The 288,358-nt window shown below is 48.5% G+C and overlaps 3 protein-coding genes and 1 long non-coding RNA gene across 10 annotated transcripts in view; 2 read left to right on the top strand and 2 right to left on the bottom strand.

The window, feature by feature from the left end:
* Positions 1–5,902: 5,902 nt before the first annotated feature.
* On the bottom strand, positions 5,903–8,174 carry LOC111861050 (uncharacterized). Its single transcript, XR_011983290.1, has 3 exons — positions 7,877–8,174; positions 6,403–6,476; positions 5,903–6,126 (listed from the first exon to the last, which is right to left on the bottom strand). It is a non-coding gene; the product is annotated as an uncharacterized lncRNA (long non-coding RNA).
* Positions 8,175–52,382: 44,208 nt separating this feature from the next.
* Positions 52,383–182,955, top strand: fat3a (FAT atypical cadherin 3a). Of its 7 annotated transcripts, none has more exons than XM_072701575.1 (30): positions 52,383–52,510; positions 73,187–73,312; positions 79,692–83,000; positions 106,625–106,942; positions 128,917–128,978; positions 134,498–134,812; positions 135,351–135,561; positions 136,474–136,542; positions 140,641–140,780; positions 144,792–145,067; positions 146,094–146,304; positions 146,475–150,548; positions 155,866–156,062; positions 156,173–156,326; positions 157,163–157,396; positions 158,138–158,527; positions 158,957–159,171; positions 159,482–159,619; positions 160,635–160,778; positions 161,722–161,913; positions 163,016–163,814; positions 167,250–167,384; positions 167,962–168,119; positions 169,685–170,153; positions 173,640–173,793; positions 174,242–174,870; positions 175,796–175,909; positions 178,221–178,280; positions 179,482–179,517; positions 180,298–182,955. In XM_072701575.1, exons 3-30 carry the CDS (start codon positions 79,709–79,711, stop codon positions 180,885–180,887), a joined length of 13,776 nt encoding a protein of 4,591 aa, XP_072557676.1. In that variant the 5' UTR covers positions 52,383–52,510; positions 73,187–73,312; positions 79,692–79,708; the 3' UTR covers positions 180,888–182,955. The 7 variants fall into 7 exon arrangements, with proteins under 7 accessions (XP_072557676.1, XP_072557675.1, XP_072557679.1 ...); XM_072701574.1 differs by having other exon boundaries at positions 174,242–174,897; XM_072701578.1 differs by lacking the exon at positions 136,474–136,542 and having other exon boundaries at positions 174,242–174,897.
* Positions 182,956–199,863: 16,908 nt separating this feature from the next.
* Positions 199,864–216,961, top strand: mtnr1ba (melatonin receptor type 1Ba). The gene is made up of 2 exons (XM_023844311.2): positions 199,864–200,378; positions 214,227–216,961. Exons 1-2 carry the CDS (start codon positions 200,180–200,182, stop codon positions 215,093–215,095), a joined length of 1,068 nt encoding a protein of 355 aa, XP_023700079.1. The 5' UTR covers positions 199,864–200,179; the 3' UTR covers positions 215,096–216,961.
* Positions 216,962–241,248: 24,287 nt separating this feature from the next.
* slc36a4 (solute carrier family 36 member 4) overlaps positions 241,249–288,358 on the bottom strand; it is an 81,207-nt gene continuing 34,097 nt past the window's right edge. Inside the window, exon 12 of the mRNA XM_023843831.2 lies at positions 241,249–243,167. Within this exon, the coding sequence (XP_023699599.1) occupies positions 242,851–243,167 (317 nt within the window). The 3' untranslated portion in view covers positions 241,249–242,850. The remainder of the gene's footprint in view (positions 243,168–288,358) is intronic.

Below are 288,358 nucleotides of genomic sequence, written 5' to 3'. Positions count from 1 at the left end.
TCACCTTGACATCAGCATGCCGTCATCATAATGCAGCCACTGGGGGGTGGGGGTGAATGCAGATTGCACTAATATTCTGCTACAGCACCCCCCCTAACCCACCACCTGCCAGCCCTATAGGACGGAGGAGGTGGGATTCTCTGGTGTTACACATGACTGCATTTCCCATCATGCTGTGAAGCAAGACCTGGGTGTGCCTTGGCCAGGTTGGCGGGGGAGTGGGTGCAGTACGTTTAGGGTTAGGAAATGTGCAGTGGGTTGGGTGTTAAAGCATGTGCAGTAGGGTTAGGGGATGTGCAGTATGGTTATGGTCAGGGTACGTATAGTGTGGTTAGGGATGTGCAGTAGGGTTAGGGGATGTGCAGTGTGATTAGGCACGTGCAGTAGGGTTAGGGGATCAGCAGTGTGGTTATGGTCAGGGTACGTATAGTGTGGTTAGGGATGTGCAGTAGGGTTAGGGGATGTGCAGTGTGGCTAGGGATGTGCAGTAGGGTTAGGGGATATGTAGTGTGATTAGGCACGTGCAGTAGGGTTAGGGGATCTGCAGTGTCGTTATGGTCAGAGAATGTATAGTGTGGTTAGGGATATGCAGTAGGGTTAGGGGATATGCAGTATGGTTAGCGATGTGCAGTGGGGTTAGGGGATGTGCAGTGTGGCTAGGGATGTGCAGTAGGGTTAGGGGATTTTGTAACAGTAGCAAAGCTCCAGCATGGAGCCACTATGAGTATAAGAATTACACCTACACTATTTTTCAATATGTACATGAGCTGGGAACATTATTAAAGGCAACATTCATTATGTAGAGCAGACAAGAGTGTTCTTCTTAAAGACATTTTATACTTCCATCCTAAACGTCCAGAGAAAGAATTCTGCTTCCAGTGAGCTTCATCCCACTTAGCGCCTTCCAAGTTAGCTTCACTCCTGTTAGCTTTATTCTGATGGACTTCGATTCAGTCCACGCAAACCCTGCCGACACGTGCAGGTGCTGGGGAAATTGGCCGGAGAGTTTAGCACCACGGCATGTCGTCAATAGCATGCAACTCCAGGGAGACAAGGAGGGAGTGAAACAGGGAGACAGATGCAAATGACTGGCAGAGCAGTGTCCGTGTTTGTCAGACCCGATTAAACGATATCGATCATGCAGGATAAGGAGGTGCTGACTAACTGCAGTGGAGGTGTCTCCCAGGAAAACGATGCACAGACAAAGATGGAGGGAATGTCGTCAGAAATGACCAGGAATGACAGCACGGTGAAGGTCGCACGGACCAGCAGTGAATTTGGAATGAGGATTGCTATATCTGTCACAGATACCAAGTGGAGTCTCATGGTGGGAGATGTTGGTGTATAGGGGAGGCTGATGGTTTACAGAAAGCCACATAATGGAAAAACACAGCAGGCTGATCAATAGGATCGACTGGGAGCATCTCAGAGATTCCCACTTTATCTGTGTACCTATTTATTTTTAATACACCACAGTATACTTTTAACTCCTGCTTAACACTTTTTTCCCCACTATTGTGGCAAATCTTGAGTATAAGCATCAGTAAAGAGCAGGATGTACATCTTCCACCAATGTCTGTCACGATTAACTTTAGCGGCAACTATGGAAATATTCCATATGTCTTTTGAGAGGGAAAGGATAATTTTTTGAGGATGACGTGACAAAAGGCTTTTGCAGGCACAGTTCTGGATGACCCTATGGAGAAGCAGAAAAATGACAAGCAGAGGAAGGATTCAACTACTCGGGGAAAAAAATGATCTGGAGACGCTGGAAGGTCTGTATTTAATCCCAGAAGTATCTTACCTCAAGGAACTTGAAAACATTGACCCACTTAAAGGCCTTTTTTTATTTGTTGAGCTACTTTAAGGTGGGGTTTTATGGTTTATAAAGTGAAAGATTCACACAGATACAGTTGGTTGTAGACATTCTTCAGCACAATATTTTGAAGTGACAGTGAGATATGCTAAACACTGAGTGAAAATTATACATCAATTTGGATCTAAAAGCAAATACAGTGGTACCTCAGTTCTCAAACTCATTAGAACTCGAATTTCTTTTAAGTCGAACCAACCAGTTCGAAAAAAAATTACCTAGAACTCGATCTGAATCTCAGAAGCGGGGATGGAACGGAGGCAAAGACGCAGATGTCAGGGTATCGGGGAATAGGGGGTTTAATTACAGGTAAGGCAGGCAAAACGCAGACGGACAATACAATGACCGGACTGGGGAAACAAACTGAAATACGGACTAAATACAGAGGACTAATGACAACAACCAGAAACAGCTGATCACATGGGGATTCCACACGGGGTTAACTAGGGGGCGTGGCACACGTAAGGAGCGAACGATCAGGGCAGGACACATTGTTTTTTTATTAACTTTACAAATTGTTTGGATACATTTATTTTCTTACTTTAAAAATTACTGTTTTGATAAATGTGCTTAGATGTGTTTAGTACAGTATATGCTCTTCTTGTTTTGTCCGGTTCATTTTGTGTTTAAATGCTAAAAAAAAATACATATTTCGGTGTAATATTTTGTGGCCAGGAACCAATTAATTGGTTTTCCATTATTTCTTATGGGGAAAATTCGATCAGAACTTGAACTTTTTAGGATTCGGTCTGGAGTTCTGAACGGATTAATTTTGAGTTTCGAGTTCTGAGGTACCACTGTACTGGCTTTCCTTGTCACATATGAGCACCCCAAATTGGAATGCAAAGTGTGGTGCTTTATTAAACATTGTTCTCGTTACATTTTAGGGAGGTGGACAAAGGTGACCCTGTCTCTGAGGGCAACCACCTCCTGCCCAGTGCCTTAATTGTTTCCTCGCCTGTTGTGCCAGATGCAAGGGGCCAGAGAAACAAGGGCAGGGAAAACCAGGGTTACAGCAGGGAACGCCGGGGTTATGGCAGAGAATGCTGGGATTTTGGAAGGAATCTCTGGGATTTCAGTAGGGAACTCTGGGATTACGGCAGGGAACGCTGGGATTATGGCAGAGATTGCTGGGATTATGGCAGGAATCTCTGGGATTTCAGTAGGGAACTCTGAGATTACGGCAGGGAACGCCGGGGTTATGGTAGAGAATGCTGGGATTATGGCAGGAATCTCTGGGATTTCAGCAGGGAACTCTGGGATTACGGCAGGGAACGCTGGGATTATGGCAGAGATTGCTGGGATTATGGCAGGAATCTCTGGGATTTCAGTAGGGAACTCTGAGATTACGGCAGGGAACGCCGGGGTTATGGTAGAGAATGCTGGGATTATGGCAGGGATCACCAGGATTACGGTAGGGAACACCGGCATTATGGTAGGGAACTCTGAGGTGACGTACAGGATACGACAGCACCCAAATGAGCAGAGGTAAGAGCACCGTGGCATGAATAATTCATCTGCACTCTCTCCGAAGGTCTTACTCTCAAAACAAAAGACAGTACGCTGCTCCCTATTTAAATATCACCTCACTAAAGGATGTCACGTGGCCCATATGATTCTAAGGTCCTCATGTTTCATTCATTAGATTTTTTTGCCTATATATTTCCATATAGAGGCAGAGTTCAGGCGAATTTCTGGAGCTGGGACAATGCTCTGCACGGGTGTGGGTCATGCAAACTCTTCAAATTTAGTCATAATCAAAGTAATAATGAATTATGATGAGCTGAGTTGTTTGCCATGAACTCGGTTGGGCGGCGAAATAAAACAAGAGAAGATGAGGCCATTTAATAAAGCAAGAAATTCAGGAGACTCGGAGGTCAGGCCTGACATTGAAGGGAGCAGGTACGTGGTGACTTTACCGAGACGATATGGGTCATGGCGTTGTGACCCTGGGGTGGGGCAGAGCTGGACAGGTGCGGGTCGGACAGTAACGGGAAGTCAAGGTCATGGATGTCTCAGAGAACTCAGGCAGGGTGGATGCTGGGGGAGGTGTTCCTGGACGGCTTCTCGGGGTAACGGCTTCCCAGCCAAGGGCCCGCTCAGACACTGGGGGCCCAGTGAGGGCCACGTCACCCACAGCGATGCCTGTCTGCTCTCCCCTCAGACTGAATGCAAGGACAGCGACTGGCTTGCATTATTCCAAGCACCCTCTGCCCTCACCGGACTCTGCTAGGAATCCCAAATCCCCGTAACAAAAACTTCGCTGGGTTCACCTACGGAACGTGACAGACTGATAATGATACCTTATGTATTTTTAACGCTGAGAGTGGAATTAAAAAAAAAAGGCTGTTCAATTCATTAAAAAAATCACTGAAAACACATCATAAGTAATAAAATCCATTATCCATCTTTTGATCCATATATCCAGATGAGGGTCACTGCGAATACCACGCTATTATAAATCCTAAAATGAGTCATTTAAATTTTGCAAAGTAATTACCTAGAAAGCTGCTTTTTTCCACCACAAGCAGAGTAACAGTGGGTGGGGTTTAAGGTTTAAAGTCATGTGACTGAATGGACCGCATGCCCCCATCTCAAAGGAGCCACTGCCTTCGCTATCTCGAAAGGAGCTTCTAATCCGGCATTAAACATCCATCTGTGTAAGGTTATGTTGCCATAAACGTCACGCACGACTGCAGCTTGGCAAATCCGACACGCTGTTTTTTTTCTTTTTTCCATGAGCAGAAGTTTGTGCATTTTGTTGTGCACAAAGGGGAGTTTGGGAGGGTGAAGTCGATGGTCACGTGTCTGCTCTCCCGCGTAGCAGATCACAAGAGAGGTGGATTAGAATGGATGAGCAGCACCAGTGGAGGTTCTAGACCATTTCAACTTGGGGGGGGGACTGGGGCCAGTTGTTCTGATAAGGGGGCAAGATGCATTTGACCCTAATGTCCTCCATGTATTACTTACACTAAATTGGCAGCATTAAGAAGCAAAAGACAATTCTGAAAACCGATAAGTTATTTATGCAAAGCTATACAGCTACATTTACAGTTTTCGCAAATATGTAACTCAATCTGGTTTCTTGTTTCGACTGTCTTGCTTCCACAAGCCTGATTATTTTTTTCTCTGGTTAACTTTGCTTTTCACCAACTGCAGCGACTTGAGCACCCGTTTTAAGTGTCTGTCAAGATAATGTGCTTACGTTTGAGTTTCACCTGTTTAGAGCGCACAAAAATTTACCCCACATATATAAATGTAAATAATAACAATAGTAATAATATTAATACATATATTTTAGACCCAAGTAGCATACACATTGGGAGAGCCATGCATGTTGTCATGGGGGCACTCCCTCCCCCCCGGCCCCCTCCAGAACCACCCCTGACCAGTGCGAATGAGAGGGCGTGCTGTTTACAGCCGTCAATCAAGAGACCTTACACGAAGATCTGCATCTTGGTAATCGTGATCAGGGCGGCCTCACATGTCAGTGAACAAACAGGAAGTGCACTCAGGTGAGACGTGACCTCAGATAGCGTCATATGTGCGAAGACTGTACAGGCAGTTCTTGACCGACGTAACACAAACCATTATGTCAAATGTACCTTCCCATGTCATTCTAGACACTTTGTAGGAAAAAAAGCGCACAATCCAAAAATATACTAGCAATACGCACTAAAGGACATGAAATAATTATAAAATCATAAGGTATAAATTTAAAAAAATTGCACTAGGGCTTCTGTAAACTCCGATACCGCAGATATTTTTTTGCCTTTGATTTGCTTAAGGATTTACGTGTCAAGAGCTGCCTGTATATGGATATGCGTGCAGTCACATTTATATACTGTAGCACGTCATCCACACGAGTCCTGCACACAAGATCAAATAAGACCCATTCATTATTCAACAAATGAGACATTATGTGTGATTTGCACAGATTTTTACCTCTCAGTCTTGCTTATGAACATGAATCAGCATGCAGGGGCTTGAATAATTTCCTTTTTATGCAAAATTCCAGGTGCTCATCTATGGGAGTCGCAGATTGAACATGATTTAATTAGCATATCCCTTAATTATTTGAAAGACAACATAAAATAATACACTTTCTAAAATTAGCTTCTTATGGTGCACGACTGCATCGTTCATCAGCCAGGTTCTGGAGTGGAGCGGGGTCCGTTTTCACGCGAGCGTTCCTGCTACAAGTGCGATAATTACTCTGAGGGGCCAGATCCCGGTGGAATGGCACAGAGCTCCTGGAGGGAACAGAAAAAGGAGAGAACGATGTCTGGAGAATGATTATTCGGTATTAATGACCATAAAGCTGGGAGTCTCGTTTCACGACCTTTAGCAGACACGCCGTCCGTGCAGAGATATCGGGTAACACGAGAGCAGGGACTGCCGCGGACGCTGATTACTCGCCCTGCTCCATCCCATTAGCTGGCTCCTTATGCCATTACCTGTTTAACTGCACAAAACATCCCATGATGTCACCTCCCTACCTTCCTCACGGAGGGCCGGAGATCGCTTACATGCAATGTTTCTCTAAGAGGAGGCCGCTTCCTGACCCGCGTTCGAGGATTCCAGGAGCCGGGTTCGGGCCGGGCTGAAAGGGAAATGTAGCGGCTCGTTTAACCCCTGATGCCCCGCTAGCTGGCGCTCGTTTGGAGCTGCCGACCGCCATTTACTAGAGCTCTGAGAAACTTCCGGAACTGGTTGAAGTTTTTATTTTACGCCGCATGCATCCTGAGTCTGACAGTAGGGCTCAGGGCAGACTTCAGATTATAGAAGTTTACTTAGAAGAACAAAATATCTAGTCTTTGGTCAGCTTCTCTCACTCTCTCTCTCTCTCTGTCTCTCTCTCTGTCTCTCTCTCTGCCTCTCTGTCTATCTCTATGTCTCTTTCTCTCTCTCTCTCTGTCTCTCTCTCTGCCTCTCTGTCTATCTCTCTGTCTATCTCTCTGTCTCTCTCACTCTCTCTCTCTGTCTCTTTCTCTGTCTCTCTGTCTATCTCTCTGTCTCTCTCTCTGCCTCTCTCACTCTCTCTCTCTGTCTCTCTCTCTGCCTCTCTGTCTATCTCTCTGTCTCTCTCTGACTCTCTCTGCCTCTGACTCTCTCTGTCTGAAAGAGAGAGCTCTTTCTTTCACTAATGCTATAAACAAAGGTTGTCCATGTCTGTTTGTATCTGTCCATCAGCTCTTCTCACTCCTGCCTATTGTCCTCTCATCTTTTTCCATTTCAAGACATAATGGCATCCCCAATAGGACACCCCCCCCTGGCCCCCCACCGAAGCGAATTCCATTCATAGTTTACAAGTAGAACATCACCGAGGGTGAACAGATGCCCCAAATTTTTGGCCCTGAGTGAAGAAACATGCATGTTTAATTTTTTATTTTATAGTAATATTAATGCATGTTAAGGGATCTGACACAGTTAACTCAAACACAAGCGGCAGACAGAGTCGATTCTGAAAATAGTACCGTGTTTTTATTTAATATAAGTCAAATTTTAACAAGGAGAGAGTGAGTCATCCTGCTGCATCATGAATCCATCAGCAGGTGACTCATTCTGGTGGTCTGGGTATCACATATCGGAGGGGATGTTGGTGTAAATCACTTCTGACATCATCACAGTATATATTATATATCAGGACCTTCAGCAGATTCTGCCTTTTTGATGTTTTTTTTTTTCACTTTCCAAACTTTTCCGACCTGTGTGCTTTTAATCTTTCTTTTGTTCAGGTTATCCCCGCTCTCGCGCCGTGATTGATGTGTCTGAAGTGCATAGTGCAAAAGAAGGGGGGAATCGATAAATAAGTGGCTATCAAAAAAACAAAGAGAGACAGCTTCACGCCCCCATTGACAGAGCACATATTGGCACCCCCTTTCTGCGCTGCTCAGTATAATAGAGTGACGACCCGCGCACACACATCCAGGGTGTTTTGCCCCTGCTATGCATAGAGAGAATGTAAAAAGCAGGCTGCGTGACGCGGCCCAGACGGCTCACCGAGTGGCTCATATCCTTCATCCCTCACTGCTTTGGTTCTGTCTGGCAGCCGTGTGGCCCGATGACAGATAGAACCGGGGAGCTCTGGGGCAGGGACTGCGGCTGCTGGGCCGATCCGCTTTGTTTCTCTGGGTCGCTCTCATTCAGCGGAGTTTTTGTAGGCCACCCCCTGCTAATTGCTCACACAGATGTGAAAAGTGACAGCAAGCTTGCGTTTGAGGTACTGCGCCTGTCGGGGGGCAGGGTCACGCAGTGAAGTCGTCTTCCTCCATCCTGCTGTCTGACCCTTCCAGCCAGTAGTCAGGGAGCCCCTCCCCCCCCCCACACATACTTTGGTCTGACAACATTATGAGGGAACGATGTCATCACACTGAGAATAGACCTTATATTGCGCTCCAGCTGCTCCTGCTTATCACGGTGTGGTGAGGGAGCAGGAACACAGACCCGTCTGCCTCCCCTGGGAGCCGCAGCCGAGGGGTCTGATTGGACTCTCAGAGACCTAGAGCAAAGTTCTGATAAAAGACACCCATGTCATGGTTAGTCTGCCGGACAAACTGACCGTCAGGCACATTATTCTGGCCTCTTACAGGCTGGCAGTCAGTCAGTGCCTCCCAAAATGCCCCTCTTTCATATGCCCACCACTCCTTTACTCACATCGGTGGGGGGCTTCAATTCTGAAGTGCTGAATATTGTATTGGGCCGCTGGGGTTCCTGAGCTAAGGTCCCGCCGGTCCACTCAGAGGTCGGGGGGTCGGATGGGAGAGAAGGGGCAAATCCAAAGGTGCAAAGTAGAGGTGTACAGCGACATCATTATCCGTATCTGTATCAGTATCTGTATCTGTATCTGTATCAGTATCTGTATCTGTATCAGTATCTGTATCTGTATCTGTATCAGTATCTGTATCAGTATCTGTATCTGTATCTGTATCTGTATCTGTATCTGTATCAGTATCTGTATCGGTATCGGTATCTGTATCTGTATCGGTATCTGTATCTGTATCTGTATCTGTATCGGTATCGGTATCAGTATCTGTATCTGTATCTGTATCAGTATCTGTATCTGTATCAGTATCTGTATCAGTATCTGTATCTGTATCTGTATCTGTATCAGTATCTGTATCGGTATCGGTATCGGTATCTGTATCTGTATCTGTATCTGTATCGGTATCGGTATCGGTATCTGTATCTGTATCTGTATCAGTATCTGTATCTGTATCTGTATCAGTATCTGTATCTGTATCTGTATCAGTATCAGTATCTGTATCAGTATCTGTATCTGTATCTGTATCTGTATCAGTATCTTTATCGGTATCTGTATCGGTATCGGTATCAGTATCTGTATCAGTATCGGTATCGGTATCGGTATCAGTATCAGTATCGGTATCGGTATTGTTATCATTATCCGTATCTTTTATAGGTCAAAATATTTGTCTTGCATTGGAATTAGAAATGATTGACAAAAATATACATAGAAAAATGTGCTTCAGTTGAAGGGAATAATCTTAAATTCCAATGATGCAGCATTCATGTTTGTTGATGTTAACTTTACTTCAGTTCGCTGGGGAAACATGAATCACTGCTGTAAGACAGTAATTTCATAACAGCAATACAAGGTAAAATGTCGTTTTTTTCTGTATTTCAAATGTTTTTTTATGGGAAGGAGTTAACACATACAGCTAAAAAATGACATGAGTGATGAGTAGGTTAAGGTGTTTGAAAGAAATCTGTGCATTACCCTGACACCTCCCTCCCCCCATGGGAGTTTCCCAGAGTGACAGCTGGGAAAGGTCAGCTCTCAGCCCGCTGCCTGTTGTGTGCCAGTTTGGTGGGATGATTACAGAGTATAGCGACCCCCTTTAAATAATATGTAGTAAATGAAATGACTAGTTAATGAAATCAAAGTCCTGAGTCTCAAACAGAATAGGCATTTATATCAAGGTTTCCAGCTCAAACGCTCACGTAAAATATTACGGCAAATCTATACTCAGAGGTGGGGATTTCAGGTCCAGAGAGTACAAATCCAGACCAAGATTTTGTTTCAACCAGCCAGTTGACTATAAAGAGTCACAGGCACAGAGTACCCAACTGGTTGGTTAAAACAAAATCTTTGTCTGGATTAGTACTTTCTGGACCTGAAATCTCCACCTCAGTCTATACTATTCTATTATAAACCTAAAAATCACTACATCAAATGTGTTGGGGTAGTTTGCAAACCCTACAGCCTATTTACAAGGTAATATAACTCTTACATACATGTAAATGCATGTGCAGACTGAACTGGAATTTAAATCTCTTGTCAGCCAGCTGACCAAAGTCTACTCTGTATATCTTGTGGCCATCTATAACGATATGAAAAAAATGGAAGGAACGAAAACACACCAGTCAGGGCACTGACTTGACTCTGACTTTTTTTAAATAATAATGCAAAACTTCAGGTAGAAAAAACATCTTTTTAGAGCACATTATCCGTGAATAATGTATTCATATTCGGGTCGGTTACATCCCTAGTGAACAGCACAAGAAGCCCCTCCCCCCCAGCACAAAGCTGACCATTAGATTGAAAAATAGTTGTGTGGGTTTGTCTTCCTTGGGTGCCTTCATTATATAACGGAAATTGGGGGGGGGGGAGTCATGAGCACTGGGCCTATAGTAACGCATTTACCAATGACTGCTGTGACTGCGTTACTCTGCTGACTATATATATGCACTGTCCCAATACATTGTCATTCTGTGTCAGCACAAGGGGAGGGGACCATCGGGGACATTTGTTGAATATTTGGCAGGGTGGCGGGGGGGGGGGGGGGTTGCCTCAGACTGTAATCTCTCCTCCTTTTTCATTCTGTGTCTGTCTCTCTCTGTTTTTATCTCTCTCACTCTCATCCAGTCAAAGACGGCCAGCCGGAATGACTGATGTGTCACAGGCCGGGATAATCAGTCATTTATAATCAGTCACACAGATGGCAAAATGCACGACCGCAGTCACATGGGGAGGTTTGTGGTTCTCGGGGTGGGAGGGGGGTTCTCGGGGGGGGGGGGGCAGGTTAATTTGAGCAACGCGGATATGTCTGTGGAACATGTGGACACTTCGACGAATAATTTGGACATGATGTTTACGCTCGTCTCTAAGGCCGGGAAGCTGAGGAGCTGGGGGGGGGTGTGGAGGGGTGGAATGCAAGGCCCAGAATCTTAAGGTGGGATTGGGGTTTTAGGGTTTTAGGTCAAGGGGTGGGGCTCTCCACGCCATCTTAGGAGGGTTTTATTGGCACGCCCAGGTTGGCAAGACAGACACGTGTGTCCAGCACCGGGAGGGCATTCTTTGCGAAGTTTGATCTTCTCCACATTCATGATTCTCCTTGCTTGAAGGAGAGCTTCTCTTATCAGAGGGACAGTAATGGTTTTTACCTTTCTTTTGTGGCTGTTTCGTGGAAGTTACGACAGCTCTCAGGGATGAGTTTGGCCTTCACACTGTGATCTCCAAAGAAGGCATTATTCCATAGATTTTTATTTTTTACCTTCTTGTATATGTGTGACTTTGGTGATTGGCAGCATTTTCAAAAATTTCCTGTGTCACCTGGGAGAGACAGGAAACACTCACCACTGTGGCACGTTGCCTGTTTTATATTTGGTTTCTTTTTTCCACGCATGAACTTCATTTGCTGTGATTTCCCGCGGTTATTGAAGCTGGCCGGCTCCCGCTAACATCCCGTAACCGCTCTCCGTGGGTTTCCGCGGTCTGCATGCGGATGGAACTCAACACTGACGGCAATAAAGTCGTTTATATCACCCTCGTCTCAAAGCTGTGAATAAAAAACGAACGCAATATATGCTGATGCGCAGTGGAGGGCCGCTGTGTGCCCGCCCTGGCCTCAACTTCATTACTTACATCCTTGACTTTGAAAAAAAAGCCTGTTCTTGGGAACAAATTGCTTTGTTTCTTTGATTTTATTAACATGATCGGCCGGAGTGAATGGCGCGGCATGTCTGCGGTTGGTCGACACATACGAGTCCGTCGGGGATTAAATGCAGTGGAATTGGGACGTTTCTGAAGAACGAGAGCCTGAAAGGCACAGGCTTGCTTTTTTCGCCATTAGCAGAGCATTTCTGGCAGGAGATGAGATTAAGCCTCGTCCAGGAGTGTTTGTAATAATTACTGAGCCATTCCTTCTGTCTGGAGCGGTCCCGGCACTGCCGGATCGGCGTGTTCTGCACGACAACGCCGTGTTCCCGGGAACGTGCGCCGCTTTCCATCTGGCCGCCGCATTCACCTCCTCCGCGGAATGCTAAAGAAGCCGGCGGCTCGCCGCGCTGACATTGAGGCGGGGCTTATGCAGCGCCCCCCCAGGGGGGCTCCGACGTGCCCAAGAGCCACGAGGCAAAAATGTGAGCGTGCAGCAGGCCCCCCGGCCCCCCCAGGCTCTCACCGTACAGAGGACCTCATACTCAAGGTTGAACCGAACTGATGAGAACTGGACCAAAGTCTAACTCAGCGCGGGGGGGTGGACCTTTTCATTCCAAACCCCAGAGCTTCACATAATTAGCTAGATAATAATTGCTAGAAAACAGCATAAAGCCATGGGGGAGAACATTGGCCCCCTAGATATCCTTAGCTCTGGTTGCTAATTAGCTAATGTCTCTTTTTGGGGAGATCAGAACATAATTTTTGCTAAAGCACCTATTTTTTTGTACCAGAGACTGCGCGTTATGCAGGCATGAATAACACCCCTTTGTCAGGGTGTTGGAAGTAGCTCTGTCATCACACGACATCACCTGGGACATGAATGGCACTGCGATACCACACTAGACTGTGATTGGCTGACGTCAGAGGGGATGCTGTAGAGTCAGAATGAAGGCCAGTCACGTTACAGCACTCTCGCTCTGTCAGACCTCTCCCGTTAATTCACATCTCCTGTCCGTCTTCCTGTCTCCACTGACTGACTCGCACGGCTGGTCTTCAAACCCTGGGCCACCATAATTACTGCCCTGTCCGATCGCTTTGCTCCCCGGTCCAAAATGTAATGATATAATATTTGCCTGATATATTGTCTTCTCATCCTGACGTTTGGATGGAAAGTATGTCAGAAAGGAGTTTACGCAGGATTTTCAATCTGTATGCAGAGTCCGGCTGGCAGCCGTGCAGACACGGTGGAGACTGTCCGCTCTGTCCTGCGATGCGGGAGCGACCACGGCTATTTGGCCCGACACGGTGGTGTTTGTGGGCTGCTAACTGGCCTACAGCATCCATCAAACTAAGTCAGATGTTGTCATAGCAACTGACAGCGTAAAGCACAGAATAATAACTGCAGAAAGGGGACATGTAAGAGATCCCCAATGGCCCCCGGGGGGAGGAGGGGGGCAGTATAGCCTGGTGCTCACCGGTTTTAGGTAAATACTCTTTAGTTGACAAAGTGTTTATTTAACTGAAGAAGATGTAATTACAAGATGTCCTGTAATTTTAAACTTCTTAGATGTATTTTTTCCAGTTTCTGATAATAACCCTAATTTCCTTCTGGACCGTAAAACTGTTTTGAACAGTTTAGGTTGGCGGCACATTTTCCTGTAGCTGCCTGTAAAATAATAATTATTGTTTTTCTGACCTCTGGTTTTCATCTGGTATTTATTTTCCATTATATTTTTTTTTGGAAGAAACCTGAACCATTTCCTCTTCTGTTCAATCATAGTTGGATGTTTTATGAATGATGCTTTTTTGAGTTTTCCTGATTGGGTCCGTCCACATTTAAATCGATCGAACCTTTTTGAAAAACATCACAAAATGTCACCTTCCTAAAATTTTATTATATGTCCTAATAGTGCTGCAGTTTTATTGGACTGAAATGCCATCTTTGACGAGATGTTTTATCATATAATATCTGGGTGCACGGAAGGCAGCTGTGGTGTTTCTGTGAGCGTGATTCTGTGAGCGTGATTCTGTGAGCATGATTCTGTGAGCGTGATTCTGTGAGCAGGTCGGCTGCTCTCGCTCCCTATTCCTCTGTTCAGCTGACTCACCTTCAAGTGGGACCACATTCAGCTCTGGTGAACCTCTGTCCAGATCTGCTTGGGATACCAGATATGACTGTGACCGCCACACAAACCAGAACCACAACGTAGAATTGTCACTATTTATATACAGAATTCACCAATGATCTACATTCCCTCCATTTTGTGTTAAACTTGAATATTCCCATTCATTTTATTCTGACCATGAACAGCTGAACGCTTGAGAGTGTGGTGTTACGTGTCTATGAGCCTGAAGGCCAATTTCCTGTATGAAAGATAAATGATGCTTATTTAGAACGAAAACAGTTCAAAGCTTCAACACGCTATAAACAAGGAATTCATCAAACATCATTACGCCATGAGCGAGTATAACTGGACCGGTATCGCTGCCCATTCTCTCTCTGGACACAAATCATGTTTCCTCCCTGTACGGCATATTGGAGATCCGACATGCAGCCTTATGGTGATCGATAAAGAAAAATAAAAATCTAATGAGATACTTCCTCTTGCCATAGACATATTTCCAGAGATCTGAGCCTGGAAGTGTGAGTTCACTTTGGAGTAGAAAAAGCAAGTTAATTTTAGGAACGGATTTCATGTTTTTGGGGCCCACTCAGAAAGTCAATTCAGGGCCCCACCCCTGTGTAGTGACTGCTTGTGGCCAGTAGAGGGCTTAAACCTCAAAGGCCCCACACTGCTGCTCTTTAATCAGAGAATTCATTTATCAGCTCTGTCTTTATGACACGCCTGAAAATAGCCAGACTTAAAAGCAAAGATTTTTCCCTCTTCTTCCTCCCATTCCCATCCTTGTTTATCCCACTACCCATCCAGACACTCTCTTTCAGTTCAAGGCCACGTTAACGACGCAAGAAGGTGACCATGTCACGTGTGAGCTGGGGGGTCAGATGGGGGGCATTAGGAGAGGATTTCCCACCCTTTTACGGTGCATTGAGTGCTCACCCACGCGTGAAATTACCAGAAAGGCAAGCTTCAAAATATAACACAAAAGCGTATCCCCCCCCCACCCCACCAAAGGAATGAGGCTGTGTGTAAGTAGCGGTGCATCATCATAATGTCTGACCTCACATAGGTCATCTGTATTCTCCCAAACGCACAATAACCCCTGTCTCTCAATCTGATGGTTCCAATATAAAGAAGGGCTGCCTTGATCCAATAACTGCTCCACTCTCCCTGACTGTGAATTGCATTTCTTCCAAGGGTGAAGAATAAGCCTCTATTAAATATTAATTGTTTCTTCGCCACACTTTCATAATCTTTCAAGTCCCAGTACTTTCCAGGATGCCATGTGAACTTTGATTGCCTTTTGTACGTCAGGGGTAGTCTATCAGTCACCAGGGCGTCTTGCCATGCTGCAGCACATATGATCTCGATGACTCTGTGAGTGACTGGGCCTGCCCCCCATTGCCTGGAGTTAGACTCCACTCTGTCACTGTGGACGTACGAGCTGCCCCCTGTCGCCCGCCGATAGACTCCACTCTGTCACTGTGGACGTACGAGCTGCCCCCTGTCGCCTGCTGATATACTCCACTCTGTCACTGTAGATGTACGAGCTGCCCCCTGTCGCCTGCTGATAGACTCCGCTCTGTCACTGTGGACGTACGAGCTGCCCCCTGTCGCCTGCTGATATACTCCACTCTGTCACTGTAGATGTACGAGCTGCCCCCTGTCGCCCGCCGATAGACTCTACTCTGTCACTCTAGATGTACGAGCTGCCCCCTGTCGCCCACCGATAGACTCCGCTCTGTCACTCTAGATGTACGAGCTGCCCCCTGTCGCCTGCTGATATACTCCACTCTGTCACTGTAGATGTATGAGCTGCCCCCTGTCGCCTGCTGATGTACTCCACTCTGTCACTGTAGATGTACGAGCTGCCCCCTGTCGCCCGCCGATAGACTCTGCTCTGTCACTGTAGATGTATGTGCAGCCCCCTGTTGCCCGCTGATACACTCCGCTCTGTCACTGTAGATGTACGAGCTGCCCCCTGTCGCCCGCCGATAGACTCCGCTCTGTCACTCTATATGTACGAGCTGCCCCCTGTCGCCTGCTGATATACTCCACTCTGTCACTGTAGATGTACGAGCTGCCCCCTGTCGCCCGCCGATAGACTCTGCTCTGTCACTGTAGATGTATGAGCAGCCCCCTGTTGCCCGCTGATACACTCCGCTCTGTCACTGTAGATGTACGAGCTGCCCCCTGTCGCCTGCTGATATACTCCACTCTGTCACTGTAGATGGACAAACTGCCCCTTGTGTGAAACCTCGTTTTGTCATCGCAGACATATAAGCACTTGTTTCCCCCTCGATCGCTCACGCCTCCCACGCCTGTCAGCCTGCAGACGCTCCACTCCGTCCCCAGGGGCTTCCTGTCGCTCGCAAAGGTCCCACAGAAGTGCAACTGCTGGAGAAAAGAACTTACTGGTGAAACCCACAGGACTTATTGTCAGTGGGTATAAAACCTAGTGCAGTTTTTCCATACAGAATCATAATCCTTTTATTCGCCCAGAGCAAGAAGCATAAGGAATGTGTTTTGGTATCATTGGAGGCATAAAGTATACAATTATACAATATAATGTACGATTCAGACATGTATCCCAACATGCATACAGACTGTAAGAACTTTTAGACGTAACCATGGAAACCGAGCAATCACCACAAACATCCATTAAGAAACTGATTTATAGTAAGTGCACTGTTAGTCAGGGGTCCACCTTTCTGGAGGATTGGGCTGGAGGTGAGGTAGGCGATGAAAGAAGCCTCCTGCAGAGCACTTAGAAGACAATAGACATGGCGAGACACAAACAGGTACATTCATGGAGATTTTATTGGAGCAGCAGAAAGAATCAGCTCATGCCGGTGGGATTTCAACACAAACGTCCTGATGTTACTCCACTGCCAAATGATTTATCGAAAGCCTATAAATGCTCCAGGGAGCACGGACCTCATGCCTGTCCCAGATGTGTCTTTGTACAGTTAAAGTGCAGGGATGGACAGCAGAGTCATTGTGCTTGGAGGATCTCGCCGTCCTGTAGAAGCTATCAAGACCGGGCCGCACGCGCCTGCAAAAGTCATCTGATTTTAAACAGCTCAGCATGAGCCATGAAGCACGCTCCTGTCCAGCCGACAGACCACCGTGACGCCGACAGGAAACAGTCCAGTCGGCCAGGATGGTAACCTGGGGGCAGGGCGCTGCTCTTAATTAGTGACAGGTGGAGCTGAGGGAGGAAGGAGGGGCCTCAACAGACCCACAAGACGCTTTCCGACCAAGCCGGCGTGGTCACACGCAGACGCTCGACACCTCAGACTGACTGCAGGTTGTCGACTTTCATCCCCGACTTTCCACCACCTCGATTCCCAGTTCCACCAGCGTCCCTGTTTCCTCATGCTTGAAATTAGCAGAAGAAGAAAGTAACCTGAGATGCAGCTGTTTTTGTACAATCTACCCCGTTTAGGTTCAGGTGAATTGACGCCCTCCAGAGGTTTCTAGGCATATAGCAACTGTCTCCATAATCAAGCTGGAATTCCTGAAGTGAGCCCCCCCCCCCCCCCCCGCCAAACACAACATGACATCCTGACGATTGAAATAGGACATTCTGGGGGAGGTGAGGGGGTGTCGTGTAACGATGACCAGCTCAGCCACAAACAAACACCATCAAAACGGATCACAGCTGCCCTGGTTTGGATTTATGGACTTTAGCACACAAGTATAATATCATGCCCTCAATGAAATCAATGTGCAAACAAACGGATGGCAAAGCCGCTACTGTCTAATCTGCGGAAAAGGCCGGAAGAGAGCAGTGGAGGAACCCCAATGGCGGCGCCATCCTGGGGACACAGCGTTTCATTACATCCCCCAATCGCTGCGATATACCGAAGAACACTGGAGAACCGGCCCGCAGAGTCGCCAAGCCGTCTATCCGGGTCGCGTTCCTCCTGAAAGACGGAAATGAGATCAGCGGCTCCGGCTGAGATGCGGAGGTCAGCAGATCGATCGCTGGCTGAAACGCAGCCTGACTAACACAACCCGCAGTTGCTATTTGTCACTCATAATAGCAGGAAATCAACTATAAATTAACCTGATAATAAGCTCTACTTCTACAATTTATAATTTCCCAAGGAATTAATAAATTCCCACTCTCCCCATCCTCCGGTTTCAGTGTCTAATGTTTTGCTGCCCGCAAAAATCCTTTCCCTCTCCCCGGAGGCAAGACTTCTCTGTGTCATGCCCTCCTCTCTCTCTCCACACCATCCAAACGGCCTGGAGGCTCTCAAGCTCATGGCAGGGAGCGTGGGCTGGACCGGCAGGTGAATCTGTGAGCGGCAACATGGCGTGACCGTCACCTGGCTGATTAATGGAGACAGAGATGGCTAATGACACTAAGGGCGGGATCTCAATCAGCACTTTATTGATTTAAAAAAACGGCAGAGAGAAAAAGACACACATAACTGTCACCGTGCGACTCCTAGGAAGCACCTCTCTATTAAGCCCTTGATGGACGGGTGAGCCCACCACTGTGCCTTGAGCCGGGGGGGGGCACTGCCTGAAACGGGAACACAGACACGAGCAATGGGGTGTGGCACAACACCGACGTCTCAGCTCTACCTGGGACCAGACACAAGTCTGGAGTCCGGATCCTCGTCCACCACGCCGGATGTGAAATGAAAACGGCATGTTACCTAACTGGAGTGCCCTTCACATTATGACCACTGGAGGCACCATGAAGATAGGGTGCGTTTTCAAGGCCACCTTGACCTTCACCTTCACATCGGGGGGGGGGTTGAGGGGGATGATACATCATCGCCATGGCAACGAGACCCCCCTGGCACTGGGGAGGTCAGGTTGTGACCACTCTACAGGATATGGCTGCTCGCTCGGTCTGTTTCAGGGGAACACAAACGCGGTCGTGGTCAGGATGACTGATCCGTGTCTGTCAGGCGTTACGACGGGCTGGGTGCGCTACTGCATCATTCAGTAGACGCCAGCAGCTCATATCGGAAAAGCTAGTTATATTGCGATGATGGAAACGTGTTCAGCAGCCGGATATGAATCCATCTCCACGGCAAACAGGGCAAGAGCACAGCATTAACTCATAAAGAAAAAATGTCAAAAACATATAAATAAAACAGATCTTCCTAACTTCTCTATTAGAAAATAATGAGAACACGATATCTGCAGCAACAAAAAAACACTACAAAGGCATGATTTTTGGAAGTCACAGCTTTCTTTAGTGTTCAGGATCCAGGTGCTGTGTTCAGGCTGAGAGAGAGTGTGTCTGAAGAACAAATAATGTAATCATGCGTTTCTCTCTGTGATAAATGAGCAAAGTACGACCCGAGTCCTTTATTTAAAATCCTGGTGATGCTGGAGTTTTCCTGCCGCTGCGATGTGGGGCTTATCGCCATGCTGTCGCTGGGGTGAGATACGGCCAGCACTCCTGTGGTCAGGCGCTAAATCTGGAGAAAGGCAAAGCGAAAATAGCACACATAGATCGGAAAAAGAGACGTTTCCGGTATCCTACGTGGATGAAAGTTTAAGGAGATATGTGATATCTCAAAGTTTGTGTTTTTGTTGTTGCTATGGTAACACCCCATACTATAGATCAACATTTTTACATTATTGAATTCTATGTCCATTTCCTATTTATTTGTGGCATGTTGTGATGCCTCGCCAGCGCCACCACCCTGCAGACCCTGTTACTGCGTTGCTTGCCGCCACCTCTTGCTGTCAGGATTAGAGAGCATGGCTATGCCTTCTGACAGGCCGAGACCGTCTGAACCAGGCCGTTAGCTAAAAATTAGCACTTGGAAAATTGGTTTCCGCGCAATAAACACAGTATCAGTGCACAAAATAAATTAAACAATCAAACTTTATTATACAGCGATAATATGTTTTGCAAGTGAGGGCTCATTACGGTATCTGCTTTTAATTAATTTTTGATGCTTGCTCATTAAGGCAGAGTTGTATCCTCATTACACAATGGCGGTCAAATTGAAAGGTGCTCTTTTCTGCTTTTCTGATTGCTTGTATTTGCTGTTCCAGGCCTACTGGAGGTGCCCCTCTGGATAACAGCACAAGGATGTTATGAAGGTCCTCCACTAAATGGCGCAATAATCCAACCAGAACGCGAGCACTTGTCCTCAGACACATGGCTGAGGAGTTTGTTTGGAGCTGGTCACTCTGTTTACCTATTTACACAGCCAGCCATCTCATTGGACCCACAGCCAGCCAATCCCGGGGCCAGAACTGGCCGCCAGGGTCTCGCCTGCTGTCCGCTATGGTGATGGAGCCACTTTCCGGCTTAGTTGTGATCCAACATCCTGGGCTCCCAGCCTTCCAAACGTTCCCATAAATGCATCACACAAGGTTTAAAGGTTTTTATTAATTGGCATCCTGTGTATCTCTATCTGTGAATGTGTGTGTGTGTGTGTGTTATGGCTGTGTTACAATGTCCCCTGCAATGTAATTAAAATCTGTTATTCTGATGTTGTGGGGACCATTTTTCAGGTCCCCACAAAGATCTGTGAATGCAATCAAAAAACCAAAAATGTCTCGTATTTTGTTTGGTTACTTATGGTTAGGGTTAGGGCTGGGTAGGGGTTAAGGTTGTCATGTTGGGATTACAGATGTTGGGGTGGGGGGGGCATTACATAGCACACTCCCCCTAAGGTGACATAACAGGACCAATAGGGTGTAATGGGCGTGTTTGTAATTCAGACAGAAGAAGAAGGCCCCCATCTCCCTGAGCGCCGCCGACGTCGCGGGTATTTTTGGAGCAAATAGAGAAGCTGACAGCTCCACATGTTCCCCGTGTTCCGCGCCCCCGATCAGCACCGCGCCCGTCTCATGTTGCCCCCACCACCCCGTCTTCCCTGCCAGCGAGTCGCGTTCCTCCAAGATCTGGGCCTTCCGGTGAAATTTACATTCTTCAGCTGCTGCAGCTGACGCCTCCCCCCACAACCCCGGTTTTTTTGTTTTAAATGACACCTCTCGAAGTACGTTCGCCGTGGGGGCTCACCGCTGCCCCCTGGAGGACGTCGTGTTCCTGCTGGCGCCCACTGCTCCGCTACGCTGTCGGTTGTGGTAGTTTCACCCTTTCGTGACCGGATTTGTTATACCCGATGGAGGTATTCATCCGCCGCGGTGAGACCGCTTTGATAATCACACGTCCCCCCCCCTCCGCTCATGCAATGAATCAGAGTTAGCCTTGCCAGCCGCGGTTTTCACCGCGACGCTGTCTCCATGACAAGCAGTGCCAGCTAAAGTAATAAGTACACACTACCACAGAATTGGCATCGCTGCGGGAGGCAGTGGAGGGGCCCGGATCGGGCTCCTCTTTGCTTAATCTCTGTGTGTTTACCCTGAGCAGCGAGGCCGGAGTCGCCAGAGTGAGAGTGCGGAGTGTGAGTGATCCTGACAGCTTTATATCCCTCGCTTTACCTTCCCGTCTGAAGAAGATTGAATCAGCACCACAGACGCTGCATCGTGGCGTGTTATGCTGTGGCTTAGTACAAACCCATTTGACGCGTTATACCAATAACATGTTCAATAGCTGCCATTGTCTATACCCAGTAAATGTTTGTTCTGGAAGTGATAGGTAAGGTGACTACAAGGCAGGATCTGTTCAGAAAGATGCTGTTTCCCTGTCTGCCATCTCTGCCTGAGTGGATTTTGCGTTCACATATCCGGTGTCCTAAAAGGGGTTTGTGTGATGCATAAGACAGTACAGAGATGGTGGGACACTGCAGTGAGCCGTGAAGTTTGTTCCGGAGCAGGGAAGTCGGAGGTCCTGTACTGTTATGATGGCACAGTGGAGTAAAATTGGTTTGCGTTACGACGGGAAGCATGTTTCGATAGAAATTGACAAAAAGAAAGAGGTGATTGGAGGCTGGCAGGAAGGGACGGGGGCTTTATTTGGGATGGCAGTCAAAAAAAAGTGGAGAGGTAAACAAAAGACAGATGTGTGGGTATCAGCATGTTAGAATTTAAGGTCTTCGGTAGGGTGTGGGGTCGGGCATCAGGGTCTGGGTGTGTTTCCTGGGTCTGATGCCAGGTTGTCATGGCAGCCGGTCAGATGGTGCTCGTCACCTGATATTACCCTGCCCCCACGTGCCCGCTCCCCACCCCCTCTTACGATAATGTACTCAGAAAAAGGCTCATTGACTCTTTGAGTGCTAATTGGTGTATGCGTCAGACCTGGGGCTCATCTGTGATGCAAGCTGGCACCAGCCCCCCCCCGGCCACGGCCCGCTCCATGGCACGGCTCTAATGGACCAGCATTTCCCTGGCAGTTTGTCCGTTTTGCTCCCTCTCCCTCCACTCTCCCCGTCGGTCTCGTCTCCGAGTCCCCGACGGAAATTCTTCCAGAGCCCCCTGACCATCTGCTGCCTATTCCCTGAACCAGATGCTCATCCCAAAATCAACAGTTTCCCTTTTCTGATTTTTGGCGCCGGGTGGTCGTCTGGCGTGGGGAGCTGGGTGGCACACTCGCCCGCTTTCAGACCGCCAGCCAGCCCCCGTCGGGTTGCCAGACATCGTGCCGTGTGTGTGGTTTGAAGTAGATGAGGGTGGATCTGCTTTTTTGACTCCTCCCCCAAACACGCCTGTCATCTATCATCCTATCGGCACTGAGGGCCCCATGTTGTCCCACCTACACTGTCTGCCAACATTGTTTCAATCGCTAGATATCCACACAAAAACATATCCTTGTTTTTAATCCTTGCTACCATTTAAATTAAATCTGAACAAATTTTTCCAAATATAACCCCCCCCCCCCCAACCCAAAAAATGGACACAGATTAAAATCAGTCACACAGGTAAATTGGCGATTTGTAATCTGTGCTAATGTTTGTTCATGGGCTTGACTCTTTATCACTTTGACTCACAATTATATTGTGTCCGCTTGTGCGCTCAGCAGATTAAACTGGATTAATTTCTCCATTACTGACAGATGTAATTTCGCTCTGGAAACTCCAGAATGCGTGAATTCCCGCCATATGCAGTAATTACAGCGATAAGTTACACTTTGGAGGGTGGTCTGTACAAACTAAAATTAAGAGTCGACCTGAATTGTTTGTCTTCCTTTTTGTGCCACAAGCTCTGCCCTTGAGTGCCGACTATGTTCAGGCAATGCTGACTTAGCTACCTCATGCTATAACATGTCTGGGGAAGATTTTATAATCATCCCTTCGTTAGATTCTCTCTCCACCTTCAAGAATCACCTCTAGCAGGGCCGGAAACATGGGCGTAAATCCCGGGGGGACGGAGGGGACATGTCCCCCCCTATCCGAGGGTTGTCCCCCCCAAAAAAATTATAAGAAAAAAAAAATCGCACTATCTATTGTGAAAAATATATGTATGTATACCTAAAATAATTCTGTAAGTAGAAAAAAGAACAAACGCAAAAAAATGCATTTAGAAACAGTTGAGTTCCCCCTCCCCTTCCTCACAGTGGTTTGGCCAACTGCCTGCTTTCCCAGTTCATGTCAACTACTCTACACACACGAATCAGGTGTGTGGCTGCGGCTCTATTAATGTTGAACTGCAGTAAGTAGGGTATTTTACTCACTTTAAATAAAGCGATTCTCTTTAATGTAGTTGATGCAGACTCATTCATAAATTAGTTGTGGGAAGAATGCTTATTACCGATGTAATTTTCCATTAATCTGCTATATTAGCGATTAAAATATTACTTATCTAGTTAACGTTAGCTTGTTTACAATAGCACTGCAACTAACACGCCAAAGCCGTTTGTTTTATTTGTGACGACTTGGCATAATGTTAACTTAACATTAACTGCCACAATTAGCATATTGTTTAGCTGTGCATTTACTAAATGAGCACTGCTACATCCGAACTGACCCCACTGTATTTTTTTGTATAATCAATTTCTATTATGCATTTAAACAGTCGTTTAAATTTTACTGTATGTTGATGGCTTGACTGTAAACATAACAAACAATGCAATAAATAGTTTTGAAGAAAAATCTGCTTTGTCATTGAACCTGAGAAAAACTTTGAAAATAACCATAATGACGCAGTCTCCATGCTACAGTAATAATGATAGAAGCAAAATTTGACTGTATTATTTGTGTCCCCTTCAAAAATTGCTCGAGAAGTTTTATATTTATTGTCCCCCCCCCCTACTGTTAAATGAAATTTATGCCCATGGCCAGAAATAAAGCTCATCCACTTGCCTGAGGCAACTACAAAAAGTGAACACTAGTGAGTCACCCTTGACTGGTCTGACCCAGGAACACCTCTACTAGCCTGATACCCTGAATAGGTGATGTTCCCTGAATAGCTGTCTTATAAGGTTCTTGCTTTGTTGGAAGGTGCTGTGTAATTACTCCTCCTATACTAAGACTTGTAACTGGGCATTCATTGGAAGCTTAGCCCAGTCGACTCCTTGACAGTCGTATGTTTGTAATGTGCTACCTGTCTCACTTCGATGGCGCTTTGGACAAAAGAATCCGCTGAAGTAAATTTAATGTAAATTTTGCCATACAAGGGAAACAGTGAAGAACAGCAGGCTTCAAATGACAGGAAAGCATTATGGAGGAGAGAAGCGGACGTATGATTGGTCTGCTTGAAAGAATGAATCAGAAATGATGCCAGATAGACCAAAGTAAAATTACAGCCCCAGGCAGAGCAGGAGGTACCCCTGCGATCTCACACCTCCCTCCCAAAGGCCTGCGGGTCTGCATCTACCCAGCCGGCCCTGGGTCTTTTAGCAGAGCAATCAGTCCAACTAGGACCAGCTGGGCATCATTAACTGAGGCTCCGGCTGGAGTGAACCTAGTGATCCATCACCATGGAAATGTGACATCACCAAAACAGAGCCTGATGCCATTCTTGCACCCACCTTGAGCCACCCCCCCCCCCCCCCATTCAGATTACATGCTTTATCTACACTGCAAAACAATGTATTTTGTACCCTCCCGACAAGTGCTTTAGAGTAAGACCGTCTGCCAGAAAAACAAATACAAATACAATACATGTGTATATTCACAATAGCCATTGGCCTTAGTTCATCTCCAGTCTCCATCCAGAATCCCCCATCGAGAAAAACCCTATTTTCACCATCAGGTCATTCCGTGTGATATGTCACCACTAACAATGTTCAGTTTCCTTTCTTTAATTTGCACTTAATTTCTGGAGACATGCTGCGCGCCGCATAAAATGGCTTAATTAAAGAGCCGCAAAGGATTAACCAGTGAATTTGGTCCTGGAGCTACTGTTTCAGGTGAGTTTAAAGAGGAACCCTGGAGATGATGTTCCTGCCGATACCTTTCTAAATGAGCTCCAATGAGATGCGTGCTTAGCAAATCGCTAATGTTAGGGATCATCTCCAGTGTGTCATTTTTAATTTCTTTGTGCACAGATGGAGTGGTAACTGTATAATCTGATTTTCAGCCTCATTTTCCTTCTGTGATACTCTAAATGATTGCGGGGAACGGGCTTCCGAATTAATGTGACGAGTGGGGTGCGGCTTTCCGTGATAATCAGCCGTGTCTGGAATCCACGCCGAGGCTCCTTTGAAACCCCCGTCTGCACAAACGCACAGACCCGCATCATCCATGTCAGATTTTCCCTGTAGGCAGAGTTGCCAGAAAATTCCGCAGTTTAATCAAAATGCAGCAAACATTCCCGGAGCGCAGAAAGTTAAATATCAGGCCCTGTGCCGACTCCATGGCCATAAGCAGAGGCCAGAGTACCCCCCCCCCCAGACCCCCCTGCATTCACATGCACGCTCTCTGCTATGAAAAGTGTAGCCCACTAGTAGCTGCGCCGTCAGAAGCTGTGTGTGTGAGAGTGTGTGTGGGGGGGGGGGGGTTCCTTCCCATCAGGCCATCTTCTGGTGGGTGTGGCTTTACGGGCTCGATGGATTTGGTGGGGAGGGAGTACCAGCCAGCTCTACCCAGGCACCCCCCCCATCAGGTAGATGGATCATCACACCATATGCTGGGAAGACCCACCCCCCACCCCCCCAAATATATGGGTGGATGGACAGGGGGATTGGTGTTGGAAGCAGGACGCAGTGCATCTCATTGACAAAGTGCTCATGAAATTTCATTTCCTGGGGCTGACAGAGGAAGACCCACACCTCTCTCTCATTCTCCTACTCTCTCTCTCTTTCTCTCTCCCTCCAATAGTAAATTACCAGAATTACCTCTCCTTCTCTTCCTTTCCTTCAAAGACATGAATGTGTTTTTGCGCCGCGCGAGGTAATGACTCGTCTTTTTATCCGGACTCGGAAGCGTTCCTGCCGTGGCTGCAGTGGCCCCAGCTTGCCACACGGGGGTGGGGGGACTCTGGCTCCTCCCTGCGACTCAGCACCTTTCTCATCTTCAGTCAAACGCGATGCTGGTGACTGTAAGGGGTGTGAGTGCTCTGTCTCTGATCCCGCTCCGAAATAAAGTCGCCTCCTTTCCACCCATCCCTGTGTCACATGGTTATGTGCCCTGATGTCAGAACAGTGAAGAAATGTGTGAAGGGAACTTATCACTCTTGGATGCAAAAATGATGCTGAAGTGGCACTAGAACTGTAACTCCGAGGTCCTGAGACTTGAGTCCTGAGGTCCGGGGACTCCGCCTATACAGCCGCCTACACACCCGCCTATACACCCACCAATACACCCACCTACACACCCGCCTAAACACCCGACTATACAGCCGCCTACACACCCGCCTATACACCCGACTATACAGCCGCCTACACACCCGCCTATACACCCGACTATACAGCCGCCTACACACCCACCTACACACCCGCCTACACTCCCGCCTACACACCCGACTATACAGCCGCCTACACACCAGCCTATACACCCACCAATACACCCACCTACACACCCGCCTATACACCCGACTATACAGCCGCCTACACACCCGCCTATACACCCGCCTAAACATCCACCTACACTCCCACCTAAACACCCGACTATACAGCCGCCTACACACCCGCCTACACTCCCACCTAAACGCCCTCCTTATACACCCACCTACACACCCGCCTACACTCCCGCCTACACACCCGACTATACAGCCGCCTACACACCAGCCTATACACCCACCAATACACCCACCTACACACCCGCCTATACACCCGACTATACAGCCGCCTACACACCCGCCTATACACCCGCCTAAACATCCACCTACATTCCCACCTAAACACCCGACTATACAGCCGCCTACACACCCGCCTACACTCCCACCTAAACGCCCTCCTTACACACCCGCCTACACACCCGCCTATATACTCACCTACACACCCGCCTACACTCCCACCTAAACGCCCTCCTTACACACCCGCCTATATACTCACCTACACACCCGCCTACACTCCCGCCTTTTTTCCCAAGAAACCAGTTGTAAATAAGGAGGTAATTGTTGTATCTCTTTATATAAAACTTCAGTCACTGTGGAATAAGCAACATTTTCCTTCCCCTTATAGGTGAGAAAAGGTGATTATTCTTGCAACATCTTGGGACAAAAGCTAGAATATAAATGAGATCCAACTAGTGATTAGAGAATTCAGGGTTTGAATGTCAATGTGTGTGGTAATCCATGCTTTACCAATCGCAGCCAGACTTAAGCTAACGGCAACTAATGAAGGAACCAGCAGGATGTAGGTTAAACCCCACCCGTGACTGACAGTAGGCCCTAATCCCTGGCATGGCAGGATTCAAACCCGGGTCTCTCCCGTGACGTCTCTCGACACCTGATTCAGACGCAGCTGAGACACGTCAGCAGCATATGTGGGCAAGACACCAGCAGGAAAATCGATATCAAAGCAAATCAATAGAAATCATGCAGTTCCATCTCACCCCGGACCACAAACACGGCTTTCTGGAAAAGACATTGTTCCGATGACCTCATAATTCCATTTCTTTGCCAGAATCACTCCCTAGAGTGGCTTGTTTTCAGTTACCAGCCCCTCATCTTCAGCCCTAAGTTGGTGCCTCTGCCATGACCAACTTGATTTGAAACTCAGCTACTGCGAGGAATCCGTTCTAATCGAATCCTCCTCTGCGTTTGTTCTAAATATTCAGTGTCACGTTTAAGCAGGCGGCAGAACGCTGTCACTCCCTAAACGGAGAGCGCAGGGTGAATAGATTTCACAGTGCTGCCGTTTTTATATATCACAGCTATGGAGCGCTCCAGGGAGGAGATGGCCTGTGTGGTTTGGAGGTGGAAGCTTAAAGCGCATTTACATAAGCGGACCCTTCAGCCGGAGAAAGTGCCACGTTCAGGCGGCGATAACAGACGACAGTCTGGAGAAACAAACAGCGCTCAGCTGAAGCGAACATGAAAAAAGCGACGTCGTTAGCATCAGTGCCGGTTGAGGCCAATGTGGAGCTTTAGGCAAACTTTACATTCTCTGCGAGCTCCTCTCGCTCTGGAGGACTTCACTGTTAGTAAAGTAAGATCTCTGCTAAACCTCATAAATGCTGCCTATGTCACCAAATGGGCCCTAGTTAGCCTAAGGATGTATGAGCTGATGATCACACTGACGTGTAAGAGGTGGCCAGCAGGTAAAAACATGGCTCACTGGGCCAGGGGGGGGTCAGTGACTTCACCTGCAAGTGATGCAGTTTTTTCAAGCTTTAGATATAGATATTTTCAGTGATTCTTTTTCACTGTTTGATTCACCGAAGCATCAGGCCTTTAGTGAAATGCCGATCAATTAGCACATGCATGAGAACACTGATCTGTGTGGCGCTGCATGTTTGACCGCTGGCTATACATAGTAGCTTTGATTCACCGTGGCAAAAAGCATCCGTGATCACAAGGATCACACCGACACTCACACCGAAGTGCCGGCCGCAGCTTTCAAAGACACTGTATCCCCCCAAAAAGCCTTTCCCTGGATGAGGTCACATCTTTTCATAATCCTGCTCACCTGCCCAAAAGCGAATGATCCCATGATATACAGTAATTCCTCACCTCATTGCACAGTTATGAAAGAAAACTCCCTGCTACTGCATGAAGGGTCCGAGAGATGGTCCATATTGGGTTTTTTTTTGAGAAACCAGAGTCAAACTGCCCCTGGAGTGATTGGGTGTTAAGGGCCTTGCGTAGGGGCCCAACAATGACATCATACTGTTGACCCTGAGATTTGAACTGATGACCATCCGATCAGAGGCCCTGATGTCAGAACAGTGAAGAAATGTGTGAAGGGAACTTATCACTCTTGGATGCAAAAATGATGCAGAAGTGGCACTAGAACTGTAACCCCGAGGTCCTGAGACTTGAGTCCTGAGGTCCGGGGACTCCGCCTATACAGCCGCCTACACACCCGCCTATACACCCGCCTAAACACCCGACTATACAGCCGCCTACACACCCGCCTAAACACCCGACTATACAGCCGCCTACACACCCGCCTAAACACCCGACTATACAGCCGCCTACAGAGTCAGACTATCAAGAGTCAAACTGCCCCTGGAGTGATTGGGTGTTAAGGGCCTTGCGTAGGGGCCCAACAATGACATCATACTGTTGACCCTGAGATTTGAACCGATGACCATCCGATCAGAGGCTCGGTGTCCTGAAGTGTGCCATATCAGCACATTATCTGGCATCACCGTTCTTGTGATACCCACCCTTCCCTGAAATAGCCGTCATATTTAGGATCGCCGTTTCATGGCCTCAGCACGGTGCAGACATCACACGTTCCTTCCCCTGCTCCCGGTTCTGCATCAAAGGCTGCACGGCTCATGCTCTGGCATTAATTAATTCCTTCCCCCTTCCGCTCTTGCCACTCACAGATTTATCATCCCTTTGGCTGGGCTGATGTTCCCTCCGCGTATATTTCTCGAGGAGCATTGATCTCTGCCTTGCACTTTACCTCAACTGACACATCTGTCTAACCTCATCGCTGTTCAGTGCTTTAATGAGGATACGGTGATTACATTCGATTTTTTTTTCCCACATGGATTAAAAAAAAACACACACACACACACAGTCCTGCCCTTAACACTTTCCATTTTCCACAAGGATAAAAATCCCTTTTACTCCTTGGCTGGCTTGAGTTGGTATTACGAGGGAATTTCAAGTGTGTCCGATGCCTGGAGACCTGAAGCGGAGGGTGGCGAGAGGCCAGGTGGCTCTGCTGCTGATACTATCCCCACACCTCCTTTCATGACTCTCACCAATCGTGGGGAATTATGCAGGCAGCGATGTGCAAAAGCCCTACAAGAGGACCCTGGGAGCTAACAGGAGCTGGGGCCTCCTCTGAGGAGGCCCGATAACCGCTCGCGCACTTTAGCGTGACGTCCAGCACTCGTGCGCGTGGTGTTGCATATGTTCGGGGGCCGACAGTTTGCTCTGCACTGAAAATCAGGGGGTGTGTCGTGTTCTCCTGCTGGATCCCGGAACCGAGCAGGCCCTCTGACCCAGGGATAATCAGCATGAACCCCCTGGACCAACATGCAGGTACTTCGGGCCAGATTCCTGAGCGCCAGCCCACACCTGTTTCGGGGCACCTCAGGGAGGGTCTGCATGAGCAGATGACCTTCAGTGAGGCCTCGGCCACTCTCTCTCTCTCTCTCACCCTCTCTGATTCTCATTCTCTCTGTTTCTCTCTCTCTCTCGTCCCATTTGCATAATGATCAGGTGACTTACAGAGTCGTATGTACAAAGCGGCTTTTGGGTTCACGCAGACCGAAAACTGCATGGCTACATCAGTTCCGAGTCTTTGTGAAGCTTGTCCAGGTGTAGCACAGGACTGAATGGGATATCTCCCTGCATTAGTACAACATTCAAAATAAAACAGACTTCTATAGATAAACGTGACACTACCGTGTTAGTATCGTCTGCTTGGTATTGGGCCAGCAATCTTCTCCTATATTATGATGTTCTTAGTTGTGTGTGTATCAGTATATACAGTAGGCTGGCTATACAAGGTCAAGGGTTTAATACATTTTGGCGTTTAGGGTACAGACAATCTCCAGGTTAAGAACATCTGACTTACGGACAACTCGTACTTATGAACAGACTGCCATAAAGCCTAAAGCCTAATATATAAAAAATTCAGGTTAAACACAATGGTTCATAATAATGGATGCATGTACCACTGTGTTACTTTTAAAGACCCTGCATGGCTTCAGCAGTTCCTCAGGTCCAGGTACAGTATAGTCCCATGTCTAGGTACTTTTATGATTAATGTTTAATAATAATTAATATTATCTATTCTATTTTTAATCTATTATTTTTTTCTGACTTGCCTACAAATTCGACTTAAAGACAGACTTATGGAATTGATCTGATTCGTAACTCGCTGCTGCCTGTATTTTTTTTGGCCTGCGTAGGTCTTACAGTGACGGGGTGACAGACCAATGCGGGAATATTACCCCAGCAGCCAGTAGTTAATAACAATTGATAAAAAGCACAAAATGATACCACTACAGTCAAGCAAACGGTGTACACATGTACCGACATGTACCGACATGTACCGACATCTTCTTGCCCCAATATTGCTTACACTTGTACCTGGGTGTTCACTGGAAGCTCAGCCTAGCTCTGCTTACTCCTAGCTCAGTCCCTGACAGCCGTATGTTTGTGATGTGCTGTCTGCCTCATCGCTTTGGCAAAAGCATCTGTTAAATAAAATAAATGTAAAATGTAAATTTACAGGAGACGCGCGCCGAGCGCCTTTGTAACGTACGTGTATAGGAACTTATATTTGCAATGTCAGTACACTGGGGGGTGTTTATAAGCTTAATATAATTATCTAGCCCACTCACAGAGCCTTTCCTTTCATGGCTGTACACCCGTAACTGGATTCGCGGGGAGGGCCATCGAGATCCTTCAATCTAACCACCCCCCACCCCAGCATTTCCTCTCTCAGGTACCATGATCTTTACGCTGCTAATGGCCATCACCCACCTTGCCCTTCATTTGACCATCATTTTCGGCCTGTAATTTACAATCGCAGGCTCGTTTACCGCTAATCGTATGCTAAATGGGAGAAAGAACAGCCCACATGTAGCTGTGCCGATGGGTCACAATCCAGGCCCTGGTTTATGTTCTAGAATGAACCACCTACAGAAACCAACTTTTCATTCCGGCACACAGTCCGCCCCAAGAATTTGCGTGATATTAACTGTCTAGTGAACGTTGCCTCCATGCGAACGCCATCCATCGTGAGAAGCTGTCAGCGTGTGGAGTGATGGCCAGGAGGAAGCCCACGTGGACCTCAAATCAGCACATAATGGATCTCTCCGTGTGACGAGTCCCCTGTCCATTCATCACTCTTACCATCCATGTTGCATCACTCCACTGTATCTGGTGGTCATTCTTCCTTTTAATGTACAGGAACCACCTGGCCTGTGGGTGGGATTTTGCTTGTGGGAGGATGATTGGTGGAGGATGAGCCGTGACAGATCACCAGCACCTGCGTGTTCGAACACCATGTGGCACCTTAGGTAATCTATACTGCTAGCGCCCCCTGTCTGAGACAAAGTGAAATTGGTTTGCTAGGAAAGTGCCCTCATTAGCTGCCTATGTTGCCCAGTGGGTTGACAGATACTGTGATCGAGACAAGGATTTGGTTCTAATCGCCTCCAAAATACCACAGTCCTGCTCAGTGGTTTTTCAGTGTCAGTGAACAGCACTGAGCATGTGGGATTTAAACCACGTTCAGGTCCCTCTGCCAAGCACCATTATGCTGTTTTTAAAAGTGAAAACTGGTGACCAACGGGCTCCAGTGTCAAGAGACACGGCACCGCGAGTGAGCCAGAGGCCGACCGCAATCTCCGCATGCGTGCTTCCCGTGCAAATTAATCTCCGAGGCGTGCTTTTGTTGTTGCAAATGAGGAGGCAGTTTGCCAGGTTGCACTTATGGTCCTTTCGGAAGGGGAAGATAAAACATCCGAGGGCCAGGAAAATAAGCTCCAGAAACCGCCACCACGTTGCGCGAGATCAAAATCAAGCCTCTCAAGTGAGATACGGTGTTTTAAGCGGCGAAGTGGAAGCGCGCTGTTAGTGAGACGCCGTGTTTTGGGTTCGGATGCAGTTTGCAGTGGGGCCACAGCTTCAGGTTGGCAACTTTGAAAATGTTAGATAAAAGCCTGAGAAAGAAAATAATCAGCGTGGAGAGAACCGTGGGAATCTAAATGAATTCATCAGAAGGAATAAATCGAAGTGGATCTGTAGGTAGGTGTGCATCCAGTGAGGTCAGTTCCTCGTCACCCCTGAGCGGACCGATGCCAAGTCCATTTGTTAAAAGACCAACTAAATTTGAGGCTCATTCTGATATGGTCCGCCTCCACTGCTTACCCCCATCTCCTGGTTGTGTACCCTCGTCGAACGGTATCTCTGCTAAGGCAAGCGGCAATGTTAGGAAAATACGCATTTCAGGCTAGGCCTTCAATTGCTTTTCCTCGTCCATGACCGGCTCCACGATCAGGCAGGCCGTCTTCAGCAAATCACCCCCCAAAATTCAAAATATCCCCAGCCTCATTAAGTGGCTCGCTCTGGCCTCGAACTAGCGGCAGTGGAACCGGGGGGGGAGAATTAATGATCAGTGCCGAGGGGGTACCCGCTGACAGACGGGGGAGAGGATGGGAACGGACTGGTCGTTTTCTGTTTACGGGCCTGACCTGAGAGCAGATGAAAAGCCTGGAGGTGCTGACTGCTCCTCAGAGACCGGGGGCGTTGGGGGGGGGGGCAGCTAGAGAAGGAACAGCCTGACGGGATCGCCACGGAGACGCCACGGAGACGCAGCGGAACTCGCTATCTGACAGCATGAAGACGCTGACAGTTATAGACCCTCTGAGGCTTATAAATGGCTCCTTTTCCGGCCGTCCTTTTTAATTTCTCATTTGCTACCTTGTTTGTGTAAATAAATGCTCTGAACAGACAGCACGTCGCCTGGAATAAAGCTGCCATTCCATTTGCTTCTCTTCCTGTCTGTCAGACTTATCGCTCTAACAGCGCCCGTCCCGGACACTGATGTTACCACCGGGTTTATATTAGCCATAGCAGACAGCAAAAATCCACACAGTCACTTCGCATTGCTGACATCTCGGGAAGAGGGAGAGAGTGAGCAAGTGTGTCTGTCTGTGTGTGATTGTCATTATTACTTTGTGGGGACAACATTTCCTTACAATGTAATAAAAACCTGTAACTTGTTACCTTGTGAGGATTTCCTCAATTTTAATTAAAAAAAAAATGTCAAAAGTCATTTTGTTTGGTTAAGGTTAGGGCTGGGTTACGGTTGTCATAGTTAGGATTAGGGTCATGCCTGTAGAAATGAATGGAGAGTCCCCACAATGATAGGAATATAGGATCTGTTTGTGCATGTGTGTGTGTGTGTGTGGTGTTACATGTGTGTGGCATGTCGGTGTATGTGTGTGTGTGTGTGTGTGTGCGTGTGTCTCTGTGTGTGTATGTGTGTGTGTGTGGTGTTACATGTGTGTGGCATTTCGGTGTATGTGTGTGTGTGTGCGTGTGTGTGTGTGTGTGTGTGTGTGTGTGTGTGCGTGTGTGTGGAGATGCTGGAGGAGGCTTTCACTGAGTAAATGGACCCAGCTTACAGGCAGATGGACCTCTTCACAATAGAACAGGCTGTTACATTGTGAGGATGAAGCATTATTCTGTCAAACATACAAACACCCCCCTACCATCCACCCGACGGCATTGTGCGGGGGGGTGTGGGGGGGGGCAGTGTGTTCAGTGAGAGTGTAGGCCAGGGAGTAGATGATTGGTATGCTCATCGGTGGAAGCCATCAGAGATGCCGGTCGTTAATCCCACGATTGCCCTTGAGAAGGTGAACCAGCGAGGCCGTCTGGTGTCCGTTACCCCTGCCAGGAGCCGCAGCCTCATCTGCCCCTGCCGGCCAGCTCACGGGGCTCACGCATCACTTCCTGCTCCTCAGCCAGCCCTCATTTCTCAGCCGCTCGGACAGGGAGGAGGTGGATGGACGAAAAAAGCAGATCTCATCCTCGCTCTGGCAGCGAAACGGATCCGCATCCGCGTACATCTCAAAAGTTACAAGAATGTTCCGGAATTTTCTAACAAAACAAAAATAGGCAGAGGGATGTGGCCTTAATCTGAGTGTTTTTGGATGATGTGAAGCTGATGGGATTTGGGACAGAGCAGAACGCGGCTGGGCTCTTAAACAGGGCAGCCCAAGAGGAAGCGCATGGCACAATGAGAGGGGAATGACCTGCTTCAGTGTCCGCAGCGGGTTTGCAGAAAAATAAAGCTGCCTGTCATTTAGACAAGAAGAGTTTTATTAAGTGTGACAGGTTATCGCTTTGTTAGCCTTGATTATAAATCACATTAGCTTAATACATGCTACGCTTTGGCATCAGTTTAATTAATATTTTAATAGAGTTCATTTGTTTTGTGTTCAGAAGGGAGCATTTAACTTCATCCTGTCGTGGAGTTTTAATGAACACTGAGAGAATACATTTCTTAAACATGGTGCCTTAATTTGCCACTATTCACTCTTCAGTATCAAAGAAATGGACATGAAAGCCATAAAATATCCAAAGCACGCCCATCCAAACAGGCCCCGACATAGTGCACTAGTCACCCCTCATGTTCTTAGCGTGTTTCCAAGCAGGAAACACCAATAAACATGTGCACCACGTGTGCCCTGCCTCTGCGAGCTTGTAACTGACAGTCTGCCGCACAAGGTGAGTGGCTGATAATCACAGCACCCGTTGACGACGATCGGCCCTGACTCCGCGCGACGACTCGAGCGTTTCACAGCTGTCTCCTGCCATTTACTAGGCGTCGGGAGCAGGCAGATTGCCCCCACCTACCCCCATGCTGTTTCACATCTGTTTGCAGGGGGCTCATTTAAAACCTGCCCTGTTAGCGGCTCTCTGTGGGGACCAGTGTGGGATCCGCACACGTAATACCAGGGGGTACGTGTGAAACCGAGAATTAAAATGGCCGTTTGATATCACTGTATAAAGTGACCTTCACTCATTACTATGGAATGAATTAGCTTACAGACACGTTGCTATCGGAAACACCCGCTACATATTTCCGCTGTATTGATGCACTGGAAGCTGTAAGTTACTGATCTTTAAAGATCTTTAAAGCTCCTGCGTTGAGCTATTTCTTACAAAGAGACTAGATTTTTATTGACAGCCTAGATTGTTGCTGGAACCGTCATCGTAAAGGATAAGATCTAAGTTTTGATTCACATCCTCAAAATGCCCACCCACCTGTTAGGCCACTTAGGTGGTAGGATAAGCCATTTATGGGGAGCATTACATGCTTATGAGGCCAATCAGCAGGTCAGAGAATAAAAAACAGAAAAAAACTGAAACAGAAAAACACAGAAGGCTGCCCCGACCGCACAAGCCCCTGGTAAACAGCAAAGCCATATTAAAACACTTTATTAAAACACCATAGTATAATGGCATGAATCACACTTTAATATCACTAACACTAACAGCATTAACACCGCTAACATGGCAAGCAGCGCTAACAGCGCTAACATCACTAACAGCATTAACACCGCTAACATGGCAAGCAGCGCTACCACCACTAACAGCGCTAACATCACTAACAGCATTAACACCGCTAACATGGCAAGCAGCGCTACCACCACTAACAACGCTAACATCACTAACAGCATTAACACCACTAACACGGCTAACAGCGCTAACACCACTAACACGGCTAACAGCGCTAACATTGCTAACACAGCTAGCAGCGCTACCACCACTAACAGCGCTCACATCGTTAACATCGCTAACACCAATCATTACGTAACTGCAATATGGGAACGCAACAACTCTTATCAACCCCACTTTGCATATCCACAAACAGTGGCTGCGAGGACATTAACGTCACAGGAATGCATGCAGCTGTCACCAAATGTCACCAAACCAAGCACATAACAAAAATCCCCCACAGGCTTGAAGAAGAATCTTCAAATAATCATCATCGATGAGATAGAGAAAAAATCTGAGGCGTTACAATTCTCCTTCATACTGCAGTGGATCCAGAGATCCATCACCTACCACTGTTAAATGCAAGTCTCCAGTCCTGCACCATGAAATATTAAGCACTGAAATTAAGCAAAATGTGCCCGCTAATTTCACAGTATTACATCTTTCTGCTTCAGTCGCATGAACAACTTGGTGTTTCAACAGGCTTAATCGATTATTTCTTATTACATTTTTTTAGTGTTTCATGAGATACAAGAAATTACATCTTGTGGTCCAGAAATTGCCATAACTGCAGTATCAGTCTAGAAAAAGCAGTAGGCTAGAAAATGTGCTGACGTAGAAAATGTACTCAAGGGAGTCTAGAGTGTGAAACCACCTGCACACTGAACAGCTCTTAATGCCTATGTTTGTTTATTCTTAAATGAAAAATGACATTCTCCATACTGAGTATTTCCTTGAAAGTGTATAAGCTGACATGTCACCTGAAAAATATTATGCTCTGTGTTTGTGTCACTGTTGTGTCACAGCCAGTGATTGAAAGCGGGAGAGTTTTACCAAGCTGCCCGTGCTTCTCTGCCACCCCTGATCCTTAAGATGTTGGACACAGAGTCAGCTGGTGGAGCCCCGAATGGGGACAAGGAACCGATGCAGGTCATTATGGGCAAAATTACGAGCCTCTTAGCCTTGCACAAACAGGAGAATGATGTCAGCACACCATGAAGGGGTTGTCATGGAAATTTCATCACAGCGTTAGGGCACCGACAACGGCCCTGACCCACGCTGACAGTAACTTTGTCGGAGCCCAGAGAAAAGTATCTAGAAGATTGTTTCAATATTTAGGCTGGACGTGTGATTTGGGGGGGGGGGACGGCATACAGATCTATCTGCCAGAACTCAAACTCCCATTTCCAGAGTCAGAATTAATTTACAGAGCCTTCAGTTATTTTTTATGAGGAGGGAAGGCGTGAAAAGAAAGAGGTTTTCATCCAGCTCTTAAAAGGGACTTCCCAGATGTTACTGTGGGGGGTTGGAGGTCAGGGGGGAGGTATATCAGGGGGAGCCCTCAGCCAATCAGCTACCTCCTCTCTCTCAGGCTGATGAGGTGAGCACATCGGTCTTTCCGGAGCTGGTTTTTCACCTTTTACTGATAATGTTTTTCTGTGGAAGCCTCGCTCCAGGCACTTAATCCCACCCCACCAATGGCACCTGGCCTGGAGTGGCACGGGATTTGAGGTGCTGCGATTGGCAGGGCGTCCTTGAGAGAGCGGCGGTGGGACGCTGGCATGGCGCTGACATTACAGTTACTACGGATTCGGCTGGCGTCCTTCCACATCGCACAGTGCGTCCCGTAGCACGACATCCATCAGCATCCCCCATATCAGCGTCATGAAACTTTAATTGCTGATAACAAATCTGGGCTAGAAAATTGTATTGCAGGTTTTTATTTCCTTAACTGAGACTCTCCTCACTTGCTCTCCTCACGTTCCGTGGTTCGTCGGGGGAAAGTGGACATTTTGGCTCAGATACGTTTAACCTACGTGGCGCCATGTGGCTCGGGTGGAGCGGGGGGTGGGGGGCTGAGGGAGCGGGCCAGTTATCGCCACCGCAGCTGTGCGCGCAGCAAATGCATTATCTGGCCTGAGAGCCGGGGGGGTTTCGGCGATCAGCGCAGCTTCCCGCCTGGGGCTGGCTGCTCATTATCCCCCCCCAGCCCCCCCGGTCACCTCTGGCTGCATCGATGACATGGTCGCCCCAGAAAAAATGCATGGTGTTCCCTCGTGGGGGGACGTGCCGGCAAAGAGACGGCGGGCCGTGACGACCGGGGCTTTTAAGGAGCACCGGGAAACACTATCAGCCAGATAAGATGGACGCCCTCCCCCACCCCAGTGCTACCACCCCAGCCCCCCCCCCCAAAAGAAGCCTGCGAGCACTCGGGTATTTTAATGAAAGCTGAGTGGAACTGGAGCACCACGTAAATGCGGGGCAGCAAGCTACAGACAGATCTGTGAGCCACGGGAGCCGCTGTGTGCTTTACGCCGGATGGCCGTCAGCATGGAGCGGCTCCGGGCCTCCTGTCTCCCCCCCAAAGCCTTTCTGTGCCCTCTGTGTCAGCCACAGCGGTGCGGAGCCCACAGGGGTGCAGAGCCCACAGGGGTACTTACCTTCCCTGTGATTAAATAATGCGCGAAAAGGCCGCCCAGCAATGGACCATGATCTGCCTGCACTTCCCCATGCTGAAGCCAGGAGGCGATGGATTTCACAACAGAAACAAGAAACTTTACGTTACTTTACTGTTTACTTTAATTCAGACCCACATACCTGGTACTAGATTGAATAAAACATTATTATTATTATTATAATTATTATTATTATTATTATTATTATTGACCATTTCTTGAAAAATCAGCCTTGTCCGGAACTTGGTCTCCCATGCAGCACCAAAAGGGTATGGACAATGTGGTTACTATGGTAACAGAACTTCAAAGCCCAGGCCTGTGATCTCAGAGGGCTTAGCGAAACCACGCACTAATGGCGTCTTCCCCCAGCCCTGGCAAAGCGATATCCCGCCAGAAGCGAGTGCAAATCCACGGAAAACCGAACGAGAAAGTCAGAGGGAGGCTATAGGGAGGAGAAGGAAGGCCAGTGAGGGAGAGCTGCCATTAAAACATTTCCCACAATGCCCCTGGAAGCAGGGCACAGAGGCACGAAACACGGGCTGGTGATCCTGTCCTCTTTTTGCTGGAGGAAAATAAAGAAATGCAGTGAGAAAGAGGATGGGGAGAGAGGAACAGCGAGCAAGTGGGAGAGAGAGGGAGAGAGAGCAAGTGGGAGAGAGAGGGAGAGATCGATTGCCTAGCAAACCGCATCAGCCGCCATTTGCTGCACTTTTTCACAGCTGGGTTTGCGGGGGCCCATCCTGCCTGCCGGAATGCTACAGCCAGCTGGACGCGGGTCATGCTGGCCCCGACGTTGGCTAGAGGGGGCCCCTCCACACTGGTAATGGGCCGGCAGCTGGATCACGCACTGGGAGGCAGGCACTTTTCCTCACACTGTTAGTTACACAGAGCGACGCTGCGCCCCCCGCAGGCTCAGGAATACAATTTCACTTGCATCACCGAGGCTCAGCTGGGATTCCGCATTTGATAACGGCCTGAGCCCTTGGATGGCGAGCAGTGGATATAACACATATGCGCGTGTGCTTAATGCACCGGGGAAAAACGATGCTGACTGTCATTTACTGTCACTTAGACAGGGCTCGGGTAGGACACCTGGATCACAGGCCGGCTCCCTGCAGAAGCCAACAGTCACCCACCGTGCCTTGAATTTCCAGGTTATTCTGAAGCTATTCTCCCAGTGACGGCCCCTCCCTAACAGGCCCTGGGGGTGGGGGGGAGTATATGAGTATTTGTCAGAGTAATCCAGGCTTCTTCAACTAGCATTTTTATTCACCATATTCAGGGTAAAATTTTCACGTGCGGCCAACTGCTGTCGACATCTGACATGTGAGTCCGCCTCTGAATTTCTTCTCACTGTCTCTGTCAAAAACATCTCCTGACGAAAGTACCAGAAACAATCCCTGGGTTCGATCGTCAGGCCCTTAATATAATAACATCCTGCCAGCCCCCGCTCCCCACGCCGGAGCCTGCGGGACAGGCCGGATGACTCGGCGCTCACTTGACGACGACGTTGCGGGAAATTAAATCAATTAAAGCGCATGGAAATCCAAAAGCAGGAATAAATGAGTAACAACTTTACGGAGGCATTGAACTGCCTTGACAGCACTATTTACGAAGAGAGAACCGATAAGGGAAGGCAGCGGAGGGCAGAGGCTTCCGGAAAGAGCCGACGGGTATCTGTTTATCGACGCCCGTACAATCTGCCGATTATTTCTGCTGATTCGCTGAGATCTGACTTTCATTTGAAGCTTCTTACGCTTGTAACTGTCCTGCAGTCACTTGAATTTATCATTCATCTGGGAGCGGGAAGGGTGGGGGGAGGAAACACCCGGAATGTGATAGTTGGAGTGGGGGGGGGGGGGTTGTAATGATCAGTGTTTGTAGTAGGCCTCCTGGAGGAAGGGGGGTTGTAATGATCAGTGTTTATAGTAGGCCTCATGGAGGAAGGGGGGGGGGGGGGGTGTAATGATCAGTGTTTATAGTAGGCCTCATGGAGGAAGGGGGGGGGGTGTAATGATCAGTGTTTGTAGTAGGCCTCCTGGAGGAAGGGCGGGGTGTAATGATCAGTGTTTGTAGTAGGCCTCCTGGAGGAAGGGGGGGTTGTAATGATCAGTGTTTGTAGTAGGCCTCCTGGAGGAAGGGGGGGGGGGGTGTAATGATCAGTGTTTGTAGTAGGCCTCCAGGAGGAAGGGGGGGTGTAATGATCAGTGTTTGTAGTAGGCCTCCTGGAGGAAAGGGGGTGTAATGATCAGTGTTTGTAGTAGGCCTCCTGGAGGAAGGGGGGTGTAATGATCAGTGTTTGTAGTATGCCTCCTGGAGGAAGGGGGGTGTAATGATCAGTGTTTGTAGTAGGACTCCTGGGGGATGCGGGAAGGACACCACTTCACTGTGACAGAGGAGTTTGCTGAGGACTTTGGGGGATGGGCGTCAAACAGCGTGGATGGTTGAGCGTGGAGCGGAGCCAGATCCACCGGCATGGAGATACCCTATGTTCTGGGGGGTTATATGACAGGCCTGCCAGATGGGGAGATAATCCAGAGGACACAGTTTGACCCCATTGCATGGACAGGGTCCCCCTAGGTGTGTATCTGGGCCCACTGTACCACACATGTGTAACAAGAGACTTGGCGTGGGGGGTGCTGGGCCAAGCCTTTGTTTAGAAGGCATATCCAACAGGAAATAAATGGAGCTGGTGTTCCATTCTCTCCGGGCGGGGCCCTGCAGGGGGGTCTTTCATACATGAGGACCCTGTGATGACCTGAGCTTCCTTGTCCATTGCATCGTATAAAAGTGTCTTTGTCGCTTGGGATCGAACTGCTTCAGGAACAAAGGAGATGATTCGTGTTTGCACACCTTTTGTGCGGACGGACCCTGGTTCCGGTCTCGGGTTTCGGGTTTCTGCGTTGGTGGTCTGCTGTTTGGGCTCGGCCTCTCCTGTCAGTGTCTGGGGCTCAGGTTGCTTCAGCTTCCTAATCTAATTAGCAAATGTGTAAAATAACATCGTAACAATTCCCTTCGCAAACAGCCGCTGCTTTCTTGTAAGTAGCTCGGAAAAACAAGGACGGCAAGGGTGAGGAAGGAGGCTGAAGGCTTCAGACGCGCATCGACACACGCCTGAAGCTGCCTTCCCATCCGTCGCCTTGGCAGCGCATTCCAGAACACGTGTTCCTGCGACGCGACGGTAATGTCACCTCTAACAGGGAGGCGAGCCGTCCCGGCGAGACACGGGCGGGAGACACATCACACCCACACACACATTTTAATGAGGCTGGAGTAGAGCACGGCGTCCCCACGGAAACACCCGTGCAAGGACCCGCCAAAGTAACCCCTCCCCCTTGCTGCGGAGAGCCCTGGTGAATACAGTGGTCTTCTCCGGGTTTGATAACATGCTCTGTGAGTGCAATAATTGCCATAACCACTGGGGGCAGAAGAGACTCATGTCACCTATTTACCCCAAACAAGTCTTCATTTTCCTCCTTCATTTCTGGCTTGCCCCTAAACACCTCCCTTACCTAGACGCTTGGGAGCAGGTTGGCTGTCAGCAATTGCTGTGGAAGACACCGGAACACACGTCTCTCTGGCAAGGGAGCGCATGGGGCTGTATGCAGGGGCGCGTTAGCCAGGGTGTGGCGCTGCTGAGGGCTTACTGCTGGGACGGCATCCGCCAGCGGCTGCCATGGGGCACGGCAACAGTGTCGTAATGCCAGGGGAGAGGCAGCTAGGGCAGACGCAGACTGAGAGAGTGGGGGACAAGGAAAGAGAGATATAAATAGAGAGAGAGCCAGACAGAGAACAGAGCGACACTGAGAAAGAAAGTGTGAAAGAGAGAGAGAGAGATCTAGGGAGGGAGAGAGAGAGACAGAGGGAGGGAGAGAAAGAGAGAGAAAGAGAAAGATGGTTTGGGGCCCCTGTTTACTAAAGCAAAAAAGGATAATTAGCTAAGAATATGAGCTCGACCAGTGAGGGGATGGCAGATGGACTGGGGGGCAGAAATGGGGCTGGAAGGGGATGGAGGCAGGAAGGGGTGTGGGCAGAAAGAGAATAGGGGCAGCAGCAGGGTGGGGGCTGGAAGGGGATTTAGAAGGAAGGGGATGGGGTATGAGCAGGGGGAAGGAGGAACTGGGTATGAGCAGGTAGAGGTGGAGGCAGGAATGAGGGGAGGACAGACTGAGATGGGGGTAGGAACTGCGTGGGGTTGGAAGGCAATGGGGCAGGAAGGGGATGGGGTAGGAACAGGGTGGGGATACCATAATGCTACATATTTTCCTGGCATTTTAAATGCCTTTCTCTGACCCCCACCCCACCCCAACCCCAATCCCAATTGCTAATTTAGGATTTGAACATCAATGTTTTGTTCTGACATTCAGGACCATTTGGATGTGTGCTTCAAAAAATAGGGCCATTAGAGTAAAATGAACAAATTAGCCATGTAGCATTTGCTACCGAGATGTGAGGCATCGAGCAAAGGACTACCGCTACATCGTCATTTTACGTAGGACCTGCCGTCTGTCCCAACACTTGGTTCCCTGTGAGATGTTACATCCTTGCTCTCTGGCTGACATCCCGGGCGAGGACAGTGATCTCTGCAGTTCCGGATTTAAGGCAGTTACCCTTGGGAGAGTTTTCACTAGCTTTTCCTGGCTTCCTTCTGTGAGACACTGTCACCCCTGGGGAGAAGATCACCGCCCCACCTCCGTACCGGTGCACCGGTCAGTTCTATTGCCATCTGAGTTGCCACATCTTCCAGCCTGTCATGCCCAGCGTCCCCTGGCAGTGATGAACTGTGCACTGCGGTGTCAGATGTTTCCTCTCAGCAGCCGCTCTGGGCAGCGCCTGGGCCACGGATCTGATAGGCTGCTCATGTCTGAGCAGCGAGATCCCTGTCGGACCAGGTGGAGCGCTGTCTTTTGTTTGCGTTTTCGTTTTGCTTGCTTCGCCTGGTATGGGGCAGACAAACCCCATGTGCTCTACGTGCAGAATGCCGCCCAGGTATGGAGCAGATGGGACATCTGTGAGGTCTAATGACCAGCAGTCTAACAAGGCCCGACGAAGCCCAGCTAAGCCCAAGGAGGGCCGGTGTGGGTCCAGGAAATGAGAGCCAAGCGAGGATGCAGATGGTTACTGCACAATATTCAATTAAGCCGCCCCGCAGCTGCAACCACGTGAAAGCGCAGCGCAGCGAGCCGGCCGCGTTCACGCATTATCTGTTTGCGGTTTTCTTGACCAGACAGTTGAAATGTTTGCTGCCCTCCGGAATGAAATCCAGAATCTTTTTCAGCCAATATATATATAACAACAGTGGCACATGTCTAATCTACAGGAAAGAATCTGCTTATTAAACTTTAATAAAAAAAAAATCAAGCCTTACTGAACCCATCAGTCCGTCAGTGGCGTTTCCCAGCTGTTAGTGTCCTTGCTGGTTTACCGTTAGGATTTGCATCGCGGTGTTTCGTAATGGCCTCAATCTACTCCATCGCTCTCGCTAATCAGACCATAAAGTAAATTGTTTAAATCCAGCTGAATTGTTTAATTTAGCTGAAGAAATACTACTTCACGTCGAAAAACGGTTGTTTTTGTTCACACTCCCGAGGGCTGCGGTGACCTGCCTCTAATGGGAGTTCAAATGAGTGACTCCGTTCCCGGTAAATAAAGGCTTCTGACGTATGTATATATATTTACGACATGTATATGTATAGGACAGCTGGGAGGAGTGTTCACTAGTAGCCGATTTGTTAGGCCGAGTGTTTCGAGTGTGAGCTCTGCTTTGCACATTGGCGCCGAGGTTGCAATCACCTCACGATCTCATGGTGAGGGACGTGTTTCGCATGGCTGTCGTGCTGCAGTTTCGCTTTACATATCTGCCGGGAGCAGAAGCGACCGGCTTCGCCATGAGCATGGGACCCGTTTGAAGGCAGGTATTAAAAGCGGCGGAAAATGTCTTTATCAGCTCAGGCGGCTGACAAAGGCGGCCCGGAATGTCCCTAAATTAACTCATTTTGGATGGGAAGGGGGGGAGGGCGATTTCTGTGTCTCTGGATAAAAAGGGTGTTTTAATTAAGTGACAGCGCTGTAAATGGAGCCTCATGCTCGTGACAGGAAATGAAAGCAGGAGACGCGTTGGTAAATAAAACCCCGACAGACACAGAGCGCGGAAGTAGGTCACTCCCTGTTCCTTTAGTGAGGACGCCACCAGCCTTCCCGGGCACGCACAGTCAAAATCCCCCTGGCAGGGGTCTGAGCCTCATCTCTGAGACGGTTCGTGGATACGAAGTGAGAGGCGGGCCCTAGGAGTGATTGGTGGTTTGATAGGCCAATGAGAAAACAAGGGTTGGCGTGAGGGAAGTTGGCAGGAACTTCAATCAAGGGAGAGCTGAAGAGGTCGGCATTCATCGCGGGATGTGGCATGTTCTTCTAAATCCAGAGGGAGGGTCCTCCTCCCTCTGTCCGGCTGCGTGACCAATAGCTGAGCGTGTTAAAGGTAAAGCCAGGCCTTAGCGCTCCATCCAGGGGTCCGGAAGCTTGTCTAGCCAGAGCTGCCGCACGTCTCTCACCACATCATTTCAGGAAGCAGTGTGAGATGCTGCTGGCCGGTGCAGATTTTTCAGGGGGTGTCTATTTATTTTCATTTCACCTCCCGCTGCGGGGCGCCCCGGCTGGATCCACGGCAGATATGAAGGATATATCTCAGGCAAATAGAGGACGTGTGACCTCGCCTTGCGATCCCATCCCAAATCCCGGGGGTGTCGGACCGCACTGGTGAGCTGAGAGGATATGGAGGGGGCCACAAACTCTGGATGCCTCTGAAGTGGTCGTTTACTTTACGGGCCGCTGGTCGTTTATCTCACTCGTGCTCTCTCTTGGCGTCGGTCTCTCTCAGTGCTGCTTCGTCTTGCCCCGCCTCCCCGCCTCCCCGTCTCCCAGCATCTCTGTTTATTTGCCTCTGATTGACACCGTCTTTGTCTTCCTCCAACACACTCTCTCCCGGAGCAAAAACAGACGTTCTTTTGCGGCAGGAGGTGGGGGGGGATTACATGGGGTGAGTAAATGAAATGGCAGATCTGCGCAGACCGCCACTGGCGTCGCCGTCCACAGCCGGGGGTTGGGTGCGGATGCTCGCTCTCGCGGGGGGCAAAGGTGTGGGTGTTTATTCAGGCGATTTTAATGGGCCTCCCTGGAGTCTGATGTAATCTGGCCTTGAGCTAAGGGTGTCCAGCATAGAGGCGGGGGGGCAGGGGGTGGTGGGAGGTAAGGTACCACTCTCTCACTCTCTCTTCCCAAAGAAGCTGCAAAAAGGTTGTCCCAGCCAAAGTCCTCGCTATGGCAACAGGGAAGCAAGAGGCAGGTCTGGGAACACTTTATGGGGGGGGGGGAATGCACAAAAGAGGCCAAAGATAGATATGGGCAAGGGGGGCAGACAACTGAGAAAGGCAACAACACAGCAGCCTTTATTGTGAAACCTGGGGGGCCGTGTGGGCAGGGATGTTCTGCCCCCCCCCCCCCCCCCCTGCCGGTACCTGGCTGCTGGCGCTTCTCATGTGCTCTGCCCTGGTCCTGAGAGTAATCTCTCCAGCAGGGGGGGCCCTGAAACCTTGGGGAGAATTCCCCACTCCCCCTTCGGCCGCTTAGTGTCCTGAGGTCATGGTTGCGAGGAGACCCTGAGACGGTGCCGCCCGCTGGCTTTATGTAGATTTCTCATGTCAGGCCTAAACAGGAACCCCCCCCCCCCCTCCGGATATTCCCCAGTAAACCCCATATGCTCCTCCTTCCACTCGCCACCATGGCATGGAGATGGCGGGTGTGGATTCCAGAAAGTTCCGCCAGCATGTGATGCACCTGAGAACAGCGCCAGCTAGAGATAAAAATCACGCTTGTGAAACTGCTCTAACACCTTCGGTGATTAAGGTCACGCCGATTCTGACGGAGGACAAGCCACAGCCCCCACGCCTCCTCTCTTCCCCCCGTCCCACAAGGTTTGGTGTATCCTTGACATGAGGCACATCTACCTGCCCCCCCCCGCACACACACATCCCTGGTCTCTCCCTCTCTCTCCTCATGCAGGGACATCTATCTGCATGCAGGACAGCTTCTCACTGAATCCCAGGAAGGTCCAGAAATAGGAGCAGCACTGTATGTTTAGGGTAGATGGTTGAGAGCCAGTAAATACGAGGACTATCAGCTAAGCACAGCCATCGTGCTACATATAGTTAAATATAATATATATACATAATCCCCATATAGCCTTATGCACAACAAGCCCCCTGTGCTATTTACCATCTTCACTAAAATAGATCATTTTTGGATGAGTGGGCAATGTTTTCATTATTTTCGGTTGTTTTTCAGAAAAGGTCTCATTCTCGCTTTGAAGACAAGTGGTAATGAAGATAAACCGTGCACCCCCGCTGGACAATGAGGAGCCAGCATTCTGCGTCGGGGGGGGGGGAGGGGAGCTGACCCACCAGCCCTCTGAAAATGCCAATCCAAAAGTGCGACGCCGAGGAAAACGATGAAGAATATGAGGCAATTTAGCAAATTGGCCATTTTGCGATTGGTGGAGGGCGCAGGGGCCGGGGTGGGGGGGGGGCCTTTGCGGGGAGCACTGGAGTGGACATTACCGGCCGTCTGAGGCATCCCGGGTCCTTTGTGCGGCTATGGCGCGACCCGCGGTACGCGAGAGAGAGCGGAGCGGCGCCGAGGAGACCCAGCAGCAGTTTTGTGTTTTGGCACAAAGAGAACGAGGCGAACAAAAGGTCAGAGACAGCGGCGTGTCGGAGAGAGCAGGAGCGACACAAGCCCCCCCCCCCCCCCCCGGCTTACGGGGGAACACGGGCTGCTGAGATTAACAAGGCGGCTCCTTAATGACGAGGCGGCGACAGCAGCCCAGTGATTAATGACAAATTAATCACTTTGGAGGAATTCCACGTTACCCTGGCTCTGTGCGGGATGAGGATGTCCACACGTTACCACCGCGCCCCTTGTCCTCGGTGGGACACTGACACCATTTACAGATGGACGGATGTCTGTCATTTGCAGAGTAATAATCCGGCATCATGTTTTGCATACTCGAAACATCAGCTGAAGGCAGGCGAGCTCACAGATTTTTGGGGTGCCAGTTGAGTCTGTGATGGAATACCGTGATTGCACTTGTGAGCAAAGATCGTTGCAGGAATCTCAGTAGGTAATCAAGAAGCGGAGCAAAGAGAGACACATAATATGAACAATTCATCACTTTCATGGCCCGTGGCTCTTCGTAGGTGTGCAGCACTTTTCCATGAAAAATTTAACAAGCTCACGGTTTTCTGAAGCTGAATGCGACAAGTAAGTCTGACCATGCAGAAGCCTGCATGAACATCAGCTCAGAGCTGACGATCAAGTAGGTCATGTAGTCACACTGGGCCGCAGTGTTGGTGATGATGCAGCACCCCGCCTTTTTGGGGATGGGGGGGGGGGGGCGTTATGGCAAAGTGAGCGAATGTCCACAACGCAACATGATTAGAAGAGAAAACTAAAGATGGTGTCATCCACACGAGCCGCTGCAGTCGGGAATGGACTCTCATCTACAATGTTCCTTTATAAACAGCAGATGAGCATCTCGAGTTATTGAGATGCTGATTGAGCCCAGTGAGCTGGGGACTGTAGCAATAACCTGCCGGCACATCGGTAGCTGCCTCTCCCCACACCAGCACATCACAGCCATGTCGTGCTCAAAAACTCAAGGGCAAATGTGGTCAGCTCATTTCCGTACCCCAAATATCATTAATTTGTAATCAAATTCACCCACAACCTGCAGGGGAAAATCACGCTGATTTGCTGATGTGTTTGTTATGGAGGTGCATTACGCTTTTCAAGCGACATTGCGTACATGCTTGTGTGGGCTGTGCCTGTGCAGTCGCACATAACTATAAAATAAACAGAGATGAAAAGTCCAATTAAGGGAAACTGTAGATTACCACGTTCTGGGCCATACAGGAAATAAACTTGAAATATTCATCAAAATTCACGTAAATATTGGATCCCACTGGGTGACAAGGTGTGTCTAACTGGATGAGGAATTATTGAAAATAGACATTGTGGAATCCATTATCATAATCATTTAGCCTGAGAATTCACCACTTTATTATAAATTTGATATCACACTTTTGCTGTGATTTAATTGGGGTGCAAGTTTAACTGACTTATTATCCATTGTGCTGGAAATTGAGATCTGTTTCCTCTCACTCATGATAACACCCCCGGCTGCCTCCCCCATGACACCCCTGGATCTTGACACCCAGCCCCCCATATCCCAACAGCCCAGCCCCCCCCCCCCCACCCCACCCCCACACACCGCATTGTCCCTGGATCCCAATACCTTGCCCTTCCACAACACCGCCCCACCCCTGGATCCAGATGCCTCGCCCCCCCCCCCCCCCCCAGCCATAAAGTAGTTCTGGTTCTGTATGTGTCGGCCCTTATGCTAATAGGATAGAACAGTACTGCTTTATTAATTAAATTCTCTCTTCACCTCCCCCATCTTACTCTCAAGACACAAACACACACACAGGTGCACAGAAAGCTTGGGGGTGACACCCGGCGTGCAGCGGCCCTGGGGGTGGGGTGGGGGGGGGTCACGCATCCCTTTTTTTGAGCGACCACACACTATATCCTGGCCTCAATGAAAAACAACGCATAAGTAATTTAAAAATCCAATGCTTTACTAAATTATTAAGAACATGCAGTATATTCAGTTGTCTGTCATCAACAACGCAAAATTGCCATCAGAGTGAACACAATTTTGCACTCTCAGAAAAGAGGGCACAGCCTTGGTACAATTTTGTTCCCCAAAGTAAAAACAACATTGATGTACCCCCCAACGGTACAAAAATGTCCCTCAGAGTCCATTTCTGTACCTTAAATGGTACATTTACCTACAGCCAGGGTACAATTGGCGGACCTTTGAGGGTACCGTAATTGTACCCTCAAAAGTACAAATTGGTCATTTTTTGTGCATTTGAAAAAAAGTGTTTAAAATGCTTTTAGTGTGTTTAGCCTCCACTATATGTCATACTTAAAATAACATCTATTCCTCATTATATTAAATGCTTCCAAACTACAGATAATTCAGAATATTTTGTTTCAGTAGCTTGACAGTTTATGAACTCACAAAGCAGTATAACCTTCATACAAAGCTGACAACCTGTATTTAAATCACGTCAGCATTATTAGGCTTAGCTATAGGTTACACATCGACATGCATTTCGAGGGGGCAGCCTAATTGTCCAACTTTTAGAAATTGATTGACTTTATTTGAATGTTTAGCTCCGACAGCGCCTAGTAACAGCGCGTGATCTGTTTCAAAGGGGATGCAACTCAAATTAAATCAGTCAATGCTTGCAGTGCATAGGCTAGCAGTAGTGGATAGGGAGAGAGACGTGAGACATTTAATCGAGGCACATAGTCAAGTGATACAGATTAATTATCAATACAATAATAATAATAATAATAATAATACTAAAACTTCCAAAAATAATTGAGAGAACATATGGCTCCTCAGTCTCCATGGTAATAATGCCTCTATTTAAGAGACCATACTCAGGGACCCAAAAGCCACATCACTCTTTCAGCACTCGACCCAACAACCTTCTGATTATAGGCACAAGGACCTAACCCATAGAACCACACACCACCCTAGTACTATAATCAGACTCATTCCTGACTCCTTCCTGGGGTCATGTGCTTCACTTTCCTATCCCACCTGCAGCAAATCTCCCATTAATACCAAATGTGATTTCTGTGTTAAGGCTACCTGTGGACAGCCAATCAAAGCTCTTTCCCCTGCTGGAGTCCATTGCCAGCTGAATTTCAATGCAAAGGACCTCTTAATATAGCTTCAATCCACACCTCATAAAGCAGGTGATCTTAGAAATGTGTTTGGCTTTTAACCAACCTACATTCAGAAGAATAATTTTACATACATTATAAGTAATAGTTCAGAAGTTTGTAGTCTAGGTGGGGAGGTTAAAAGCTCATCAGTGTGACAGCATAATTTGAGTATCTAATAAGTTATATATATATATATATATATATATATATATATATATATATATATATATATATATATATGGCTATAAGTATCCAAACTAGTTACACCTGAACAGATTATTGTGGTTATGCTGTCCGTCGTCAGAGGCGTAACAGGACAGGAAATTCCGTGTCGCAGTCAGCATAAGATTTTCCTTTGAAGACATTTACCCATTTCTCTACGATCTGCTTTCCACGAAATATAACCAGAAATCTGAAATCCGACAAAAGCAATCGTCAATGCTGCATTTATAACAACAGCATTATTCTAATAACGTTTAACAGGAGCCATAAAGCAGAATAAGGTATAAGGCAGTAAACAGGCGAACGCTAAGTACGGAAAGATATCAGTGAAGGTTTGTCAGAAATATGCTCACAGTAAGATTATGAAAAAGGCGAATTTCTTCATTTTCGATATTTATGAAAACGTCGTTTGGTGTTAATGTACTAACAAGACTTTCTTTGTGCTTTTAATTTTTTTAATTTCCTAAAATCATAGTAGACAGTATAGCAGTATAATAGCCTTTGAAATTTACAACGACCATTCGCTGATGGCTATTTAAACAGCGGCAACATGGAAAGGGCACAATACGTAACAATTTACATATTCATATTTTACTGCATGCTGAATATATTCATAACTTGCAAATTTCTCAGCATGGCAAACTCAGCAATTCCTTTAAACCCATAAATTCCCCAAAATTTGGGCTCGCCACCTCACACATATGCAGATCCATGCGCCGCAAATACATATTTTTATTTAGTGCAATTGTGCAAATGTAGATGTGATCAAATGTGTAAATATATATCTCGACATTTAAGGAATGTTGAGAATTGTTGCCACGATGTAATACACTTTGCCACGAACTAATAAATTGCAATACACTTAATCAATTCGTTACTGTTGATGAAGGTGATTAACTGTTGCCGATGGTTTTTAGTTTTTCAGTCAATTCTGACATTTTTAAGGCTGTTAATCAACCGCATTCAATAATGCATTTGCATTCATTATGAACTTTAATTAGAAACTCTTCGCAGAGGTTGTTCAAAACGTTTTACTTTGAAATGCTATACTCAATGTACTCCGTTCTGCAACCACATGAGCTCTGCATCGCTTTATTTAAACATGCTTGCGTTTAACTTCCCACGGCGTGCATATTTAACGCAGCACGCTTTTTTGTGGATGGGGGCGAAACAGACATGGTTTGCATGCGTACAGAGAGCCCCCGCAGCCCGGAGCGCGCTTTGCCGTGCGTCTGCGCTCCGCTAGGCTGCGCTGTGCGCGTCCCCGCCACCGCGCCACCGGCTAGCATTTTCAGCGGCGAATCGCGCAACGTAAGCGACGCTGCTGAGCCGAGCGGACGTGTGAGCCCAGCTAGCTGGCGCTGGACGCATCCTCGCTCAGAAGCGAACCGAGCCCGCAATCTAGGAGCTTTTCACCGGACCTGTGAGACTGCGGACGGTAGGATCCTCTGTGTACATACACACACACACTGGGGGAAACGCACGCATCCCTCCGGGGGTCCGCCGCTAGCGGGACATGCGGAGTACCTGAAAAACTGCTTTAAAATCACGGCGCTGCGTGCAGAGAGGTCTGCACGCTGGCGCCTCTTATTTGAATTTAGTTTTAATGCTGTATAGGGGTCTCTCCCGGCTGTGTGCAGCGTCGGGGACCTGCTGATTAACTATTCCGCCGTTGCTCTGCGGAACTCCGGCACCGTTTATAACGATTTAACTCAGCAGATAGAGAAGGTTACCAGTGACCAGTCCAGTTTCTGTGCATTATAGTTTTGGGGAAATAATACAGTGTATTTTCTCAGCCTTTTCCCCTTTGAATGGAGGTGTCGGTATAGTTTGCGCAGGGCATTCATTGCGATCATGGGTATCCCATGCAAGCGGGCTGTGCATCTCCTCTCCCGAGTGTTGCGGAATCACCGGATCATTAAAGGGTTTAACTTTGCATTACGGGGGAATCTGGAAGCTCCGGGTCGCCGACTCGAATTCCTGCGGTGGTCTCACCGCAACTTCGCCACGGACACTAATTCGCCTAGCCGAGGCGCCGGATGGAAGACGCAGAAATGCGGCGGACTGTCAACTTTATCTCATGCCCATATACTGATATTTTCTGTTAGGAAGTTAATTATTCAACAGTTTTAAGGATTCAGAACATTGTCAAATACTTTCCAGGTACGCCTAATATTTCGAGATTGACGCCTATTAATTATTATTATTATTATTATTATTATTATTATTATTATTATTATTATTATGTCATTATGGTTCCCGGTCCTGAAAGCAGCGCTGGGTACGGAATGGCGCTCGGACTGCTTGCCGGCTCTCGTGTCTGAGACCGGCGCTCCTGCCCCGCACCGGGGCACCTCGGCTGGCCCCCGGATTTGGTGCCTATCTGCAGCACATTGTAAATGCATTTATTTCGCGAGGGGGAAAAAAAAGGGTTTTCCATATGACATAAAACGCAATTCTGCGCGCAACATCTATAAACTCCAAAAGCACGAAGCAAACCGGATTACCTGAAACTTGCAGGAAATAATGAAATGCGCCAGTTATGTGTAAGGTTTTTGTTACGGGCTTGTTCAAACGATCCGCTTTTCAAATGGTTTTAGCATTTTCTATGGCTCCAGGAATGAATAGGCGACCTAATGCCAGGCGTTTATTGTGAGCGTTTCATTACTTTAGCATATTGTTATATTAATACTGTGTTATATAATATGCACATTCAGATATATAAATATAAATATAGAGTTATAAATGCAGACATTGTTTGCGGTCGTCGCGGTATTAATGACTTTTATCCCCACTCGATCCCTTCGTAAAGTCCGCTTGCCAAACAGCTCCGCTGAGCATCGTTATGTCGCTGATATTTGAGTAAACCCGCACCCCCTCCACCTGTTTCCTGTGTATCGCTCTATTCACACGCTGTGTCCCCCTGCCCCCCCGCTGCTGTTGCGGACCCTCCTATTGATTACCAGACACGGGTTCCCAGACCCCCCCTCGCTGACAGATTGCCCACCTCTCCCCGGTCACCCGTACGCTGTCAGGCCGCCTGTGCCAGATGTCATCGCATTATCTGTTTGGCATGCTCTCCTTGCCTGCCTGCCTGTGTGTGTGTGTGTGTGTGTGTGTGTGTGTATGTGTGTGTGTGTCCAGCAGCCTCACACATTGCCGGAATGTGGCCCGATGCCATCACTGTGTAACAGCGCGTCTCTGTCTCTAGGGGGCCAGGGGGAGGGCGTCCGTGATGCAGCTCAGACAGGGGGCCCTTCCAGAGGGCCTGGGGGAGTGTAGGCGGGTTGGGGGTGGGGGTGGTGGAGTGGTACTGGCAGGGAACCAGCCTGCTGCGTATTGATGTGTGTGTGTGTGCGCGCGTCCGTGTGTCCGTCTGAGACTCCACGGGGTTGTACAAAACTAATCACAGTCCAGGCATGGCTGCTAAGGTGCGTTTTTATCACACTTAAGTTACCCCCCCCCCCCACACACACACACACACACACACACACCCTTGGAAAATATTCACCTGATCTCACAATGCATAAACGGAACGTGGTTCCGCAAAGCATCCCCGCTATCCTGCAGCGAGCGGCAGACTCGGGGGATATCGGCAAACCCGGACGGGGTGCATCTCCGAGAGATGCACCCCTGCACGTCCCACGGGACGCGCGGCTTCAGCTGAGGCTGCACGTTTGATTTTCTTATTAACAGGTTGTTAGGTTTATGGATTTGCAGAGCCACCCGATGCTCTGCTTGATGTCAGTGTGCGGCAGTATTGAGGTTGTATACGTTTTTTAGATTCAGCTATGTGCATTTGCATATGTGTATTGATCGGAAAGCTCGCGTGCGCCCAGATCCCTGTTAGTGGGATTTACAGCGACGGCGAGTTTTTTTCTCCGTCGAGCTAATTGACGATTAGACATAGAGGCACTGTACCTTAAAATCTCAGAGGACGGGTCCGCTTAAGTAATGACTCCTATCCTGTATTAATGGGGGCACAATTATTCCAGAGTAATGACTTTACGTCAGCAGATGTAATTAAATGGCACAGTTTTAAGTGATCTTTCTCGACGCTTATCCTCGTATTTGGTTTATTTATGAGGGAGGTGTCGCTAATTGTCTGTGCAGGTATGAGGCAGTTTAGTTAAAGTGGTTTAATTTGGTGACCTTCGTGAACAGCGTTGGATTCCCCAGGGCTGGTGTGGTGGGGCGTTGGGGTCAGATGCGGATTGTTTGCTGCTGGGGGGGTGGGCGGGTGCAGTATAGGACGCCATGTAGAGCATTAGCGGTGTCGTAAGTTGATATTGTAAAGGACATATGTCTGATTAGCTGTGACTTTGTAGCAGAAAGCCCTAGAATCGTTCCCACTTAGGCTAAGTGCCATACACACAACCTTGGCGCGGTGTGTGGCTCTTTGGATTAGGATTCTGTGCCAGTGATTGGAAGGTTGCTGGTTCACATCCCATGGTTGGCAGAGTAATCCTATCACTGCTGGGCTCTCGAGCAAGGCCTTTAATCCCAAGTGCTCCGGGTTTGACCCTGCCTCCTCAAATATATATCACTCTAGATAAAAATACCCGTCAAATAAATAAATATCTAAATTTTCAAAGATTTAGTTACTTGCAGGACATTTGGGTCGGAACTGATATTTACATAAAAGTGGATGGAACAGGCTGTGGATAAGGTTTCAGAAACAGAGCTGTCTGTGTGTGTGACCTCTGACAGCCTGTCCCAGCATGCTCCTCTTGTGTAACACGGAGGGTGAGAATCTCCTGAGCCAGCAGAAATGAGTTACCTTGGTAAGCACTTGTACCTCCGGGTCACAGGGTCACAGGGTCACAGGCTTCTCTGTTGCCTGATTGGTCCAGGTCCTTCTGTCCCCCCCTCACAATCTCGCCATGACGGCCATACATGGGCGGCCAGTAAGTTTGATAAGCTTCTGATTGGCTATTGGCTGGCTTCTCCCTCATTGTCTCTCGCTCTTTATCCTGCTCCACACTGATCTTTTATTTTTGCATTTGACAGAGCAACAATTTGTCATTGTCCTCCGCGTGCTGTGATAAGTTAAATACACCGTGCGTGTAAAAAGAGTACATTGTGCTTTCCTCTGGGTCTTTCAAATTGTCCCAGCTTCTACATACCTAATAATCAAAATTTGACGGTTTATGATTTTTCAGAGTGATTTTTCTGTTACAGATTGTGAGTCGTGATGTCCTCGTTGACTGGGAATTAAAACTCACCACACGTGAATGTACTGCTGTAACTGATTTCACGAGTTCCGATATGAAATCGGCCATTAGGTGGTACAGCAGGGAGCAGCCCATCTTTAAACGCACAGTGTCTTAGATTGTCCTGAGCCCATAGAGGTAACACCCCCCTACGCCAGCCCACCCCTCGCTTGGCAGTACGATGATGCACCGTTTTGTAAAGCTGGACTGACTCTTGCCCTCTCGCTTATCACTAAAGTGGACTGAATCTTTTCACAGCCAGTCGATGGCGGAGCTCCGGCCCTTGGCTGGAGAACCAGGGATTATTTTTTATTTTTTTTGTGGTGGGGGGGGAGGGAGAGATGTTGCTATTCAGCACTAAGGGACCTTGTGTCTGGGGGTCAGCAAAATAGTCTGTTTAAAATCTGACATTGAGTCAATAGCTCGTTAGCGCTGGATTTGAATAGGTTGCGAGCACGATGTGATTTGGCTATAAAGACCAGAAGGAGTGATCTGTTCCCCATCCAGCCTATTATCTCCAGGTAAGTAGTTAGTAATTAATGAAACAGGTGTGCTACTGGTGGATAAGAGTGTAGCTGGTGCAGCTTTGTGCAAACATTCCTGAAGGCATCTTTCGTGGTTCCTCAGTCAGTCCTGCTTTGCTCCCTAGTCCAGGCCCTAGGTCAGGGCTATTCAAACCACGGTCCTCGAGGTCCGAGCCCTGCTGATTTCCAGCCTTCCTTCACCTGTGAGCCAGGTGTGAAGCCTCTGGCCAATCAAAATCAGTAATAATTAAACTAACTACCTGGGAGAACTGAAAACAAGGCCTGGATTTGAAATCGAGGGCCAGATTTGAAGAGCCCTGCCCTAGGGCCACATTAGGGTTACATCTTATTCTAACCTGCAGGGGGCGCCCTGGTGGATCCTGTAGGTTCGGACAGCAGGCAGATCAGCCAATAGGAGCTGCTGAAGCTGAACAGACAGACTGTCTGGGGTGTTTCTGTGGCACCTGGGTTTCCTGTGTCTGTCTCAGCAGGAGCTGGTTCTGGTTTGGTGCTGGATCATGAGCAGGTCGGCTGCAAGTTCAATCAAGTCGTCTCCTCCCCAGAGGGCTATAATCTCACTGGCATGCAGAAGAAAAAGCTTTTGGAATAAAATAAAGCATTTTTCTTTCCTTTTTGAGATGTATGGCCTGCCAGCTTGCTTTTTAATGCTATACCTGCTAGTAACAGTCACGCAGAGCTCCGGCGACCCACTCAGAGCAGAGATGGACATAATGCTGTCCACTGGCCCCCGTCACATTGGGAATGTGAGGGGCCGCTCCCCCCACCTGCCGCACCCCGTTACTCACCCACACGTTACTCGTTTGTCCGAACCTGCGTGTAACGAGGACGTAAGCGGTTAAGGGTCCTTTGTTTTGCTTGGTAACGACGCGTGGAGACCGGACAGCTTTTGATAGATGAGACGGGAGGGGTTTCCACAATCGCATCCATTATGGCTGAGAATGAAAGTGGGGGGAGGGGGGGAGAGAAGAAAAAAGCCAACAATCGGCACCATGAATCAGGCCGGTGAGTGCGATGGGCCCCAGTGTCCTCTGGGTAGGTCGCACTCTGGGGACGGCCGTGCTCGTACATCATCCCGTTTATTAGCAGGAACAAATCAGAGGCCGATTTTCCTGACTGTGAGTCAGGTTACGCTCCCCCCCCCCCCACGGATCAGGACGCCCCCTCTCACCCCTGCCACCCCTCGTTCCAGCCCCATAGCCAGGGCAGAGATCGGTGATTGGGGTCCCGCTGTCATTGGAGGGGGGATGGGGAGGGGGTGTCACAGAGGGAATTTCTGAGCTTGGAGTGGGAGGGATGTTAACCTGCCCCCGCTGGCCTGAAGTGGGTGCTGAGGACTTGGGGGCGCACTGGACATGGGAAGGAGAGAGAGAGAGAAGGGGAGGGAGTGAGAGAGAGAAAGAGAGAGACCCTTTTGCCCGTGTCCAGCCTCCCCCTGCACCCCCCCACACGGGCACACTGACTGCAGTGTGTCTAAGCTCTGGTTGGCATAGCACTGCCTAAACATTCCTAGATGATAAGTACCAGGCTGAGTCAACATTTGCAGGCCACGCTGACCAAGGCAGCTCGGCGGGCCGGAGCCGAGGGGCTCGAGCAGCGGCCTGTTAGACTGAGCGGTTCAGGCGGATTTTAGTCTCACCGGAAACTGGCCACAGAACGTGAGGACGGGGGCCATAAACACAGAAGCTTGGAGAATCGTCCCTGTAACTCATTAACGGCTCTTTGCGTTCTCTTTATGTTCCTGCCAAAGCGCTCAGTAAACACTTGGAGAACATTTTGCCGTCTGCATGTAGCTTGGCCACGGGCAGACAGATGCAAAAGGAACGTAAATAGATATATGGGGGGGGGGGGGGGGAGGGGGAGAGGGTGGGTCAGATTGAGCGGGGGGGCGCTGGATCTACAGGCTCATCACTGCCTGTTAGGTGGTTAGTTACGTGAAGAGTGTCGAATAATGAAGTTTGGAGGCTGTGTGTTGATCAGAGATGAGCTGTTTGTCTGCCTGTCTGTCTGTCTGTCTCTCTGATTGCTTGTCTATCTATCTGTCTTCCTGTTTGTCTTCCTGTTTGTCTGACTGTTTGTCTGTCTGACTGTCTGTCTCTCTGATTGCTTGTCTTTCTGTCTGTCTGCCTCCAGTCACCTGTAACATGTGTCGTTGGTGCACTGGGGAGGAGGTGTGGGAGTGTGACAGAGATGCTCAGGGGATCACGGCGGAGTTCACGGCATCCTCTTTAGGGCTGGTGTTATTTTCCCAAGCAGGGTGTTAATGTGAGTAATTACCTCTCGTTTGAAACCCGATATCTCGTCGGCGGCGGCTCTGGCTCTCACTCTCTGTGTGAATATTAATGCTGTCCGCGGGTATTACGGTACTGTATTGACCGCCGCTGCGACACTCGGTTACGGTTGATCTGCACGGTTGCCATGACACCAGAGTGTGCAGGGTGGGGGTGGCACCACATAGTTGTGTACCAACCTGAATGAGTTGGGGGGGGGTCACACAGGTTTAATGACTCCCCAGCAGAGAGAGGTGAGTCTGAGCACAGGGCACTGTGTCACCCCCCACCGCCCCCCCATGCTCATTACCCTGCTCGACCCTGGACAGCCCCCCCCCCCAGTTATTCGATCTCTTTTGGCGTGTTTCTCAGGAAAGCGAGCATGTCGGGCCTTTGGATCCGCACTGGATGAAGCGGGACGGTCCAGCTGCCCCACCGGGCTCTGCATTAATCGGGCCTAGTGTTTAACCTAGGAGTCACAATCCCAGATGGAATCTGAGGTGGGGGCAATCGTACACCCCCCACAGAGAAACCATAAATCAAGCAACACGATTTTTCGCATTGATGTGTGCAGAGGCATGTCTGTTAAACATTACAGTTAGTTTCTGAACAGGCAGAACCTGGCTGAAGATGCTTCCGTGCCGGAGATGCTAACGGGGATTGGCGTTAGCGTGCTGAGGCCTCTACCAGATTCTGCCACCGGATTCCACCGTGGGATCGGGGGTGAAGGCGTCCCCTTGGACCGTCGTCCTGTCTGTCATTGAAAGAAATTACATTCTGCCCATCTTCCGTCAGATCATTGATAATGCTTGGGGGGGCAGGGGTGACCCCGCCTGATGGAGGACGGCACAGGCTTACTGGATCAGGTAGCATTATTCAGCTAGCACGCAAGTTAGCCCTGGGGAGTAGCCTGTGTGGTCCGGTTCTGCTGACCGGGACTCTGCCGGTCCGTGCTGCTTCCTTAGCTGCTTGAAGAGCTGCATTCCCAGATGGGGTGCAATGTGCAGCGTCTGCGTGGCGTCACAGGGAAGCAGAAACGCGGAGAGGAGAGAATGTGAGGAGGAGGAGAAGATGAGAAGATGTGAGGAGGAGAGAAGCAGGTGGCCACCGTGTATCTCTGGCCTTGTGATGGTTGAAAACTGTTAAAAAAAAACAAGAGGTCCGCTTGGTTGCCCATGGAAGAGGCACCGGCGCTCGGTCCTTAAAGGCGCTCTGTGTGAAATCTGCAGATCGTCGCAGTGCTTTCTGAGCTCGTTTACGCTGTTGCCAGGAAGAGCTGCAGGCTTCCATCTTTCTGTAAACCTTCATTAACATCCCCCCCCCCCCCCCCAACACACACACTGTTACCTGTGATGATGCATCCGCCTGGCATCCCACAAGTACATAACACCTCTCTCCCTCCCCTTGAAAAAAGAAGCGATAAGTTGTGGGAATGACAGGCTGCACTCTCCAGTGGAGCTGGGCTGTTTAGTTGGGTTCCCAGGTACTGGTATATGGGACGGCCCGACATCTCTGGGTCAGGGACTTTAGTGACGGTGCCTTAAATCTGCTCTGCCTTAAATCACCTGCATTTTAGTCCCCTTCCCCACTGGGTGACGTTTCGTCCGTCAGGGAGGCTTGGCGCGGAATGACCTCTGTATTTGTGTCACGTACGCCCAAGCTCCCATCCCCCGAGGTGTAGACCTGGTGCCGTGGCAACCAAACAACACTCCCAACAAAAAAAAAAAAACTGGCCCCCTGATTGGCTGGTTTTACAGCAGAGAGGCCAATTTGCCTTCTGCTTTAATGTTTTTTGTTTTTTTAAAGTGTCATAAGGTTGACAGACAGATATGATGCTGTATGGTTGTGTTCACAGTACGGCGAGCAGGGAGGACCCAGTTTGTTTCCAGTGTCTCCTTGAGATAGGGTGTGGGGGATTAAGTAGAGATCACCCCCTGGAGTAGGGGGGGTGGTACTGCGATCAAACTGCATCAGAGGTCTCGCTGCATCATCTCAGACATTTTCGGCACTTTTAGACCAGACACAGGGGGGAATCGAGTTTTAAAAGTTGAAAAACATTCCAGATGCTTATGTGGGGAATTCAGACAGACATCACTCCTAATGAGGTTTGCACTTTAGTCACTGGGGGGTACAGTGCACAGACGATCAGCATCCCGGCCAGTTAATGCATCAGGACATTATGTGACTGCTGTTTAGTGGGGGGGGGTTCGAAGGGCAGTGGAGCCCCCAAGGAGGCTGTATGGATGGAGCTTTGGGGATGCCGATTGCACGACCGGCTCCATGCTCGCTGGCCACTCCTGAACCCGCACACGTCCAGACCGGGTGCTTATAGAACTTGTGGTGTTGGGGTCCAGCCCTGCTGGTCGCTGTGGTCCAGATAGGCAGAGGGTTCATAATCTGAGACCAGTTCTCTGGCTGTTTAAAGGAAAGTAGAGTAAGAGATCACTGTGACACTGTGCAGACAGCGCTCACTGTGTGTGAGGAAAAGATGGGGTTAAGCTCTGTGTTTCATTTGTGACTAAAATGTCCAATAATGTTAATCTCAGTCACATCATCCTTAAAAGGGTGACCCCGGGATGAGGGTCGTGGGGCTGGATCTGCTCAGCCTTACATTAAGCTGGGTTCCGCTCCCACTGTTTGTCAGGATACTTATCCATTAGCTCCCCCCCCATAACCTCGGGGCTGCCCCAATACTCAGTTCCAGGTGGCATTTTTTTTTTAATTTTAGCTGATTTTTTTTTCCAATCCAAAGCGACTGGGTCAGTCAGTCCCTGGAACAATTGGGGGTTAAGGGCCTTTCTCAGCAGCTCAGTGATGAATCACTCCACCGACTCCGGGGTATGAACTGCCTACATTCTGACCATAGACATAGTGTTCCAACCCTCTAAACCCATATACATGTAATATACCAGCAATCTTCATCTTCACATGTGGCTCTGTCCATGCAGGAAGATTCGGGTTCTTGTTCGTCCCCCGTAGTGTGGAGGAGAGTGATGTTCACATCAGGCGTACATTAAATAAGATTCTTCTCAGTGTTGGAGGACAACTTAAAGAGCTATTACTCTCTGACTGAAAGTTTTGAGATGCGCTTAAATGTATTTGTGAACGGAGCCACGGAGCTGGGATACGTCAGTCAGAAGCCCGTCTATTATTCATAAAGGATTTGAGTTTGAGCCCATACGGTCGTGAGCTGTTCACTGTTGCAGTGTCACGGCAGTTTCTCGTTGATTGAATTGGAACGCAGCAGAGCCAATCAGCCGCATGCTCTCAGTGGCTTCTGATGTTCAGAATGGGCCGCTGAGCCAATGGGACAAGCCACTGCAAGTGTGGGCGGAGCTTCATCTAGATCAAAGCATCTGACTGTTACAAGTCCCACCATGCTGGAATGTGCTGTAACTCCTGAGCTTGATAAGAAATATCAATGCTCTGGTTTTTCATGCACTTTTATTTTTAATGCCAACCCTTTAAAGGAAGAAAAATCTATAAAATTGTTGCCAAAATTCCCTTTAACCTTTTGATTGGACGGCAGCTTTAGATCACTGCCGCGCCACGTTAAAGACGATCAGCCATGTGGGTCCACATTCTGAACTTTGATCTTCGCCAGCAGTATTATGGGGTGGGGGGTGGCCACACACAGATGGCCCCGCTTCTGCCCCTGGGACCAAAGGCAGCCCAGTTGTCCCTGGTACCAATCTTTGCATGAAATTACAGAACATGGTTCCGTTCGGACAGTCACCGGACAGCCACGGCCATTGGACAGCCAAGCCCTGCGGCCCTGACACGACAGGCAGCCATCATCATATTTCAGTTTCGATTTCATTGCCTCAAGTTCATCTGCCCTCATGCAGAGATCACCTGTCGGCAAAGACATGACTCTTTTTACATTTTTACTAAGCTCTCTCTCTCTCTCTCTCTCTCTCTCTCTCCCTGTTGTTTCCACACCCCTCTCCCCATTCTCCTCTGTCACACCTGGCCCCTGTCAGTCACCCCTGCCCCCCACCCCATTTCCGTCATTTGGGGTAACAGAGCTGGGATTATGTCAGTGCGGCTCTGGGGGTGTCATCTGTCGTTCCAAAATACAGCTGCTGAAGTCATCGTGCCCCTTTGTTTTTACTCGTGCAGAAGTATGAAGGACTTTATAGATTTATTTTCTTTTCCTGGAGCGTTAAATCTTGGGATCATTTTGTCCCGACTGTCTAATCCGGCTCTTGAGAAGTTTGAGCTCCTCATGCCCCCTCTCTGTTGACGCCGGCTCCATTCCGGCAGAGAGGTTGTTTGAATCCCCCTACCCCCACCCCTCCACCTCACTTCGGGATGTTGGGGCCGGCGGAGTCTTGGTATTGTTGTCGCAGTTGGTGCAGGCAGATGTGTGCCATCCAGGTCCCACTCCTGCCCCCATGGCAGACCAGCCCAGGAGACATGTTTGAAAGGGAGTCAAGGCTGGCCTCTTTATATGGAGAAAAAAGAACCACCGCCGAATTATTATTGGTTATTCTGTTGATTTAAAGTCGCTCCCACATAACTGTGGCCTGCCTCTGTGGTTAGCTGCCCTCCTCTCACGTGTACAGGACTTAATGCTAAAATGTGACCCATACGGGTTTGCCGGGGCCGGCGGTGACGAGCCGGGTATCGTCTGATCTTCCCTCCTGCATTTCAGAAACAGCACGGAAAGTCACTGCATATGGGATTATTAAGCAGCAATTACACGCTGTGACTGCCCAGGTTAACGGATGGGAACCTAAAGAGTAACCAATGGGAGAAGAGCGCCCCCAGCTGTGTTCTTGAAGCCTAGCTGGAAAGCGGCGGGTTCATGGTTCCAGGTTCCGCCGCAGACTCCTGTTTCCTCTGGAGGGTGCTGGAGCATCTCCATGGTGTGGTTTTGGGACACTTGGTGTGGGCGGTCTGCCTGATGATCTCATTTCCTGTTCCCGCAGAGCTGCCGTGTTACTCCGTGCCCAGGAGTGTTGTTTCTGCCAGTGTGAGCCTTACCTCCACCTGCCGATTATTAAACCCTCCATCGTTAGATCTGCACCTCTTTTTTACAGCCAAATTAGCCCTGGAACTTTTCACTCTAGATGTATTATATTAAATGTAATAATGAAGTTTGGGATTTGAACCAACAATGCGCTGGTCCAGACTCTTATGTTCCAGGCGTTGCTCATCCTCCACAAGATCCACTCCCGTCTCCTAAAGGTTTTCAGAATTGCTTCTCGGCGTCTTATGTGACCGGTGTGACATGGGCGCGGATATTGCTGCCCCCCCCCACCGCGTCTCCCATTCCATCCCTGCGGCTCCTTGCCTGCTCAAAGGCGCCATGCGAAAAGAGGCCGTGTGTCTGTGACGGAGGGAGGGGATGTGGAGGAGGGGATGTGGAGGAAGGGTGTAGGTCTGGGTGTGAGAATGGCTGTATTAATGGCCTGAAACGGGTTTGGTATTTAGAGAGCTCATTACTGAATGTCACCCGAAGGCAGTGTTGCCCTGCACCCTAGTGATGGCAATAGAAAGGGCATTTGGTGACACGGTTGTCATGCAGATCGGGGTGACAAATGGTATTGGGGGGGGGGGGGGGGGGGTACCATTGGTGAGCCTAGTATCTGTGTTTTCAAAACATGACCTTAAAGTCAATATGGGGGCAAGGTGGTGAACCGATGTGGAAATTTTGGCTGATACAAACAACCGATATATTTTTGTCTAATATTACCAATAACCGGCTAACCTCTGAGGTCAGGAAATCTGCAGTGAAGCTGCTGTCATTCATTCTTAATGCCCCATGAACGTGTGCAGCAGCCACGTCGTGTAAAGCAGGCATTGAGGCGTCAGCAGAGCCGCACTAACTTGGGAGACTGTAGCGAGGCTCTAAGTGGCCAATGAGCCGATGAAAATCCCTCATCCTCCACTACGGGAAATGACTGATTGTCCAATGAGATCGTCTCCATCATTTTTGTACGTATGTCTTTAACTCTGCTGCTGTTAACTTTGAATATTGACTAAGGTCTAAATATTGGCTTAGGCTGACACATAGGATGGGAGTGACACCTTGATTTTTAGCAGACATCAGCCTGTGCCGATGTGTTGACCCATGTTTCGGGCCTCTGGACAGTGTCCCCGCTGGTCGTATCTCTGCCCCTTTTTATCGGTTTTATCTCACCGTGCTTTTAAGAGCCATCTGCAAGATGAGGCCTTAGCCGTTCAGCTTCGTCACGCTTCAGGCTCTTGGATGGGAAGACGCTGTTTTATTGTGCAGTAAAATTTCCATCCAGGTGTGTCCTCGTAATTATCCGCCGATAAGCGGCGGGAACGCGCCAGGCGCACGTCTGGGAAGCCGACGCATTTGAATTCTTTAGCGTTACCTGTCAGAGCGCCTGACGCCGCTCCCGGCCGCCCGACGCCCACAGCGCTAAACGCTGGAGCTGTGCTCGTCTCGTTCGCTCACTCTTCTTTTTAAGTTTCCCAGCCTCTTAAATGCAAAGCAGTGCATTTTTTGCCAAACGATTGTCTAAAAAAAATGCCCTCAGAAGCCTTTTTCTTCTTGGTTGTGAAATAATCTGAGAGGAGTGTTGGGTGAACAATCCCGTATCGTATTTTATCTGGAATTAATGCTAACCTCAAACTGCGAGACCCCGGTTAATCGGCAGAGCCACGGGAACGGGTTCCTCTGCTTCTTACGGCAGATTTACTTAGGAAAACATTTTCTTTTCACGCAGAAAGGCCTCTGCGCGCAGTGGGGACGCTGCGTTTTATGAGTGTTTCTGAATGGGACTTCCAGAAGGTCCTCGTCTGAGCCTGGGGGCACCCCAGTGTGGACTAACTTCACAAACAGCTGTGGGGCCATGACTCCCCCCCCCCTCCCCCTTAACCCTTTAGGTTCTTCTATTTGCTCCAGTCTGTGGGTCATGTTCTTTTCGGAAGGAAGTGATGATGATAAAAGTGCCAGATGGATGTGTTCATTTTATTGCGTCGTGTTTATTCTGGCTCCATAAGAATAATAAGCAGAATGAGCAGGAAGTGAGTTTGTCACTAGCGTCTGTCGCTGTGTTTCAGCACGTGTGGCACTGAAAGACTGCGGGCCTCCTACTGATGACGGACAGCGGCTTCTGCTTTACCGAGTCCGCGGCCTGCTTTTCCGAGTCCGCGGCCTGCTTTTCCGAGTCCGCGGCCTGCTTTACCGAGTCCGCGGCCTGCTTTTCTGAGTCCGCGGCCTGCTTTACCGAGTCCGCGGCCTGCTTTTCCGAGTCCGCGGCCTGCTTTTCCGAGTCCGCGGCCTGCTTTTCCTAGTCCGCGGCCTGCTTTTCCGGTGTGGGTTGGCTGGGGGGGGAGGGGTGAAGTGACAGGAAGGTGATTTGATGAGGTCAGGTGTGTGCAGACAGCGGTTAGCCCCTCCCACTGTCTCGCTGTGTCTCTCTCCGCCCCCCATGCAGCTGACCCTCCCGGGTTAAAGGACACAGAGGCTGTTACTCTGGTATCTTGTTAGTGAGACGCCTGAACGTGGAGGAATCACTCACAGGCATCACCATGACGATCAGTCGTCCTCTTGTGGCACTTTGAGGGTGACCTGCAAAAAGAGGAAGAGGGAGGGGCTCCTCCGTGTGTACTGATCCACGTAAAACAGCCAGGCAGACGTGTGATTATATACAGGAGACTGCACATGCACATGTGTAGTGCCGCAGAAAAGAGCCAGTGAGACCCTATAATTAGAGATATGAGCTACAGCAAATTGGCTGAGATTATCTGATAAAGATAATGTACGTTTTACAGCCCTCAGCTAATTAAGCCTTCAGGAGCCCCACCCCCTCACCACCCCATTGGCTGAGAATAGTGGTATCCCAGGATGCCACAGATCTATTTTTAATGAGTGGTAATGAAAACTCTGGTGTGTCCTTGTCCTCGCCCTTGTCCTTTTGCCCGAGCGCCTCGGATTCGGGGTCTTGTCTTATCCCAGAGTGGGTGGGCGGGGCTCCCGTGGGGTGGTGTGTGTGTGTGTGTGGGGGTTATCTGGATATTTATTGATCAGCTGAAAAGACAGAGCCAGGCTCCTTTGCCTTTGGTCATAGGCTGATTGACTTCAGACTGAAATGCTTACAGTAAATGAGAAGCTCCATTTTACGGCCCCCATAAATGGCCATTTATATGGCTTATAGAGCCGGTTACCTCGCGCCAGTCACCACGGCGATGCTGCCCCCCCCCCTTTCCCAGCTTTCCTGTTTTTGTTTATAGACATTATATATAGGAGGAGTATTTCTGTGAAATTGTTTTTTTTTTAATTGCCTTAGAAATGTTTCTGCCCCGCTGGAAGTGCGGGGAATTGTTTGGAGGGAATATAGCTCAGTGGAAAAGCACAAGTCCATCCAAATAACCCAGTATGCTTCCTGGTTTTTAATACATCCCCTCCGTCTTTAAATGAAAAATAATAATAAAACCACCCCCGCTGTTAAATGAACATGCACGCGGCGGCAGCCCGGAGGGCGCAAAGGCCCGGCCAGCCGTGTTTGGCTCGCAGTTGTTACCGGCCGTTTTTATGGTGTGGTTTGGCCGCTGCTGCAAACGGCCATGCAGAGACGGCGCCATTCCAGGCTCGGCACGCTGCAGGCTCCGCTTTCATGCTTCATCTCTGCTGTGGCCCCTTTCATACTGGCCCTGTGGCCCCCAGGAATCCCGGTTCTCGGAAAGAGGTACGAGCTGGACTTAGGGGTCAGTTACCTGCAGGGTGCACAGTTTGGAGCACAGTGCTGGTTTTTATGACGCTTTGGAGCTCCTGGATAAACCCCCCCCCCCAACGCTGACCACCCTTCCTGGTCCGCGTGACTGCGAAGCTGCAGTGTCATTAGCATCTGAATCGGCCCAGCGACCGTTAAGATGCGGTTGCCATTGACAGCCAGCTGCCTCGCACTGCTGGTCATTACGGAACCTCGCGTTGTTACATCATTAACCCCCTGCACCCTCATGATGAAGTTCGTCACCCCCCCCCCCCCCCAACCGGAGTCTTGGTGACCTTTATGACCTTTCGTCACCACCCCCAGCCGTAACCAGGCAATCGCTCATGAAAACATGGTTGCTGCACGGTAAATACGTCTGAGTGTTTATGTGCATTACAGGCTGTGTTTGGGCTGCTTGGAGTGTAAAGCCCAGCTCAGCAGTGGCTCTGAGGGTACAGTCACATTCACACTCGGCTTTTTTCATTGTTTGAATGCCACGCCTCACTGCAACAATGTAATTGTTGAATGCATCGATAAACATCAGTTAAGTGTTAGACCATAATTTGGGAGCATAAAAATAGACACAAAAGTCGTTTTAGAAATGTCAGCCATGAAGATTTTCTGCCTAATTAAGCTAGTGTTCTACTTTCGACCTACTGGGCTGATTGCTGTAGATTGGATGGAAGGCGAGTTAGTTTCACTGGCTGGTTTATGTCATTATTGGTAGTTAAGCGATTGCAGTAGGACTCGGTTTGTATCAGCTGGTTTGATTTGTTCTGTCTCACTCACCAGTAGGTCATAGAGTCCAGCCCGTTAATACACAGCTGTAAACCAACATCTGGGAAAGAACCTGCAGCCAAAACAGTACAGCAGGGTACAAATTACACCATCAGAGGCGAGGGGGGGTGCTGGACTCCCCGAGAAAAAGCATATAACAGATGCATAATGAAGAAATTAACTCTTAAGAGACAGTTGGATAAATTGCATATTGTTTTAAATGCCTGTCTTTTCGGCTGCTGCACAGCTTGATTCATGGGCCTGTAATGTAATGGCTTCTGAGAGCTGCATTTAAACACTTTTTTAAACGCGGTGAAACCCCCCCCCTCCGACATGCCCCTCCTATTCCAAACTTCAGTCTATGTTTTGCTGCTTTTCTCCAGACGCCTCTCACCCAACGTGAACGTGCTTCGCTCAGCGAGCGTGTTGTGTTTACAGGCCAGCGGGTGGCATGGCTAAGGTCACCCCGGCGGGGGGGGGGGGGGGGGGGGAGGGGGGTTGGAGAGTCCTCTGTTCGACTGATTGAATGTGTTTTAGTCGCATTAGATGTCTTCCTATTGGTAAGTCTGTGTATCTTCGGTCAAGTTGAGGTTCTATCCCACAGATTTTTGGAAAGGTAACTTTGTAAAGTGGGAGTTTCCTCAGGGACTTTGCATGCGGCATTCAGCCAATGGGGAAGCATGCAGGTATGGAAGTAAAATCCCACAGTGAGACAGGCTGGCTGCTGAGGCTTGCTGGTGTGTTTTATTCCGTGGTAAGTTTCCCCGGTGTATTCCTCATCATTTGGGGGGGGGGGGCAGTAATGTGCTCTGTTATTCTCCCTAATTTAATGGCCCTAGCAGACGCACAATAAAAACACCTGTCTAACATCATCATGAGTGGAGAGAGAAAACCACCAAAAATAAGGCTTCCAAGCCAAGTAATGTTAAATGGCTGCATCGGTCGTGGAAGTAAATCAGCTGAAGTGCATCTGCGGGGCCCAGAGCGTTTTAAATAAGATACTTTCGTTAACTGTGGTGATGCTAGAGGGCGCTCTTTGTAACAGGTGGTGTGTGGCTTAGAGGGCTAAGTCTCTGTGCCTGTGATCAGAAGGTTGTTGGTTTGAGGCCTGGCTCTGCAGAATAGTTACATGTCCCTGGGCTGTTGAGCGAGACCCATAACCCCCAGTGCCATGGGCTCTGTGGCAGGTGGCTGCTCAGCTTGCTCTCACACATATATATATATATATATACACACACACACACACACACATACATATATATCTGTGTTACTGAGGGCAAGATGGGGTAACCCAAAAGAGAATCTCCCCACGGAGATCAATAAAATTGTCAGTATCATTATCATGTGACTCTTCCTCAAATGATGGATGACGTTGCCGGTGACCACGATGTCACTCAGAGGCGCCAGACACTAACGGCTGTCGAGCACATGTGTCTCTCACCGTTCTGATCGAACCCGGACATGTTGACGTGCTGTCAGGCGCCTGCTTCTGCTCACCATGACAGGGTTTGTCCTTGGGACTCGAGCATCACGTTTCCATCCCCAAAATAACCCTCAGAAAAATAATGTCAGAGAGACAGATTTCATTTTGAAGTCATGGCTTCTTCTGTTTTACTTATTTTATCCGTCCTTTCATCCTCTGCTGGTTGGAGTACAAACAGCCTACCCATAATCCTTTGCCCAGGCAGGTGTGAGGAACATATCTGTCTCCCTATGAACTTTGAAGGCTGTGCAAAATGAGGAGCCCGGTTTTATGCCTCCCCTCCATGAAACTCCCCACGCTTCATTGCGGTCCGGGCCCTGAGCTGTGGAACCATCCAGAACGGGCCAGAGAGTGTGTTACAAACCTCACACCATGCCCCCTCCAAAGTGTGATGTTTGCAGGCACTACAGATGGCTCTGCTAAACTGGTAGGTTGTTACCCCCCCAGGGAAATACCATTGTATAGGAGGGGTAAGCAAAATATGTTCATGTGTCATCACAGAGTGATTTTGTGACCCCCCCCCCAAGTTCTGGAGGCCTTAACAGAATTAAATTAAGGACTGCTAGTAAATCTATGGATCAGCACACCCCTGCAATGCTTTCTGGGTGGGGGGGGGGGGGGGGGGGGCTATGCAGCCTGTGATGTGGGTTAAGAGCAGTGGGGGCAAGGGGTGCCTAGCTGTACAGCCTCCCCCAACACACAGGGGTGAGAACATTGATGGGGCCTGACAGTGGGGGGGGAGGGGGGGTAAATCTCACAGTACAAAAAACAAAAAAAGTGTGTGGGGGGGGTGAGATTTGGCACTGAATGGCAAAATTAACCCCTTTGTCAGGGGTGAGGGCGTTCTGGTTCGTGGGGCTCCAGGAATGGGGTTATGGGTAGAGGGAGATGTGTTACAGCTACACGCTCAGGACCCCCCCCCCCCCGGCGAGAACATAGCCACAAACGACAAAACCAGTCCTGCACGAGACTCATGGTCTCACGGTGCTCTGAGTGGCCCCAGCGTCTGCCGTCGCCAACGGCAGCTAATACTTTATCCATCTGTTTTATTAGTGTTCCTGCTTGTTGACCCCCATCACCAGGGGTGCGTGGGTGGGGGGGGGGAGGGGGGGCTGTGTTTTCTTACGGTTTCGGAGGGAGATGCACACTTGTTCTGCTCCTTGCTGTTTCAGCCTTTTGGTTTCGTTTGAAGTTTCACATGAAAAGCACACGTGAGAAAATGCGCATTTTTGTGTAAAAAAAAATCCCCCCCCAAAGTCATAATGAGTCTCTCTGCTCTTGGTCCAACAGCAGTGCCCCGGGGGGGGGGGGCAAAACCATTGAGGAATGGTGTTTTTTATGAAAAACCAAGGTAACGTTAGACGCCCATCTGGATGAATCGGCAGGGCTGGAATTATTATTATCTGCCAGTTTACTGACAACACTAATAAAGAATGGATGGGGGGGGGCAGCCTGACCCACAGGCACAGGCAGCGAGGGGGGTTGGGGGGGGACTGCCCCTGCCCTGCATCACCTGAAGAATGAGGGGTATGAGGGGTTGTCCCAGTTGGGATTCTACAGCATTTTTTTCTAGCCTCTGTTCTCTCCATCAAAGACAGGGGGCGCCATCTCAGCTCTGTAACACCTTGACATAAGCTCCATTGACTACCATTCTTAGGTCTTGGAACGGTGGTTATCTCCATCACGCTCACATGCTCTCTCTCTCTCTCACACCCACACACACACACACACACACACACCCAGCAGCTTCTCTCTCCCTAACAAACCCCGATGGAGCCCCCAGTGGACGTTCACTCATTACCACTTTCTTTGGAGAGCTTCTAAAAGTCCTTGTTGGGGCAGATTGGGGGATGGGCACCTTGTTTCCACAAAAAAGGAAAGTCTGTGCCTTTTATTCCAAAGTCTACCCTCTGGGTGGAGGAGAGTGACGAGGGGGAGTGAGTAGTCACCCCCACTGCCTTCAGATTGTATCTCTAGCGCCCCCTGTGATACCCTAATTAGAGAGCCGCACTCTTAATAGGACAGTCCAGCAGCGGGAAGGTTAGTGATGCTGAAACACATGCAGGGCATTGTGGGTAAAAGGCGTGCGAGTGAAGGGGGCTGTAGACAGGGGTGTGATGGGTGCTTTTGGCCAGCAGGCCGCTTTTTGAAGTGAGGCTGCCTGTTATCCCGGGGGGCGGGGTTAGGCGGGGCGGGGGGGGGGGGGTCACTGTAGCCTGCCGTTGTCAGCACCTCCCTTTGTTTTCCTCAGTGTCTCTCTGCTTGTGTTTAAAGATAAAATGTTAGAATGTGGACAGGCCCCTGTGGCAGGGGTCCGTGGTCCTATGGCCAAACCCTGGGATGTGTGTCACTCCGTCAGCGCCGTGACAGAGGCGTTTTTCTGCTTTCCATGTCAGTATCGCTCCTCTTTCTGCTTTCCACATTGTGTGGTTTAGTGGATCACCGTCTGGTTAGTGTGTTTATTTTAAATGGATACAGAGGTGGGCGGGGCTCCCTTCTGGCCAATCAGCAGTGGGGAGATTCCCTGACAATTAAAAACAAACTGGAATTCCTTCACTGTGCCTGCTGCGTTTTTGCACTCATCCAGCCAAGCGCTGGAGGGCGGACCCCCGCTGTCCGTTGGGGTACGGCGCCCCCACCCCTGCCCAGGCCCCTCCTCGCCCCCCAACAAAGCCTCCCCTCCCTGCTTTCCTCCCCCCAAGAAAGCCATAGTTCGATCCGGCTGCTGGCTCGGGGGCTGTTGGTCAGCTTGTCCTGTCAGCATTGTTCCTGTGCTTGTTCCATATGTATGTTACCTCCCCCCGCACACCCCCCCCCCCTTTCTGAGAGGAGTTGCTGCTTTTCCCTCCCAGTCGGCCACCCCGCTTGCAGACTCCATGCATGGCTGCTGCTGCCACTTTGCACTGCGCTCTCCCTCCTCCCTCTGTGAAGTGGCTCCTTCTCCACGCCTCCCAACGGCTCCCGCTGCCTTTCAGGGGACTGCACTGGTGGGGGGGGGGGGGGGGGGGGAGCGTACGACAGGATTAATCTTGGCAGCTGCTCTGAATTCTCTCTCTCTCTCTCTCTCTCTCTCTCTCACACACTAACACTCTCTCTCTCTCTCCCCCCCCCCCCCCATCTCTCGTCTGGTCGGCAGCATCGCTGAAGGGGAGTGGTAATCATCGTGCTGCTGTTAGAGACGAGCCCCCGTGTGACCGACCCCTCCGAGCCGCATGGCGTTCTCTCGCACCTGGGACCCTGCACACCCAGCTCCCCTCCTCAGGTAAGGACTCCCGCCAGCTCCTCTTTTCTCTGCAGTCCTTCCGGGGGTTAGGGGGGCTTCCTTAATGCTTTTAATTGGCCCCACGCTGCGATCGCCCTGCCTGAGACTGACAGAACGGTTTCAGGGTGTTTAGGGGGGGCTGGGCTCTGGTACCGCGTGTGAGACTTTGCAGACATGAGGAAGAGCTGCATTTTCCACTCTTCGAGTGTCTATGTGACTGTTAGTCTGTCTTATTGTTCTTTTTTTTTAAGAAAACTTCCTAGCCACCCCCCTGCCACCCCCCTCAGCAATGTTTGCAGAGTGTGTGTGGGGGAGTTTGTGGTTCTGAATAGAGGGATAAGGGCAGGTCTGCCCCCCCTGCTTGCTGTGCTCTGTGCTCCTGGCCAAGTGTCCCCCCCCCCACCTTCAGCGTGGCGGAATAGTTGCTGCAGGCAGGTCTGCCTCCGACCGGGATGCAGGCCGAGATCCAGCAGTGGTCCCGCGTTCACCTCAGGCATGTTCTGCTTTTGTGTTTGGACCGGCCGTGTCCACGAGGAAGAACTCTCTTTTGCTGCATGTTTTCCAAGCAGTTTGCTTGGAGTAATTCCAGAGCTGCCTGAACCTCTGTGGGCAATGCTTATCTCTGCACATACGCCTTCATACAGTTTGCGGTTTGATAAGAGATGGAGAATGAGTAGTGTTTCTTTCACCTTTGTAGGTGGCCACTTTTAAGTTTCTGCTGAATGATTCATTTAGATATTAACACGTCCTCCCTGTCAGAATCTTAGTGCTGAATACAGTCTGACAGCCCAATCAGATCCCAGGAATGGAAGTCAGGTTTATATACCGAAAAGCGCCTCCTGTGAACTCCAGTGACCCGACTCCTGGCATGCTGCTCGGCATTATGGGAAGGTCGGGATTCGCACCAAACAGAAGTGCCTTCATAGCCGTGGGCTTCTGTGGGAGGGTCGCGGGGGTGGGGCCTCCGTCAGCCCCGGATGTGCAACCGACCGTCGCTTGTTAGCAGGTAGCTTTTTTAACGCTTTTCAAATAAAAACAGTCAGTGTTAATGAGCCGCAGCTTGTGGTGTCACATACCCAGGGATAACAGGCTTTTTTAAAATCACTGCCGGAATCTTCCATGTCGTGGAGGGTGGTGGGGTTGCAGAATGGCTCATTACATTATGGTCCGCCGGGCCAGGATGCAGGCTGAGGCTTTTGTTTGAAGTTCTCCACCACGTCGCCCTCGTCGCTGAGATCCGTGGGAAATTGAATCCGGGACGAGCTGGAGTTGATCCCGTTTGAGTCTGACCTGCTAGTCTGTTTGGCCCTTGCGGCCGCCTCTCGCCGCCAAAGAGGCCCGAGTTCACAGCCCCCCCCCCAAACGTGCTAAACACTTGCCAGCGAGGAGACACAGACGACCCTCCGGAGCCCCCGGGGTTGGGGATGGATGTGGCCGTCTCTGGCCCGAGGACCGCGGCCCGGGCAGTTAAAGGCGCCGGTGTCCAATGTGCAAAAAGGATTAATTACCTTTGATGGATTCAGCTTTTGAAAAGGCGTTCAGTGTCAACGCCGGGTCAAAAAAACGCTGCTTTTCTACCCTTTAGTATGGAATTCAGTAGCAGGGGCACTGAAGCCTCTGGCCGGCGTAGGTGGGCCTGGGGGGGGGGGGGGGGCGGGGCGGGGGGGCTTTGGTCAAAAACAACTGGCCCTTTCATCCACCGGAAAGTGAAGTCCCAGTGTTTACGCTGCCTGTAACGCATGTGTGTGACGCCCTGCACCGCCTCGTATATATTTGCATAATTTTCAACATGATTTGCTGGTCGGGGGATAGAAAACAAACGTGTCCTGTATGTTTGAAATCGTAGAAGAAGAGGGAGTCAGCATTGTGTAAACATGCCTTGCATGTGTAATGAAGCTAATGACCAAAAAAAGCTGGAGAAATGTGTGCTGATCTGAGGAAAGAAAAGACCTGCTAAATATTAAACGGGGTGGGGGGGGGGACTTCTTTGAACCAGCATTAGCATGACAATGAGCAGCGATTCACAGCGATGCCATGGGGGGGAGGGGGAGGCTTTGGGGTCCCAGGTCCTGAAGCGGCCTGCTGAAGGCCGTGATGAAGGACAGGTGTGGTTCCTCGCTGACACAAGGCGCTGTGTCTGAGGAGATTCGCACCGGGTGGCGGTGGGGTATCAGCTAACAGATTTATGGCTGTTTTGACAGGTTTCCGATTTGCCGTGTTCACCCCCCGAGCAGCTCTCTTACCACGTGCGATCCTGACCGCTGCTGCCCCCCCCCTTCCCAAACCGGCACGTGGTCGCTGATTCCCCCTGCAATGCGCTGCACTGTTTGCTATACAGATTAATATTTATGCCACCACTGTTTCCATCCTCTAATCTTTTTTTCCCAGTTATAAATTTCCCTTGTGTATGTTATCTGCTTTTCAGTTTTTTTCCGGTTTCTTGATTCTCGTTTTGATATTTTTGGCATGTTCGGCATTTAGCACGTATACTTTGTTCTGCATGCGGGTTGATATTCCTGAATGCCAAGAGCGAGCGTCGTGGCTGCTGTCTGTCTCACTTGAGTCGTCTTCAAACGGGAGCACAGAACGAACACAGAAACCCAAACATCTGAGTGGCAACTTGCGGGGGCAGCGGAACGATGGCATCTGAGATCCATAGATGTTTTGTGCGGGGGGGGGGGGGGGTGTCTGTTACCAGTTCCGCTAATTAAATAGTTTTCCACTATTGACCAGTCTGGCAGTTAGCGGTTTACACACACACACACACACACACACGTTTGTATTCATATCTTTGTGGGGATTCACTTCTATAGGCATAACCCTATTCCCAACACGACGACCTTAACCCCTACCCAGCCCTAACCTTTACTATAAGTAACCAAACGAAATACGAGACTTGTGGCATCTTTAGTTTTTTGATTGAAGTCGTAGATTTTTATAAAACTTGAGTTTCCACTTTCGGGGACCAAAAAAATGGTCCCACAACGTCAAAATACTAAAGTTTTTGTCACATCGAGGGGATATTTGGCACCCACACACACAGTAGCTGGAAAACCCTCGCACTCTTCTAAGTACAGAAGTACAAGAATTCATCACTGTTTTGAAATATCAGACAGATCACATTGTTTCCCTGTTCAAGGCTCCCCCCCGTCCACTGCAGCCCTCAGCGAAGCTGATACGATCAGAGGCGGGGGCCAGCGTGATACTTATTTCGGCCGAATGAATGTTATACAAAGCCGTCCTTCGCCGGTTCTTCCAAGGACTCGCCTGTCCGCCTGTGTGCCTCAGTCCGACGTTTGCTTGGTCAGCCTATCAGTCATAAACACTGCCTCATAAAAGTCCTGCTCTCGGCTTGATGTTCTGCCGGCGTGAGGGAGTGTGTTCACGCTTTGAAAGGCGCCGCGCTCAGCGCACTAATCAAAGCTGGGCTTCAGCAGCACAGCTCCTGTTTCATCTGGTCTTATTTCATGGTTTGCATGGAGAGCTTTATCCTTGGTGCTCTCTTCCAGCGTGAGTCACTTAATGTGTTCGGAAGTTTGTCGTTTATCTGGTTCATGTGCAGCAGAAAACTTTTCTGGTTTTCTGGGGACCTGCCAGGGAGTGTGGGGGGGGGGGCGGGGGAAATGCAGCGTAGCGTAAACTGCGCTCTTTATTGCGCCTTTGAGCCTTGCTCAGACTGGGTATAAGACGCATTTATTTCTTATTAGCGAGCGTCAGAAATCCCAGATGGAACCTGGTTTTAAATCCCTCCATGGTTCTCCTTCTCCGGGCTGGGGGGCTGGTGTCGGCTCCCGGATGTTAAAGCCGCCGTGAGCCACATTGGCACTTTAGGGGGAGCGGCTCAGCCCACACAGAGCGCCCACAGCGTGCGGGGAGGCAGCCCATCGCTGGGCCCGGACCGGCAGCTCTGAGGTGCTGCTCCACTTTCGGGATCTGAAATCCTTCCAGGACTCTTGTCCGACTTGCCCGATCCAGGTCAGGCAGGCCTGGCGGGGCGACAGCCGCGCGCCTCCATCGCTTGCCAACTTTAGCTTTTGACCGTAGCTAGCTTTTGACCAGCCCGCTCCTTTTTCGCCTTTTTCCCGGCGCTGCTCTTGTCGTTAGTGACTTCGCTCGACGTGTCTTTATCACAGGAAGCACCTTTTGTTACATTTCGGTCTTCGAAATCCCTGACGCTGAAACTTGACCTTCATTGACAGACAAAACAGCTTTTACTGTCTAACACCAATCACCAATGTTCCCATTCTCCAGAGCTGAACTCTGATTGATCTTCACTAAGGTCAGGACTGATGCAGCCTGGAGCCTTTGGCTGTGTTTATTAAATTATTATTATGAGTATTTTACTTTATCAAAAATAAGCTTCGACAGTAGTGTGGAACTTGGCACATCAGGCTTGTTTTGCCTGGGGGGGTCTGCAGAATCACAGGTGCTCACTTGGCTGGATCTGACCCACAAGCCACAGGAACGTAACTGTGCTCCCTCAGTGGCAACCAGGGTTCATCACGCAGGATTAGTCAAGGTTTCTCTACCAGTTGGATTTCTTTTGCCTACAGGAGTAACCTGGTCTTTTTGGGGGCTTGAGCGGTGCTTGGAGAAGGAAGAGGAGATTTAGGTGGCGGCCAGAGTGGTTAAAGACGGTTTGAACCGTTGTAGCATGTGTGAAGTGGTCAATGTCCTGCCGTAACTGGGAAAGACTTCTCCAGAAGACTTGCCCGGGCATCAGTGTCCACAGTCCAAAGTCTGCAGCTCATGTATTATAGAGAACAATTTTATTTAGCATACATTACTGTGAAGGATCTTTTGAACTTGCAGTTTGATTTAAGGCAGTTTTTCCCCTGCGGATGTTCACCAAGCTTTTGTGGCTGTGAGGGGCATGAAAACGAGACACTACGGGATAGCTGGTGATGAGCTTCGTTGGCGGCTGGCGTGGAGGCGTCGGACTCCACTGCTTGCTGAAGCCGTTCATTACTCCACTCGTGACTGCGCGGACAGATAGGAGGAACGCCGCTTACTGCATCGTGCTTTTGGATATTTTGATGTACCTTTTGTTAGATGTTGGCCAGACCAACACATTTCTCTCTGCTTTGTGGAGACAAGAAGTGACAGAGGACCAAAATCCAGGACTAACGTGGCCAGAGACACCACTTTGTGACTGGAGAGTGAATCTCAAATATGCCCAGTGCTCACCCGGATTCTCTTTCACCAGTACAGTGTAACTAAAAAAAAGGAGAACAGAAACAACTACAAATTTCTCATAAAAATTATCGGAATTCACAATTCAATGCTGAACAGTTATATATGTGTTTGGCTAAGAGAAGAAGGCTGATTGGCCTGTTTTGCACCCATGTGACTTTTGAACTAGTATTCAGCTGCTGTCTTTTGCAGACATCAGTATTGCATTAATTTCAATTTTGCTAAACCGATAAGAGGCTTTGGTGCAGTATGCTTATATGCAGAGTGAGAACTGTTTGAAAAACAGTTGACAGTGTTATATTGAGCACACTGCAATGTTTGTGGAAAGAGGAAACTTGTGACAAATTTATATTTGTTTTTAAGTACACTGCTTAAAGCATGATGAAGGACTCTCGGTGTTGTTTTATATGTGTAATTGAAATGAACTTTTAAAAAACTGGGAGGGTTTTATTGTAGGGTTTGGATGTAGCGCTGTGTCTGAAAGGACTGTTATATTTGGATGCATGAGGGCAGCCATTGAAGGGAGGGTGGAAAGTGCCCTTTGTCGAGGGTGTCATTAGAGGTGAGCTCAAACACGGCCGACTCTGCCAGCTCCTCCATAAATACCGCCAGTGGAAACGAGGAGTCATCATATTGTGAGCGCCGCGGCCTCGCGGTGTGTCCTCGACGCGCCATTTACCACATCTCAGGCTCTCTCCTCTCCCAGAAGTGTGCATAGTTGTGGCTATTTATTTTTGAGTTTGTTCCCGTCATTGTAGATAAAAAATCAAAATGTTAGAATTCCATCATTGAACATGACCGAGTTACATACTTCTTGCACGTAAATCAATCGCATGTCTTAGATCTGTCTTTGTGCCGCGGGCTGGCTTGACATTTCTGAAACTCGTCGTGTTTTATTTAGATGGGTGTCGTGACATTTTCGCCATTCATAACTGCTGCGATCCTTCATGATTCCCCCACCCCCCCACCACCGAGGGGTTGTAGCCATGTTTGCAAGGTGCCTGGTCCTGACAGACTCGGTTGCCTGGTTACTTGACAATTCCGCGTCGTGATCTGTCTTATTGATTGGATGAATAATTAGTGGCCTGTCGTTGCCAGAGCTGAAAGGCCGAGTTCTGGCCTGTGGTGCGTTCCTGCGGTGAGGAACCCCCCTAATGACACGTCGCTCTTGCTCTCTTTGTTTCAGGATGGAAGAATGATGGCATGGCTGTAAAGATGGGCCCGTGGGCAGGAATGCAGACCTTCCACCTTTGCCTGGCCCTCCTGCTCTCCCAGCTTCTCTCCTGCTGCAGCCAAGTGTTTCAGGAGCCAGGAGGCCTCCCCCGGTTCCTCTTCACACATTCCCTCTACAATGCCACTGTATACGAGAACTCTGCAGCACGGACTTATGCCAGCAGTAAAGTTAAAATGGGGATTATGCTCCTGCACCGCTCCTGGGATATTAAGTACAGGATTACCTCCGGGGATGAGGAGGGCTTCTTTAAGGCGGAGGAGTATGTTCTTGGAGATTTCTGCTTCTTGCGTATTAGGACTAAAGGCGGAAACTCCGCCATATTGAACCGGGAAATACAGGATAATTACTTGTTGACTGTGAAGGCGTCTGTGAAGGGGGACAGCTTAGAGACGTGGACCAAAGTGAACATACAGGTGCTGGACATGAACGACCTTCGGCCTCTGTTCTCTCCCACCACGTACTCTGTGACTATTCCTGAGAGTACACCACTGAGGACTAGCATTGCACAGGTCACGGCCACCGATGCGGACATTGGCTCCAATGGGGAATTTTATTACTTCTTCAAAGAGAAGGTGGAGCTCTTTGCCGTCCACCCCACAAGCGGCGTGATCTCACTCAGTGGGAAGCTGAACACCGATGAGCAGAGCAGGTATGACCTGGAGATCCTAGCTGTCGACCGGGGAATGAAGCTGTACGGCAACAACGGCGTGAGCAGCACCGCCAAGCTCTTCATTCACGTGGAGCGAATCAACGAGCATGCGCCCCTGTTGAGCGTGGCCACCCACGTCCCATCCTCTCTGGATAAAGACCCTGTCTACGCTGTGGTCACGGTCGAAGACCTGGATGAGGGAGAGAACGGAGAGATAGAATCGGTGTCTATTGTGGCTGGAGACCCTTTGGAGCAGTTTAGCCTGTATCGGTCGGCAGCAGGCAATGAGTATAAGATAAAAGCGACAGACCCCATAGACTGGGACAATTTCCCTTATGGCTGCAACTTGACTCTTCAGGCTAAAGACAGGGGTTCCCCTCAAAGGTTTTCAGCTGTTAAAATAGTACACTTGTCAGTGAAAAGACCACAACCTGTAGAGGTCACATTTGAAAAGGAAATGTATGAAGTCTTGCTTAGTGAGATTTCCCCTCCAGGTACCATTGTGGAGGCTGTGAAAATCTCCCCAGAACCTGATGATGCCGAGTACATCCTAAGTCCCACCCCTGACGCTGTGTATTTTAACATGAACACCCTGACTGGTGTAATCACTACAGCTCGTCAGTTTACCACGGTAGATCAGGAGGTGTTTGAGTTGGAAGTGATTGAGGTAGACAGTAAGCTCAAAGCAAATGTACGAGTCACAATTGAAGATGCAAATAACAATACCCCCATGTTTACTCAGCCGTCTTACGAGGTGTTTGTCAATGAGAGCATTCCGATCGGGACAAACATCTTGGTGGTATCTGCCATTGACGACGACAAAGGCGAGAACGGGTACATAACCTATAGCATAGCGAGCCTCCAGTCTCTCCCGTTTAAGATTAACCAGTTTTCTGGTGTCATCAGCACTACAGGAGAGCTTGATTTTGAGTCCACGCCAGAGAGCTACATGTTCATTGTCAGGGCCTCTGACTGGGGGTCTCCTTACAGGCGTGAGAATGAAGTCAATGTCACAGTTCACTTGGAGAATGTGAACGACAACCAACCCCTGTTCGAGAAAATTGCCTGTCAAGGAGTGATCTCCCGCGATTTCCCCATCGGAGAGGTGATCACCACCATGTCTGCCATCGACATAGATGAGCTTGAGCTGGTGAAATATAAGATTCTCTCCGGGAATGAACGGGGCTTCTTCGATCTGAACCCAGACTCTGGGGTTCTCACACTACGGAGGTCTCTCACCACTGCCAATCCCAAAAATGGGATCTTCAGCTTAAAGATAACTGCCACGGACGGAGAGAATTTCTCTGATGCCATGTTTGTAAATATCTCGGTGGTTCATGGAAAAATTCCCCCCAAGAGCTTCAACTGCAAAGAAACCAGGGTAGCGCAAAAATTAGCAGAGAAGCTGCTCAAAAAGGCGAAAGCGAACAGCAAACCCAAAATTGAGGAAGGCTTTATAGATCTCTATTCAGTTAACAGACAGACTCCCCAGTTTGATAAATCATTTCCCACCGACATATTGGTGCGTGAAGATCTTAAGGCCGGAGCAAGTGTTTTCAGGGTAAAAGCGGATGATGGTGACACTGGCTTCAATGGCCAGATTTTATATGCTATTTCTGACGGTAACAAAGACAGCTGTTTCAGAATAGACATGGAAAGTGGGCTGATAACAGTCTTCCTACCAATGGACCGTGAAAAGGCAGATAGGTATCTTCTCAACATTACCATTTATGACCTGGGCCTACCGCAGAAATCCAACTGGCGTCTGCTGACGGTGTTTGTGGAGGATGCAAACGATAACACTCCGCAGTTTATCCAGGACAGCTACCGAGCCGTTGTGCCCGAGAACACTGCTATTGGGACAGAAGTGATTCAAGTTGAAGCCACTGATAAGGATTTGGGCGTCAATGGGGAGATTTCTTACACTATGCTGACAAGCACAACCCAGTTTGGGATTAACAGCACAAATGGGATTGTTTATGTTGCTGGACAACTTGACAGGGAGTTTATATCGATGTTTAACCTTAAAGTCGAAGCTCGTGACAAGGCCGAGAAGGGAAGCCAGAGGTTCTCTGTGGCAACGTTGAGGATATCCTTGGAGGACGTCAATGATTGCCCTCCAGCATTTATCCCCAGTTATTACAATGCACGGGTCCTGGAAGATCTTCCCATGGGCACCATTGTGGCTTGGCTAGAGACTCAGGATCCAGATTTGGGGGTTGGTGGCCAGGTCCGGTACGCCCTTGCTAATGACTATAATGGAAAGTTCGAGGTTGACAAAACCAGCGGTGTGATCCGACTGAACAAAGAGCTAGATTATGAAACGCAGCAGTTCTACAACCTGACTGTGCGTGCTAAGGATAAGGGTCGGCCCGTCTCCCTTCTGTCTGTCTCCTTCGTTGAGGTGGAGGTGGTGGATGTCAATGAGAATTTGTACACCCCATACTTCTCCGATTTTGCCCTGACCGGCTCTGTAAAAGAGAACTCGCGGATAGGAACCAGCGTCCTCCAGGTCACAGCCAGAGACGATGACGCCGGACGAGATGGAGAGATCCAGTATTCCATTCGAGATGGGAGTGGCCTGGGAAGGTTCTCCATTGATGAAGAAACAGGTATGTTGTTTTTGGATAAAGCATATTATCATTTGCTTGCGCATTAAACCATCCAATCATAACTTTGGAATTAGCTATTGGTCATTTTTGTTGATTTTTTGCTGTTTATATTATATAGTACGAAAGAGACTCAGACACAAGCTGTCTGCCTACTAGATGCCAAATCTAGGGTTTGCTCCTCTGAAGATATAAGCTATGATTTACAATCATCAATTCTTTCTTGGGGGATTGAGTCTGGACTGAATTACCACGCGGGGTTTCTTTATTTGTTGTCATATCATTTTTTCTGTGACTCGGACTTCTGACTTTTGCTTCCTGCACTGACTGCTGGACCCCCAACCATTAGATTGCTGGGAGACTATTTGACAGGACCTTTTGTTGCGTTACATTCTGCTGTGAAATGTTGAATTATTTCTTGCATGATGTAAATTAAATGACAGTGCCCTGTCCGGGTAGCAGAGACAGGACAGCCATAGTGTTCATCTTCTGTGATCGATAGGAGCATGAACATTTTGGGATGTATGACAATTAGGAGCTGAATACAAAATGCTGAGAATCATTATGACAAAGGCAATCCTCATGTACCCTGTAAATTATGACTTTGAAGTAGTTTTCTGTTCAAATGGGAGAAAATTTAAAAGTAAACTGTTAGGGAAGAAAATTTAAGCAGATTTAAATAGCAGTATCATTAGGAAGAACAATGAATTGGTGCTAAATTATCTTTGAGTAAATTAGTAAATTATCTTGACGTTACCAAATTGCCCTCCAATAGACTAGGAGGTGCACTGTCTGCTGCAGTATTTCATCCTCCTGGCATTTACGAAACAAGTAAGCATGAGGGAACCGACCCTTCATGCTAACTACGCATCCAACAGAATGGCAAAATCTGAAGGCCAAGGTAGCCTGTGTTCTGCCAAATACCACAGAGTCACACCCCCACTTCCATTGTTGTCGTTCACCACCTGCGCTCAGCGAAGTGTAATTTGAGGTACTTGCACCACGAAGCAACAAATCATTATTGTACAGTGTGAGAATGCTCCTGACTATCACAGGAAGACATACTGCAGCTCTAAACAGCCCTAAAAGCTCACCATGGGATAAGCCTTAAACGTGATATGGCACGCTCGATTAACCATTAGCGGGTTTCTGGATTCCCATCGTTGACAGAGGAAACCAGATACTCCAAGGGCTGCTTTAGGAATAAGTTGAGTTTATGTTGTGAAAGTAATATCTGTGTTAAGAGTGAGACTTGAGTTTGCTTGGCGGCACTGTGCAGTAGGGGGAATTGTGGGTCTCTGGTGCTGGCTAATGTTCGGTGAGGCCACTGCCCTGAACAGTGTCTGAAAGTGAGCCATTCCTCTAATTTGGGTTGTTAATAAATGCCAGGTTTATTTATAAACCCGAGGTGACCGACATGGCCAGATGGATATCCATAACGACACGGGAGTTTGGTTGTCGACCAAAACAGATCTTGCTTGGGGACAGAAGGTGGTGTGATTGTTAAGAATATGGACTCGTAAACTGCATGTTGCTGGCTGAAGATTAGTGTGAATGTGCCTGTGCATCCTCGAGGGAGGGAGAACAGCTCTGGTACACTACATGACCGTGTCAGATCGGTGGTCAGTTTGGAACAAAGCATTTTCCTAGGAACACAGCCATAATGACAATTCTGTGTTGGCCTCACCCAGTTTCTGCTGCCAGACAATAGAAGCTGAGGATTTTTCAGCCACAGCACTGTCAACAGAGAGGAGGCTGATCGTGGTCTGTAGAACATAATGTGTCCGACATTGGGGTATGGTTATACAAGGAGAAAGAGCATTGCAGGCATCATAATAACGGCCCTACAGCATGATTCAGCATTGGCAGAGGCCCCTGTTGTCATCTTGACCAAAGACCTTCCCAGTGGTGCTTGGGTTAGCTACATGCTCTGGCTGTGTGCTGCTTCACTCTTCCCATCCTGTGCAGACAACGTGCCAAAAGGGGAGGGAGATAACCTTCAATAATCCACGCAACTCTTCAAAACTTATTGCACTTTTAAGAACCCGCTCCCTCCCACATCTCTCCTGCTGTGCCACCATCTCTGAATCGCCAACTGGCATGTGCTGTATAGCCATGGAAGGCCAGAAACCAGAGGATGTGTTAAATTTATGGCCCTTGTTAGCCCTGAACAGGTCATACCTATAAATCAAAGGGGGCCCCATAGTAAAAACAGCACAATTAGGGCCGGGAGCCGCTGGTGCTGCTGCGGCTGAGCCGGCTTTTGGGAACACGTGCCAGCGAGTTTCTCCTGACAGCCAAGCGTGCCCGGAGCTACGAGAATTAAATGGAAGTTGTACTTCAGCCCCGGTTGGCTGCTGTGGCATGGACGTGGCTGAGCAAGCGGCGGTCTGCACAGCTTGCAATGGCGTGCTCCATATGGGACCTTCCCAATGGTGTTTTGGAGTCCTCATTGTCAGCCTTGTAGCCTAAACAAGCCTTGCTGAGTTTAGACCTCCCAAATACTGCTAAACAAACGTACCCAGGGGCTGAGAAAATGCCCTTTAGGTTTTGGGATAGATATTCACATGAACTCTGCTGCCACCTGAATTTCTGTCCCAGATTATGACATTTTAGTAGGGGATGTGCACTCGTTCCCGAGGCCAGGGCCATTTCTGCCCAGGGTCCCCAAAGCCACGAGCAAAAAGCTCTCTGCTGTTCAGTGCTGCTGCAACCAAAACCACAGAGCCGGAGGCCACCGCTGCCCCTCCCCATTGCCCTTCTCTGGGTAGGTGTCTGCGGTTTCTGCTTATGAACCCACAGTGAGGAGGAGGGCGCTGGAGATGTTCTGGAATAAGGTTGATGTGGGAGACCTTATTTACGGGTGAGCAATGCAGCCCCCCCCCCCCCCGCCGCAGTGAAAGGCAAGAGCGCTTCTCAGAGAATGTTTGCTCTGTTTCACTGTCTTGTAACACAAAATCCCTGCTGTAGCTCTTTTGGCTGCTTCGCCGGTGCATAAAATGCACGTCTCGAAGCCAGCTTGGAGCACGCCGTGAGTCAGCGTGACTGGTAATGGGCCTCTTTGCTTCCCCCAGCTCCTTATTCACGAATAGTCAAGATGCATCTATCTCAGTTTCCTTGGGGAACATTATGTGTTCCAGTTTGCTTTTCGAGGCAAAAGCAAACTTGTGTGTGGCTCGGATTCGAGGCTCCGCTTACGTTATCTCCATTTTCAGCTGCCAAAACAAACCTTTGCTGAAGTCCGCCTGGCTGACGAGGAGCATCACCTCATTAAGCGTAACCGCACATGCCGCTGAACCCAGAGGGGGGACGAGCAACAATGAGGCGATGTTGTGCACGAGTGCCTGCTTTACACTGTGTTTTTAAGAGCCGTAAACCGTCCTTCTTTCTGAAGGTCGAGGTCTGAGCATTAATTAGTTGCTAGCAGCGATGGCCGAGCCTGCCTGCTATTAAGAACGTTACTGATCTAATGTCGGTTATGGGGAGTTTTCAAGGGGCTGTTTTTATGCTTAGCTTTTAATGAAGCATAACATCTCTGTTTAAGCTGGTTCTTTTCTGCTTTGCCCACCTCCCCCAGTGAATAGCATTGTCAGCTTGAGTAAGGAAAAGGCAGCCCATAGCCGGGTGTTTCAGAGCTGGGCGCGAGGAACTCCGGTGACTCAGCATCCTGTCGCCTTCTCCATGAGAGATATAGAAATGGAGCCATCCTCAGCCTTTTGGCTGCTGCAGAGAGCATAGCTCTAGCTTGGCTTAGTGGTCAAAGGACATTCCAATGTCCTATCTGAGTTATGTGGCACTAGGCTAAGCTGGGGTGGACGTTTGGTGTCAGAGGGAAATGATGAATTCCCAGAAGTCAGTGCAGCAGCAAACCGATCCCCTCCCACTGATATTGACTATTTGCTAGTGTGTCATTGATGTATTGAGTAAGACTTGGGTGCATGGAAGCATCACTGCACAACGACATGGGTCATTACTGCCCTCTTGGATCTGACATTCTGGTCTTTGTGTTGGTGGCTTTCTCACTAACTTGTAACAATAAAACCTACTCACTATTTTTTCCCTTTATACATACATGTGTGAACTTTTACAAGTGTCTGGTAGACGTCTGATAAATCCATGGCAGGCTCTGCTGTGAGGTCCAGGTGGAGAGCTGCGGTGTTTCCCAAATTCTTCCACAGCGAGGTGGCAGGAGTAGAAGGGGGTAGCAGATACCAGGATGTAAGGAACACCCTATTAGTGACCTGAAGGCCACCAGTCCTAGATGACAGAACTGGGCCCCTTACCACACACAAATGAGGTGGTTCCAGAACCATTTCTTATGGGTATTTAAGGTGAAAGTTAGAGGGACCTCCTTGTGTTTTAGATTATTTTTGGGATAGAAACTGGGTTTGGCTGCTGGATCCTGCGTTTCACGCTAAATCCGCAAATAACCCAGTGTGTACTTTATGCTAGCTTCCTGTGCTAAAGAAAATAGCTAAGGTAATGATAGCTTGTGGTTAGGCTTGTTCACTGGCGGTAGCTATTTTTTTTCACCCCATGTTCAGGGTTAGAACGCCGAAAGGAAGCGCAGCGTAATTCTTCAAGGGATTGTTACAATGCTGAAAGCAATTAGGATTAAACCAATCCGGTGTAAACGTACCCTTTTCTCGTCATGGAGGCAGATGGGTTTAATGGTGTGTAGCGTGGCCCAGCTGAACTCTGAAATGTAAACCGTTAAATGGCATGCAGAGTACGAGAGTAACAATGCCTTCCTAGCTGCAGGCTCCTCCGTCATTGGCTCTTCTGGGAGATTAACGTGGGGTTTTTCACGAACCATTCATGGACACACGACGGCTCGCGTCGGTTGCCTGTGTGATGATGAAGTTTTGTTTCTGGGCAGCGCAGTGGCTGAAAACGCTTTAAAAACGCAGGCGGCCAGGTGACGTTTTCAGTGCTTAACGCCAGGCTGCGTCTGCTGCTTCCTGAAGTATAAATGTCTGTTATGTAGATGCATTAATTTCTTAGCTCCTCCCAGAAGCCGCGTCATGGCAAACTGTGCAGAAAACTTTCAGCGTTTTGGTGTCCCTTTGCTCTGCTGTCATTTCTGACGAGCGACAGACATTGCTGCCCTTGGATGGAGGGGAGATGGAAGTCATCATGGAAGATCTTGTTGCGCAACACAGTTTTGTCTTATTTTACTGTTTATTTTTGGGGTGCCTCCGCTAAAAACCCGTGACCCCTTGTCTCACCGTGTGCCCAGCCCTCTGGTGCAGATTGCAGTCACCTCCTGATGGTAAATGGCAGATACTCTGTGACCTTTTCTCTGACCCCTCACACCACTTGCCTGAAATAGCACTAGTGGGCTTTAAGGTAAGTGTGTGGATTGATGGGATAAGGGTTCATAGGGCACAGACACTGACACCTTCCGGATGGATGCTGACAGATCCCAGTGTTTTCCTGTCAGCTGTCGACTGAAATAAATCGGACGTCTGGAATAAATTAAGGTAGCAATTAACTTTCCTGACATTCTTTAGCAATTTAGTTCGATCACTGCACAGTAAATGTATGTTTTTTAAAAGGAGTTGAAAAAAAATGAGACAGAAGTAGTACAATATTTAAAAAATATATAAAATGGGAATATAAGCACAAAAAACAGGAACAAGATGTGCTCTAAAGTGACAGTTAGGGTGGAGTTGAAGGGTGTTTGGATGTGTGTTATTTTAATAGGAATATGAGGCTGGGGATTTAAGAAAGAGAGTCTTTGTCTCTGGCATCCCTAACAAAGGCGAGACTGGCATATTCCTAAGGAGCCGTGCAATTAACCAACACACCCTTAAGCAGTTATTGATCTGAAAAGGAAAGTTGATTTTTCCAGATATTCTCTGAGCATTTTTTGATTTAGACCAGCCAGAGTGGAGATATTTTCAAGTCACCGTATCTCGACAGTGTATCTTATGAACATTTGAGTAATCGTTTTATCTAGAGTGCTTCAGATACATGGTCTTTGGTCAAGCTCAGCCCTCTCTTACATATATGATGGTTTGCCTGCTGTCCAAAATGCACAGTACAGAAAGGGGATGAGGTTTTACTGTGCGCTGTGAGTCACTGCCTGGTTTAACCAATGGAAATGGGGTTAAACCCACTGCTCATCCAATCAGCGGAATGCAGCGTACCATTTCTGCAGAGCTGAATTCAGGGGAGTGACCTCTGTTGTCCTGTGAATGGGATGTGTAAATTTCAGAACTGCCGCTATATAGACGTGATGATGAAAGAGACATGGAGACAAATATGAAAAAGCTCCAATTACATGGAGGCCTGAACTGCCATGAAAAATAAATGGCAGGCAAAGAATTACGGAAGAGCGTGTTCACAACGACAGCCGGAGATCCGGCTGCCAGCTCTGCACGTTTCCCAGACCCTATTAACCGAATAGAATGACACCTGCGTGAGTTAAAGCACGTCCCTCATTCAGATGTCGGTGTTGTTGCATGAATACACAGTAGGTAAACTTTCAATTAAGCACTTTGCTTTGAAAATTCGAAAATGTATATCTGCTGCTCTCATTAATGAACAATATTCCAGTTCATTAATTAGCAGAAGTCTGCAGAGTGGAATAATTAATTGGCATTTATGGAGATAGATAGAAAGGCAAGGGTTACCGCAGACGAGGCACTGGAGTTCAGAGCAGTCAGCCACTGGCATTTTGTTCAGCAGCTCGTTTGCATTGCAAACTGTGGACGATGGCAAATAAATCAATTAAGATGGAAGAAGAGGCTTTAATCAGAGACCAGGCCACTAAACACCCAGCCCAGTTTTCTTGATCATTTAAAAGCACTTTTTTCTCATAGTTTTTTTGGGCAGGAAGGTGTCAAAGCCGGTGTTTAGGGGGTTAGGGTTAGTCAAAAATCACCTGGATTCATTTTTGTTATAGCTACCTGTTGGAATTGCAAGACCGACATCGAAAATTCTCATCTGCCTAAAAGTGTGAAGATGCGGACGGAAGCCAGGCCAAAAACGCTGAATCAGCCTGAAGCAAATGTCATCTGCAATCTGCAGGGTGGAGGCTCAGAGCTGGACCAGTGGGAAAACACTTCTCTGTGTTCAGAAGCTATTCTCTGAAGCTCACAGGGACTTATAGACCTTTCTGGAAAGAATAAGCTGATCCTGACTTACGGACCCTTCCGGTTCGAATGGGGTGTTTCACTAAGACCCTCACAAATTTAGGACTGAAGTGAGGCATCTTCTAAAAGGCAAGGTGAAGGTGAAAGGCACAGTCTGTGCAAGCATCTGTCATGTGCTGCACATCACCTCCTGCTGGTGAGCGCTTGAAGCGTGAGCCGTTACCTAGAGCTGCCGTTGTCCTGTTGTTATTTTCTCCCCTTTCAAGGCATTTTTTGCCCTTGAATCCTCTGAAACTGTGACATTTCGCGTCTCAGAGCTTGTTTTTTTCTTGCTGATCACACGCACCCAAGACGGCTGCTGTGTTATCACAGCCTTAATTGGCGTTTTCGCATTAAATGCTGTTGTGTTATTTTCAGATTCTGTTTGTGTCCCTGTAAAGTGCAGGAAGGCACAGCAGACAGGAGATGCACATTTCATTAAGCAGCTAAAGTTGGATAAGTTAAAGGCAATTTATCCATCCATCCACCCATCCATCTTCCAACCGTTTATCCCACTCAGAGTCTCGGGGACCTGGAGTCCATCCCAGGCAGCTGGTAATTTATGGCCTTAGATTACTTGTATGCTGTTGGATTGGGTCTGATCCCAAGAGGGCCTCGTTTGTTATGTTTTGGAGCTGCCCCTGTGTCTGTCTCCCCCCCCCCCCCCGGGGGCCCTGGTCAGGGTCTGCCAGGCTCGTAGGCTCAGTTCAGGCGTGGGGGGGGGCTCCCACGGGCTGCTGACTCCCCCGTTTTCCCCGCCAAGCCGAGAACCCCCCTGGCCCAAAGCATCTGAGCCCCGTGTTGCTCTGCAGCCACGCCCCCCTGCTCCCCCCCATATTTGCTGTGGTTCCGGCCCGCGGTTCTGACCGACTCCTCATCTCTGTCAGCCTCAAACACCCCACTCCAGGATAAAGTGGTCATTAATATTCAAACGCAACCTTTTCAAAACCAGAACGGGTGACTGTTTGTGAGTCTTTCAGGGCAATAATGTGCATTTTATTTATTTCGTGTGAAAACGTCGGCTTCTTCACTCTCAGTCCTGCTCAGGACCCGCACATCATCCCCTGTTATCACACCATCCCCTTATCTCTCGCTCTCTCTCGCTCGCTGTCGCCCTCCTGCTTAATTGGTCCTCCTGGCGGATGTCACCTCTGTGCCTCCAGCAGTTTCTGCGGTGGTGGGAGGTCCAGGCTGGGGGGGCCTGGGGCACTGGGCCAGCCGGAATGTGGATGTGCCGTGAGCCCGCATCCACCCCCAACCTCCTACACCGCTCCCCTCCACTCCACTCCCTCACTGACTCCCATTCCTCTGCCTTATTCCCCTTATTTCTGCATGTGTGAGCTAATTAGGGTCTCCACACTGGACAGGACACAGAGTGGGTGTGGCTGATGGCTTAGTCCCGCCTCAGTCCCCTAATAAGCTGCTGGCTGCTTCAATCACTTCACCTCGGCCAATCGGATTTGATGTTTGTTTTAAATCGGTTGCTCCTCCTGTATCAGCATGGTTTGTAATAAAATGTTCTTTTGTGTGTCTGATATAATACTGAGAGCTCTTGAATTAACTATGCCGTTTGCATTTAGTGAGAGCGTTTAGATAGCGTAACAGTTACAGATAAGGGGTAGCTGTCTTCCAGTGAAACACAGTGTTGTCCCTCAGCACAGTGGGGGGAGCCAGATGAATAAGCCCCGGAGCACGATTTAGCCTCGGCCGCAATGTAAGTGGGCGATACGCGGGCAGGCAGTTTTGAATGTCATGCGGAGTAAGCACAGGTTTGCCCTCTCGCTGGCTTTCCTGTCGGCCCCTCGGACCATCGGAGCCCTTTGTTACCGCGTGTCCATTTGCGCGTATCTCCGCCTAATTAGAGAGCATCGATGGAAGGCTGAGGCGCTCTCCGCAGAGCAGCCCTGAAATAGCCTCTCCGAAAAGCAGCGCAGCCGCTAACTTCAGAGTGTTTACCCGCTTCCTGCAGAAGCCACGCGGATCAGTGCTGCCTCGTTCTGGCCCGGGGGCGAGCAGAGGTATGCCGTGTTTAGTTTGGGACGTTGTTTTGCCTCTGCTGACCGCCACCGAGGGCTAATGACAGCCTGCAATGTAAAGCTGTGATTTTCTCTCCCGGCCTGGGAATGATGTCAGCGAATTTGGGCTCTGCGGGTGCGTGCCCGCGTCCCTGAGAGCCTCTCTTCCCCCTCGAGTGCGGGTGTGGGGTGCGGAGGGGGGCCCACAAAGTCCGTTGGTCTACAATTTAAAAGTTACTGGAAATGATTACCCGCTGCCTTTGTTGAAGTTGCTAGGATACGTCCCGACGTGGAGGAATGCTCCCGCTGGAGAAATGTCTCCCGGCGGCGCTAAACAAACAGGCTCCGCCTCCTTTTTATCTCCTCTCTCACGTTCCTCAGCCACGGGTGCCAGAGAGCAGGGGGCCCGATGTCACTGTGTGGCGGGAACCCCCCCCCATGTGGCTCACTTAGTGAAGTTAGAAAATCCTTTCTTTCCTGTCTGTTGTTCATTTGGAAGGATCCATCGTCTTTCTATGGGGGGAGGTTGGTGGTTAGCGATAGCCACTGTGTATCATAAGTGCAGTGCATTATTTTGGTCTGGATTCTTGCGTGTTACCACTAACAGTAGGCTTGTCGTTGTTTTTCTTCATATTTTCCATATTCTGCGGTTTTACCAGTGGCATTTCGGTGTCATTACCATTTTTAAAAAAGAACAGGATGCGTTGGGGGTGGGGGGGGGGGCTTTTGCCAGCTCATTGGGTTTCCTGCTCCTCGTCTTGACCTCCTGTGATTTGACGGTTGCACCCAGCTCCTGTGACATTCAGCAGAGGAGGGGAGGGTGGATGGAAATGCCAATGATGTTCCGGTACGAGTGACGGCGGGGGGGGGGGTTGTCTGCCGGAACAGCCTGCTAGGATAACCAGATTGATGGGGTGAAGCGAATAAAGGAAAATCTCTCTGCGTCTCCCTGCGATCAGGGCCCGAGGGGTGTATTACCACCATGAATCATGGCTTCAATTGATTACCGTGTATGCGGGCCCCCACCAGCCTGTAATTATCAGGGGCCATAGACTGGGTGGGCTGACGCTGTCTTGTCCCTGGCTGCCGGGCTGGACCAGTCCGGAGGGCAGTGGGGCCCATGTTCTGCCTGCCGTGGTTCTGATTTATCCCCGACCACACGGGGTGCATGTGCAGCGGCCTGGGTCTTAAATCACAAAGACGGTGCCTCTCGCCAACGCCAGACCACGATATGGGCGCCAGCCGCTGTGGAAACGTCCGAAATGAGCTCGAATGTATGCAGACCCACCCAGTGTTTCCCGGACATGCAATTTCTCAGCGGAGCAGCCATGTTTAAGCGCTCAAAATGATAAAAGGTATGAAAAATGATCTGTCATCCACCACGGGACAGTGGGGGGCGCTTGTAGTAAGAGCGAGGGTGCATCACTGTCTGCACGGCATGTGTACAAGTGAAATGTGGCTGGACAAATATATAATACCCCCCCCAATGGGGGGCATCACAGAGGGCATAGGTTTCAGTGCTGTGTGAGCGGGGGGGGGGGCTTGGGCCGTGACAGTGCTCAGATGGGGGGCCAACAGCTGACAGCATACTAGTGTATACTGGTGTATCGGACAAAGATGGGGTGGGGCTGCTCATTCCATCAGGCCACGGTGCACCTTTTAGAGTCACGCTCCGGCTGGGGGTAGCAAATCGGTACAAACGGGGCTGCCAAGGATGGGGGGGTCTTAGTTAGTGAGCACTATGCCTTCACCCCTGGTCAGTGTTCGCGGCAACTGGCGTCTGGTGACAGGAAGAGGGGGTACCCCTCGGGGGGAGGATGGGGCGCAAGTCCAGAGCTCCAGAGAGCGGAGTCCGGAGCTCCAGAGATCTCCACGATCTGGCGGCTGTTTTTGTAATTGAAATTAAAACACCGAGCCCAGGATTGTGCTGTCCCCCCCGATTAACCGTTTGATGGCTGAAAGCACCCCACCCCTGAAAGCGGTGAATTAATTACGGGGTGCAGTGTTCTGCCTCGTCGTCACAGTTGTGAGAAAAGGATGTAGTTTTGCATGCCCCCCCCCTCCCCAGTGACTTGCCAAGACCGTTACAGCTCTTAAATATGGTTGCAAAAAGTAAACAGTGAGGCTTAAACTCCCCCCCCACCCCGTGTTTATGACAGTGTTCATGACTCCTCACTGGCCCGGCCTAAAATGGCCTCATGAAGAATCGTTGAGCACACAGAACCGTCTTTGTTTATGGGGGGGCGGGGGCGATAGGGGTGTCGCTTTTAGATTTGTACATTTTTTAAGCCGCGTTCGGCTTTATAAATCGATTCCGAGTGCCCTGAAGGGCAGTTTGCTCGTTTGCTTTTGGCGTTCGTTAAGGTCTTTGTCCTTCGTCAGGACTTTTGCCCGTTTTCCCGCCGTTAGCCATTACCGTGGTAACACCCATCACAGTTATCGGCTGCGCAGGTATGGATGTTAGACAGCCGGTCAGTGTCCCGGCAGGTCAGCTGTGTCCTTGGTGCTGGCGTCTCAGAGATCACATGAGGACCGTGAACGTCAGCGTGCTGGCCGGCCGTGTGAGGTGCGACCTTGCAGCTGAACCTGCAGCCCCTGCTCGCCAGGACAGGGCCGGTGATGCTGTCACCACGCGCCTCCACGTCCCTGCGGCGCTCTGAAGCTTCCGGGCCTATTCCAGCACCGGCGATGTACGGTACCTGGTTCTCCTGATGTAAAAATAGGCATCCCATGCCAGCCTGCCGGTCGTTGCCAGTGGAAACCGGAGGCAAGGATCGCTCATCGTCACGGAGCATGAAGTGCCGAACCCCGCCTTTTTCAGGGGCTGCCGGCACAGAATAAAAGCTTGCACCAGCCCCCCTGCCGCACGGCACTCGGCCCAATGCCCGCCTGTCAGGGAAGCAGCTCGGATGTGGCACCGCTGGGCGTTCTCTCGTTCTGAAGCTGGATTCTGAAGCCTTGTCTAGACGCCGAAAGTGCCTTTAAGCCGAGAGAATCGTGACCGGCTGATGTGACTAGTAATGATTCATACTTTAGCAAACTAAAATTAGTAAAATAAGGTTTAAACTTTAATACGGTGGGGCCTGGATTATCTCTGCTGCATTCATCCTCACTCCCTCTCTCTCTCTTTCTCTTTTTTTCATGGTCATATGGTTTCCTGTCAGAAAGCAGCCCTTACCACACCATCCGTTGATGTTTTGTCTTCAATGGCTGCTCCCAGAACCCCCCCCCCCCACACACACACACACACACACACACACACACACACACACACACACACACTCACAGACACACACAGCACCCCAGGGGTGTGGATTGTCACACACTGTTTGTGCTCATTTTTTTCTCTCGAATTGGGTGTCCCTAATTCTGGCAGGATGGAGTTTGTTGCCATGTTGAGTCTTATACCTGGCTAGAAGATCACCCCCCCCCCCCTTTGCCCAACTGTCTAAACATGTGTAGTCCTGTGCAGATTGTCTGGGGTGGGCCAGGAAGTGTCTGTGACATTAAAATGCCCTGATCATTTCTGTTCTGCCTGATCACATGTGGGGTCGATGTGTCTCAGTTCTGTCAGTGCTGCTGTCAATGCTCTATTAGTGCTGCTGTCAGTGCTGCTATTAGTGCTGCTGTCAGTGCTGCTATTAGTGCTGCTGTCAGTGCTGCTATTAGTGCTGTTGCCAGTGCTGCTATTAGTGCTGCTGTCAGTGCTGCTATTAGTGCTGCTGTCAGTGCTGCTATTAGTGCTGCTGTCAGTGCTGCTATTAGTGCTGCTGTCAGTGCTGCTATTAGTGCTGCTGTCAGTGCTGCTATTAGTGCTGCTGTCAGTGCTGCTATCAATGCTGCTGCCAGTACTGTTGCTGCTGTTGCCAGTGCTGCTATGAATGCTGTTGCCAGTGCTGCTGTCAGTGCTGCTGCCAGTACTGTTGCCAGTGCTGCTGTCAGTGCTGTTGCCAGTGCTGCTGTCAGTGCTGCTGCCAGTACTGTTGCCAGTGCTGCTGTCAGTGCTGCTATCAATGCTGTTGCCAGTGCTGCTGCCAGTACTGTTGCTGTTGTTGGCAATGCTGCTGTCAGTGCTGTTGCCAGTGCTGCTGTCAGTACTGCTGCCAGTGCTGTTGCCAGTGCTGCTGTCAGTGCTGCTGCCAGTGCTGTTGCCAGTGCTGCTATCAATACTGCTGCCAGTGCTGTTGCCAGTGCTGCTGCCAGTGCTGTTGCCAGTGCTGCTGTCAGTGCTGCTGTCAGTGCTGTTGCCAGTGCTGCTGTCAGTGCTGCTGTCAGTGCTGTTGCCAGTGCTGCTGTCAGTGCTGCTGCCAGTGCTGCTGCCAGTGCTGTTGCCAGTGCTGCTGTTAGTGCTGCTGTCAGTGTCTCAGACCCTCGGAAGCGTACAGTAATTAGAACTCATTTAATCAGTGATTTTGTTGAGTGTTAAAAGCAACACTGAACAGAATTGGGATGATATATGGAAGAGAAGCTCAACAGTCCAGTACTAACCCTAGAAATAGCTTGTTATCGTTCTAAGCCGGTAGATCTGCCCAGTCCTAATAAAAATACCCAGATTTCACCAAGTCTGGGGACCCATTTGTGAGGGCAGGGGAAGGAGGGTCAGGCGACTGGGCTTGTCTGAGCTAACTCACTTCATCCCTGTGTCCGTATTTTGCTTTTAGAGTCCAGTAATCTGGGTCAGGACTTTGACCCCCAGCCCCCCATTCCTGGTCCTGAGCTGTGTTATAGAAGACCCCCCCCCCACCCGCTGTAAAGCTTTCCATACCTGTGTTGCGTGGCTCTGCACACCATAGTGATCTGAGTACTTGATGTAAACAGCACCTCCCCCAGCGGCATCCAGACAATAAAATATAGTTCCACACACCACCTCCCCCCTCCAGCTCTGGTGACAGATTAGATTCTGGTGATAAAATGCTGATTCTGGCATGAGAAATGGTTTAATTTGTCACTCACCACCTGACAAGAGGGCAAGCTGGAGTGTCTTCTGCGAAGGCCCAGATACAGTAAATAAGCAGTCAGGCTCCCCTTCGTTGGACAGGCCCCAGCGGCTGTGTAACACCAACTAAACATCTCATTTCCCTTAGCCATGTGGGTATTTACGACTCGATTGTGTGTGTGTGCTTTTAGAAGCTGGTGATGACCTTGGGATGTCAGAGTGGGGCGGTTTCTGTGTCTGGGGAGTTGGGGGTATGGCGGGAGGTGGCCCAGTGCCGCGTGCCGCTACATTGCATTTTCCCATGTTGGAAGTTTGAATGTTACAGGTTGAGGAGACCTTTCTCAGTGACAACACGCATGGATGGGCGTGTTGTTTCTGGGGCCCCATTCAAAAAGTTACTTCGGGGCCCACCGCCCCAAGTGGCCCCTCCAAACCTCAGGCCCTCATGAAAATGCATGGTTTGAGTGCCGATAACCGCCATTGCTGATGACATTGCGACCCAGTGTCAACTTTTGATTCTTTCATCTTAAGAACCCTCCTGCTTCCCGAGATCTGGTGTCTTACACTGGACATTTTCTCTGCAGCTGCCCAACCGGAGGTCCTCTTCCCAGGAAAGCATGAGATCTTTGAGCTTGACGGTTCTGCAGCACTGTGTCAAGGCCTGCTTTGTGTGGGAATGCGCTGTCAGGAAGTCGTAATTGGGATAAACAGGGTCTCCCTTCCCACCGTCATGTTGGCCTGTGGACTTGCTGGGAAATTCTGGTTGTAAATTTGGATATTGGGTGGGGGGTGCCTCATAATGGATGCCAATTGGCTGATTATTAGGGCAGAACAAGTGGCAGTGACGACCGGGGCCTTCCGGAATGATCTAATGAGCTCTGCCAGGCCCAGTGTGCCTCCTGACGGCCCTCACTAGTCATCTCGCTGTCTGGCGGAAGTCTGGTGTGAAGGCAGAGGGATGGGATGTCCCAATTAGCCCTGCCCCCCCCCCCCCCCCCCTTGTCCATACCACAACAGAGCGTGCCCAGTTAACCAGGGCATGAAGCTAGTTTACTGGGCTGTTGTTCTGCTGGGGATGCCTTAGCGTTAAATATAATCTGGGAATAACGCAGCACCGTGACATTTACCCCCTCTTTGAATAGGTTTCTGTGACGCTGTCGATCCCCAGCTCTCTTGGGGTCTGGGGACGTGGGGTGGGTGAAGGGTCAGAGCCACAGGTAAAGCTTCAAGTAACCATGGTTTGCTTTTCATCCTTATGAGGTTTCACACAGGACATGCACTTTGTGTCCACACCCGCGGACCGGTACCAGAACGCAGACAGAGCGACGCCAGGGGGCAGATCCGGGCAGGTAGCCAATATATAGGGTTAGGACAGGCACCGTAATCGAACCCAGGGGCGGATTAACCGCCATTAAGCAGGAACGCAGGTGTGCACGGCTCCCGCCTCAAGCAGTAGGCGAGGAATGTAAAACTTTATAGCCTAGCAAGTTATTGTTGTGCTGCAGTATTTTCCAGAGAATCGCAGCACTGGAGAATTTCACACGTGCACGCTTTGATGTTTCACGATCATGTATATGTGCTTTGTTCTCTGACAGATAATGGCGACGAGCTGTTTTGATCCTTTTCTTCCCGCAGAAGCCTGTCGGTTCCCCTTGATTAAGTCATTCCTCCCACGTACCAGGTGCCGCATTAATACCTCCGCGCCTGCAGGGGTCACACTTTGAATCGAGTCTGCAATGCCGGCTGTTTTGGGGACCCCTGGAAGCCCATACACCTGTTAACACAGCGCTCTATTCTTGTCGTGTACCTGGGAGCGTGTAGGAGGCGGGCGGGGGGGGTCGGGGGGTAGGGTTGGGAGAGTGCGGCTCAGAGGAACCAGTGGTAGTACCTGCAAAACCCATACATGGGCCAGTCAGTAGGAACTGCCCACAGCTTCCCCAGAGCCTGGAGATAAGGGGGATTCACTCAGAGGAGTGTGAAGTGGTCCAGAGAAGGAAGGATTATGCTGGAGGAGTGTGGCCTGGCCGGGAGAAGCAGAGATTATGGTGGACGAGCCCAGAAGGGCCTCAGGTAGCTAGCAGGCTGGGGTCTGAAGTGGGAGAGTCCATCTTTGCCTGTCCGTCCCCCTCTCCTCATGGCTGCCTTGTCTGTTATCAGCAAACCCCCACGCTAACCTTTAATGAGGTGTATGCTGGGGTGGAGCCAATGGGTCACAGGGGCGGGGCCATTGGTTTGTCGGGGGACAGGATCTTGGAACACAATGTTCTACCAGACCCTCAATAAAACGTGTGATAGGCAAACCAGCTATGTAGGATCGTCTTACTGTGCAAATTTCTCAGGCTGCTTTTCCAGGCCATTTAACGATAATTTGATGATGGAAATGAAAAAGTAATGTGTAGAAACGAACTATTTTCCATTTTGTTTTAACTAGTAAAGGTCTTGTTTGTATCAGATACAAAAAAGCATAAACAGTGATAAGATGGTTATCCTTTATTGGGGGGGGGGGCTCAGTGTGGTGTTTTTTCAGGCTCTCACCGGGAGACGCCGGGTAGACATGGTGCCGTTTTATTTCCCAGGTGGTTCTCAGTCTTATTACATACAGACTGAATTTGTGTTACGCAGAACGGCGGCGCGGTCCTGACCGCTTCCAGCTGCCTTAGTTCCTCATAAACTCCACGGGCTGATTGGCTGTGAGCTGTACGGGCCCTGTCTCTGAAGACCCCGCGTACGTCTTTAATTTCCTTCAGGTGGCGAAGAAGCCGTCGGTTCCGGGGGGAAGGGGGGGGGGGGTGGATTTCTCTGCGATGTAATTATGCCCTTTGGATATTGCGGGATTCTCATCTCGCTTCCCCATAGCGAAGGGCGTGAGCCTCGTGCTCCCCCCAAGCCTCCCCCCCCCCAGTTTTCATACAAACACTGCTGTCATGTGGCCGCATCTGGAACGACGCGGAAGGTCGACCTTCTCTTGGCGAGGCCGACGGGTGCTGTTTGGGTTTCTAGCGAGGAGCATCTGTCGGCCGTTTATAAATAACCCAGAGTTGGAATGGCTGAGGGGAGAAACTGCCCGGGCTCCTGGTGTGGCACAGGGGGCCCTCCGCGCGCTGCCCAGCTGCCTGTATCATGTCATAAAAAATCCACACAAATTTGGAATTTCAGCACGAGGGTCCCTGAGGAATCCCTGGGTGTCACGGAGCTGAAGCTAACTCAGGTACCGCCAGCCAGCTGGACCGCACTGTCTACTGGCTACTCCCTAAGAAGCAACTGTCAGTTATCTTGGCTTGTCCTTGACTGAACACTGCAGAAGAATTAAAAACCTTCCATGGTGCCGAGAAATGGTGAAATGACTGTTTGCATGCGGTTCTTCTCCATCCCCCGCTAAGACGTGTGACAGCATGCTAACTTGTACTGGCATAGTGAGTTGCAGTGGCCATGTTGAACCTGAAAGGTTCTGGCTACTAAAGTTAGATAAAGTTGCTTGTGGGCGGGACAAGCTGAGGATGTTTGCTCTTAATGGCTCGTTGGAGTGTCAGTCTGTAAATTGACTGGTCCATTTGGCCATGGTCCCTGGCAGTAGACACGCCTCTATTGCCTTATGCCCAGTTAGTGAAGTCGTCAGGAAGAGCACAGGCGTCATGATGCATTGGGGCTAGATATTTGGGTCTCTGGGCCTTTCTGCCAACTTGAATTCTAATTGTAACCTGGTGCCGTGCAGTCAGAGGTGTCTGGAACTCAGGTTATAAGGTGCAGGTGGAGTCTACCATTTCCCAGGGTACTTTAAGTATGCTTACACAACAAATGTTAATATAAGTCACGTGACAGACACCATTGTGCGCTTTGTTCTCAGCTTTATGCCGCTTCATTTTATTTCCTGCACATTAAATTCCTTCATAACCGTGGCTGATATTGGTCTTGTGCATAGTGTAAAAGCGGGTGTCTGGGTTGAAGGGCCTGATAAAGACCAAGAATGGCGGCCATTTATTAGCTTTTGCCTGCTAGGTTGGTGACTAAAAGGGTGTGTTTGGCGATGTTATTTCAGAAAATATCAAAGAAGGTCATGTGGTACAGGGGGTAGCTTAAGGCTCTGGCACGTTCCGTACCCTCCACCATCCTCGTTGGCGAGCTCTGGGGTCCCACGTGCAGCGGCGACTGTTACCGATGTCAACAGCTGTTTTCCACGTATGACAATCAGCCTGCGTTTGGGTCCCCTTGTACTGCTACGTCATGGCACGAGGATGCCATTAAGGACGGGTCGTTAATTACACGCACAGGACACGGTGGATTCTGTGAGACCCACTCCGCATCGTCTTGGATGAGTCTCTGGAGTCAACGGGTAGGTGGGTCGGTTACAGACTGCTGTTGTACCCTTGAGTCTGAAATTTAACCTTAATTGCTGTGGTAAATTGCTTCTGAAAAATGGGTTAATTTATAAGTTCCATGTGCTACAAGTGCACCGTGTGCAGCTTAAGGCAAATGCGAAGACCCAGAAAGCCGGTATCTGTGTCATTGTGACGGGGGGGGGGGCATTAATGGGGGGAGACCCAGAGCATCTCAGCTGATAAATACCCCGGCTGTTTGTTTTCACATTACTGTCCCTGTATGCTAATGTAATGTGTGTATGTAGATCAGTCCTGTTCTAACTGCTCAGCATTTAGGGGTGGGGGAGTGCCCCATCATTACCTCCCCCCCACTTCTGGGCTCCTTCTGGTAATCTGTGTGTGAATGGCCAATGTGCTAGAATCCTCCTTTAATTCGTTTATCTTGTATTAATAGCTAGATTATCTTAAAGAGCGCCTTCCTGAGGCCAGAATTGTAATCTGCACATTAAACCACGACTCCTGACATTATTGGGCATGAAGCGATGGCTTTGCTGTTTACCTGCCTTTCAGCAATGTGGTTTCTGCCTGTAAAACGGTGGGATTGTGGGGAAGCACATCTGTCACCCTGAGCCTGGGCCGTTTCGCCTCTTCTCCTTGGGTTGTCTGGCACCCCCTGGAGCTGTTTTTGGGGTTATCGGGCCCACAGAGACTCGAATTGGGAGCTTTGTGGACATGGGGTGCTTAGTATAGCACACACACACACCCCTCCCCCCGCCCCCCCGCCTGGTTAAGGGGGCAGAGATTGTAGGGAACGTCAGCAGTTTTTTTGGCTTTGATGAACACAAAGTCTCAGCCTGGTGGAGATAAAGCTTCTAATCAAGCCATGTGCTGATAAGGTCAGCTGGGCTCTCAGCCTCTCAGCCCCCCCCTCCGCTCGCGACACCCGGCTCGGGGAAGATATTGGAACAATATTTGTTTCCAATTTTGCGGTCTCTCCTTGGCCTTAGAGTCAGTAATTCCTTGGAGTTTAGGCGGTGTGACGGAAAATCAGGCCCCTCTTCGGGAAACGGCGCGCGTGCAGGAGACGTGACATCCAAACCACTGATTTCCTCTGTTTTTAAAGCTTAATTTGAATTTAGACGAGTTACAGAAAAAGCTCTGAAATCAATTCGGCACATTTTAATCCGATTTGATGTTCGAGTTTGAGTCCTTTTGTGTGTTTCTGATTGCCGGCGTGGTCGTTCAGGGGTTTTAACTAGTTGACCAGTTAGAATCCATAACAGAATGACAGATATTAAAGTCCGTGTCTTTTTACTATATTATATGTTACACATTATTATGTCATATTACACTTAATGTGAAGACCTGCAGGGCTCGGTGCTGGCATGTAAGGTGACTTCCCCGGCGATTCTTGTGAAATCCTTCATGTGCGTTTTTCCAAATCTGAAAAATATTACATCTTACAGCCTGCATAGACCCCCCTCCCTCGGGCATTACCTGTTGATTTTGGATATTAGTGGTACGATCTCTGAATGGCGAGCGGTGTTTTTACAGGGGAGGGTTAGGGACCACAGAGGTCTTGGGGGAACCACTGAAACGAAGCTAATGCACTGGTGGATGGCGGCGGCAGTGGGGGGAGAGTCTGTTTAATCATGTGAGCGTGTGTTCTGCATGTGTCCCCGCAGACAGCCGGGAAATAAAACGGGCGGGTGTGAGCTACCCAGAGACCTTAATGGCTGTTCTGTTTGTGGATGGGAGGTAAATTTAGCTCCATTGAGAAACATGTTTTAAAGGCCATAGCCCTGGAGCTGATTGCTGAAGCCAGACTATGTTTGTTAAAGGACACCACTGCGCGATGACATGCATGCCGAGGGGCGGGGGGGCCGGACTCCCCTGCCAGCCAAGAGTCACTCACTGCGGCTGTTCGCTAAGGGCTCCGTTATTCTCGTATTTATCGGTCTGATTATGTGTGTGTGAGTCTCGCAGATGAGTGACAGACAGCTAACACTAACTTAACGAACGACGGGCGAATAATGGTAACTTAACGAGCGGCGGACGGCTAACGCTAACTTAACAAGTGACAGGTGGCTAGCGCTAACTTCATAAACAAAAGATGAGTAACGCTAACTTTTTGAGCGTGGGATGGCCAACGGACAGCTAATGCTAACTTAACGTACCCTGTGTGTTTGACTCTCGCAGTTAACAATACTGGTTTTTAGTTGGCTTTTACTTGCGTTCAGGCGGAAACCAGTCCCGCTGAACCCTGGTAAGCCTGGTCACCCAGGACGGGACCCCGGGGTGCCGGAACGTGGGTGGCATCTTTGCAGTGACACGGTGGGTGGGTGGGTGGCGCGCTGCCGTATCTAGGCCAGGCAGGCGTTGTTTTCTGAGGAAGCCCAGAAAAAGCAAGTTAGCCGCTTAAGGTCGCCTGACATCTTGCTTGAATTGCAGCGGAAGTTGGCAACGATGGTGCTTTTATTTCCTCGCGACGCCTTTTGGCAAATTGTTATTTCAAATGCTGACATATTTCCTGTTCGTGTCCCACGCATGGACACCTCACTGAATTTTAATTTGAGTCGGAAAATGACACCTTCCTCAGGTAAAGCCACAGCGGCTTTGGACTATCTGATTAATAATTCATACAGTCAGGCGCAGAGACTCTGCACTCCGGGGGGACCACTGCACCCCCCCCCCACACACACACACACACACACACACACACAGCCTGAGGGTGTTGTCCGGTTGCTTTGGGACCTTGTTGTCCGGCTGGTTTTCGCCTGAAGGCTTGAGGACAGTAACACCCCAGCATTCTACCATCGCTCTTTCTGCCTCTCGAAGTGGGTATTGATTACACCCAGTGGTGTGGGATTCTGCTCTGTGATTGGCAGGGTCTACTCCTCACACACGCATGTGATATACTCCCACCGCCCCCCCGCTGTGCCGAGAGATGGGGACCATGCTGGAAAAAAAATGATGAAACATCAAAGGAACACAGTGAAGTTTCTGACGGCCTTGGTGGGGGGGGGGGGGGGTGTTACAGGATAGAGGACCACTCACTCACTATACAGCTGGAATGGGGGTGTGCTACCCCTTTGCTTTTCTGTGAGCTTGCGGAGTGCTTGGGATTCTTCATCTTTTCTTTTTTTTTTTGGGGAGGGGGGGTTCCCGCTGTGCAGTACCAGCATGGGGGGTGGAGGACGGATTGCAAATCGGGAGGTACACACATCGCAGCGCCCCCTCCCTGCCAGAGGCGTACAGCAATAACCACAGGAGTTTTTGTTAGAAGCCCTGGGAGCAAACAAGAACCAGTGAGAACAGGGCAAGAATAATCAGAGGCAACCAGCTTGCGGGGGCATGGGGGGGCTGTACCTGTGCCATTAACCAGCTTAGCAGAATGTGTGATGAAATCTGCGGTTTGGCCTTGATGGTCTCAGCCGACAGAACCCTGAAGAAACCTCAAACACTTAAGAAATAAGCAGCGAAATATATATGACTGCAAACAGGTTAGGCCTGAAAGGTGGCTCTCATCCATCCTTTCATGTTTCCAGTCCAGTCAGGCTTTTGGGTTGGGATGGGGGCATGGGGTTTATCCTAGGCAGCATAGCGCCTAAAGCACACCCTCGATGGGATGCCACTCCATCCGTACACACGCACTTTCATAGGCCATTCAGAGATGCCGGTCAGCCCAACTGCATGTCCTCAGACTGTGGGAGAAATCCTGTGTACCGCAAGGCGGGAATCAAACTCCCAGCCTGGGCTGCATGAGTCAGTATCGCTGCCCACTGAGCCAGCATGCATCTCGTTGCCATTAGCGTTTGCGCTAATATGTGTTGTTTTAATTTTGAGCCGATTGTAGCGAGAGAATGGTGGAGAGCGCATCAGTACGCCGTCCCCCCCGGGGGCTGTGTGCAGCGCGGTTTGGCCCTCATTGCCCACGTTGCTCTCCCTGCTTCACGCTATGTTCATTACAGAGACACAAGTCTTTCTCGAGTAACGCCGAGTCTCGACATGCATGGTCTGACTCATTATTGCTGCCCCGATTATTAAGGAGGGCCATTTCTCCTCGCATGAGGAGTCACGTTAATCGTCTCCGTTTGGCACCGATCATATGGAAACCCGATCCCCTTGCCGTGCTCTTTGCGTTACCCCACGTAAACTCAAACCCTGGATGGCGTCTGGGCCAGTTTGGCCCACGGAGTTGCCATCCTGCTGCTCCTGTCGGTTCTGCTGCCGCAGGTTCAGATTCTGTTGGTTCCGCTCATGTTGGTTCCGCTGCCGCAAGTTCGGCTCTCTTCGGTTCCACTCCCTGCTGTCCAGAGGGTGATGTCTGTATTGTTGTGTCGCATGGCGGGATGAGGTGGAGCCGGCGAATCCGTGCCAAACGCGATTAGACGTGCGCTCGCGCTGGTGACCCGGAGCTGTTTAGCCCGCCTCGGATCCTGGCAGGACGGGCGCCATCCCTCGCTGAGGAGGCCACACCACTGCCGCCTAATCACCAGCCAGCCTGAGTTTTATCTGTAAGTGACTCATAACTGCAGAGGGGTCCCATCTCCTTCCAGTGTACTCAGAGCTCTGTCTGAAATAAATCCTGTGCCCAACAAAGAAGCCACATCTCCATTGGGTCCTTGAGTGAGGCCCTTAAAAATGCTGCCGGGGAGCTGGATAAATGGCTGACACTGGGCTCAGACTCCAAGCTGCATCCCCACCTCTCCTTGTATGTGTGGTGTGTCAAAGCAGAGCAGGGTGGGATGTGCACAGGATGTGCAAAAACACATTCCTATGCACCTATGTTTGTACTTGTACAAGTGGCACATGAAGCATCATTCCAAAAGAAAGCAAATCCTTGTGTGTAGATCAGCATGTTAGGGATCTGTGCCCATGGCTGGCGGAGCAGTCAAACCACCATTGGGGCCTTCAGCTAGGCCCTTAACTGTTAACATCTTCAGCTTCTGCACTCTGACCCCAAAAACTGTCTCTCCAGGTGGGGTGTGAGAACCAAGCTGTCCCTGCCTTTCTGATGGTATCTTCTGTCTTATCTAAGCAGCATGTCCTTGGCCTTGTCTGGCTCGATGAAGACTTAGCTGCCGTGATCACGTTGTAGTTTGGATTGCTTTCCCTCCCTCCTCTGCCGTTGACATTTCACGACGTTTCATCTGAGGGAGGCTCTGTGGTGTTGCCCGGATGTGTATGTGACGTGTTATCCCCTCCGCCCCCCCTCTAGGCATCATTTACACCACAGACATGCTGGACCGCGAGACCAAGGACTCGTACTGGCTGACAGTCTACGCCACCGACCGCGGCGTCGTGCCACTCTACGCCGCCATCGAGGTGTACGTGCAGGTGGAAGACGTCAATGACAACGCGCCCCTCACCTCCGAGCCCATCTACCACCCCTCCATCCCGGAGAACTCCCCCAAGGACGTGTCCGTCATCCAGATTCAGGCCCAGGACCCAGATGCCACTGGGGCGGGGGAACGCCTCACCTACAGGATATCCAGTGGAAACCCCCAAAACTTCTTTGCCATTAACTCCAAGACAGGTAAGAGTGCCCTCCCCTCACTCCCCCCACCCTGCCGTGTCAGTAGGAGGCCACATTTTTGCGTAACATTTGCTATCGGTACCTTGTGTAAGACGAACTGGGAGGCCTGTAAGCGCTCAACTCTGACTGTCTTGGCAATCACCTACGCGTCGTAATTCATTCCGGATAATTAAAACGACTTGCTTTCAGTAAGAAGCAGCAGCCATGAAAAGCACGAGCCCGGAGGGGGTGTGCAGATATGTTTGGTGAAAGGGATCCGTGTTTGGGGCGGCGTGCTGCGGCTTGACGGGAGATAACTGTTAATTTGGAATTATTTAAAACCCCAGGCTGCGCGAATCATCGGCCTTCCGCCTCATGGCAGGAATGATCCGGCGGCCTTCACCAGCACCTGTCAGCGTCCCCCTTAGCGCCTCCGCGGGCGGGCGGGCGCCCAACCCACCTCTCCGCGTTAGCTTAAATCCACACAGCCATGAGTTCAGACGCCGAGGCGTCCGGCGTTAGCAGGAGATGGAGCAGAACGTCGGAGGAGGCACGGGGAACGTTCCGGGAACATTCTCGCTGGTGGCGTGCACCCCCGGCCATCGGCCTGGAGATGCAAGGCCGGTCACGGCGGCGGCCATTATGGGTCTGAGGACAGAGCTAGAGCCAGAATGTCAGCGTATATCTACCGTGCCAGTACTGTGTACCTCATGTCACGGTCACATCAGCAAGCACGTGGTGGATGTGGGTGAGCGTCATGCACTTCCGTTCCTGCATCTCCGTCCCCTCCCCTGGTCAGAACTCTCATGAATAAGCAGGTGATTTCGATCTTCTTCTCTGCAGGGGTCGGGCTGTTGCAGCCGTGCTGTGGCTCCCGAATATCTCTCTCTCTCTCTCTCTCTCTCACTCTCACTCTCCCCCTCCCCAATCAGATTCCTCAGGCGATGCTCACTGAATATTTCATTCTCAGAGGCTCGTTCTGTTATGAAATTTTTATCAGTAACTCTTGAGTTCATCTGCCTCCTGCCAGAGTTTTCTGCGTTTGCTTTGGGACAAGAGGCACTGTTAGAAACCCCGCCCACCCCACCACGTGGCCCCGCCTACCATATCACATGACCTTGCCCACCTCAGTCTTACCAAACCTGAATTATTGTAAAGGCTTATTTTACAAGCTGCAATTATGAAAAATGTAGGAAGAGGCTTTGGTAAAATTGGCATGAAAACGCTTTACAAAATGACCTCATCCCGGTCGGAGAAGTAAAAGCCCATTTTAATTGAGCAAATCTCATCCTCTCAAACAGTTTTGAACGGTAAGAGTGTGAAATGAAGCCCTGTGTTCACGACGCATTCGCACGGCACATCTGTATGCAGCAGAGGAACGCCAGCAAACAATGGAGCGCGCCGGACCTCCTCTTCCAGTGGAGGATGCTTCTCTGCTCTCCGCCTGTGCTCCCGTTTTCCTCCTGAATTAGTATGGCCACCAGGACCTCGCCTCACGCTATCAGTAATCCTCTATTTCCCCCCAGCGCTGTGGAAATAGCTTTTTAACATGTAAGAAAAGGCAAAATGTCGGAATCTGAATTGCCGGGTAGCATTGTGACGGTCAGCACACGCATTCCATGATCCCCAAGCCCCATAATTAAGGGCTTAAGTAATTGCTTGTCCTCTGTGTTTGCGTAATAAGACTAATGAAAAGGTTAGACCCCTCCCTTTTAGTAGATGGGGGGGGGGGCTTAATTAGCATTCTCTTCATGTCTGTCCCAGGAGCTTGAATAAGGCTCAAAGCTGCCAGTGAAACGTGAGGCCCAGACTGAAGCAGACTGTGACGTTATTAATGACCTGACTGGGACCACTAGGGCTATGGGGGGGACCACCCCCTCCTCACTGCTGCATCTCACCTTACGTGTCCAATCTTGTAATCACACTTAAGCAGTACTGGCTTCCTGCCCCCCCCACCCCTGTCCTGAAGCAGGCCACCTTGGACCTCATTTACATTCACACTTCAGTTGTTTATCTGATAGTCTTCTGCAGAAATAGTTCAGCTTTTTATCCAGCATTTTACAGCTGGCTGTTTTAGTCAACCAATTCAGACTAAGCAGTAACCTTGAGTGCAGGCTGCCTCTTAACAGCACAGAGTCCACTGAACAGACGGGTCGCGGGATGTGGCAGTATAATTAGGTGTGTCTGATTTCTCCATATGCTTTCCAGATTAAAACAAAAAATGCTTAATGATGTAATGTAATGCAGATTAAATACTTACACCAGCTCCAGGTCTTCATGAAATATCCTTAGAAGGAGGTTACCTTTCCCACAATGCACCACTCCTTCCAGCCCAAGCCACAGCCTCAGTGCTCTTGTGGAAAACATAAACAGGATGCTGTTTGGAAACTCTTATTGTGTCCCCATTTAGATAAGCTAAGTCACGTGCGGCTTTCAATTAGCATGGGGAAAATTATATGGGGATTAAGTCTCACTCTTTCTTTTGTCTTGTGAATCTCATTTGAGGTCTGATTGCGTTCTGCCCCTGAGCCGCCGGGGGCCTCTGCAGGAAATCGAGTCCCTGTGTCTGCACGATGCGGCAGTGACCCGTCTGTGTGTCCCAGCCATTCCCAGAGACGGGTCTCCTTCCAATTATGGCCCAGTCGAGAATCAGACCCAAGGTCGCTCACGTGTCCGCTGTGCTGCATGTCGTAATTAGCGTTTTTATTGTAACGTAATAGCGTCTCAGAGAATTCCGGCAAACTGGGAGCTGTGGCTAGGGCGAGCCAGAAATGTGTTCGTTAAATGCGATTAAGGGGCTCCAGTTCTTTTCTAAAATTACAGCAGGAGTGTGTTCTGTTCTGCCGTGTTGGGGTACCGCCCCAGTTGAAATCACAGGGCCCCCGCCCTCGCAAAGGCCCACTGGGAACCCTTCATCTCGCCGCAGGGGGGGCGTGGTACCACGTGATGGTGGGAGTGTGGCTTTCATCCCACCGCCTTTCATCACTCTCTCACACACGCAGAACGCAGAGGAACTTCCGTAGTTCGGATATTTTTACCCTTGAGGCGGTGCCCCCACCCCCCCCCCCCCCCCCTGCGGAGTCCCGCTTTACTGCGTGGAGTGAATCCAGCCGTTAACAAACTCTGTAGCTTTCCTTGTGGGCTCTTCCCTCGTTTCAGGAACGCGTTTGTTAAAGCTGTTTGATTTCCGGGGCTGTCTTGAAGGCAGATGCTTTTGCTGTGGGGATTTTTCCAGAAGGAACGTGTGTGTAAACACGAGCGAGGACACACGCCCACACACTCACGCACAAGCGCGCACACACACATTCATGTGATGCCCCCTTTTGGCTTTGGAGCAGCATTCAGGCTCCTGTGACGCTGAGGTCGCCTAGTGAGTCAATTAGCCCCCCCCCCCCCCCAGCCTATCCGGTCTGTGAGCTCTAAGCCACATCATTGCCATTCTGTGATGCGTCCAGTTTTACGCCAGGCCCGGGCAGGCTTCTCGTTAAAGCCGCCCTCGTACCCTGGTTGTCAGATGATGTTGTGAGGGTTTACACATGCGGGACACATCTGGGGGGAGGGGAGCCTCCCCCAATTTAATCTTGCTTCATCTTTCCCCAGTTGTGCTTAGAACCCAGGTCCAGCACCGCTTTAACTTGTCTGAAGCTTCAGAAAGAGAAGCCTCACCGCCACGGTCCAACTACCCTGAAGCACGTAGGCTGCCGGGGGCGGAGGCGAAGGGACAGGACAGCAGTATAAACAGCAAATTAAGGCCTCACTCATGTCATGTGACCAGCAGAGAGGCTGGGTGAAGTGTCGGAGTTAACATTTACTTCCTGGGCTAATTCTGGTCAAATCCACCCCTCCCTCACATTCTCTCGCTCCCTATCTCTCTTATTACTGGAGGTGTACAGGGAGCATAAAAGAGCAAAATCTATCTCTGAAAGGATCCATCTCTGACTTAATTACGGGCCGAGATCAGGATTACGCCGTACGGCTTTTGACTGGTAGCGCATCTGTAATTGACTCGCTGTAAATGTGTTGACACCGCAGAGACTGCTGGGACACACATGTAGGCCGGACGACGCACCAGACGTCAGAGCACAAACACTCTGCAATGGCCCCTCGTCCCTGACACAGTTTCCTTTTTTCACAGAGATATTGCTCATTAACGGCTTATTTTCCCTTTCCGAAAAGAGCAAATATTAAAGCGCGTAGATTGAAGCACTGAGCGCGAGGGTGAGAGAGCGATTCTCTTGTGCGTCAGAGCCGACGCTGAGCCCGCAGTGGCACGCCTGCCCGCCGTGTCGGTACACGGTTCGCCCCGTTAGCGACGAGCCTGCTGCGTGACGAGGCCCCCGTGATCAGCGATCACCTGTCCCAGCATGCTGTGAGGGAGACTCGCCGTGCCTCACGTCGAGGATCACATGGGCACCGCGCTCATGAATATGTTATTCAGCAGGTTTGCGTGTCAGTGACAGCTTTAACAAAGCGAGTCAGTTTCCGAGGACCTGAACAAGGGCACGGGGGGGAGGGGTCAGGTAATCCCCCCCGAACACAAAATGGATCTTAGACACTAGGGTCCCAGTGTCACATGGTCCTGTCCCCTTGATGCTGTTTCCATGGATATAAGCCTGTTTGTGACCCCTGCTGACATCCACACAGCCATTGGTGTTGGGCTGATGGAGGCGGGGTTTGCTCCATCTGTCTGGGGAAAGGCGGAGGAGGGGAGGGGGGGGCGAATGGCCAACCTGACTAACCACTGCCGGCCGTCGGCCCTCCTGTGTGCGCCCCCCAGGAATCGCTGCCCGCCCCCCCGCCCGTCGGATATGATAGGATACAGTAGCGGCAGCACCGACCCTTCAATCTTGTTGTCTGTCTGCAGTGACACACTGTGGGGGGGGGGGGGGGGGAGAGCAGCATGACAGCCCATAATCAATCCGGCCCATCACCCCCTCTCCCTCCCCACACCCCCCGCCACGTGGGGCAGCGCAGACAGAGCTATTCACACATGCAGACGCAATATTCCATATTCATATTTATATATTTAACACACAAGCTCCTTATTCCATATTTATATGTATATAACCTCACAAACATGGCATGTGTTAGTCACCCCCCCCCCCCCCCCCCACCACCCGCCAGCTTCCTTGCTGTTCTCCACCTGATCTAAACATGACTTTAGCTTGACTCTCACCTCTCTGCTCCAGTAACACGGCACGGGGATCCCCACACGGCAACCCCCCCCCCCCCCCATGGCCGGCCTCTTTCTGCAGCAGAACTGGAACAAACCCCGCTCCCTCTCTCAGTCTCTCTCTCTCAAAACGCTTGTATCTGTGTGTGTGTATCTGCAGGTTTGTGTGGAATATGTTTATATTACATTGTGGGGATGAAATTTCCCCCACAATGTAATAAAATACTGTTATTTTGACGTTGTGGGGACCATTAGTGTTAGAGTGTGTGTGTGTTTATTGTCTGTTGTATGTGTGACTGTTTCTGGTTTCCTGTGTCTTTGAAATCACACACTCAGATTAATGCACGCTGGCCCTCTGCAGGAACAGCCTGAAATGTGGACCCCAACCCCCACAAACGCAGTGATGTTCCCACTGCCCCCCACAAACGCAGTGATGTTCCCACTGCCCCCCACAAACGCAGTGATGTTCCCACTGCCCCCCACAAACGCAGTGATGTTCCCATTGCCCCCCACCGCCCACCCCTGTCAGAGCACGGGTGCCTCTCTTTCAGAAAAGGAAAATGAGTGGTTATTGAGCGGCTCAGTCAGTGTGCCGAACTTCTCGTCGATGGTCGCTCTTCCGGCTTTCCTGTGAGCTGCGGGGCTCAATGATGAGTCAGTCCTGCCTCGCTGGGTTTGGACCCCTGCTTCAGTTCTGGTTCTGGCTCTCGACTTGGGTGACATTCAGTTTTTTATTCCCTCCTAGGCTGGGGAGGGATGGATAATGTGTGAATATTGGGCTGTTACCATGAGCTGGGGGGCTGATTAGGAGACTGACAGAGTGTCACTGCGTTCACCTCTGCATCCTCACATAACAGTTAGCTGTACAGTGAAATCTCTACCTGGGAGATTATCTGGAATGGATACTGGAGGGGGTGTTACTGGGAGGACTGGTGATAAACCCCCTGATGGATGCCTGTAAACCCCCCCCCCCCCCCCCCCACTCGCAGCCCAGTCAATCTCCCCACACCACTCTTAAATGAACAGGACAGACCAGTCTCGGTGGCACAAAGGCAATCGGACACACTGTACGTCCCAGACCCCCCGCCGGCTGCCCGCCCACCCCTGTGCCCCCCCCCCCCAGACGGTGTGGCCCCCCACCTTAATTCCCAGGTCGTCCTTTTGAGCTCACAAAGCTATCTATATGGTAATCAAGAGCTCTGTGTGCGCTCATGAGTAGCATCCGTCAGGCAGTCATTAAGAGGCACTCGCTGAATGCTATCGGATTAAAGTAAGAGACCCCACCCCCCCCCCCCCCACTGCCAATTACTCTGAAGACGCGTCACGTAAAGCAGAGCTGTGCTGGGGGGGGGGCAGTAATTAAATGTGCACTTCTGTACACATGCAGATATTGCAGAATTTCTGCAGCGTAGAAAAAGGTTTATTAAGTGCTAATTTTTCATGCCCTGAAGATGCCAGTACTTCATTCCGGTCAGATTTCCTTCTGTAAAAATGGCCTCTTGTTTTTTAACTGCATGTACCTTCGTGCCGGAGTCTTTGGGTTAACACATGCCCCCCCCTGCACGCTTCCCACTCTGGAAATGGCTGCATGGTGGAGATAAATCCTATCCTCCATGCCACCGCATGTGCAGGTGTCGCATGTGAAGGTGTCGCATGTGCAGGTGTCGCATGTGAAGGTGTCGCATGTGAAGGTGTCGCATGTGCAGGTGTCGCATGTGAAGGTGTCGGCGTGGAGGGAAATTCATTCCAGTATTTATTGCTTTACTGAATTTCTACTGATTATCATGGGGTGGGCCAGACCTCTCCTCTCATTCACTTCCCCGCCACGTTGCCTGTCTGTGAGGCTCAGAGGCTGCTCTCATCACCGTGGCTGATCTGGGTTCAGTGTGAAAGTCCTCGTGAGTCTCCCTGGGCCTGAGCTGAAGGAGGACTCTGGCGGATCTCAGCAGGTCCAAGGCTAATGTCTTCTCATGAATCTCACAGGGGATTTTCCTCTCTGTGGGCATCGGTCAGGTGACCAGACCCCTTGGCGGACCATGATGCCAGGTTGCCATGGCGCTTGGCTGCATCAATCAGGTGGGCTGGAGAATAGTCGCTTCCCAGGGCCGTCCGACCCGGCAAGTGCCGTCAATCCCACCGTACCTCCGTCTGCCGGGTCTCGTGGGAAAGCCCGCGGGAGCCCAGAGCCTTGGCTGCAATGTGGAGTCCGTCGGTGATCGGCACCGACAGGTCTGTGTCCTCCTGCCCGGCCGTGTGGATAACTCCCAGGCTGTAGCGCGAGGCCAGAGCATGTGTTTTCCACCCCAGCAGCATCAGCGGCAAACCGATGGAACCATCGATAACAGCCGCATCTCCTAGCAGCACCATGGAACCGATCGTATCCAAGCAATTAAACACCTTTCACCCCAGCAGATGGTCGGTCGAATTAATGAGCAGCTGGTTTGCCGAGTGCCCTGGATGGGGTGGAGAAAGGTGGGGAAAGGGGTCAGAGAAGACTAGAAGACCGAGGGTCTGGGAGACCGTGCCGGGGGTTTCCTGAGGAGCCCCGGGACACGCTTGGCCATGCGCCTCCTCGATCCCCCATCTGGGGGGGTCTCGGCCTGGCCTTCTCGGTCTGGCTGCGTTTCTGCATTTGTCTCCTGCTGATAATTTATACTCCACCGCAGGCCGTTTTTCATCCACTGCAGAGCATCCTTGGTGATGAGGGGACCGCTGCCCGAAACCGCCCGCCTACTCCCTCCACACATTAACGCCGTTTGTCATTCTCCTATTCAGATCCGATCCTTTGCTTCTGAGGACACTGCGAGGTGTCTCCACAGTGATTCTCGTAAGACAGGTCGCTTGTTATCGCGTTTTTGCTTTGGAAGGCAGGTCCCCCTCTGCACTCATGCTCTCCCCATTTTCAGCTGGATTTTCCTTTTCAAACATTGCTCAGGCCTCTTCCCTGATCTCTTGGGTCTCTTTGAAGTCGTCTCTCGCGGTGGCACCTAGGCCCCCCGTGGATCACTTCTGCTTCCCATTTGTGCGTGTGAGGGCTGGTGCTCGCTGACCGCTCGGCGCCCCCGCTCTGTCTCCCATCTTTTAATTGGCTGAGGCTCACCCTGGCAGTGCCGGAAGATGTTGGCAGACTCCAATGGCCGGCATGGCCTTGGCTGTTCGAGTGGGGGCCGCATGGCCTGTGCGGTGCTCCTGGCCTCTCTCGTTCTTTCTGCTCCGCCCGGGGGCGTAAACAGTCATCGAAAAGCGCAGCAGTTCACCCTGGCAGCCATTGCTCACAATCTGCCGTCTGAGTGCCGTGCATCTTTGCTCGAGGGCGAGGTGCCGGTGTCCTGCGTTTGGAGGCGTATCGCACAGATTTTAAGAAGGCATTTTCCGCTCGATAATCGGCAATAACAATTAGACGGCCGGGTCAGTCAGCTGGGTGGAGTAAGGAAGAGGGCCGTGAGAACGCGGAGGTGGGCCGCCGGGCCAGGCTGTGGGGTCAGGGAGCTCAGGATCAGCTCAGGATAAAGCTCCAGCAGACAGCCAGCTGCGATAATAAAAGGATCTGCCCTCCTGATACGGGATTATCCTTGGAATCGTGTCGCTTCCTGCTGGGCGGTGAAGGTGCTGGCATGTGAGGGCGTGTGAGTGAGATAGCGGCTTCAGCGCCCAGTGACACGCTTTTCCCTCATCGCCCCCCTAACGTATACTGCCCCGCGTGCTTATCTCTCAGTTTGGAGGGGCCTGTCTGTTTGATCTCCATAGGTGTGTTGTCTTTGGCTGGTCCTGGATTTAGAGCCACGCCCCTAGCATGTTCCTGGACTGGAGTGTCACCCTTCATGGGTCAGAGCTCCATCTCAGACATGTGAGTCCTTATGCCCGGGGGGGGGGGGGGGGGATGTTGCCATCTTGAAGCCATTTGAGTTTAGCAGCAAGAGCATCAGCTGGAACGTGCTTGTTCATCCTACCAAGGACAAATAAACTTTTTTTTAGGGGTCAAAAAAGATGAGATGGATGCAGTCTGCATACAGTACCTGCTCCTCCTGTCTTTTCTAAATAAGACCCCGTCCAAGCCAGTGTTTTAGTGTTTTAGACATAGCTGTCTGCTCCTTGATTTGCCTTGCTGTGAATTACGATCACTATTTTCTGTAACAATTTGTTTTTCTCAGACAACAAAACGTGATTGTGCCAAACATATGATTGATCCCAAGACCGCCATATCAACTTCTAACAACAGAAAGGAAATGCTCAATTGGCCATTCAATTGGGGTAACCAAACAGCCATACCAGTTCCAGTACCAAAAGTGCAAGTGGGGTATTTTTTTGGTACTTTGGGGTGGGACTTGAAATGCTGTCTTTGTTGATCGGTTATACAAATAGCCAGCCTCTGAAACACAATGCAACCGGCGTCTTGAAAACAGTTGTGAACTCAGAAAACTGATAAATGAGGTAAAAATAAATAAAAACAATAATAATGGATGCCTGTACAAATGAAGTGACACAGGCTTTAACTGCGATCTGGTCGGAAGAACCAGAGCTCAGGATAGCATAAAAACAAAAATGTTTGGCATAATACAGTAGGACAGCAGGGTATTGTGCAATCACAACGATTTTGCTGTAATAAATATTGGGGTATTCATAAAACAAAATTTAAACAGCAAGGATGAAAATTATTGTGATTGTTTCAGAGAACACATGCAGCGCTCATGCAAAAGCTTCGGAGGTAAACTCTAAACTGACCTTAAACATATACTACATAATCTTGAAAAGGAATAATCATTAACATCGCAAAGCTTGATTTTTTTTTTTCCTATGGCAAAAATGTTTTAGCAAGACTTAAACTCCCTGCGCTATAATATCCATACAGAACTGAAGGTGAGAAAAATCCTGATTTTAATCTAGCCATACAGCTGATGTAATACAATGCAGTTGTAATTAAGAAATGAGATCGCACGATTGTACGATTCATTGTGCAGCCTCAGCCAGCATCTCACTATCTCATCCTCTCTACAGTGACACCCCCCCCCCCCCCCACCTGAATATGAACGGGTTTGATGATTTAGCACGATGATGTAAGCTGCATCCTCCATTCACTGTACAGTTTAAGTGACATCCATTGAACCGCAGTGGACAGTGGTTATGGATTCAGGGTAGAAGCAAACAAAACGTGTAAATGTGCGAATGACAATAATAATGGACGGTCTGAGAGTGGGATGTCAGTGCTGTGGTCTGAACACTCAGTCTGCACGAGGCCAGAGAGGGAATAGTAGGAAATGGAATGGGCTTTGACATTTATTAACTTATTTTCTGGAATATTAACTTAACAGAAAAGGTCAGGATGAGCAGTTACAGTCTGATCTTCCGTGTCTTTTATTCCCCGCAGTGGATGAATCAGAGCCCATTTAAATTCCCGTAAAAATAAGGGCCGTTGGTCCCAGCAGAAGGATTTACAGGTTTGGCCGCTCCGCCCTTAAGCCGCGATGAGATTAACGGCGGGTAAAACGCCGCACTCCAGCAGGCCGTTATCTGTTTGAGTGTCGCTTTGTTGAAGGTGCACGGAGCGGTGGTGGCGGACACCCGCGTTCCGAGTGCCGACTCACGCAGGGGTCGATCTGGTTCACTCTCCAAGCACCCGAGAGTGGGATGGGGGCTGGCAGACCTCTAGGAGACCTCCAGAAGCTTATCAAGTGAGGAGGAGGAGGAGGAGGTCCGGCCATCCATCACCGAGGCTCTGGCGGCTTCTTGGCACAGCGCTTTCGGGAAGCGGGTCGTCACCAGGAGCAACGGAGGACGAGCTGTCCTCCAGGGACCTTTAATGGTGGGAATCGAGTTTGGGTCGGTGAGCTGAGGTGACGTGGCCCCAGGCCTTACAGGTGACAGCAAAGCTGCCCTTCTGACTCAGGCGGCTTTGGGTCGTCCATTAGAACCTCGCCTTTTTTGGGCAGTTCCTGGTTCCTTCCATTTGTTCATTAATACCCACCCAGCACCCAAAGCCACATTTAATTTCCCAAAATGCAGATATTTAACAGAGACTGAGCAAGTCTGCCCCACAGCGCCTCATTACGGAGGCCCTGCCTTCCTTCAGCGTCACCAGGGGGCACTGTGCGAAGCCTGTGCTGTGGCCGTAGGTGTCTGGAACGGCGTCGTGAGCCCCCCCCCTTAGCGGCTGATGGAGATCAGCCCTCGTTAAATGTGTTGAGAGGCAGCATGAGGGTGTTGCTGGGTAATTAATGACAGTGTGTGCCTACAGAGGCAGTTCCGGCCGGCCTTATTATTACTCCTAATTGCCTCTAATTGCTCATGCTGCAAAACAAAAATTTAACCAGAGCGAATAATCGCTTGACGCGTCTGACAAGTGGCCCGGCAGATGTGAGCGCCACCTGGGCGGGGCCTCGTCTTTCACCCAGTGTCACCTGATGCTAATGGCTCCGCCCCTGAGGAGCATTCAGAATGTAATGCGGAGTTATTACTTTTAAGTGGGTGGGATCGGCTGAGAGCCAGCTTTCAGTCTCGGCATGGGCCTGAGGCAGGTGGGCCTGTGCTCACGGGTCTGAATTTGACACCCCCTACAAAGTGAGCATGCCCCCCACAACTACACTCAGTCTGGGTACCTGTTTGGTTGTGGTATGTAATGGGAAAATGTATCTTGGAAGATTTCTTACTGGGAGTGTTGGTGACATGTCAAAAAGAGGCCTGGAAACTGGACCAGTGTTCTGAGGTGTCTGGCCATAGTGGTCTGCCCCCCATGCACGGTCTGGCGGCTTTGACTGACACCTTTTCACACGGGTAGTGCTGTTTTTCACGGCTGGCTTGGCGGGCTCACACCGCGATCTCGCTATTATTGGGGGGGGGGGGCAGCAATCATCTGAGCCCCATTAATGGCACCCCCGCACAGCAAATAAGCACGAGGGATTGACGTGAGGAGGGAGGTATGAGGCATAAATCTCACTTTCCTATGATCATTTTCACTTCGGTGCGTTTTTGAGTGTGAGGTGGGTAGAGAAAGCATCCAGAACAATGTTCAGAACCATGAGACAAGGGATGCCATGGAGATGTGATCCTTCACAGTGTCTGGAACCATGAGGGATCCCACACAGATCTGATCCTACACGGTGTCTGGAATCACGAGGGATCCCACACAGATCTGATCCTACACGGTGTCTGGAATCACGAGGGATCCCTCACAGATCTGATCATTTCCTGGGATCTAGGACAGGCCGCTCCGTTACCGCTTATTAAGCCACAGACAGGGTATATCTGCACACTTATGCACTCACACTTCAGCCTGGCTCAGACGACCACGAGCAGTGATCTTAATGGCATTAATACTGTATCCTCTCCAGTCAGATCCTTGTTCTGCTTGAAGGTCTGAGAAACTTGAGAAAAGGTCAGTGAATAATTACCACCTCATAAGTTCTCCCCAAGTTCTTCCCTCATATATCTTCTTTGAGCTGCTTAATCTTGTGTGATCTCACTCCTCCTGGAATGGCATTTTCCGAAAATAACTTTGATTTAAACATAGACAGATTATTGCCTGCCTTTACACAAACACCCAGCTACAAACAGTTTTTTTCTCTGCTTCCCGCTAAGCATCAGTATTTCTCCTGGCTAGAGGGGTCGCTGTTCAGCCTGTGCTGTTTGGTGTTTTCCTACGCTAACTGGGCATGCCTGAGTAAGCTGTTACCTTCCCTCCTGTAATGTCACACCAGATTCTGCTCTTGCTTGTTTCCCACAATGCCTTTCAGATGCATGAGCAGTCACGTGGTAGTCCAAGCGATTCCAGGCCAGCCACGTCTTGTTCTCGCCACCTTCCTGATCCCTTCAGGAGGGATGGTACTGTCCAACCACGTGATGACTATCATCCAATGCCATGACCCAGCCTGCTTGCCACAGCCTAGACCTGCAATACGGAGGACCGTCATCTTCTGCTTTGCGTTACTAAACAGGAGTTTGCCTGTCTTAGCGTGCTTAAATGGCCGCAGGCCGCCTTCAGGATCATGCGCCATGCCCTGTAGGGCACCAGTGTGGGCCAAGAGGTGGGAATTCTATGCCACGGCTTTTCCGGAAGGATCTAATGAAATCAAAGTGTTCACAGGGTTTGGGAGACTGTGCGTGGTGGTGTAGTTCTTAATAATTAAATATTAACCAAAATATAATCAAGCATCCTGATTCAGTGGAGGGTGAGCCATTAAATTGGTCTTAGTATATAGTGATTGGCTGAAACTCAGAGGATGAAAGTACATAATTGTAAACCTTTTTTTGCAGGTACACACTTGAGGCATACAGACAAACTTCTGAACCCCCCCCTCCCATTTCTTCATCTTTTTGTGGATTCTAAGACGTATTCATCTCAGAGCTTGTCCATGGGGTGGGGGGGGGGGGGGGGCTTCTGGTTCCAGCCCATCTCTGCTTAAGTGGCTCAATGACTTTCCACACTTAAATTCCTATGATGGCTTTTTATCCACTGTGCTTTTTGACTGTCGTTCCCTTCACTGCCCTCCAATGAGGCTTTTATCACCATTTAGTCCTTTTATTTAAAGAAGACCACAAGCAGGGGGACAGGTAAGGAGAGAATCTGGAAAGCCCAGTAGTTTATCGGGATGGGGAGATGTACATTTGTATTTAAATCGGGCGGGAGAGGACTAATCGTTTTAGATTACGCTCTTTGCTCGCGACGCCTTGTATCCCTGAAGATAACTCGCCGCAGGATCAGAGATGGGGAAGATCGGCAGAATCCGGTCTGTCTGTCCTTTTCAGTCCTAAGAGTTTCGGAAGAGACAGCTTAGATCAGGTCTGTATGGAAAAAGTCCTTTTCACTTTTAAAGGGGTTTTTTTCACAAGCAAGGTTTTGCAAGTGTGCCGCAGAGACCCAGTGATAGGCTGCCATGAAAATGGCTTCATTCTGTATAGCCAGCAGATGGCGTAGTGGCAAAGGACACAATAACTCGTGATGTGAAAACTGCCAATTCAGTCACAAAAGGGTCATTAGAGTGGGGGGGCCGGCATTTATATATATTACATTTTTACATTTTTCCCCTCGAGGGGAATTTTACAAAAGTCTGTGACTGCAGTTAAAAAACTAAAAAAGCCAACAGACTTCAGGTTACTTATGGTTAAGGTTGGGGCTGGGTAGGGTTAAGGTTATCACAGCTGGGATTGGGGTTATGCCCATAGAACTGTAGGGAGACTCCTCACTATGACAGGAATATATGTACTGTGTCTGTGTGTCTGTTTGTGCCCTCCACATGCCGCCATGCACTCATCCTTCCGTGCCCAGCACCCTCAAGGTCTACTCTCCGCCACAGATTCTGTTCAGGTTCCCTGCAGCGTTCATTTCCTTACCCGCTGAGCCGCTGTATAGTTGCCGCCTCCCGGGGTGCTGCATGCCGTGTTCTCTCTGCAGGAACCGGAGGAACCGAGGCGCCCATATCCCGGCAGGGCCCATAGCCATGTCAGAACCTACCGGGAACTAGAATCTGTGGTGTAATTAATATACGCACAAACACAGGGCAGCCCTAACGACCATGTGTGTGTCCAGTGCGTAGGTGGCGTTGGGGGGGCACCCCCCCCTCTCCCATCAGCACACAGCAGCTGGCTCGGTCGCCCTGCGAAGGTGCCTGGGAGCCACCCTGCTATCCTGGGCACCAGCCCTGGCGCCCTGCCCTGCCCTGTTGGCCAGCCATGTGCCAGCAATGACATTATTGTTGTCACCTGTCATCGCCTCCCTGTCGGCGTGTCCCCTACCTGCCATCCTGACGTGTCATTTTGGGCCAGAAACGCTGGCACGCTTAACAAAAACGCCTCTGTTTGTTTGGGTTCCGGTGATTTTCAAGCCAAGGGTGTCCGGCCGCTTTCGCTGGATAGCTTCAGGCCGGATCCCTACAGCCGTGCTCTGTGTCCCTGGAAGCACAGAGGCGGGGAAGGCAGTTTATAGGCACACAGCAGTGCTGGGTTGCTGACCAGCGGGAACTAAAAAGCTTAATCAGTAGAGACTACCGAAGCCAACCATCCGTGTAAGTGAAGAGCAGCAACTCCAGGCTGGATCAAGGGAGACTGAACCAGGAAAATCTTAGTCATCATCCTGGAGCAGTCAGTGGTGACCACAAGCCCTCACTAAACCCATCTGAGCACTAACCCAAACACCACTAAAAGCGGCCCTCTCTCTCTAGAATAGTGATGTGATTAAATCCCATGGGGAAATTTTGTTTTTGTCTGCCCCATCTTGCTCTCTATGAGACACATAGACATAGTATGAGTGAGAGAAAGCTTAAGGGGGGGGGGGGGTCACAGTGCAGGGTCAGGCAGTGGGCAACACCCCTGAAGCTAGGGGGGTAAGGGCCTAACTCAAGGATATATGACTATTCTCCTAAAGCTGAGCTTGAACTGGTGACCTTTCAATCACGAGTACAGAGGGTTATTCCACTGAGCCATACGACCCCCCCCCCCCAAGAAAAGGTAATTCATCACGGTGAAGCCATCTGACCTGAAGGTTCAAGGTTCAAGTCCCGGCTGAATGGTCCTTGGGAAAGTAGGCAAGGAGTTCTTAAAATAAGGTCACGGAAACGAGCGACGTGTGAGATGGATGCAGTGGTCGTCCAGTTTCGATTTCTTACATCACTTTTTGAATCTTTCAACTCAACGGTTAAGTAGGAACTTTCTGGAAGCTCTGATGGCAGAGCAGAACAATGACCTCAACGCATGACCAGACTGGCTCACGGGGGGGTTTGGAGCTCGTTAGAGAGCCACAGGCCCCTGGAGGATGTCCGTCTGTCCCCGGGGCACCTCTGTCTTTTTCATGGGGCGGGTCTGCATTCTCTCACTCTTTATACGATTCCTCAATTCCTCAGATTTGAGGTTGGAATATTGAGGAGATCGGGAAGCCAAGGGACAGTGGGGGGGGGCTTAATGAAGAAGTTTCCTTGTTTGCTTGCAGGCCTCTTTTAACGGAAATTGTCTCTTTTCCCTCCCTTTTTGTGATCTCTTGAGATCTTGACACTGCAGCATGGAGCCCCAGTGGGTGATGGTGTGGCTGCTCCAAGGGCCATTGATGGAGGGCCGGGGTGTTCTGGGGGTGGGGGAGGGTGTCTGACAGGGTCCTGCTGAATAGAGGGGCTGGCTGCTGAAAGGGGGGGAGGGTGGTGATTGATGTCCACCACGAGGCCCCCTTTCTGAAACAGCCAGGGAAGAAGCATGATGTCATCCCAGGCAGAGCGGATTGGCCCTTTTGAGGCCCCATTGCTCCCAGCTTGGGGCCATTATCCCTCTGCCCCATCCTTTTACCCGGGGGGTTTGTAAATAAACAAATAAATATGTGAGGGGGCTCGGGGCGGGGAGACTGGCCACCCCAAGGGTAATCTATTAAGCGTGTTGGACAAAGTCCTGTGCGGGAGGACTTTTAGAAAACAAGCCGTGAGAGAGAGAAGGGACTGGTGATAAAATGACTTGCTGTCTCGTTGTGAATGGGGGACCCTTTCCTGCTCGCGTTCTGGGTCAGCACGTCTCTGAGGGTCCATGTGACCTGGTGGGGGGGCGGGGAGCTCTGTCCCGCATACAGTACTCATTCAGAGATAGTAACATTTAAATGATCTTCATGTTGGTATGTTTTACACTATGACATTATGCCCGTCAGAGTGTGTCAACTTTGCCATTTCAAAACCTCTCCTAAAATTACCCCAGTATTTGTAGCAACCGTCCAATACAATACAACCGTCCAATGTATTTTTTGACTCGACCGCTACTCCACCTTGTCTGGCTAATCAATACCCCATCGAGTTATTTAATAAATCAAGTTAATTAATAAATTGAGCTGGTGGAGAAATTTAACAAACACATTGAATGGCTGAGGTGTCCCTGAGGAGAGGTGTGGGAACTAAAGCAGTGTTTATCTAGCCATTCAACTAGATATTGGTAACTTCTTGGAGAACAGATGAAATTCTTTGAGTTCATTTTTATTGTGTTACCATTAGTTGGCATATGTTCTTTGACTGCCTAAGACTTTTGCACAGTTTGAAAATCTTGGTCAGCAGAGTGATGTCATCACGGTGTTCCTCAGCTAGGCTCTTAACCCCAATTGCTCCAGGGACTGTATGACCCTGTTTTCGCAACAAAAATGTTTGGCACTTTGGATAAAAGCGTCGGCTACATATGTATGTTGCGAGTCACATGGCCCTGACCGGGATGGATGAGGATGGAGGATGGATTTTTGAAAAAGTCTGTTAGAGAAAAGTGAAAGCTCTTGTTGATTGTTATGGTGTTCTGGGATTTGGGGGTCAAGGGTTCCAGCAGAAAGAGAGAACGTGTGACCAAGTGCTGCCATCCTGTTTGAAATGTGCGTTCTGAGGGCGTACATTTAGCGTCCGCCGGTGTCGTTCACGCACTTTGAGCGAGACGAAAGCAGCGCTCATGCCCAAGGAAAGATGGATGGATTTCTCGCTCAAAATCGTGTTTGTGTGAGATCAGAGGGTGGCGAATGGAGACGACCGCTGCCGCTTCGCAGATTTAATTTGTTTGATTCATGCCCGTTGGAGATAAATTAATTTTATACAATTTAGCAGAATAATCCTGATTGCCGTACTTATGCTGTGCCTATAGTCAGATTTTCAAATAGGCCTGTTTGAGATCTGAAGATTAAAATCCGTCATGTTCCTGCCATGATGAGCCATATATTCCTCTCATTTAACTCCTGACACGTGCAGTGAGTAAGTGCTTCAGAATCTCTCAGATGTGAATTCCCTGAAGTACTACCCTTCCATTCAGATACACTTCCTGTCAGTCAGTCAGTTGACTGGCAGCCTCAGTCAGTGTGAGGAGTGGTCTGGATTGTCCAGCGCCCCCAGGTGCCTGACTGCTGGAGTGACAACAGAGTCTATGATTTTTCTGCAAGGCTCAGAATGAGAAGCTTCTGGAGAATGGGCCAGGAACTGCTATAGACTGTCCAGACATATTGGTATCAGCCAGTGTTTGTTCAAAATCAATTTAAAAACTGATCTGATGTGTCAGTCTTCATACATATTGCCGGCCGATATTTAGACTTTAGTAAATATTCAAAGTTAACAGCAGCAGAGTTAAAGACATACGTACAAAAATGATGGAGACGATCTCATTGGACAATCAGTCATTTCCCGTAGTGGAGGATGAGGGATTTTCATCGGCTCATTCGCCACTTAGAGCCTCGCTACAGTCTCCCAAGTTAGTGCCGCTCTGCTGACGTCTCACTGCTTGCTTTACACGACGTGGCTGCTGCACACGTTCATGGGGCATTAAGAATGAATGACAGCAGCTTCACTGCAGATTTCCTGACCTCAGAGGTTAGCCGGTTATTGGTAATATTAGACAAAAATATATCGGTTGTTCGTATCTGCCATTTCCACTTTGGTTCACCACTAACTGGTGTCTTGTGATCCTTTCGCTACGATTTTTGCAAAATGTCAGGGAAGGTTCCGGGCATGGCCGTGACGCGTCATGGTGGTGGGACCAGGCTGGGAGTGTTTGGCGTGCGGGGTTACAGCCAGAGGGATCTGCTCCTCGTGTGGAGCCCTGTGGGTGATTCAGTATCATTGAACCACCATTGTGTCAGGGATGGGGGATTTGATGGGTGGTGGAGAGGATTTGAGGGGAGGGGAGGTAGTGTGAGAAAGCTTAGTGGCGCGTCCTGGAGGAGGGGTGTCCAGAGTGATCATCGATTCTTCTTGTCTGTTGCTGGTGTGCTATTAGCCCTGTGTGTTTAGAGGAGGTTTTCCCCCCTTGCCCCCCACCCCCACTTTCTTATTTTCTCTCCCTTTTTTCTGTGGGAAAGAGGTCAAAATAAATGCCGTATGCATCCCAGGGCTGATCGGTTCCGGAAAATGTCATGGCTTGTTAACTATCTGTGACTCGCAGCATCTCGCTGCGAATGTAGGTCAGGAAGGAGCTCTCTCCCTGTCACTGCCTCTCTCTCCCTTTCTCCTTCTCTCTCTCCCTCCCTCTCTCTCTCTCTTGCCCTCTGTCTTTTCTTGTGCTCTCTGTCTCGCTCCAACTCCATAATCTGGATGACCGATCCAACGGACTTGAACCGTGATGCCATGTCAGGGGCTTCCCGTTGTCCTGAAACTCTTCCTTCTGGAACATTCCGCCCCCCTGTCTTTAATGGGTATCCAGAATGAATGGAGTTCTCCGGTTAGCCTCCTCGTTAACCGCGGCATGGAGGCCAGAAAGAAGGCTCCGGGCTCCCTCTCCCAGCACCATCCATGTCGGTCAGGAGCCGCCAATCACAGCCTCCCTCGGAATCGCCTGCCAGTGGGCCCAGCCCCCCCACTTCTAATTTAATTACCCTGCCGACACTGTTTCCTTCACGTCTCGGTGCCCCAGTAGCACGGGAATGGCCCATATCCCACAATCCCGCTGTCGTTTTCCCGCCGGGCCTGGTGTGGGATGAACGTGACGGACCCGCAGTCTTACACCGAATTCTGAGCGGGAGGGGCCAGTAAACAGACCGGCGGGGGTGACTTTGAAGGACGAGGACGCCGCACTCGTGGGAACCATCACATTTGCTGGCTTTCCTCCTTGCTGGCACGCAGAAGGGGAGAGAGCGCGGGGGAGTCTCCGGGGAGGTGGGCACGCCAGGAGGAAGTGTGTGCGTGGGGGTGTGGCTGTATGCACGTCCATTAAAGTGTGAGCGTGGGGGTGGGGTCTAATTAGGCTGCTCTGTGGAGACACCGAGCTCGGAATTGGCTGAGCCCACCTCAGCCAAATAGTAATGTGGTCCAGACCCACATCACTCCTGTTATTATTTGTGACATTCAAAGGGGGGGGGGGGGTTCGAGGCTCATGGCTGTGGGACAGAGTCCCTTGGGGGTGAACTTTGCATCATGCTTATTGCTCCCAAGCTGTGGTGGTGTCACCAGGTGCCTGGGATGGACCCCATCTGTACCAGAGTATGGTACGGAGCTTCACTCCCTCCTGGTAGTAACCTGAGGGCGCCCCCTCCTGGTACTGTACAGGGAGGCTGCGTCCGAGTTTCTCCAAGTCCTTTTTTTAAAAGCTGGCAGCTGTTGAGTGGAGGAGACTAAATTAGTTCAGTTCGGTATATAATCACAGGGTTAGGAAAGTGGTTACTCGCTGAGAAAGTAATTATGAGGCCAGATCACTGAGCTGGAACTAAACCTGCACATATCCGCACCCATCTGAGCCATCGGCACAATGACTTAACACTTGTTTCATACAGTTGGACCTTTGAGCCATATGATTACCCAAAAGGAAGAGCCAGGTTGCATTAAATAATTTTAATGGTATGAATATGTGCAGCGCGTTTAGCGATACTGTAGCTATCTTAGCCGGCGTTGGGGTTCTCATGATCGTGCTGTGTTCCCAGCATTCATGGCTGCATCCCAATGCCAATTTAATGAGGGGATCAATCAGAGCCCCCCTCCTCTCCCCTGCGCGGGAGCGTATCGATCAACGAGCGGGCGAACGTTTCCAGCGGGCATCGTCGGTCAAAGTCTAACGCACCGCTCCCGGCTCTCGTTAATAACACAGTTACGGTAAAAGCCTGGCAGCGGTACTTTCATAAGTGATCTTATGATGTGTGAAGTTTCTGTGGCGTGGCGGGATCACGTGTTGACAGCAGGGGGCAGAGTTTTACAGCGGTGTGTAAAGGGGGGGGGGAGGGCGGGTATGGTGAGGTGAGCATCTCTCCCATGCCCCCTCTTCTCAGATAGTGGGAGCCGCTGTCTTTAAAGCCCTCGATGGATTTGTCAGTAATCTATGTGAGTTTTCAGAGATACTGCATCAATCTGGGAGTGTCAGGTAGCCGAGTGAAACGGGGAGGTGGTGGTGGTGGGGGGGGGGTGGTTTGGGCCGTGGTCTTATTCCAAACATTTCTGTGGACACCGGGATGAGACACTGGGAACATGAATTATTTCTCTTCCGGAACAGTTTTTGTTTTTTGTCAAACTTGCTATGATTCACCCGTGACATATGTTTGTTACAGCGGGGGTTACTGCACTGCCCCGCATCCTCGCCCCCCCCCTCCCCACCGTCCCGATTGGGCATCTGCAATTTACCCTCTCTCTGTCCAAGTGTGGATCTATCAGATATATCCCTGATGTGTGAGTCGAGCGAGCGGTCGCCACGGCAGCAGTGAGCTGAGGGGGTGTCACTGCGGGGGAGGACACTGCATGTTGGCCTGAGTGAAGTGGAGAGCCTCACGGCATAATTGGTTTCTCTGTCTCTCTCGTGGCCATCCGTGCGCTGCCTGAATATTTATGTCCCCCCCCCCACTGAAAGGAAACGTATTTTACAATAGTAATTGTATTCAGCTCCCTTGTGAAAACATTTTGGCATAATTAAAACTCTCTATTGTCTGTTGTACGTTTGCCAGCAGTAACAATAAACCATGTACTCGTTATCCCCAGTTTTAATTAAGCCGTCCCCTTGGCCGGACCGTACTCGCCTGTCCCGCGCTGCCACGGTAACGCTAGTACCGCATCTGGAAGCGCAGATCTCCGTCGGAGGAGGACGGGCACTTCAGGTCGCCTGGCGTCCTCCGTCTCCTCTCTTGGCTTCTTGTGAACGCAATAAACAATGAAAGACCAATGAAGTTGTCGAGTCGGAGCAGTTAGGTAGAAAATATTTTCATGCTTGCCTCAGACACGCCGATAATGACCTATTTCCGCTCACCTCTTAAGCCTCCCTGTTTGGATTGTTTTCTGCGCCTGTCACGTGACTCAAGTTGCACAGACTTCCACAGTAAGAGTCTGGTTATGCGCAGATACAAGTTTGTGCCATTTCACGGAGAGCTGATAATAAGAATCCGCCCGACCATCTGCTGAGTCCTGATTTGTTCCTAATTCCTCTTTTTCAGGCCTGATAACCACAACGTCCCGGAAGCTGGACCGGGAGCAGCAGACGGAGCACGTTTTGGAGGTGAGGAGCTGTCTCCGAGGGTCCTCCATGGGCCAGAGTGCCACACTGACTTCATAAGTTCCCCCTGGGGCAGGAGCGTGGGGGCTTTCTGAGGTGCCGGCTGTGATTGGTGCATTTCCGGGGCCCTTGAGAGTGAAGTGCCATGTTAAGCAGAAATGATCGGTTGCCACCCGCTTTATCTGGGTCTTCCTCATCCCACATGCTGGTGATGGCGTGGGGCGGGGGGGTGGCGGGAGCGTACTGACCTGTCACACTCTGTAATGGGGATGGATGGTAATGTGATCCAGACCCACATCACAGGCCCTCATTCCTCTGCCTCAAACACCAATCCCCCCCCCCCCCCCCCACATCCGTGCTCGACCACTGGCATCGGAGGATCTAGGCGAGATTGTCCTGAAACAGGTTGGCATTACAGCAAGGCTTCATCGTAATGGACTCAATCAGACAAACGCAAGTGGAGAATTGAGTGGTACGCCTGCTCCATTATCAGCGTGTCGGATTTGGGCTTCCGATCGTGCTGGGGGAGACCTCTGCTACAGTGCTGCCATAAACACCTTGTCCTATATTCTCAGGTTGAGTGGGGCTTTCGAGGGGGGGGGGGGGGGGGATGCTGCTGGTGTGCGTTGACATTAACACGCATGTTTGGCAGAGACAATAGAACTGCTTCTGTGTCTGTCTTGTTTTGGGGATGGAGAGCTTTTATGACATGGAATCCGTATGGAAATTGCCCCCCCCCCCCCCAATCAATCTTCACTTACCCGTCTGCCTGAGTGGGAGGAATCATCGTTCCTGTCTGCTCCTCGTCATTTCTGCCAGCATGTGTCGCTGGTGATGAAGGCGGGTGGTCTGTTGTCATGGTCATCCTCATCCCATGGCGGGGGGGGGGGGGTGCCAGGAGGAACCACAAGTCAGTTTGACTTTACCACCAACCCCCCCTGACCCACCCCAATCCCTGTAACCAGACCAAGTATTGCATGTGATCATAAAGACCAGCTGATTACGCACATGGCTGATATGTGGCTTAAAGTAATAGCAGGAGAACAGCGTCACTTTTGTTGCCTCGTGCAGTAAAACACACCAATTTCTCTAAATCCCTCCCTTCATGAACCAGTTTAATAAGTGCTTGGATTTTTATCTTGGGTGGTTTCCTCTTCATTTTCTCCATCTGCACAGACCTGTACGTTACCTAATATGGAGAATAACACAGCCCCCTCCCCCCCCCAGTTGGATTGATCTCCCAACACCTTGGAGCTGGAAGTGAGTGCTGTCCTGATGTCCAGCTGGATGGACGGCTGGTTTTGCTGGTGGGGTCCGTAAGACCCCGGAACGCACCGTCTCTGTAGCTGTCCTGTGGTCAGATCAGCTGTCCCGCTTTGCTCGGGGGGGGGGGGGGGTTGCGGGCGCAGGTTACAGGAAGCATTTAAAGGCAAGGCCAGATAAGATCTGCCGCAGTTGACGCGTGTTGCGCCGAAGCGAGTAATTACCCCCGGGGTTACGCAGGGCTCGCCTCCCGCATGTCATGCGGCTTTTGTGGCGGAACAATGCGACGCCGGATTTGAGCCCAGCTGAACCCAGATATCCCGAGCCCAGCTGGAGCAGGTGGGGGATTAGAAGGCGGGTCAGGGCCTTCCTGTGGAACACAAAACCTGCCAGCACCCGGGGGAGGTGAGACGGGTCGACTTTCCACACGTTCAGCTCAGGCGGTGCGGGCTTTGTTTAGCTATCCGTGAGAGACAGGCCCCCTTCCGCTAGAGAGATGGGGGTATGAATCAAACATTCCCACCACTTAACGGTGACACAGCCTCCCTGTCAGAGCTCACCGGAGGGCGCCGTTTAGGTCATGAGACAAGCTGCAACCCGCCGGGCAGCCACTGCCGGACCCGCTGTCTCTCCATCGGGTTTTCCTCTTCCTCACACGCTGCCGATGTGTGGGCCCTGGGGGGGCTAGAGTGGAGGCCCCCGCTCCAGACACGCTATTTCCTGTCCCCATTCACTCTGAGGCCATTTCCCCTCTTCCGTGGGGGGGCGCCGTGTATGTTTAGGTCCTTGGTGTCCAGCTGTCACATCACATGCCTGTGAAAAGCTAGTTCACCAGCCCCGGGATTTGAACCAATGACCTTCTGATCAAAAAAAAAATCCCTGAGTTCATTTTTAAGAGCTGGGGGGTATGGTTCAGTTGGTTCAGTTGAATGATTTCTGAGAGTTACTTCTTCACCCCCAGGGCGCCCTTTGTAAAGTTTATGTCAGTGTAAAGGAACCAGAGAAGGCTACGCAGCGAGTGATTGCGTTCCATTCTGCGGGAGTGTGAGTGCCTCCTCTCTACCAGCACTTTGTCCAGTGCACTGTTTTTCCTTAACTCCCGCAGGCCACATTTTGTGTGAGGATGACCGTGGCCGGTGAGTCACTTCTGTGCTGTGTTGCTGCTCCGCTTGACAGCCTCTTCTCCTCAGCGCTCTGGGGAACGCGATGAACGTGGCCAGGATGACGTTAGGTCCGTTTGGCGGAGGTTGCCGATCTGGTGCTCCGCTGCGGAAATCCAAACAGCAGCCGGGCAGCCATTTCAGAATGTGGGGGGGGGATTTGTGAGCCTATTGGCGCTCGTTGTCAGGAATAACCCCCACCTCTGTGTGCCAGTTATAGTCCCAGGAAAGATCATCAGATCTTATTTTTGGCTGGATCGCCTGGTCATCAGAGCGGATGATTTAGCGAGTGAGTGGGAATTGTATTCGAGAAGCATCTGTATTAAATCAGTAAGTAAACTGCACATCTACTGTCAGATGCTAAATGCAAATGTCAGGCTGTTTGGACCTCTGGTAATTATTGAAAGCTGCAATCTGTGTTCAGTCAGCCCTGAACACAGTGAAGGTACCGTGAGCACAGCTGCTGGACAAATCGAACCTATGGTTTAAAAGTAGAAAGGTGTTTATTCTACAGTACCGACCGCCATGTCGGAAGAGGAATTAATGGTGTGTTTTGGTCCCAGAAATGTGCCCCCTACTGGTTACCAGGAGTGTCTGCGGGCTTCTCTCTCTATAATGAAAAGGATTCGTTTGGTAGGTTGCGATCGTCAGAGGAACAGGCCGCCTAAACTAATGAGGCAGATTGAGCTTCGATCAGCAGGGAGATGGCAATAATTAGATTCGTCTCTCGTCATCTTTGCCGTGATCCGTTCTGCCTTTTGTCGCTTCGCTTTGGATTGGGGTCTGTTCTCCCGGCTCCTCTGGAAAGCCGTCTCAGTAATGCTCTCTCAGCATGACCATCAGGCTGAATCACGTCTCGCAGCCACAGCCCTGTGAAGAGGAACACAATCTTCACCCACCTCCCACAATGCACTCTCATTTTCATCCATCGCTTCTCATTGATACAAATTCTGTCCATTTTCACCTGCCGTATAAGGCAATTCTTTCATTAGTGTCAACCAGTCTTCCTCTTTTTCATTTTAAACTTTTATTTTCTTTCTATACCTCTATCTCTATTTAATCTTTTCTACTTGATCTTCATTTATTCTCCATTGTTCTGTGTATTCCTTTATTCTATTCTGTTGTCTGTCAAGCTCACTCTCACTTTCTCGCTCTCTTGTTCCTCTGACTGAGATGTTCTGTTTCTAAATGTATTTAAGGTGAAATATGAGCTTGCTGTCACCTCTCATTGAACTGTGTGAAATTTCGATGAACATCCTCGGTTTAAAAGGAGGAGTCAACTGAATCCTATAATACAGCACGGCAGCGCCCCCTATCCGTATCATATCCAGAGACTGCCAAATGACTTCCTGGTGTGTCTGAAAGATGGCAGCTCCCGTGGTGGAGGACAAATCTTGCAGCCAGAATGTTCCTGTCCCAGAAGTAAGGCCTGCTCGTATGCCCTTGATGTGAGTCACTCAGCTATATGGGCAAAGCTTAAGGCTGATAACCTACCTTAGTAACAGTGATAATGTAATTTCCCACAATGCACTGGTGGCACACATCTCCCCATAGTCCTCTTATGGGCACTGATGAGTCAGGGCTGATCCCTTGCCCCAGGGGGATTGACCCAGCTGGTGTTGACATCACCCAGCTGTGGGGAGACCGGGAAATGCCCCCACCCCACTTGCCCTTCTATTATCCTCTCCTACTCCTCCCTATGTTTTTATATTTGCTCACCCCATACTCTCTACCTTTAACTACCTTCTCCATCCGTCCACCCCTTGTTTTTTTTTTTTTTTTTTTACCTTTTCTCACATCTGACTTCCTCCTAACCATGGAGGTTGAAATGAGCAGACGGGCATCTTCACAGCCACCTATTCTGCAGCCTTGCTGATAAACAATTAGGCCCCCTTCCCCATATCATTACCATCTCCACCTCGTCTCCTAATTTCATATGCGTGTCTAATCATGATTAACCAGCATGCCTCTAGGCTTCTTGGACGGGGGAAAAAAACAGCGTGTATAAGTGCTGAGTGAAAATAATCGTGTTCCTCTGCTTTTCACTTTAGGGTTAGTTAGATTTTTGTTTACATTTATGTGTCTATCAGGCAGGCTTAATTTGGATGAATGGCACAGGGGTGCAAGATAATTTACTCCAATCTGGGTGCCCCGTCTGGTCTGTGTGGGGAGATGGGGCGGCGCAGCGCCAAGCCGGCTGTGACGCGGAGGCGACAGCAGCTCGGGTAAAACTTGGCATTAAGGGAAGTGTCTCCAGGAGAAAGTTGGGAAAATAGCACGTGGTTAGGAAACATTTGGCAGCAAATGCCTGTGGATGGGTGAGAGCGGGTTAGCGCATAAAGCAAGGTTTATCTTTATGTAAATGACCTCGAAAGAAGTGCTTGGGGTGAATATTTTAATGGGACTGTCCTAATCGCACTCCCGCTCCATATGCGGTGTGTGTATGGGGTGAGTTTTAGGGCCCTGGGATTTGATAATTGGGTCTCTTTAGGCCTCATTGCGTATGGGGTGGAGGCAGGGGGTGGGGCGGATTTGTTGCAAGCATGTTCTGCAGGTGTCGCATTATGTGGGCTTGCAGGCATGCCTGGGGGTGGGGGGTGTATTCAGCTTGTGTGAGGCATCGGTGGGAATCGTGTTTGTATTTCTACTTTGCAGTTTGTCTCATCTTCTCTGAATGGTCTAAGAAAGTTAGGCACGGATTCATCACCATTTTCATAGACAGTTGCACCTTTATCTTAACTGAGGTGGTTCTCCGGGCGTGAAATGAATATCGATGTATTTTTGAAAGTGTGTGTGAAATTCTGTAAAGCCGTGGTGTTTGTCGGTGCTGTTTATCACCATCGCCGTAATTAAAATGTCCACGCGTCACTACTGCGTGTCTAAATTAATTAGCCGCCGAAATACAGGAAATGACATCAAAGGAAACTGAAGAAATATGCGTTGCAAATATGACAAGATGTTCCAGCTGTCAGGGAGACACATGGGGGGTAGGGGGTGTTGTTTCTGTAATTAGCTGCGATGGGAGAAAGTGCAGCGAATGCTTAGGATGCTGTCATTGTCCCATTGGGATGAACGTGGGCGTGGTCTCATCCCAAACAGGTGACGGTGATGGATGGCGGTCCAAGCCCGCGGCACTCCACCGTCTGGGTCGTCGTCCATGTGCTGGACGAGAACGACAACAAGCCGCAGTTTCCCGAGAAGGTTTACCAGATCAAGCTGCCCGAGCGTGAACGCAAGAAGAAGGCGGAGCCCATCTACCGCGTCTTCGCCTACGACAGGGATGAGGGGCCCAACGCCGACCTGTCCTACAGCATCGTGGACGGCAACGAGGATGGCAAGTTCTTCATCGACCCCAAGACGGCCATGGTGTTGTCCCGGAAGCAGTTCACCGCCGGCAGTTACGATATCCTTACCGTACGTACTGGCCTTTGGACCATGGCGTAGCACCAAGGTGTAGTGTGAGGAGTGCCCCCTAGAGGTGGGGGGTGTCTGTAACAAGTTAAATCAGATGTGAGTTTCCATGAACAGAAATCTAGCATTAACTGGATCTGTTCGCACAGAGTGAGGGTCCCTCCAAGGTGATGTTATCGTAATATTCACAATGTACTCAGGGCGCGATTTTGGGCTCCATGAAAATGTATCATATCGGGCTCCCAACTAAAACCAATCCAATGATATTTCATATATTTTAGGGCTCCTGTCACTCAGGGGCTCTTAAAATCATCCGAACTCCCCCCGTTCCCAACGCCCCTAGATGAACTCCTGTTAAATGCTTCTCCCACCCAGTCAGCATCCCGGGTGCGACAGTCCAAGCCGATTAATGTCACCCTGAAGGAACCTCACAATGACCTTGCAAAACCGCTCTCTGATAGAGATCCTCTGCTTGTACCGTGTTTTTTTTTTTTTTTGGGAACTGGGCACCCAAAGCTCTCCACACCCATCTTTCCACCAGGTAAAAGCCACCGACAACGGCCGTCCCCAGAAGTCTGCCATCGCCCGGCTACACATCGAGTGGGTCCGCAAGCCGCCCGCCTCGCCAGTGCCCCTGCTGTTCGACGAGCCCTACTACAACTTCACCATCATGGAGCATGATAAGGTGGCGGAGATTGTGGGCGTGGTGTCCATGCAGCAGAGCACCACGCCCCTATGGTTCGACATCACTGGTAAGTGTGCGGTTACATGCCCCGCCCCCTCCACACGCCCCAGAGGCACCATGGGCCCCCATGCTGTCTCCAACTCCGAGTGCACCAACACCCCATAATATGCCCATGCCAGCATGGTAGACAACTGTCCCTTAGTCAGCATGGCCCAATGCTGCTCCCAGGCTTCAAAGTGACAAAGTCCTTGGGAATATCCATTAGGCGGTGCTCCTATCTGAGCTACGCCTGGGTTCGAATCTGCAATATTCACATCACATTCTCTATAGGACACTGCAGCCCACTGCATACAACCCCAGAGATCAAGTCAAAAATCAGGGATCCTGTCAGATCCCTTAAATCCTGAGGAATTACAAACCCTACCAGATTACAAATCATCCAGAACAAAGACCCTGAAGTTTCAGGTTCCCGGGTCAGTGTTGTGTCCTGTCCTTGGCCTGAGCTCACCACACACCATTGTCGTGTTGCCGCTGTGATCTCCAAAAGGCATCTCACTGACGCTGACTTGGTGTGCCCGCACCCTCCCGCCGCATGTCCGCGATCCGCTACACGCGCCGCAGAACGTGTGGACACAGCGTCCGCTCTGTCTGCCTGCTTAATTTCGTTTGACTTTTTTTCGTCAGAGTGGCGGTGGTGAGTCGTCTCGTGAGAAACGCAGCGCTGGCTGTTTCATGCTTTGCGTCTGTACACGTTCCTCCTCTTTTGTTGTGGTAAAGTGCTATCAGTGAGAAGATACCTTCTGTCTTTGCCCTGCTCCTCATGCTTTGTTCAACCGCCGTCTGCCTATTCGTTCCTTTTGCTCAGACTTCACCTTTTTCTTTTTCTGGAATCACATCTTTCTCTCTCTTCTCTTTTCCCCCTCTCTTCCTCTTCTTTCTCCTCCCCCTCTCTTTCCTGTCAATGCTTCACACCTTGAAGGTGGCAAATTTTCCCGGGAGATGTTCTATATTCTACAGACAGCTTGTGGCAGGAATTGTTCCACAGAAGGTATCTCAGTTCGATCTGAACTGCGCCCGTCTCCCTGTCCCATCGCTCGTCGGCTCTATCCCATCCATTTCCACATTCCCCGCCGCTCGCCCCTCCCCTCTTCACAGGGGAGGCCAGGCCGGTGACACATGATTGGCTGTTGGTTACATCGTCTGTCAGCGGGCATGCGAATGGCTGTCTCAGAAATCGGCTTTTGTGTTTTTCTTTCTCTTCACCTTGCAGTTCATTCGTTTGAGGCACTGTCAGCATGTGTGAGTGTTTGTGTGTGTGTTCCCGTTTTTTTTTCCCAGGGCGGGGGGTTTGAGGTTGGCAGGGTCGAGCTGATCTGATAAAAAATAACTTGACTGCCATACAGAGTGTTTTTTCACGACCCTCGCACACCGCGTGAGTTTAACAGGCACCAAGGCGGTTGCTACGGGAGATGATGAGGTACAAGCATATAAGCATTGCTTGGGTGTCCTCTTCCGGGGGGGCTTACAGCTTCTCCGGTGTGGGGGTGCGGAGGATTCGGCCACAACACCAAATGAACTGCATCAGTGGAGTGGGCAGAACACAGTTGACACCACGGGGGTCCAATATGGGAGGGGGGGTGAGAGCATGGGGGGGGGGTATAGCAGGCAGCCAGGTGCTCCTGGGTAAACGCTGGCAGGTGTGAGCATAACGCTGAAAGCTGTGATTAATTCCCAGCTCCTGGACTTGCCTGTGGACACCATTATTCTCCATCAGAGGACCATTAACACCCACCTTTTCCTCTGGGGAGCACAGGAGGCATGTTTGAGTCTCTGACGCCAGCCAGGATAATTGCCGCTTTCTTAATAAAAAATGAAATCATATGCTTATGCTGTAAATGTACAAAACCTTTGGACATTTGCAGTAAGTTTTTCTTCTTCTGATCCTGATTGTGCTCTGGTAGGGGGCGCCATAGTTCCCAAACGCCAGGTACGTATTTCAGAGATCGCCCTAGGCTGGAGACAGCGAATGTGGGCCATGCAGGGCTTCTTCTGGAACCACGTCCTGCATGAAACCCAGCATAGCCCAACGCAGGTCTGGTGGGGTTAAGTAATGTAATATAAACACTCCTTGATTTAGAAGTAGCTAAAGCTATAACCTATGTGAGCCTCGTAAGCCCCCCTCCCCCCCCCCTCAGTTACATGACGGATGGATGGTTACAGTCTGCCTCACTATTTAAAAACCAAGGGTTTGTGTCGTGTGAGTTCAGGTCCCACAGCCTATGAAGGTCTGCAGAGGTGAATCTTTCAGATTTATCACCTTTTATTCTATTCTGGAAATGTCTGGCTACTGGGAGGTGGCAGAGCAGACCAGTGCAGTCCGTTAAGCAGAGCCAAGCCTGAATACCAGCTAGTGGTGTTGGGGGGAGGGGGGGATCTGCCGGTTGGGGGGGCGAGAGCTCTGTTCTCTCCGGAACAGGCTCCTGGGAAAGGGCTGCGATCTACCCGTTTGTCTGTGCCTGTTTGTCTGTGCCTGTTTGTCTGCGCCCGTTCGTCTGTGCGCCCGTTCGTCTGTGCCCATTCGTCTGTGCGCCCGTTTGTCTGCGCCCGTTTGTCTGTGCCCGTTTGTCTGCTGCGCGTTTGTCTGCGCCCGTTTGTCTGTGCCCGTTTTCCCTTAAAAGCTACAGCAGCGCTTTTCTCTTCCTCTCCGTAATCTGCTTCTAGGGTAAGGGTGTAATTTCCACGTTCAGCAGAGGGTTTAATAACAGCCCGGCATCGAGTTTTGTTTCCCCTGTAATTTAGCAGAGGAGAATATTCTTTTTCAGTCTTGGATAGGAAGTGAGCCGGTCCCATCAGAACGGAGCAGTCTGTGCCGTCCTCTGGATGGGCTGTGGGTGCAGCTCCAGGTCTCTGCCGCTCCAGGTCTCTGCCGCTCCAGCGTTCCACAAACAGCCCACCAGCCTCTTCCTATGTTCTCCATTTATTGGAACTGAATCTGAGTGATTTTTCTTTCTACCTTTTCTCCCCTTTAATCATAATTTATTTAGAGATGAACAGAACTAGTTTTGCTTTGATAATAAGCTTTTTCTTACACAAGTGTTCTCAGTTTCCCAGCTAATGCCAGAAGAGTCTTATTTATTTTCTCCATTTTATTTATTTTTTTTACAAAACTCCGACACAGCTCATTGTGTGAAGTTAACCCGGGGTTCTGAGAGGAGTCGCCCTCACTGCCTTAATTCCATTCACCGCTGCACCCTCTGAATCTGAGTAATTTGCTTATTTAAATCAATTTATGTTGTTGAAAGCGGCAGCGGCGTTTAATTAAGTTCGGTCTTGGCGGTTTAATTTCTGAGACAAGCACATCGTCAGCGAGGACCAAATTGACGCGGTGGCCACTTAATTGTTTTCTGGAAGGTTCCTTCACGGGTTCCCCGCGAGTTAATTGCCACTGCGGATGGGAAATTAAGAGCGACACTTCGTGCCTCTCAGGTGCAGAGGAAACGTGAAACGTCTTGATCGTCGGCAGGAACCCGAGTCACTCCGACCTCATGGTTGGAGACCTGGAGGTCCGCATGCACACTCACATACTTCCCTCAGACCTGGAGGCCCGCCTACACGCTCACGCGCTCCCCTCAGACATGGCGGTCCGCCTACACGCTCACGCGCTTCCCTCAGACCTGGAGGTCCGCCTGCACGCTCACACGCTCCCCTCAGACGTGGAGGCCCGCCTACACGCTCACGCGCTTCCCTCAGACCTGGAGGCCCGCCTGCACGCTCACACGCTCCCCTCAGACGTGGAGGCCCGCCTACACGCTCACGCGCTTCCCTCAGACCTGGAGGCCCGCCTGCACGCTCACACGCTCCCCTCAGACGTGGAGGCCCGCCTACACACTCACGCGCTTCCCTCAGACCTGGAGGCCCGCCTGCACGCTCACACGCTCCCCTCAGACGTGGAGGCCCGCCTACACGCTCACGCGCTTCCCTCAGACCTGGAGGCCCGCCTGCACGCTCACACGCTCCCCTCAGACGTGGAGGCCCGCCTACACGCTCACGCGCTTCCCTCAGACATGGAGGCCCACGTACACGCTCACGCGCTTCCCTCAGACATGGAGGCCTGCCTGCACGCTCACACGATTCCATCAGAACCTGGAGGCCAGCCTGCATGCTCACACGCTTATTTCAGACCCAGAGGCCCACGTGCACCTTAACTCCCACCCAACCCTAACCTTAACCACAAGCAACCAAACGGAAAAACAAGGTTTCTGGCATTTTTTGATTGCAGTCACAGATTTTTATAACACTGAGTTTCCCCTGCTTACCCCCTGTGATTCCCTTATGGGTTGGATTTGGAAACATAAGCACTGCTTCTGTTTTGCTGGTACATCGAGAAGGTGCAGGGTACAGAGCATGTTTATGTGTGTGTGTGTGTGTGTGTGTGTGTTTGTTTTTGCATGGATGGGGGCTTGTGTGTTCCTGCCCTACCTTTTAACACTGCAATTAACACTTGTCCATAGAGCTGTTGGTGGTATTCAGCCCCGGAAGCCCTCGTGCATTATGGGTAGTGGTAATGGATAGCGGTATGCCACAGAGAGAGCCGGCAGGGTTCCGCGTGGCAGGATGGGCGCTAAGCACCTGCCCACGGCGTCGGAGGGCTCCTTGCTGTTACGTGCTATAGGTTGAGGGGGTGCTGTATCGCATGAAGGAACGCTGTAGCAGCTCTGCTAAATGGATAAATCAGATGTCTGTTTAATTCACACTCCTTTGTTTATTTTCCGTTTCTGAGTGTTCCTGTCTCCTCCCAAATAAACAGTTTCTATTTATTTGTTTCTCTAACTTTATTTATTTACTTGCATCACTCTGTTTCTGTAGGCCTAGGGCCCCCTCCCACTGATCCCAGTGCATGTACACCCCCACCCGAACACCATCCTGGGCCACACCTTCCCAGCTCTCTCCATAAATTCACAAGCAGTTTGTTTTTGGTCTTGTTCTGGTCCGTCCAGTAAAAGGCCCTCACTCCCCAATCCCTTTCCACCCAGCCACCACCGCCCCCCCGGGGCCTCCATAAATGTGCATGTGCCCAGCAGCTTCCTGGGGGACCTTTTCCCCTCCCCCTCTCCCGCTGATGTCTCCACCCTAACTACACCCACAGGAGGGAACTACGACAGCCTGTTCGACATCAAGAAGGGGGTGGGCACCATCGTCATCGCCAAGCCACTGGATGCCGAGCAAAGGTGCTTCTACAACATGACCGTCGAGGTGACCGATGGCACCAACACCGCGTCCACACAGGTACCCAGCCACACCCTCACGGTCACCTCAGTGCTGCACACTCACCCTTTCTCCCCGTCTCACCTAAACACTGCGGTCAGACCGTAACTGCCCGTCTCTCTTGAACACTGTGGTCTGATGGTCTGATCTTAACTCACTGTCTTGCCTGAACACTGCAGTCTGAATATAACTCCCTGTCTTACTTGAACACTGCAGTCTTACCGCAATTCTCCGTCTTGCCTGAACGCTATGGTCTGACTGTAACTCCCCGTCTCGCCTGAACGCTGTTTTCTAACTGTAACTCCCCGTCTCTCCTGAACGCTGTGGTCTGACTGTAACTCCCCATCTTGCCTGAACGCTGTTTTGTAACTGTAACTCCCCGTCTCTCCTGAACGCTATGGTCTGACTAACTCCCCGTCTCTCCTGAACGCTGTGGTCTGACTGTAACTCCCCGTCTCTCCTGAACGCTGTGGTCTGACTGTAACTCCCTGTCTCTCCTGAACGCTGAGGTCTGACTGTAACTCCCCGTCTCTCCTGAACGCTGTGGTCTGACTGTAACTCCCCGTCTCTCCTGAACGCTGTGGTCTGACTGTAACTCCCCGTCTTTCCTGAACGCTGTGGTCTGACTGTAACTCCCCGTCTCTCCTGAACGCTGTGGTCTGACTGTAACTCCCCATCTCTCCTGAATGCTGTGGTCTGACTGTAACTCCCCATCTTGCCTGAACGCTGTGGTCTGACTGTAACTCCCCGTCTCTCCTGAACGCTGTGGTCTGACTGTAACTCCCCGTCTCTCCTGAACGCTGAGGTCTGACTGTACCTCCCCGTCTCGCCACACAGTCACCTGCTCACCCACCGTCGTTGTGCCATTACTTACATTCCATCCCATGGCGTATCTGTGTCCCGTCAGTATGGCCGTTCTCTGCGCGGCCTGGCTCTGCTCCACTTCTCTCACCTGTAGCTCATCCCTCTTGCAACCCAGCATGACACCAAGTCCCCCCCCTTCATCTTCCCGCCAATAAACTGCCCGTCCTGGAGTCCATGTTCCTCATCATCTGTCATCCACTCCTTTGGAGGCACAGGGGAGCAATGGTCCGTTTCTGCAATAAAGGGCGCAGAAACTCATTCCAGAAAGCTTTAACGAGCCGCCCTTCAGAGGGGCAGAGGTGTGACGTGTGCAGGCGTCTGTCAAGAACACATCACAGAGTCAGTCACCTGGCAGGATCAATCACGGCGTCAAGGTGACGACGTCCTTTTTTACATCATACGTCTGTAAAATTCATGGCCGGTCAAGGTCGACGTTTCGGGCAGTTACGGCCCCAAGCCCCTGCTGCTCATTTTTCCTCCTTTCATGAGCTTTATACTCAGAGGAAACAAAATCGAAATCTTCTCTTGGCTCTTTGTCAAAGTGTCGCCGTGGGATTTTACACAATGTGTAAAAAGGGAAAAAGGACCGCCTGCTTGAAAAAAGCAAATTAATAACACCTTTTCCCCAAGATTCATAACCTGAATTAATGAAACAGTTAATTAATTGTAGTAATGATTAACATTATTAACTTAGGTACTGGTCCATTTGATCGGTCGTTCAGCCCGTCTGTCTGTCCAGCATCTACAGTTACCTTCGCCTGCCATTTTTCTTCTGAGCCGTGAGAATATCTCGTCACGCTGCAGGGGCCAGGAGGACAGGAGACGCCCCAGAATCAGCAGCTGTGGCAGCGTCTCCAGCTGCTCGGACAGATAACGCGGCGTGTAACGCACCGAGTGGCCAGTTAACGCGGCCGGCATCCTAAAGAGCGCCGTGAGAGATAAGCGTCTGCCCGGGACCACAAAGGCATCTGTACCTCAAAAGAAAGCCAGCGTCTTTTCTGGCCCGTGCATTAGTCTGGAGGGCGGGCCACTGCTGTAATTCACACAAAAAACGATTCTGAATTTTCAGCTTGTGAGAAACCCACTAAACAGTAAAGACTTATATTAAAGACTTACTTATTAAAGACTTTATAGCCGTTTCCATCACCGTTTTTACTGTTAACTTTTGTATATTTGTCCTGTGTGCAAGTTAGTTTAAGTGCAAAGTCCATTAGGGTTAATTTAAAAATTCCGAAACAAAATCCCAGTCGCTGATAGAGCTGATCTGATCCTCACCCCAGCCCTGTCGCTGACAGCTAAGTGAGTCTCTGCTTTGCCATCAATTCAGTATTCAGAGCTGTTTACAGGGGCCTGAGCAATTACTCCGTATATTCTGCTTGTTTAGCTTGGTTTTTTGGCATGGGGGGGGGCACTTTCCCTCAGGGACTTGTCCAACACTGAGCTACTTTCTCAAACCAGAGTGGTTTCTTTGTTGTCTTGTCTTCCAAACCAGAGGGTTTATGAAAGACCTTCCCTAACAGACAGCTTGGAGTTTGCTGGTTGGCCGATGCACTCCACCTTCCGGAGTTTTCAGTGATTTATCTAACTTCCCTCTCTGGCCTGAGGTGGGCGTAAATATTTCAGCAACGTTTCGCATGCAGCCTCGGCCATCGCCAGCGTGTGCTCCAGTAGCGCTGGAGAGGAGCCCAGCAGTCAACCGGACTGGCTGAAGAATTCCTTCCTCTTCTCCGCCATTTCTACTCCTTTTTTCCACCTTTCCTGGGCATCAGATCCTTCTGCTTCTCCCTCTTTTCAACTACCCTATTTTCCATTATGGAAGCCTGGCCAGACATCGGTAACAAATCCGAAAAATGATGAACGGCAATTGAAGCCAAGATCTTCTGTTCGCCATCACTGAGACGGCACTCCACGACACCGGACTAATTACCGCTCCCGCTGTCTAGTGGGGGGGGGGGGGGGGGTTACCCGTACAAGCGAGGGAGTGTGCCATAATTAACTCAGCCCGTTGGTCTGCCATTGCAGGGACTGTTACTAATAAAGCCATGTTAATTGCACTGCATGGCTGTTTTCCTTTATTCTTAAAGATACACGCTTATCGGTTAAATTAAGGCTTCTATTTTAAGTGAATATCACCGATGGGAACTGCACCAGTTTGCGGCAGTGTGAGCCCTTACCAAGGAGTGTTTTGACAGGAATGATTTGTGATGTATATCCTGACATTTTCCAGTGACTGAGTGTCCATCACCTTTGATTAGGGGGGAATGTCAAACTTGCCCTTCCTGACATCGTGTCCCCAGTCGGCTGTCACCGGCGGACTGGTGGGGGCTTTTGTATTCTGTCCTTTCGAAGTGTACTGTCTCTTTAAAGCCTCTGGCACCGCGTTTACCCAGAAACACCCACGGCTGCTCTGGTGGACACGACTGTCACACGCGTGTTCACGCTAAGGAACGTGGCCCCCGTTTGCGGACCTTAACGACGCCCGAGCTGGTTCCGAGCAGAGCCGTGTGGTTTATTTTGGGTGTGAGATGGGAAATCTTGATTAATTATCTCACCACGTTTGGCCCAAAACAACGGCTCTGCCCCTCTATTGTCCGCGGACACAAGTGGCTCGGTGGGAGAGCGGTGGGAGAGCAGTGGAGACCTCCGTTTAACCGTGGCCCGTGTGCAGCCAGCGGGCGGCGTGCCAGCACACCGAGGCTCGCGCGGCCCCCAGGTCAGCGTCGGAGTGCCTGCAGATGGCGGCGCCGCGTGTCGCTATTGTTGGAAATTGGAAGTTTTTAAAAGCGGAAGGCGACCGCTGTTAGTGTCCTTAAATTTAGATTTAGGCCCAGCGTGTGCCGTTCGTTATGTAACGGGTCCTTGTGATGAAGAAGCCGCTTAATTTCTGTCCATATTCTGGGTTTATTTGCGTGTGTATTCATGTACGGAAAGGAACCATTTCCAGAAAAGTAGCTCACTTACAAGAAAAGCCCGTCAGCGATATGCTTGCTGTGGAAATGACTCCGAACCATCCGCCCACACAGTCATTTGCCGGCACATTCTGCGGAACATGTGAATGGCAGCAGACCAGCAGATGCCTCCACAAAGCACCTTCTTTCCTGTCTTTGGAAAGACATTTTTCCCCCAGACAGGTATTTACTTCCTGGTTGTCCCCCCCCCCCCCCCAAGGTATACATCACAGTGATGGACAACAACGACAATGGGCCCCTGTTCTCCCAGCCCACCTACGACGTGTCCATCTCGGAAGACACCCCAGCTGACACAGAGGTGGTCCAGGTTCTGGCCACGGACCGAGACGAGAAACACAGGCTGACCTACTCCATCCACAGCACCATCGACCCCACAAGCATGCGCAAGTTTAGGATGGATCCATCCTCCGGAACCATCTACACTGCCGAGAGACTGGACCACGAGGCTCGGTCTCAGCACGTCCTCACTGTCATGGTCAGTGGTGGGGGTGTGGCCACATCCCTGGCGGTCACAATATCCCCCTTTTTCATTTTATTGATCAATCATATGCCATGAATTTGGCCTTGTATTTTCAGGTACACTTCAGTGGTAACTTTTGTTCATTGGATAAGTGGCGTTCCCATATAGCATCTTGCTCATTTTGATATCCGTCTGTTTGTTTAGACATCATTGAAATGTCATTACACGCATGATTTGAAATTTTTGTCGTTTAAGAAGCGTTTTGACTTCAAGGCCGTATTATGGCTGAAGAGTTTAAACAAACTGCTTAAATTTACCTTTGATTTTCATCTCATTTTTAGAAGAAGTCGAATTTGGTCATTCTCTTTGAGCCTTTGGCCGTTACAAGCTTTACAAAGGACGTGAAAACAATTACCCATAAACGGTAGCTGTGCAAATAGGTTTGACTCGCCCCCTCCTGTAATTGGGTTTGTAACAGTTAAGCACTGGCTGCTTTGTCTGCAAATAACTGAATGTGCAGTTTTTGTTCAAATATGCTTTGGAAACTCTTTGGGTTTGTATAGGGGATGGTGTATTATGAAGTTATGAAATTACTTGGCCCAGTCATTGTTTGTCCCATGATATTTTATATGCTGTGCCACGGTTAGGGATAATATATTGGAAGTGTTTAAAAACACAGATGTTTATGACAGTATTATGAAACATCTCCCATTGGAACGTGTCTCAGATACCAATAGCTTTCCTCACATACTCATATATTAAGTAAGCATCTAGCCCTCTGCCCCAGTCATTATGCTAATGTGCTACTGTTGTGCAAGCTTCTCACATTATGCTGCAATAATTTCATTTTTTTCATTATACCTCCTTTTGGAAAAGCATTTCATAAAACAATTATTAGAGATGTCATATGGGATATAAATATCAGTCTTTTTAGGCTCCAAGCCTACTAGACTACTAACAGTGTAGTTTGTATTTTCTTCCCTATGTATAACCTTATTTTTTTTCTCCCGCACCCCCCCCCCCTCCCATTCCCTTGCTCAGGTAAAAGACCAGGAGTTCCCCTATCGTAGGAACCTAGCACGGGTCCTGGTCGATGTTGAGGACGCTAACGACCATGTCCCGTACTTCACCAGCGCCCTGTATGAGGGGTCCGTGTACGAATCTGCGGCAGTGGGTTCTGCCGTCCTTCAGGTGACCGCATTAGATAAGGACAAGGGGGACAACGCAGAGCTCCACTACGCCATCGAGGCAGGTGAGTACAGGGTACCGGTCCTAAGACTTCCTTATTCTCCTTAATACCCTCCTCATAAAACAGTCAGAGTGTTTTTAGATTCTTTGCTAGATTTGAGCAAGATATGTTTTGGGAGAAAAGATTTTTTGCTTTCTCTTCTTTTAAAATGGCTATATTTTTGTCCTCTACAGGAAATACCGCCAACACCTTTCAGATTGAGCCAGTCTTGGGAATCATTTCCATCGCCCGAGAGTTGGACATCACAGCCATCGGCCACTATGTCATCACAGTCCGAGTGACGGACAACGGCTTGCCACCCTTAAGTACGACTACCATGGTGCGCATTACCGTTACCCTGTCCAACAATGCAGGCCCCAAGTTCCTGCAGAAGGAGTACCAGGCAGAGGTCAACGAGAATACACCCATCGGCACATCTATCATCACAGTCAGTGCCATGAGTCAGTCCACCCTGATTTATGACATTAAGCTTGGTAACACAGAGAGGAGGTTCAGGATCAATCAGTATACTGGAGTCATAACCACCCAGAAGCCGCTTGACTATGAAAACACTGCGTCATATGCCTTAATCCTACAAGCCTCCAACATGGCAGGGATGGCCTCGAACGTCACCATCAACATTCAGGTGGTCGATGAGAACGACAACCCCCCGATCTTTCAGCAGCTGCAGTACGCGGGCAGCATCAGCGAGGAGGCACCCATAAACAGTGTGGTCCTGAGCACTGACAACAGCCCATTAGTCATAAAAGCCACAGATGCTGACAGAAATCAGAATGCTCTCTTGGTCTACCAGATTGTGGAGGACACAGCAAAGAAATATTTCACTGTAGACTCAAGCACAGGATCTATAAGAACCATTGCCAACTTGGATCATGAAACGATTGCTCATTTCAGATTCCACGTGCATGTGAGAGACAGTGGAAAGCCCCAGCTAACTGCTGAAAGCCCCACAGAGGTCACCATCCAGGTGATTGACACTAATGATTCCCCTCCTCGATTTTCCCAGGATTCATATGAAACTGTCTTGCTGCTTCCCACATATGTTGGTGTGGAGGTATTAAAGGTTAAAGCCACAGATCCTGACCTTAACGTTCCTGCGGAATTGACCTACACACTTGCAGATGGAAACTTGGAGCATTTTTCCATTGAACCTGCTAGTGGTATTCTGACTGTGAAGAACAACAATTTCTCCAAAGACCGCTTCAGATTCAACGTTAAGGTCTCTGATGGTAAATTCTCCAGCACGGCACTGGTCACTGTGCTAGTCAAAGAGGCCATGGACAGTGGTCTGTTTTTTACACACAGTCTGTACTCCACTTCCATCCAGGAGAATATCACTAACATCACTACAGTGGCTGTGGTCAATGCAGTGGGACACCGCCTCAACGAGCCCCTGCAATACAGTCTCCTGAATGCTGGGACTAAGTTCAAAATTAAATCCACCTCTGGTGTCATAGAGACAACTGGAGTTCCATTTGACCGGGAAGAACAAGAGTTCTATGAGTTGGTCGTTGAGGCGAGCCGAGAGCACGACCACCTGAGGGTGGCGAGGGTAGTGGTGAAGGTACAAGTGGAGGACATCAACGACAACGCCCCAGTGTTCGTCAGTCTTCCATACTATGCAGCCGTACAGGTAGAGGCTGAACCTGGGTCCCCGATATTTCGAGTCACAGCTGTGGATCAGGACAAAGGAATCAATGGTGAAGTGTCCTACTTTTTAAAGGATGATTATGGGCACTTTGAGATTAACAGACTCAATGGTGACCTCCGCCTGAAAAAAGCCTTTGAATCAGATTTGTCAAATGTAGAGTATAAAGTACTTGTGTATGCCAGAGATGGTGGCCATCCTCCTCTGTCTACCATGGTGGAATTTCCGATCACCGTAGTAAACAAAGCCATGCCCGTCTTTGACAAGTCATTCTATGCAATTTCGGTCAATGAAGATGTTGCAGTGCACACTCCAGTTCTCGGTATAAATGCCACCAGCCCTGAAGGTCAAGCTATTATATACACCATTGTGGATGGGGATCCCAGCTCTCAGTTTAGCATTGGGTTTGACACTGGCATTATCAGTGTTATTAACTCACTAGACTATGAAATTAGTCCCATGTTTAGATTGATTGTGAGAGCAACAGACTATCTAACAGGAGCCAGAGCAGAGGTTGACGTCGATATAACTATCGTAGATGTGAATGATAACCCTCCCATGTTTGAAAAGATGTTCTACAAAGCAACTCTGTCTGAAACATCCATGATCGGGACTCCAGTTCTTCAGGTCGTGGCAAAAGACAAGGATTCAGATAAGAACAATATTGTGCGATATCAGATTTTCTCCAATATGTACAACAGCACAGACCATTTCCACATTGACAGTAGCAGTGGACTCATTTTGACAGCCCGTCTACTTGACCATGAACTGATCCAAGAGTACAACTTTGTTGTTAGAGCAACAGATAATGGTTTCCCAGCTTTAAGTAGTGAGGTGGCTGTTACTGTTGTCGTGAATGATATGAATGACAACCCTCCTGCATTTAACCAGCTGCTCTATGAGTCGTATATGAGTGAACTTGCACCAAAAGGGCACTTTGTAACCTGTGTACAGGCATCTGATGCAGACAGCTCTGATCTGGATAAACTGGAGTACAGTATCCTGTCTGGCAATGAGAGGATGAGCTTTGCCATGGATAGCAGAACAGGAATCATTACTCTGTCCAACCACCGCAAGCCGAGGATGGATCCTGTTTACAGTCTGAACGTTTCTGTTTCAGACGGCGTGTTCACCAGTACTGCTCAGGTCCACATCAGAGTTCTGGGCGCCAATCTCTATAGCCCAGTCTTTAGCCAAAATGTATATGTTGCAGAAGTCCGAGAAAATGCTGCCGTTGGCTCCAGAGTTACTCAGGTGAAAGCTACAGATATGGACTCAGGACCATTTGGTCAAGTGACATACTCCTTTATAAATGACCTGGCTAAGGACCAGTTCAGCATTGACAACAATGGTCAGATAACAACTTTAGAGAAGCTGGATCGCGAGAACCCTGCAAATAAGGACATTGTCCTGACTGTTATGGCCCTCGATGGTGGTGGACGGGCCTCCTATTGCGCCATTAGGGTGATTCTGGTGGATGAGAATGACAATGCTCCCAAATTCCGTGCTGTCGAGTATCGGGCCAGTGTAAAATCAGATGTAGGTGAGGGTTTCTTAGTAACCCAGATCCAGGCCTATGACTCAGATGACGGAGCCAATGCCAAGATTACCTACTCCCTTTATAGTGAGGCCCATGTCCCTGTGGTGGACATCCTAGAGATCGATCCGGACAATGGCTGGATGGTTACAAAGGGCAGCTTCAACCACCTGAAAAACTCCATCCTGTCCTTTTTTGTGAAGGCTGTTGATGGCGGTATCCCTATTAAGCATTCCTTGGTGTCAGTGTACATCCATGTGTTGTCCCCAGAGAACCCAATCCCAGCTTTCACCCAACCTCAGTACTCTTTCACTATCCCTGAGGATACTCCCATTGGGGCAGCACTAGGCTCGGTCCACCTTACTCCGGGCCACGGTGCCATCTTTAGTATCGTGAGCGGTGAGATGAGAGAAAACAACCTGGATGGCATCTTTGTGGTGGAAAAGGAGACAGGGCTCATCAAACTGGACAAGCCCCTGGATCATGAGGTCCTGGACGCCTTTCACTTTAAGGTCTCGGCTACTATGAAGCAAGCTAGGATGGACTCTGTCTCCACAGTAGATGTTGAGGTGAAAGTCCTAGACCTCAATGATAACAAACCTTCTTTTGAATCAAATTCCTACGAGGCAACAGTCATGGAAGGGATACCTATTGGTACAAGAGTAATACAAGTCCGTGCCTTGGACCCCGATTGGGGTGCTAATGGACAGGTTACGTACAGTTTGGCACCCACACCAAATGTGGAATCACAACACAATACTTTTAGCATCGACAGCAACACGGGCTGGATCTCCACCCTCAAGGAACTGGACCACGAGATGCACCCGTTGTACAGCTTTGCTGTGGTCGCTTCAGATCTCGGTGAGACGATCTCCCTATCCTCCACTACCACGGTGTCCGTGGTCATCACAGATGTCAATGACAATCCACCCAGTTTTGTGGAGGACTACTACAGAGGAGCGGTGAGGGAGAGCGACCCCCCGGGCGAGGTGGTGGCCGTGTTGCACACACGAGACAATGACAGCTCTGACATCAACCGCCAAGTCAGCTATCACATCACAGGTAGGAGCTGATTGGGTCCATTTTCTTCATAGCAAAGATAATGAAAAAATTCTGCCATGCTTTGGCCCAGAGGTAGAAGAAGTAGAAATAAATGTTTTTAAAGCTTCAATAACACATTATTGATTTATCCATCAGAAACCCTTCAGTGGAGATAAGTATTTAAAAAAATCCAATACAGATCTTTTTGAGTGACCAGCTACAATGTTGATTTTGATCGTTTGAGTTTTTTTCTTTATGTGAATTGACACTTGATAGATTATACCCCTGTTCTCTTAGCCATGTATTTTAAGTATCAGGTTGGAGGTTTGGGGTCAAATTGACCCATATAACTGGTCCAACTCAAGTTCACTGGTCTCAAACTTCCACATTGTCTTGGTTTTTGCACCAGGGTCAGATTACGGGGTTCTTACAAATTTTTATCATGGCAGATGTACTTTTCACTTGGACCAGTGGGTTGGTCCTTTGATCTTGTGTCATGACCTAACCATTGTCTCTCCTCAGCCAGCATGTGCTGTTGGGTGCATGTTGCATGTGCACATCCTTAGCGAGATGTCAAGGGGTCCCTTAGGACCCGGGTGGTAGCAGATCAATGAATAAACAACACGCTAATGGAATGAAAGCTTTTACTAACAGTGAAATTAAGGACAAGGACTGATTAATAATTAATGGCTGCATGTAAAGTAATGTGGTCATAAAGTTTTGCTGACATTTCTTATCATGCAACATAAGCACTTTTTAAAAATTTAACAACTTTGGCATTTAATAAAACCACAGAGTGTGAGCTTTGGCAGTGTAGACAGTGAATATTTTCAGAAACTGTCTAAAACACTAACTGATACTCTGAATTTCATGAAATCTGTCAGGAGAGATGTGTGTTTTTCCCCTGCAGCTTTTTATAAATAATCTTCATGAAGTTATACCATTTGTTTGCCACATAAATCACATAGCAGGCAAGGTGGATCCTGACTCAGCCAAATATTGGACACACAACCAATGAGCCGGGGGTCATAAATTCTCCAGCCACCCGAACGGAAAAAGCTGAGAATTACGGATTTGATGAATGCATAGAAAATTAAGGCTGTCGGTCATTGCAGGGAAAATGAAAGTGTGTCCTGCACAACATCAGTTTTTTTGATCCATTAGCCATAGAAAACAACATTACTTCTAGTCAATGGAATGCGCCGGAACTGTTCACATAATGAAAACTTGGCTATCAAAAGAGGGGTGTTCTGATGGGCAACTTCCTTGATCTCCTTTAAGAAGGACTCCCTTCAGTACAGGCCGGGTAACCCCCCATTGTCACTGTTCGGCTAGTCTGCGGCATACTGTCACTATCGCCTGTTCGTCAGTCTGTTGATTAGCGCTGCCTTAAGCGGGCAGAGATTTATGGCTCATCTAAGTCTGTATTATTTAGAGCCCGGCGGCCGTGTGTTTTGACAGCGAGTTTGCGGAGAGAGATACTAGCTGGCTTGCTGCCAAAACGTGTCATAAACATCTGAATATGCTAATGGCCTGTTTGGGGAGGCTTTTGTTTATGCGATTCTTGATTGAAATACAGGGAAATTATCAAATGAGCACAAGCTGGAAATCTTCAAGAAATCTACAGAACTCATGAAGTGACTGAACAGATTTTTGACGGTAACGCACTCTGATAAGGGCCTGTTTGATGGAAGGCCAATGGGCTATTTGTAAACTAGCTGTGTCTGCAGAACTGGGAGATATGGGACAGGAGGAGGAGATGGTGGCCCCAAAAGGGGTAACAGAACAGGGGGAAAGCCCCAAATAAGACACACCCATCGCATGTTGATGAATGTCTGATTAATTCTTGTTTCGCTGTTGAAAATGGCCAGTTATATTCTGTTGATATACAATATCATTATTATACTCATTTATGGCCACAAACCATGCCACTCTGAGCTTCTTCAGCACGACTCTCACTGGAAGAACAAATTTGTCACCTGATGCTCAATGACCTGAAATCTCTTCCCTCCTGACCTCCTAGGTGAAGCTGAATGTGGCTAACAGTCAGCAGCTCTGATTTATCCACCGCTGGTGTTCATAGCATCTCTATACAAAAACAAAATCAGACAAGTATTAATCGCCAGGTAACAAATGAAAAGGATTCAGACCCTTTGTTTGAGGCGGCTGTGGTTTTCTGTGCTCAAGGTGACATAAAATATTGATAAACAGTGAAAACAAGCACAGTGAAGCGCCCATTAATTATTCAGGGCCTGTGGATGTAGTGCAGCCCAAGACGAGAGGCCCAGGATCTTCCTGCTGCCATCGGAATCTTTTTAGATCCGCTCTGTTTGTTTGCAGGCACATAAATAGATGCATATTAAGCGCCGGCTGATTTGCGTTGCAAAAAATGAAGCCGGGCTGAAGAACCTAAGCTGTAAGGAGCTGTGCATGGGGGGGGCGGACGAATCGTCGTGGTGCGTGGCGGTTTATAAGCCGCCGCTGATTTCCCTCGGTGACGATACCATCACCAGCGAGTCTCTGTTTCCTCTGCCAAGAGAAGATGATGTTAAAGTAGAAATGTTTAGAAATGCGAGGCTGTTCCCCCGCAGCTGCGTGACAGTGACACGTGGGATGCGTACCCCCCCCCCCCCCCCCCGCCTAATCCATCTTGTGCCAGCAGCAGCACCTGGGTGTTATTTAGCGTTAAACGAAAGCTGACACCATAAGGAGTTTAATGCCATGACGGGCTGGCCCACCTGTGAGAGGTTTGCGGATCACTGCCAGGCTGCCCCGCTGGTGTGATATGGGGGGTGTTGGGGCAGAGGGGGGCACTGGTGTAATCCGAGCAACTGAAAGGAAGGCTGGCATTTTCCTAACTGATTCGCCGCTAAGCCCCCTTTCCTAAAGCAGACCCCTGACTCTTCTGAGGCCTGTAGCCCGACCGTCTGATGGCTTCTCTGCATCATTGCCTCCCCCCCCCCACCCCCGTCTCCATTAAGCCCCGCATCTCAGAGCCACCACCACACAGCAACTTTTCCCATCTGCTTAGCCCCCTCTGAGGTCTAACACCCGTGCCACCGTCGGCACGGAACCTGATACCATGTTCTCTGACACTCTGTGGGGAAATGCGACAGGCGAGCGACAATTTCCGAAGCTGAGTTTGCCTCCGTGAGTCACATGGTGATCTGTACCCCCCACCCCCACACCCATCACTGGCAGACAGAACCCTGAGGCTCTGACCTCAGAGAAATGAGAGAACGACCCGCAGGTGTCAGCCTCCTCTGAATCAGAGGACAGGGACCGGCTTAAATGTCACCCAGTAAAGCTGCATGTTTGTAATGTTTGTCTGCCATTTGCCGCCTTCAGCCTCTGTGTCCCTGATTGCTGGGCTGACAGCCCCTGTGTCCATTGGATGCCTGAGGCAAGACTGTCCCCTCAGTGTCCCTAGCCCTGCCTGACTCTTTGCCACCTGTCGTCTAGCCCAGGGGACACAGTATGGTGGAGGCATTAAGTGTCACTGGTGGCCCGCCCCCCTCCCATGTTTCCTTCACGCTTAATTGCGGGTGCTTATCTCTGTGGCGACCCATCCTTTACTGGAACGAGATCCCGGTGTCTGCGTCTGACATGTTGGATCCCCGCTCCGAGTCCCTGGCGGTTTCCCCGGGGACACGCGCAGGTGCTTGTCAAGTCTGCACTGCTCGTAATCTCTCGCCAGGGCAGTCTGCGGGTAATGAAATTGTCCCGGTGAATCGGCCCATGGCGAATCGCGGCCCAGTGGGACGACGCCGTGTCTGCCCCGCTTCGACAACCTGCTCAATTACGTGCAATCGCTTCAGCATGTGGAGGGTGTCGGGGCTCTTTAAACGCACTTAAATTACAGCGCTCCGCAAGCCATCTCCACGAAGCTGTCCTACAGAATGGGGCCCGTTTGCAGCTGTAATCGCTCGGATGGAAGTCAACAATTTCAGCTTCTTTTCTGGTGTCCCCCTAACAGTAGGGACCCTAAAATAGTTACAAGACTAAATTTCCCAGCCCTATGCTGGAGGCAGACTGGAAGACAGTAACAGCGGTGACTTCTCACGTTTACTGATTTTTTTAATTAACTCTGCTCCAGAGGCATCGTCTGCGGAGGCTCCTTTCATAAGCTTTATCATCTGGCAGGAAAGCTGGTAAAATAAGGCAGAGTCTGCAAGGGGGTGATTGCAGGTGTCCCAAGTTGGGGGGTCTTGAGGATGACAGGTACACGAAAATGGAAACAGCTGGGGGCCGCAGTAATTACTGTGCAGCCCAGGCCAGGGCAAAAGAAGAGGAAAAAGTCTGGAAGGAATTGCCCGTTCCTGGCTTGAGCACCTTCTCATGAAAAAACAAAAGAGAGAGAGAGAGAGGCATCCCCTGCGAACCCGAGTTCTGCTGTTAGCTTTGGGGTTTACATCACACGGCAGCTGTTGTGTTCCTGAGCTCGTCTGACTGCGCTGAAGTAACCAGCAGAGCCTGTTACCCTGCAGCGATTTTCTCCCAGGTGTAACCTGAACCTTTGTTTCTTTTTTTTTGTCTTAAATAGCTCAGGGGTTTATCTAACCATCCCTCCCGGGAAAAAGCCAGTGTTCAGACACGGTTGGCTCATATATGTGGCAGGACACGCTTCAGCCATTACCCAGCATGCCATTCTGCTGAGCCATGCTATGAGCGGACCCAAGCATACCTGCCTCCTTCGCTCGCTCGCTCGTGTGGGCCGAGCCAGGTGTTGACAGCGTTGTTATTATGGGAAGGAGAGAGGATAAGCGGTAGTGGCTAATTGCCGAGGAACACCGCGGAGTTGAGCGATTTTATCGCAGGTGGTAAATCACTGGGTTCATTATGTGAATGACCGTAATTGATGGCTTGGCTTTTAATTTAAATGTGACGTCCAAATAAAACCGGGATTATAATATTTCACTGTGCGGAGGCACTGTGAGATCAAATGGAAGGTCATGAAGTTGCTGTCAGATCTCGAATGTTCTTTATCACCATGGTGCTGGATCACCAGGCAGGGGGCGCTGTGAGATTTCTGTTTCCTGAGGTCCATGTTTATGAAGAAGAGTAGAGCGTTTAACATCATCAAAATGAGTGTCTCATATCTGGATATATGTATAGAGTTAGCTGCTCCCCTGTGTACAGGTTTTTAAAGTGACCTCCAGCACAAACTGAGTAACATTTTGGGGATGTTTTTAAGCATTTGCTTTGAAAAAAAGGTGATAAACTGAGTTTTTGGAATAAGGTTAGGAATCCTGGTGTCAAGGTGAGTCATGAATGCTGATAGGAGGAAATGTGTGTGTAGACCTCTCTGCCAACTGTGTCTCGGCTGTCCTTCACACAGGGGGAAACCCGAAAGGGGAGTTTGCACTGGGGCTGGTACAGGGCGAGTGGAAGATGTATGTGAAGAGGCCCCTGGACAGGGAAGCACAGGACCTGTACTTGTTGAATGTCACCGCCAGTGACGGGCTTTTTGTCACCATGGCGGTCGTCGAGGTCACCGTGACGGACACCAACGACAACACCCCTGTTTGCAACCAGGTCAGCAGGGGACATTTACACCCTACAAGCCTATTACGTAATCCTGATTCACTCCCAATTCACTCTGAACACACCCACAAGTTTTTATTTTGTTGATGTTTTCTTGCCAGGCTCTATATACTGCCTCATTCCCTGAAGATGTTCCCAACAACAAAGTTATTTTGACAGTAGGAGCGACAGATGCAGATATAGGGTCCAATGCAGAGATTCAGTACTCGCTTTCTGGCTTTGGTGTTGAAGACTTCTACATGGATGAAGACACTGGTATGTGTGAATATATTACTAATCTAGATGGCCCAAGGACAGTACCCTGTGGAATCCCATAATTCACAAAAAAAACTGCACATTTTAGGGGGCCTTTAGTGCCAATCTGCGGTATGTTTTATGAGTGTGCCTTGCTCATTATACAAACTAAAATCCTCACTGCAGATATAACTACATTACAAAGTGAGCCATTTCACTGCTTTATCATTAGTACTGGATCTGATTCTTTAATGCAGACTGCATCCTAATGGCCATGTTTACACAGATATGAGAACTACTGTAGTGAGGCTGCTCCCTATAAAATATAAAAGAAATATTAGTGGTGGGAATAGCATTTTCACAGCATGTTTTTTAAGCAAAGCTCTTGGTTACAGCTGTTTTCTGTTTGACATGCCCTACACTGAAGAAAGACCTTCTTAATTGGGTTCTGAAGGGCAGGTCCGCCCGCCTCGTTTACAAGTTCGGCGGGAATTAGACTCAGCGAGCATTCGCTGGAGGTCTTATTTATCACTGTAGTAATAGAGCTGTATATGGGTAATACCATAGTTATAAATATGATGTGAAATGGTCTGTGTACAGTTTGCATAATGACGGAAGCTGTTCTCCCAGCACAGAGCTGGATCGGGTTGCGCACCCTGACCATCAGTGGCCATTGGTGCCATGTGTAAACTAAAAATGCCTCTGTGGACTTGGGATGCCAGCAGTAGAGGACCAATTTGTTTGTTTGTGTGTGTGTGTGTGTGCGTATGTCAGTCTGTCTGTCTGAGACAGCATGTACAGAGAGCATGTACAGCTTGTAACTGTCCTGGGCTTTGACTTATCTTGCAACCTGCTAGGTGAACTCAAGACGGCCTCCACCTTGGACCGGGAGCAGACCCCCAGGTATAAGCTTATAGCCCGGGCAACTGACAGGGGCGGGCTCTTCTGCCAGATGGAGATTGCCCTAGAGCTCCTGGATGTGAACGACAATCCGCCAGCATTCTCCTCCCAGTGGTACACGGCCAGCATCTATGAGGACACAGCCACCAAAGCCCTCCTCACACGGCTGCAGGCCATCGACCCGGACGAAGGTGTGTAACGGAGAGCTCAAATTTAGCCGCCGTCTCTGATTGGCTGTGTCCATATTCAGATATTGCAGGTTTACCAGCAACTGACATGTTGGTTAATAAAGCACCCTTTGGTGGATACGAAGCTAGAAAGCCACCACTTAGAGGAGAGCCAAGGTCTCAAGACAGAACGGGGGAAGCGTCAATCTGGCTGTGATGGCCTGGGATTGCTGCCAAATGGCATGAAGTTCCATTGTCCCATTAGCATCTGTAGCCTGCTGAGATATTTCAGCTGCATGGCACTGCGCCGCTTTCTGGTTCCTGTCCTTTTAACGGGGGTGGGGATCCTTCAAGCATTCAAGATCAGAGTGCAGTTTTAAAAGTGCAGTGACATGCACAGCCCAACTTGACGGCTTGCAAAGTCCAGGAGATGAAAGGAATAATGTAAAAAACATACTGAATCTCCATTTTAAAAGCCTAATTTGGCACAAAAGCTGTGACAGCAATCTGAATGGCTAAAGAAGACCCATCATTTGTTTCACTTTGAATAAAAATCCATTTGCAGATTCTGTTTAATCTGCTCTTAACTGTACTGAATTTACATGTGTATAGGGAGTAAACAGTTGTTTGTACATGTGTGCTGTACATGTGAGCAGATAAATTTGAAAGAATTGAATATGAATGGTAAATTGTATGGATCTTTCAATGGGGAAACAGCTGTGATTACTTAGCACTTAATTGTGTATGGTAACATCTATCTTCCAGGTGTCAACCGCAAGGTCGTGTATTCCCTGGTGGACTCTGCAAACGGGTTCTTCTCCATCGACAAGACCTCAGGGATCGTGGTCCTGGAGAAGCCCTTAGACCGAGAGCTACAGTCGTCGCACAACATCACTGTACGCGCCTCAGACCAGGGCGAGGGGGTCCGGCTATCCTCGCTGACCAACGTCACCGTCATCGTGCTGGATGTCAACGACAACCCGCCTGTGTTTGAGCGCCGTGACTATCTGGCCACCATCCCCGAGGATGTGCTCCTGGGGACAGAGGTGCTACGCATCTACGCCGCCAGCATGGACATCGGCACCAACGCCGAGATACACTACAGCATCCGCTCAGGAAATGAGCATGGGAAGTTTCACATCGACCTGGTGACGGGTGAGTGTGGGAGGCACCCACTTCCACTCCGGTTTCTGCACATTTTTAACGAGTGTTTGGCCATTGTGGTCTGCCACTTGGCTCAGCGGAGTATAGAGTATAGGAGGGTATAGAATGGGTACATTCTGAATGGAAGGCCAGTCCTTCAGGGATCATTCCCACAACAATATTCACAAATGAAGATTCATTAACAAAGGGCAATTTAGCATTTTGAATGATTAAAAAGTCTTTAAGAAGAAAACCCTCATAATCACAAGGAGAACATGCATAGCTGGGGCAGATTACAACTTTCTGCTCTGTCAGGTGACTATTTATCCAAAACTCCTTGCTGTCCCTTTTGAACTTTGGCAAAATTCTTCATTACAAAACTGAAAGTTTAATGAATGAATGTTCTGAATGTGGAATCTCTGATGTCTTCTTGCCACCCAGGAGTCATTATGGTCTCCAAGGCACTGGACTTTGAGACGTGTAAGGACTACTTCCTCACAGTAGAGGCCCGAGACGGGGGGACTCCACCCCTCAGTGCAATCACCACGGTGAACATCAACCTGACAGACGTGAACGACAACGCACCGATTTTCAGTCGTGATGTCTACACTGCCATCATCAGTGAGGATGCCACCATTGGAGAGTCTGTTGTCAAGGTATTGCTGTAGCATGTGGTGTAGCAGTTAAGGATCTGGAATTTTAACCTGAAGCTTGTTGGTTCAAGTACCAGGGGGCATGTTGTAGAACCTAAACTGAAGTGCTCCAGTAAAATGGTTCAGCCATACAAAGAGGTATATTAGCAGCATCCGCTAACTGGTTATTTATTGTGTTTGATAATTTATGGATAAATATAAACAGTAATTTAGTGTTCATGTTACTGCTTAATTTTGATTAAAAATGACCAGAACTGGGCTTTCCACTAATAAAATCCCTGTCCGCTTTTGCTGCTTGTCACTGGTATCGTAGGTGATGGCAGAAGATTTGGACAGTCAGGTGAATGGACAGATTCTTTTCTCCATCATAAGTGGGGACAGGGAAAACCAATTCTTCATTGATCCAATCACGGGCCTGATGAAAGTCAACAAGGAGCTGGACAGGGAGATGGTAAGAGTGCCGACACTTCCCACTGCCACACTGCATGATTTTTGCGGAATAGACTCAGAGTCTGAATGAGGAGCAGTATCTGGGGGATAGACTCCGAGTCTGAGTGAGAAGCGGCACCAGCATAATGCCGAATTCATGTCGAGGGCACGTCTTAAAAAAATGCTGCACTGCTTCAGACTTGGCAAAGACGACGCGCTGACAACTGAGCAGAAGAGGGGAGATAATATTGAGCTGTTAAGCTCAGTCTGGTGGAGTGCACCTGGTACTTGGGTCGGATTCAGGTCAAATCACGTTCCCAGCACAAACAAACCACCCCAGAGTTTGTTTGGGACTAGACTGAGACCATATCCTCTAAAGGGTCTTGGTGTGGTTGTTTAGGTCTGCACCCAATCACAATTACTGTTCACACCTGCCCAGACAAATCTCGCCCAGGGGGAAAACAGGCCAAGCAGTGCAGGTGTGAAAAACCCTTAGTCATCTTATGTAGGATTTCTGTGAAACCTGTGTCTGTATTTTTACATTTTATGGAAGTCTGTCATTCACAGATTTATATGTAATTCCTTTTAATCTCAAAGAAAAGCAAGCAACCTGCAGCACATTGTGTCTGTGTTGCCGACAGCAGCAGTGTAAATTTGCTCATGTGAACAAACACTAATTTCTGTCATGATGCACGTGGCTAATTATATGTGTCTCGTGTGGCTAATTTGGATCATTCGCCTTGAACCAACGCATGGTGCTTTGCTTGCCGTGTTTTTTGTTTGGCCAGCCACTGCAATTAAAAGTGAAAGACTGATGTTCCTTAATTCCCTTGTAAGTGCATGACATCAGCAAGCGGGACAAAACATCCCCGGAGGCCACTGCACTGGCCTGATATTAGTCAGCAGTGCTGGAATCCATGCTAATTGATTCACAGGAGTTCTGTGCCTCTTCAGGGGATTACAAGACTCTTACCGCCTGTCAGATCATTGTACTTTCGGCCTCTGGTTTAGATGTGTCTTGCTGTTCTTTCTCAAAGGTGTCTGGCTACTCCCTCACCGTCAGAGCACTGGACAGTGGGTCGCCGGCTATGTCCTCCACAGTGATGGTCAACATCGACATTTCCGACATCAACGACAACCCTCCGACCTTCTCCTTGGCGAACCACACCGCTGTCATTCAGGTCGGTGCCGCCGTTCAACGGCAGACAATCCCCACACCCCCATCCTACCCTGTACTCCATGACATCATGTGCATGTTTACATTTTTAGAAGCAGAGAGAGAGAGAGAGAGAGAGCTCGGCCAGTTTGGTGTGTTTCTTGGCTGAACCCTGCCGGCCTCGCAGTCGCACCGTAAACACCGTCCGCTGTCACCTTGTGTGACGCAGATGCTGAATTAACACGCGGTGCCGGCCCCAAACAGATTTATTCGATAAGCCAAAGCCTTCGCTCTTCATTTAACTTGACACACCTACAAAATCTGCAGCAATTATCGAGCCTGCTGTGGATTTACATTTGCTTTTGTACAAGGTGTCCATAATCAAAAAGGTGCTTGTAGGCTAGACGGCGTCCATTTTGAAACCTGTGTGAAGCAGCCATGGTTTTTCAGTTTGCTTACATAAGCTTCATTCCTCCTTCCTGTTTGATTGATTATTTACATGATGTGCGGTCGCGTAAAGCTTCCCTTCGTTTTATTTTTCCTTCTCTTAAGTGTGCCACTCCAGCATGCAGGCAATTGTTTGGGGGGGGGGGACTTAGGTCCTCCCAACTCAGAAATTTAATTTTATGTTTATGAGCCACGATGACTTAATGAGTGGGGAGGTATTTTTACAGCGCAGGCCGCGGGCTAAGGTCGCTCCACATTCCAGAAAAACAAAACTGAAATATTGCAGCTTATAACCTCAAATAAATTTTAAAAAGGCGCATTTGGCTTTGACCTCATCCGCTGAACCGAGCCAGACTTTAAATGGGTCTGTGTGTGTGGTACAGAACCAGATGCCCCCAGGTCAGTGCAAAGTTATTTTATAGGGGTATGTAAAAGGCCTGTTTGCACCCACATGGTCAAGCAGGCGCCGCTCTGTTCTCAAATTCGGGTTTGTTTTTGATATGAGCAACCGTCCGTCATAGGAGAACAAACCCGTTGGCACCAGCGTCCTGCAGCTGTCCGTCATGGATAAAGACGCCTCCCACAATGGACCCCCCTTTGAGTTCAGCATCGTGTCCGGGAATGAGGGCGGCGAATTTGTGCTGGACCACACGGGGCAGCTCACGTCCAACCAGGTGTTCCAGAAGAACACCGAGTATATCGTGCAGGTGCAGGTAAGGCCACCATAACGACCCCCCTGCCCCACCATCCGGTATCCGTCAAAACACCGTTCTGTCAGAAGCTGAGCCCAGGCTTACTTAGTACTAAAACAGTGTTTCCTTCCTGCGCAAAATGCCAAGGCCAGTAAAATGACAGTTACTGAGGCCAGGAGAAAGTGCAGTGACAGCCAAATCTGCTGTGTCCCTGTGGTCAAAAACAATCCGGGATAAACGTTAAGTATCTGCAACAGAATTATGTTGTTTTTAAGCAAAATGGTTTGCAGCTGGTTTTGTGTGCTTCTGTCTTCACAAATATATGATTTTCTTTTGATCGGGACGTGATGGGGGTGCGAAATTTTATGCGGTGGAAAAACTGAACATCTGAACACTGTAAATTGGGGCAGGATCCCCATGGAGAGTCATCAGTTACAGAAGCAGGCGTTTGCAGACGCGGCAGGATAGAGGCCGAGTCGAGCAGAGCGGTTCATCTAAGTTTTCTCAGCTGCTGTTCGACAGCGTGCAGGACTGGGTTAGGGCTTGGATCAGAGATACTGGTTCCCCTGAGGATGGACACAGCTGTTCCTAACCGCTTAGCGGAGCCTGTTTCTGCAGCCCCGAGTGTTGTGTGGTGGCCCTGGTGCGTCCGTCAGCTCTCCGGCCAGCGGCGCAAACGTACAGCTGTGTCCGGGGAGCTTGTTCATGTCTTCTGGCTGATGGTGGCTGGTGCCCACATCCCAGATGTTGCTGGACACAGGTTTGCTGGTAGCAGAAGTCCAGCTTTTGCAGCTGATGCCCAAAATGTATTTATCTTCCGTTAAAGGACACAACAGTTAGGCGAATACAGACAAATTTCCATAGCAAAGTCAAATGTGTGAAGCAGCGGTAGCCCAGTATGTGGCGTCTGGGCAGCTCTGGCCTGATCTTACATCAGTTTGAGGATGACCTGCTTACCCCTTTTATTTTGCCGATCCTGTGTACCTGTAACAACATTAGCCTCTCAACTCTTCCTAGTTTGGTGTGTTTTGACATTGAGAGAAGTTTGAACGAGACCCAGTTTGTGGAAGAATTTTAATCCAGTTTTCTTCTTTTCATCTGTCACTTTCCCCTGTGTTTGAAGGCAAAGGATTCTGGGAAGCCACCTCTTTCATGCACCTCCTTTGTCTTTATCCGTGTGATCGAGGAGAGTCTGCACAAGCCAGTGGCCTTCCCACTGGAGGTATACATTGTCACAATGGAGGACGAGTTTCCAGGCGGTGTCATTGGCAAGATCCATGCCACTGACCAGGACCTGTACGACGTGCTGTCCTTCAGCCACAAGTACCAGCAGAAGAGCATGTTCAAGATCAGCCGGCAGGACGGCAAGATCATCGCTCTGAGTGGCCTGGACGCTGGCAAGTATCTACTGAACGTGACAGTGAGCGACGGACGCTTCTCCGTGCCGGTGGACGTGGTGGTGCACGTGGAGCAGGCCACGGTGGAGATGCTGAGGAACGCCGTGACCGTTCGCTTCGAGAGCGTCACGCCCGAGGACTTCGTGGGCCTGCACCTGCGCAGCTTCCGACGGGCGCTGCGCAGCGTGGTGGCACCACAGGAGCACGACCTCCTGCACGTGCTGAGTGTGCAGCCTGTGCCGGGGACGCCGCAGCTCGACGTGCTCTTCGCCGTGCAGACCCCAGGCGGTGGCTTCTACAAGGCTGCCTACCTGACGCAGAAGCTGAGCGCCTCCCGCAGGGCACTGGAGAGCGTGTTGCGCGTCTCCGCCGTCCTGGACAAGAACTGCTCGGGCCTGGAGTGCCAGGAGAGGCTGTGTGAGCAGACCATCGTGCTGGACTCCCACGCCCTGGTCACCTACAGCACGGCCAAAGTCAGCTTTGTGTCACCGCGTTTCCATAGGAACACGCGGTGCACCTGCAGTGGTGAGTGGCCGACGGGGGTGTGACACACCCAGACACCTGCAGGGCACATTTAATCAAGTCCCACCACACCCGACACGCGCCTAGCCTAGCCACTCTATCTCACCCGTGATATTCACCCGGTCAGTCATTTGCTTATTGTTTCAGCAGCGCTTAATCCACCGGGCCGTGCTGGCCAGTCCAGTAGAAGCACCACGCTGTCCAAGGGCCAGGCAGAAATGGGGCTCTTCTTCTGTTCCCAGTGCTCGAAGCCTCGCTCTGCTCTTCTCGGCGGTTAATTATCTGGCCCTAATCGATTGGCGCGTTTTTTATGGGATTAGACACACTTCGGGAGCGGTTAGCCTCCACGCTCAACCTCTCCGCTGCTCCCTCCCCTCCGTTTTTTTCTCTTGCAAGCTGTCACACCCACAATGGATCGATAGACAGTCAGACGAGATTGACTTCATCGATCCCAAGGGGAGTTTGCTGTGGAGCGGGGCGGGGCTCCGGATTAGAGATGAAATCATTTTCTTCCAGATTACCTGTTTAAATGTGCTCTTGCTTAGGCTCTGCTAATCATGGCTAATGCGGAGGCACACAGCCGCACCACAAACCGCTGGTCAAACAGGAAAGAGGCCGATCTCTGTTTCATTTGACAGGCCAGCGCAATGCCCTCTAAGAAATCTGCGATTAGTGTATAATGTGTGAGTAAGGGAGGTGTATCTGAATGTGTATATTACTAACATAACATATGGAGAGTACAGGTAAGGGTCTGTGTTACACGACATATTTACTAGTCTTATATATTTGTATTTTTAGTTTTATATTCCTTAATGTTGGTCCTTCAAACAAACAGGACTCACATTTTTCTGTGATCACACAGCGTGCAGTTTGGTCCGCGATTAATTGGAGGCAAGATTTTACTTCCCAGATCAGCTGTTAATTGACAGGGCCTGATCTCAGACATAGATTGATTCACTGCGGCGGGAGGGCGTGGAGATTGGAGCCTCCAGAACGTGTGAAGCATGGTAGTTCTGTGATCAAAGGTGCCTTCTCCATATTAAAAAGTAAGGGGATGGGGGTAGGGAGGGCAGCCTTCAGTGGAGAGGGGCTAGATCTTCGCTGCCCCCTTAAGGTCAGCCTGGGGCGCTGCCGTCTCTGTGCCCGTTTGCCGAATTGATTGCAAATCAAGAACCCTCCCAGGGTTCTTTTCATCACATGAATAAACTCATGATTCTGCTGAAACTCCGAGGCTGCTCTGGCTGTATGTTGCACGTTAGCACCTTGTAATTTTATTGGCAGAGCACAGTTTTCCGCATTGGCCTCAAGCCGGTGGAGTGACGGCCAGATCGGAGTTGATTACAGACCTGTTTTTAATGAGATCATTCCGTCGTACAGATTCATTTTCCTTCAGTGACCTTGTGAAGCGATTGCTTTTTTGCCCTCTCAATTCTTAATTAGTCACTCATTAATCACTGCGGATCATCACTCCAAGTGCTTCACATTTACTTGGGTTGGACCTCACCCCGGGCTTCTGGAAGGACATGTCAGGGAGCTGGTCATTTTCTGCAGCGCTGCCGCTGGTGATGAACATCGCCCCACCTGGCGCATGGTGAAATAGACCTCTGAGACTCCACCATCTTTTAGCGTAGCCTCCAGTCGCACTCCTCCAGGCCACACAGCTTGAGGGAGATGCTTAGATAAAGATGATGCATGTGCACTGACCCATGTAAGCTAGCACTGATGCTAACATTTAGCCTTGATGCTAGCACTGGTTTTATCACAGTTGCTAGTGGTGTTCTTAGCATTGTTGCTAGCAGTGTTTCTAGCATGATTCCAGCGCTGATGCTAACACTGGCTAGCAGAAACCGCAATCTACTACTTTAGCCTATGATGTTATCGTACATAGTATGCAGCCAGCTGGCTGTTAATGTCATAATGTGGAAATTTCCCCCAGTACACTTGTAAAAGGCAAATAGAAGGTTGCAGACCAGCTTAGGGTGGATTTGTAAGACCAAATAAAAGAGCAGCTGAAGCAAATACTGCCTTTGTTTTACAGACAATGTATATACCGTCCAACCTCAAATGTCAGGCTTTGTTGTCCGGGATGAGGTCGGCTTATCTCGCTCCTCTACAGGCCGCTTGTTCTGGTAGCTGGATCTCAGTCCTTCCGAGCAGATAAAACTACTTCGTTAACAGCAGACTTCTTACAAGTCGTGAGTAAATCGGTGCAAAATGACCTTTGGGGAAAACATTTGGGAATTCGGTGGTTTAGTATGTGATAGGGATCGATGCAGGGCTTCGTTCTGTAAAGGCCAGGTCAGGATAGATTTCGGCACAAATGGGTAGTGATCATGCCGTTCAGCAAAGTCCTCAGATCAGTTCAGGCTTTGGTGACCACACACTCATTTAACATGAGTCAGTCCAGCACCCAGACCCTGCTACGAGCTGCCACCACTGAAGGGGGGGACTTTGCTGCAAGGCCCCCAGTGTTGACATAAATCCCCTTGCTCAGCTAGGGGTGGGGGGCAGCGACCAGCCAGTTTAACCTCCATTACAGAGACAAACCCCACAAAACACTGGCAGCTTAACGGCCACCCGCCGATGGCGTGGGACACAGACGCTGCCAGTGACGCAAAGCTTTCGGGAAAGAGGGAACCAGGTCCCATGTCACCCCTGCGGCTCCATGTGTCAAGCAGTCCTCAGGGGACCGGAGGGTCGCTCCTCAGCCCCGTAGGTGGGCTCCTGCCGTTTCAATTAGCGGGTCCGGGAAACATAATTAGCACCTCCGCTGGCTCTAGAGCCGGTAGAGACAAAGGTCCCAGCGGGTCAGAAGCTCAGCTTCAGTCTTCATTAGCTTGCATCACCACCAGGCCCAGACGCAGACTCTGCCCGGGTTGTTGGCACCGTCTGCCTGCTGCTCTGCGGTCTCACACAGCGCCGGGGGATGCTGCCCGTTTAGCTAACACGGCTGCTAGTCTCTGGGCGCAGTGACACACGCAAAGTCCGCCCCCGTTCTGCATGGACTGACTGTGATCCACTCGCTCTGTCAGCTCCAATAGCGTCCTCTGCTCTTCATCGACCACGGGGATGGAACCCGGAACAGCGGTGCACCATTTCGTGCGATAAGAACTTCAAAACAAAGTTCTGCTCCATCTTCTAAGGGGGGAGGGGGGGGGGTTGCCATGGCAACCAGGAACCTCTCGGAGAAGACGGGAGGACCGACGGCTCCTCTGGGAATACATCGCCTACATTTCCTCCTCTCATTGTTCTTTATTTTACGTTGACGGAGAACCGGAGCGCAAGTGCTCAGATCCGCACGGAGAACCCAGTGGAGGTCACTGCGGGTAACGTCATGACAAAATTGAAAGAAATGGAAAACCTTACAGGCAAAAGGGCCCTAAGAGGCATTAACATCTTGCACCTTATCCACCCCCCACCCCCTTCACTCATCATCAGGTGGCAAGTGCTCCGCTTCTTCAGAGCTGTGTGAGGACCATCCGTGCCCAGGAGACATGCAGTGTGTCGGCACAGGGGGAGCCCAGGGGCCCTATTTGTGCCAGTGCCCCCCAGGAAAGCTAGGCGAGTGTGCAGGTGAGTAGCCCAGCTTGAGTTATTAATTAAGGTGGCATTATCGGGTAGCCGTGACAACGGCTGTGACAGCAGCCGATAGGACCGCTCCTGGTAAAGCACGTTCATTTAGCGGTCCAGCATCAAGATAACGGCCCATCTGAGCTCCCCGGGTGAAGATCACACCGCCAGCCATTAATCCTTTTAAGCGATACCACCATCCTTACAGTTCAGAGCGAGTCATGTGATTAAAAAAAATACACTTAGATGTGAAGTTAGTGGCATAAGATGAGGCCTCTCAATGGTCGTTTTGTTTTCCTGTATCTGCCTGTTTGTCTGTCTGTATGTCCATCTATATGTCCGTCTGTCTCTCTGTCTGTCTTTCTGCCTGTCTCTCTATCTCTACCCCCCTCATGAGACCTGTATGCGTGTCTTGCTGGTTGTCAGTGAGCCTGTCTTTCTGTCTGTTTCCCTATCTCTTCCCCCCTTCTGTGCCTGTCTGTCTAGCTGGTTGTCAGTTAGTTTGTCTGTATCTGTCTGTCTCTGAATTCCTTCTCCCCTCCTGTGCCTGTCTGACTGCCTCCATATCTGCCCGCTCCAGGTCACACCTCCCTCAGCTTCTCAGGGAACAGCTACATAAAGTACCGTGTGACAGACAGCAGCAGCGGTGGGGAGCTGAAGCTGGGCCTGCGCATCCGCACACTCCAGAGCCGGGGCATCATCATGTACACGCGTGCCGAGCCATGTACCATTCTGAAGGTAGCTTGCGGTAATGTTCTGCATGACACTGCACACGCACACGTATGCTACTATATTCCTGCTTTATTTCACACTATATATCACCGTGTATATCAGTAGAGACCATCGCTCCTCGTGCTTTCCAGAGTGGGTAAAAACACCAGTGCTGTTAGTTACCTTGGCACGTGTTCACTCTCTGACAGTGAATAATTTTTGGCGTCACATGACCGGCAGTCCTTCCCCTGTCATGAAGGAGGAGCTCGCGGTGTTTCAGCACCTTGGCTATTTTTAGAGTGTGGCTTGTCAGCCCCATCACACCCCGGGCGTATCTGCTGCGAAACCCTTCCGTGAAGAAGCCGGCCCTCCTTCTAGAAGAATCTAGCCCACCTGACTGGCGCTGCCGGAGGCCATCTGTTGCGTGGGTCTGGTGGACGGAGTTGGGCTCGTTCCTCCTCGACATGCCGCTTGTCCTCACAGGCGGCAGGCGTGACAGGCCGGGGGGGGTGTGTATTTGTGTAGGGGGGGGTGGCAGCTGAGATGGCTGTTCTGGAGGATGGGGTTACTGCCGATGTGGCCCAGCTGTCGCCTCTGTGCTGGATTGAAATGGGCCGCTCCACACCAACGACCCCACCCTGCAGCCAGTATAGGGGGGACCGGAACGGCAGCTCCGAGCTCGGCGGCAGGAGGTGGGGGTGTGAAATGTTAGCTCTCCTCTCCGAGGCCTCCCATCTCTCGGTGAGCTGGTAGGCAGCCAAGCCAGGTCAGCTCATCAGCCAGAGTGTTTCCGGGGTCTAAGTGTCCGCAGGGGTGTGTACCCAGGTCCGGATCCGGGGGTGTACCGGCAGCAGGCGTGTTCCGGGCACCCGGTACCTTGGGCAGGTGTTAGCTGGCAGGGCCCTCCGGGGGTAGCATGTGTGAACGACGCACGTTATGAGGAAGCAAACGTGTGAAGCATCCGCACCTCTTCAGCGCATTAATTGGATTCATCTGGCCATTCGCCCATGCCAGACAGGGGGGGGGGGGGGCGGCTCCGGCACGGCCGAGGTGATCGCGGTTAATATCAGAGCGACTGCGCACCTTCGCCGTGTCGTCGCATCAGGGCCGCACCCGCGATACAGGCCCAATTAACATACCTCGAAATAAACACTCACTATGAAAGGATCTCATTTATTTGCCTTCATTTGAAATCCTTTTAAAATGGGTCATCGGAGCCCTGACTCCTGTGATGTTTGACACTGGGCTCCGCCGTGAATGCCGAAAGAGGGCTTGATGCTCATAATTTAATTAATTAATCGAAATTCCCTCTCCGGCAAAGCCATTAACGGCGGCGCTTTAATCCCTTTAAGTGGGGTAGCAAGCCACTTGGTTGGGGGGGGGGGGGGGAGGGTGTTTGATGTCTTAGCCTCGAGCGGAATCTTCAGTTTGCCGACAACATGGCCTGCACCGCTCACCCACGCCCTCCCCCCTCTCAATAAAAACACCGATTTTCTTTTTTGTTTAAGTAGTACCCAATCAGAGCGCCCCTCGACGCCTCACCCACCAGCACCTCGTCTCTCTGTCCCCCCACCCTCCCCCCCATCTTGCAGATTGACGAGGGCAGGCTCTGGTTCCAGTTGGACTGCAGCAAAAGTGCGGGAATCCTCGGCATCTCCGGCCGGCCCGTTAACGATGGCAACTGGCATTCCGTGTCCCTGGAGCTGAACCGGAACTTCACAAGCCTGTCGCTGGATGACAGCTACGTGGAGCGGCGCCGGGCCCCGGTGCACTTCCAGCCACTGGGGGCCGACGGCTCCATCTACTTTGGCGCCCAGGTGCAGCCGCCCAACTCACGCAGCCTGACGGAGAAAAAGGGTCCCAGGGTCCTTGGCGGCTTTCAGGGCTGCCTGGACTCACTGGTGCTGAACAACAACGAGCTGCCCCTGCAGAACAAGCGGAGCCGCTACGCCGAGGTGGTGGGCCTCACAGAGCTCAAGCTGGGCTGCGTGCTCTACCCGGACGCCTGCGAGAGAGCACCCTGCCTCAACGGCGGCAGCTGCACGAGCCTGCCATCCGGTGGTGAGTTGGCGGAACTGCACGTGCATCCGGGTCATCTTGATGCAGTCGCAGCCCTGTTTTGCGTTCGTTAAAGTGTGTGTTTGTGCCCGCTCTTCTGCGAGCAGCCCTCAATTGAGAGGAGTGCCCCCAGGTGTCACGTGATGGCAGTGCATTAGTTAGGGAATTTAGTTGTCTTTGGGGTCAGTTTACAGTTTTAAAGTGATCAAAAAGGTGTCAGGGATTTTGGAAAGGATAATGAGGTTAAATCAGCAGGTGTCTCCCTTTATATTTCACTCCCGCTAAATTATTCATGGGTCACTCCGGGACCGGCCACAGTGTGTGTGTGTTGGGGGGGGGCTGCAGGTAAGTGGTGGCCTCATTTTATTGAAAACGGAAAACACATCGCTCTCCACGCCCGTCTAAAGCTTCATGAATAATTATGCCACTTTGCCGAGAGCAGAAAGCAATCACAGCTCACTTTGCCATTCCAGCCAGATGGTAAAGTTGTGGCTTCCATCCATTATTAATCCGGACTGGGCTCCTGCGTGTTTTCCTGCCGGTACAGCCTGCGTTCCCGACCCAGGTGCATCCGCCTTGTAGTCATGACGACGGAGACCCCCGCTGTCCATATCCCCCGGGCCAGTCAGGCTCCCTGAACCTCCGGACGCAGCGGCGTCCTGTGTTTGCTCCCGCCGCGTCTCTGGGACGCGTATCAAACCCCACAAAGGGAGCGAGAGTAAAGCTCACCCCCCCCCCCCGTCGTTTTCCAAGGAGGTAAGCGATGGAGAAATTATTATTGATGGCCAAAAACCAGGCGAGAAACAGTTTTTTTTTTACGGAAATGAAAACTAAAAGCTTGTATGCGAAATGAAAACTGTACTTATAAAATATTCAAATATTGCAGTTGAATTAAGAATATTAAAACCAAAAATCAAAGGAAATTAAATGTAAGCCCTCTGGTATTCCTTTGGGGGTGGCAGGGTGTTGCTGTTGCCTTGCACCTTCAGAGCTGGGGGTTCGAATCCTGCCTCCTCTTGGTTTATGTGGAGCTGGATGCTCCGCCATTATGTGGGCTTCCCCATGGCCACTGTGGATGGAGGAGATGAATATTCATTCTTGTCTTTTTATGGAATAGTAGCCATAGATGTAGAAAATTTAGAGTAACCTGAAACTCGAGACGCTGCTAAACAGTTATTAGTGTCACCCCCTTGCTGTCCACGGAAGGAGGTCTGTCCTCTGGTCGCTCTGCGGAGGTCACTTCCCGGTGTGTGTGTGTGGCCCGCTTTGCCCAACATCAGCCCGGCCTCGCCGGTCCACTCGCTCGGTTCTGCTTTCATTCCCCGCCCTCCATCTTGGGGCTTTTAATCGCCCTATGAAAGTGCGGCTGCGCTGTCACATTTCAGGCAGGGGGATCTGCTCTCCGTGATAATTTCAAAGCGAGGGCTCATGGCTTGCGGGCGGATTGGGCCTCTCGGGATGGTAACCAAGAGGCAGATGAGAAGGAGAGTTAATATTCATAGGAACCATAAGCGTATCTCTCCCTGCCGCTCGCACTCCTGCACGCCTTTGTCCCTCTGAGTATTCGGTCACATTCCTGCCTGTGCAGCACTGATACTGGCGTATCAGACGGCTCATTAATATTGATTGACACTCTGCAGGTTTCCAAGGGGGAATTTTTAGGCAATGCAGGGGGTTTTCGCCATACTGTCCCGCTCGATTAGGGACGAGATTCCTCTGGTTTGAGGAGTGCCTCACGGTGCTTTGGTGAGGGTCCTGGGGGGGGGAGGGACATGGACCGGTTCTTAATGCACTCCTAAGAAAATGAACAAAGCTGTTTTATATAATATATTTTATAACTGTGAGACATTTTGGTGTGAAATTCGCCCGGTGAATTTTGACATTACAGTCACACAGCCCTGTCCCTGCGTTGCCCCATCTCCGGGAAAATACCCATGAAAGCTGGATTCGGATGGCCTTTTCCACGGTTCCTTAATCTTCTCCAGATTTCTGGCATTCCCAGTCCAGCACTGCAGCAGCCTCGGCACATTATTATGGGCTTGGGGGGGTTCACATGCATATATCATGGGCAGCACTGGGCAAACAGGCCACAGTGGCAGGCAGCCGCACACGGAGGCAGATGCTGATCTCTTTGTCTGCTGTGTTTATCAGGGGTTTTCTCCTGATTTCCCCCCCCCCCCCTGCCCATCTGTAGTACTGACGAAAGCCCCCACACCCCATCTCTCTGTGTGAATCCTGTTGGCAGCCCTCCCCACCATTGCTAGCCGGTTCACGCTGACATCGGCGAGAGTTTTGACATGTGACAGGCAGGCCAACACGCTGCTCTCTCCCGCCGCCTCAGTCCACCTCAGTTGTTCCTGGTTGCTGAGGAAACTCATTTATTTGGGGGCTAAGTGTTTATTAGCCGTCCAGTGGTTTGGCGTCCTTACATTCCTGGATGGTTGGGTCCCCTGGCCAGTCTGCAGCGCGGTGTTCCTCCCAGCATTGATATACGCCCCCATCCCCGCAGAGATTAGCGTGGCCGGGGACGTTTCCGTGTCCGTGCCCATCCGTGTGTGAGCCCGATAAACGGCTTGTCGGTGACCTCCCGTTCTCACGCTTGCTGGCATTTCGTTCGCTGTTTCCCAGAGCCTCAGCTTTGTTGTTGTTGTTGGCACCGCCCCGGTCCAACCCTGCCAACGCCATTTGGCACCCACTCCCACGACTCTGAATAGCACTAATCCGTGGGCAAATACTAACCGGAATTTGCTGAAAGGTTGAAAACAATGCCACAGCATTTTGTGTTTGTGTGTGTGTGTGTGTGTGGGGGGGGGGTGCTTCACCCACTTTGTCCCCCCCAAACACGGCGATCGGCCGGACCTCGCTCATCTGGGCGGAGGGAGCTCAGCTGTCACGGCTGTATACCGGATCGCTTCGGCGCTGTGGAAATCTCCCATTGTCACGGTGTCCTTTGCCGGTTCGGGTTTGAGTTTTTTCTCCCGATAAATGAAATGGGACGCGCCTGGGAGTCTGCAAGAATGTCCCAGCGGCAGCGATGACATTTACCCCGGGGAGCACTGCACATTTCACCAGGCCCCAGCCGGTGACCCCGCGCCAGCTGTATCCAGGCTCCCTTTCAGTCCCACAAAGGTACCTTTGTACTTCACCCACAAAAGAGCCCTGGGTACTGGGGGGTGGGGACAAATATACCCACCTGACTCAGGGATCGGTCCATAAAGAATAGGATCGGCGTGGTACTTAGCCGGTCTCAGGACTGGCATCAGGACTTGGGTCTGGTTACTCAGCGCAACACAAAGCATCACCCACAGAAGGAGGGCAGGTGCAGTGAGCTCATTACCTGACTCCCAGTCCAAGTAGGGCCAGCTCAGACACATTCCCCACAATGATAAACACTGCCTGAGTAAAGTGTCAGCATGCTTACGTGAATCACTGAGTCATATGACGTGTAACACCGCCCGCTATTCTCCTGTGTCAATCCTACTGTCCCAGGTTTTGAGTGCAGTTGCAGTCCCCAGTTCACCGGGGGGCGCTGTGAGACCGAAATTACAGCCTGCATCCCCAATCCCTGTCAAAATGGAGGGATATGCAAGTCGATCGGCAACGCCTTCCTGTGCAGCTGCAGACGGGGATTCACCGGGCTCACGTAAGTGTGCAAGCAAATGTGTATGCACCAATACACACACAAATGCCCTGGTGAGGACCTTTCACCAGCAGAGGGTCATTTTGCTTCCCTGGCAGTAGAGATTTGGATGAGTGCAGTTTACTTTGCTACCACAAGATGGCAGCACACATACACTTCTCAGACTAGTCTGCAAGCCCTTGTGTCCGCGCAGTAAAATGAGCCGGTGCATGTACCAAAAGTTTCCAAATATGATTCCCCCCAAGCACATGTGCTCTCGACTGGAGGCCAAATGAAACCAGTGCAAAAGACCCAACAAAGCATTGAGGATGTTCTGCCTCGTGGTATAACTGGGTTGCTCAATTAAGCGCTGTAGAAGAAACACACATATATACACACGCAGAAATGGCAGGTGGCATCGCGAGTGGTGGGATCAATGACTGTATATCACATGCACACCCCCTTCCCACAGGTGCGAGCAGGACGTGAACGAGTGCGAGCGGGAGGAGTGTGAAAACGGCGGCTCCTGCGTCAATACCTTCGGCGCCTTCTACTGCAACTGCACTGCGGGCTTCGCGGGCCAGTCGTGCAGCCTGCGGCCCGTGGTGGTGCCCAACATGCAGGCGGGCCACTCCTACGTGGGCAAGGAAGAGCTGATCGGCATCGCCGCCGTGCTGCTTGTCATCTTCGTCCTCGTCGTCCTCTTCGTCGCCTTCCGCAAGCGAGTCTTTCAGAAAAGCTACTCGCGCAACAACATGGCGCTGGTGCAGGACCCGGCCACGGCGGCCCTGCTGAACAAGGCCAACGGCATCCAGTTCAAGGCGCTACGCGGGGCCGGGGGCGAGCCCTGTGGCCTGTACGCCGAGCCTGGGGCTGGGCCGCCGCAGGTGCCCGTGCGGCCCATGGCCTACACACCCTGCTTCCAGGGCGGTGGCAGTCTGGACAAGATGGCCGACGGCCTGGGTGGCGAGCACACGGAGATGACCACCTTCCACCCGGAGTCCCCGCGCATCCTGACCGCCCGCCGCGGCGTGGTGGTCTGCAGCGTCGCACCCAACCTGCCCCCGGTCTCACCCTGCCGCTCCGACTGCGACTCTATCCGTAAGAACCCCTGGGAGAGCGACGAGGGTGAGCTCGGCAATCGTATAAGTCTCCCTAAATCTGCTGCTGCATCTTCACGGCCGACTACTAAACTTTTTCATAAACATGTTGTACCACAGCAGAGTTTTAAATGAGCTTTCCGTATCATTTTAACCTCTAGAACGTAACGTTGACAGGATGTGGGTTGCTGGCAGCAGACATGGCTTCTCCCGGATGGTTAAGCTGTGCGTGGTGTCACGCTCCCCAGCCTTCACCAAGCGCCCCCCCACCTGAGCTGTTAATGTGCTTCAGATCTCCGCGGCATTCTTACCGTCTGCCAGTAATTATGTTGCACCACTTTGAATGGTCGTATGATCAGCGTAGCTGCTGCCTGCTAAGTCGTCTGAATGTATTGGTGCGGAACGACCACTAGAGGGAGCGAGACAGGCAGGAGCGAAAGGCTGAATACCAAATCCAGAGCTCGCCACTTAATATTCAGCGGTTTCTCCATCACGAAGGACCTGCTGGCTACAGCCTGTCAGCAGACCACCTGTGGGTTTCCTGTGGGTTACAGAGTGCAGGAACAAGGCTCACCTACAAACCGACACGTTCAGCAAGCTCCAGCTGATCCAGCCTGTGTCACTCATGTCCTGTCTCTCCCCTCCCCTCTCTGTCATCCTCTGTCTGTCCTCCTCTCCCTCTCTGTCCTCCACCCACTGTCTCTCTCCTTCCCTCTGTCCTTCTCCCTCTGCCTCCCACCTACCCTCCCTCTGCCTCCCACCTACCCTCCCTCTGCCTCCCACCTACCCTCCCTCTGCCTCTCTCCCCTCTCTGTCCTCTTCTATTGCTTCTATTGCTGTCATCATCCCTCTCTCTCACCTCCCCTCTCCATCCTCCTCTCCCTGTCTCTCACCTCCCCTTTTTGTCCTCCTCTCTCTTTCTCCAGGTAAAGTGGTGGATATGGCTGAAGAAGTCACCTGCTTTTCAGGCAGCAACAAGGGCAGTAATTCCGAGGTCCAGTCCCTCAGCTCCTTCCAGTCTGACTCATGCGATGACAACGGTAAAGCCACCTGAGCTCGAACCCACCCACATGCCCTGTGCCCGCATGCCAGTCTCGCCCTCCTAAATCTCCTCCCTCGTCTCGCTGCTCAGAGCATCAGGCGGGGCGGTCATGTGACCTAAATGCCACGGTAGCATGTGTGTGAACGGGAAGGGATCCAAGTCCGGTGCTAGCGTGTGGTGCGTGTGCATGGCGTCACTGTCTGCAGATGCGCCAAGACTGTTCGGCAAGCCTGGCTTCTGTAGAAGGTTTGTTTACATGCTACCAGGCATGTAAGGTAACGAGGTCACGCGACTCCAGTTGTTTGGCATCGTTCAGCGGTGTCTCTGACTGAAGGCAGAACAAAGCAGCCCTCCAGCCACAGCCTTCAGAGCAGGATTACTTGAACCGTCTAAGAAATATGTTGTTGCAGTTTATTTATTCTTTATTACACTTTCTACACAAGACATCTCTGCTGGCATGCACGATCGGGGCGAGCTTTGAACACCTTGGTGGGCAGGATTACCGGGCCACTCTGCTTTTATCCATTGGGAATCCACAAAGTAACCAATAAGACTTTCATTAAAGGTCTCACTGATTGATGTGTGGGCCAATCCTGGGCCAGCCCCGCCCACTGTGGCTTTTCACTCATATCACTAATCGGCACCATAAAACAGCAGCATGTCACATTTCCCAGCCCGTGATGTACGTTTTGCCAAACAGCAAGATTAGCGATCCTGTCTTTATGGCCCATGGCATTCGGTGGCACTCTCTCCCTCAGCAGGTATAGCTGATTAAATCCAATCTGTCGTCATTTGAGCCCCTTTACCCCAAACGGTTTATTTACTGCCCCGTCTTCTGCTTCTCAGGCCAATCATAGCGCTAATCACCTGAAAAATGGTGAGGGCTTTTTTTTCACTGCCGTAATTATTTTCCCGGTGAAGTCGTCAGATGGCTCGCTCTGTTGTTACTGAGGTCTCATGCGATGTCACGCTCCGCTAAGTCGCTCCCCGGGAGCTGAGGAAATTGGCCACGGAGGTGAGTCTCTCTCCGCCGTGCTCAAACTGAAGTTCTTTCAGCGGCAAGCTGACTTTGATTGGCCTGTATCCCCGTCACACACCTCAAGGGCGGCGCTGTTTACTGCTACGTTCAGGTGTAAACAAATGGCTTCTGTCTGTGGAGGGCCTGGTTGCTTTGGAAGAATCAGGTTGGAGTTCCTGTAAGTGGTTTTGGGGTCAAATTATATGTTCTTTAGAACGTCATCTCAGCTTGTGGGATAGAGCCCTTAGTATTGCCATCATTGGGTTTGTGCTGTAGATCGTCACTGGCAGAGTTTCACGTCACACTGGGATTTGTGAATGAAAGGGTTTGGACGTGTTGGGCATGTGTGCCTGACCGTCTCAATTTGGACACTTTATTTTCCAGTTTTTGCTTCTCCTTTTTTCATCTACAGTTTTATTTTTGTAAATTAATTTTTCATTCCTGCATTTGCCGGCCCCTCCTCCCCCAAGCCCAGTCCATACGCTCAAGCCAATGTGCCTAGTCACACACTGCAGCCTTTTTCAGCACTTGAGATTCAGAGATTGCGTGACCCACCCACCCTGCTGGTCAACTCCATACAGCCATCACTGTGAGAGGCAGTGTGTGTGCGTGTGTGTGCGTGCAGCAGTGGGTTGGATGTTTCTGGAGCTGCATTCATATGGTGACTCAACGACAAATGCGTTGAGCCGTGGTAAACACTGCCACTGTGACTGTTTTGTTTTGTTGCCAGTCCGGTGTGTATTACGTTCTCCGCTGGAGAAGCTGGGATTGATTTCAGGGTAATGAATGTGCTTTATTGGAGCAAAGGGTTCATGTCCGTTTTCTGTACGAACCTCTAAGGCTCTGAATAAAAGCCAGCAGTTTTAAGCAGCCATACGCAGAGCAGCTGTTGTAAATGCAGCCTACATGGTGGTGAAAACATGGTTCTGGAATCGATGAGGGCTGCTTTAAGAACTGCTTTTCAGCAAAGGTCATTTCTGCGAAGTCCCTAAGCTCGTGTGACTGAGGTGTGGTGTAGGTGGACAGCAAGGAGACCCCCCAGGTAAGAGGAGACAGAGCTGAAGGTGTTGTCAGTTCTCCCCCACCTGCTACTGATGGACAGATGGAGAAGGGGCCGCTTCCTCTCCGGATCTTTCCATTCGAGCAAAAAAAAAACCCTTGGGTGTCGTGCTCCAGGTTTCAGGGCCAGATCTTGCGGGCCGGACACAGTCCCCGTCCTGATGAATGTGTCTGAATCCATGTCTCCACCTCTATCTCACTCCTCCCTCTCCCACTTTTTCCCCTCCACAAGCTTCCATAGTGACCGTCATTCGACTGGTCAATGATGCGGTCGACACAATCGAAAACGAAGGTACCCGAGTCTCTTCTTCGACTCAGTTTTGAATCGTCCTTCTTCTGTTTCATTTCCTCTGTCTGAGAAACCCGAGAGGGGTGGGAGGTCTTGCCCGTAGTGTTTCTGCGGCGTAGTGCGTAGGTCACTGCACACTGGTATGCCTCTGACTTCAGCCTGCCTGCACGCACCGCTTCAACCTGAGCACCCCAGCTGGTGTAACAGCCTGCCTCGAACCCGTACCAAACATGCACCTCAGCGGAACGCAGTAACCTCTCACACTGCATGTGCCCAGAGAACTGAAACGCTCCGGCACCCTATCAGCCAATCGCCTTCTTCCTCCACCATAATGGATCTTGTCATGTGATAGAGCATGTTTCAGCCGTGTAACGTAAGGAATGCTGGCCGTGTGACTGCCGCAGTCTTCTTCTCGTGTTGTTGTTGCTGTGCTGTTGGTTGTGCTGTGTGGCAGGAGGCACAGGGTAATTGGCCGAGGGCCGCTCGTCACCAACGGTTTGACAGTGAAGATGGACAGAGAGACCGCACTGAATTATGGCCTGACGCTCCCTCCATATTGTCAGGATGAGGATCCAGCACATCTGCCGGTCTGGAAGCGCTGGGGAAGCTGATTTCCCCCCAGATTAGATGTAGCACATGTATCAGGCATCAAGAGAGGGTGACTGCTTGCAGTGACACCTCCCACCCAAAAACACTGCTTAGATCGGCGGTGACAACTGGCAGTGAAGCCAAAAACAGCATGGAGACTGGAGGTGTCTGCTGAAAGTGACGTCCCCACCCAAAAACACTGTGTAGATTGGGGGTGATGGCTAGCGATGATTCCCCAACCTAAAAATACCATCTAGATCAGGTGGGGGGGCAGTTTCCTGTCTGATAAGAGCTGCCTCTCTTCATACAGGGAGTCCCCCTCCTGTCCCAAAATCTGCAAATTAGCCCCCCACCATGGCACGTCCCCCAGGGAACCTTCCTTGGCCACCACAATAATCCTGCCCTCCGAGGCTGTGCTTAAGGCAGCGGCTGTACCTGTCAGCACAGGTCTGTTCAGCCCCCGACCCCCCCCACTCCAGTGTGGTTCCTTCTCTGTCCTGCCTTCCTGTACCTGGAGAGCGGCCAAGGTCTGACCCATGTGCCCCCCCGCCAAGCCCCCACGTCCCTCAAACCAGCCCCAGTGCTAAACTGTTGTATCTGATTCTCCACCTGCCAGTGTCGGTCATGGACCAAGGGCAGAGCTACAACAGAGGTGACCCGTCCTGTCCGTGCCCTCGCTGCTTGTGGCCCCCCCTCGCGCCGTCTAACCCCACCCACTTCCCTCTACGCGTGTTGACAGTGCGCAGTGGCGCGTTCTGGCGCTTTCCACTGCCACGGCAACACACTGGTCCATTCACTGCGCTCCATCGGCTGTTTTTGCTGTCCTCCACGTCCACTCGCTGCTTGCGTCATGTTTTCCTTTCTTGTCTGTCTGTTTCTTCCTTTCTGCTGTGGTAGTCTGTTTGTCATGTCCGGTCTCAAAGACTTCTTGAACTATTATCGATTTGCAGTCGAGTGGTTTTGAGAGACGCCGATTCTATGGCGAAGAAGTCTTGCTGGCTCTCGATGTTTCTGTGGTGCTCGTCTCATGACCGGCGCCCCCCCCCCCCCCCCCCATGGTCCTCCTGCGTCTGCATGCGACCTGTCCTCACGTTTCCCATGATGCCCATGACGTCCACATTTCACATTGTGATGATGTGTACCCTTACTCTGTTGCTGTCATGACTCCCCCCCCCTCCCAGGTCACTAATTTGTCCTGTGCTGAACTATGCTGAACAGCAGCACGTTGTGTGAACCCCTCCCCCGAAGCTCCCGCATGAAAATTGTGGCACAATGCTGTGGGCTTTTCATAGACCTGGCGAGAAACATCTGTGGGACCTGCCTGATTTGGCCCAAGTGCCGGTCTGTGAAAACCCATGTGCACATTGATAGTGACCTAATTAGCCTGGTCATGTGACCCTTTCCTGATGCACTGTCTGCCCCCTCCCCACAGCGTATCACTGGGACACATCTGACTGGATGCCAAACTCCCGCCTCCCCGACATCGAGGAGGTGCCCAACCACGAGGGAGGGGACACCACATCCGCGCGCCTGGGGGGCTCTGCACGGGAGCTGGAGACAGACTACTACTTAGGCGGCTACGACATCGACAGTGATTTCCCGCCCCCGCAGGATGAGGAGTTCCTGAGCCAGGAGCAGCTGCCGCTGCCACTGCCGGGGGACTTTGCGGAGCAGTACGGCACGCTGCCGGCGCCACAGCCCGTCTCCATGGAGAGCACCCTCAGCAGCAGCAGCGGCAGCCATGCCCGCCCCCACTTCCACCCCAGCCAGTATCTGCCCCCGCACTCGTTCCCAGGGGAGGGCCAGGGCGCGGAGCTGAGCACATTCGGGCCAGGCTCGGGTCCGGACAGCGCCTCGCTGAGCGCCCGCCTCTCCGCCAACGCCTCCTCCTCGGACGTTTCTGCCGCGTGCGGCTTCGACGACTCCGAGGCAGGCGTCAGCGACCTGGAGAGTGCCGACGAGCTGCAGTTCGATGGGGAACATCCCCAGTTCACAGAGACCCATCAGCAGACCGAAGTTTGAGCCCCCGTGCTGGGCGGGGTCACCAGAAGGCACAAAGTCAAAACATGCTTTTTTGGACTTCCCAGGCCACTGTAGGAGCCCTTTTCAGGACTTTGTGCTCCTCTCAGACACTGTACCACTGCCCAGTGCGAGCAAGGCCAGTATGGGGAGCAGATTTTTATTCTTACTTGCTGATGAGGCTGTTTTGCTTTCTCTAGATGGTCAGCACCCCCACTAACCAGTGCATAGCTGAGGCAAGCGGGTCCCACAGCATTCAGCCATGGGGGTAGACAGATGCCTGTAATTACAGTCAGTATCACCCGTACTTTTTATTTGTACATTTTTATGGGACTGGATGTTGATGGGCTGACCATAGTTCTTTTCTCTATGGCTTTTTTTTTCCATGAAAAATTTTTGTTGAATGATAAATCTTGGGCTTTTTAACCCTGGACTGAAGGGGTTACTGTAAGTGAGAACACATTTGGCTTTATGATTATGTCCTATTTTGTTTAGGATTTTTTTCCAGGGGCATCAGCAGTTCTCTCTCTCTCTCACTCACTCTCTCTCTCTATCTGTCTGTTTCTTTGTCTCTCACATCTCCCGCCCACTGCTTCTGCCCCAGACACTGCCCCTGGTATCCATGGGGACAGTGTAGTCCTGGAGACGGGGCCTGTAGTACAGCATCTCCTTCCAGTTTTGCTGAGGTACCACAAGAGCCCGTCGGGGCCCCCGGCTGCGTGTCAGGGCCTCGGTGTGCCTGAGAGGATTAGCCACCCCCCTCCTGCTAGAACACGGTGCCAGCGTTTTCCCCATTTGCCTGAAACCCGAAGACTTTCTAAACTAATTACACACCTGTAATCCTCTACCGCTGAGGGGGCAGGATGGAATTTAAACCTGGGAAGGTGAGGCCAGTAGCTGTGAGAGCCTCTCAGGGAGTCTCTCTATTCCGGAAGGTTCTAACTAGGGAAGCGCCCCTAAGCCACAGGACTGTCAGGAATTAGCAGCAATAGGTTTGTAAGGCCATTAATCCCCCCCCCCCCCCATTGTGTCTCTTAGCTTATATCTGTTTTTAATTTCTACTCATCGATGAGGCAGAACGGGTCTCCATGGGCTATTGGGGACCTCTGGGGACAGCACTGTCACACCTGAGAGGAGTCCGACCACAAGTCCGCATGGAAGCACCCTTGCAATGCCACCAGCACTCTTTTTCACCACATCAGTCCAATCCTGTCAGAGTCTGCATTCTCTCTTCCTGCGTGTTGTTCACTCCTTGCACCGAATATGTTTCAGAAAGTCATGCCAGTATTTTTGAAGCCATAATAGTTTGAGGGGCTCAATTCTTCTGCATTTGAAGTATGTTTTGGAAAAGCTATTCTGGGAAGGGTAGTATACTGACCAAAACAAAGGAGTACTGAATTCCGCTTTGTCAGCCAAAATCTAACAATACCACAAACTCCGCTGCCCTGGATTGAATTTTGTCAGACCGAAAGGGGAAAAGGAGAGAGGGTCGTTCAATTTACATCATTATTGTGTAATATAATATGCCTGTTATCAGGCAGTTTTGTAAAAGATGTAAGTTTGTCTTCAAATCTTTGTACAAAGGTGTACATAGCTAGGTTGTTAAAAATGCATTTTGTAGATATTTAACTACAACACGACTGCCTTCCGCCTCTGCTGGTGTTTACCATGGACTGTAAAAAAAAAAAAAAAAAAACCTGTGAAAGCAAGGATACAGTAACCACGTCTCTTTCATTCTTCTGTTGTCGCAAGGCTGCATTTTTATATTAACATATACATCATGAATATTTGGTAGAATAGATGGACTTTGCACATTGTGTAATGCACAGCTGTTGATTTTTGTTTTTTTTTTTATTTTTGTATTCACTACATACATAAAGCCTCTTCCTACCACATCGACCAGCAAATGCTTGGTACTGCACTTCAGTTATGCTGTTCCTATCCCACAGTTTAGGCAGTATTAAATTACCTAATTACTACAGTTAAGTGTAAAAATTGATTCGTTTTTTAACCGCGGTCTTGTTTTATAATTCACAACAGAAAATAAATGAATCTCAATGAAACAGTACAACCTTGGTCTGCTTTGCCTCTCTCTCTTGTACTGGTGTCTCAGTGTCTCTCTCCTGGGTGCGTGTTTCTGCCGAACGTGTGTCTCTCTCTCTCCTGGGTGTGTGTTTCTGCCGAACGTGTGTCTCTCTCTTTCCTGGGTGCGTGTGTCTGCCGGACGTGTGTCTCTCTCTCTCCTGGGTGTGTGTGTCTGCCGGACGTGTGTCTCTCTCTCTCCTGGCTGTGTGTGTCTGCCGGACGTGTGTGTCTCTCTCTCCTGGGTGTGTGTGTCTGCCGGACGTGTGTCTCTCTCTCTCCTGGGTGTGTGTGTCTGCCGGACGTGTGTGTCTCTCTCTCCTGGGTGTGTGTGTCTGCCGGACGTGTGTCTCTCGCTCTCCTGGGTGTGTGAGTCTGCTGGATGTGTGTCTCTTTCTCTCCTGGGTGTGTGTGTCTGCCGGACGTGTGTCTCTCTCCTAGAGATGGGGACTCGAGTCGTTCTTAAATTGACTTCCGACTCAACTTGCTACTCGTTATTACTCGTGAACAATAAGAGTCTTTAAGACTCTGTTGAAATTTCTACACATGCGAAGCATTGAGTTTTTTTGTTTTGCCACTAGTTCAAACTGCAGACCCAACATGACTAAGCGTGGGATATTCCGAGTGTTATTTTACATTAGATTGCCCCACTTAGAAATAGACGTAAATTATATATAGATAGCCTATATCATGTTGTTACACAGTGACACACATTGGCATAGATTGCTATAAACCTGATAATTTAGCAGGAACATCCCAAAAACTTTTGTGACATATCATTCCAAGTTAAGCTGTGTTTTCTTGCAACTTAAAACATGTATCACTGACACCCCACTGTCTCTCAAAGCCCCACAAGTAAAGATTTACAGAACCAAACAATACCTTGATGCTTGTGTGGGATTCTGATCTGATATGGTGGCAGCGCTCCGTGCCAGCAGCAGTGTTTACCAGCACTGCCAAACATGCAGGAGGATCAGATAGCAAGGACAGCGCCCCCTGTCCACCCCTGACAGATCATGGCCTCATTTTTTCACGAAATACATATCGAAATATTTCTAAGGGTCCATTGTATGTCCCTGCTTGACCCCATCGTCTGCAGCCCTGTGCAAACCCCCAGATCTCCTTCATCCTGGGGCTTAAGTGTCCATTTCTATCACCAAAGGTGTCCTAACACTGGGTGTCAGAAGGGCTATTTATGGTTTGGGGTCGGCTATACTGGGAACAAACCCATATTATATATCCTCATCAAGGCTCACGACTCAACCGCAGATAAGCAGCAGACGATGGATGGATGGATGGATGGAAACCACTGCACCTCCTTCTCATTCCCTGTGAGCACGCCAGCAGCCAGGGGGCCTTAAACACTTGTTGATGTGCAGTTTCTTCTCCACATCAAAGCATTTCTGGTTTCTATTAAACATTCAGTCCGGTGGTCTTACCACTCCTGATCGATCTGTACTCTTCTCTCCTGGCAGGCGCAGGAGCCACGTTCATCTCCAGACGTTCAGTTGATTAATGTTTTGCTGAATCGCCTTGCTGTATGCCGTATCTCACAACCCCAGGGCGAAACTCTCCAGAGATACATTACCATACTGAGGATCATTGTTGTTTATGGCCATAAACACTGAGGAAAACCTCTCACAAAACCACATCTCTGATAACCTCAATCTGCCCAAGCTGACCTGTGTGCCACAATGCGGGAGTAGAGGTACGGCTTGTCTGTTTGTTCAGGACGTGCGTCTGTCACCTGAGACCAGAGCCCGCAACTTGCACCCAGGCACTGAAATGGCCGTGTGTGAGTGTGTCTGGAGGCACTCGACAGAATCAGGCAGTTGTCAGCATGCTGGACACACCAGCATGAGGGCAGAGCTTCCTGTGCCACGTCAGTAAGTTTGGAAGTAAATTCCAAGCGACAGAAGTCCCCCCAACAGTGCAGAACCCGCTGGTACCTGCCTCTTTTCCACCACCAAGCGTTACTGTCTTCCATTTCATTTTTTTGCTTGTTTTCAGTCCCGTCTCTTCGGAGGATACGTGGGCCCCATTCATCACTTTAGATCTGCAGGCTGCCTTTCTGTGAGCGCTGTCAATAATTCATCCAATTAGCATGAATGTTAAGTGCCTGGGGTTTGAATTGCTGTACATTACTGCCGTGTGAGGCCCTGGCCCTAAGGCTGTGAATTTCAGAACAGTTCGTTTTCTCCTTTTAGGAATTCTGTGCCAGACTGGATCCATGTGAATTCTGAGAACTTTATCAGTGTTCAAAGGCAGCATTTGACAGACACCTTCAGAATGTTCACTGCGGTACAATGTCACTGTCAAAGTGGCAATTCTGACATGGCCTCTTTCAAGTTTGTAAATGACCTTTTTTTTTCCTGTAACACTTGTTTGTGACTGTATGGTTCATTTTGTCACCTGATGAGGGAAGTTGTGCCTTGTCATATGACCTATGCCACACATACATACACTGCCTGGCCAAAAAAAAGTCGCCATTTAAATCTTTTGCTGGAATGCCTTTAGCTTTGATTATGGCACACATTTGTCATGCATTGTTTCCACAGGCTTATGCAACATCTCACCCTTTATTTTCATCCAGATTTGCATTCATTTCTTACCGAGCCCTTGTGTTGACAAGCGAGTTGAACCACTCCATAAAGCCTTTTTTATCACACCCCAAAGACCTTCAATGAGGTTAAGGTCACAACTCTGTGGTGACCAATTCATATGTGAAAATGATTCCTCATGCTCCTTGAACAACCCTTTGACAATTCAAACCCAATGAATCATGGCACTCTCGTCCTAGAACATGCCCATGCCAAGAGGGAAGAAAAAATCCATTCATAATGGATGGAGGTGTAACCTGGCCAGCAGATTCAGGTACTCAGCTGACTTCACTTTATTGCTGCATAATGGTGCTGAGCTGTAATAATGACCCAGTCATTGGTTCTGAAGTATTCACTGATAAAAATTCATACCGACTTTTTTTTTGTCCAGGCAGTGTATAATATGTAATGTGTGTGTGTGTGTGTGCGTGTGTGTGTGTGTGTGTCTATAAGCCTGGTATTCACCAAATGCTTTGAGTGATCCTCTGAAACAGGATATGATGTTGATTTTAGCAGCTGCAAATAAATTGTCATGTACAGCATCTTACTGACATTTGCAACGCAAGTCAGTGAATTAAACCCCTATCTGATGAGGCCTCTCTCTTAATTGACACCCCCACCAAAATTTCAGCAGTCAGGGGTGCCCTCAGTCTGGCTTTTAACAACAGCTGTTATGTGTTGACTTAGCAAAACATGTTCCCAGCATGCATTTCAAAACAACTTAATTAAAATTTATACTTAAAATTTATACTATGTTCAGTAATTTAGTGTAATAAACCCAGACAGGAAAGAATAAGTAGAAAAATATTCCCAGTATGTACTGCAGTGAAAAGGATCTGGAATTAGGATCAGGTTCTGAATACCCTGCATCCACTAATGATGAGGCTGGGGCAGGGGTGAGCTCACCAGGAGAAGGTCCCTACCGCTTCGATGCACAGCTTTGCATTTGCAATTTAAAGAAAAATATGCCTTGTCTAAGTTATAAAGAAGACTTTTCAGTGTGAGCTGAGTTTGCCATGAGTAAGCACAGCCGAGGTGCTGAAGGAGACCCACAGCAATGCCTTGTCAATCATCTGAGCTGCATACTGTGCCTCTCGCACACTGTTGTCAGAATGAGCCCTTACTGAGCAAAAATCACAGACGGGAATCCAAAACACTCAGCTGGAATCACAGACGGGAATCAAAAACACTCAGCTGGAATCACAGACGGGAATCACAAACGCTCAGCTGGAATCACATATGAATCCCAAACACTCAGGTGGAATCACAGATGGAAATCCCAATCTGTCACGTCGGGTGCAGGGAAGCAGGAGCAGTGAGACAGAGAATCAGGAAACTGGATTTATTTAGGGAAGGCAGCGAGGCACACGAGGCAACACAGGTAGCGACATTACTGACTTCAATGACAGGACTCGGGAAACATACTCGAACGCGAACTGAAATACACAGGGCAGAAACAAGAAACAGCTGGTAAACACAGGGATTTCACACAAGGTTAACGAGGGGGGCGTGGCACACAGGATGATCAGACAAGCAGGGCGTGACACAAACGCTCAGCTGGAATCACAGATGGGAATCTCAAACGCTCAGCTGGAATCAGGGACGGGAATCTCAAACGCTCAGCTGGAATCACAGATGGGAATCTCAAACGCTCAGCTGGAATCACAGATGGGAATCCCAAACACATAACTGGCTATTCTCTGTCCTATAAGGGAAAGGATCCTTGTGGAATTTAAGGTGGGTTTTGTCTTAAAACAGCTACAGGGGAAGAAAAGGTCTGCAGTTAATTGCCTGGGTCATGGTATGACTGAGGCCATGAAAAGGAGACCTTTAGAACTATCACATAATGTGTAAAAAGATACCAGGTGCGAATTATTATTGTAACTGCTGTTATTGCAGTATAAAGAACGCTTTCTTAAGCCATGATTGTTATTGATAATGATGGTGGGTGATGATAAAAAGCAATAATACTGGCTGTTTGGGAGAAATCACAGCGCCTTTAGCCACCTCTGCTTGTTGGTGCCATCTCAAGTCAGCAAATGAAACAACAATTAGATGTTTGTTGTAGCTCACTGTCCCATGACAGAAAAATTAAACTGGCAGCTTGCAGTCGGTGGCCCCAGGGTGTAGTAGTAGTAGAGCTTTATTGTCATCTCAACCATATACATTAAATACACAAGTGAGACGTGAGTGTGTATGTGTACGTTCGCCTCATCCTGTCTGTATTCCTCCAAAACTGAAGGACCTCTCAGCAGAATGTGCACAGTCACAGGACTTATCAGTTCATGTTTTTCCTCTCAAACACACTGGTATGTTAATTTATGCAAATAATTTCTCTTTAAAATATTAATACCCTTGGTTCACCCCTAAAAAGGAAAGATGCATTCATACTGAGTGTATAAATATTAAACACTTTATTCCTGAGGACTGTGTTTGTATAACCAGTTGTTTGTTGGTTGGAAGGATCCCATTAATATTCATATCGCGGAAAAGCAGATGCTCCTCTCTGCCTTCAGAAGACGCCACAGGGACTGAATCCCCACGTTTCCATTTCTCTGTGACCAGACGATTATGCAGTTTTCTGCGTAATCATGGGCAAGACTGGCTGAATCAGACTGACAGCTCTGGTGGGAAAGCAGATCACTCTGACTTCAGAGCCAAAAATAAAACAACACATATTAGAACAATCAGAATAGATGGACAGTAAAAATTTGAGGTGCTTCATTCTTATGTCGGCCATTCCAGAAATCTGTTTTCCATCACACCACATACTAGGGGTGTAAATCACAGCTTTCTTCGCAATACGATACAGTATCGATTCCTTAAGCCAACGGTTAGATTTTTTTTGATACCTCAGAAAATCCCACGATACGATGCGATACGATTCGATTCGTCTTTTTCTCTGACTTTCCTCGCTAGTTTCCCTGTCTTCCTCCATTGCGCCAACAAATCAAACCTGCTACACATAATGCAGCGTAAGCACACTGTGCGACAGTAATAATCCTCCGAGTGAAACACATTGATCACTAAGCGGTACATAGTCGTGCAGATTACACGAAGCATCGAAGCAAAGAATTTGCATCGAGGATTTTTTGTAATCGAATTATTCGAGTTACTCGATGAATTGTTGCAGCCCTAGTGCGATGACGAGGCACGATGCAGGCGGAACAGAAATGTGAATGACCCACTGGCAGCTCGAGGGACAATTTATTAACGAAAAACAGAAAACACTAGGGATACTGGTAAAAACAAAAAGGACCACGGGGGGGTGAAAAGTAAAGGGGAAAAACAAAGACTAATACAAAAACAGGGCAGGTAAGAAGGACATACATCTAACATCTAACTTCGCAGGATAATCACAAACATTAACTATCGCAATGCATCACAATGAACCACTAGGGACTAAAACTCACGCAGGAACTTAAATACAAAAACTGAACGGGGTAATGACAAGCAGGAGTGAAACAGACAATTAACCAATCAGGGAGGGTGCAGGACATCGAGCAATCAGGAACATACACAAGGGCAGGCAACAGGTGAAGCTAATAAACTAAAACATGAAACAAAACTAGAAACAGAATCTAACAATGGGGAAAAAAACTGAAAGGTAAAAACACAATCAAGGTCAAAAACCGAATACAAATGAAAACACAGGGACTAGAAAACTGATACAATTGAAACACAAGGGAACAAAATTTACAAAACTACAAAAACAGAGGAGGCAGGATTCAAACTTAAGAGAGGATCACAGGCAGCCACATGCTGAATGCGTTGAGCCATGAGGCCAACAGGGGGCAGGGGAAAACAAAGACTGACAATACGAGGGACAGGATGACCAGCAACACATGCTGACCAAACGGGGAAGGGACACAGAGTGGAACAACAGGAGCTGACCCTGACAGAAACAAACTCCCTGCGCAATAATGTCCTACAGAATTAAAGGTAAGAAAAAGCCTGATCTTAGTCTAGCTGACTAGTAATGTAAGAACTGTTAGAACTACATGTGCAAAATATGTCATGTTGGTATCACACATCTTCCAGCCCTATAATACTTGGTGTTGGAGAGGAGAACATTGTCCAAAATAAGGACAATACTGGACTTTCCTTAACACCCACTCCACTATACAGGAGCTCGTTCTGCAACAGGCTAACATTTCCACGCTGCAACAACTGAGACACACAGGAAATCATTCCTGCCGGTCGCAATAAAACTGTTTAACTCGCATATCTGACCACAAACTTAAGCACAATCACCTTAAATAACCATGTATACTGTGTATACGTTTGCTGTAATAAACCAGGTACTATGCAAATTATGTATAATATATGCCAATGTTAATATAATTGCTGCTATAGGTTTTATTTTTATTGGTTATTTTTATTTTATTTTAATTACTTTATTGTTCTATAGTTCTATCTAAATCTCTTCTATCATCTGTACATAACTTTCCTAAATCTTTTATTTTCATCAGTAGTCTGTTTTTGTAATGTAAGAGAATTTCCCCACAGGGATTAATAAAGTAATTCTGATTCTGATACAATACAGCCATTTTTGAATTCAGTACAAAATACCCCGCCTCGTGTTGTGATATGACCAGTTTTTAACCCAACACTTTGAAGTACCACATTCAAAGTGATTTCTTGAAGTACCAAAAGTAAAGTACCTCCTGCAGCGGAAAAGCACCCTATTGTTTTCAGCTGATCATTTCCAAAAATGGAGCACTATGCACAGCGTACGGTTATTTGTAAAAAAAAATAACTCCTGAAGAAGCAAGGCAGCTTTTATAAACGAGGTGGGTGGGGTTTTGCACACATCATCCAGGAGGGAGGACAATGAGGGTCACTCCACCATGCCGGATGGGAATGGATCCAAATAGCAGCTCTCCGACGCCCTGCCTTACGACCCAATCTCCAGCACCTGCCTCAGAACCTGCTCTCTGGCACCGCTGAACTACTGGCACTGTCCACCCACAGGAGACCGCAATCCAAACATGTGTGAGGCCTGCTTTAGTGCGATAATGGGGTGACAAAATGAGATAGGTATGACATCAGAGTGCTATTTAGTCGACCATAGAGATCCCCAAACTGCCTGACATTTTGTGGCTTTTCAATAAAAGCTACTACCTTTTAAATCCATCCATCCGCATCCTGGCTGTTGATCCTAGACAGGGTTGCAGAGAAGGCCTTTGCCCCACAGCACAGGGCATCAGACAGGATACCACTTGCCTTTTGAACTTGTTCAAAGTTCAGCTTAAGCAGATGACAGTGATATTCTCCGAATGTACTAAAGATGTACGGTCTGGTGTTCTTGGTATTTGTAGGAGCTTGGGGATCAGAGTGTGACTTTTTCACTTCTATGATAATTTTAAGAAGCAGTTTGGTGCCATTTGCAAGGAAAGCCAGTAATGGCAGATGAGGATCAAAGCTTCTGTTAGATGTAGATGTGAAATACCCCCCACCCCGAAACAACAATGTATTACATATTGTTGCCCTGGAGTTCAGTAGGTGTAGTGCACTCACCCCAGTTTCTGGGCAGCTTTGTGTCATGGATTGACAGAGTAGTCGAGTACTGATTCCAAGGCAATTGAGTCTTAGCTCCAGCTCCAGGACTGTGAACTCCTGCTTGAAACAGGGTGTGACTACAGGTGAGCTTGGGACAGTAACGGACTGGTGTCCCAGGTTACAGTCCCCCAGATTTTCGTTTTGGGGTCACCAGGCCAGATGCACTTCCGGTCGCAGTGAGATTAGAAGCAGTTTGGATGGCTGCCCACATGGGAAGATCAGTTGTACCCTCTTATATACCCAGATGGTCCGTTTCCTGTGACGAGGATACCCCCCTCTGGAGGCTCTGCCCTCCATTTCGGAGAGCTTGATGGTTGTGAATGGGCTGGGCGGCATCAATTGTCTTCATGACCCCTAAATCCTCCATGAAGGTCAAACAGATTACACTAGCAAGGCTGCAAGCCTCCCTGGTGGCTAACTGTCTGGCCAGGGAGAAAGCGGTTCTTCACTCGCAAGAAATGAGCTGAGAAATGTTCTTATATGTACTCTTTTGTCAAGCTGCCCTCAAATAAATTCCACCCCCGCCTCTTAACTCATTACTGCGTTCGACAGGCATGTCTCCCGCCAATCTCCGCATGACGCTAATTGAAACGCACTTAAATCCAAATCGCATCTCCCCATCTCTTGCAATACTTGCTCTACCAAATGGAATAATTTTTTTCAATCTGCCTGCATATTTATTTGCCCAGAGCATTTTTTTTTTCGAATTAAACCCAATCACGAATACAGTACACCAGACACATCAACGTCCTGGTTGCGCACCCTCAGGACCCCTTCAATGCACCGAGAGTCAATCGGCCAGCATCTGCCTCCGATCTGAATGTAGAATGGGATTCACAGATGGGGTCGGCAGGAGCAAGGCGGACAGTGCGGGAGCGTGAAACCAACGACTGCCTTTTCGGCCCGGATGGAGGTGGAGACAAGGAGTCAAAGGAGCCTGATTGCCGGCGTGAGAGGAATGAACTCGCACAGGCTGTCACCTCGCCTTGGTTACTAGGGACTGAAAGGGACAGAACACATCACACGGAACGAGAAAATAATAAGCACGCCCAGAGGTCACCTGACTCCTTCGGGAGGCTGCTCCCCTTATGGCTTGTTTGTGCAGAAATGCATAACAGGACAATGTTACTTTCGACTGAGCATGCCCAGCGAGAGCACATGCAATCACAGGTTACAAAAGTCAATACCGCAATTATCCCGCCGCTAGCAGGGCTGTGGATGCGCACCGCTTCACGGAGTCTGGAGCAGCGGGATTGGCTGATTTGAGGAATGGCTGTGAGGCTCGCTTTAAAAATCAGTGCTGATGGGTAACTTCAGGAGACTCCATGGTAAGGCAGTAACTGTAGCACTTACTATGCACAGGCCCAGTCTCTAAGTTCGGGGAGCAGTTATAATTGGTTAAATAGTAATAACGCACCACAACCCAAAAGTTAGCTTTACATTACCGGCTTGTTTATAAAGGGAATGGATAAAGTTAAAGCAATGAGAATTTTAAATGGGTACCAGATAAGACATTCACATAAACATTTTCAGAACCTATTTGGTTTCAAAATTTTGTTTGAGCTCTGTTTAAATCCTAGGTTTATTATTATCTTAGTCTTAACTTCTTATTTTAGTATTTCAATAAGTTCCTTAGTTTTAACTCATTGTAGTCCTATTTTAGAGTCAAAAATCAAATATCACCTTCCTAATGATAAACAACCCTACACCAGTGAATTACTGAGGTTAACAATTGTGATATCAATCCATTACCAGTTCAGCAGGCAATGATGAACAGAAGATAACAATGGCCCGGTATAACCTTCACAGTTCGATAATTCAAACATTATGATTAATGTAGTGCACTGAATTACAACATCGAAATCACTGAATACAATTCCGTCTCTCTCTCGGCAGCAAGTACAAGTTACCTTTACCATCGACCGAGTTAGGCAGTCCGTTCAGAGCCCATAGTCTGAGGCAAAATGTCGCAGTTTATAGTAAATCCACTCTTACCGCGCCACAAATACACTTGCATGGAAGATATCAAAAAACATCAAAAGCGTCAGTTATCCAACTCCCAGCTTCACTGAATGAGAATCAGTCTCCTCCAAGGTGCTGGAAATCCCTGTTGGTGCGACGTTATGGTCCAGGTGCTTTCAACATGGGTGGTTCGCCATCATAGTCGATCCAAGTCCATGCGTTCAGCATGGCCTCCAAACTCTTCACTACTCTTCACTACTCGAGCAACACTGTTGAAGTTGAAGTTCAGTTTCACATTTTCAGAGGACCTTGGGGAGTTACTTGAGTGTACTAAATCAGCAGGGCTTGGCTTACATGAAACTACTTCCTGCAAGGCATGTACTTCAGCTATGACACTCTTTGCTGGAATAATTATGTCATGCTTACTCTCGTTGCCTAGCACCACTGGTAATCTCTTAGATGAATTATCAGGGAGACTGAGCAAACAGTTTATGACTAACATTCCCCCGGGTATAGAAGACGATGAAGGGGGTTGGATCACAAACCACCGGTCTAAATCTTGGCTGTTGACATGAGCCAGTCCTTCTACAACAGAACTTTGGCTAGCACAGACAACTCTAGGTTCCCTTCCTTGTAGCCTCATTAGCCCTAAACTACTGTTTTCCTTTTGCTTGTTTCTCTGCTGCATCACTTTCAGGAAAAAACTCTTCAACCATACAGGAGGATACATGTATCGAGTAGGCAGTTACAGGTCTGTCCATCAATGAATACACAAGCAGTGTATTTAGCTGCTATCAATCCCTTTGGTATTCCTACATCACTGAATCTTGCAGAAGAAAACCTTCGGTTCCTTTTGTGTCCTGTGTCAGAGGTGGGACGATTGCTTCTCATTTGTCCCATAATGGAGAGCCGATTTCGACTGAGAAAAGGCTGAACCGTTTTGACTGTGCCAAAAAGATTGCTGCTCCTTCAGTTTTGTCCTCTTTGCAGCTACTAATGGGGGGTTTGGCACATTTAGGCATACAGAAGCAATATGGCCATCTTCACCACACTGAAAACTGCACAATGGCCTTGGTCTGTAGCTGGGGGCCATTCAGGATCTTTGACCTTGATTTGATGCTTTGTACTAGATTTTGTCACATCGTCCATTGTCTTTAGTAGTTTCGGGGCTTTTCTACCTATGAGCTGGCTGTGGAGCTCAGCGACTTGTTTCTGTAATTCAGCGATGACATCAGGGGAAGGCTCACTTGACTCTAGTTTCTGTCTTAAGTTGAGCAAGTTGGCTCTACAGCTCAGAGACTTGCTTTCTCATTTCAATAATGTCATTCTCTAATGAAGTGTCACTTTCAAGAGAGTTTGCAGCTAACAGATGTGCATTGACTTTCTGCTTTGATGCACCAAGATGCTTCTTCTTGTGGGTCCCCTTTGCACTTTGTTTATCCTCTTCTACACGAAGCTGCAACAGTAACTCATATAATGTAGGGGGGTTGTCTCTCTTATGCTCAAGCTGGAGGTCAGTTATCAACACATCATCCCAGCACCCACGACAGAACTGATGCAGAAGATGCCAATCAACTTCATTAGCAGATACCAAAGCACTGAAAAGAGGTGGTGTAAGAACTGTTTGTAGCTTGTGTAGGTATTGAGATGGCTTCTCTCCAGAACCTTGGAGTGTGTTGAAGAACACAGCAGAAAGCTCATCACCATCTTCCACAATTCTAAAGGCTGAGTCTAACAGGTTGTGGCAAGCTGCTGGCAAAGCATTTGGACCTAAGGGTTTTACCACATTAGCCGCTGGTGGTACTAAGCTGTCTAAAGTCTTCCTGGATGGCTGTAAGTCAGACAGAGCTGGATCCTTGAGAATAAGTTCAACATGGTTTTGCCACGTGTCAAGGTCTGCTTCATGAGTGGGGCAAGAGGTTTTGCCAGAGAATTGCCAGAGCTGTCTGAGTCTGAATGATGCACTCATCAATGATATTGGTACCTCATTTCTCACCATGTGTCCTACACCCATTTGTTGCACTTCAAGAGGATTAACATAGCTCTTGCCAGTAATAGGAACTTCATTTTCTTTAGCATAGCAGAATACTATAGACTTAGAGGCACTGTAGAGATTCACCTTGCACAGCTGATTGTGCTATTTCCCTTTGAATCTCTGTGCTTGAAGACTCACTTTCAGACTCACCAAGCGTTGCAATCCTTTGCAGTTCACTCAAAAGGCTTTGTGTGACGCTGTCAGTCACAGTGGGAACATATTCACTTGACAGAGCTCTAATTTGATAGGTGACTTTGCTAGGGCTCTCATAGCTATGTGGGTGTATAGGCTGAAGATCATTCACTGCAGCTCCACTCATATTCTACAATTACATTTTTGTGGTATGGAGATACGGGATCATCTACCCAAATGACTCTTGCTAGGTCCCCATATTTGTTCAAGAAGTCAACGACTTCCTCATCTAGCTCTGTTTCTGTTATTCCACTAAAAATGAGTTTGGCACTTTAGCTGTTTCTCTACTACTTCCATATTGGCCGGACTTGTTCTATTTTTGGTCTGGGTGGTCAAATTAGGTTTTTTTTCTAATAATTATTTTTTATTTAACAGGCAACTGCTCCTGGCTGGCTCTCCAAATTTTTGTAGGACTTACTATGCACAGGACCAGTTATAATTGGTTAAATAGTAATAATGCACCACAACCCAAGAGTTAGCTTTAAATTGTCAGCTTGTTTATAAAGGGAATGGATGAAGTTAAAGCAATGATAATTTTAAATGGGTACCAGATAAGACATTCACATAAACATTTAACATGACATACATAAACATTTATATTCAAATACAATGGACTTTTACCCCCCTTTCCTTTTGGGAGAGGAAAGAACCAGTTCTCCTATTTTATTAATTTTTCAGAACCTATTTGCATTCAAAATCTAGTTTGAGCTCTGTTTAAATCCTAGGTTTATTATCTTAATTTTAAGTTCTTATTTTACTATTTCAATAAGTTCCTTAGTTTTAACTCATTGTAGGCCTATTTTAGAGTCAAACATCAAATATTACCTTCCTAATGATAAACAACTTTAAACCAGTTAATTACTGACTTTAACAATTAGGATATCAATCCATTACCAGTTCAGCAGGCAATGATGAACAGAAGATAACAATGGCCCGGTATAACCTTCACAGTTCGATAATTCAAACATTATGATTAATGTAGTGCACTGAATTACAACATCGAAATCACTGAATACAATTCCGTCTCTCTCTCGGCAGCAAGTACAAGTTACCTTTACCATCGACCGAGTTAGGCAGTCCGTTCAGAGCCCATAGTCTGAGGCAAAATGTCGCAGTTTATAGTAAATTCACTCTTACCGCGCCGCGAATCCACTTGCATCGAAGATATCAAAAGCGTCAGTTAAACAACTCCCAGCTTCACTGAATGAGAATCCGTCTCCTCTATGGTGCTCGAAATCCCTGTCGGTGCGACGTTATGGTCCAGGTGCTTTCAACGTGGGTGGCTCGCCATGATAGTCGATCCAAGTCCATGCGTTTAGCATGGCCTCCAAACTCTTCACTACTTGAGCAACACTTGCTCAAACTTAAGAAATAACGTCAAACATAACCACAGTCTATCACTATAGACAGAAAGCAACACAAAACACTTACAAATCTGAAAAATAAAGCAAAACAACGCTTATTTTTCTCCTTTTTTTCGTTCACTGGTTAAACCTCGCTAGCGCATTCATCGTTTTTTTCCGCCCTCGTCCTCTCGTGCCGGTTTATTCGGCATGAGACGACACAGTCCATTCCGATTGGCTGACAACTTCGACTGCTTAAAGCAATATAATGCTTATTTAAGTGCCTAGATTAACTGAATAATTCAATAGCAAAACTGAAAAATTGATTTTAATCTTATTTATCTGATTCGATCACTGTTGTTTTTAATATAAATTTTTAAATAATGAATTTTTGCATATTTACTACTAGGCCTATTTATTAAAATATGTATTCATTAATTTCTATGAAGCTATTTTCATCTAGGTTACATAAAACTACGAATTTAGGAGGCATGGAAGGCAGCTGACATGCGAGGCAGCCCAGAGCCTGGAAGGGAGACGCAAACCGCAGCTAATGACGGGTAAGCTGAAAGAAGGGCGCCTTTTACTCGACTGTGAAGGGGGCTTAATTTTTTACCTCAAACGTGTACATTCTTTTGGGCATGACACAGGAATAAGTAGCGGCGAGGAGCACACGTTCTGGAATTTGAAGATGCATACCCCGCGTAAATTATACGGCCGGATTTACTGTGGACACTGTCTTACACCTAACCCCATGACAGGTAATCTGATTCCCCCCCCCCCCAACTGGTCAGCCATATCTCTTGCTCAATTACCGTACCTCCGCCACCACCCGCCCTGTTTGCAGTTGTCTACAATCTTTCTTAGGAATACAATTTCTTTGAAATTGATTTTAAGCACTGTTGGGTATGGTGCTTCAACATTACGGGCTGTTAAGCATAAAATCACAGGTGTGCCTGTGTGTATTTGCAATTTCTGGAAGCAGGATGGGGGGGCTACGTGTGTGGCTCCTGAGTTATACGTGGATTTCTCACTGCTGATGAAAACTTAATTCCCTCAATAAGAGAATGTAAATGAAATTCTGATATCAGCTTTGAAAGGAGCATAATTTCCCGGGTATCTTTGTCTCTGTATCTTTGTCTCTGGTGATTATATCACAAAATGCTTTGGACAGTACACTCTGTGTGGCAAAGTGTCATATCTGAGCAAATCTCTTTCTGGCTTGCTTGAGTTGACCTGAGCGGCTGGCTGGTCAGTGCTTCCAATAGATTTTCGGATGTCAATATTGATTGATAAAAGCTAGATAAAAACTAAGCTAGCTACCTTCTTGAAATACCGAGGAAAAGTTGCCAGCTGGCGAGTCCATCACACACAACGCAATCCAACAAGCGCATTTGTGAGGATTTGAAAACGTAGGCTAGAACGTCACTTTAATTTTAGCGAATTATGATGGCCTGAATTATGTATTAGTATAAATAATTAGTAAATTGAAAGTTAACAGTAAAATTACAATAAATAAAAAATTAATAATAATTTAAAAATTAGCCCCATCCTGGGTTATTCCCTATCTTACGCCCGTTGCCTCCGGGATAGGCACCGGACCACACGCAACCCTGAACGGGATGAAAGGTTATAGAAAATGGATGGTTGGATGGATGGATGTTTGGATGGATGGATGGATGGATGGATGGATGGATGGATAATTAAAATTATGCCTTACTCTTCTCTGAGAGGGCGGGGTAGTCCGTCAAATGTAGACGTCGCGCCCTCCCATCCTCCTGCCAGTGGTTTGCTTTGAGATACTAAAAACGGCGCACTGACATTAAGGCATCACTGACGCGACAAAACTTTAAAGGTAAAAAAGAGTTTTAAAGGAGTGCGGTCGTGAGTACAATACAAAGCGCTCAGAATATAATCCGTGGGTAACACTTTATAATACTGTTCCGTAGTTAACAGGTAAATATGCAGGAAGTAAGCAGCAACAAAGGAGTAGTGCTTCATTAACACCTATAATTTGGTACTATTAACTACTAAGGAGTTATGCTTAATTACTCAATAGGTAATAGTGAACTAATTATTATAGTAGTTCGCTATTACTTCATTAGGAACTATTGAGTATTGCTGGTCTCATTGGGAATTATGTACTAACTATGCATTATTTCTAATAACTATACTAGTTCATTACTCATCAAATGAACAGTGCTTTTTTATGGACTAACTGGAACTTACAGGCTACTGTTCTCAATGGTTTTTGCCATTTTTTTCCTTTTGGAATAACAGGCTTGTTTCTTCCTACTTGTTTGTATGACATACAACTTATTCTACAAAATGTTACTGCCTAAAATATGTATACAGTACCTACATTTAAATTATTTACCTCACTTCAGTCCGTGTGCCAGTGTTCTTCAAACTGTGCTTTGAAGTCCAACTTAAGGGATGGTCAATCAGAGACTCGTGTTTTGCCACATGATGTGCTCCACCACATATTGTTGATATTTTCTAAACATTAAGAAATTAATGTATGCATTTTAAATAAGGAATGAAGTCTTACTAATGACCTAAATAAAACACGAAGAACATATTGAGAAATCAAGAATAATGTAAAAAGAACGGAGAGGTGGATTCATTTGTGAACCGAAAATTGTTTTCTTCTTAAAAAACGCATAATAAAATTAAATTTAAAGCAAGTCAACAGAGACCCTACCGGGTCTTACTGCAATTGCTAAATGGGTTTTGGTTGAGTCGTGCAAATATTGGCGGAAAATGTAATATAGATTCAGCAATACTGAAACATTTTTTGTGTGCATAAAATAGTTATGTCTTTCATATTTAGGAAAACAAACCCAGACCGCACTTTGTGGACTCGGAGTAAGTGCTCATGTATTCATTAAATGCACGAGTGCCACCACCTCGCCTAGCCTTCCCTCCCTCCCTCCATACATCCTTGGTCCCCTCACCTCTCGCAGAAACAAACACACACACCATAGTTGGTGCGTGCTGCCTAAATGAGCTCCCCTAAATGAAAGCCAACCCTCCCCCCCGGATGGACACCGTTTGGCTGCGCGCTGGAATCGCCACGCATAAAAATGAATTTGGGGGACAGCGCCACGGAGAGGCGGCGAGCAGCAATGGAAAGGTAGATATTAAAAATAAGGGAAGAAAGCTGATGCGCTCCGGCGAAGCTTCCTGTACAAATGAGAGTAAAGAAGCGTGGTGCACCCACGCCTCCTCAAGCAGTCCGTGCATAGGGGGTATCAGGGCTCACTGGCACGGCGGACCCCCCGCCCCCATCACCACCACCGTGACAGACAACATTATAAGGACTCTTTTGGATGCATGCATCACCCGTTGTGCAACTCCATGCAAAAAAGACGGAAGATCCAACTTTTAAGCCCGACCGGCTCTTTGCTTTACTAAGTACACAACACAAGCTGTACCCGGGTCTTGCCCGAATGACGTCGGTGCCTGAATGCTCCGGACGGAGGAAAGGGAAAAGTTGAGACAGCGGCGGTTTTCGACATGCCGGAGGATGTGTCGCTGCTCCGGAACCGCACGGAGCTGGGACACGGCCGCTCTCTGACCACGCCGCCACCGGCGCGTCCCGCCTGGACGATCGCGGTGCTGGCCAGCGTGCTGATCTTCACCACCGTGGTGGACGTGCTGGGAAATTTCCTGGTCATCATCTCAGTAGCCAGGAATCGAAAACTTAGGAACGCCGGTAAGTCCAGGGCGAAAGCTTAATGTATGGGTGCGCAAACTGAGTTTGGCTTAACCATGCAATCACACATAAATGTTTCATTTATTCAGTATTTCATGTCATTTTGTTAGTCCAACCAATAAACAGCATACCTAAATTTACTGCATAGTAGCTGTGAAATAGGGCTAATTACGCACATTATTTTGGTATCAACAGTATTTCAAGTAGATGAAAAGTTATTGCGAAGGACAAGCGCTTACATTTGCGCTGATAATACAAATGTTACACCTCGCCTCGGTGCAACCATCCCAATCACTGCAACAATCTTACTATTGGTGTGTTTGAATGGGAAGCTGGTGAATGAATGTGAAACATTGCAAGGTATTTCATAATGTGATGTTTCATAACGCACAGGTTCATGATGTGATCTATGGGTCGCTCGTCGCACTTGCTTATATGCTGGCTGCGTGAGGCGCAAGCTTTAGTGCGATTTTACAAAACAGCCCAATTATACAACAAATATCGGTATGTAATTTCTAATGAGGACTTCTGGCACGGAGAATAAGTTTAGAATTAATAATCAACTTGAGTACCGCATAATTAAACTGTATTGTCTGTAGCTCATGTAGCAAGTAAGTAAACGTGGATACCTTTTCAGGGGCACGCGTAAGATTTCAGGTTTCAGTTGCGTTTAATTGAAAACGCGCTACTCAGCTAATGTTAATACCATCAGTAGCGATAATAGGCCAATATCACAGCTGTAATGTCTGTAAAATACGTTTTTTTCCAGTTTTTGGTAAAACGGAATTAACCTAGCTATTTCCTTTTCCCCTGTATTGTTTTCTGTGCCAAAGTATTGGTTCATTTCCAAAAATAAACTAAGTCTAGATATTTTCATTTTTAGGACCCCTCACATTCGCTCGTTGTGTTGGAAAAATGGAAACGATTAAACTTGTGAAATCGCCAGGCATTTTAATGGTCCGTGGATGTTTTGTATGACCGTCCGCGGACCATAAATTCTGGAGACCCCTACTGTACTGTATTCATATTGTGGAAAAGTATTGCTGATTTGATGTATAACTGTGTGTTAAAATAATTGTGTCATTTTCTTCCATCTGTTTTCAATAGTCCTCCTGTTTCTATAGTTAACATTTTAGTGTATTTTGATTTCGAGAGAGTTACCGATCACGGTGTTGATGTAAGTTGCAACGATAACATGTGCTGATGTTAGGAAAGCCCGCGTTAAAACTGCGAATCGGTAAAAGTTTCGTAAAAATCTCGTAAATTGCAAAAATAATCCGACAACAGTTAATGTTCCCAAACAAAACGTAACTTAGCACCACATCCGCGCTCCTTCCTTTTCCTTGTTTTTTCCCACAGAGGCTGATCACTGCTCTCGTAGGGTCTGTTTCTGGTCAAGAAAATGGATGGGAGCGTCTGTAGATGTTCATTCTCAGTAAGATGAGTAAAGCTATGATGTTATTATAATTTTGTGTGCTTGTTATAGTTTAGATTAGTATTTGTATATTTATATATGAAGGTGTCCGTTTTCATTAATCTTTATGCCAAATGGACTGTTTAACTTTTATTTTGGGACTTAGTTTTACTAGTGATCACTTATAATAGGTGAGAAACGCACGTAATTACCTTTCGCTTTTCTGGATTTCTCTGGATTTCTCCTGCTCCCACAACGACAGTGGAGGACGTTGTGAGATCTTGAAGGTGTGGCATTTTTGGAAGGCGTGAAATGGCATTTCCGACTGTCATGTCAGAATTCAACATGGACCTGATGAGTATTAATCCTTTGGACAGCTGTGTCTGTGACTATCGGGGGCACCGCGGGGGTGTACGGTGTACCAGGGATTAACTGCTCCATGCACATCAGCGGAGCGCAACGATAGTACTGAACGCGATATGCTCTCTTTAATTAGACAGATAGCGCAGACAGGCTGCTGTTTAATGCCGAAAGGAGCTGCTGATGTCAATCAGGGTGCCTTATTTATGTCCAGTGTGGCAGGATCCACTCAAGGTGATCCTGTAGCTGAGGGTTGGGGGGGCTTCTGCAAGGGGCCCATGCAAAATTTACCCAGGGTAGACCCCAAAGCAGGCGATCACAATTTGCATCAATTTACTGAGAACCTCCCTACCTGGGTCAGCAGATTTTACCACCATTCTCCCCATCTCCCCATGTCACTCATTCCCCACCCCTGAAGAGACCCGTAATGTCAGCATACCGATCTGTTATTTATATACGTGCGGTATTAAAGCAGCTGGCCCCCATACCAACTTAGTCGAGTGTGCTCCTTTGGTTTGTAATGTCACATGGCCACATTTAATCACAGGAGTCCTCTTAAAAACCCGCTTTGACTGAACTTCAGATCCTTGGAAATGCCTTTGAAGCTCGACCTGTCTGGCTTGAAGCCCCTGCCCTCTGGTCTGGATGAAGCATCACTTCAGAGCCGGTCTGTAAGAGAAGCTCTGGGGTCATGCCACACTGCTCTGAAGCATTTTTCACATTGTCGGGGACGCTTTTTCTTGCACTCCTGTAAGATGTTGGGGCTCCTGGGGGGTCTGTAGCATATTTGTTTAAGCAATTAATGTAATTGTTGGTGTTCATAGTTTCCTGTCTGGGGGCTGCATAAATCCAGACGGCCTGTTACTGTAAAAATTAGACTTGTCCTCCCTCTTGGCTTTGTATCCAATCTTTTCAGTTTTTTTTTGGAAATAAATATGAGTGTGTGTTTTATGCACCTGTTTGTGCAGGACATGTCTGGGCTTTGGTCCACCTTTGTTGCCCTCTTATAATTCCTTGCGTTGAGCAGAGGGATTAGCCGTGCCTTTCCCTTGTTTATTCAGGGCTTATTAAGGTGTGCCATGTTTGACTTTAGGAATTCAAACTTCATCTGCCTTAATCACTCCAGTAATATATCTACTGGAAAAGCACGCAGGCCGGCGGATTCCATCGAGTGGCGTGCCCATGGTCCGAGAGTCCGCCATGTTTATGTGTTTCTGAGGAATCTTTAGGGTACATGTGCATATTTATGCACTGCTGACAGGTGTGTGCGGTACCACGTCCCATGGCTGGAAAACAGGGTCATTATCAAGGTTGAATTTTTTACATATCCTTTAGGAGGTTTGCTGTAGTGGTTTATGAACTCAAACACCTACTCAAGAAAAACCTAAAAAGTGACAGTGACTGAGGACAGTAAGCATGGACCTCATATGCCCTGTGCGGACAGGCTGTCTGTCCCTACCCAGAAGGCTCCGGCCCCAGCCTTTGTAGTCTCTGCAGCTCTGTACAGACACCTCTCCGGCTGCAGATAAGAATCCAGGAAGGAACATTATTTCTCAGGAGGCACAGCGGAGGAAAGGCCTGTGATCCTGACTCCACCCGTGAGCTTCTCTCAGGGCTCAGGCATGACCAGAACGGTTGATTGGCTTTTGGCTGCTCCTTTAATTCTATTAAATTGCAGTCATGGGGCAGAGTGAAACAGGAGTGTGTCGACATCAGAGAGGAAATGATCCCCGACAGCATGCTCTGGAGTAGAGCAGCAAGGCTTCCTAACCCCGAACGTCACATACCACACTTCTCCATATCTTTCATACAAAGCACTTCTGTAGTCATAAAAGTGGCCTGAAATGTCGTCAACACGCTTCCCCACTTTCAGAGAATTCTGATGTATGTTTCTTTTCATCCATGAACTGCTTGCATAATACAAAGAGCTTCTCTGGCATTTTGTTTTTGAGTTCAGCTTGGCAGGGAGTTTTTTTTTTTGGTGCATTTTTTTAACTCTCAGACACCAAAGGTGTGCCTGGGAGACTCTTTAGGTCGCTCTCTGGTGTGACTCCCATTGAGGGACAACTAAGGAGAGGAATCCTTCTGGCTTATCCCAGTCTTCCACAGGTCCGTGCGTCTCTCACTCTGCTTCAAGTGCCTCATTCTCTAGAGAGAGCAGCTCATCTCTTACATGTTTTAAAAAAAGAACAGCATCCATTCGTCCCATCCGCAGCTGCTCAGTAAAAATGAGATTTTGAGGCACCCGCCTCTGCCTCTGCCTCTGCCTCTGCCTGTGAAGCTCGCAGCCGTGTCCCTCCTGCTCGGCTGCACCCTGCCAAATTCCCCATGACTTTGTGGATTCCCTGAACATTCAGTTATCTGAAAGAGCACAGACTCAATTGGCTTCGAAATAGTAAGGGTCAGCACACTGGGCATGAAGGAGTCCGCCTCCAGAAATTCTGTAAGTTTACCCCATACTTTCAGTTTGTAAAGTTTCTCGGTATGTTCTGTTCCTAAGGTTAATTTGTTACTCTTTATTCAGTTTAGCAGGTACAGGGTGGCAGAAAGACGATGTAGGCCAGGGTTCCCCAATTCCGATCCTGGCGTACTGGTACTTGAGCAGGGAAATCTGCAAACTGTGTTGGATTCTGGCCCCCCAGGACTGGAATTGGGGAACCCTGGAGTAGACAATGTCCCATACAGGTCTCTGCTTCTACTGGAGCACATGTAGCATTTGGGTCAAGTTTTGTTACCCTTTTGTGCGACTGGTTGTCTACCAGGAGGTGTGATTCAAGGACCCCACACACACACACACACACACACACATACAGTACAGGTTCTCATGAAAGCAGGGGCAGGGCTGGCACAAAGGGGATGGACAAACATGAATATAATGGATGTTCCAGTGCAGAGTGACGATTGACAGGCTAGGCACCAGCACCACCAGTGAAACGTGCTGATCTGGGGCAAGTCAGCAGCAATTTTCTTGGGCGACTATGATCAACCAATCCCCAGCTCACCTGTACCATCCCAGAGAAATGCCAGAGGAACTGTCACACAGCTGAAGGCCGGTTGTACTGAGGTGCACTTGAGCTCCGTTCTCCTGCTACTCTGGAAGCGTTGGGGTGAGAGAGTGGGGGTCTCCTGGGGAGAAAGCAGACTTTAAGCAGCTCTCAGAATGGACCCTGAGTGATCCCACTCCCCGGCTGGTGGGGGAAATCCTGACTTCCCATTCTGTTCTTTCAGCAAGTCAGTATGACCCACAAAGGTCTCTCTGGAAACCTGCGTGATCAGGGAGCATCTCCTTCATGGAAGAATAATTCTTTTGACTGCATATTGCAGTAAAATGTTCAAATGCTGAATGTTAATGGAAGATAAACCACAGAGCAACTGTTTGAGCAACATTGCTGAGCAATGTAGCTGACCAATGTTGCTCAGCACTTTCCCATTGATCTTGAGCAACAAATTTTGATTTGAAAAACTTTGATCAGCAGTGGGAAACTTTTCTCGATTATCCAGACCCAAATGAGTTGCTCTTTGTTTCACCTGGTTGGAGGTTGCCCGGCGACATTGCTCAAAAAGTTTCCCTTTAGGGATCTGAACAGCCATTTTGCAGTGGACGTAGAAAGATGAACTGAGGCTATTTTGAACTGCCCTGACATCACATTAGTATAGATTAGAAGCAGGATTCGGAGTCAGATCCTTCTTGATGAATTTCAAAATCCACAGAGCAATCAAAATCCCACTGACAGAATGAACTGCCAACACGCAGTGTGTTTAATATGTACTGTTAATGTTTTACAGTTTCTTGACAGTCTTTCTTCCACTAGGGTAGTTTAGAAGTTGTGTTGCACTGTGACCATAATTGCTTTGGAGGTTAAAATCGAAGGTCCTTGGAAAGCAGCTCTGTGATCTCACTGTGATCTGATTGTGATCTAACTGTGATCTCACTGTGGCTTCACACCTCCAGGGCCGTGGGTTTGATTCTGGCTCCTCTTTGTGTGTGTGTGTGTTGTGTGGAGTTTGCATGTTCTCCCCGTGTTGAAGTGGATCCTTTAAGTTGCCTGTTGTGTATGTCGTCTTCTGTCATGGTATGGTATTCACTGTGCACTGACCCTGCATATGATGTGTAGTTGTGGAATATGTGTTGATTTAAAAATAGCATCTTGTTTTGATGTAGCTATCGCTAAACATGCTTTAGATAAAACAGTATGCTCAGTCTTGAGACGGGTTGTAAGTCCTCGGGAGCTGGTCTCCTACTCTGGGGCGTGTCTCAGTCTGGAAAGCCTCAGGGGGTTTTGCTGGACCTGGCCTTGCAGCAGAGGCGATCATTATTGAGACTTCCTCGCGTTCAGGCAGGCAAGCTTCAGAGGCAATCAAAAATGTCTATGAAGGGACCTAACAACAAAAATACTGGGACTTTTTTGGCTGTACCCTGCATGTAGCTGGACATGGTAAAGTGTGATATGTACTCAGTAAAGAAGCCATACGCTGAAGGCTATCTTCTTTTTTCCACAGCCTTTCTTAGCATAGGCCACTGAGGCAGTTTATTCAGGATCTCCTCTGCTGAACAGCCCTATCCAGAATGAGGGATTCACTGGACCTCGAAGACAATGTCTCACCTCAGAATTTTGTCTGAATTAGACCTGCTGTCGTGTTGCTTCCATGTGTTTTTTTGTCGTCAGCTGTCTGCGGGTCAAGGTCCACTGTTTGTTGTTCTGATCCCCAGATTATATCATATAATACATGAGTACCAACGAGAAGGTGAGTCGAGCTGGGTCGATAATATCTGATTCATAATTAGGGCAGAATGAGCTAAGTGTTCTGCTGTTTGCGCCTCTGTTAGACTCAATTATTTTCCACCGTTTGATCTTCCGTCTTGACTTTGCTCAAAGGGCTGTGAAAGCTCTCGAGTGTTACCCTATGTCTTTTCTGAATCTCCCAGCTTTACAGGACCTGCCTGGATGCTTGTGTTTTCATAATTCTCCAATAGTTCTTTGCACACAAGAGATTGGTGGTGTCACATTGCCAAATACATCATGCTTTCAGGTTGTGTTTGGGTAAGCCCCATACTGCATTGCCCTGGGCCCCACAATCCTGGCCTATGTCCTGGAAAGAGCTGTTACATCTTCAGAGTCCATTTCCATTCACAGCTGATTTATAGGATATCAGCCCAGTCACTTGGCAGCATGAATCATTCTGTTCAGTTTACGTAATGACTGGGTGATTCCCGTGGCTCACAACTATATTTGTGGAAGCTCCGCACAGGCAAGTTGAAAGTTCCTTTCCACTGAATTATCCCAGGCCGTGTGACACCTTCAAGCAGCCAATAGTGTGAAAGTAGAGGACTGAAAATATTAGTGATACACAAAGGATTTTGGGTAACGAAATCTGGGCGGGCATTGCAGTTTGAGTGTTCGTTTGATTTTGGGCATATCGCTGTTTTATACCATACGCACATTTGGAAGTTTTTTCGGCTGTTGAAATACAGAAAAAGAATTTCCCTCTTGCATATCAAAGGAAAGTGTCCGAGTGTTGGCGCTCTGGGTAACGGTTTGCAGGTCGAGACTATCGCATCCAAAAACAGGCCTGATGCCTTGAAGTCACAGACAGCCTTACTGTCAGGAGTGTTTTTCATTTGTGCATTGAAAAATGACCCCATTTTGAATGTTTCCAAACATCATCACTTCGTCAGTGATCAGATACCGAAAGCGGGTTCTGGATTCAGGTGGCCCCTGGTTTTCACATCCAGCACCCAGGCTAAGTCTTAAGCCCTCCAGCAGGAAATAAAACAGCTTTATTCTCAGACCACCTTTTGTCTGTGGATATGGAGTTTAGAAGCAGCAGGATAGATCAAAGGATTTAACTTCATAAATCCATTCATCTGTAAACATCCTCAGCAGTCGTCTTGTGACTCAAGCTAGATTAAAAATTCCATCAGTGATCTCGGTGTGTAAAGGTTGTTTCACTATCTGCATGTCGAGAGTCTTTTAGCTGTAACAGTCTGGCCTGCCATGGGGTTTGCTCCAGTTGCTACAGAAGGGGGCTTACATCCCAGCAAGGTGTGCAATGTTTAAGGAACCAGTGGCCAAATGGCAAGGCTCCTTCAGCAGACTTTTAACTGGAAGTGCCCCAGTACTGGATAAATGCTGAAAATGTGTATGTTTAAATTAATACACAGAGCAGTGGTATTCAAACTATTCAGGGGGACCCGGGAGAGAGGATCAAACAGAACCGTGTGGAGTCAGCCCTGTTTTGAAACTGCGACCCCCATGGCCCTGAATTGGATGGATGGATGGAATTTTATTTAGGGGTTAGTAGGTAGTAGGTGTGTGTTGGGGGGTGTGTGTGTGGGGGATCATGACAAATATATAAGCCCTAGGGATTCCCTATCAAAAATGTTTGAATACTATTGACATATGTATAAATTTCTAGTTGTGTAAAAATAAACAAAGCATTGTAGTAAACGTAATAAAAGTAAATAAAAATTTAAGCAATTAAACACAATAGTAATATCACAGCAGGAACAGCAGAGGAAAAACCACTTTTGGTCACAGGGGGTGAAAAAGCAGCGTGGGGGGGCCCTCCTGCCTAAAGGCCAGCCCGTCGCACGGTCAGCTCATTTGCCTTTCGACCTCGTGGATCCCGGATGTCTGTTTTCCCCCTTGTTCATGATGTATCAGTCGTGTAACATGGCAACGCACCATGGCACAGTAGACAAAAGCAGGAAACTGGGGAGTTTTCAAGGAGGACATCCCCCCCCCCCCCCACCACCACCACCACCACCACCACCACCACCTTGAACACCACCAGCCTGACCGAGGCGTGGTAGGCTAGGCTATAAGCTCTCAGCTCTGTACTCGTCTCTATGCAGCTTAAAATTAGGAAAAAGTAACTTTCAGAAATGCATAACTAACACGTGATAGCAGGTTAAACTTTATGCTGGTAAAAAAAAAAATTACACACTGAAGCGCTGCTGCACCATATTTATATTAGTATGTCTGATGTTCAACAATTAAATGAAAATCCAATATGTTTTATGAGCCAGTTAACTGTGCAATGTCTGATGCCATGTTCTAATGGGACACCTATTATCTCATGATTAACAACTAACTGCAGCAATTTCAATACCGACAGTTGTGATTCAAGAACTATTAGCTGGTAATAAGTGAATAAAACGTCTCAGCGTCTGGAAACAAGAAGTCACCTTCATGGTCTGTAACGGTCTTTTTGTTTTGCCACCGAAGCATATATAGCCAGAGCTGGCTTTCACAGCCGGGCTCGTTTAAAAACTGCTGTGTAAATAAATGCTGGTATTCTGCCTGGCCAGTGACCCCGAGTGTACAGTTACTGCACTGTCACCCGGCAGCGTCCTCAGCGACCTCTTGAATACCTCTGAACACTCTCGGCATTTCGCTCCCCTGCTTTGACCGAGCACCTGAAGCTGCTTACTTAATGCCGACTGAGGGCTCTCCATGTTAAATCATTCTTTAACGCCGCATCAGTCAGCGTGCACCTCTCGAAAGATGAAAATATATGACGTTATTCTCACATTTAAAAATGACAGCTTGCAAATCTGAATGTGTACCTGCTGCCAGGGAAGATGTATTTGCTACCAGTTGTAAAAAGTGTGCGGAGGAAAAACTGTAGAGGAGCTGCATGATACCATCTTAGCCAAGAAACACACCATTACTGTAGGTCTGCTGCTGCAGACCTGCCGGCGCGACCCGCATTTACAGTGAGGCGGATCCGCTACCGATCTGCCCCCAAGCAAGAGGAAGCAGGAGTGATCGCTCTTCGTTTTCAGGGAGGATGTGAGTTGTCCAAGGTGATACTTTGAGGCAGAGGATTGTTTGTCATTTAAAAAAAGACTCGTGACAAATTAAAGATGACACTTAGGATAACTACTCAGAGAGAAGCTCCTCACGGCCTGCATCATGGTTTGCGGACCTGGCTTATACTGGTAATGGGATCCAGGTGCAGTGATGGGGGTCAGCTAGCATGTGACAGCAGTGAGTCAGGTCTCTGTGCTAACGACTGTCCCCCCGGTGCACAGAGTTAACAGGGATGTGATCAAACCCCCGTATCCACAGCCTGCTCCGCATGTCTCCTAATGGCAGCGCAGGCCACAGTCACATGAGGAAACGTCTGCCTTCACCTGCACAGATCGGAAGCGAGGCTGGGAGCGGGACCCTATCCATCCATCCATTTTCTGTACCCACTCGCCCTATTCAGGGTCGCATGGGTTCGGAGCCGATCCTATGGTGAGATGTACCTGCTTCAGCTCATCATAGCTACACATGAGCAGTAACCAATCAGGAAATGGAACCATGTGCCATGGATGGGGAGGGGGGAGGGTATGGACAGAGAAATGGTATTAACCAAACAATGAGGAGTAGTTAAGACAATGGATGGGAATTTAAGTGTCTTTACAGGGGAGGCACAGGAGATGGGTTGGAATAGGCCAGTAGAGCTTGGGTGGATGGCTTGGCTTCACAGCTGGTCTGTCACAGGTGGCCTGTACTGCTGCCATGGTGCCAGAAGGCGTCTTAAAATTGCAAATGACTCCTTTAAGGCCTGGACGTCCAGGCCTACTGAGAGCATGTCAGGCACGTTCATGGCATGTTTACAGAGTTCAGGACCTTGGACAGCGTCAGATGCACCATGACGGCACTGAGACACGCTTCGCTGAGCTTCCCCACCAGTCATGGTCTCTTCCGGATCATTCCCTGCCCAGTCTGCTTTCTCACACTCCACAGGGCTCAATAAGGTGATACATGTTACCAACACTGTTAGTCATTGTCTACAAACACCTGTTAAGTAGTTAAACACTTTCCCATGTGCATCTTTATCTCGTTAAAGGTGCATGTTAATTCCGATTCTGACTTTTGGCTTACGATGTCCTTGATTGTACAACTGGGACAAAATGCAGCTCAGTCCTCTGAAAATGTGGCCCAAATTTGATAGCACTGAGACAAACACAGGATGCCTTTAATAAGCAATGTGTCACTCATTGTTCGCGATAAATACATTAAAGCTGGGGCCACATCTGGCTGACGCCCTGTAACCTTAACTTAGCTGGATGTCGTTGACTGATGTGTCTGTAAGCTGGCCCTGTGAGAGAGCCACCTCCCCAAACACAGAGGTGCACTGGCATTCCACCATCTGCCAGCTGATGTCTGGGTCAGCGCAGTGCGATCCAGTCCTAATGGCGTGTCTGCCTCAGTCCGTCTCAGTCCGACACGGAACATTAGACAGGCGCAGGAACATCTGTTCTGATGATGGTGGTGGGAGTCGCTCCTGGAAACCGGGTCTTTTAGAACGTCAGTGCTGGTACCAGTGTGAATAAATCGATTAGGCAGTGAGCGAACGCGTGAATCTGCATTTTAGCTGCCGTCATCATCACTGTAGTTTGTGAGATTTTCAGATACACAGCAGAGCCAGGCAGTGGTTCTGTCTTAAGCAAGGCCCTGCTACCCACAATGTCCGCAAACATCTCACTTAAAGCTCAACTTTCATATGACACATTTTCCTGGCCCTGAAATATTCAACTCAAGGCTGCATGTATTATAAATGCAAGATGCATGAAATATATATCTCTCCCCCCATCCCAAACCCAAACGGCATCATTAACCTCAGAGAGTACAGTAAGCTTGCAAATGTGTGGTGTATATTTTTTTCTGGGTCACGGTTTGCCGTATTGGCTTCCATGCAGAATTCCAAAGCAGGAGCCCGAGTGCCCCCCACCCTTCCGTGTTTCCCTGCGAATTACACAAGCCTGCTATGCGCTACATGACAACCCAGTGAGGCAGTCCACGGCCGGTACCATCGCAGGGTCGAGGAACAAGCAAAGAGAAACACTAGCCTGATATCGCTCCATGCTTCATGGATGCTGCCCCTTCTGCTGATATTCACTGGAAGATCAGCGTAAATACGCTTGTGCCCAATAGAGTCCTTGACAGCCATAAGTGTGTAACGTGTTGTTTCACTCATTTGTACGTCACTTTGGAAAGAAAGTTCTGTTAAATAAAGTAAATGTGATGCATGTTATATTTAATTAAAGGATATAAGCAGAGAGCAAAGCTAGTTGTTGAAATCCGATGTGCTTCGATCTGCGTTTTATTCGTATTGCCCTCAGACCTCCTGCAGCTGTTTATCAGAGATCATTTTCCATCAAGGCTGCCACATTACATGAGCATTTTTTGCAGCATCCACTCATCACAGCATCACGGTACAAGAGTGCTGCACTTCTTTTGCATTGTTTTGGAACCACTTCAAGGTTTTTCTTTAATCACTGTCCTATTTTTCTAAGTTTTTTTTTTTTCCGCAAAACAGGCTCAAAATAATGAGTGTTTTTCTGATAACTGAGTTTTTGTTGCAAGAACAAAGTGATGAATAATTTTGTTTTTCTTTTCTGAAGGAGATAAAAGATTGTGTGTGAAGATCAGAAAAGAGAGGGAAACGTGTGACCCCCCCCCCCCAACTTTCTGTCTGTCTGCTTTCCATGTACCGTTACCAGGCCAGTCAGCCAGGTCGTGACCCAAACAGCAGCCGTTTCTCTCCGCCTTTGCCTGCGGTCCATCCCGCAGATGCTCCTCTCACACACCGGCTTTTGTCCTCACATCAGTTTCACTTTCTCAGTATCGGCGTTTCAGGGTTTTTTCATTTTTGTATTCGACTGCCTGGGGAACATTATCGTATATCGCGGCAAAGTGTTTCCGGACAAATAAACTCGCTCAGGAGAACATCAGAGTGAAAATGACACCAGTCTCCACCTACCCCCCCCCCCCCAGCTGTGGCTGGACAGACTCCTCCCCCCCTTTTCCTGTCCCTGTCAGTACCGGGAGACGTGAAGATGGAGGGAATCCCAGAACGACAGAAACGGTGGATGTCACCATAGGATGAATGCGGCGAGTCCACTGTCATTCAACAGGGGTCACTGACATTAACTATAATCGCAGCATCTATGAGGATAAGAGCTGAACGTCATACTACTGCAGTCTAGATGTAAATATAATTAATGGCAGCCGATTATACGTAGGGGACGTCGCATGTACGGGGTTGTCGCGTGTACGGGGAAGTAGCGCTCGAAATCAGGCACCTCAGCTGGGCCGCCCTGCCAAACATGTTCCACCTCCCTACCTCAGGATGGGAAATTACACCCCTGTGGCCTCCTGCTGTCTGTGGAGGCGAAGCTGCACCATCGGAGCTGCAAGGGGTTGGGCAGCATTTTAATTCACCAATTATCCATGATCTGATGACACGTGGGACCTGGGTGAACTTCTCAGAACTCCTGCTATTAACTAGCACCAGTAACCAGTTAACCGGTAGGAAAAGTTTCTGTACGATTAAAAAAGGAGCCAAATTCAATGTAATATTTTAACAGACAGGTTAGAATGCACGAGAAATCTGTGCATTGTCAATGATATTTTCGGCAAGATGATTTCTACAAGGCAATTACAGATGTTAAGTCATTCTTCATCCCGTTAGCAGACGTAAGGCAGTCCCAGGCAACCCTTGAGGAAAAAGCGTTTTACAACCAAAGGGGGGAAATATCACACTTTCTAACAGGTGTCTCTACTCTGCTGGATTTATTAAGCAATTAGGTCTGAAAAAACTGAACTAAACCTCTGAATCAAACCACTTAGAGTCGTCTTAGCAGATAGAGTAGTCATTCGTCACACGTCTCTCAGTTCTGTAATAAGATTTGAAGATATGTCTGAGAGAGATTAACAAGGAGACCGAGCAGTCACACTGGCTTTGGGCAAGACAGTGTCAGCACTGAATATTCACAGAGTGAAAGGATTTGATGGACAAATTAAGTACATAATGGAAGAAAATTGAGAAGAACAAGGTCAGGTTTGTTGTTTCTGGGTCCCACTGAAAAAGTCACTTTGGCCTCTTTGTGTCGTGACTGAATGTGGCCAACAGGGGGCTCCCAAAGCTCGGGGGTTCGATGCAAATATGTGATTTGAGTGGTGGTACACACTGCCACTGGGTACGACGTGATCCAAATACCGGTAAAAACTCATTTCCCATAATCCCACAGATTTCCTCCCGCCGCTAAGCATGCCTTTGGTTTGTGCCCACAGGGAACGTGTTTGTGGTGAGCCTGGCCTTTGCCGACCTGGTGGTGGCGTTCTACCCCTACCCGCTGGTGCTCTACGCCATCTTCCATGACGGCTGGTCCCTGGGCGACACCCAGTGCAAGGTCAGCGGCTTCCTGATGGGGCTCAGCGTCATCGGCTCCATCTTTAACATCACTGGCATCGCCATCAACCGCTACTGCTACATCTGCCACAGCCTCAAGTATGAGAAGCTCTACAGCTACCGCAACACGCTGCTGCTGGTGACCCTCATCTGGTTGCTCACTGTGGCGGCGATTGTGCCCAACCTATTTGTGGGCTCCCTGCAGTACGACCCGCGCATTTATTCCTGTACCTTCGCCCAGACCGTCAGCAGCTCATACACCATCGCTGTAGTGGTCGTCCACTTCCTGGTGCCCATCACCGTGGTGATCTTCTGCTATCTGCGCATCTGGATCCTGGTGATCCAGGTGCGGCGGAAGGTGAAGAGTGAGGTGCGGCAGCGCCTCAAGCCCAGCGACCTGAGGAACTTCATCACCATGTTCGTGGTGTTCGTCCTCTTCGCCATCTGCTGGGGGCCACTCAACTTCATCGGCCTGGCCGTGGCCATCGACCCCCAGACGATGGCACCCCGAGTCCCGGAGTGGCTCTTTGTGGTCAGCTACTTCATGGCCTATTTTAACAGCTGCCTTAATGCTATCATCTACGGACTGTTGAACCAGAACTTCCGGAAGGAATACAAACGGATAATCATGTCCGTGTGCATGCCCGGGCTCTTCTTCCAGGAGACCTCCCGGGGGGGGACAGAGGGCATGAAAAGTCGGCCCTCCCCAGGACTCAACAACAATGAGCAGGTGAAAGGAGAAACCCCATGACGCGTTTTCTCTTCCTGCCTGTTGTCCCTATTATCGCTATGGACTCCACCAAATGTGTGAAGATTGTGTTGGGAAAAGGGGCTCAGTCACTTGTCTTCTGGGAATCAGGGACTCTACCAACTGTGTGAAGAGGTGGGTGGAACTAACCCCATCCATCCATCTATTATCTGCCGCTTATCTGGGGTTGGGTTGTGGGGGCAGCGATTTAAGCGGGGATCCCCAGACCTCCCTTTTACCATCCACCTCCTCCAGCTCCAGAAATACCAAGGCGTTCCCTTGTTAGCCAAGAGACATAATCTCTCCAGTGTGTCCTGGGTCTGCCCCGGGGCCCCCTCCCAGTGGGACATGTCCGAAACACCTCCCCAGGGAGCCGTCCAGGAGGCATCCCGAATACATGCCGAGGCCACCTCAACTGGCTCCTTTCGAGAATTAACTGTGTTTTTGAAATATCTGAGTGCCATTACCAAACCATACAATCAGAATTATGTATCATATCTTTATTACACCTCAGGTCACTTGCATTTTCTGCTGCTATAGCAATATGCATTTCAAAGTCAAAACACCAAAACTTTATTAATTTTTCTACATTGGTACATTGAAAAGGGATATATTTAAAGATATTAGGTATAGTATTATGATTTTCTCTGTAAAAATTTTAGCGTTTGTTCCACTGTGGTTTGTCTCTGTAGGTTCGTAACCTGAAATTTTATTTTACCTCATAATTGAAATGCTTGGTGTTTGTATAGACTTTGTGTTTTTGTCTCTCACTTTTGGGTGTTGTATTGAAGGTGACGTTTGCTCTTTGGACCTCATTGTTCTCTCACGTAGCACCAAGCGTCTTCTACTGACACGTCCATTCGGTTATGACCAACGGGAGGCGATGGTCTCTCTCTAGTAATCCAAAAAGTGAGAAATCTGCCAAAAAGACTGGTAACCTTTACTAAAACCAGCACTTTTGTCTGGAGTGAATTTTTTGGGGACTGCAAAAGGTGAAAACAAACAATCAAAAAACAAAATGCAAAAATAAACAGACTGTAATAAAATGGCACCATGTGTGTTTTTTCAAAAAGGGGGGAATTTGTTCCTCATTGGCTGGAAAAGCCCTAATGAATGCTGCTCTGATGGTGTCCCCGGGGAGGGGGGGCGTTGTCCTGTGATGATTTTTACAATTAAGTTATTCCTATGATTCTCTCTATGCATCGTATACTTCATATTAGAAGCATAAATTCAAAGGAAGAGACATTTTTTTGTATTGAATATGCAGAATTAAAAAGACGATTGATTTTTTTCAGGTTCAGCCTTGACATTATTCAATTATTTTTAAACGTGGAAGTTAATTAATTGCAAATCCCAAATGTGTGATCTTTCTAATGAGGTGTGATATGCATGACCTGTGTAGTTTCTTTTCATGTTTGTACACTCACTCCCAAAAGAACCGGCCAATATAACGAACAAAACAAAAAAAGGGGTGTTTTCTAAACAAAGGCAACCCTTTTTTCTCCTTTTGTGTGCATGTATATAAAAGGAAGACACACAAAATAAAAAGAAAGACAAGACTGGGCATTTAGAATGTAATGAGCAACTTCTAACACTGGTATTTTTGCATTGCTGTGATTTTGAGCAAGCTGCTGGTGTAAACATTTTCAATGTTAATAAAACGTATTTTTAAAGTTTTCTATAGTTTTTTTTTTTTTACAACGTAACTCAAATCACGACTGATAAATCTCATAAATCTTCATGGTGGATAATCCAGTGTATGAATAGAGCTTTGCCATTTGGGGAAAGGCTTTTCCAACATGCCAGTTTCTTAGCTGGTGGAGGTCTCTGGACTCTTTTTAAAAACTAAATAAACAACTTAAAATGCAATGCTTTGTTAGTTCTTCTTACTTTTCTTTAACGTGCTTGAAATGCACCATTTCTGTGGCTTTTTCTGTGGGGCAGTTAGATAAATGTTGCACCGCTGCTGTACTAAGGTGAACTGGTGACCAGTGAGATGGACAGGCCTGGATGATGGGCTCTCGGGAAAATCAAGTAATTAATTAATCAACAGGTTCATTGAAAGGAGTGTCTAACGAGCTCATGGACTCACCTATGCTGTTGTGTTGTGTTGTGGTGGGGGGGGGCAGTCTGTATGTTCAATGGCCCCTAAATGAGGTTAGAGAACCTGGTCCATTTCCCTCCAAATGGCTGGTAAATATCTCAGGCTGTAAAGTAAGAGAAAACCGGAGAAAACACTAGTAATCAGGATAGAAAGCTTGTCAGAAGCCTACCCAGTTGAAAGCACTTTTCCCTAGAGTTAGAAGGTGGACCGTTGCCATGACAGCAAGCCCAGTCCTCTAATATACCTGCCGGGGAATGGCCAAAGGTTCTGACTGAGAATCATATAGTTTTGAAAATGAACATCCTGGTTTTCTCCACTGTGATTAATTTTCACTGTCCTCTGACAGATGGCACTCTATAGGGCCATCAGTGTGATTTATGGGTGCTTTTCATTTATGGTGCAAATTAATTCAAACTAAATAAATTGAAGAATCAATGAAGCACATTTCCTTTGCTGTGGTCTGCCGACGTTGTGATCATTTTCACGCCAATAGGATGTGAGGTGTAGAAAAGAGGCTGGAGGTCAGTTAGGGTAGGAAAGGAGTCGGGGGGCGAGGGGGTAGGAAAGGGGTCGGGGGGCAGGGGGGTAGGAAAGGGGTCGGGAGGAAAGGGGTCCGTGGGAAAGAGGTCGTGGGCGGGGGAGTAGGAAAGGGGTCGGGGGACGGGGGGGTAGGAAAGGGGTCGGGGGGCAGGGGGGTAGGAAAGGGGTCGGGAGGAAAGGGGCCCGTGGGAAAGGGGTCGTGGGCGGGGGAGTAGGAAAGGGGTCGGGGGGCAGGGGGGTAGGAAAGGGGTCAGGGGGCAGGGGGGTAGGAAAGGGGTCGGGAGGAAAGGGGTCCGTGGGAAAGGGGTCGTGGGTGGGGGAGTAGGAAAGGGGTCGGGGGACGGGGGGGTAGGAAAGGGGTCGGGGGTCGGGGGGCGGGGGGGTAGGGAAGGGGTCGGTGGGCAGGGGGGTAGGAAAGGGGTCGGGGGTCGGGGGCGGGGGGGTAGGAAAGGGGTCGGTGGTGCCACAGCTGATATAAGTACCCATGTTAAATGAACACATGGTAAATGAAAAGATGATGTGTAAATATACTTACAGATGTATGTTGCCTTATTGCATTACATAAACTCCATGCAATTCTATAAACTGTATGTATTTTGAATATGTATCACATAACTCCGGATTTACTGAAGTGGGTTTTGCATAAGTCGGGAGCTGCCTGTAGTTACTCAGGTCCTCCATGTTGGTGTTGGTATCACAACACGAATCAGATATGTCCAGCTCTCCCTTCATCTGTTATCGGACGTAACTGTTATCGCTACAAAGCCTACGTGAGGATGGATGGATCATGAAAACATGTCTTTTTGCTAGATTTATGTGATTAAGCAAAGAGAAATGTCATGAGTGGGTATAAAACCGGGGCCCGATAAGAGAGCAGCTGACATCCAATGGGACCCCGGTTGTAAAATGACATTTTGCTTGTGAAACATTTACCTTACATTTAATTAATTTATTTTTTTAGTAGACAAATTTATCTGAAGTGATGTACAGTTGAGATGGCAGAGTCTCACAGTCCCTGGGATAATTGGGGTTCAAGGCTTTCCTCAGGGGATTTGAACCAGTGACCTTCTAATGACAGGCACAGTGTCCTAACTGGCTGAGCTACACACACACACCCTCCCCCCCTCCCCCAAAGCATCAGCAATGCATTCAGGCAGCAGGAGAGGTTAAGGGCAGCTTTGGGCGGTGAAGCTGGAAGCACATCTCGTTGATCCTTATCTTCTGACGCATTTCATATTGTGACTTGTGTAATTGCATTTTCATGCTAAAGATAGGCTACGGCATCATCTTGTTTGAAGACAGCGATTACGGAAGCAGAGTGCACCCCCGCTCCCCACTGTCGAAAAATGTTCGGATGCACCAGGGCCACTGTGGTTATCAAGCTATTTTTGGGTCTGGTCACAAAACATGACAGGAGTCCATGAGACCCTACTGGGTCTTTCAGAGATGGCACCTAGGCAGGGTGAGACGACACATGCTCACTGAGTCCAGGATCATCTTTAAACATCTACTTAATTCCTGCAAACCCTTCTGTCTTACCTGCTCTGAAGTTAAGGTAGGTCTCCATGTTTTTCCCCTATTGGTTTTTAACATCACTATCTGTTTTTTGGCTCAGTAAACCATTTCCTCTTGTCTCTGCCAGAATAGGAGCTAGGAAGCCCATGGTCACATGACACAAACCTGTGGTCACATGACTCACACCTATGTCAGTATGTTGGGTCTGCAGATCATTCCAGGTGAGGGGACATGTTTGGTGCTGCTGGATTACTGAAGTCAAATCTTCACATTGGGGAAAAAAAAACAAAAATTGTGCATTATCAGAAGTTAGGAGTGTTTTCAGAGTGACCTTAGCAGAATCTGCAGGGAATTCTTGTCAGATGCAGGACCAAACAGTGATGCAACAGGTATCAATATTTCAGAAGAACATGCAGCTTTTATTCATCTCTGTGATCCAGTTGGACTTTTGGAGGTGCAGTATACCTTTGGCACAAAAAAGGAACGTGGTTTTCATGGTCACGCCCAAATAAGGTCCACAGCATAGTTTCAGAATGCTATTGCTGGATTATTAATAATTACAAGATGTCATGTTGTGAGTCCACTAGCTGACATTTTTAGGTGATTCATCTCATTTTAACTTTTCAGGTTGCACTGTGGGGTGTTTCAGACAGCATAGGGAATTAATTAGTCAAGAAACTTGACCTGCAGAGCCATTTGTTTAAAAACTTTTGCCATTCAGCCCTGGCCAGGCAAAACTGCAAGCCTGACATGGCCAACCGAAGTGCCTTAGCTGTCAGTTGGAGAGTAACAACTGGCCCAGACAGCCGACAATCAAAGACACATCGAGCTGTGAAGAAGAGGCACAGACTCATGGGAAAGCATGGTATAAAGGGGTGGGCTGATGGGGAGGGAATGCAGGAGGCTTCCGAGGACAAACTAAGCATGTCTTAAAATTCACAGCCCAGTTTTGATTGGTTGCTCCTGCTGTCTCTTTCCCTCCTTCCCTCTCCTGTATTATTTGTTGTATAATCACTTATTGGCTTAAAGGAGCTAACTGTAGGTCTCCTTGGCAACAAAGTAGGACTAATTAAATTGCATTAGAAAACAAAGCATGCTTTGATGGTGATATCAACAAAACCATCCAATGCCTGAATTCATTCAGTTCCCCATTTCCTTATTCCTTTTAAAGTTTGCGCTTATTGATGATGACAATTAAGCAGGAATCACATCCTGCTTCTGTGCCTGGAAATGCAACCACAGTGAAGCAGACGGATCCTAATTACACTCTGACTGTCACTCATTCATAAATCCTGCATCATGTGCATCAACTGGTAGCCCATGCAAGTACAAACCAGCTAAGAGCATGAAGCTGCACCAGCACAGGGAAATGCAGGAGGACGGGAGCTCAAGGGGGGAATAATCCGGAATGGATAAGCTGCCATGACTGTCTGATACGTTGTCTTGGAAAGGACCTGTTCTGTCTGGCAAACACCAACCCCCTCCCCCAAACTCCGTGATGGATCGTCACGCAATTGAATGCCTCCACCCACCTATCAGTCCTCGAAATCTAATTAAAGTTGCCTGCTCTGTCCATCTGCGGTATTGAATACATCATGACTAATTAGGTGAGCCAGACAACTGCGGCCTGGGCTCCACCATGACCTGTGGAGGCAGCCGTCTGCGTACCCCGTCCCTCCTGGGTCACCGAGCCACGCGATGAGACCGTCACACGCCAGCGGTGATGCCGAGTCTTAGGAGCAGGGAAAGTCAAGGGGGAGAGGGGCTCAAATCAGCAAGGAGACCCTCGCTGCCACACGCAGAATGCCTGTGTGTGATGGGGGATCCTCTGCAGTCAGAGCAGGCACTGTGGTGCTCTGAAGAAGAAATGCGTGTCTTCAAGGGGTCATTTCCATAGGAGGTTCATGTAGTGGCGCATTCCTATATATTTATTTATTCAAAATATATTAGTCTCGGGGGGGGGGGGGGGCAAAGCATAAGTCACTGACATATTTAGCATAATTCTTCCTATTGTGATAAGGTGGTTGGGTCATTCTCCTGAATCTGAGAACTTAAAAAAATACAATATTTGACATCACCTTAACACGTGAAAAACAGCCAATCTGTATGATTGGGGGTGGGGGTCAGATATAATACGGGGGACATTCGGCCTCCACAATATGATAAAAACTTGTTATTTTGATGTTGTGGGGACCCTTTTTTTTTGGGTCCCTACAAGGGGAAACTCAATTTTATAAAAATGTGCCTGCAGTCAAAAAACTAAAAATGCCAAAAGACTTGTATGTTGTTTGGTTACTTATGGTTATGGTTAGGGCTGGGTGGGGGTTAAGGTTGTCTTTGTCGGGATTTGGGTTTTGCCCATAGAAATGAATGGAGGGTCCCCACAAAGATATGAGATCAGGTGTGTGTGTGTGTGTGTGTGTGTGCTAAATTTTTTGCTAATTTTGTCATCTCCATAGCTTTTGCACTCGACTTGTTGAAATACTTTTCATTACTACTGAAACAAATGGTAATATATTAAAACTGATTATACATAATTGACAGTTTAGACAATAAAGTTGTATAATTTCGGTCTGTTTTCAAATTAATTAAAAAAAATTATGTCACGGTGATGGGTTTGTAAGAATGACCCACAGTTGTTTAAAACTAATTCTGCGTTACCAGTAAAACAACACTTCTAACCAGTTTAACAATAAACACATTTTACTATGACTTGTATTTGTTTTATCATCTCTTTGTCAGACTCCTGGAATTTAATACACATGCACCTGGATATAATGCAATAGTATCACTGAACCCCGCAGCAAAGTTTTGTCCATTTGCAGCATCAACGCCCTTCTCTCATAGACACCCTTCTTCCTGCAACATGACCCAAAAACAATTTCACATATGATTTGGCTCCTCGTACGATTGGTTAACCCTACTCGGGTCACTTGCTTAAGTGGAATCTCACAGGGCATGACTTTGGAATAGAAATGAGGCTGTTATGTTTTTGGTTTGTCTTCTCAAAGATCACACAAGGTCATGGACCAGTGCATTGACAAGTTTAGGGTGTTAATCCACACTTTGAGAACCTTTGCTCGTCTGGACAGCTGCATCTCTTTCCCATGACCAATGGTCAAAACCAGGAACACTGATTCTAAGATTTGATTTGACAGCCTGATGGATCCTAAAACATGGGCCAGAGTTGGTCACACGAGACATTCGAGATTTTGTCTCCTTTGAGCATCCATTACGCTGGGATCGGGTGACAGACCAGGCCGGCTTTAAAATGAAGAGTCTGGAAATGACAGGGTGTCAGACAACACAAAACCACTCAGGCACAAAAAGGAAAAGGGACTACAGTGCATAATTACAAGGTTTTGATGGCAAAGGATGTAAGGGTGAAATGACAGAAGTGATTACTGCTACTAGGATCCTCTTTGAATACCTACTTTGCTCTCTGCAAACCCGTCTGTCTCTGAAGTTATAGTCAGCCAGCTTCTTTTGCCCTCGTCGTCTGATTGATTTTTAACACATCTCCTGGTTTTTGGCCCGGTCAACCATCTTCTTTTCTCATACACTCGCGTTTCACTTCTTTAACCAATCACAGTCTTCATTGTATGACATCACCACATTGGTCCATTTTTTTCTCATTTTCAAACTCAAGGCTTCCAACAATGGAGCCGGGGGCTGTGTGTGGCTCAGGGAGCTGAGCTTCTGTGCCTGTGATTGGAAAGTTATCATCATTATCATCATCATGCAATAAGGACAAGCTGTTACATTGCTCCGTACAGCCTTTGCAGGTCAGCATGTTCCTGTTTTCTGTCTATGACATGTCACTAACAAAAGGCATATGTGATAAAATGGGTACTTCACAAATTTGTGCATCTTGCCACTTAATAGAAGACACTGGCTTTAATTATAGTGAAAGTAAAAAATATGTGAATCCTTTGGAATTATCTGGTTTTCTGCATGAATTGATCATAAAAAGTGATCTGATCTTCATCTAAGTCACAGGTACTGATATACACAATGAGCTTAAGCCAGTAACACAAAAAATTCTACACTTTTCATGTCTTTATTATACAAACTTATTACACGGCTCTCTGGAACGCCTGATTCTGATTGGTCAGTTGAGACATTTGCAGGTTCATTCTTTTCAAATAATAACCGCTCCAAAGTAATAACGCATAGCCGGTACTACTTGTATGTTTAAAATCCCTCTGCGCCAACAAAGATTACCGTTTAAAAATGTTAATTTAAAACAAATATGCCAATAAAATGTTTCAAATTCATATTCCTAATGTGGCAAGTAGCCGTGCAATAAGCGCTTCGCGCCGGGTCCTGATCACACTGTCGGGGCTTATTTCTGTGATAACTACCGGCTGCCTGTACATTATCCCTTACATATTCAATGTTCACAGTGGTGGTGGAAAAAGTAAGTGAACCTTTGGATTTAATAACTAGCTGATTCCCCTTTGGCAGCAATGACCTCAACCAGGCGCTTCCTGTAACTGCAGATCAGACTTGCACATCATGCAGGTCGGAGCTGCACATCATGTGGGGGAATTTTAGCACATTCTTCCCTGCAGAACTGCCTTAACTCTTGACACCTGTTGGCAGTGTAATACCTGCTGACACCTGATGCTATTTTAATACCTCCTGTCACCTGTTCAAACTATGTAGGGCTTACAAAGTTTTTACAAAGAGCACCGTGTTAATAACATTGGCATTTATACCTAAATATATGTAAATACATCTGAAAATGAAAACGAATAACGACCATGAAGTTCATCAGCTCTACAGCGTCCTTGGAGGTGCAAGAGCATTTGAGTTATGTTGATTTTGAGACTTTTGTAAAACTGCATGTTAATGTTTATTTTTGTTAATATTTTATTGGTTCATTGACTTTTTTCCAAAGTCTGTTTCTCTCTCAGGGCATCTCTCTATCCTTCATTGACCTGTCAGGTTGATGATTTTTAATATACCCAGCAAATGAACCTGCAGATGCAATCAGATGGGTAAGATCAGGCACACAGCAAGCGGCTACAGAGACTTGCGGCTCTCTCTCTATTAAATGAAGTAAAAAAAGGTTTTATGTTCTCTCTATAATATAAAATAATATTCCACCCAGAGGAACTAAAATTAGAAATGCAATATTAAGAAGGCTTAGACTGCAATTACCCTGAAATTTCCTTTTCATTTGTGGGATTATTTCCAACGTCGATCAAGGACATACAAAAGAAAGAAAGAGCTGCTACTGCTTAAGAATGAGGCATTTGTTCAGTTACCTTAAAGAATGATCATTTATTTAATCATTAAGAGTCATTTACTCTTTTTATACACCTGCTCTGAGTAAGCAGAAAGGAGCTGAACCTGAGACTTTAGATCCAATCCCATTGTTATTGTCACTCTGCTGGAATTTTGTTCATCTCTGTTTTCCTGCTCTCACTGTCATTCTCTTGCTGAGATACGGGTAACTGAGGGCTTCCTAAGCACTGTCTAGCTTTGAGTGTCTGTCTACGTGCCAGGTGCAGTGATTGATACTTGCTTTCCTCTCCGCTTAGCACTTAACGTTATGGTGATGGATTGGGGTGCTAGTTAACCAACAGGGTCCTGGTGTTCAACAAGCATCTTTCTTACTGTCGGAGTCCCCCCGACCTTGGGACCCTAAGTGGATCAGATCAAAGACCGGGTACATGTGGGGAGTGGGATGTCAGACAGGAGATTATGGTGAGCATGTGGGAATGGCTGTGACAGCGTGCTATTACAGGCGGAGCAGAGAAATACGGTCACAAGAGCTGCAACATGCAAAGAAAACCGATGTAATTGGCACAGAACCTGACTCCTAGCATGGAGCACGGCCACATCCCACCAGCACAGAGCCCGACTCGCAGCTTGGCTGCATCCCACCAGGGTAGAGCCCTGCTCCTACCATGGCTGCAACCCGCAGGGACGGTGCAGACTCTGAGCATGGACACATCCCTCCCGCACAGAGTCCAGCTCCAAGCATGGCCACATCCCGCCAGGACAGAGCCCGACTGTCACCTGTTGGCAGTGGGACACCTGCTGACACCTGTTGATATTCTCATACCTGCTCGGAGCTGGCACAGTGCCCAGCTCCAAGCACGGCCGAATCCCGCCAGGAAAGAGCCTGGCTCCCGGCATGGCTGCATTCCGTCCCGGCAGAGTCACCTCAGCAGACCTCCAGCGCTTGTTGTCATCGTCCTCCAGCACCTTTATTCTGCTCTGCAGAGTCACACTGGCTGTTTATGAAACCGCCCGCATCCCTCCTAAAAACATTTCAGCGCTGTCACTGCCTTATTAAGTGTGCTGCACTTATTAAGACAGATGGAGGTGGAGTCCTGGGAGAACAAGCGTCTGTTTATCTGCTAACATGGAGCTCGTCCTGCACCACTCCAGAAAGTGCCAACGTAAACAAACGAGCCACAATGCAGGAATTTAACATTGTAATGGGAACAAGGCAGGAGGGCACAGTGTCAAACTAATGTAAAAAATAACAGGAATATGAAAATAATAATCTCATTGTTTCCTTGGGTAATTGAACTACGTACAATGATTAGAACGCTGGCCGCTAAAGCATATGATAGCAGCGTAAATTAGGATTCATTTATGCTTCATAAACAGGGGGAAGGTGAATAGTGTGACATATTTTGAACATGGTGTTGTGCTGGGTCAAGAAGGGAGGGGCTAGCCCCTTTGCTCACTTGAGGGTCCTCGGGACCCAAATGAGGCTTTCAAACACAGGTCACTTTTGGGCACTACTTTCAGTTTCATTTGTCTTACTTTGTGCACCTTGGGGTGAAGTCAAGAAATCCAAAATTTCATGATGGAAATTTTTTTTTTTTTTTTTTATTATTTGATACACTCCCCTTGTTGACCATATGGGTCTTCAGGGCCCAGAATTCAAAATGAATGGGAAAGAGGAGGAGCAGGGGAGGAGCCTGTATTCAACGACCATAAAATAAAACTAAATCCTAATCAATCTTGAAAATAACTGACTTTCCAGTGCAAAAGGGATGAACCTTGATGACCAGCAAGATTTTTAAAAAAAATTTATAATTTATAATTATAAAATTTATTTTCAAACAGAACCGTCCCCTTGTTGACCATATAGGTCTTCAAGACCCAGAATTCACTTCACCTGAATCCTAATCAATAATGAAAACAATGGACCAGCCAGTGCAAAAGGGATGAAACTTTATGAAAAGACATGAACACAAGTATCAAAGTGGTAAATGCAATTGATGAGATAATAATTGCGGGTAAAACGGAAACACAGAATACAAGTATCAAAGTGGTAAATGCAATTGAGATAACTGCGGGTAAAACGGAAACACCGAACACAAGTCTCAAAGTTGTAAATGCAATTCTTGAAATAACTCGGTAACAACAAACGATATGAACCTTGTCAACAAGAAACAGTAAAACACTATAATAAAGTCAACTATTTACATTTAACGTCTGCATTTCTTGCACACGATACGTGAGTGCTCCTTACAGACCAGGGTCCCACATTGGCAACAGGCCACGCTGGTTTTCCTGTCCTTGGTGTAATGGCACATGGCGCATCTCTTCCTCTTTGACTTTGTTTCCGGGGGAGGCGGGAGTACAGTCGGTTGCGATTGGGTGGGCTGGACGTCTGAGGGGTGGGTGTCACTGAGCTGGGCGTCCCTAATCGCTCTCACCGTTGCAGCAGCGTGGATGCCTCGGGGAAGACGCATTCGCTGCTGAACGGTGGGAGCGATTAGGGCTTCGCCCAGCTCCTGCAGAAATAGTCTGCGTCTCTGCTTTAGTCCTGCCTTCCATCCGGGATGGAGCTCCTTCCAGACGATGTAGGCATTGTGCGCCGAAATGTCCAGAACATTGTAGTACAGGGCAAGGGGCCAGCGAGCCGTTTTTCTTTTGCATGTGTAATTCGAAATGAGTTGATCCATGGTATCAACCCCCCCCCCCCCTTAGTTTTATTGTAATCAATTATAATTTCTGGCTTTCGGTCTCGCCTTTGGGTTACATTTGGTTGGCTGTGCAGTGTGCTCATTAGAATTACGTTTTTATTTTTTTTTGCTAGGTATGAGACCAGTGTTGTGTTTTGGGCGAAGGCGAATTTCGAGGAATGTAGCCGCCTGCCCGTAGTCGTTAGCAGGGCAGGCGGCAGCTCTGGACGATTTCGGCGCACAGTGCCTACCATCGTCAGGTGACGCTGGAGGAGCTCCTGTCCCAGACCGAAGTTGGTAAAGAAATTGTCCACAGTAATGGTGTGCCCCGCCAACCCCTCAGACAAATCCAGCACCACATTTTTGGCCAAATCGACCTCCCGTGCCTCCCCCGGAGGCTTCCCAGTGTACATTTTGAGCCGCCAGCAGTAGATCGTCCTGGAGTCGCAGAGCACCCAGATTTTCAACCCATACCTGCTGGGTTTGCGCGGCATATATTGCCTGAAGGAGCAGCGTCCTGCAAGAACACATCGAGGGAATACAAATTTGTTATCAAATGAAGCAATCGGATACATTATTATATTATTTATAGTGGACCAAGCGGCCCCATTCACGCGTAGTTGACCAGGCGGCTGCATGTACATTCAGTGGACTAGGCTGCCCCATTCACGCTTAGTTGACCAGGTGGCCACATTCAGTGGACTAGGCTGCCCCATTCACGCTTAGTTGTCCAGGCAGCCGCATTTACATTTAGTGGACTAAGTGTCCCAATTCATTATAGATTTTTAGTAACCCGTTACAATGTAATTCCTATGTAATTTAGTAACTTCGGATACAAATCATGAACAAGGTAACTGGTTGAAATACATGATCCATTACGATTCATTGCTAATGAACATGAGATCTATATTTAAACTATGAACGTGTAACAATGTATATAAAATTCTAGAGCAGTAATAACGTATATTACTAACCTTTGAATGGTACCAGACGCTCATCAATTGTGAGATCGTGGCCAAGATTATACATAACGGGCAGGTTTCTTGACCACATCTCCCATACATCTCGGATCGGTGCAAGCTTGTCCAATGCCCGTCTAGCTTGCCGAGATGACTTATCGTCGAAACGGAGTGCCGTTGTTATTTGGCCAAACCGCCCCTTGCGCATCGTCGCCGGGAAGATTGGTCTACCTGTTCTTAGGTCCCAGAGACTGGAGATAGATTCACCCCTGGATTTGAATACCCCAGCCAGAATACAGATGCCGACGAAGGCATGATATTCTACCAGGGTTAGTTCTTTCCAGTTGGTGGAAAACTGTTTCCTCCCTTCCAGGTTTGTCATCTCCACGTATGACTCTTTCTATTTTTAATGGAATGAATGTCTTGAAGGTAGACAATATATTGTCCACCTGTGACACACACAGCCGTGTTGGTCCAGGCGTCTTCTTAAGCACACGTTGCGCTGGAAGTCTGCCTCTGTCGCGCTGAGGTGCGCTGCTTGTCCAAGATATTTCTGCATTGCGGGATGCAACAGGAATCCTAGGTCCCCGGCAGTTGGATGGTGAATTAGGCCGGTATTTTCTTTACTATCTGTTTAAAATTTAGCCGTAAGTCGATTCCTTCTTAGATTTTAAATAACTTGCTAGACTCAATGAAATACCGGAATACCAACTGTAAAAAGGGAAAAAAAACAAAGAATAGTAACAAGGATTTATTGTGTTACAATAAGGTAATAGTTTTTTCCTCTTCTAACAAAACGTAATAAAGCAGTAAATAAACAATAGCACCCCTTACTATTCCAAGAAGACAGATTTAGTAAATTTCCTTGATAATATGCTAATGTTTCTGTTTTGGAATACTTTAGCTGAATCAAAATAAGAGCAAACCAGTTAGAACACTATTCAAGTACTTCACTTCCCTTCAGAACTACATAAAACAAGAGACCCAGAAAACAAATATCCTTTCCAGATGCGTGTATACACGTGAAAAAAAACGTGTAGTTCACACCATAACAGTATTTCGGTACTATATAGACATTAGCTACAGATTATGATCCGTTCAAAGCATACGTGAGTCAGTCAAACAGTTCAAAGGTTGGATCGATCGTATTCGTTGGGGCCCGTTCGTAGGTGCACATTAAGCAGACGATGAATTCCACTGTTAATTCCACTGTTAATCCCACATGGAAAAATGAATCCATTTACTTGCTACGATGAGTCAAATGAAACAATCAGTTATTTACCCAACACCAAGAAGACTCAGCGCCCCTCACGAACTGTCTTGAAGTCCTGGATATAATCCAGCCGATCCACTTTGAAATGCAGACATGCACGATCTGTCCCGTTTTGCGGCACTTCTGACGAATTCTGGGGTGATGATGTTTTATCAGCAGTTCTCGATCCTTGAGAACAACTGTCTCTCCAGCCTTTAGGCCTTCGCGTTCCACACACCCCCCGTCGTAACTAAGTGAGGACTCAATACCGCGAATACTAATGTGGAGAAACAAAATTAACTGCGCTTAAAATAAACCCTGGGAAAGAAAACACAAAACAAGCGTCGCCGCTCTACACTTGGGCCTTATATTACATTAAATATATTAGTCTTCAAACAGATGACGCACTTTTTTTCCCTCGGTAAAAGAAAACCGGCCGATAACTCTGGCAGCACACACGATCTTTTTTGCTCCACCCCTTCCTCATCACGTGACTACGTCACGACGCAACCTCAAGCTCAACATTGATTGGCTGGCATTAGTACACCTATACTGAATATTTAAAACAAACAAAAATTTACTTTTGGGGTTCCTACAGTAGTATCTGGCAAAAGCCCCTAACTGGAAGATCTTTAACTAACATCTCTGGCAGAACTTGTCTTGCATTCCAAGGGAGGCTGGAGGTACTGAGTCCAAATAGGCCATTCTCCAAGCCCCTCTGGATGAGGTGGCTGAGCAGAGCTGTGGCCTTAAGATTGTTGGTGCCTGCCACAGCAGTAATTCTTGGATCCAGTAATGAACACCAGTGGTAAAATGAGCCGTCAGACTGTACACGGAGGTAATCCTGCTGGATTCATCAAGCTTGTGACCAATCAGCACACACTGGGACAGTTTGCAGCCAAGTGTGAAGCAGCTGGGATGAGGATCAGCACCTCTAAGCAGGAGGCCACGGTTCTCAACCTGCATAGGGTGGATTGCCCCTGCATATTAGGGGTGAGTTACTGCCTCGAGTAGAAAAAAGTACCTCAGGTTCTCATTTATGAATGAGGGAAGAATGGAGCAGGAGATTGACTAGCAGATCTGTGCAGCGTTAGCAGTTATGCGGGAACTGGTCTGTCATGGTGAAGAGAGAGCTGAGTGGAAAGCAAAACTTTCCATTTACCAGCTGATCTATGTTCCTACCCTCACCCATGGTCATGAGCTTTGGGTAGTGACCGAAAGTATGAAAATGTGGATACAAGTGGTGGAAATGGGCTTCCTTTGCAGGGTGTCTGGGCTTAGTCTTAGAAATTTGGGGATGCTCAGACATTTGGGAATGACTCAAAGGAGAGCCACTGCTTCTCTGTATCAAAAAGAGCCAGCTGAGGTGGTCTCAGCAAGTACCTAGAATGCCTGTTGGACGCCTTCTGGGGACCCAAGGGCAAACCCAGGACGCACTGGAGACAATATGTCTCTCTTATGGCCTGGGAACGCCTTCTTCCAGAGGAGTGGGAGGAAGTGGCTTGAGAAAAGGAGATATAGACCATCCTGCTAAGACTGCTGCCCTGGTAAACTAGAACCAGATGAGTGGAGAATGGATGGAGGGATGGATGGAAGGATGGATATGAATGGAGGGTCATAGAAATGAATGGAGGGTCCCCACAATGATAGAAACATATGAACTCTGTGTGTGTGTGTATTTGATTGGGGCACTGGCCTACGTGACTTTTTCTATAATGTGTGACACACAATCTGCCACAGCAGCCTATCGTCTGCATTCTTTACGAATGATGTCACCTTGTGCCTCACATAATAAGCCTCCCCCTCCTGGATGTGTCCTACGTACATCACACACCACTTTTGCTTCTGCTGTTCTGCCGTTATACGCTTTTCAGACATCGGATTGCCGAGATCACGCTCCTCATTCCGATTCTGCCTGCCTTCTGCTTTCCATTCGACCTACTTATCAAAGTCACACAGCTGGAAGCTTACGGCATTAAACATGCTCTCGTCAGACATGCAATATGCTACGAACTCCCCGTAAATAAGTCACAAGGTCACAATTCAAAAGAAGGTTAAAAAAAAAAGACACAGGACCTTATGTCTATGTCAGTCCATATTGAGCACCCAGCCCAGAGAACAATCAGGAAAATCCTGGAATCATTTCTGTGTCTTGCATAAAATAAACATTTGCTCACACTCACTGTATTTCTATCACTGATTTAAAGCAAAAGGGAAAATAATAAACCACCTGCCTGGCTGATTTACAATGAAGAAACATGATTAATATCTTGGTTCTGCTCTCTGGCGATGCAGACAGTAAACACAGTAAGCAGTGTTGAGTAAACACCAACAGCTGGACTCGTTAGTGCGTGCTTTCATTATCCACCACGCAGGAGCCAGAGAACAAGGAAATATCCCATCCAGATAGTCTACTGCCAACTGGGACACTGCTCTTTACACATTAATCAGATCAAATTACACGCAAATGTTTCACACATTGTAGCATGAATGTATGGAGCTGAATCTGGTGTGCATCCATATCAGTGTGGTTAAGAAGGGCTAGGATGCTCTACCTGTAATCGAAGGGTTGCAGGCTCAAATCCCAGGCTTGGATGAATGATTTCACTGTTGGACCTTTGAGCAAGGCCTGTAGCTGTTCCTGAGACTGCATGACCCTCTTTTCTCAAAGATGTACTTTGTCTACTAATGAAATGTATGTGTGTTGATTTCCATGGTAACAATGTACCTGTCAGATTGATGGGAGCTTCTTCTAAACTGTTTTCCACTGGAAAAACACAAACGCCTCATTCTCACCAATGATGGCTATGCAGACAGGACCGCCATGCATGTCCCTGGTTGTGGACCTTCTGGTGGCACCAGACAGTGGTCGGCTGGCCAAGCGCCCCTGTCACCCACTGTCAACTCTGCCAGCCTCACAGCGGAAAAGTTCTGCTGGAATCCGGGAGATTTTTTGACTCTGTAATCTAGAACAAGCTGCCATCATGTTCTGAGACGCCGGGCTGTTTTTTGCTGAAAAAAGGTAAACAAGAAAATTGATATAAACGCCATTAGAGGAAGAAGCTGGCGGATAGTAAGAGGTAACAGATGCAGGAATAGCTCCGCTGGGCTTTGAGATTCCCGGGACCTCTGTGGGATTTAATTGTCCTTTTTCTCTACATTTTTCTATCTTTCCACTTAGCAGTCTGAGCTAATCTTCTAAGCTTTGCTCCAGAGAGACCAAGAGGGACGCAGTGGGCTGATGTGTGAGTGCTGGGAGACTGCAGAGTGACCAGGGTGCACGGGTGACTCGGGGGTGGCGTGACATACTGCTTACAGGGCTGCACGGGAAATGATGACACGCAGCTTACAGGGCTGCACGGGAAATGATGACACGCAGCTTCCAGGGCTGCACGGGAAATGATGACACGTAGCTTACAGGGCTGCACGGGAAATGATGACACGCAGCTTACAGGGCTGCACGGGAAATGATGACACGCAGCTTACAGGGCTGCACGGGAAATGATGACACGCAGCTTACAGGGCTGCACGGGAAATGATGACACGCAGCTTACAGGGCTGCACGGGAAATGATGACACGCAGCTTACAGGGCTGCACGGGAAATGATGACACGCAGCTTACAGGGCTGCACGGGAAATGATGACACGCAGCTTACAGGGCTGCACGGGAAATGATGACACGCAGCTTACAGGGCTGCACGGGAAATGATGACACGCAGCTTACAGGGCTGCACGGGAAATGATGACACGTAGCTTACAGGGCTGCACGGGAAATGATGACACGTAGCTTACAGGGCTGCACGGGAAATGATGACACGCAGCTTACAGGGCTGCACGGGAAATGATGACACGTAGCTTACAGGGCTGCACGGGAAATGATGACACGCACGAGAGCATACACACATTCACATACACACACACATGCACTGGGAGCCATTCTCTGCAATCCATTTTCCTCTAGTTTCCTGGAATCGTCTGGAGATGTGAAAGCGGTAGGAGGCCGTCGAGAACCACAGGTTTCCTGCTGTGATCTATGAGGAAATGCAGAGTATCCTTGTGTAAACATCTCTGAAGGAGCCTGGCCGCTTCTTCACACACATGTAAAAGGCTTCTGAACTGGGCTTAAAATGGCCTTTAAAATGCAGCTTATTTTCTACGTCCCCTCCCGTCTCCCCCCGACGGCCTCCCACAGAGCTCATGCCTTCTTCACAGTCTTCCCCCCACCTCATTTTAGGTCGTGCTGGGGTGGAGGGGGGAGAGAGAGAGAAAGAGAGAGAGAGAGAGAGAGAGAGCATTTTCTGTAACATGAAGTGCTGGCCATGGCAGGAAAAGGGCGGCGGATGTTCTTTGAAAGCCCAGAATTTGGTCAACTTCAAAGCAAATATACCCACCATGATGAGGCAAAGAACATCTACAACAAAACACTACTCCTGTATGTTTCTCTGTTCATGAATAAAAGAACTGCTATCTTCTCTTCTCTCCATCTCGGTCTGTGTCTTCCTCACTCTTTGCCAGCCTCGCTCCCCATATGTCTGTCTCTCTCTCTCTCTCTCTCTGTTTCTCTGTCTCCCTCCATCTGTCTGCCTCCTTCTCCCTCTGTCTTTCTCTAACCCTCTATATCTGTCTCACTCTCTCAGAGTTTATTAATGTGTCTGATCCCAATGCCAGGGCAGCTCAATTGAGACTTTTCAAAAAATTATATTTTTTCTTGAACAGTTTAACTCTTCACTCTGTGACAGTGATGGAAGGAGCTGCTCTTCCCTCTCTGAGCCTCTGCAGTGCCTGCTTCCAGTCGTGTGACAGCCGTGCGTCTCGTAGGATAAAAAGCCCTTTTGCTAACTTTAGCACAGGAAGCTATTTATATCGTCACGTTTCTGACAGACTCGCGTGGGCCGCGTGCCAGTCCCCCCCCCCCCCCCCCCCCACCATCTTAGCACATATACAAGGGGAACTATGTGCTTTTTGGATACAAAACACAATTGACACCAGAGGGAATTGGTGTTCATTTTATTTTTAGTAGTTGTCCATCAATGTATATGTATAGAATATGTGTTGAATACAAGTATCTAGTAGATATATTTTCTGCACTTTTAAATACCATGTTGACTCGAATATAAGACCTTTTTTTTCCTCAAAATACGCCAAAGTGGTGTCGTCTTGTATTCGGGATCTAGACAAAAAAGGGGAATAGATGGCGCCAAATATGATATTTTGCAATGAATGTTTTGATTTACCGTTATATTGATTTCTGAAAGTCTGAAAGCGTGAGTCTCGTGCCAGACGCGTGGGAGCCGGCATCCCTGGCAAAGCGTGTGTTCAGCGTGTATCCCTGAGTGCCGTGTAAGATGTTGGCTTCCCTGGCTCTGCCGCTGTTACTATTAAACTGATAGTGGCTATTCATATTTTTTGGAATGTTTGCTGTTTAATACACTTATTGTAATCAGATTGATTAACTTATTAAATGTTCCTGTCAAGTTAAATTATTTTTCTTTATAAAGATTTGTTATTCCAAAAAGAATTCTAAAAATAGCTGCCAAAAAGAGGAAGGTCTTATATTCGGTTTAATACGGTATTTATACATGACGCCAACAAGCCTTGAGTTGTGTAGACATATGAGCATGCTGTCTATAGAGGACAAAAAAATGGCCTATTTGTAAACATCTCTCTGACTTATTGAGATTACTTTCAACGCCTGCTGAACTCTGACACGCTTTGCTGACTGTCAGCTGGGTGGGTGGGTGGGGGCGTGCTCCAGTGATCCGTGCTTGTCAATATTAATTAACCCAGCAGGAGATGAAAGTGAGGCGAGTGGTACGGAGTGTGAGTGGTCCTGCCCCTACCCCCCTCCCGCCGATGCTGATGTCACCCCCACCCTCTCTGATAGACAGTGTCAGCCCCCCTCCAAGCTGCCTGCACGCGTTGCACTGATTACAATTTAATCCCACCCTTTTTATGGAACTGGTTGATCCTTGGAATTGCGTGTTTTCAGAGAGACAACCGTGCAAGCATAGCTGAACTCTTAAGAGCGTGTAGTGCACACTGCTACTTGACATCACGCATCAGACACAGGCAAGCCCCCCCCCCCATCCCCGCCACGCTGCCTTTCCTGTACACACCCCTGCATTCCCCGGACCTTGGATCAGTGACCTACCCAGAACCGTGTCCGTCAGAAGTTGCCATCAGTTGAAAAAAAATGAAACTATAAACAATCGATGAAGGACTCCAAAGAGAGAGGATTATATAGATCAACAACCCTGGGCAACCAGAAAGCCTCCCCCTTCCCCCAAATGAAGCACAAGAAGGTGATCAGGGGCTGCGCAGGAGGCAGTGGGATGGGGGGAGAGGCTGCCTGAACACCCCCACAAATGTGTATGGGAGCACAGATAAGCCCTCTGAGAGTAAATGTCACCCCCACCCTGCAAACACTGATTACAGAAGCTCTTTTTAATTAGTTGTTTGCGATATACCTACTTACGTTGTTCTTTTAATTATCTGGCATCCTCTGGGTCTCACAACGCAAATCTCTTGGTGAACATCTCGAAAATGAAAAATATGCAAAGACAGAAAGATCTCAGCCTGAGATTATGGTGAAAACCAGGCTTTCATGCATGTTTGGCTGCCTTCTGATAGACAGGGAATGCTTGCCGGAGCCTGGCCAGATGCTGACTGCTCGTGAAATCGTTTCCTTGGGCTACAGATTTGCAGAAGAGAAGGTTCATCCCTGAAAATGACACTGTGTTCAGCTGACAACTGAACAGGCACAATCACTGCCAGAGTACCAAGCTGCACTGGTATCTACTTTATATTTGTTTACATTAGGATCTTTTTTTATATGCCAACCATTTGTATGTTTGTACACACAACCGCTGTAAAACAGTAGTAACCTTGTAGCTGAACAGACGTGAGTAATGTAGTAGTTAAACAGATGGGAGTAACTTAGCAGTTAAACAGGCGTGAAGAACCTCAGAGCTAAACAGACATGAGTATCGTCGTTACTAAGACATTCCCACAAATCCAAACAGCCCAAAGGGAGACAGGAGGCCATTCATCTCATGTCCTCATGGAGCTGTTTCACACTGAGGAGAGGGCACCTGAGGGTAACGGCTCACATGAGAACCTCAGTAATCATGGTATCGCCACAATAACGACAAGACAAAAAATATCAGCTAGGCCACGCTCGCGGCCTGACGTCTTTTGTTCCGAGATGTATTGTAACTTGAAAGACAGTAATATGGGTTCATTACATCTGCGGCTAGAGCGAGTCTCTGAGTGCAGTAAATAATGGCAGAATTATCACATCTATCCTGCTGGGTGAGCAATTTTAGTTTCCTAAGTATGATGATTTTGCGGTGATAGAGTCCCGTGGGAGATGGAGCTGCTGGGAGGACGGATAATGCCCCATCAGGGCAGGACGTGAGTCTGTTTATGAAGGTTAACAGCCGGGTGATGTGCCACAGTCAACAGCAGCTGGAGTGTCTGTCAGGAAGCGCGTCGTGATGAAGGAGCGCGTCGTGATGAAGGAGCGCGCCGTGACGAAGGAGCGCGTCGTGACGAAGGAGCGCGTCGTGATGAAGGAGCGCGCCGTGATAAGGGACCACACAGACCTATGGGACAGTATATCTCAGGAATAGGAACTGGCTCCTCTTGGGCCAGCATTTACTTCTAGGCTGAAGCCACCAATCTGTTATAAAAGCAAGAGCCGTCAAGCATGTTATAAGGCTGCTGTACATCTCTCATTCGGTGGGAAGCAGTGGCATATGCCACAGGGCTGAAAGCAGGGACCCTGGGCCAGATGGAAGATTCAAGACGTGGTAGAACTGCAGAAATCTTCCCATACAGTGATCAGGGGCCATTAGATGTAGCTGGAAGACAGGCCTTCTCCACCATGGGGAGGAGGTGCCTGCATCGGCAGAGAGGGAAGTGAAGGTAACAAACCCATCACCGAGTGTTTAAATGTGACTGGGATGACCAATCAGAAAGCTGGACAACCTCCATCAGGAAGTCACCGCCCACTTCCCGCCAGTCTGTGTGACTTGGGATTTGTCTTCTGTGGGTTTTACAGATATATCTGTCAGCTGAGATTCAGTAACACCACTGTCTGAGTAGTGAGGAAGGTCAGGTGGCTTTCACATGTATGAATGATCAGCGCGTTGGAGGGGCACAGATACCCCGGCAGATTGAGGGGGCCCTATGGGCTCTATGGATCCAAGGTAGAATTTACTGAGTGGTAAATTCTACTGTGGGGGCACAAGGAGACATTTTGTCAGAGGGCCCAGAATTTCCATCTCTCAGAGACTATCCCAGAAGGCACAGGAGCAGAAGATGGGGGTATGGTGTAAGAGGGACATTTTACTCGCATTTTGTGCATAAAACCCTGGAATTGTGAGGGGGAAACATTATTTGTTAATTCTCCAAGCAGTATAAGCAACTGCAGTCAACCACAGTGATAACATCAATTGAAAAATTAATGCACCAATGCTGACTAAATTAATGAGTAGATAAATATCTGATTATTCTGTTTGTATTAACACCCCCACTTCCCGACCCAGATTTTTTTTAACTATATTTCACTCCCAAGCAACCCATCCCATTTTGCTGAACTTCCCATTCAGGGGGTAAATCTGCAACCCAGTTTACGAGCCACAAACTTTATGTGTTTGAGATTATACTGCACTGTAATCATTAACCTTCCAGGTGATACACTTTCCTGAGGTATGGCGATGCTGATATTTGATTCCAGTCATAAGGGGTGAGTTACCATACGCGTCACACCAAGCAAAGCGACTCGGATTTTATTCACGATGTGAAACACGTTTGCAAGCGATATCAGGGGTCTGAACATTGCCTGTCATCAATGAGTCCCTTGTGCTCATCCAGACCCCCGTGGCGACTGAGCAATGCTGGAATCTTCTTGACTCTGCCTGGGATGTGACTCACTAAAGCGAGTAGCGGCCAGAGAATACGGTGGAACCCGACGCGGATGTCAGAGAGAACTGCCTTGGAGATGAGGGAAAAACGAAAGAGAAAAACATGGATAAGTGGATAAAGATCTCTACACAGCCTGCCCCCATCTACGGCAAAACACTGTGAAGGCAGGGACAATCACAGACAGCAGGGGGCTAGAGTGCCTCAGTGAAGAGACAGAGCACCATGCAGATCAGGCGCAGATCTGTCAGCGGGGCAGATTGAATGACCTAGCCGAGGGATTCATCAGCCTGAAATCAGTGTCTGAGAACGCCGATGGCTCCAGCATGGCATAAGGGAAAAATCCCTCACAGGACATCGACGTTCCAAAGCTTGTAATGGAAAACAGACACAGGCCCCTGAAGCAGCGGTAAATCTCCGTGGTGTTTTTGAATTCTGTTTAATCTAGCGCCTTGTGTTTACTTGCTATGTTTGGGGGACTGTCAGGCCAAGGAACCTCAGAGCCACGAGACCCTTTCAGCCAAATCAAGCAAATGGTTGGCTAACGTGTTCTATGTGTGCATGTGTGTGTGTGTGTGTGAGTGAGAGGTGACCCATGTGACCTCCAGCTAGGGGAGTCACCATGAGCAGGTTAAGGGACAATAGAGGTCCTCTTCAGCAGTAGGGCAGAGTCAGTGAGGTGGCAGTTGGTTCTAAATAAATATCCTGGGGTGAGATTCTGACAAACAGAGATGATAGAACATCCAGGGGGTACACAGAGCTGCCGGTGGCTCTTCAATCATGCAATGAGGATCAAGTAGAGCTCCTTGCACTTATACATCAAACCCTGTGCTTTCCCATTTCCCAGGGTGACCCGGCCCGAGGGGAGATGGGGACGCAAATCCATGACTGCATGGCACTATGGGAAATATTTCAATTGTTTCTTTCCTCTCACCAGCCTAAGACTGAAATAACATGCTCAGAAACACCCTGAGAATGAAAAGGCCCATACCCTGTTAAGCCTCCCCCCCCCCCTTTTAAGTGCAGGGTTGTAAGAGTGATTTTCAATTTTGCTCAAAAACAAAATGACACGAGAGCAGCGGGGGAATGCTAACGAGGTCGCGTCGTCACGGCGACATGGCAGGGGCTCGGTTTCGCCGCCGCTCACACGCAGGAAGCCAGGAGTCTTTAAAAAGTTTCGGCGAAAACTTAAAAGCCGGTGAAGTCGATGTGCATCCCAAGATAAATACGTGCTTCATGCAACAGTAATCCTGGTAAACAGCCGCCCGAAGAGAAAATTACAGAGCCCCCCCAAAACAATACAGTCATCCAAAATGAGGGCAAAGCTGTCAGATCTGATGTGCTAAATGAATTTTTAAGTGTATACAAACGGACAATACGTGTCAGGAATATTTTAGCATAAAATGAAAGATACCCACTAGAAGAGAAAATGACGGTATGGCTAAAAGCACTGTGGGCACGGTCCTGCATTCCCTGCGCATCTGCTCTCCAGTGGGGCGCCAGCAAATGGCCACTGGAAAAAGGCTGTCAATGGAGTCATTATAACATTTACTGGAAACGGGCCCAGCTCAGCCTTATCTCTAACTAGCCAACTATTCCTGTTAAGGAGAGGAGCCTCGTTTCATTCGATATGCTTCATTTTCAAAGGGGAAAAAGCATAAACAAGCTTTCAGAATAAATGAGCATCCAGCTGTGTCCAGCATCCAGGCAGGTAGGGTGACTATAAACATGTTCATAAACCTTCATCACGGCTGCTAGACGCTCAGTTCAGCAAACATCTCCTGAAGGTCTAAGAAAGGGCTAATAAATCACAGATGTATCCTGGGTAATTTAACACCCCTGGAGGTCTTTTCACACTCTGGACACCTCTGGTGTCATGGGGAGCAGCACGTGTTCGCGACACTGTACTTGTGATTAAAAGGTTGCCGGTTCAAATACTGGGGTCAGCTGAGTGGTTTCTCCATTGGTCCCCTGGAAAAGGATCATCTACTAGAGATGCAGATATCAGCCCTGTTAACCCCTATGTCATGCTCTTCAAACTCCTGAGCATGTGTGCACAGGTGAGGCCAAAGTACCCAAGATGCTTCATCACAGTGCGGCCGTAATGCACACTGACGAACTCCTAAACCCGGGTGATGCTGTGTGATTCCAGGGACAGCAGTCGAGCGAGTAGAGCACCTACAGTAAGACTCAAGGGTCTGTCATTGTTATTGTGTCTTTGTTCCCTGAAATGTCATCAAGGCTCCAGTCTTCATCCATGGTTGACCTGGCCAGCAGGAGAGGGTAAATGTTCCTTTTAAAGCCTCATTATCATTTCAATCTTTTGGACAATGTGGAAATTTTGCATTGCAATAGTGATGGAGAGTCCAGAAGAATAGTGTGACTTTCTGAAAGTATCTGGAGACTGTGTGGAGCTGTGAAGTGAAAGACGACACCCCACAGTTTGACTCACATTGTTAGTGTTCCCCCTGGGTGATTCCCCAAAACAGCGACAATCCAAGCTGATGAGAAGGTAGCAGAAATGCGATCTGAACTCTTACGGGACATTAACTCCTAATGAGGAGGAGATAAGACGACGGACGGAAGCTTATCAGGATTTTGATGACTTTGTGCTTCAGCTTTTCAAACAGCTATAGAGGAAGGGTGATGGAATCTTGTCTTCCTACGCCTGTGTGTCTGACTGCAGCGTGTTCAAAAAGCTGAGAACTTCTACACCGAGATTTCACTCCATAACTCTCCAAATCTCTCTCCTGGGTTCTATTGAAGTGGACATTTTTTTTTTACGTAAGTCATCCTTTTAAGACTCTCAGACAGAAGTGCCACTACCCTTATGAGACTTGTAAACAAATGGGAAATTCTCAGAAAGCAATACAAATCGGGTAATTAAATCTCAGTTCTCACGTACATATAGCAGTGCACTGTTGTAAAACTTCAATATTTATTGTGTATGTTAAGGACCCCGAAATTACTACCCAATATCCAAGATATTTTAAAAAGCATGCAGAATTGATTTTGCTGATTCCAAGACACATTTCAGACACTAATTACATTTGGCACTATGACACAAACCGTGGTTTATCCAAGCTCAACATGTAACATGTACTGTACACACCTCCACATGTACAGATCACATGGTCCAGTATTGGACAGTATAGAATTATTTTGTCTGAACAATTTAAGCATAACATTTTTCATTTATAAATAAGTGCTCATTTGATGTAAACTGTTAATTTGATGCCCCCCCCCCAAAAAAAAAAAAAAACAAGAACCCAGAAGCCATCCTAATTCTGTCCAAACCAGCACTTACGGAGTCTGGCTGTTTCTGGCACATGTCATGAAAAAAATTAGCTAAATGGTGACACATTAGGCTAATATTTGCCTCAGAGACTTCACCCCTTTACTGGAATGGAAATGCAAACATTACAAACAAAACACATTTGTTTTTGCCCCCAAAAATCAAACAAATGTGGAGAGATTCACAGTCCTGGGAACAGGGATACAATCCAAGGTACTTCTGTGGAAAGCAATTATGTTTTCTTGCTAATGTCAGTAAATCACATGCTAATTGTGTGATTGACTTAACAGATGGATGTTGCAAGTGTGAAACTGTGACATTTATGGATCTCCCACAGCTGCCAGGCAGAATGCCCAGATAGGCCTTTGCAACTGAACAATGACTGAGAGTCCCAAGTACAGAAATTACCTTCAAACATGCAAATAATTAAGAGGAATGAACCAGCTAATGACAGGTAAAGGAAATGGAAACCTGACGCTGAACAAGTCTTCATAGGGACAGGACAATCGCCCAGTGCTTGGTCATATGGACTGGGACCATGGACCAGTCCTTGCTTGTATGGATGGGACCATCGCCTGCTCCTTGCTTGTGCAAATGTCACCATAGCCCAATCCTTGTTTGTAGGGACAGGACCACCCCCCAGTCCTTGCTCATAGAACGGGATCATAACCCGATCCTTGTTCACATAGACAGGGACCATCACCCAGTCTAAGTGTAGTGACACATGCACAGAAAACACTCATGTTAAGATTCTCTAATTTCATGGTATCGTTTACATATCCTGGTCAGGTCCAGCATGACACCCATACATTGGAGACTCAGCTCAAACATCAGCCTATATTCTCGCCCAACACCTGCACAGAAAGGTGTTGGCTCCTTGGCCTACTGTATTAGCCACACAGCCTGCTCCCTGTGGAGCAGCTCAGTTCATGACCAGACACAAAATAAAGCAACGAAACAGCCTCCCCCTTAAAGCCACTCCTCTGTGAGGCTTTTGTATGGTTCCTTCTTTGTGATTTTTTGCATCGTACTTCATATCCTATAATGGAGGTAGGAAAAAAAAAACTTCGAAAATGTAACAGACTGAGATGGAAAGGAAATTGCAGCAAGGCATGGGAAAGCTTTTTGAAGGTGTGGCCTCTTCCACTGGCCCAGTGAATATCAGCGTCACAAGAAAGAAATACATATGGATTTGATGACGGCTGCTGATCCCATAGTCTGCCTTCCATCATACTGGTGTTGATGCACCAGGTGTGGTCCGGTTCCAGCCTGAGGGGTCTGAGGTGTTGAAGAGGTCCGGGAGCTGGCAGGACACTTCCGGGGAAATGATCTCCTCTACAGTAACATAGGTGCCAGCCAGAAAGCCTATGAAGCCCACAGTGGCGATGAGAAGGTCTTTTATTGCCATTCCCAGGTGGCACTTCCGGTCAGCGAAGGTTATGATCTCCACCAATGGGGGGAAGACCAGGGCCAGGGCAGTGCTGGACACTGCGCCCACGAAGGAGATGACCAGATCCAGTCGAGGAATAAGCACAGCAGTCACACCTGAGATGGAGGAATGGCAGGAGAAGAGAGAGAAGAAAAGGAGAAAAGACAATTGATTAATCTGCGGTCCAGCAAGTAGCATCAGGGATAAAGACACACTAGATCAATTCATGTTAACAACCAAGCTCAAGACGAGAGAATGGCCTCCTTCTAGAACTGAACCCAGTGATCATAGAATCTGTATGCTTAACCATGACAAGGCTTGCTGCAGTGGAGGTGTCTCTATAGAAGGAAGGCCCTGCTGAAGCAACAATTATGGCAACAACAATAATAATATTAATAATAATAATCATAGCTAAAGTAATATGAATAATGATACAGTGCATGTTATGCATACTACACATCACATTGCAGTTACACCTAAAAAGAATGTACCCACTCCATTTACCCCCAAAGACCAGAGGAACATGGAACCCCTGACTACCCTGGTGTGGCTGCTAACTTCAGCAATGCTGAGTTTGATGGGCTGAGGAACAGCAGGGAGGATATGCCAAAACAAAAGCAAAAATGAAATGTAACTTTCTCAAGACCTACAAGCCGGAAGGAGGAAAGAAAGCTAAGTACGGTTAGCGTGGATGATAGTAATCCTTCTTAAGATCAAAAAAATGACTGCTTTAGGATCACTATCGGATACCGGAGGGGAACTGTGACAGGATTGGGGACGTTGGTGATCCAACAGTATCAATGTCAGTCTAACTGGAAACATAACAAAGTACTAAAAACCTTCAAGAGAATTATCTGGGGTCTCCCATGCTGAACGAGCTTCAGGGAGTCCATTTTCAGCCAATTCTTGAAATTCCAGAGTTAATGGTGTGCATATCAACTGGCTTTTTATGGAATGGAAAGCCAGTGTTGCATTGAGAAAGCTGCCTTCATTCGTGCCACCTTCACTTGCTTCCAGGGACACCCGGCAGAGCCCCATCCTTATGTCTGATTAACATCACTGCTGCAAAGGTTAAAAGAACCTCAGACTACATGCAAGGTTGGTACAGGGGCAAGGTCAAAGCATTTTCAAAGAGTATCAGGGAAAAACTCGATTGTTGCCCCAGGTCCTGAATAAGGTTATTTTCATTTACCAATATTTCTAGATTGAAGATGCAGGTTCAAATTTTGCCATAGAACTATACATGTACACAAGTATTGAGAAACAAGGAAGCCACACTCATAATTAACACCCAGGGCATTGAGGAGTCTGGCTTGCTGACCCCATCTTTCTCTGTTGAACCTGAAGCCGTCGTAAGGATGGGTGAGGGTGGCGGGTCAATCTAAGCATAGTGGAAAGTCAATTACAGAGTATGTACAGATGCCAAGCGCGTTCTAAGTGGCGGGCGCCTAAGCATGCATGCGAATGAGCTCTGAGCACCTCTTTGCATCGCAGAACAAAGGGACAAAGTGCGATCAAGGGGGAAGCTGATCTACAAACCCCCAATTGCTGTGTCCATTCCTCAAACCTGCAATTTGTCCAATAAAGCTTTTTCTTACAAGTCCACAGAGAGATTCTTTCTCAGGATAGACGGTGTGCTTTAACTGCAAACAGGGAATGGAATCGTTTGCTAAAGAAACACCCACATACTCGGGTATTGTGAAGTTCTCCGGAACAGCTGAAGAGAACCAACCCCACAGAAAGTTATTTTAGAAGGTTCCTGCTTGAGCTAGCCGCAGAGCAATAGGCCCCGCCCACCCAATCTGAGACGGCCTGCTGGGAGAGTGGCAGGGGGTGCGGGAGCACAGCGCTAACAGGCCGTTTTGTCCATCACAGCGGGATAGTGGAGGGCTGAGCACCCAGGAGCTCCAGGCCTTCGGTCTCTGCTCTGTCTCCTGCAGAATCATGATTACCTCCAGAAAATGTCTACAATTCACAGTTATTTTCTAACCTCTTTTTTTCCCCATGCCTCGAAAAATGGCTGTCAATCACAGATCATTATCTTTCGTAGGGGGGATTATTTCACCTTAAGGCCTGCTGTCACCTGACAAGTCAGAAAGAAATTGAATTGATATACAGTATATTAAGTGATTAATAATGTTATAGGTAATACACTGAAATTTTACAGAAAAGAGGCATTGAAAAAGTGAACAGGAAGCAGGCGGGACACTGAAATGTCTCAAATGACTAAAATGTATGAAATGGCTGATGTGTCTTAAATGATTGGAATGTATGAAATGAATGAAATTCCTCAAATAAATGACTGAAATCTCTCAAGTGACTGAAATGGTTCAAATGAATGCAGTGTCTCCAATAATTAGCTGAAACTATAACTACACTTTCAGGACAGACCAAGGGGCACAGAGGCACATCTAACTGATGCCGATGTCCATAGAGGAACCCCAGAGCGGCTTACTAACATATTATCGATTCCATTAGCAGATAACTCTGGAGCCAGCTGGGCTCAAAGTAGAGGCAGATGTTGTCCACAGAGATAGGAGACGTGTGTGAGTTGTTTAGTGTAAAATCAGAAATTGATCAGCCAACCTCGCTGTCCATCCATCCTGTGGGAGGAGGGCGAGGTAGCTGAACTTCTCCCTGTTTTATTATGCTACACCGATGCCTGCTGTTGGCTAGATGCAAACAAAACTACGCGATTGACCGAACAGCACCCCTGAGGCATCACTCCATAAATCCTGCAGATAACAGAACAAATGAACAAATACCAAACGAAGCGATGCTAGTCTTCATGGCATCTGCATCTTGGTACAAAGAGTTTGGCAGTGCAGGGGCAAAGGGTGGGGGGCTATAATCGGTAAAGTATATTGAGTAAATGACCCACTCAGCAAAATGGCGCACAAAGTGAACTTCTGGGGAAAAAACACAAAGTCAAGCATCCAGATCTTTTGCTTGTATATATATTTTTTCATCATTCACGTGTGTTTTCATGCAGAGACCCTGAACGTATCGCCAAAGACCCTACATCCTCTCATCCCTTTCTGCCCTCCTGTCTCCAAAGTCTCCCTGACAACATTTTGTTTCCTTTATGACCAATCTGATCTTCTGTCTGGCTCCCTCACAATTGCTCTGAGCCCCATCAAGCAAACAGCAGTCTGATTGGCCGAGGCGCAGCAAAGGGTCCAGTTAAGGGGACAAACATTGACCGGGACCCAAAAGGGAACATGTCAAACTCATCCGTCCCGCTGAAATACAAAGCAACGAGGAGTCAGCCTGCAGGAAAAAGCACAAATATCACATAACACCTCCGCCCATATAAGGTGATGTTCTGGACCATTGCTGGAAATGCACTGGAGGCCATAAAGCTTAAGTGTAAAGATTATGACTGTTTTAAAGTACAAGCAGTTTCTTCTAAACAGATTCTAAATTCTGAGGGACCCAGCATTATCAGAGCAGCAAGGCAGCTCCACAGGGAGTTTGTTAGACCCAGGTGCAGGACTGTGGGTGCTAATCCTGCCCTAGCTTCCTGGAGGAGCTAACTCCGCCCAAGCTCTCTGCAGGAACTAATCCCGCCCCAGGTCCCTGCAGGAGCTAATCCTACCCCAGCTCTCTGCAGGAACTAACCCCGCCCCAGCTCTCTGCAGGAACTAATCCCACCCCAGCCCCCTGCAGGAGAAAATCCTGCCCCAGCCCCCTGCAGGAGCTAACCCCCGCCCCAGCTCTCTGCAGGAACTAATCCCGCCCCAGGTCCCTGCAGGAGCTAATCCTACCCCAGCTCTCTGCAGGAACTAATCCCGCCCCAGGTCCCTGCAGGAACTAACCCCACCCCAGGTTTCTACAGGAGCTAATCCCACCCCAGCCCCCTGCAGGAGCTAACTCCGCCCCAGGTCCCTGCAGGAGCTAATCCTACCCCAGCTCTCTGCAGGAACTAACCCCGCCCCAGGTCCCTGCAGGAACTAATCCCGCCCCAGGTCCCTGCAGGAACTAACCCCACCCCAGGTTTCTACAGGAGCTAATCCCACCCCAGCCCCCTGCAGGAACTAATCCCGCCCCAGGTCCCTGCAGGAACTAACCCCACCCCAGGTTTCTACAGGAGCTAACTCCGCCCCAGCTCTCTGCAGGAACTAACGCCGCCCCAGCTCTCTGCAGGAGATAACCCCGCCCCAGGTCCCTGCAGGAACTAACCCCGCCCCAGGTTTCTACAGGAGCTAACTCCGCCCCAGCTCTCTGCAGGAACTAATCCTGCCCCAGCTCTCCACAGGAGCTAATCCCACCCCAGCCCCCTGCAGGAACTAACCCCCGCCCCAGCTCTCCACAGGAGCTAATCCCACCCCAGCCCCCTGCAGGAACTAACCCCGCCCCAGCTCTCCACAGGAGCTAACCCCACCCCAGCCCCCTGCAGGAGCTAATCCCACCCCAGCCCCCTGCAGGAGCTAACCCCCGCCCCACACTGCTTACGCTTGTGTCCTGACGTTCATTGGAAGCTCAGCCCAGCTGCACTTATGCCTCGTTGACTCCTTGTTTGCTTCACTTGTATGATACTTTGGTCAAAAGTCAGCTAAATAAATGAAATGCTAGAAGCTCAGGAAACTGGTGACTCTCATCTGCATCAAGTGTCTCTGTCTGAATGGCCAGATAAACATCCTCGGCCTAAGATGGTCATCATGACTGTAGGTTAGCACAGCATGAGCACAAGGACAGATGTTTTCAGGAGCTAAGATCCTGGTTGTCTGGGGCTTTTTTTTATTTAATTAATTTTTTTTTTAAACACTTTTATTAATCCCTGTGGGGAAATTCTTTTTACGCCTCCCTCAACTTGCTCTTTGTAGAGCAAGCTGTCCGCGAAGGGCAGCCACCTGTAGCGGCGCCCAGGGAGCTGGGGGTTGAGGGTCTTGCTCAAGGACCCGCAGACGTGCTGAGGCTGGGCTTGAACCGGCGACCTTGTGATTACAGGCACACGGCTTAGCCCACACGCCACATGCTTGATAGACTCTAAACTGCCACCCTCTTTATGAAATGGATGTTCAGCAGGCGGAGTTTTCATGTTTTGCCCCAGTTTAATATTTTTATTCTGGAGTTCTTGCATGAGAGGTCTGTCCACGAGAAAGTTACACAAAACGTGTTTTCGTATCCTGCGACATTCCGAGTTTGGAGTTCTGCTCTAGTTTGCGAGGTGATCCCACTGTCACCAACAGGGAGAGGCCCCGAGAGACGGAGAGGGAGAGAGACATGGAAGATTCCACAAACAAACGTTTCTTCAGTAATTCTGAGGCAGATTAAACTTTCTTGTTTTCACCCAAGACAAAACAGCTCTGTAAAAATAAGAACCAAACCGCTACAGTCTCAATTCCAGCCCCCTTCTCTCACACTTTCGTAATCATTTTCTCTGCGATGCCAGGCAAAGGACGTAGTGTTTGTACAAATCAACCCTCAGGCAGATCTCTCCATCCCACAGCTGTGATGCCTGGAAATCAGGCTTGTTAACAATTCTGCACGTGGGGTTCAGCAAGCTGGAAACATTACAGCAGCATGTTGATAATCCTGATCTAACGGCCAGGGTGAATTAATCGGGATTTGAAGGTGTTCTCTGTAAAAAACTGATAATTCACCTCAATTCTGTATAAGAACCTCTCTAGTACTACTTAAGCCTTCTGGCGAGAATGATAAAAAAACACAGTATAAAGAAAGATTTATAGCCACAAGAAGGAAAGAGGCACAATAAAATGAGAGAGAAAGACTAAATCTGTCACAGCCAAGCTGTGTGAATCGCAATACCAGCGCTTCGTCATCTAAAGCTTTAAGACGCAAGACAGCGGTACTGGTCGGATACTCGGGAGCACCAGAGGAGTTCGATAAATTCCCTATAAAGTTCCCAGAGCATAAAAAGTTCCAGTAATAATCACACTTTCCCAGAATTCATAGCATCATTAGGGTTCTCAACAAATGGAAATGCAACTGGAAAACAGGAAGCCTTCCTTGGCATGGGACCAGAGTATGCATGACCTGCCTGTAACTCGCTCTTCCTCCTCCTCATCTTCCTCCTATTCAGCTCTCTCTTTCTCCCCCCCTTTCAGTTTCTGCCATCTTTGCTAACGAGCATATTGGGATATGGCTCTAATTAAATGATTAACAGCTACATAAATGCATACAGGGCCATTTGATTATGCATCTCTGCATTCACAGCTGGAATTAAATGCACCAGAAGTTATTTGTGTAACGTTAGAGCAAACACAGTTGTATACATGATGGAGTCTACATTGCGATTGATACACGATATTAAACATGCCGCGACTGCAAAAATGTTACAACAGGAATTGTACCAGTCATCATGCACCTTTTCATAGAGAATTTAATAGCTTTACATACAAAGTCCAAGGCATGAAAGAATGACAAATGGCCTTTATACAAAAAGCATGAGTATTATTTACTAAAGAAGCTTTCAACCTTCAAAACCAATTAAAGTCAGGTAGTGCTACAATTTGTCTCGTGGTACTTTAACACTTCTAAGTAATGGCTTTTCACAAGCCCAGTTTATGATTTCATTCAACAGTACACAGATTTTTTGAGAGGCATGTGCTGGAACGGGGGTGTGGCCATGATCGGGGGGTGGGGTGGGGGTGCACTTTCATTCGTTCAGAAAATGACCAAAATCCAGACAGACAGAGGGCAGAAGCAACTTTCTAATGCCAGAGATGATGCTCAAATTATCCGGCAGTGCCTCATAAATTGGAGGACGACCCCAAGTGACCTTCAAAAAGAATAGAAAACATTCAGTGGTGTGACGTGCACTGCTAGGACAACTCATAACATGGTCATAGAAGCAGGACTGAAGAGCCAAAAAGCAAGGAAGAAGCCCTTCATTAATGAGAAAGAGGGCAGAGCCAGGCTGGAGTTTGCAAAAAATAAAAAAAATGTAGAGTTTACTCAGGCGCATACCCATAAATTGAGAAATTTGTGAGACTGAAAATTTTGCTGTGGTCTCTTAATTTTTTCCAGACCCGTCTTTTATTTATTCAGGCAGCAGACGTAGATACACTATGCCCGTGAGATTCCAGTCTGATCAGACCAATGTAGCTCAGGGGTCAGAGGGCAGCCTATACTGACATTCTGGGAAGCTTTCGGAAAAGCTGTGCCCGTTGGCACGGCTGTGTGTTTCGTTGGAGATGAAGGAGATGGATTCTCAAAGGGGAAAAAAAAAATGCAAAAAATACAGAAACCAGTATGATCGTCTGGGCTTTTCTGATTTTTACTAGCTGCTGCATGTAAATTTAATTTGTTTGGACTCCTTAGAAGTTCAGTTGAAAGAATTGGGGGAACAGAGGCATATTAGGCAGGGATCAGATGAGTATTACCCTCTAAACGAGTTGCTCCTTCCTCCTTAGAAGGAGCTGCATGCACTGTGTTAGTGCTCTGCTTTATATATTTTTAATCGTCATTTGTTCAGTTATTTTAGACAGAGGCTTCTGCCGTGCGCCATGGCAGGGGAGTCTCTCCAAAAGCAGCAGTAACGCAAAACGCATGCGTCACGTGTGCTGCGGTGCCTGATCAGCCGACACGCGTGTGCAACGTCACGGGATCCGGTGTAGGCATTGATACCAGTCAGTGTTTAATCGGCACGACGATCCTACTGGTAGCCAGAAAAGTCCCCAGAAATGACTCGTGATGTCTCGGCAGGGAGACGTAGGTGTTCCATCTTGGTATTTACACCAAACAAAAGGGAAGCTTATCGGGGATCTCAGCCTGACAGAGAGAGGCCGGGAAAAGCAGCTCGGATGGAGTTCAGATGTTCTTTATGGGAAAATTAATTTCCGCTGGAGTAAAACCACACAGACAGCTTTCATGCTGCTTCTTTTAATCCAACTTCTGCATGCAAAAGACAAAACAGGAGGCCATCGTTTAACGGCACTGTGTGCCTAAAAGGGGGGATTCGCCACATGTATCAAGTCTAAGGTGGAATGGTGGGAGTGGCGTCCAATCAGGATGCAGCGAGACTCCGGACAGGCAAAAGTCAGGGGCCACGCCTCAGTGAAAATAGAAGGTTAAACCTACAGACGTGGGCGAATTTGTTGGCACCCCTCCATAAAAAACAAAAAACCGCAACTATCTCTGAAACAACTTGAAACTGACAAAAGTTTAATGGCATCCCTTAATGTTCACTCCATATTGAACCAAATCAGACTTTTCTTTTATTGATCCAGTTGAATATTTTATATAAATAATCAAATGAAAATGACATGGACGAAAAAAGATGGCACCATTAATTTAATATTTTGAGCCACCACCTTTTGTAGCAATCTCCGCCAACAATGATCTCTGTACTTCACAATGCGACGTCTGCATTTGCCAACAGGTAGTTTGGCCCACTCTTCCTGAGCAAACTGCTCAATCTGTCTCAGGTGTGAGGGGTGGCGTCTCCACACTGCAATTTTCATATCTTTCCGTAGATGTTCAATAGGATTAAGATCTGGGCTCATGAAGGGCCATTTAAGAATAGTCCAATGTTTTTTTTTCTCAGTAATTGAGTGCTTTTAGCTGTAAGTTCTGATTATAGGCACACAGGCTTAGCCCACTGAGCCATACGCTGCCCCTTCATGCTTCACAGTAGGCATGGTGTTCTGTCGCCTAAGTTTTGTCGTCTTGTTGCATCGCTTTTAATTCTGTCTTGTTTCTCTGTTACCTCAGCCTAATGCTGGGCTCCCACAGGAGTTAATCCAGCCCGGGGGGCATAACTACTGCCAGGGGGTTACAAATTGCTGTAGGCACAAATGAACCTGGAAAGACTGTAACACAATCACCACACTGTTAAACCAGCCACTTGTGTAACCCCATCCACACACCGCCGTGTGGGCCCCCCAGCCCCCAAACCTATGTGAGAGTCCCCCATCACAGCACGATGAAGACAGGGGGGGCAGGGCCCGCACTCACACTTCCTTCTTTGAAGAGGAAGTGGAATCGTGTGCATCGCCAGCGACGTTACATAACGGTAAAGAACAAAGAAGAACAGCTAGGTCATCGGAAATGGGATTTGGAGCAGCTGTATTCTGTCTGACTTGAGAAGCTGCTTTGATGTAGATCTAAAATCAGAGGGGGGGGGGGTGTCAGTGACTGAAACTTTCGAGATGCCTGCCCTGGAGAAATGGTTTAATCGGGTGCAGGGCGGAAGGAAAAAGCTGCTGTTTCCAGTTATCCAAAAGGAAAGAGAATATTTGCTGGAATCTCTCACCTCCTAAATGTGGAGCTTCTGATCAGCGATCAGGGAGCGACACCACAGTGTTAATATCAGCAGCGCTTAACGCGAAGCCCAAAACACAAGAACACTGGGAACATCCAGCACCTGTGAATGGAGGTGCTCCAGGAAAGCAGAGCAGTGACGTTAGGGAAGTGGCAGTGAAGAGTGAAGTTAAACACTGCAGGCGCACTGAGCGCAGTCACAAAGGCAAAGGCACGAAGGAGGCCATTACGAGAGCCGCAAAGGACGCGTCCTTCCCGTTAACAAAAGACACTCCACTGTCACCCGTCTACTGGCCTCGATGGAGAAAAGCAAAGCCTTCGTCGCCCCCTGACAGCTTCCACACGAGGGCTGGGGGGGGGAGGTGGGGGTGGTGGTGAAAGACATCAAACAAAGGTCGTTTCGAATGAAGATGACAAAAAAACTGAGATCAGGCAGCCTGAATCGCGCTCCCTGTGTCCATCCTTCACAAAGCACGATGCCATTGTGTGTGACGGTTTTGTCAATGCCTGTCCTCAAGACCACAGCCGCTTTGTGACAGGCAGTTCATGCAGGTTGTCACACTAGTTTGGAGGGAGCCATTAACTGTAGAACCCCTGACCTCGGACAAACGGTGATTACCGCCTAGGAGAGGCACCAACACTCAATCAGCAATCAGGACTCAGCGTGGGTCTAAAGAGCGGGACAAAGCCGGTGAGGTTCTGAAGAAAAAGCAGAGACACGGCAGAAAGTGCTGAAAAGAAAAAAACCGGCGGAGAGGAGGAACAGCGAAAGGAAATCACTGGTACAAAGAAATCTCCCGCTCCTCTCTGGGATACGTTTGCCTGATGTGATTCGCACCATGGACCGGCTGACAGTTAGCATAACACACCTGCCGGCATCAGATGTGGAAAAGAGCAGTGGGAAGTGGTTACATGATGTGAGAGATGGCGGAATCCCCCCCCCCCCCCCCCCCCCGGAGACAAAGGCGCTCATTCATCTTTCATGGGGGCCGCAAAAAGAGACACTATTGACCTAGATGCGAGTCCTCAAGGGGCCGGGGGGGCAGGACCCTCTGCGGGGCTTAATTATCCTCCCAACTTACCCTCAGGACCCGAAGAGACCAGCATGGCACGCCAGGAAGAAGGATCAGCGATGATCACACTGTTCAAGCAGGAGCTTCAGGGTCAGAACCGTAAAAGACCAGGCAGGAGGGTTGGGTCGGTGCGATGGGAGATGACCCAGAGGACCTCGAAACCCAGACACCCCACTACAGGCGTGTAAACACACATTCAGCTAAGCTCTCACTTGAGGTAATCATGGTCATATGAAACCAATCACAGGAGATCGATTCAAATTTACCATGAATTCAATTCAATTCAATTCAATTTTATTTATATAGCGCATTATCACAACATTACATTGTCTCAATGCGCTTTACATTTCTGCCTCGTAAGGACCCCCCATTGAGTAAGCCAAAGGCAACGGTGGCAAGGAAAAACTCCCTAAGAGGAAGAAACCTTGGGAGGAACCAGACCCAAAGGGGGAGCCCATCCTCCAGGGGCCGGCAGATGAGTCAAACAAACAAGATGATATGACTAAGCTAATACAGGGGCTGAAATATAAGTCTCAATGCAGTGGCCGACCGGTGCAGGCACAGGGTGCTTGATGCACGATGGCAGGATTAATAGATGACAGTTTTTTAGAAATGTGAAGAATTGAAAATAAAATCGGGAGCATGCCAGGGCACGCAAATACAAACGCCACGCAAACATTGGAGGCATACAAGTATCTAACTGTAACTGTAAAAAGGCACCAAAAACGAAGCCAGATCTAGGCCCGGCAATGCAAAGATACTGCCGTGATTTGCATTTTTGCAGTTTACACTGTGAGAAAACAGGAAATAAATTGGTCATTACGAATGATTAATGGCTTTAAGAGTAATGCCATCAAGCAATTAGGAAATAATCAACACAAAGCAGATTTGTCTAACGAGCTGTCAAAACCATTCAATAACATGCCCCTGTGAGATCAAACCGCTTTGAATTGTGTGTGAAATAGAGATGCTCCTCCGATGAGAACCAGGGGATGCAGCTCCAGAAAAGTGACAGATTCATTCTCCTGATGGATTTTGGAAAAATAAAGGAAGACAGGGTCCTAAAAGGCTCAAAACCCAAATTCATATTCTCACATTGTACATTTTCTATGCATCTTTAATTGTCTGGTACTTTTATGTTATGTCAAATTCTTTTTTCTGTTTTACAGAGAAAATTTTAAATAAAGTTTAAAAATTCAGAAGCTCATGTGCTGTAAGATTCTACCACCAGGGTGCGCACCTCTGTGCCTCATAGCTGTACCCGACACATAACAGGATGGTGGCGCCCTCCAACTCAGCCCCAGATCAACAGGCATCCATTCCAGGGCTCGTGCCTCATATGTTCGAGACCCATAGTCCAATTCGCTTATGGTATTTTCTGTGAAAATTCTTAAAAGCTGAGTTGTCAATGCAACAAATCCAAGGCCTATCTGAGCAGAGCCGCCAATATGGCCCACAAGAAGCATCTCGCACGACAATCTTTCAGCATGGCAAGATGAGCCAAGAGCACTTCCCATCTGAACACCAGAGTCTGTCTGCCTACAATATGTCTTCACTCGCACAAATTTGGTTCAACTGCAGTGGGGGCCATCGCGGATCCCAGAGGTTCTGTGTCGTTGACCCTGTTTGAAAATGCTACGGTTCTGGTTTATGGTTCTTTGAAAAGCTACATATTTGCCTGCTTCCAGAACAGTATGGCTGACACTGGAAACAACCACACCATTTTAGGAAGAAAATATCTGCCTATGTTTAAGTGCTGGAGCAGGAGAACTAGGTCTCTCTACCCCAGTGAGGATGTAACGTCCTATCAAGTAGAGCAATAGGAAAAAGGTCACAGGTACAAAAGCACTTGGATCACACTCGCAAACACAGTTCCTCTTCCACTACAGTGGTCATTGTCAAAAATAAACATCAGCAAATGTGCTTTGTTTTTATTTCAGCTCTACTGACCTTAACCTGAACAGAGAATGGCCAACAGGGGACAATAGGGACGGAAACCGCGTTCAAACCTGCAGCCGCAAGAGGTGCAAGGCCTCTGGGGGGCATATTGGCCCAAAAAAACATAAACCAACAAATAAGGGCATCTGCAAACAAAGTGTGGTTTGAATTTAGGCCTACGACCTCCTAGCAGAAATGTTTTTAAAAGCCTTCAGGCAGGCAGGCAGATAAACAACTCAGTCAGAAAAAACAGGCCTGTGGCCTTGAAGAGCTCATCAAGCCCAGGCGGAGAGCAGCCTTGCCGTGCGGCTCCCGTAATTAGAAGGCCAATTACGCAGCCGTGGCGGCCGCAGAGGGCAGCGCGCACCATCCTGCACCACGCAGTGCTGGGACCACTTGAAAGAAGGCTTAATTAATTTTGCATTCTGATGCCCAATTATCTTTTTTTATTTAGGTTTTATTTTCAGCAGTGCTGACAAAGACATTAGCCCCCCCATCCCCACTCGTTTGCAGATTGCCCCTGCCGCCCCCCCCCCCCCCCATTCCTGGCAACCCTTGCCCTCATACGGCCTCCTGACTTTCAAACATCTTTCCGAAGTGCCTTTCCTGAAGACTCTCTCTCCCACTTCCTGCCTTTCTGACTTTCAAACGGGTCTTTGATCAAAACTTTTAGGATGCTGAAAAAAAGCATTTCCAAAAATTGGATCTGGGGAGAGGAAAACTTTCGGCTGCTCAGGCTGGAATGGGAACAAGACCGTAAAACATAATATGTATATGTAAAATGTAAAAAATGTCTGCGGGTCAGGGTTCTTTAGTGCTCCTCTGTACGGTCCATCTGTGGAGCTTTGGGTCAGCCGGGCAGGCCAGCAAGCTGCTTTTTTATCAAGACGGGCTAGGTGATAAACCCCTTTTCTAGATTTCCTGTGTTTTCAGTTTTCACAAAAATTGACTCGAATGCCTTTACTGTCTTTCCACAGGTAGTACGATGATATCACCCTACAAATATGCCGTTCCGCTCTCCTGTGAGGCACACACACATGCAGGTGAGAGAGAAGCTTGTGGTCTGACAGCAGAGCAAGGCCTTGCTCAAGAGCCCAACAGTGATATTATTATGTTGCCGGCTACAGGATTCAAACCGACGACCTTCCAGATGCGGGATCAGACCCCTAACACCTCCCCAGGAAGCGGCTTACATTCAGTCTCTCCTCATTATTCCGCCACCGGCAGTTTAACCGCACACGGTTCCTCGCCTCCGGTTCTGTGAACAGCCGCAGGCAGAGGCGATTAACCGCCGATTACCTGAGCTCTCTGTGGGAGGCGCTGGTGCTCACGCCCCCCCCCCAGCTTCCCATTCCTACCACTCTCCCCCCAGCCGACTCCCAGGAATCGCTCCTGCACATGGCTGTTAGGGCTAAAGAAATCCGTCGCTGAGACAGACGTCTGCACAGGATGGAATTTTAAATCCTCACTTGCACCGACTAAATTTTGTCCTGCTCCTACCCGCATATTGTAAGCCGTATCCTGCTCCCATGCCCGCAATGGAAAAACATGTTTCGTTTGACTATGTTCGTTTTCAGGTGAAGAATAAACAAACACCTGTAGCCTCAACAAACAGGCTCCATTTAACAGTTAAAACAGGCTACTTTTTGTCATAATAGTAGGCCAGCCATTACATGGGTATATTTAGGATGCAAACAACGTTTGCAATAATAGGCGGTAAATATGCAGAAAATCCACACATTTTTGTGTCGTGTCATTTCGCAGTGTAGTTGGCACTTTTGATTTGTTTGCACTTGCAGAGAATGCCAGGACAGTCTGGCCCTTCAAAACTGAACACACGTGCCATTTTAGCCCCGAAGTGTCAGACTTGTGCCCAGTGTATGTTACATTTGTCACAATGGGCAAAAGGCAAGTGGTTCCCTTTGTGGCCGCTCACAATGGAAATGGGCTGCCAGATATCTGCTTTCCCCTTAGTTTGACATTAAGTAGTTAAACAGTTTTATATTCACCTTCCCTTAACCAGACACTTACATCCTCGGGCGTTAAAGAATTTCACTCTGGCTCTGCCATCATTAGCCGGCCGCTCACAGGACTGACGAGGGACTTTCAAAAAGCTATCGCCCTTCCGAAAGTTCCAGGGTAGGCTGGCCGATTAAAAACCAAATTCGGCATAGTAGCCAATTTTTCTTTTATTTGGAAAAAATTCGAATGTAACTTTCGAACATTTATTTTCTCCGTTTATTAAGAAATTGAAAATGTTTGTCAAACAATAAGGGAGGATCAAAAAATACGTAGGCAAAGAGATACAGGCTAACTTTTTTGACGGAAACCCATCAGATACCGAGTAACTCTCCAGGTGGGACGGGACTGAAATCGACCTACAAGTATGTGAAGCTGTAGGAAAGCCAAACCGTCAAGCAGACCGTTAAACAAACCGTCAGGCGGACCGTTAAACAAACCGTCAAGCGGACCGTCAAACAAACCGTCAAGCGGACCGTTAAACAAACCGTCAAGCGGACCGTTAAACAAACCGTCAAGCAGGATGCAAAGCTGAGATGTAGGCGTCCCTTACTGCACAGTGAGCTCCCTTTCTCTGGTCCAGTCTATCGCCGCCTGATTGGAAGTGTCCCCTAAGATTAGTGCTTTAGAAATCCACAGGGAAACTGCTCACCTCCCCGCTCTTGGAGTGCAGAGCTCACAAGAAGCAGACAAAAGAACAGAATGCTACATACACCGAAAATGGCACCATTTAAGCAGCATTGCTCTGCACCACACCTGGGTCACGACCCATTTCATGTTATGAAAATGAGAACTCAGCCAATCTGAGCTTACTAATAACAAATATGAAATGTCACTCACTGATCCAGCTTAAATTCCCAACACCAGAGCCCAACAAATCCCTTTTGCACTGTCTATCAGGGCTTGCTTTGTAAGCATACCTCTCAGGTCCTGGACTATCATGTTATTGTGCTTTTGGAAACCAAAAGTAATAGTCTAACCACTGCCTGCAGGGGGCGACATTGAGGGGAGGGGAGGTTGTCACTGTGCAGAAACAGATTCCCACAGGGAGCCTGACCCTCCTGCTGGAGCATTAGTGGCAAGAGCAACGCGGGGTCTTCATGTAAATACACTCTCGCAGTTTCTCGGGGAGCATCGCAGGAAATCACGGTGGAGAGGAGAGTGAATCAGGCCAGGAGAGCGAGGGAAGGTGGGAAAGGAGCAGAAGGAGAGTGGCGGCAAACAGCACGAAAAAAGGGGGGGGGGGCAGAGGTGAGGTGGCCGGGGAAGAGAGCGGAGATGGAAGCTTCATAGGGAAACAAGAAGGTAAGGAGAAAGTGGCAGGGAGGGAGACAAGGAGGGGAGGGGGGGGGGAGAGGGGCTGAGAGGTCCAGGAGGAGTGGTGGAGCATGGAAAGCGGGGGTCATGCTGACAGCTGATCTGCCAGAGCAGGGTATGAAAAATTCACATGTTTATACACCAGTATGAGCGACTGAAACATCATCCCAGCGTGAGTTCACCACAGGTGGCCGCAGAGAGCATCAAAGCGCTGTGGAGAGCCGGCCGGCCGGCAGCGTGGACCTTGCCTACTGCCAGGAAGGGAACCCAAAGTCCAGAGGGCCGGCCGAGCCCAGCTGCAGCGCGACTATGGCTTTGTTATTTATACAGGGAACTAAACCGAAAAGGCAGCAGGTGCAGGTTTCTGAGCATCAGGGAGCCCCATGACTCCAGCAGCATCATGAAAGAAAGCCAGTGACACTCTTTCCACACTTTATCATTGTTATTGTCATAAAACCATGTTTGCAGTACTGAGAGTCACTCAGGTCTGGATATTTTTTGAGAAACACTTGCCTGTAGAATGGACATCAGCATTCACCCGGAGATGGGCGTGGCTGTTCGGAAATTGTTGGGGGGGGGCAGGATGGCCGACACGCACCTTGCTACGCAGCTCAAAACTATGATTCACACAATGCACAAGACTTACTATAAAAATACAATGGTAGTGACTCCATATTTTACAGCTTTTGAGTGCCCACATGTCGGGAAGTGTGACCTTTGTAGGCAGTAACCTTGAGCCCCCCCCCCCCCCCATAAGGCTAACACAGAATGTCACATAATAGTTACTGATATTGCACGCACAGATATTGAAACAGCCTGTTTACACATGGATGTGATGCATAGACATGCGATCAGGGACTCCAGCCGGAGAGCACCCCCCCCCTCCATCTTCCAGGATGGGTTAAGTTCCTATGGCAACACATACTCTGTATAGATCGGGCCCCCTTGGGGCGTGTAACCTGGAAGCGAGTCGCGCAGCGGGGGGGTTGGCTGATGGGAACCCAGTGACAACCTGGATTATTGTTTGCCCCAGTGTCCCCACCCGACCCCCCGGGCAAACCCATTGCCATGGCAACCTCTACCTTCTAGACCTTTCATTATGTTAAGGTGGCTTTAGCGATGGCCGAACAAAGAGCTGCAGAGGACACACACACAACCACAGAAACATATAGATTCCCGGAACATTCCAGAAACCCGGGACATGCTGCGACTCGGAGTCAGGGGGAAAGGCAAAAAGGAGTAGGGGGACTATTTTATTGATGAGAGCTCCATTAGCAGGCTGTTATCCTGGCCTTTCCCCAGGAGCAAACCCACCGAGAATGAGTCCCTCTCTGAATCATTCACCGTACGGCGGAGTCCTTCTCGCCGGGCGAAGCTGCTCGGCACCATCAGCAGGAAGAGGCGCAGGAGGAGTTTCACAGCCAGGCTGGGCGTCTTTCAGCTGGAGCCAGCCAGAGCGTGCCAGGGGGGCGGGACACCGGGGGGGCAGCGAGAGCCCGGTGTGGGGAGGCTTCACCACGTGCTTGGCTGAGCAACAAGGCGAGGCAGCAAATTCAGGCTCCCTAAAATAACCCTGGTCCTCACTGTACCCTACTGAGACGGCTGGTGGGGGGGCACAAAGACATGGTCCATCTCTCCTACACCTCTATCTCTCCCTTTGAGCCCCCCCCACCTCCACCACATTCTCTATCACCACTTTACCTTTCTCCTCTCACTCCATTTCATCCTGTTACTCCTCTTCTTTCATTTCTCTGAACTTTCCATACTCGTCCCACTTTCATCACAGTCCTCTCCTCTCCTTTCATCACTCCTCATCCCTTTCTCATCAGTCTTGTTTTTTCATCACTCCTCCCTCTCATCCCTCTCTCACCAGTCCCTCCTTTTCTTTATCACTCCTCCTCCTCCTCATCCCTCTCATCACAGTTCTCTCTTTTATTCATCATTCTGTCTCATCCCTCTCTTCATCATCAATTTCTGCTAGATCCCAACGGTAGAAACAAGTTTGCTGGGGGACACGGGACTTAAGCCTCTGAGGTTTGTATAGTGATCTGAAATGACAGACTCTCTGCAATCGTCATGGGAACAGCAGCAGGCAGTTCAGCTGCGCCGGCCACTAATTCCCAATGCCTCACCCAATGCCGTTTCCGTGACGACCGCGGAAAGCCTGTCATATCGGCTCACCTTACATGTGACCCCCCCTTCATCCCTTAGTCTGGATCTCCAGTGTTTGATTGGCACAGATTATAACAAGGTGCCCATTCATTAGCAAGTGAGTGCCCTGTGCAGAGGGCTGCTAACGAGCTGCTCGTCCGTTAGCCGGAGGGCCTGACTCTAATAAGCATCACCTCTTAAATGAAACATTCGCCGTTGATTAAGCCTCCATCTTCATCAAAACAAACTCATGAAAAGAAAGTAGTAAATAAAAAAGTTTAGTGGAGGCAGAGTGAAGCGTGCGCTATTCTCAATCACCCCCCGCGCCGGCCACCCACAACCACTGGGCTTATAGAACATAAACAGAATCAGTATTCCTGATATATACTCCACCGCATAGCGAAGGGTGCCACCTGTCCTGGCTTTTCCAGTATTGTCCTCCTTTTTGAGCAACAATAAAAAAATGCGAAAACAGCAGTTGATAAAGTGAGAAATGGGAGCAGAAAGTTTGTCAGTGCAAGCCTTAATAAGTGTAGTCGGGGCGGGGTCTAGGTGGCAAGTAGATCGATTTGATTTAGAGATTAGCTCAGCAATATGAGTTGATGTACTGGGGTAAAATTTAGTTAAGTAGATTGGAGATCCAGGAATAGGATCAGTTGGAGGTGAGGTCCGATTAGCAGAGAAGCCTCGATATACTGTATGGTCACAATTTTTGACTTGAAGTCCACAAATGAATTACAGCGCTCAGCAGAGGGAGTAGGAGTTTAAACTGGGGGTTGACAGAGTCTGTTAACTGTAGTGAAAAGAGATCTAGGGCGACAAGTACCACAGTTAATAAGGGCGGAATAGTACTTTGAACACGCAGCAGATAAGGCACTTTTGTAACCCTTCAGGTGTTCGGCATAAGCCAGAGCATGAAACAGGTAAAACACAGCGAGGACTTTACCTGTTTGGTGTCCATACTTTTATTTGACTGGTAGCAGAAATACCAAAGCTTTCCTTATTGCCTGGCAACTGCCCAGGCTGTCGGTCTGCCGCGCTTCCACATCCACAACCTCACCGAGTTCAGTAGCTACTAGGGGTAACAGTTCTATTTATTTTGTCAGTTTTGTGAAATGAGAGAGAGAAGGACAAGGAGGATGACAAAAGAAAAATCGGATGACCCACCAGCAAGAAAAAGCGATTTACAACATACAATTCCAGACTGGGGTGAAAAGAGAAAACTTTCCACGTTCTCTGCCACCTGTGTTTTGAGTCCAAACTAAATTTCAGTTAAATATATGAAGGAAAAACATCACTGAAAATTATGCAAAAACAAAGAAGCACCAGAGTTTTGTATTACGCAAACAATAACATTGTTTGAACATTTGTTCAAAGCAGAACTTAATTAAACTAGATTAAACTTTAAATGATCGTGTTTGTAGTCTAAAGCATTCAGTGATTGACAGCAGGGATGTCTGTAGGCAGCAACAAGGGACGGGAAATAAACATGGAAGAAGACGTGAGAAATGTCAGTGATATATTGATTAATGTTTATAATTCATTTAGGGCTACCGCTAATGACTATTTTTCTATGGATTAATCTATCGACTATTTTACTGATTGGTCGATTAATCTAAAGAATCCAGAAAATCAAACTGACAACAACAAAACTGTATGTCATTGCAGGGCTTTAGATAATAAAATTTTCGGCATTAATATGGACATTATTTTCGCCCACAATTCAATAAGCAGATTAGTAGTATGCCTAAAATATTAATGAGAGGCGTACTGTGAATGCTTATTAAATTCGGTTAGCACAAAATGCCATGTTACTTTGGTTAAACTAGTTAAAAAGGTGTTGGTGATGTGGTGGTACTTTTTGCCGTGTAAAATCCAACACGTTTTTTTATTGGTAAATATAGTTTTCATTTTTATTTCAGTGGCAGTGGTGGCCTAATGGTTAGGGATGCGCACTTATAATTGAACGATCTCTGGTTCAAATCCCTGACCAGCAAAGTACCACTGAGGTACCCTGAGCAAGGTACCGCCCCCAGGAACTGAATTAGCTGCTCGATGTGACATATGGGTTAAATGCAGAGGACGCATTTCGTTGTTGTGTGCTGTGGTGTGTCAACATTTTACAACTGATCACTTTGGTAATCAGAGAAACGATAAGCACTGAAACCACAGAGAGAAAAGGGGCAGCTCAGCAGGCGCTACCTTCTAAAAGAGGAGATACTGTACTGCGGTTAAAGCAGGTAAAAAAGATGCTGGTGATGTGGCGGTACGACACTTTTTTTTGTAAATATAGTTTTCATTTTTATTTCAGTTCACAAATTATTTTATTTAGTGTCTGTTTACGATTCAGATTTGGTTTAAGTCCAATGTGCAGAAACACACCCTGGCACCGTCAATCAACATAGAATAAGCCCAGATTCCAACCTAAACATTTTCTTAAACACTTATTTAATGGAGATTAGCGGGCAAACAACTTTACGGCTTTAATGATGAGTGCATCTTGCAGCTACAATGACAAATATATTATTGATATTTATATATTAATACCAAAAATCACACCATACTAATAGTAATTTAATAAACATCAATAGACAACAAATAAGATGGTTAAGCTAATTCTAGTGCCTCTCATGCCGCCATCAAACTCTGCACAGAGTACAAACAACCTCTTTGTTTTGTGATACATTTGAACTACTCCTATAATTATGTAGTGATATTAAAGGAAAACATTTGTTATAATTAATTGAAGTGTTCTAGACATCATAAATTTCACCAATGTCATAAAAATTATTTTAACATTTTCAGCGTCAACATCATCCACTACGTTACTAATTGTGGTAGCCCTAAATTCATTGTAATACATCTAATAATGTTTTCATTGCTAACGGGAATGTAAAAGATTATAATATGACAGTATATTTTTACTCGTTACTCTATTTAATGTAAAAAGGGACCACAGCAGATAAAATAGTCCAGAGTGAGTGAGTCAAGGAGTGTGTCTGCGTCAGGGAGTGCGTCTGCGCCAGGGAGTGTATCTGCTTAAGGGAGTGTGTGCTTCAGGGAGTGTGTCTGCGTCAGGGAGTGTGTCTACGTCAGGGAGTGCGTCTGCGTTAGGGAGTGTGTCTGCGTCAGGGAGTGTGTCTGCTTAAGGGAGTGCGTCTGCGTCAGGGAGTGTGTCTGCGTCAGGGAGTGTGTCTGCTTAAGGGAGTGCGTCTGCGTCAGGACGAATAGGTAAGAGAGGCAATGGGGAGTCCTACAACTATTCACATAATGTATTTGCAAATATGCTGTAAGTCCCCCCCAAACAAAAAAACATATCAAAGTGTTCAGTTTTTCACAAATCGAAGGCCGCAACCCTGCTTACAACTGGCCAGAAGTGACCCTCACTGCTATTTAAGAATGAAAACAGGAGCAGGTCCCAGGTACAGTGACAGGAATCGCACACTGGCTTGTTTCCCTGAGCGCTAAGTGAGAGGCTACTCCCTCAAAAACAAACAAACAAACAAACAAACAAACAAACAAACAAAGCCCATGCTCTGCTCCATCCGTGCACTCACTCATTCTCTGTACACTTCTTTCTTTTTCGTCCCCAGAGAGGAAACAGCTGCCTTGGAGCACGACAAGGTTAGAAAGTCACGGCTCGTCCATAAATTAGCCCAAACGATGGTGCAGCTCAGACGGCTACTCAGCCACCCATGTGGTCCCACAGGGGGCCTGGAACAGGCTCCTCACTGGGGGGTACATCTGCTAAGCAGAGACCAGGGCACCTTCAACACCCGCCTCCCCGGCCAGCGTGCTTCTGGGGCCTGCGGGCAGCTGGCAGGGCGTCAAAGGTCAGACTGGTATGATCATGAGAACGTCAGCAATGGGACCCGCCGCTTTCATGTGTCAGGGAGGTATTTATGACCCACGCCGTCGCGTCGAGTCCGATCGCCCAGCAGCCACTCTCCGGAAGCGTCCCACATCCATCTTTCCTTATTCCTTTCTCCCATTCTGCCGGTCAATATTCCCGCGCCATTAACAAGATAGTATATCTCATCAATGGTGTAATGGGACTGTGGATTTCAGCCATGCCGCTTTCCCTAATGCGTGCGGGGTCGGGGTAGCACACAGCCAGAGCACTGTTGGCATGATGGATGGGGGTCGGACCATCAGCCACAGCCATGGCCCGTTCAACGGAGAGGTAATGGTGGGGGAGGCGGGGGGGCAACTGGCCGAGGTCGAGCAGGACGCAGGAGCAAAATCACAGGACGCAGGAGCAAAGCAGGAAGCAGGACCTGAAAAGCTGAGCTGCTGCTCAGTGGACCAGAGGTAGTTCTGGTTCTCGCTCTGATCTCCTCAAAAGCCCCAACCTTGCAGCCCGGGATAATGCCCTTCAGTGCAAAAACAAGACCTTCGCCAATGTCTGTCACATACCCTAAGAATGATTAATGTCCTATGGGTGCTCGGTATGGACAAAGAAAGAGGCTTTCTTTATTACTCAAAAGTTCAACCCGAATCCTGCAGCATGAAGATTTAAAGACAACCAAGTTAAGTTCTCAGGGTGATCATTTCTGAGGTAAGAGACCCAAGGAACAACGGGTGAAGAGGTGGGCAGGGCCTGGGTCGAACCCAGTTAGCAGAGGTCAGCCAATTGCAGGACAGATCCACGCCAGTCAGGGAGCAAAGTCGCAAGCCGTCCCCAAAAGCCGATCGGAATGCCGTAGAACTGCTAATTCACGTAAAAAATGTGCACAAAGCACTTTCTAGCTTTAATACCGACATTTAATGCAGGTTTAATGCCGTGTGGTAGGAGGCGGAAAGGGAACGTGCTTTCCGGTGACTTCTACACGGAGTGGCCGGTTTGACAGGTGGTGATGGGGAAATGAGCTGCATACAAGGTGCTGCTGTTATGGAAGAAAAAGGGGGGGGGGTGCATAATCCTTCAGCTGAGACTCAGCAAATTTACATGCCAGAGAAAAAATTATGCCTCCTCCGCATTTAATATTCCGTGCAATCTTTTTGGAGCCAGTTCTACCAATCCTACACCCTGCATCTCCTAAAGACAAAGAGGGGCTTGGTCTCGCCCCCACTGAGCGACGGCTCAAAGAATTACAGCTGGGCTCCGTGTTTATGGTGTGTCTGCGTCGAGGAGTCGAGCCCTCAAGCACCGCAGCTCATTTCTAAGGTATAAAGTGGTGCTCTGCAAAGGCGCAAAGTCTGCAAACATAAACAAAATGCCAGTGCCCCCCCCCCACCCCCACTGCCAAAAGTTCTGTCAGCACTTGAACTGCCAAAATGCCGGGGGGGGGGGCAAAGGATCAAGTGCAGCAGTGGCAGCAGCACAAAAATGACACTCCCCGCTTTCCCTTGTGTCAGACATAGATCCTAACTATGCCCCCTGATGTGTGGATGAGGTGAGGGTGGTAGGCAAGTATGGTGGGGGGGCATTAGGCTATTAGATCACCAGCATGCTCCCCCAGTGGAGCAGTCCGCAGACACATGTGCATATGAAGGGACATTTCCCAGGATCCTTGTTAGCCAGCTGCCTCGCACTGGCTGTAATCCGACACCAAGCTCAGCCACCCAGGAGGGGTTACCTGTGAGGACATCCCCCCCCAACCCCGGTGCATCTTTACAGCCACAAAAAGAGGCTTCTATTTACCTCAGATCACCATGGTTACAGTTTAATAAATTCAAATCCAATTTAGCCAGGAGCACAACTCAAAAAAGCAAGGAAAGGGGATCTGAATCGCAAGATAACTCACATTGACGTTTTATCGACAAGCTGCTCTCATGGCCGCGCCGCTCAGTGAGCCTCTGGAGTGAGGGGTGAAAGGGCACTGGGCATCGGAAATCTATTACAAGAGGCGGGGGGGGGGGGGGGGGGTGTGTGGGGGGGGGGTGTGTGCGGGGGGGGGGGGTGCTTTATAGAGGAGGACTGGATAGACAGTCACGGATAGCGGACCTAACAGCCCACCGGCGTGGTAAACATGCAAGGGCAGCCAAGGAGCAGGAGGTGAGGGGAAGAGGGACAAGAAGAGAGTGAGCGAGAGAAAGAGAGAGAGAGTGAAAAAGAGAGAGGGAGAGAGAGAGAAGCAAGAGAGTTAAAGAAACCCCAACGCAATCAGCAAGATGGGTTGTTGCCACAAAACCAAAGGAAGTAAACAAACAAGTAACCAAAAAAAGATACTCCAAAAAAAACCCACGAATGAACAACAAGAACAAGAAAACTAACAATAAAACAAAAAAAATAAAAATACATTAAGAAAAAGAAAAAACAAAATAAATAAATAAATAAATACCAATAAATAAATAAATAGTGTGAGCAAGAGAAAGAGGGAGAGAAGTGGAGAGATAGGGAGAAAAAGAGAGAGAGTGAAGGAGAGAGAGGGAGTGAAAGAGAGAGAGAAGCAAGGGAGAAAGAGGGAGAGTGAGAGAGAGAAATGGAGAGAGAGGGAGAAAAAGAGGGAAAGAGTGAAAGAGAAAGAGAGGGAGAGAGAGGGAGAGTGAAAGAGAGAGGGAAAGAGAGGAAGCAAGGGAGAGCAAGGGAGAGAGTGAAAGAAAAGGAGAGAAAAGGAGATAGAGGGAGAAAGGGAGAGAGGGACAAAGAGCTGCCACATTCGTGCACCAAATCTGTAGATGTGAATGCTCAGTCCTGCGGACCTGCTCTCACGCGTTATCATGTAGAAACCCCCCACCCACACCCACACCCACTGGATATGAACCCAGACACCCATCCTCAGTCGCATAATGAGCAGCCCTTATCAGATCAGGCCCCAGGAGGACGGGACGCAGCTCTGACTTTCGCCTGTATGCTAAGCAGTCCTGGATAATCTTATCTCCCCGCTTATTTATCAGGACCTGGGCGCATCCAAGAAGCAGGGGGGTTTGAAGGATGCCAGGGACCTAGTGCCCTCTGGTCAAGGTCGGCGTCCACAGAGAGACAAATGGCACCTGAAGGAGACCAGCCGCTCAGAACCCACAGTCGCACTCGGACTTCCTGGCTCCACACATCTGCATTTTGCCCGCTCTTGAATCAGCCATCCATCATGTGACTGCGCTTATGACCAGAACTTAGAGCTGTCAACTTACTGACTTCATCACCCTTCTCATCCTCATCACCCACTGAAGAACGTGAGGAGATGTGAACCCCCGCTGCTGGGTCTCTGTCCCTCTCTGGTCACTCCATCACTTCTGGCCTCCAGGGGTCACCTTTGTACGTCCAAGCGTCCCTCTGAAAGCCTGCGTCTTGCTAATGATCTCATCTGAGCAGAGCCCCCCCCCCCCATGTAACCTCTCATTATCCTGCCCCTTAAACTCTAAAGTCTAATTAATCATTTCTGTTCCTTGTTGCCCTACATTCAGTTTCCATAACAGAGGGCATAACGCAAATTTTCTGTTAATGAAAAATACAGCTAACACAGTTAGACGTTCCCTGAAACAGGTGAATGTTTGACTTGGGACTTTTACTCCCCTTCAGCTTCTAAAAGTTAACGGCCCGATTCCGGAACATTCCGCGGACCCGCTGAGACAGAAGTGAGCGATTCCAAAGGTTAGGCACGTGGGTTTGCCACTGATTATTTAATCAACGCCGTCCTACTGTGACAGCCAGCTCAGCAGCTCAGGCTAAAAGCTGCTCAGTGAGTAAGGACACGGTTCCTGTGATCAGAAGGTCGTCGGTTCAAATCTCATGGTCAGCAGAGTGGTCTCGCTGTGGGGTCCTTGAGCAAGACCTTTAATCCCCAATTGCTCCAGGGACTGTCTGACCGTGCTTTCTCAAAAATCTACATTGCTCTGGATAAAATTGTCTCCTAAATGTAAGTTAATGATGGCACAGAGATCTCCCAGAGGAAAATACTGTAAGGAAGGAATCTGTCTCAAAGTATGTGGAGGGGAGGCCATTGCCTACTTAAACACAACACCAGGGATGAGGGGGGCAGGGGGGAGTGTGAGCCAGTAAGTATGTTTACATGCACAGCTAAGTCAAGCTATGGTTATAGCTCAACTACGCCATTTAATCAGACTACTGTCCTTGTCCCAGTATACATGCATGGATGGGAATTGATTTATTGACCAAAGTATGTCAGACTCTACTACAATAGGTGGCGATATGGCTCCTTTCAGCCTGTTAGTATTGGGCTTTTTCTAGTTGACCCATTACGTCACAGACATAAAAAATAACATTAAAAATAATGGGTTTGTAGACAAATTAAGTGACACAAGCTTTCTTGCGACCTGGTCGGAAGAACAGATACAACAAGATCTGAATCAGGATAAGGATCGCATAACAGGAAATAAAGTATTCTGTATAATATACTATGATAGCACGGTATTGGAAGTTTTCAAATGTGATTTTGTTGTAATAAATATTGAGGCATTTATGAAACAAAAAAAGGAGTTCAACATAAATTTCTCACAAACCCTTCTAGGAGTGATTTAAACAGCAAGGATGAAAATGATTATGATTGTGTCAGAGAACGCATGCAACACTCATGCAAAAGCAGCAGAGGTAAACAAAAAAAAATGTTTAAACATATACTGGATAATCTTCAAAGTGAATAATCATTAAATTTGCAAAACATGCTGTTTTTTTTCCTATGACAGGAATACCTGCCTCACGTTGTGATGTCATTTGGTGCCGGTACCAGTTTTTATGCCAGTGGAAAACCAAAACCTTGAAGTACTGTACTCTTGGAACTTTCTTGAAGTACCAAAAGTACGGTACCTGGTGTGGCGGAAAAGCGCCCTTTAGTTGAGCGGTGAATTGGACAGCCTTACAGCGCTGTGCATTGCATGCTGTACGCTCTCTGCTACATTCCATGCTTCTTTTGTTATTGCCGGGTCAAAGCCTGGGGGGGGGGGGGGTACTGTGAAGCATGTTTGAGTCTGATTGATCGTATACATGCAGGAGTAAATTGATTCCCAATCACATTTTCTGGGTGTCTTAGTCCAACTTCGAGAAATTTGGTTGAGTACGATTTCAGTCAGACTAACGTGTTTACATGCACTTTAAAAGTCCGATTTTGGCCAGACTAACACAATAATTAAATTTCCTTAGTGTGCATGTAAACGTACTGTTCAGGTGACATGCAAACCAGCAAGAGGGGTTTGTGACAGTCTGAAGGGCCTGGGGCTGGGGGGTAGAAGAATGGGTAACATTTTGCTTGAAGCAGTCATTATAATGCATTATAGATACCTTCATAATGCATTATAATGCATTCATAAAGTATTATAAACACTTTAGATAAAAACTACTTACAAAAAGGCATAACATAGTCATGTTTATTACAGTATGCGTTATGAATGCTACATGAAGCTGTATAATACACTATAAAAACCTTTATAATGCAGTATCAAGCATCCTTAATTCTTATACAGACCATTAAAATGGTGTCTACAGTGCATTATAGATGAGAGCTTCATAAAGCATTCATAATGCATAATAAACATGACTATAATGTGTTATGCCTTTTTATAAATAATCATGTTTATAATACTTTATGAACGCATCATAATTCATTATAAAGGTATGTATAATGCATATGCATCTCTATGACTGCTTTAAGTAAAATGTTACCGAAGACGGGCACCCCCAGCCTGCCTCACGATGATGAGAATGGCAGGGTAACCAGCTCAGCTCTAAGCTGGGACCTTCTACGGCATCCTTCCTGCCGACGCTGGGAGTGTGGGGGGGGGGGCTTTTATCCGTCCTTCCAGCACAAAGTCACAGCAAAAGTTGGGGGAGGCACATTCCTGACAAAGCCAGTGTTCTCCTGCCTGCTGGACCGTGGCACAATCCCACGCATGAACCCCCCATGCCCATCACGGCGAAAGATAACTGTCTCCACCCACATCATTAACTCAGCTGGGATCTGGCTACTCTGTGTTTTTAAATCCATCTGGAATGGGGAGGTTTTTCCCCAGTATCCCATATCAAGACTTTGAAGAACAAGCAGGATCTGGGGCTGATTTGCTACCTTCTGAGCGATCAGCTCAACCCCGAAAAGCAATGATGGCAGCAGCCTGCATCTTCAGACTGAGAAAATTCACCAGCCAGGGAATAGTTCAGGACGTCCTGCTCTGACCTTTAATCCCGGCAGACCCTCCTGGCTCTTCTCATGAGATCTAGGCCCTGCAGTCTTCCTGGACGTCCCAGGCAGTTGAAGCTGCCCCTGGACTAGCGGAGCATTGTGGGAGTCATGTGTAATTAAAAGAGCTACTTAGTTGTTTCACTCAGACGTTTTCATCGCCTTCCCAGGAAAGTGGAGATCTTGGTAAGAAGCAGGGTGAAACCGGGTCTAGGTGATCAAAGGGACCTCGAGGGGGCGTGACGAGCTCCGGCAGGCGGTGGGACATCAAACACGGAGGCAGCGGCTAATGCGAGCCCATCTCTTGGCCGCGGTGTTTTTACTCAGCATTACTGCAACGTGAATTAACACTTCAAAACTGTAGCGAAAAGTGCCCTGCAGTGGATCAGAGGATTCATTTAACACTGGTGTCTGAGCTCAAGCGGGCCTTTTATGTTTCTCTGACATATAAAACACACGTCTGTATTCACAGAAATCATGATAATCCCCGCGTCCGTAATGCGAGAGTTTCAAGCAATGTGAAGACTTCGGCTTGGAGTCGTATCAAACATTAAATTTACCCAGAATGCCCCTGTGCGTACTGCACAGATCAAATATGAAAATAAATCCCCAATCATCGCCTATAATCCTCTAGATAAGGAGCTGGGTCGGGGTGCAGCTGATACATTTGGGGTCACGCATCAGCACAGCTTAGAGTGAACCAATCATCAACACTGCTTGGAGGGTGAGGGCTCAGATTTGGACACGCATCGGTTCAATCAAGCCAGATATCAGCACATCAAACTGAATCTAATAAGGATGTAAGTGGATCTAATTAGGTTATCGTTCTGGTGTATCTAAGTGCACCATTCTACTCAGTGTCGGTTCTTCGCGTTTCCTCTCTTGTGCCTGAGGAGAACTTCAGCTGGGCATGACCTCCAGGACCAGCGGCCTGTCCCCACCCCTCTGACCGGCTGAGGCCTGCCTACCGGTGCTTATTTGGGGCTCCCATACCTCACGTGCCGACAAACTATTTCCTGGGCTTTTTACACATCCTCCTGCCATCCTGCTGCTTATTGCTCAATCTCTCAAACGTACTTAGGGACTGTCAGGTCGGGGAAACGCTGTATAAAAATTAAACTGAATTTCCTATCATCACTTCAGGCCCGACCTCCCTCCATCATGAACATGACAGGCTGCCATTAAACTTTAAAGCAAATCTCATGTCCTCGTATCAATAGGTCGTTACCATAGTTTTAATAATGGAGAATGAATTAGCTAGGCTGTCAGGCTGCATGTTTGGGGCGTCTCTCCAAAGGAACGATCCCCGTTAGACTTTTCACCGAGCTGTCATATTTTATTTAATCTCCCCCAGACTCTGAATTCATTTTACATCCGCTCCTGTCGAACGAGCGCGAAGCAAATCATGTTGACGCATCTTTCTCTTCTATATCCATTTAAGGAGGTGCTTTTAGCAACCACCCTCCCCCCCCCCCCACCTGTCAGCCCATCACCATAGCACCCAGCACACTCCTATGGACCCTGTGCTCCCCCCAAACACGCACACACACACACACAAAAAAGCGCACGGACACATACACACACACAAACACACACACCTTCTCTGACCACTTAAAATCCAAATACATAACCACCCCCTTTCATAGACCCCTCCTCCATCCCTCCCAATGTTTAGACCACCAAGTCAAAAGGTGCTGGAGGTGAATTTTAATAACCTGACACCTCGGAAAGGTTGTGACGGTGTGCGTTTGACACCTTTCCGATTTCCATGCCTTCCTGACTTCAAAGCTGCATTATTTTTCATTCAGCTCAAACTCCACAGTCATGGTCACAGTCAGTCCCCCTCACACAGCACAGCGCAGCCCAAACTCCACAGTCATGGTCACAGTCAGTCCCCCTCACGCAGCACAGCGCAGCCCAAACTCCGTGATCACAGTCGGGCCCCCTCACGCAGCACAGCGCAGCCCAAACTCCACAGTCATGGTCACAGTCAGTCCCCCTCACGCAGCACAGCGCAGCCCAAACTCCATGGTCACGGTCAGCCCTCTTTCTGAAGAGGAACACACTCACACACACATACTCACACGTGCATCTAACATGAGTTGCCATATGTTTCCTGTCCAGTAAAAGGTACAGCCAGTGAACAGCTTGTAAGAGTACAGTGGTACCATGTACTTGAAGCTGCCTGTTTTGAGGAAACCAGAAAACTTCCTTTCTCCTGTGTTTGATCAATGACAGAGGCATCCATGCCACCCCTATGGCGACTAAGAGCACTTTGATCCTCAGCCCAGATTGAAAGGCGCTGCAGGGTTAAAAAGCTCCTGTCGATACGTCGAAGGCTCTCCGGCGCGGCTGCCTCAACCCACTTAAGCCCAGGCTGCTTGCCGGGTCCCCACACCCACAGAAACACCCACGGGTGCCGCTCAGTCACTCCAGTGGACCGGCATCGTGCCAGCAGGTCAGCAATGTTTTCATCTTTAAAGCAAATTAGATCGACTAAATTGTGATGCTGGGGTTTGATGGCATCCAAAAGCCCTGAAACTTTCATGATGCAGCACAGTGAACTAACCATGGGGCCACTGATTACTCTGCCTGGCCGAGGAGGCGATACATAAGATTTCTTTTAATCTGCATTGCGGAGGACAATGATTGGTTAAATATTTATCTTTCAAGGCAAACTTTGAGCAAAGACCAAGTTCCTTGCGAGGCTCTTATAACAAGTAATTTCTCAACTGTACAGCAACTGCTGCAGGAACTCCTCCACACAGGATGGGGGCAGCACCCTATCTATCGATCACTTTTTGGCTAATCATTAATGAACAAAGGCATAAGGGGGAGGTAAGTAAGAGCCATGTCCAGAGGAGTAGGCTTGTGTAAGAAGTGTCTCCAGAAAGAGCTTCTAAGGAAAACCACCACAGATCTGCAGTGACGGTATTCTGCATAACGTCCTGATCACTGAGGCAGTTACCACAGCGACCCGTGTGGGAGAAGTCAGCCCCATAAACACCAGCAGATGCCTCCATGAGCTTCTCCAGGGCAAGCCTGTTACACAGAGCCCCCTGGGGTGCGGAATGGGCCCCCAGAGGGGGAAGGACTACATGCAAACAGGACAGAAACCAGGGTGCATGGGGACAAAGTTTCTGGGAGGTGGGAGAAGGCATGACATCTCGTCATGTGATCACCGGAGCACTATCTGATCAGCATGTGGACGATCTGTCATGGCAGAAATGTTCTCATTTTAATTCTGGATGCAAGGCAGACTGCCCCGAGGGCTGGGGGTAGGGAACGGAGGTCCATGTGTGAGCAAGGCAGTGTAGGGGGTGGAGGGGGTTGGGTGGCCCTACAGTGAGGTGTGGGCCACTCCTCAAACACTCAATTACTTAACGAAGAGGCCCAGACTGATCGATCCCTTGTATCGATCTCCCCTCAGTGGCCCAGATAGTTAATGACGGCTATGGAACATAAAGAGCATTAAAATATCTCCATTGTTTCAAATCTAACTTTGAAAATTGAGGTGGTGCACATGAAAGAATTAGAATTAGGTGATCAGTGGTCATTGTTGACACACCACAGCACACAGTGCACAACAACGAAATGTGTCCTCTGCATTTGACCCATATGTGACTTTCGTGACATAGCAGGTGGCAGCTAATTCAGCACCCGGGGTCTTCAGAGTTTTAGCTGGCAGCTGCGGCACCAGCTTGTCCGCATGAGATTAATGTCTGGCTCTCAGGGCCTGAACTACAAAGCTTCAGGAATGCAATAACAAGGCGAAGCACTCAGAACAGATCTAATCATACACAAGGAAAAAAATAATGGAAACCCCTTCAGTCTGAAATGCCCCCACTTAGCACGGCCTGCTGTGTCATAGTGACGATCTGTAGCACACAGCTAAAGTGAGCTGTACTCATTTTATGTAAATCCATCCATCCAGGGTTGTGGGGGGAATGGAGCCTATTCTAGAGACTATGGGCACAAGGCAGGGAACAACTCAGGATGGGGCACCAACCCATCACAGGGCACACTCACACACCATGCACACCTATAACCTCAGCATGTTTTTGGACTGTGGTAGGGGGGACTGGAGTGGATGGTGGCGGAGACATGAACCCTGGTCCCAGAGGTGTGAGATGACAGTGCTAACCACTGCGCCACCATGCTGCCCCTCCATCCATCCACTCTCAGGGCAAAGATGAGCATGGAGTCCAGCCCAGGGAGTATAAGGACGCTCCAGAAGTAAAGGCTGGCTGTCACAGGGCACACCAACGGCATACACACCATACCAGATTCACCATGCTGGTGAATCTAGCCCTAGCTAGTCACCAACTTCACCCACTGAGTATACAGCCAGTAAGTCCACCCAACTGAGAAACCAGTTTGTTCGATTCAACAAGAATGGCGTCAAATTCTGTCAAATTCACTCAGTGGTTGAAAATGCAGCCGGACAGCTTTTCTTTCGATGTGAAATTTACCAGCAGACAGAAGAGTGCAGCAAAGCGATTCGTGAGTCAGGTGTCAGTCGTCAAGTGTCAGTCGTCAAGTGTCAGTCGTCTTAATGTTGTAAAGTACTGATGGGCCACGACCAGCCCGACTGTGATGGGGCTTGGAGTACAAACTCCCCCGCCGATATATGCCTGATGCCTTAAAGAAAAGGCTCAAATATTGACGAGCGTGAGTATCGATCCCACAGAGCTAGGACAGATGAATGTTCCCCATGACACCCAGAACAATGGGGACACTGATTACACAAACGAAGACCCCCATCCAAACCAACTGCCTGGGTATACTCACTGCCACAGCCCGCACGAGAGACACCAGTCCCAGAACAGCATCAACCAGTTTGGCACCAGCATCAAGACCCAAGGCTGAGGTGGAACTGTCTTACTCTTCCCCAGAACAACACATACGACACTGTCACAACACATCCACACATTAACCACAATAGTACCATGTGCCTGGTTCTGTCCCTGTTCCCGCCTGGCCCTCTTAACAAGACTTCTGCCTTGATAAGTCTGTAGGATGCAACTCTCTTAGTCCAGAGAAAGCTCACAGAAACAGATCTTAAGGAGCCCTCACTCCCTGAGGCAGCTGCGTCCCAGAAAACTGCCCCTGGGGAATCACTCTCCAAAGGTGAACAACACCAATCCACTTTCAATGACCTCCCGATATTTTTACACATACTGTATATTTTTTATTTTATATATCTCATCTCAGGAGAACTCTGGCTCGGCTGCTGAGTACACACATCCTTTCAATACCAGAGGCTGAAAGCCAAAATGTACTTAAAAAGGCAGACTGGGATTTGGGTTTGCTGGGATGTGAAAAGGTGGCCAGCCAGCCTTGAGCACCTCAAACCTTCCAGCTACAACTGCGGACCAACCGCAGAAGGTTCCAGAAACACCGCAGGTCAAGTAGAAATAAATATATTAACATTAAACCCTAAAACATAGCTGTTCAGTCTACCGATCTCACAGATTTCACTCTTAGGGTTGATCACAACAAAACGTGGTAAATCCTCTTTGTGTGAAAAACAGCGGATGCTGTTCGTTTTGTAAACTGACAAACTACTGAACACCAAGCTGAACTGGAGTCAGCTTGGTGTTGCGGACCTTTGTGGAGTGGGCTGGGGTAACCAGATATCTAATTACAATGTGTGTCCCAAGCTCTGCTTGTCCTTACTGGGGTCACGAAGGCACCTCCAGGTCCTGCTCAGTCAGCAACCGCTTTCAGAACCCCTTCATACTGTGTTTGCTCCTCTCTCTCACTCTCTTATTTCTCTCGTGTTTAATCAGCCTCAGCATCAGGCTTGAACGGATCCAGGGCATGGGGAGCGATACGCAAACACAGCTACCGCGGGCGGGTGTGAGTGTGTGTGTCTGCATAGTCGGACAGCTCATCTAACAAGAAGGAAAGAGGAATAATTCCCCGGGGAAAGCAAATGGCAGATTCTGCTCCCATGTTTCCTAGTTGAGAAGGAATGGCAGACAAAGAGCTCCAGGCAAACTCAGGACCCCTAAGGTTCGTTATGTGGCGTGCAGAGTAACCCGGGGGCCTGCCATTGTGACGGGGCCATCTAATCCGTGCCTGAAGGTCCAGCTCTCAGCAATAGGCTGACCAAGATGGCAAGGGGGATGATGCTCTTTAAAAAGTAATTCATGAGATGTTACATCAGAAAAAGACGGATGCTTCATCTTGTAGGGAGCAGTGGCGTGGTGATTGGAACAGAGCAACAGGGTAAACTAAACTGAGTGTGTACACCTTGGGAGGGGGGGGGGTTGTTAGCAGATGACATTGTCAGAGGGTGTCAGGCACAGTGCGTGGGTGTGCTGTGAGGAACATCTGGTCCAAAGCATAAGGACCCATCAGTCACTGGCACATGGCCCAGGAGTGCCAATCCACACAACTGGAGTCTGTTTCTGAACCCCGCAAGCCAGTCGGGAGGGGGGGGGAGGTCAAGAAGACATCTTGACCATGCAGTCCCAATTCAGACTGACACTACTGCCTGTGATTTGGGAGGGACCGACAGATCGGTGAGCTGCTGACCTTTCACCTTGCCCTCCCCACCTCCAGGGGGCATCTGCAGAGATTCTGGGCCACACAGTTACCCAGGTGATGAGGGAAAGCCGGGCCAGGCGCGGCCAACACCCTCAAGGAACGACCAGAGGCAGATTTATCTGCAGCAAGAATGGCAAAGGGGAATCCGCCCGCCGCCCGAAGCCTCGGGCGACACAGATATCTGTCATGTAGCTCGAGGGCACAGACACGGCGCGGAACCCAGGTGTCTGTCTTTCACCAGAAATGTACTGCTTACAGCTTGCAAAATAAGTCACAGCCTGTCTGCAGTCTATTTCAGTGCACAGTCGACATCCATGATCTAAATATCACAGGTAGAAGTGATAAATATTTAACTTAATCATGCAAGTCTGTAGAAACTCAATGTCTTGAGGTGTAAATACTTAACATTTTGGGTCTTCAATCAAAAAACAATGAATTTCAACAGGATGGTCCCTCTGACCATTTGTATATTAAACTTAATTATGCCTGAAAGATCCAGCATGCACTTCACATGGCCAATTAGAGGCCAAGGGCCAATCAGGGACCACAGAACACTGATTGTTCTATAAAGGTCACGGGAGAAACAAAGAAGGAGGCATTAACGTTCTCCGCTGTACATGTATCCCACTGGACATGTTCCTCACTGGACACTGCACAAAAGACGTATGGTTCCGTAATTTTGTTCAGGGGTCAGGGTGCTTCCTGGGTCTGACTTCTGATCTCATGGACCAAGCAGTTGGGAGTCTCCAAGAAAATGCTCTTCTTCCCCTGCATCGTTTTCACGCTCCACCAGCTCGCTCCCGGTGACCTTCAGCGCCAGCCGTGTGGTACCACCACGGCTAATCAAACCGCACATCTTCTGGGAACGTAAAATCAGGGAATCTGGGCCATAGATTGGAAGGTCATCGGGAAAAAAATATTCTTATGGATGTTTGGCTGCCAATGATTGTGCTGAAAATATTCATCAGTGCCAACAAAAGTTAAGAAAAACTTGGAGGACTGACAGAGACTCACACATACAATATATGGACAAAAATATTGGGACACCTGGCCATTACACCTACAGGAACTTTTATCCTTTATCCTTACATCCCATTATAAATCCATAGGCATCAGTATGGATTTGCACCTCCCACCCCTTGCAGCTAGAACAGCTGCCACTTCTCCAGAAGGGCTTTCCACAGGATTCTGGAGTGTGTCTGTGAGAATTGTTGCCCATTTATCCAGAAGAGCCTTTGTGAGGTCAGGCACTGATGTTGGACGTGAAGGCCTGGCTCGTGATCTCCATTCTAGTTCATCCCAAAGGTGTTTCACGGAGTTGAGGTCAGGGCTCTGTGCAGGCCAGACAAGTTCTTCCACACCAAAATCACCCAATCATGTCTTTATGGACCTTGCTTGTACACTGGAACAAAGTCAAGCTGGAACAGAAAAGGGCCTCTCTCAAACTGTTCCCACAAAGTTGGGAGCATGAAATTGTCCAAAATGGCTTTGAATGCTACAGCATTAACAATTCCTTTCACTGGAACTAAGGGGCCAAGCCCAACCCCTGAAAACAACCCCACACCATAATCCCCCCTCCACCAAACTTTACACTTGGCACAATGCAGTCAGGCAAGTGCCGTTCTCCTGGCAACCGGCAAACCCAGATTCGTCCTTCAGTATGGCAGACAGAGAAGTGTGATTCGTCACTCCACAGAACACATTTCCACTGCTTGAGAGTCCAGTGGCAGTGTGCTTTACACCACTGCATCTGACACTTGCCATTGGGTTTGGTGATATGAGGCTGGCATGCAGCTACTCAGCCATGGAAGCCCATTCCATGAAGCTCCTGGCGCACAGTTTTTGCTGGAGTTAATGCCAGAGGAAGTTTGGAACTCTGTGGTTACTGAGTCAACAGAGTGTTGGTGACTTTTACCCACTATGTGCCTCAGCACTTGGTGACTCTGCTCTGTTACTTTACATGGTCTGCCATTTTGTGGCTGAGTTTGTTTCTGTTGTTCCTAAAAACTTCCACCTTGCAATATCATTTACAGTTCACCATGGAATATCTAGCAGGGAAGAAATTTCACAAACTGACTTATTGCATAGGTGGTATCCTGTGACAGAACCACACTTCAATTCACAGAGCTCTTCAGAACAACTCTGTAAACCGGACTGCATGGCTAGGTGCTTGATTTTATACACCCGTGGCAATGGCTTTGAATGAAACACCTGAATTCAATGATTAAGAGGTGTGTCCCAATACTTATGCCCATATAGTGTACATACTCACATACACACTCAGCACCTTCTGAGCATCATGGGAAGATTGTAACTAGATATCTGGTTAGCAAAACACGCTGCTCAGCATCTCCTCGAAAAGTATTTAATATTTAGTGTAGTGACTTTTTGTGGTCAACAGGGGGCCCCCAAACCTCAGGGTCCTATGCAAATGTATGATTCAAGTAGTGGTAAACCACCACTGGTTATACACACACACACACGCACACACACATTTGTATTCACATCTTTATGGGGACCGTCCATTCATTTCTATGGAAAAACCCAAATCCCAAGAATAACAACCTTAACCCCTACCCAGCCCTAACCTTAACCATAAGTAACCAAACAAAATACAGGAGTTTTTGCATTTTTAGTTTTTTCATTGTAGTCACAGATTTTTATAAAATAGTTAGTTTTCCCTTATGGAAAAAAACATATTTTTGTGTCCCCATAAGGGAAGGTATATCTGCTCACACACATATACAAACACACACACACACACACAGAGTGTACCTCTCTAATCCATCACTTGTTCTCTATGACACCACCTGTCACTCTTCTCCATTCCTGTACACAACCAAAGGTAACAAACACCCAAATCCTCTGTTGCAGTATCGCTCTTCCCCGCATAAATCCCCCCGGGATTAGTGAGAGCCACCTGAGCTTGTCACACCGAGAGCCGCCCCGTGACAGTGTCTCACTTTCACATTTACGCTCGTTCACCCTGCTGATACTGCTGACCCCCGTATCGGAGACGGGCCCCTGAGCCCAACAGCTCCCGCTAGTTTCTTGTAACACTGGCCTGCCATTGCCTTGGCTACTTGCATCATAGCACTACAAACCTAAAACTCCGTCAGGATAAAAAAAACAGATTAGCGCAGAGTGGTTCTGCTTGGCATACTCAAAGCCTTTAGCAGTCACCGGGGCCCCCACCCCATTAACCCACCCCCCACCCCCTAACATTCGACATTCCTCAGAGTCACAGTGAACGAGTGTGAAAGCGAGTCGGGATCCACAATGAGCTTAAGAAAGGAGACAGTGACAGGTGGAGAGGAAGTTTCTCCACTTAACAAGGTCTGAACAACCAGGTCCTTTTATCTAGGGCAGTGCACATTTTCTAAGAAGGCAGGACCAGCCAGCGCCTGGAGCAATAGATGTGAAGGGCCTTTGCTCAGGGGCCCAACTGTGACATCCGAGAACCGCAAGTGGGTAGGAGCCAGAGGTACCAGAAGTGCCCTCCCACCCCAGATGTGAGTAATGATCACAAACTCGGCCTTCCTGAATGCAAGTATGGATCCATCTTCATATGCAGCAATGATGAGAGCAAAGGCGCACGGGGCCTTGAAAGGCAGTCCAGGAGTTACAGAGCATCACGCCTGGGCCACCTGAACGAGATCTTTGTAGATAGAAACTGACAGCTCGGATGAAGCCACTGTCTTCTAGGAGAACAAAGTTGTGCTGGACTTTTTTCCCTCTTGGGTTTATGTAAGGGGGAGGGGGGGGGGAAGTACTGAAGATCAAATGAACATCCAGCACACTGAACTGGGCTCATTGCCATGGCGACAGCAGCAATCTTTTACAATGACCCTCACGTGGATGGGAATAACATCTGGTAAATTAAAAAAAAAAAAAAACATATCATTGGGTTTAAATTCCCCTTTGAAACTACATACACAAACTGCAGTCAATAGAAACTCTCAATTTCTCCATTACAGAGGCAGTAAAGTTTAATGTCAGTTTAGTACTCAAAATTAGAGGCCCGAGGTCTAACACAGACATTCATTTATATGGCGATGATTGTGGGAAAACACACAAGCATCCATGATGCCCCAGTGGACACACATGCACACGCGTGAAGCTATCCGTGTTCACAGACACGCAGCAACACACACACAGGGGGTTCTGTTCGGCACCCTCACGATATCCCCATCTGCCTTCGACATTCATATGCCTGTCTGACACATCATATCTCACGGTTCCAGAAGACTCCGCATCCTTCCCTCACAGCGTCTCATCGTAGCCCCCTCCAAAAAAGCTGCAGTAATGAATAATAAAATAAATAAACCTAAAATAAATACATTTTAAAATCAGGTTTTGGCCCACGAAAGAAAACAGGGCTGTAAGACTTCCTGACCCAGCACAGTGGCAGGCTGAGATTACACAATGCCATCCATCATTACATCACCGTGGAAACAATCCGGCAAGCACAGAGGTCCTGTTCTGAGCCTCATCCGGATCACCGCAGTGTGTAATTAGCACAAGGAGTTGAATCGGGTGTTAAATGAGTGTTAAACATGCAGGGCTCAGGCCCTCCAAGACTGGAGTTTGACACCCCTGCCTTAGAGATTTTCTCCAGGTCACCGTTATGCCCCCTGTTGAAACAGGGCAGTATTACTGGGAAAGGTAAACTGACGCCCACGCAAGCCGGCACATTGTTTGTATAGTGTACGTTTTATACTGTACTGTTGGTATAGTTTTTATTCTATTGCTTTGGATTTTTGCTTCTCATCTTGTACTGTCCACTTTCTGCCATGACGATGCAATTTCCCATTTGTGGGACTAATAAAGGATTATCTTATCTCGTCTTATACGTGTTATTCCAGTGAGCAGGATCAGTTCGATCATACACAGAGCACACAGTAAATTCACACAAGGGGAGCAGGTATCATAATGGCCATTCAGGAGCGGCACGCACCACCCTGGGTCCTGTCAGGAGATGGCCGTGCTCATCCACCGAGCGCGGAGATCGCAGACTCCATTCCGAAATGTCAGGCTAAATAATGCGCCACTGGAACCAACACAAGCGGGTCGTCTCCCAGGCGCCGCGCCCCGCAGGCTCACAGATACGAAGCGTCCTCAGATCCGGCATTTCTCATTCTTCCCTTATTTTTCTTTTTTGTTTGTTGTCAACCCACCGTTGCAGAAGAAAGCTTCCAGAAAGATTGAGGATGGTGCTGAGGATCCAGCAAAACCAGAAACACCTAACCCTGGAAACAGGCTGCGCAGATACTACGAGGAAGTAAAGCGGAGTGTTTGGGCTGTGAGCACAATGACCAGTGGGCTGTATTACGAAGCGGGGTTACTGGCTTATCGGAGTGACTTGTCGGATTTAAGGTAGTCTAGGCAAAATGTAAGTGGACAAATATGAAGTGCATTTAAACTGTGGTACCTTAAATCCGACAAGTTACCCCGATAAGCCAGTAACCCCACTTCGGTGTACAGGCCCCAGGACACATAGGATTAGCAAAGGGCACTGATGCACTGCTTTCCAGAAACACCACTAATACAATGCCTTACCCAGAAATGACCTGAGGGGGGTAGGGTCTACATAAGGCCTCAGAGTAATCTGCAAGCTCTTTGGGAGGAGCTACAAGTCTGGATGGTCACACTGAAGAGGGCTCGGATTTCAGCTGTTCTGGATGAATGATGAAACAGCAGATGGGTGAATGCTCTGGGAAAACATTTCAGGAACAAACTTTCAATGAAAAGTTTTGCCAGGAAAATCCACTTTGCGACATGAGGCCTTGTGGAGTGGAAACTAAATGGATAAAAACCAGAGGGCCCAACGCAGCAGGGCTGTGCAGGGGGGGGTGGGGGGGGGGGTGGGAAAAGACTAACCTGCAGGTTACCAGTTTGAATCCCAGGGCTATACCTGTGAGGAAAAGCAGAGCACCAGGCCTTATAAATGGGCCATGATGACCTTTGGTTAACGAGATGAGCAAATATCTGAATACATGCATGGCAACCTCCAGAGGAAATGAATAGAATAGATATATGGTGCCCCTCGCCACAGATTTTCTGGTCCCTATGCAATGTGCTCATAACTACCACATTTTTTTCCATTTCTTGGGATGTAAGACACCAGGGATGAGTCAGCTGTAAATAGAAACTTACTTGAATTGACAGGCCTGTTCTTTGTGCTCATCAACTGGGCTGGAAGCTCCAGCTTGGCTTTTTCTTATTGCTCCTACCATTGTCAGCTTTCTCTTCAACAGTTCATGTCCCAACTTGTGCAAAGTAAAAAAAAAATGTCACATGTCATGTTGTGACCATGGAGTCCCTGCATCGTGTCCAGGACAACCCGTACCACTCGGTTTATCTCACAGGCTCCTCCAACGGGCATCTCAGCGTTGGCTTCCCATGCACAGGATGAAGCAGCATCACAGGCGGATCCCAGATCTTGGTTCCGTATTTGGCATCAGCTGTAACGCGGGGCCCAGGGTTGTACCACAGCGGAAGGCGTTCCACCCACTTGTCCCACACTGACCTGACTGCAGCTAGCTTGTCTCTCTGTCGTGGAACCGGTCGGGTGTTTCAGTAATCAAAGTGGATAATCCTGAAAATACTGTGAAAGTCTTTCAGAGACATTGGATCTGAAAACACCAGCAAGTATGAGGAGCCCAAAGTGTCCATTTTCTTCCACTTCTCTCCAAAAACACCACCCCTCCAAATTAGTGCATTCCAGGATGATTTTCTGGATGGTGTCCGGAATAAAAAGTTGAAGAGACGACGTGATGTCATGTGCCCCATTAGCCCTGGTTGCATCTTTATCACACTGGCAGCAAAACATGGTGGCTCCTTTGGTGAACAAGAATACCATTCGATTTCTCCACTTTTCTTAGAGTCAATCCTATCGTCTTCTTCAAACTTACTTTCAGACTGAATTGTCAGGAACACGATCAGTGCATACTGAGAATTCTTCATCATCCAGCATTCCTTCCACGTTGTCTTCTCTCTCTTCTAAAATGTCATTCTAGGCCACCTGAGCAGAGATTTTCTTTGCCATACTGGATTGTTTTTGGAAAGAAGCTACATACACAGAGCTATTTACAGATGCTCCCCGGGTTACAATGGTCCATATTACGATATTTTGACTTTACGATGGGTTAACGTTTTTCACTTTCAGTACATTATTCAATAAATTACATGAAGTATTCATCATTTTATTATGAAATAGGCTTTGTGTTAATGATTTTGCTCAAATGTAAGCTAATGTAAGTGTTCTAAGCATGTTTAAGGTAGGCTAGACTAGCTTGTGATATTTGTTAGGTTAGGTGTACTATATTAAAATGCATTTCAAATGTTTTTGTTCTACAATAGGTTTATCGGAACGTAACCCTATCGTAACCTAGGGAGAGGCTATATTTGTTGTGTCCCTCCCCAATTCCAATTTGAAAAGAAATTAGAATGATCGGTATGATGAAATTAGGTATTGTGTGTGAATAGGAAAGTTATTGTTGTAGGTTGAATCAGTATGGCGGAGTTGATGGGGGTATTCATGGTTGATGGTGATGTAAATGATTGGTATGATGGGACAGGATTGTTGGTTCAATCAGATATCTTGGACCCACCTCCTCTATAATCTGATTGGTTATCTCTCTGAACCAATCATTTTCCTTCTGCCCTCAGAACATTGGAACTCCCATGAGACCACCCATCCCCCCCAAAACATTTACATTTCACTGGTGGTATCGAGTCTGCTGGACCCAGAAGCAATGCAGGTGTAGAAACTGTAAAACAACAATAACATCACTTTAGAAGCATTGCTTCCAAATATCCCAAACCTAATCCCAACAAACCAATCATTCACATCGCCATTTACATCAGCTGGCGGGACCAACCAATTGGTGCTTGCCATGAACCAATCATTTTTCGTTCTGCCCTCAGAACATATTTGTGCAGATAAAACTCCCACAAGCATACAATATGTACTCATGCGGATGCAAAGATGGGTCTCACACACCTGAATGCCACACAAGGGTTAAACGTATGCATTTTTAGATACAGCAGTTTTAAATAGTTTGAGTTTTCAATAATATTTTCCCATGTTATAAAAGACCCCCATAGGACCTACAAGCTCCAGGCATAAGTCTAGCTGTTTACCTTTTGTTCTGGAGCTCAATCACAGCACCACCCACTCCGAGGGACAGGGAGCTCTGTGTTTGAGCCCTTGGGACACACATCAAACAGGTCACAAAAAGGGTGGGTGCTGCCCATGCGGGTAAAAGCGGTGCTTTATTTGAGGGTCAGAAACGTGCTGGATCTGGGCTAGCCCCACCCTTCAGAGGCAGATCCCATCAGGCAGACACGCTCCTTCCTTAGGAGCCTCATCTACCCTTGTGACATTTCATCCCCAGATGTGCTCCCTGTAGCCGTGAAGGCAGTCCAGTCCAGCCCAGCCCAGCCCAACCAAGCCCAGCCCAGAACAGCTCAGCCCTACCTAGTCCGGCGCAGACCAGACCAGACCAGACCAGCTCAGTCCAACCTAGTCCGGCCCAGACCAGACCAGACCAGACCAGCTCAGCCCAACCTAGTCCGGCGCAGACCAGACCAGATCAGACCAGACCAGCTCAGCCCAACCCAGTCCGGCCCAGACCAGACCAGACCAGCTCAGCCCAGTCAAGCCCAGTCCAGCCGCAAACATCAGGAATAACAAAAAGTGAAAAGGTGCTCTTTAATGAAACACAGACCCACACAGCGCAGGGATGACTGGCAATCCTGCTCTTCGCTGTTTAAAATGAAATTCCAAATTGATCTGCAGCTTTAAGTTTGGATTCACACAGAGCTGCAAATCTGAAAGTAAGCACAGCATTAAACTCACAGCATCTGTCCTGCAGGACTGGCATGAACATTGCCAGAACTCATTAAAGTCTTCATTAAACCTTGTTACAAAGTCCCTGCAGCTCCCAGCAGTGCTGGGCTAAATGATTACTCATCTTCACACATACATCTGCAAAGCCAACATATATGAGTTATGGAGCTCCATAACTCAAATATGTTGGCTTTGCAGATTTATGTGTGAAGATGAGTAATCTTATATATATATATATATATATATATACACTCACCTAAAGGATTATTAGGAACACCATACTAATACGGTGTTTGACCCCCTTTCGCCTTCAGAACTGCCTTAATTCTACGTGGCATTGATTCAGCAAGGTGCTGAAAGCATTCTTTAGAAATGTTGGCCCATATTGATAGGATAGCATCTTGCAGTTGATGGAGATTTGTGGGATGCACGTCCAGGGCACGAAGCTCCCGTTCCACCACATCCCAAAGATGCTCTATTGGGTTGAGATCTGGTGACTGTGGGTGCCATTTTAGTACGGTGAACTCATTGTCATGTTCAAGAAACCAATTTGAAATGATTCGAGCTTTGTGACATGGTGCATTATCCTGCTGGAAGTAGCCATCAGAGGATGGGTACATGGTGATCATAAAGGGATGGACATGGTCAGAAACAATGCTCAGGTAGGCCGTGGCATTTAAACGATGCCCAATTGGCACTAAGGGGCCTAAAGTGTGCCAAGAAAACATCCCCCACACCATTACACCACCACCACCAGCCTGCACAGTGGTAACAAGGCATGATGGATCCATGATCTCATTCTGTTTACGCCAAATTCTGACTCTACCATTTGAATGTCTCAACAGAAATCGAGACTCATCAGACCAGGCAACATTTTTCCAGTCTTCAACTGTCCAATTTTGGTGAGCTCGTGCAAATTGTAGCCTCTTTTTCCTATTTGTAGTGGAGATGAGTGGTACCCGGTGGGGTCTTCTGCTGTTGTAGCCCATCCGCCTCAAGGTTGTGCGTGTTGTGGCTTCACAAATGCTTTGCTGCATACCTCGGTTGTAACGAGTGGTTATTTCAGTCAAAGTTGCTCTTCTATCAGCTTGAATCAGTCGGCCCATTCTCCTCTGACCTCTAGCATCAACAAGGCATTTTCGCCCACAGGACTGCCGCATACTGGATGTTTTTCCCTTTGCACACCATTCTTTGTAAACCCTAGAAATGGTTGTGCGTGAAAATCCCAGTAACTGAGCAGATTGTGAAATACTCAGACCGGCCCGTCTGGCACCAACAACCATGCCACGCTCAAAATTGCTTAAATCACCTTTCTTTCCCATTCTGACATTCAGTTTGGCGTTCAGGAGATTGTCTTGACCAGGACCACACCCCTAAATGCATTGAAGCAACTGCCATGTGATTGGTTGATTAGATAATTGCATTAATGAGAAATTGAACAGGTGTTCCTAATAATCCTTTAGGTGAGTGTGTGTATATATATATATATATATATATATATATATATATATATATATATATATTTAACCCCCCTCCCCCCAAAATAGTTTTTCTTTATTTTTAGTAAGTATTTGACATTTTGTTTTTGTGTTAAATGCATATATACCAAAATCGCATTAAAAATCATATCTCAAACCCTCTTCTCTATCCATTGGGGCTCTTTGTAAATCTTGGGTCAGACATTTAGGATAAAATGTCTTTTTGCTTTAAAAAGGTTGCTGACCTCTGATCTATACTTAGTTATATGACTAAGTAATATGTAATATTTAACAGGTCAATGTGCCGATCTGTTGTTGGGCTTCAGTGATGAAGGGTTTCTGATGACCTTTGGACAGTCTTTGTTGTTGTTTATTTTTGGTAATTGATTTCCAATAATAAATGCATACATTTGCATAAAGCAATCATGCCTTGCCAACTCTAATATTGATAAGAAAATTAACATCAGAAAAAAATCCCTTAATGGTAAATGTTGAATGTAATTTGTGATTAATTAGTGATTAACTAAGGACAGTTGTGTGATTAATCACGATTAAATATTCTAATTTATTGACAGCCCTATATATATATATATATATACACACACACACACACACACACACACA

Source organism: Paramormyrops kingsleyae, chromosome 17, assembly GCF_048594095.1.
Source record: "Paramormyrops kingsleyae isolate MSU_618 chromosome 17, PKINGS_0.4, whole genome shotgun sequence".
Taxonomy (NCBI): domain Eukaryota; kingdom Metazoa; phylum Chordata; class Actinopteri; order Osteoglossiformes; family Mormyridae; genus Paramormyrops; species Paramormyrops kingsleyae.
This window is presented reverse-complemented; position numbering and strand designations above follow the sequence as displayed.

Bases quoted from the DNA above. Each gene is read 5' to 3' on its own strand.
- fat3a (XM_072701574.1), top strand. From the start codon at position 79,709: ATGGCTGTAAAGATGGGCCCGTGGGCAGGAATGCAGACCTTCCACCTT. The intron at 135,562-136,473 runs GTAAGTGTGCGG...CACACCTTGAAG, and splicing joins CCTATGGTTCGACATCACTG to GTGGCAAATTTTCCCGGGAG. The intron at 136,543-140,640 runs GTATCTCAGTTC...CTACACCCACAG, and splicing joins CAGGAATTGTTCCACAGAAG to GAGGGAACTACGACAGCCTG.
- mtnr1ba (XM_023844311.2), top strand. From the start codon at position 200,180: ATGCCGGAGGATGTGTCGCTGCTCCGGAACCGCACGGAGCTGGGACAC. The intron at 200,379-214,226 runs GTAAGTCCAGGG...TTGTGCCCACAG, and splicing joins TCGAAAACTTAGGAACGCCG to GGAACGTGTTTGTGGTGAGC.